Source organism: Excalfactoria chinensis, chromosome 6 (genome assembly GCF_039878825.1).
Source record: "Excalfactoria chinensis isolate bCotChi1 chromosome 6, bCotChi1.hap2, whole genome shotgun sequence".
Classification (NCBI taxonomy): Eukaryota; Metazoa; Chordata; class Aves; order Galliformes; family Phasianidae; genus Excalfactoria; species Excalfactoria chinensis.
The window spans coordinates 9,431,601-9,689,440 of record NC_092830.1 but is presented as its reverse complement, the minus strand read 5'-3'; the positions used below and the strand labels follow the sequence as shown (position 1 = coordinate 9,689,440).

General features: G+C 38.5%; 2 protein-coding genes across 21 annotated transcripts; one reads left to right on the top strand and one right to left on the bottom strand.

The window, feature by feature from the left end:
* Positions 1–33,745: 33,745 nt before the first annotated feature.
* Positions 33,746–246,098, bottom strand: LOC140253758 (protein FAM13A-like). 20 transcript variants are annotated; one of them, XM_072339561.1, is made up of 18 exons: positions 245,431–246,095; positions 244,236–244,505; positions 242,810–242,947; positions 215,035–215,095; positions 198,032–198,228; positions 172,190–172,368; positions 168,402–168,447; positions 166,221–166,363; positions 112,273–112,338; positions 92,781–92,905; positions 91,871–92,008; positions 64,921–65,107; positions 62,685–62,773; positions 61,207–61,305; positions 59,591–59,713; positions 57,655–57,748; positions 57,399–57,486; positions 51,720–51,856 (listed from the first exon to the last, which is right to left on the bottom strand). In XM_072339561.1, exons 6-10 carry the CDS (start codon positions 172,314–172,316, stop codon positions 92,838–92,840), a joined length of 450 nt encoding a protein of 149 aa, XP_072195662.1. In that variant the 5' UTR covers positions 172,317–172,368; positions 198,032–198,228; positions 215,035–215,095; positions 242,810–242,947; positions 244,236–244,505; positions 245,431–246,095; the 3' UTR covers positions 51,720–51,856; positions 57,399–57,486; positions 57,655–57,748; positions 59,591–59,713; positions 61,207–61,305; positions 62,685–62,773; positions 64,921–65,107; positions 91,871–92,008; positions 92,781–92,837. The 20 variants fall into 20 exon arrangements, with proteins under 20 accessions (XP_072195670.1, XP_072195671.1, XP_072195672.1 ...); XM_072339560.1 differs by lacking the exon at positions 198,032–198,228 and adding an exon at positions 63,785–63,956; XM_072339555.1 differs by lacking the exon at positions 198,032–198,228.
* LOC140253757 (catenin alpha-3-like) lies at positions 51,675–68,375 on the top strand. Its single transcript, XM_072339554.1, has 3 exons — positions 51,675–51,775; positions 57,616–57,750; positions 67,940–68,375. The coding sequence occupies exons 1-3, from the start codon at positions 51,719–51,721 to the stop codon at positions 68,225–68,227; spliced, it is 480 nt and encodes a 159-aa protein (XP_072195655.1). The 5' UTR covers positions 51,675–51,718; the 3' UTR covers positions 68,228–68,375.
* Positions 246,099–257,840: the final 11,742 nt, after the last annotated feature.

The following is a 257,840-nucleotide window of genomic DNA, read 5'->3' as shown; positions in this document are numbered from 1 at the left end:
TTAGCAGTCTTGGTCTTAATTGGAAATCTGGATGTTTTGGGGACAGCGGGAGGAAACCTTTGCCTGCTGGTTTTCTGGCAAAGCCATCCAGTTAATGTAGTTGTGAACTACAGCGATCGGGTACTGGCACATACAACTCCTTGGCTTGTAAATGTATGAATACATCTCTCGCTTTCCGGACCGACTGCCTGCAAATGGGTGCGTGTGCTCAAAGCGAATGTGTCCTGGGGGAGGCCCAAAGCGGACTTCCCTCCAGATGTTCCATCACTGTTTCTGGCTGCCATTTAGCATTTTCTGTACAGCCTGATAGTGACAGGACAAAGCAGAATAGTTTTAAATTACAAGGGGAGAGATTTAGGTCGGTTATTAAGAGGCAGGGATTTTTTACTCAGGTTGGTGAGGCACTGGCACGGGATGCCCGGAGAAGTCGTGATGGCCCCATCTCCGGAGGCATTCGAGCCTGGGTTGGATGGGGGGTGACTGAGGGGGTGGCAGCCCTGCCCGTGACAGAGATCGCTCCTGCTGCTCCCCTCCCTCTCAAAATCTTGTCACAGAAACCCAATACAGATACCAATGTCTGTTACTAAAGGAGGGGGAAAAAAACCCACACCTATTCTTGTCTGGATTTCCTTCAAAAAATAACAAAATAGTGCGACTTTGATGTGATACTAGAAAGAAAGAGTGCAGTTTAATACGGGTTGAGAACATGAATAACAAGGTAGATGGGAGGTTTAGATCTCAGAAGCCTCGAGAAGTGATCGCTAGCTGTGAGAATACTTTCCCTGGGTCACAGACTGTAAATCTGTGCTATTCCTAATTCATGAATGATGAAATGGTTTTTTTTTTTTTTGCTCAGAATCAACGCACAACGTTCAGACTCTGATTGCAGTTGGAGTCTGCAGGTCACCGGAGGGAATCCTGATACTAAGATACACTTGGGAAGGTAGAAGAAAAGAAGCAAAACCAACAACACCTCCCACATATAGAAACAAACAAACAAACTAAAAAACAAAGAACAAGGAAGAGAGAAAAGGAAAAAAAAAACTCTTGCTGTGAAGCTGTCATGTATTGCAGTGAGAAAGTGTACGAGCAAATTAGTTCCCTCAGCTTCTTCCAGTCACGAGATTAGAACCTCATTTCTCGTAACTGAGATCTTGTGAATAGAAATGAATTCCAGCCTCTGCCCTTTATCCTCTACAAAGAAGGCTGTGAAACTGTTTTATCCTGTTCAACTCATCAAAGGTTCGGTGAGAATATTTGACTAAATCTGCCAACAAACCCAGTTCTGTAATAAAATATCAATCTGGATACATTGCAACAAGGGATCGGCAGCCTTCAAAGGAAAATCATTAGGCTGCCTGATGAAAAGTCAAACGCTTCTGGTGAGAGAAACCAAAACTCTGACTGTAACTGAGAACAAACCAGGTTTTCTCATCACCGTAATTGTTCATGTTAACCAGCAGACAAATTTGGGTAAGACAAAGTATTGCTGCCAGCTTTACTGCAAGGAAAATAGATATTTTTCCTAACAGATGGATAATACAAAGTTCATCTCCATCTGAATATTTTAATGTGTGGGAAATTGGTAATCACAGCCTGAAGCTCTGATTGATCAGCTGAGGCAAGTGTCGGGTTTGTTGTGGGAGCATAGATGAGAGTAATTTAGCTGTGCTCCTGGAAGGAGTGGAGCTTGACTCCACCTCCTCTAGACCTCATTTAAGGGCTGACCATAACTAAGGCAGCTTTCCTTGGTGAGTGCTTCCTGGTGGAGATTGCCTCAGCATTTCCCAACATAGGCATCCATATTGGTGAGTTTTTCCCTTATAAATTATCTTTTGAATATCTGTTACCATCTTTGTGTCATTCTTCCTTACAATTCACGTGTGACAAAGCACGTGAAATCACTGTGTTTTAGAAGCTCATCCGAGTGCTGATTGTCTTTCCATAGATTTCAAAAGCAACAGACTTCACAAAAATAACTCAGGGATTTTTCATCTGCTCACTGTTACTGAGCGCAGAGCCCTCTGTCCCCCTAAGCTTTATCAGCTTTGTCAGCTCCATGTGAGTATTACTTAATGGTAACCTCTGTTATTTTAATGCTGACTGAGGTACAAATGTCCATTCGGGTAACCGAGTGATGAAGGGGAGTCTTTGTTTTGTCAGTTCGCCATGCTTTGCTTTTGTTATGCACCGTGATTTAAATGTAAGGTGGACAAAAGTGAATCAGATTCCCTTAAAAACAGGAAAGCGTTTATGTCACATACGAACATCTTGGAAAATATCTCAAAGTTAACAGAAAAAAAAAAATGCACTGGTACCCTAACCCTAATTTGGAGATGTCAGGATCTGTTGCTTTTCATTCTGAGCGATATTAAACACAAGTTTCCTGCACTCTCACCCATAGCAGAATGCATTTTAATCAAGGTAAAACATGTTTATGTTTAATGACATAATTCATTATCTCCTCAAGATTCTTTGCTAGAATTCAGAATCCAAATGAAGCTTTGGGTCCCTCATATTGCTCTGTCATAGGCCACAATGTCATCTCTCACCATCACAGTTTTCAGTTACATCAGAACTTCTAATACGATGAGTTGGAAATTCATATTGCCCTGGAATAACTATTAAAAGATAGTTCCCGGGAAAAGGGGAAGCTTTCCAAACTCTCCAATGTTGTGGGATATACATCCCCGTGTGACTCTCCATTCCCAGCTTCCAGGCTCGTGTGGCAATAAAGTACATAAGTGGCCGCTTAACAGGCAGAAGCCTAATACTAAAATAAGGGAATGGGCAGCAGCTGACCGGCATGGAAGAGTGCGAGATGAATATCTTCATTACTTTCTAGGTCTGCGCTGGGCGGTTGTTGTCTGATACACTTTTCAAATTGAGGCTGGCAGTATGTTAAGATATTATCCCTAAGGAAATGAGAAGGAATAGGATACCTTTATTTCAAAAAATGAAAATTAAGCGAAGAATCAGAAGCCCAATTTTAAGATGTCCTTACACCACAACGTATGGTCATTTTGTAATGTATGTATACACACAGGAAGAAACAAGAAATCAAACATTCACTGTATTAATTATCTGGTGTGTGAATGAATGCCAGCAATTCATCTTACAATTTTGCTTAAAGCCACATAAAAGGGACCACTGAGAATTATCAGCAAGATTGCATTTCTGGCTGACATGCTGACATCACAGTCACAAAATAAGTTCACATGCTGCGCACGAAACATCTGATTTCCAGTTACTAAAGCCCTCCTGTTGTGCTGTGAGGATATTTAGCTTATTATCTGTAGCGCACACAGGAACGCCGGGACAGTTCAGCCCTTATTACTTTTATTAACATTCCTTTAATTCTATACGTAGCAAAAATGCCAGTCATCATTTGCAACCATCTGATAGAGGAAATTAACTTTGTAATATAATGAAAACAATCTATATAATGCATAATATAATTGCATTTTCAATGTGAAAATATGCTTCCAAGCATATTGAAGCCATTATTAGAGATGAGCAGGCATTTCTGAGCATGCCTAACATCTCTTTCCATTATATTAGTTTTATGGTTCACAGTAGAATGCAAACAGAAATCCTCACTGTGGAGCATCCATCGTAACATTTTGAAAGGGCTCTGATGCCTTTTTAGACCACGGCTTTTGCCAACCAAACAAATTCAGAGCCCACTTCTCAGTTACGGATTGCGCTTCCAGCGTGATGAAAATGACAAGTGTGGAGTCACTTGAAATGACAGAAAGGAATATCACAGCAAAAAGTGGAAAGAAATGCTTAGAGATCTTATACTGCTTAAAAAATAAAATCTTAATTCATATAAGAAAGCAGAATGTTCTGTCATAGCACCTTTAAACAGCTTAGTATTGATTACTGGATGGTGAGACAGGAGAAAAATCATTCAAAGAAAGCATACAAGACAGAGGATCCAGAAGAAAAGAATAAGGGATGTTTCATATTACAGAGAATCATTTAGAAGTTGGTGTGATTCTGCAAAGATTCCCGTATGCTATTCAGCTGCTTGCAGTCAGGTTATTCCGTCAAATCCCACAGATGAACACAAGTAAATAACTGGATTCAAAGTCATGCATGCACATCGGCACTCCAGAGCAAACTATGATCTTCTACGCAGAGCACCGCGTCCAGCAGAGATGCACTGAGACAGGGAACAACTGAAAGAATTAATCTTCAGTTTTAATCAAAAATTATCTTTCACTTTAACAATGTACAAATTAAGTTGTTTATCCATAAACTTAACATGCAAAACAATAGAAGCCCAATCAGAATACATGACACTAGGAAATTATTAATTTATACTATACTGTGGTCTGTTCAGAAATTCACTCAGATTAAAAGCAGAGGGAAACAAGCTCAGTCTCAAGGAAAAAAAGACATCAGCACGCAGACTTTCTGATTTACATGCATAACAGTAAAATTAAAAATTAAAAATCTTGTTGAGCGTGGAGTGGATGGAAAGACTTCAACCAGTCTTCCTAATGAAAGATCATTTTATAAGCAGAAAAAAAAATGCATTTAGAAGTGAATTAGCAGTTCTACTTGTGTATTAAACTGTCCTTTTCTGATCCCCTTCTTTTCAGCATCTCTTTAAAAGAGTATTAAATGGTTTCATCGCTGCTTGGGAGGTGTTGAGATTAACCAAGCGTTTCCACTTGTGCAAAACTCAGGATCCCACAAAAATGTCACCAGCGTGTTGCTGTAGGTCAGCCGTGCCGACCAGTGCTGAGTTTTCTTATCCGGAATCCAAGTGAAACAGGCTCAAATACCTGTCTGAAGTAGGCTGATTTTGGGTGGCACTTTTTCTTCATTTAGATGAGAATTTATGTATTGGATGAAGGAAAGGTTACCAGAGAAAGTCATTTGAAAACATCCATTTTTACAAGTTGAAAACAAAGAAGAGAAAGGAAGGAAATGTTTTTAGTGGAACATTCTTCAGCAATGGTGCTTTGTGGAAACATTTCCAACAATCTGCAGTCTAAAGTTCGCTGTCTAAACCTCACGTTACAAGACCAAGATTCTGCTGGCTTTGGGTGCATCTCTGAAGCCACGTAAAGCCTACAGACACAGCGTCACGGTGAGAGGGACAACTGCTGAACTTCATTTCCCTCTTACTTACACCGGTAAAATTCAGGAACTACTTTTTGGAAGAAAATGTTACCACATCTTTAATTACATTTGCACAATTCATACAGTAATCACATTTCCCACATATATACATTATAAAAAATAATGTGAACTTCTTTCCCCTCTTCCCCCCCCCCCCAAAAAAAAAAAAAAAGGATAATTAGACCCTGGAAGCAGATGGTCAGCCAAATATCTTTCAACTGACTGGAAAGTTTATTACTGCCTTCAAGAATCTGGAGTTAAGTTCAGAAACAGCAGGAGCTGTGGGACAGAGTACGTAGGATTTCAAGGATTAAAGGTTATTGTGAAGCACATGAGGGACACAAATATTATTCCTCTGAGCTGTGGATAGACAACCTCTATTAACTGGTACAAAAATGATTGTGAAATTTGTGCATCCCTTCCAAAACACCTTCTTCAAAATGCTGGAACAATCAAAACCTAAGAGCAATAATGCTGACAAATGCACACCTTTGTCTCATCCACCTGGCAGCATATCTAAAACGCACACTGATTCTCATTCGTACAGCCTATTCTCTTCAGCATCTTAAAACATCATTCTTCTGTTTATCATGTTTTCCCTTTTCAGCAAAGTTCAGAGTCCTTAGAAGGACTGTGAAGATCAGTTGCCTTGATTTTATTCCTGGTGACAGTCATCTATTTTACTGCTTCTTTAATACTATGCAATTTAAAAGAACTGTGGAATGAACGCTCTCTCTCAGAACAGGATACATTTTGCTATTTTTACTCTTCTGAAAACACGGGTATGGGATATTTCTGAAAAACAACTTACTTAGCCCCTACAAAAAAAATACTGAACAAACACATTTTACAAAAGCCAGTCCACTGTGAACTTTGTTCTCAGTTTCTAACCATACAAGTAATATATATATATATATATACACATACATATGTGATATATATATATATGTGATATCTACTTATGTGTGTTTATGTGTAACAATGCATAAAATATGACATTAATGGAAAGGCCCCTAAGCTACCAGAAAGAAAATGTGTCCCATGATGTTGGAAATCACTGGAGGCTTCCCCAGTTCTGCATAGATATGTTAGAGTGCTTCACTTGAGACATTTTAATTCTGTCATCTTTATTCTTATAGGCAAATTGAGATGTACTGTGTACATGCATATCACTCTAAGGCCAAGTGGAAGACAGGTGAACTGGACTACATATCACGTTTCACAATGAAGTTTTGTATTTTATGAAATAGGCTGAATATTGTTCTACCATTTTCTCAGCCTCCAGCAGGAAGTTACTTCTTCAGTGAAAACACTACTTTCAGGATTTTACTCCAACAACAGCATCAAAAAAAGAAAGAAGGAATACAACATTATTGTGGGTCATCAAATATATGGACTTAATTTGCTAAATCTTTCCTTTGATTATCCCCATTCTCACTCAGTTTCACATTAAACTTCCCTTGTGACAATTAACTTCGCATTTGTTTCACTAAAAGAAAAAAGTTAGGGACCTAAAGTTGAAGCAGCATCACCTGTTAGTCTACCAAGGCTGAAATTCCCTTACACATCAGCTGACCTCCAGTAAAGTCTCATCGCTTAATCAAGAAACAGACAGAATAGATTCCTGTGCTTCCCCACTGCATTTTAAAATACAAGACACCTATGAACAACTCCAGCTACATAACAAGCGATATCTGGACGGTTCTGCATTTTGGCCTCAAACCACAGCTTTGCAGGAACCCCTTCTGCTTCTGTGAACATTTCACCAGAATACACTCTGTCAATGTGCCTTTTTACATCATCCTCACCACAGAGCTGTTTGAAGAACTTTAAAAGAATACCTCCAACTTCAATACACCAGAGAAATACATACATACATTACATTGCATGCTAACACCCTTTCATTACCACTGACCTCACAGCCACTTCAGCATCAAAAATATGCTTCATGAAATACTCAGGTAAAAATAATATCAGTACAGCCTCCTTAAAAATACAGGCGAGTCCTCCTAACTTTAGCCTCATCCATTTAACAGAAAGCAGAGTTAAACACTTCAGCCGGGACAAGCAAAGGGAAGCTTGTCAATTCTCCGCTCCAGCAATTATGTCACAGCAAACTGTGGACAGCAGTATAGGCTGCTTAGCAGTCCTTTGGTAGAAAGAACACCTAAACGTATCGGTTTCCTTGGAGATGTCCTGGTGGCTCAGTTGTGAGAAATCCTACAAGTAGACAAAGTACCAGCTTGGTTCTCAAAAACTGTCCTCTCCATATTTTATTCTTATCCTCTCAAAAGCTCGGATGACCTTGCTAAAACTACACAACAATACAAAAGCTGTGAATTAAATGGGTGGAATGAAGCTACCGCCTGTACATCTTACAGCGTCAAGAGTCCTGACCTGATCTTTCATCTTTTACACACAGTTTGCTGCCATCAGCAATTCACACGTTCTCCAACTCTTTGCATGGAAAGATGGCTCTCTTTTAAGAGATCATTCCAGCGTGTAAAAATGGGCAAATTCTAGTACACAGTAATGGGATCCCCTCAAAGCTTCCTGAAAAACTTTCTTCAACCACTGCATTGGGTCAAGCTTCCCATGGTAGAGCTGCATCAGTCAAAGTTCTCATCTTGGTACACTTCTGACTTACCTTCTATTTTATTTTAAAAGTTCAGATCACTCGACCACAGCTGTGACAACAACATTAACCGCCTCCTGATATAATAGTGGTAGTATTTACGTACCTACAGCTGGAGACACACTGAAGATTTCACGGTGGATTTGAGATCAGCAAAACATTCAAGTCCCTTTCTTGTTTTAAAGCTAAGAAGATACATCCATGGGATTCATTTCTTCCACTGAACTCAGTGACGCTGAATGACCTAAAGCTTTAAAAAGGAAAATGGTGTAAAAATCAAATACTGGATGATAATAAATAATACACATAAAAGCATAAAACAACATCATATCTTCTCTTGGCCAGCCAAAACATTAATTTTCTGCCTTGATACTCACTGCAGAGGGTAGCTCAGGCTCACCCACTTCTTCTCTTTCTTCTCAGGACTACTGCCGTATCCTCAGAGATTTACATAAACTCTTCTCAGTTCTCTGTTTCCGATTTTAAATCATCAGAGAAGGTGGTTGGTGCTGAGAGGACGCCTAAAGGAGAAACTAAACAGAAACCCAACTTTCCACACATTTGAGTACCTCATCTCTATTTAAAGAGTACAAGCAATTGTTAAGGGATAAAACACATCTCATTCTTTTGCCCAAATGTCCTTTCAGATAACTAATACCGGAAATATTTTCTATAGTTTTAAAAAGCCTCCAAAAATAGTGAAGCATTTTTTCCCTCTCAAAAAACAAGGTTTCTAGTGAGCACTTTGTGCTGTGAATTCCCCTTCTGCATCAACCAAACACAAGAATGAAAGAATCTACTGGAGGGAAAGAATACACGGAGACTACTCTCCCACCACCTGCCCTGCCATAGAGACAGCTGTCAAAACACCTTCACTGAAGTATTCCATTGCACAGACAAAACATTTTTTAATGTTCGTTTGAGAACAGAATGGGAGAGATCAGAGAGGTTCTGCTGCTGCTCCAGCCCATGCAACACATCCTGCAGCTACTCCAATCCCTGCAACAGGCCCTGCAATTGCTTCAGTGCTTGTGATGAACCTGTGGGTACTGTAACCCTTCTAAAGGCTCCTGCAGCTGCCATGAGCCTCACAACTAGCCCTGTGGTCACTCCAATTCCTATAATAAGTCCAGCAATTCAACCAAAGAACTAATCAGTGCCCTTAACTGTTGACCCCTATAAGCAAGATGAAAAAGATATCTATAAAAGCCAAAACATTTAACAAGGAGAGAAGCCCCTTAGTCAAGATTAAGGTTGAGCAAAGCCATTACTAAAATGGGAGGGGAAGAAAGACAAAGAAGCTCTCTGACTCCTAACATTAAGTAAACTTTGAGATGTGCAAAAGGATTACAGCTGCTGGCCAACCAAGCACCATGTGCTTCCAGTGGTGGAAGCAACCACCAGGTGGCTGGAAACAGACCCCATGCTCATTTGCAACTGCCCAAATTACTGTCCAGGGCCCTGAAAATCAAGCCTTCTGGTGACATGGCAACCCAGAAAGAACTGAGTCAGACTACAGGACTCAGTCCTGAAACAATCTTAGTATCACCTGGGCAAAAGAACACAGCACTGAGTTCCTATATCACATCCCCTACAATACACTGCATCTGGAAAAATCAGATTATACATTGGAATCATGGAATCACCACAGCTGGATCACCCAGTCCAGCCATCCACACATCACCAATAGCTCTCAATAAACAGTCTACCTCAACACAACGTCAAATCATTCATTGAACACCTCCAGGGTCTGTGACTCCAGCACCTCCCTGGGCAGCCCATACCACTGCCTGACCGCTCCTTCAGAGAAATAATATTTCCTAACGTCCAGCCTGAACGCTACCGATGCTTGGGGACTGGCTGAGCATCGGTCAGTGGTGGCTGGGCAATTGTGTGGTTAACAGTTGCTACTCATAAATAAATGAGTGTACGTACCATAGCCATTATCGAGTTTTCCCTTTCTTTTTTGTACATTAGTAAATTCTTTTTATCTTTAATTCAATATTTCTACCTGTTCCCCCTCTCATCCCAGTCTCAACTGTTACCCCGTGGGAAGCAGGGGAGGAAGCCAAAAACTGCATAGGACTAAACCACCTGCAAAATTAAACCACAGCACTTCAGAAAAACAAAATCACCAGCCATGTTGATTAGGGCCATGTAAGTGCAGAATGTGCAGTAAGACTGCACTGAAAGAAAGAGAAGGGATAAAGCATCAGCAGAAAGAGCAGCATTAACCGCTGAAAAACTGCAAAGGAAGAAGTCAGAAAAGTGTTCCTAAAAGAAAGGCAACTTAATTGGCTGAAAAACTAAACCACAGCCTGCTTGACAAAGGACATGGGCAGAATAAGGGAAGAGCTGTGCCATATCAGTCACCACTACAACCCAAAGAAAGGACACTAAAATCAGCAGCTCAGATAAAAGGATCTTCCATATAGGTGAAGGAAAGAAACAAATGGCATGAAAGTAAACCACCCAGTAAGTAAAAGCTTCGTGCTAACAGAGGTGTAATTCAAAAGAAAAATTCTAAGGAGGACAGAGATAAAAGCCAGATATCATTGTAAAAAAAAAAAAAAAAACAACAAAAAACAAACAAAAAAACCAACATAAACATTTATTCTCAGAGCAGAAAGATAACAATAAGGAGCAAGCAAGAGTAATTCATACATTTCAACAGAGGTACTAAAAGGGAAAAGCAAACTGAATGAGAATGAGAGTTAACAGAATCAATTTCTTCCCAGTTCCTGCCTGGCAGGTCCTCCACACCGCTTCTTCTTTCTTCTGCAGCAGCTCCTGAAACATCAGCGGGGACACCATTAGACCTGCAGAGCGGCAAGCCCCCCTCCCGGAGGAAAAGGGAATCTTGACATCGCAAAGGAACTCGGCACGCAGCCACCCAGCCAAGGAAGGCCTTGCACACCCCCCCTCCCGATTCACCCTGGCAAAAGCTGCTTTGAGCAGCTTTTCTCACCTCACAGACTCAGGATGGACTTCAAGCCGGCTCTGCAGAGGATTACAGACTTGGCAAGTATCATTTTTATCTGGAAATTGAAAAAACAGCAGCCAAGTGTCAGCTTCCCTGATTACAGGAGACCCCCTTGCACTGTTTTTATTAGAAAGACAACAACTGGCGTTTTCCCAGACAAAGAGCCACCGTACCACATTGGCTCATTTGAACTGTGACTGTGTCTTATTTGACAAGGAGAGGCCTCACGTTCCTCTCCTTATCTGTTTGATTTGAGATTAAGATTTCCATCAATCTTCTTCAATCTTCTCATTGCAATATGCTGGCATGAAATTACAAGGGAGATTTCTCACTTGTAACACTTATTACCATGGCTTGTCCTGAAGTGGAATACAAAATTTGACATTCAATTTTATTTTTTTCTCTGAGCATCCACTGTTTCTCTCCTAAAGTGCTTTAAAAAATAATAATAAAATAAAATATGTTCTTAAACAGGGATCTCTATTTTTGTGCTTCTCCCTTTTTAATCATCTGTGCACCACTCGTCTCTTCCGCCATTCCCACCACTTTATTAATGAGAAGAAAAAAAAAAAAAAAACCCACAAAGCTGTATGGCTCGACACCGTGATTGCACTTGCTATTGTTTTATTATTGCTTATTTCCTTTCATTCTGTCCTTTGCTACTTTCTTCCTCGTTGTAGCAATGGTACAAAATACGGCTATGGGAGGAGACACAGTGATGATTACAGAGTATATGCTGCTCCCACCAATGGGCTATGCCCGTTGCACGCCCCTTCTATGCATCAGAAGCACAAATAATTGAGCTGTGAGGAGAAGGTTCCTTTTAGGCAATTATCTTTCACCTGGGATGTAACCCAGACAGATGGATTGCCCTGGAGAAAGGAACCCAGGACCTGAGGGAACAGGCTGTGGTACAAACGGTGTATCGCACCAGCGTCCAACCTATCTTGGCTGAATTGAATGAAGACAAATTCTCGTGGGCCACCGTTTTACCCCAGGTTAGCCAGAGCATTTGTCAGGAACTGAGTAGTAAGATGAGCAATGCAGTAGAATCATCATCTCAGAAACCCAAGTGGCAGCAGAATATCCAGTTTGTATTCACTCAAGAATCATCAGGCTCAGTCATCATTAGGAGGGTTAAAGTTTTACTGACCCTTCTAATAGTTCCAGTCTAGACTGTATTTGGTAACAAACTGACTGGTATCTTTGATATACGATAGATGTTATTATCTGCTATCAAAATATATTTTTTCTGTCGATTGTTACTGTAAAATCTTTCAAAACATCTGTAGGTCAAGATTTTCAGAAGTACCTCAGCATCTTAATAGCCTGAGTTCTTCTTAGGCACTTAGAAATAATCTTAGCTTTTATACAAAGAAAGAAAACACATTATCACCCCCAGAAAATGGACACAATGAAAAGCAGCTCCCATTTTAGAGCACATATCAACCCTCCTTGATTTCAGTTATCAGCTTAGCAGAGGATGACTCAAAATTTTGGATGCGTTTCTAAGTGATTCAAAGACTTATAGTAAGGCTGGGAAGATATTTGAAGAATCATAAGGAACTGGTACATACTCTGGATCCAGTATCAGATGATACCCAGTACAGTCACTTTCATCCTTCATTTCTGCAGATATTATCTGACATCATCATCTACTAGAGAAGTTATGTCTTGTCTGAAGGATGTTGTGAACTGAGGTGTAATGTGTCAGAAAGCTGTGCTCTTTTAGTAGGGCCTCCACCAACAAGTGGATGGGCAACTCTGTTTTCACTGGTAGCTCACTCATTTCTGAAAGGAAACAAGGAACAATATTTTCCAGTAATTTTTAACATCCTCAAGGAATCACTAAGTGGATGCAATCAAAAATATAGTGAATCTCTACACCAAATGCAGGACATTGTCTCTAGCACATACAACTAAAACTAAACAGCTGTGCAATCAAAACAACTAAATCCTGCTTGCTGGAGCACTCGTCCCTTGGGAAGAAAGAAAAGAAACAGCAGATGACCATATCAAGTGTTGCACAACTAAGAGATGCTCTGGTACTGGAAGGACAAGTAAGATTTGAAAAGTTCACGTTCTTACTGTTTTATTCGTTTTTCAGAACTATCAATTACATTAATGGGTAAACACTGAGTCTTCTACAGCGCGGGTGTAAAAACATGATATGGGCACTGCCCCTAGAGCTTCCCACAGTTACACTGCATTCTGCACATTTGAATACTCTAATACAAAAAATGAATACTTAAATATTTTTAATATTAATTAAATCCTTAATATTAAGGAATAAAACATGTAATCCACTAAACATCAAGAAGTCAGCCAAGTGAACCCTTGCCTTGACATCAGGAGTCAAGATAAATTCCTGATCAAAGGCAACAAGAAAGGGATAGAGTATGCAAACACCTCCACCCCGAATGGAAAGGCTGGCAAATACAGATGTGTTCTAAGGCTGATAGGAATTTACCTGCTAAATATCCCACTCTGTGTACCAGCCTTTTCAGTAAGCTTACAAACAGGCAAAATAACAGCTATTCATATTGTGCTCATGTCTCAATTAACAGAAATAAAAAAAGAAAAAAGTAACCCAAAAAGCAACATAGGTGTTGCTAATAAATAATTAGTATGACAATTCAAAGAAGAGAGGCTAGGACTGGTGCAATCAGGCCTACTCATCTAGACTGTGCTCTGCCTGCCAAGATAATTCAGTTAGTAGGAGATGGGGAACATGGCCCTTCTGAAAATAAAACAAAACACAGTAATAAATACAAATACAGATTCAGACAGAAAAGAAGGGTTGTATGTATGACTGAAATCAGTTGGTCTTATCACTATGGAGGAGCTAAATCTGTTTATATGCCAGACTGCTCTGTATGCAGAGAAGGCACAAACTTCCTTGCTATCAGCCTAACACTTCTCAAGATTAAAGAATCTTATGAAGGGGTAGAACTCTTGCAGCACTGACAACTTCAAATGAAGACATAGAAATATAAAACAAATTTTTGATCTGGTGCTCTTTACCTTGCTCTATAGGACATTTACCTCAGCTTCTACTATAAAGTCACAGTAATCATGGAGCAGGTTAGTAAAAAATAAACGTTTCCTTAACTCTCTGGCAGCCAATACCCAATGCATCTGCTTGAAGTTTCTCACATTTCTCTAGTTCACAAAGCACGTAATTGAAAATTCAACAGGTAAATCAAGTATTTAGTCAACAAACTGTTGGACACTCACTTTTCAAGCTGCTCCTCTTCCCTACAGCTCAGAACATCAAGGCTATGATTCATTTATTTCCACTGAAAAACACTGAATATTCCTTTTGTAGACTCGTCCTCGTACTTGTGCATAATCAGCAGGTATTTTTGTAAGCTGAATCACAACAGGCAAGGCAATATTTTGAGAGACTGGAATCCTCATTAAACTAGGATGAGGTAATATGCAACTAGAAATAATATTAACCCAAACTTCAACCGAGTTAATTTTTTATTAGCAGCAGATGGAAGAAATAAAGATAACCAGAAATTACCTAGAGCCATTCTCCCACTCTGATGACAAATTAAAATATTCAAGTTGTGTTTTTGGAGTTCAGAATACTTCAGCATTGTCACAGCTTCTCAATTTTCAAAATCCTATGCTCCTTGCATTCAACCAGTTATCTTTTATAGCACACAGTATTAATCTGAAGAAGTACAGAGTCAACTAAAAACAAAAAGCCAATGAACCACAATGAGAATTAATGCTATCAAAAGTCATTGAAATTTGAATCAACACTTTGAGCACACAGTACTCAAACTCTATTAGATATCTGTGTATTAAATAGGGTTTGTCATCAACTATGCTTGCCCTATGAACTAGTTTTGAGGTTGCAAAGCTCCAATGAATTCCTTTCTCTACGTTCTTCACAATAGCCACTCAAATGACTTGGTATGTTTTTCCTCATCTACTTAAAGCCTTGATGACTGAAGATTGCATAGAAAGTTATCCAACTGAAAACATTCACAGCTTGAGGCAAGAATGCATATACATAACAGCTAAATGCCATTTTGTGTTTGTGGCATAAATTCTAAAGGATGCTTGCAACAGACAGCATTTTACTAGAACAAGATCACTGTGCATAAAGAAATAAGGAACCAGAGCTCACTTTTTCTCTTCCCTGTTTACTGCTGTTGAAAAGCTGAGTAGAAAAAGGATTCAGTACCTCAGCCTTTCCTCTGTTCTGTGTCACAAGGTCCCCACCTTAATTAGTAACAGACCCACATGTCATCTGGTCTTCCTTTTGGGTCCCTGCTTCTTCCCTGACAGGGACACCCACTCCTGCCAAACAACTAGCGTGAGCTGTGACACAAAGTGCTGCATGTGTCTGGGAGCTGCACTGCACGCTGTGTTTAAGTACAGGTCTTTCTCACACACTGCAAACTGGTAGAAACTCCTACAGATTCCTTTGGCCCAAACACTTTTGGTTCCCCCTTACCTTGATCTCATCTAGCATTAAGATAAAAAAAATTATACAAACTTCCCTGATAATTTATGCAAAGCTTACCTGTTTACAGAAGAAAATACATGTTCTGTATGCACCATTTAAAATTATAAGCTGTATATAAGTCTCCTTGCCCTATGCAAACTGTTTGTCTCCCTTTAAGCAGAGTGCGCCTCCATAGCACTGAGCATGATTTCAAAAGTGATAATTATTACAAAAACCAAATCCATGGGAATCTGTGGTACCAAAGCCACATACAGATCTGTATAAACAACCCGAGGCTGGAAAGTACTGGTAGGTGTTTCCTAAATGGTAGCATGTAATCCTATCCCCTAAGAGACAGAAAATCATGCAGAAATACCTCCAGATTTGACGCTTACTAAAGCGTGAACTAATCAAGGTGAATGATGTTATCCAACTTAAAATGAAGGACGCTGTGCATTTCTAAAGCAAAACATATGGCTGCTCTTATATTGTTCTAAAGACAATATCATGTGAATATATCAGCATCTTTAATGCTCATTTAGCACCACCCTCCTTTCATATTATCTCCAAACAGCAGAACTGAACAGTTTTTCCATTAACACCAATTCCCAAAACACAATATATAAAAATATATATATATATATCACAGAACCACCAACTGTTAATGCCTTCACTGCTAAGGGGCATTACAAACCAAAGTAAAACACAGGGCTGGCAAAATCACGGTACTCCACAGACAGTGGAGCAGAATCCACTTGTGCAGCATGAAATTCAAAAGCCTTTTGTCAGGCTGGAACATTGTGCACTGGCTGGCACCTGTTTGGAAAGATACTAAAATGAAACTCTTTGGTAAACACTGTCAGGATACAAAGTGACAGTCAGTTGGATGAACAGGAGAATATAGGAAAACACCCAGAAGTAACAGACTCAGGCCGGCACAGCTGGGTTTGGATTAGGCACAGAAAGAAAGTGCAGATAATATTTATACCTACATTTAATATTCAAATTAATTTGCATGGGAACACTTCGTTAAGGTGAGCTGTACATAAGTGATTTCATTTCCATTTATATTCCATCCTGTATTTGAAGTATGTTTCAAGAGGTACTGCACTATGTTTCAATACTTTAATCACTGTCCTGTCCAATTCAACAATATACACAATTTCACTACTCTTGTTAGAGGCATGGTCCAGAGAAAACAGCAGAGGAGAGGAACAGCATTTCTATTTCAGCTGCTGAAGTACCCAAAAACTTTGGGTGTCACCTAAATCTTCAAACAGAATCAATCCAGGCATACTTACAAGGATCAGTAAGTAGTCCTATTGCTAATATAGGGCAAGCACTCCAGAGATTATATACAGAGGAATGTATTCTAATACAGCATGCATGAAAAGTTGATTTTGATACTCTTCCAGTACAGTTCTTTACATTTAGAAGAAATACATATAACTGTCCTTAAAGCAGTCCTTGTTGGTACCAGCAGGTTATCCAACAAGTTCTGTTTTCACTCTGCATAAATACACAATATTCAGGGGTGTTCTTGTCTTTAAATTCCACATAGATTAGCTTAACTTCAGCCCACAGAAATTTTAAAACATGTTACTACCTTAACCTGTAACCTAGTTCTTAAAGGTTTGTTTGGCCATATTCTAGTAGTATTCATTGCCTACTTACCACAGAGATACTCTCTGTGAAGGGCATGCCCCAGCTTTATTTCCTCTTCAAAACAGAGAAACCAGTCTTGGAGCTGTGTTACCAATACTTTGTTCCAATGACTCTTACCTGAGCTTAGATAAAGGAGCTTCATGGAAAAAAAAATAAATAAATAACAGGAAAAGATGGTACTATACTAACCCCTTTTCACCTACAGTTTTATACTCGAGAACAGAGCTGATTTCTCCTTCTCGTGTCTCTCTAACACTTTTCCTGTTTGTTTCTTGCTCTCCTCTAGATATCTGAACTCCGGAAAAAGTAGAAAAATAGAACCAACAGAACATGGCTGTTACTCTGGAGAATGATTATCTATGCTGATTACACCATAAGAAATAACGTAGGGAAGACAAATGTTCCAGTGCCTCCACCACCCTTATTTTAAAAAAAACACCTTTCTCCTATAGCCAATCTATATCTCCCTTCTGAACTATTTCCCCTTCTCCTATCACAGAAGACACTGCTAAAGAGTCCATATCCCTTATTTGTCATCACCCCACTTTAGATACTGAAAGGCTGCTATCAGATCACCTTGGAGCTTTCTCTTCCCCAGGCTTAACAGCCCCAACTCTGTCAGCCTGTCCTTGTTGTAGAAATGTTCCATTCCTTGGATTGTTTCTGTGGCCCTTCTCTGGATGTGCTTCAACAGGTTCGTACCTCTCCTGTACAGAGGATTCCACATCTGGATGCAGAACTCCAAGTCAGATCTCACAAGTGAAGAGCAGAGGGGCAGGACCACCTCCCTCACCCTGCTGGTTGTGCTTCTTTTGATGCAATCCTGGATGCAGTTGGCTTTCTGGGCTGTAAGAGCACATCGCTGGCTCACATTCAACTTGCTGTGCAGCAGAACTCCAAATAATTTTCCATAGGGCTGTGCACAATTTTTTTTTTTTTTTTGCTCCCCAGGCATGTAATGATAGCAAAAAGTAGGCATCACCATAGTGCAAAACTGCACTTGACTTGTTTGAACCTCAAGAAGTTCACCCAGTCCCACTGCTCAAGCCAATATATGACCTGAAATAGAGTTGTTGGGTTACTCTCCTTTTAAGAGGTTTTCAGTAAAAACAAAATATCTCAGCTTGTGCTCCTCCTAAGGCCTCTTAAATCACTGGCAAGAAGAACAGGCATTTCAAAAATCACTATTATCTGCTGTGCAACACAAGTATATCTTCAGGTGAATCTTCAGGGAATTATTAAGTCTGCAGCTAGAGATAGTATATATACTCATAAGCATATCAAAGATCAACTTAGAAAAATGATATAATTCTTTTCTATCTCTTCCTTGTCCCTTTTCTGTAAACTATCTGGCTTGCAAGACTCAACAAGTAATGAAGGTAACGTAATCAGGCTTCTCATATTCTGCAGTGAGCTTTCACATTGGAATCAATGCAGAATAAAGAGTCGGTCTAGAGACAGTTCATAGCTTCTAGCAGTGAAGATTCCACATACCTGGTGGGAAAAACTTGCTGATGTTTTCCTAACACTTGGAGTATAAAGTCACATAAGAGTTGCATTTCCTTCGTTCTTACAACTAAATGAACAACAGAAAATAGATGACAAACTGAATTGCATAGCTATCACACCTGATAGGATGATCACAGGTCGAGACAGAAGGTCAGTTTTACCCAATTGTTCCCAAGACCTTGCATCCAGTTCAATCTTTGATATTTTAAAGAAACAACAACATTCTAATGATTATTGAACTAATGATTAGTTTCAGAGCTCCAGCAATGTCTTTTGGTCAATATCTATTCTCAACTGTACAAGTGTCTTTTTGTTGTAGCTGTTTAGTTTTTGTTTTTCAGTTCTGCTAAGCATTACTGTTAAAATCTCAAAATGCAACATCTATTATTATTATTTTTATTCCAACGTTAACTGATTCACCCCAAGAGGTGCTCTTCTAGTTTAATTTCTTCCTAAAGGAATCCAATTCCGGTCATACTAACCAAAGCACAATATCTAGCATAAATTAAGTAATATGCCTGTTATTTTCTATCCATCAAGAAATGTATTTAAGGTTTACCCATACAAGGAAGCTTCACACAATTTCTACAGATGTTAATTCTGTCACATAACTCTTAGCATTCATGCAACTTAAAAAATAGTTTACAGCAGCTACAAACAATACAATAAGAAATGTCACTGATTTCTATTATTTATCAGATAAGTCTAAAGGACTTTATGAAATAATCACAGTGATTGAATAAAGTATCTATATGCATCAGCATGACAGTGACTCATCTGCTGCATTTCAAGAGCATTGCGGGGCACCGAGCTGCATTTCAAGAAGTAATACTGCCCAGGAATTCTTTGGCAGGCCACTAAGTTTAAACAACCTGTACCAAACCAATATTCTCTCTTAACACCACTGCTTTAAGGGCATTCCTCTCTGAGAAGATCTGAATGATTCTTAGGATGAAAGGTGCTGTAAGGATATATTCAGCACACTATGTGGACTCAAAATACAGATACTGTGTCTTTAAAGTCATTTGTATGCTGACCTCAGGGCATATTGAGATAAATTACTTCTACTTCAAGACTAATTTGCAAAGAAAAAAGCTGCACAATACACAGAATGAGCAAATTATCTATAATGAATATCAGCTCCAAGTCTCCAAGTAAAAATCCCCCTTGTTTAACAATCGTGTAGGTCCATAACTACCACAGCACATGTGAAGGCAACATAGAGGAAATGCCAAAATTCCATCATGTCCCAAACAGCATACAGTCCTATCAAAACACAGAAAGACAAAACCTTCATTGTATAGAGATCATTTGTACTACTACGTGGTCCTCTGCTTAGCATTCAAAGTCACATTTGTCAAGACAAACGCTACATGGTCCAGCACATCTCAGTCTTATGCATTTGAATAGTGGCAGTTTCAGCACAGCTTCAGCAAGCAGTGGTGTCAGTCACTGACAGGCATCCACTACGAACCAGTTCTCAACCAGTATAATAATTCATAATGACATGAACTGGTTGGTAAGGACTGCAGTGCAGAAAAGTCTTCTAAGCTTCAGCACTAGTACTTCAACAGGAAGCAGATATTGTTAAGCAGCCCTATGTCAGGCTTAGTATAGGCAGATTTACTTCAAGCTGATAATAATTGATTACAAGTATAGGAGTCTGCTTAAGATTATTCAAGTGCATGAAGACTTTATTAACAGAGGCATGTGGAAACGTGATGTAAATTATTGGATACACAGGATACTTCTATTGCAAAAACCAAAATGATCTCAATTTGGTCTCAGAAACTTTAAACATACCCAGGGAGAAAGCCTTACACCTTCACACATGTCACTGTCTTACCTGATGCCTGCAGTCACAGAATCATAGGCATTGGAAGGGACCTCTTAGAGTTCATAGAGTCCAAACCCCTTGCCAAAGCAGGCTTCCTACAGCAGGCCGCACAGGCACACCTCCAGAGGAGACACCACAATCTCTCTGGTTAGCCCGTTCCAGTGCTCCATCACCCTCCATCTTTCACTTACTGGCACAGAACTTCCTGTGCTCCAGTTAACAGCCATTTCCCCATCTCCTGTTCCCACAGACCACTAAAAAGAGACTGGCCACGTCCCTTTGTCTCCTACAATTAAGATATTTATAAACATTAATCAGATGCCCTCTCAGTCATCTTTTGTCAAGGCTGAACAGACACACTCACAAGGGAGGTGAACTTCTACCTTCACTTCTACCTTCAGCCAGACTCTTTCCAGGAGACCCCTGTCTGTTTTGTACTGGGAAACCCAGATCTGGATGCAGTACTCCAGGTGAGGCCCCCAGGGCAGAGTAGAGGGGAAGGATCACCTCTCAACTGGCTGGCTGTGCTCCTTTTAATGTACCGCAGGATTCCATTGGCACTCTTGGCCACAAGGGCATACTGCTGGCTCATGGCCAGCCTTTCATCCACCAGGACCCCTAGGTCCTTCTGCACACAGCTCCTCTCCAGCAGGTCATGCAGCAACCTGTACCAATACTTGAAACTGTTTCTTCCCAGGTGAAGACTCCACGCTTGCTTCTGTTAAACCTCATCTGGTTTCTCGCTGCCCAGCCCTCCAGCCTGTCCAGGTCTTCCTGAACAGCATCACAGCCATCAGGTGTGTCAGCCACTCCTCCCAGCTTTGTATCATTGGTATTCTTGTGAGAGCAGACACTAACTCCTCATCAAGGTCATCAATGAAGATATTGAACAAGAACAGATCCATCTCTGACCCCCGGGGGAACACTGCTAGTTACAGGCCTCCAACTGGACTCCGCGCCACTGATCACAGAATGGCCCAGGTTGGGAGGGACCTCAGGGGTCATGAAGCCCCAACCCTCCTGCCTTGCAGGGACACCAAACTTCCACATATACTAGATCAGGTTGCCCAGGGCCCCATCCAACCTGGCCTTCAACTCCTCCAGGGACAGGACACCCACAAACTCCCTGGGGAGCCTGTTCCAGTACCTCACCACTCTCCTAGTAAATAACTTCACCCAAACACCCAACCTAAATCTTCCCTCTTTCAACTTAAAACCATTTTCCCTTGTCCTAATATTATCTGCCCTTTCAAAGATCTTACTCCCCTTCTGATTATTGGTACCCTTCAGGTACTGAAAGGCTGCAATGAGGTCACCCCACAGCCTTCTTTTCTTCAAGCTGAACAAGCCCAGCTCCCTCAGCCTGTTTTCATAGGGGAGGTGCTCCAGCCCCCTGATCATCTTCATTGCCCATCTTCGATCACCACCCTCTGAGCTCAGCCAGTTATCAGCCCACCTCACTGTCCACTCATCTATCCCACACTTTCACAGCTTCATTATCAAGATGACACGGGAGACTGTACCAAAAGCCTTGCTGTGTTCAACATAGACAATACCCACTGCTCTCCCCCATCTACCAAGCCAGAGAAACCATCATAGAAGTCTATGAGGTCAGTTGAGCTTGACTTCCCCGTGGTGAATCCATGCTGACTATTCCTGATAACCTTCTCTTCCAATCACTTGGAGACGCATCCTGAACAAGCTGTTCTGTCACATTCCCAGGAACAGAGGTACAACTGATTGGCCTCTGGTTCCCCAGATCCTCCTTATTGCCCTTCCTGTAGTGACACTGGCCATTCTTCAGTCTTCAGACTTTTCTTCTGTTCTCCAAGACCTGTCAAAGATGACAGAGAGCACCTTCAGCAAACATCTGTCAGCTCCCTCAGCACACATGGACATACCTGCACCCATGACAGCCCTCTCCTCCCTCAGCACCCAAGGGGAACTCCAGATATCAGAGCTCCCCAAAGTCAACATTACGGACTGCATCTTCCACTCCCCCCCCTCCTCTAGGATGTCCACCCAGGTGCCCACATGAGCCCAGAGAGCCTGCATCTCCTTGGTCTGGTTTGCTGCCTCAGATTAGCTGCTGTGACTGATGCTCACCATGGTAATTATAAGAGGCAGCAGCACCCCAGAGTTCTCAGAGGAGAGGACCCTCCCTGCTCCCTGACAAGTGCCAGGGCATCCATCTAACAAGCATTCCCTGTTCGTAAGTTCTGCTCACAGTGCTCCTGTGTTGCCACACTCCCAAAGGGGAGCTGCTTTTATACAGAAAGGAGGTTGGCTGCCATCACTCCCAGCTCCACTCACACCACAGCAGCACAAGCACAGCTCCTGCCTGATCAGAGGGGGAAAGACAGGCAGGGCGGGGGGGAAAATGTGTCTTGGGGCTGCCACACTGACCAAATGCCACAGTTCTGGGGGTAGGTTCTGTTTACCTCTCTGCCATGATCCCTTGTTGCAGTCTATCCATGTGGGTATGTAAGGTCCTCACTAATACAGCCATTACCTCTCTGTTACTTTTGGGGCTACCCTCAAAGTTTCACAGTTCATGTGTAGATTGTCAGGAATATAATTGTAGCACTGAGAAAAAAACTCAGAGGCATCTTCAATTTGCAGATTTAAGTAGCCATGATTAAGAACATTATCATTCATTTACTGTATTTCCATTAACATCATAGGACCTGAAATTCTGAATATCTCCTATCTGATCCTTTTACAGATATTTCATCTCACGTACTGTAAAGGAGGCATCAGTTTTATTGTGGCTTTATAAAAGAAAAAACTTAACTGGGAAAAAATAATTAAATCTGACCATACACAATAGCCACTCATTTTCCATACAGTGTCTTTGTGTGTATACAACAAATGAATATTAGGACATTTATATTCTATACACAGAGCTATGCAGAAATTCACATAACAGGGTCCATACAGCAGCAGCTTGATACTTACAGCAGCGTAACTTTTTTAGCACTGCGGATAAACTGAGCACCTCTCAGCAGAGACCTTCTCAGTTTTAAAATGTTACAGAGAACTAAAAACACCTCCCAAAAGCAGGACCAGGTACCAGATACCCATATCTCCTATATCACTTTCCTGTCCAGTAAGCAAGCAACACTCAATGAGCAAGTTTCATTTTATTTTGACTATCCTACCTTGAAGATGACTAATTCTGGTTGTTATATAAATTAATCACTGGTTTATATATATATTTTTTTAATGAAAGAACAAATGTATGTCACAAAGATATTGGATAGAAAATTAAAAATGAACTAAAAAACACAGCCTCGTATCTTCAAACAACTTGCAATTCATTTGCCATAGGATTTCATGCTCAGTATAATTTACAGAAGTTGAAAAAGACTTAGGACATATGCAAAGGCTGATAAACACAGGGAACTATTTACGGTTGAGCCAGGCACTGAACTGCAGCTTTCTGAAGGGTGGAAGGATACCTCGTGAAATATACACTGCAAGTCTGTCTTGTTTGATGTTTCCTAAGCATTTGCTACAGGCAGCTGTTAGACATAGGATAGTGGACTAGCTGAACTTTGGAACTTCATACAAACTCATACTTTTACATATTAACCTTACATACCTCTAGTACTTGATTTCAGCATTTCAGGTGTTCCACAGAGGAGAAAAGATATCCACACCTGCAAGACAGGAGAAGTTCAAACATAATCCATACAGACAGGTAACACTGTTAATTTTAATTAAAATTAGGAGTTCAGATTCATCGGCACTCAGTCTGTCTCCAGTGCGCTAAGCTGAGGTAATAACACTGATATTAATTATAACCACAGCTGAAAGGATGACAAGACAGAGTTTGGAGGTAAAAAGCCATTACCTTCAGTCTGTACTCTAAGGAATAAGGACTTCCCCTCACATTCTAATAATATTTTGACCAATTTATATCATCTTCATGTAGCAGTTTACTAGAATAACAATTTCTTCTCAGAATTCTGATTGCAACATAAACATGAGGCAAAACAGATACGTACTCATTTAGGAAACATTTGTAGCCAAGCAGCTCCCACAGTCACAGTCACTAATCACCTTACAACACAGAGAGGGACCACCCTAACCTATTCATGTCATCGAAGCACAAGAGCAGGGCCAGACAGAAGCAACACATCTTAAAAAAAAAAGCTATGAAAAAGAAAGGCACAAGGAGATGGAAACACTTACATAAACAATAGCTGCTGTTCATCTCCTTCCAGTATTTACATACTGCAATAAACTCCAAACAATCACTATTTGCTTTTTTAATTATTATTATTATTTTGGAGCCTTTTGTGTTGTTTTTGTTCCAGACACATGGTCAGTTGCTTTGTTTCCCCCCATTAAACCACAACCTACAGACTCCAGAAACACTGTATTCTAACAGTCACAGGACTTCAGCTTGGGCCCTTAAACCAGACTAAAAAAAAACAAGTTCGTATATGTTGTCCTGCAAATTATAGGTGGGTAGATGTCCAGGAGAAAGTTACCAGGGTTACAGGGATAAGGAGGAGAAATAAGTCAAGAAGTACTTGTAGACTGAGAATGGGAGTTCTATAATACAGAACACTGCACTGTTTTAAAAATCAATAAATTCAAAGATTTGTTACTTTCTACAGTGCAATTGCATTAAGGATTACTCCTTTTTAACCAGATTTTATTATATGGAGTAAAGAAGCATTTGCTGCTCTATACAAACAAGTAGTTCAAAATAGCTATACTCATATCCAAACCACAACACCACACACCAACTCAAACATACACCCACACAATATACACCTTCTATCGCCCCCTCAAACAAAACCACACTAACACCAGCACAACAAAACACCACATGAAACAAACCTACCTGGAGACTCTGCAGCTCCTGACCCAGGGAGGGGACTTCACTCCACAGTGCCGCACCACACCAGATGAAACATGCTCCACTCCTGCAGGCATCACCTCTCCCAACTCCATTCCTTGTGCACACCCTCAGCCTGAAAAAGAAAACCCACATACCATCACTCTCAAACAAAATGAATGGGCCTCTGACGCCAAGGGACAGCATGCACCAGCCAAGAACACAACAACACAACTCACCTCCCTCCACAGAGGCTCTGCAGTCACACCAGATGCCTGCTCTGTCCTTGAAACTGCTGGAAGAGCTCCTCAAATCGCTTCTGAAGGGCCACCAGGGTGCACAGGCTGACCTTCTCACCCTTTCTGAACACTGCAGGGACTCGGGCTGTCCTTTGGTCCTCAGACACCCTTCCTGTAGAAAAGAACAGAAAGAACAGGATAGGGAGCTCTTCAGTACTCACTTCTGCCAGTTCCTTCAGCACACACAGGCATGTCCAATTAGGGTCTGGGAATATGCAGGCCTCCTTTTTGCCTAAATCACCTTTGACCAGCTCCACCACGCTTGAGACAAACTCCTCCTTCCTCAAAGCCTCTCTCGTCTCACGCCCCCAAGGAGCAGTCACAGCAGCCACCGGAGGGCGTTGGGCACCTCCGCCTGCTTACATCCCGTTTCACCAGCTGGTCCCCATCGCAGCAGGCCCACGCATTCCCTCATCTCTACTTTGCCTTTGGCAAACTTGACAACTTCTGTTAAGTTTCCATTAACTTCTGTAACCAAAACCCCCGGTGATGTTACCCACCTTTACTGCCTCTTGAGCCTCACCCGCCGGCTCTCCTAGGTCTTCCTTCATCCGGAGGCACGGCACGGGGAGTTCTGGTTCTCTCCACGGTCCCTTACCCTGAAAACAACACAGCCACCCCAAACGCGTTCCGTTCGGGCAAGCTGTCCCGCCGCGTCTCCGGGATGGGAACGACATCGCGCTCCTGAACTTACAAATAAGGGGCGGCGAGTGGAATAGGTGGTCCCACCCTGCTCGCTCCCACCGCTGGAAGCGGAAGGGGCCGAAGAACCCGAAAAACCCTTCTCCGGTGGTTCGGCCGCGGCCCCCAGCTTATCTAGCTGCTCTCAGATGCTCACCGCTCCCACCGTCTCGCCGGTTCGGGCTTACGACGGGCTCCGCTGCAGCCTTCACTCAGCCTGAAACAGAACAAAACTTGCTGCAGCAGCCCTTTGCTTTGCTTCCTATTCCCAGCAGCACCGAGAACGGAGGAATATGGCCCCACTCCGTTCGCTTCTACCGGAGAGATCGGGAGGACCTGACGGCGCCGCTAAAAAGCCCTGAGGGGCTGAGAGCGCCCCGGGGCTGCGCTGGGACTCGGGGAACAGAGCGGCAGCACCCTCCGAAAACGCGACGGCAGCGGGACGGCGATGTTACCCCGCCTCCGAGAAGCCGGAGGAGCCCGGCGAGAGCCCCGCGTCGGCCCCGAACGGAGCGCGGCGGGAGCCCGGCGTCCTCCCGCTGCGGGCGGACGGCACCGAACGGCTCCCGGGAGCTCGCCGCCTCCACGGTCCCGGCACTACCTGATCGGCTCACCGGTCCGGGCTGATCTGCATCGGGAGACGTCTCACTGCAACCTGAAACAAAACAGCACAACACGCAGAGAACGTGACATAGAATCCCAAGGTCCCGTATTAAAAGCAGCCCCCCGCGGTACTTACCAGCCCCAGCTGCACTACGACCGGACACAGCAGCAGAACCCGCTCCGGCTCCCTCGACTGATGAATCCCAGAAGCTCCTCTCGTGGCTCCCGACGGCTTCTGGAGGAGCTCAAGAGGCGTAGGGGGCGGAACATCCCCGGGCTGCCGACGAGCAGCAGCTGCGCCCGGGTGGCCGCGGCCCCGCGGCACCTGACAGTCGTGGACTCGTTAGCGCCGGCCGGGGGCCCTGACAGCTGAATCATCCTTCCAAAGAGCGACCCCAGCCTTAACGGTTTCCAGCGGCCCCTGCTGTGTGCTGTTTCTGCTTCCACTTCCCTCTCCCTTTGTTCAAAAACAAAACAAAACAAAACAAAAAACAAACAAACCAAAAACAAACAAACAACAACAACAATAACAAAAGTTTGTTACACATGTACAATAATTGTGCCTGATGGAGAAAACATGACTGAAGGCAGCAGTGAAAACATGGGAGCAATGATGTGACTGATTCCCCAGTGGGTTAATGATGCACTCGAGAAAATTGCTGACGTGAAATCTGAAGCATAGCTATACAAATGGTTCTGTATGGTGTTGCTTGGGATTGTGCTCACATGTCACTTAAGGTAGAAATGCTTTTGGTGAGATTTCAGTTATCTCCAGATATGGACACGGGTACTCTGTAAAGACTTCAGTGATGAAAATTCCCTTTACATAGCAGTTTTGTTCTTAATTTTAAATCCTGACAGTTGTACTACACTCATTTACATTTCTTATGATGGTAGAACTGTGAATGTTTGTATCGCATGCTGTTATGGATATATCGGTCACAGCCATCAGTGGCATCAGACAGGAAAAGAAGAGAGATCTGAAAATGCAGAGTGAGGTGAGAGGTCCTTCTGAGGGTGTGCAATAAGTTGCAGCGTTCTCCGGGAGAAGAAGCGGTTTGGTGATGGCTCCTCTCACAGCCAAGCAAAATTCTTACATTTACTTAAATGCTGTAAGGGAAGTGTTCTGGGAGACAAGGAGAGTCATAGCGCACAGCTTATAACTATTAGTGTGAGCTGTTGCTACTTTCTGTTTCTTTGAGTGAGCACTTTGCCGGACTCTCTGAAAATGCCTGACGTCTCTTATCTGATCACCTGATGAGTTCAAGATAGGAGGAACTGAGCTTTGAGTTACTATCAGCTTTATGCAAAGGATGAGCTGAAGAATCTCTCTGACTCTGCAGGTGGAATGAGAATGCCTTGCAGGATATGTGGCTGTTAAATACTCTTAAGAGCTATAGCCCAAAACCTCCTTTAAACTTGGCCCAGGTGGCCAAGAAGGCCAATGGAATCCTGGCTTGGATCAGGAACGGTGTGGTGAGCAGGACTAGGAAAGTAATCCCACCCTTGTACTCAGAATTGGTGAGACCTCACCTAGACTAATGTGTTCGGTTTTGACACCTCAAAGGACGGGCATTTTAAACCTAAATTTGATCGTGCTAGCGGTCATTCTGTGTTTCATTCATTTGAAGAGGTAATATTTCTACAGTACAGAACTGCTTTAAGTGAGCTCTGTGGACTGGATCCCTGGTTGTCGCATGTCACTGACATTTTGCAGGTTGAAATGTTCCAACCTAAGCGTGGTATTTGGTGAAAAAATGAGTTACATCTCAAGTGATCAGCCCCACAGTTAGGTTGGATGGGAATGTGAAGAGTTTAAATCTGCTTTGAAGAGCAGTTCATTGGGCTGTGTAAATATTTGGTCTTTTCAAAGGCTGGAGACTAAGTCACAGGGGACTCAAATTTCTTGTTTCTGTGCATTAAGCCAGTAGTTGACCTGCTTCAAAATTCAAACCTCTTCATCCCAAATGTATATACTGCTGACTATTCTGCTCTTTCATAATGCAATGCAAGGCAGAAGAGTCGTATTGTAGATTTCTGTCTGGAACATAAGTTGCCTAAAATAGCAATCATAAATTTTAAAAAAACCTTGTCCTTCAATTCTCTCAGAACTTGACTAGTGGGATCATTGCAAAACAGTGATAGAGAGGCAATAAATATCGATACCTATTTGGCTTCTCATACTTGAGACATTCAGATGCATCTTAGCAAGGCAGATGCTGGAAGCCCATTTGAAATTAATATTTCTCTAAACAAAAGACTTCAAATGTGTTGTTTATTCCTCACCAGTTTTGTGCATGGTCCCAAAGAGGGTGTACTTTAATGAGTGTCTGTCAATTTTTTGCTTTTACAAACAAAGTAATACTGATGGACTGCATCTGCTCTGTTACTTTCATTCTACCCGACCGACTGAATATTTGGCATTGCTTTCATGCCTCGCAGCTGTTTGCTCAGGATAGAGAAGTCTTTTGGCATTTGGCAGAGTGGCATTTGAGAGTAAGGAACTAGGCCTTTTGAGAAAGATCCAGTTTTGTCTTTACCAGGGACACATCAGTTTCTGTTGTCACTGTGAGGCACTAATATTTCAGGTTCTGGGGGGCTGTGGGTTTGTTTGCATGCAGCTTAATGTTGGTATTTACTCCAGAGTTCATGAAAGCATTTATTGTACCCACTGTAGATGGTTTATGGGCTCCTCTGGCTCAGTTCCGTGAGTAATGAGGCAGGGGTCCCACGGATCCACACCCCGGGAGAAGGGAAAAAAGAGAAAGGGTAGGGAGATGGGTCTAAAAACAAAACAGCAGCAACAGCCTGAGGAGCATAACTTATTTAGTAAATACAAAATATCACAATGCAAGATAACACAATACAGAGTCACAATGCAGAGAATTGTAGAGGCCAGAAGGGACCACTAGAGATCATCAAGTTCAGCCCCCCTGCAGAGCAGATCTGATACAGAAGGCGATACAATACAACATAATTGGAATTGAAGCTAATAAATCAAATAAAATGAGAGTGTCCAAAACCAAAGGCCTTACATGGCTAGGAAGCACGCTCAGCAGAGATGAGTGGAAGGGGAAAAGGGGATGTCTGTGCACAGTTTTATCTTTAACCTCTCGATGGAAAACAGAAACAGAACAGTGAACAGTCCTCTGGGATGTGTAGTCCTTCTCTTCTAAGACAGGTGTGCCAGGAAGTATTGATGATCCACGGATCTGGAGCATTTAACGCCTTAACTCCCAGAATGTTGTCCATCACATTTAAATTCACACGTGTTAGACATGCTATCACAACGAGTTTAGAAATGCACATAACATAAAATTACTGAAACAAGCTGAAGTTCACTTAACTGGTATATTTTTTATTCATCAAGCTCAGGACTTATGTTTGCCAGGTTGTTGTGCCTGATCAGTTCCCAGATAAGATGTTTTAACTGTTCAACTCTGCACTGGACTCACTTGCTCAAGTATTTACTAAGATGTAGGGAAAAAAAATGAGAAGCTTTGCAGCGAGACAGCTTAGCATTTCATTAAGATCTGCAGATCTAATACCACAGATAGTATAAACCATATAAAATAGCTTATTTCTACTGCCCCATAGACAACAGCAGCGTTAGAGCAAAATATAAGAGCTAATTAAAAGTTTTTGCTGAATTATCTTACTGTAGCAGGTAGGAAAAAAGAAAGAAAGAAAAAGTAAAGAACAAACCAAGCCTATTAGCTTTGAACACTGTATCTGCAACAGAAATATATCCACTATCTCAACCTTAACTTTAAATTACAGTACTTTCAAGCTCATAATCTGCTTTAGGATCAGCATTGTCACAACAGAACACATTGAATTAGATAACAGAGTAAATCAGAAGCACAGCGTCAGAAACAATGATTGACCTGCGTCTCTGGGGTTTGGGTTCATTAAACCTGGGCAAACTCAATCTGCTATCCCACGTGCAAGAGTTCCTGTGCAGAAGATCAGGAGCAGGGAAATTATTTCCTCAGGTTTTGAGAACATGAACCTGTGAAAACATGCCTTGAAGTTCCTTTTAACTGTATCTGCTAGTAAAGTTTAATAGGTTATCAAAACCAAACTAATTGAAGGTGTAATACAAAACTACTATGCGTGTAAGTAGCAAAGCAATTGTTTTCTCTGCTGTGATTATGAAAAGTGGAAAAGCATCCAGCCTGATCCTGCTCAGCAGGATGCAGACATTATTTGCTGTCTCAAAATTCCTATACTTCTGCTACCTTTATGCTGTGCTTAGATTACCACAGCCATCAGCATTCTTGCCAATATTTAAGTAACTGAGTTATTGTCACAGATCAGTGCTGCATGCTAGTATGCCGCAAGCAGCAATCCTACCTTCAGCTCCTCAGTATTCCTAGGGGCAGTTTCCTTCCCTATCATTACAAAATGCTCTCCTTGGACTCTTTTAACTCCATCACATGTATTATATAGCCCATTTCTTAGACATTAGCAGCTGCCAGCAGTTTTCCCCACATGGTTTTCCAATAGGTCTCCCATGACAATGACTTTCAGAAGCTGGCCTACTCATTCAGAACCTTCAGACTGCTTAACATGTCCCAATAGTTCTGAACTATGTGATTTCACTGGCCTTAGGGGAACTATACTGTAAAAGAAATAGCATAATTAGCATATAATGAAATCATAGTATACATTGTGTATAACAACAGCATTATAGCATGTAGCATTTCCATTGGTGCTTTGTTCTCCAGAACTATTCAAGTAATAGCATTCTCAAGCAATACGTTATTAATACAAACATAAAACACAAACCTTCTATGCTACCAAGGGAATTAAAACAGAATGAAACTAAACACAGCACTTACAGCTTCTAAGAACAAACAAAAAAACCTCAATGCAAATAGTTTGGCAATTCCCAGAAATATAATCCACCAAAAACTAGAAACCAGGAAACAGATTTGCGGTTTTGTGATTTCAAAGAAACAGAAATGTTACAGTACAAGAGGCTTTGAAAAGATTCTAGGGAGCATCACTTATGTCCAGCTCCTTTTCAAGCTTGCAGTCGGTACTCGATGTTTTCAGAACTGAAGCAGGATAGGCCTGTAGTAAAGAAGGAGCTTAAGTATTAGTGTTTTTCAGTAACAGCATTTCTGAAGACCAAGCAGTGGATGTGAGCACAGAGAGGCTGTGGGTGCTGCATTTCAGCAGTGATGACAGCAGATCACATCTACTGGTGCAGATTCGTAGGCGTATGGCATGCAGGCTCTTGTTCGTAGCTGGTGAAAATTCATAGCTTCTGGTGGTGATTGCGCTGAAGAGTGCTTTGCAGCTGACAATTTTCTGTCTCAAACAGTGTTATTGTGTTCTTTGTATCTGTTGTAATTTCCACTGAGATAAATAGGAGTGACCTGTGTATATATAAGGATCATGTAGCAGTGTCTAGAACTATTATTTTGCTATGAATGGAAAAGCTGCAGAAGGGTGAGCTGAGGACACAACTCCCAACTTCAATTAAATTATTAATGAGTTGATACCAAAGAAGGAAGTAATTCTTCTCTTTTCCACTACAGTTCTTTTTTCTTCCTCTCAGTTAATATGAGAACCATACTGAGGAGCACACAGGGACAGCAGCAGCCCTTCAACTGCAAATTACCATATCCTATTTTGAAGAGTTTCTTTCCTTTTCCAGAGTGCCTGCAGAAATGCCAAGCTTCCCAAAAGAGACAGCTTTGTAACAATACCAAAAAAAAACCTGCTGTGCTCTTCTGCACGTAAAGATTTGATATTTTTTCTTTTATCTTAACTTCATAAAGAGGGACAATTTCATAGGCCTGGTTTTGCTACATATATTAGAAGCAAATTTTTACAAGGACTGACACTGACATGGATCTAGACTTAGATTTCATCTGCCTGTGCTCTCTCTGGTTAGAAGCCACAGCAACATTGCTACCAAATCCGTATAAGGAATAAGCAACAAGGGAAAAAAGAAGTCAACATTGCTGCTGCCTGTTAATCACTGCACACATATCCAGACAGAAATTTTCTTTTAGCCTACAAACCCACCTGCAACTGCAAATTTGCTAGAGGTATTTTTATTCTACAGCTTACAAGAATAGAAGAATGTTTTCTCTATAACACACAAATGACTCAGGGCAGCCAAAAAGAAAGGAACACAGAGCTCACTGATTATCTAGAACATACCAGCTTGCTGTTCCATCAGCAGCAGCTTTCATGAGTTGCTCAACTTCTTACACGGTCTGTGCCTATTGATTGCAAAAGATAATGATGCACATAAAGCTTGTGTGCATTGTTCTATAGTCCATTTAATATTAATCTCAAACACAGTTTTATCTTTCTCTTCCCCCTACAACCCAGCCACCATTCTGTTTAAGCATAGAAAGAGTTGTGGAATATGGTTAGCAAAATAGCTAAGAATTTGCTTAGATGAAACTTCAAAGACATGAAAGGAAGAGCTGAAAGAAAAGTAAAGCAGCCAAGGAAATACTTTGTTCATCCATCCATAATTCCTTGCAATTAAGTGGCAGTTTGCTTGCTATACTTTCCTCGTGAAAATATGCAAAACATTTTCAGAAGCATTCTATAGCTTTGAGTTACAGTGTGCTGCATATAACCAAACTCAGCTGACTGTTTAGTATTGCGGCATAGCCCTCTTGTATAGAATGGTCAAAAAGATCAGGTAGCTCCAAGCATCACGAGTTGGATTTGATCCCCTTCCAACTTAGGATATTCTGCGACTCTGTGAAAGCCATCCGCATAATCCTGTTATTTGAAAAAATAAACATAAAAAAGCATTTAAAAGCTAACAACTTAAATCATATAAAAGAAAGTTCTAAAATCATAGTTTCTTCCCTTGTTCCTCTGATCTTTGGCACAACTTTTTGAAGATCCTAAAACTATCACTGCGGGTTCCTTTTTCTTTTATTCCCCATTTTTATTTTAGTTATCTGTTTATTTTCGTAATAGTACTAGATCTCTTAATTCCAGCACATAATGATGGGAAAAAAATAATACACAAAAATCCTAAAGAATCTAGGATATCATTCGTTCTCCTCTACTTGTACCCCCAATACTTAACTTCCGTAGCTCAGCTCTGTCACAGTTCATCCTGGCTTGGCCTGGTTCCATGACGAAGAGGCAAATACATGAGCTCCCAAAACAAGGATGCTGGCAGAGGGCTCTCCAAAAGCAATTGAAACCTGAGCTAACTCTGCCTTTGTGTGCAGCCAGCCACACCAGCAACTCCCAGGCGAAGCTCCAGTCACGTACTGGAAGCAATGCTGCCTCGTGCTGCAGCAGCCTCTCATCAAGTATTTCCCTGGTCTCCTACAGTTTACAAAAAACATGCATTACTGAGCAGCACCCTTTAACACAGTCATCCCACAGCACAGTCTTGCCACTTGTGAGAACAGTGTAAGGCATACAGTATTAAGGACTCTGTCCAGTAAGGAAAGGTATGCTCATCTGAGGCCCCATGGGAACAGAGCTACACCAAATTTAAGGGGCTGGAAGGTGAAAATTCAAAGGTCGGAAAAAAGGTTGTTGACAGAACCTTGGCTTCAAGTGTCTAAATTTCCATATCTGTGCAAGTCAACTCACACGGGCAAAGCCAAACTGCAGTAATGTTTGTTTAAATTAAAAGAAGGCCTCAGAAATGACTAGAAATGCATCTAGCAAAAAAGCACATAAGGAGATGATGTGTTTGTTCTTACCATAACTTTCTGAAACGTCCATTTTTCTCTACAGCTAGTCACTACTTTTTTCCTTTTTCTCTCACCTTTTTCCATACATCTTTTCCATTTTTTTCTCCAAGAAAATGAAGATCTATCAGTGAATCCGGTCAACTCAAACTGAATTTTTCTAGCCTCGACCCCTGGGAAACGGGAGCAGCACGTGTCTGAGCCAAACATTTCATCTGTTTTTTTGTTTTATTTTTTTATATTTTAAGCTCAGCTGCATTTGTGTCTGTCATGGTTTTGTGATCATCAGTATTCCACATCATCACATCCTTGTAAGCACATTTCACCCCTTTTCTTTTTCATAGCAAAATAAAAAGGTCCCCAGTATTTAGTTTGATAGCTCTGGAAACTATTTAACAGCAATGCTGACTCATGAATACACATTCCTATTTTCACTTGATGCAAAGAAATTAAATACCACAGAGACTGCTCTACAGCAAAAATCCAAATAAGCTGGGAGAGAGTGAAACTGCACTAGGCCATAACACACTGATACACTTACAAGATTCAGCCAAGCTTTTCTTCTTTCAACCGTGATAAGTGCTGGCATATTCTTCTGGCAAACTGATGTTAAGTACTTCAGCATGTCTGCATACTTGCTAGGGTAGACGAAAAACTCATTACAGAAGAAAACAGAGGTCTAAGAATTCAGGGCGGATGGGAGGGAGCCACTGCAATCAGAAAACAGTTATTAAATTGAATGCTGCATAGCAGAAAGCCCAACTTCCCTATGAAAACTACAGAAAAATGAGAAACAGGACCTTTTTTCTTCTTTCCTAACAGCAGATATTTTAATGTTTTTATTTTACATTTCTTGCCTGCTTCTCTGAAAACATCTCCCTTTCCCAACCCTAACATAATATAAACTGAAAAGCCACAAAGAGTTTTAAAGAAATGTCAGTGGCTATAATAATAGCATATAATAATAACAAGACAAGTAAAAGAGCGAAATGTTTTGATGCTTGCATATCACAAGTCTTTCAATAGGAATACTTCTAATGTCCCAAGGCAGGAGTTTCCTATCAAAGACTTCACTCCGGATGTTTTCTCAGAGCATCCCGATCATCAGCCTATATGGAACAAATCAAGTTGCTCATGTTCACCAAAGAAAATGATCACAAAAGCAATAACAGACTTTATCAATGGTCTTGCTGAGTTTAAGAAGGCTTCGTGAACATAAAATCAAAAAGGGTTGCGTTTCACAGCGGTTTGGAGGTGAGTTCGTACCCTTCCTTCATGCTTCTCTGACATTGGTAATTATCTGAGGAAGGAACAGGATGGTCTGCTGATATGTTATAAAAATAGAAATTTAATACTTACTTTTAAGATAGATGCTCAGGACATGTTAGAGGGTCATGTTCAAATCAAATACAGCTCAGGAGCCAAGGGAGAACAATGCTGACACCAAGTGGAAGAGAACGTTGCTGCAAACTTGGGATGGATCTCAGAGCCACAAGTCTTCCACTGAGGTGTAAAAAACGTCAGATGAAGGCCACATAGATCCTCTGAAGGTAGAACTTAGTGTTATCCTAACATGTACACTAGATTAATTATGACTCTCTCCCCTCTGTTGTAGCTGGCCTTAATAAGAAACACAACCACCTGCCACTCTAAACACATCAGACACTTCTCCCCTTTGTGAACTGCAAATAACACTCCTCAATCTGTAATCAACATACGACCTGCGAGTCTGGCTGTGGTAGGAGCTTTCAAGCTGCTCTGCTCACAGCAAAACTGAAAACAGGCATTCACAGACTGAGAAGTAACAAAAGTGAGTCTCCACTACTGCTTAGTTTGTTTCTGTACAGCGTATCGCCTCACAGTGTTTTTCCAATCTGGTAAAGGCATCTGTCATCAATCAATTTTAGAAAGATCTTTCCCACTCACATTTTTTATGCCATCACTGAATGGCTGATGGTGATCAGCGTCATCAGCTTGTGCAATCACTTGAGCACTATTTCTGAATTACTCATTTCATTAAAGAATCGTAGGACATCAATTTAACCAGGTTCCCTCTTCATGTTCAAGTCACTTCGTGAAGTAAAACACAGCTGAGAGTGTGCTTCAAAGCTTACAGAGCACGCCTCCTGCCTCCCCTATTCTTTCCAAGCACAACTTTCATCAGCCAAAGGAAAATACAAGTAACATTGTCTAGATGTCACAGGGAGCAGGGAGGTAGTGGCAAAATCCACAGATTCATAGGAAGGATTTAAGTGTGACAGCATTCATACAGTAAGGCAGGAGAAAGTCCCAACAATGCTGGAGCAAACATTAAATGTGTCACATTGACTGGATCAGTGGATCTCATCATTTGCTAAAAACAGATCAGGCATATTTGTCATTTCAGAGTTACAGACCTCCAGCATAAAGGCAGGCCTGCTGAAGACCTCAGACACAGCTCAGAAATAACATCACACATCACCAGACCACATCCCTTGTGCTCTTCACCCATCAATGGAAAGGCTTTGCTGTTGAAAACCTAGAATGAGTAATGAATATTCCAGCCACCTCCAGTTTGTTAGGCTTTTAAAGTCACAACTGCCTAATACGGTGCTCTTTATCAAATCCTTATGTCTGCAGTCAGTAAATTATTCTTCTCTGTTTATCCAGAAGAAGAAGAAAAAAAATACATTTTCACAATATATTACCCATAATCTTTGTGGAGATCCAAGTCCAGCTCTGATTCTCAATGTGCGGCATTTTTAATCCAGTCTTCTGGTTTGGACGGCTCCCAAACACAAACTTAAAACTTAATGTTTAACGAGCCCATGCATTTAAAGAATTTACAAAGGTCAGGAAAAATACTTTTTTGTGTGTGTGTGGAATGAGAAGTAATACAAAGAAACCTTTCCATAACATAACAGCAAAGCCTACAGAAGCACTGACAAATCTCTTGGCAGTTCAAGTGCTACACGCAGGACTCATTATGCTCACGTCTAAACTCAACTAAAAGTTATCTTTGCAAAGCAAAGATATGTGAAAGAAAACAATCCGGATCTGTACCAGTTTAAAGTTAGGAAATAATGCTAAACCCACAAATATGAATCAGGACTATGAGAGTCTACCCATGAAAAATTACACTGACTGGACCCTTTAGTCTAACCTGGAAGCCTGAGTTTCATATATCATAAGATCACATTTGCTTCATTTTTGAAAGGTTTCAACTAATTTCAAAAGCATTATCATGAGATTAGCAAAGGAAAACATCATTTAAATTGCTGCTTAAATTGAGGACAGTCCATTCATCAGACTGCAAATCCTTTTTCACGGCAACTTCAAATGAAAGTGAAGCACCAATTTTTTCTTTCTTTTTTAAACAAATCGGTTGATGTGGAAACACTCCCCTCTTTGAAGAATGCTGCAAACCTGACACTAACAAAACTCCCTAAGCCACAAAGAGCCATCTCAATAAAACCATAATTCAAATAGATGAAGTCTCCATAAAATATTTAGGTGCAGTAGGCCGACCAACTCAAACCACACTGTACAGTTTCAGAAATCCATTCTGAGGTGTCTGCGGTCTTTCTGAAGGGATGCAATAGTGTTTAGCTCCCCTCTCCCAGCCACTGGCTCTGCAATCCCTTTTCAGTAGGGCTCCACTATTGCAGAGAATAACTACAGAGTCTCTGCAGCCTTGCTGATAAAAAGAGAAGCATACATAAAGGACATGGGAAGAAGAGAAAACAAGAAATGAGAGTTATTTCCTCAGGGCGTTAGCTTTTCTTCTGACTGAAGGACGGGATGCAGTGGTGTGCACACACCCCAAAAGTTGTGCTTCTGTTTGCTTAATTCAGGAAGGATTTATCTATCGTGCTTCAGTACAGAGATAGGAAAAAGCACTCTAGAACTTGATAAAAAATAAAATAAAAGTCCAGTCATTTCTTAATCCGGAACATAAGATTTGAAAACGATGATGACAAAGAGCATGACAAATCACCACCGGAAACGTTTGATTTATAATTCAATTAGCTTCTATGGTGTAATCTTCTACAAAAAGCACATCCCAACAACAATAAAAAGATCCCTCATATTAAATAGCTGAAAATGCAAACACCAGTGTAATTGCTTCAAGTTGCTTCAAGAGAAACAGCCAATAAAAGCAAGTTTCATTTCCAGGAAGCAACAAGGGATCTGAGCCACATTTGCCATTTCACTTTTTGCTTGCTTTGCTGGAACTGGTTCATGCACATTGAATATGTTTACTTTGTAAACCTAACTTTGATGTTTCTCGTTTAGTGGACTTTCAGCAATTGTTATATTATGAAAGATGGAGGGTACCTATCCAATATGCTGGATTTCCTGCCAGAAATTACAAAAAGAAGATCAACCACAGAATTCTGAATTCCCTCCTCACCACAGATGGGATTTCTTTCATAAGCTTACCTCAGAGCAGGAGTGTGCCTCACGGCTATGCTTTGTCTGGGCTTTTATTAAGGAACTTGAAAGGATTTTTCCAGAAAAATTCTTTCCCACATCACCACAAGCCCAGACAGACTGTGACATTTTGCAGAAATACAGGGAGTGAAGCTCCTTCTAAAACAAAGTCATTGAAAAAGAATGCCAAGTCTCTTGGCTTTTCCAATGCCTTTCCAATTTCCTCTTGCTACTGTAAGAACACATAGTTACTGTGAGCAGAAGCAGATACAGTTGGATGGTCTTGCACACTCATTTGAGTACGTGTTTCAGGGATTCTCAAAGGAGAGTTGACATACGAGAGTATAGTGGAAGGTAGAAGTGTGTGCTTCGATGCTGTCTGCATGAATTGACTAGGGTTTTAGATCTGGAATCATTTCATAAACATCCTTGCACTTGTGTCTTCTGTTCTCTGTACTTATGATTATACAGATTTTTTCAGGATATTTTTGTTTTTAAATATGGAGAGGTTTTCCAAGAACGACAGTCTTAGTATTCTCCTTGCAGAACATGCTCTGCATATGAATCATGACTTAGCATTATAGAAGTCTGCCGATTTTTCCTTAGCACAGACAATTAAGAAAGAAGCCAAAAAGAAAGGAGTCAAAAACATGAGAGTCACGAGCTTCAATTACATACAATTTAAATCTATTCAATAATACTCTACATGATCTGTTACCCTTCCAATCATCTAGGAGTGACCTGCAAGGATGCGTGGTAACTTCATGATGTAGTCTGAAACCACGGGCCTTACTACTACATGCCCCTCAAGTCATTTCCTAATAAAAACCAATTTCTAATTAAGCAGTAATGATACATAACATCACAAACTGAAAACAAAACTTATATTGACCCTCTCCCTAAAGCAACATTAGTCTATCAAGGTTCTTCCACCAGGAGATTTTTGATCAATGAGGCTAACAAGAAATCCAAGCGCTAGCATTCTTTTAAAGAAGAACATGTCACCCAAAGAGAATCTGAGACGAATTCAGCAACATATGGAAAGATGAAATGGCTTTCACCCTTCCGTATTTGCTCCCCTGAATCACCAACATACAGCAACACAATATAAAGAGTTTCAGTAGAGAAAAAAGTCAGTGGCTTTAATCTAATGAAGTTCTGCATTGAGATATTTAACATGGAAGAAGTTGGAACTCTATTCTTGTCTCTGTTCTTATACAATTACATCAGCATTTTTTTTTCAAAAATCAGAATTTTAACTTCTGGTTCCCCTCCAGCTTATGCTTATGCTGAATACTTATAGTACCGGCAAGTAGCTGTGGTCAGTACTTAAACTACATATAAAGTAATTTATTTCCACTTGTAGCTTACAACTCAGTGAAGCACTTCTGATTCCTTGCTGAATCAGTTTATGTAACTTTCTTACCTGGAGGCCGTCTGCTTGTCTTGCTGAGAAACAAGGGTTCACATCGACAAAAAGCATCTCATAATGCTGAAGCAAATACAGCAGGAGGCCATTGTAAAGTCTTTGTTCTTCACAAGCCAATGGACTGACAGGAATCCTAAGGGCAGAACAGATAGATAAAGTTTCAGAGCTCTGAGATCAGGGTCTAATGATAAGTCATGCAGGGAGCACCCCTAATGCCCTGAACAATTCAGAGTGCAGCCTGTTAGACAGTTGGATAAAACAAGTGTTCCAGCCCCCTTCCTAATACATGATTGCTGGGACAGGAGTCATCTTCATCTGGTGGGGGTCACGATACCGCAAAGCTCACAGTGATGGAGTCTCAGTGTGCTACAGCTACTCACATCACATCAAATCTTTGACGCAGCAGAACAAGATAGCTAGAGCCTGACAGTTTCTCAGCTGTGAAGTTCATAATATCAAGGATGAAGAGGACAAAAAAAGAAGCCACAAAAATCTGCCACTACTCAAAGGTACAAGGGCTGAAAGAGCTGTTTTGCTGTTTCAGCTTCTGAAGGTGAATTTTGATGACATAAATATTAAAAGAACAGTCTGTGTGTGTGGGGGGGGGGAATAATAAAAATTCTAAGATAGTGTTTCAATAGAATAATTTGTGATTTCATAGACTTTGGTCACATGAAGCAGAATTTCCAGGTGCTCCCAACAACAGATTGTCCATAATGGGATTTTTTGTTATTATTAAATAAGCAGTAGTTAAACTTGTTCTATCCATGCAAGTAAACTAAATTGGAATCATTTAATTTAAATCTGGGGATTCATTATGTGACATTGTAATCTCATTCCCTTAAGGGACTGCGTATTCCCATAGTGAGCTATCTGGAGGCTTGGGGAACATTACATATAAATTTGTTGCCCGATCCAGCTTCCCTGTTTATGCTGCAACAACTCAATTCTACACAGCATGATATTAATATTTAAACAAGAAATTCATAAACTAAGGAGACAAAGGAAGAGAAATACACACACCAGTCTTCCGCTTGCCAAATTAGTACCTTTGCTATTCATTTGCAATTTTGAAGTACAAATATATGCACAGGGTCCAGTTCAAGCGGTTTCATTCACATGTAATTTTTGTAAATCTACAGTTGTTTCTGTAAGAGTTTGGGCTCCTTTTAAAGGAGAATGTATTAAGCAGAGTTATAGGCAGATATAACTTAGATGTACTGGACAAACCACCTCGATCATCACTTCTTCCTTCAGGGCTGGCTAACAATTCTCCCTCTTGGATTCCTCTTTTTCTCAAAACTTGTCCATTTCTCACATGACAAAGCAAACCAAAAAGAAAAATCTTTTTAAGGCTGGTTAGCAGAGCACACAGGAACCCCAACCAAACTCTTTTCTCCATTAGCATGGAATACTCCACAAGCCGTCCAAAGGCAAACAGCTCTCTCCATATTTAGTGGGGCTCACGTTCACATAGTACTTCTGAGTGCTCCATTCTCAAGTCAGCATCAGACAAACCAAAGCTATACTCAGAATGTGATGCTACAGCTGATTCCAAATATCAGACATCTGCAGATATTCACAGGTGGCAACACATGAGGATTCCAAATATAGTAAGAACATTTTTAGCTTTCTCTGCAGCCACATTCCACATTCAGTTTCAATTAGTTCTGCAAAACAAGCACTTCCTGCCACTTCAGACACTTCTGCTTCTAGCAGAAACCAATCATCAGGCTGACAATAGAGAAGCTGCGTTCACACCACACTGGCCAGGAATACGTTCTTAGGAAGGGCATAGCTACTGAAGTACATTCTGCACTTCACCTCAAAAACTCTTTTGTAGTACAAATCCAACAACAAAAAAACCCAAAACACTAAAAATAAGAAATAGAACTTGATCATCAGGAATCAACTAGTGTTTTCCTTGAGAAAACCTAAGCCTTTTAAAGTTGCTTTGCCACAAAGCACAAGCTAGAAAATTCATACACGCTTTGCCTTGGTTTTGTTCAGGAGACCTGCCAAGGTTCCTTGCTGGCAGAAGCTTATTTGTAAGACTTGCTGTAAATTTACAGAAAGAATGAGTCAAAGTGAGTAGATGCAAACAGATAGTTGGCTAGCACCCTTATGCACGCATCCAAGAACTGCTAACTGCAGTTAGCAGAAATCTCTTTACCAAGACAAGGCATAGCAAAGTGCACACAAAAAATCTAAGTAACATAGGTCAAATCTCTGATAAAAGAAAAGGAGTGTTCTCTCGGCACTTGTGCAGGCAAATAGGGCGTGAAGCAGCTCACAAGAAGCATGAATAGCAATAGAAGTGAATAGTTCAGAGGATGAGCAATAAGAATTCTCCAGTGGGTCCCAGCAAAGAAAATCTAGGGAGTAACCAGCATAACTCTTGACCTATGAGCTATGTTTTTGGCTCTCTCACCTACAAGGAGGTGAGGACATGACAGCAGCATCATGCAGATGTTAACACTGAAATTTCAAAAAGCAAGAAACACGTGCCAGGGTAAAAATCTAAGAGAACAGTGCCACAGGAAAAGGAGATCAAAGCTGGTTTATGAAGACTAAAGTAAAATTAGAGCATTTTACTCAGTTATAGTTTTTTTTCTGATATATACCTACTTTTTTATTGACACTTTTGGTCCTATCACACAGAACAGGCACAAGAATTGTATGTGCCACTAATATAGTAGCAGAACAATTCCAGTATGAAGATATTTTCAGTCAAATATTCAAAATATGCAGGGTTAAGGTAAAGGGTTGCAACAGATTAAAAACAGAGAAGTGACATTTAATACCCAGTTTTCATATGGTGACTTTTTTTAGCCTTTAAAATTAAAGGTAATAAGTTCTCTGTGATCCTGTAACTAGACTTCCAATGTAACACCTGTGCTAAAGCATATAATTTCTATGTCGAGATTAACGTACTTAATAACTGTTCAGTATACACAGTTTAGTTTAGTAAGGAATAATTAGCAACAAGTTTTATGTTCCAATTTTGTGTCCCAATGTCCACAGCTACTCCACAGTCCAACTGCGGAAATACCAAACACTGACACCTTAGCAAAGCATATGGGATCTGCTGAGTCCTGACCTGAAACACTGATTGAGTACTTGGGCAAAGGACTCAGGCCACCCTGAGAGCACAGGTGAAAATAATTCAGCTGTATGGCTGGAATGGGTGGATCCTGACTGCGCCTCTCTTAGACGTCATATAAGGTCTGACTGCCAGTGGGGAAGGGTTTGTTCCTGAAGATTCCTTGTTGGTGGAGCTTTCCCCCTGCAGATCTGGAATCTTCTGATATGGGTAAGCAATTGTTTTCCCCTCCCTTATAGCACTTTTCTATCTTACCCGTCCCCCCATCATACCGATCTGCCCAATTGCTACAGTAATCTATGAATGTGAGAGGTCTCAACAATAAAATTGTCAATATATTGAGACAGATAATAATCATAGGTTGAACTTATGCTTGAACATCAACAGAATAAAAATCAAAGCAGAATGGTTTAATAAACAACCCAAAGTAAAAGCAGGAAGACATAACTGTACCAGAAATGCAGAGTACCAGTATGCGTGAAGAACAGTGAACACATGAAACGAATTAATGTTACAAATGTAGTTAGCGTTACATGCAGAAGGTTATTTCCAACAATAGCATGGGGTATACGTTTCTGTAGATTAGATTTAAGATCGTATTTTCTACAACTACCTGAAGCAGAACTCTACTCAAACTATGGCAAGGAGTACTCAATGTGTCTTACTTTCCTGTTAATCCTGGGTGCCAAATGTTTAACGATGTTGCAGCTAATTGTGTAAAGTCTTGCTCTGAGAGACATAATGGAAATGCATGGCTTTATTCCCCGTACCATGCTTGACTACCTAGAAATTCATCTTGTACAGGGAAACGCAGCAGTTTATTCTGAATCTTGGAGGCCTCGGGCCACTCAGTGGGAAGCAGTCCAGCAATCTTACTGAAAGAAAACTCCAGCTGCAAGGCTCTACTCCCCACCCAATTACCAGAAAGGTGATTTCTTTCATAATTCTAGAAGGCAGCTCTCAAGGACAGCAGCAGTTACACACTTCACAAAAAAGAAAATGACCTACTGGTTTCCCTCTCCCAGAGCTGGTGAGATCAGAATGACTATAAAAAGCATTCACATTCACATTCATTGGGCAGATATACTTCTATTTACGGTAGCTGTGCTGTCTTGACAAATCACTCTGGCAGGGAAGCTCGAAGCTGATCATTTCTAAGGCTTCTCACACAGATCACTGCCACAAACATTTAGTTTAGCACTAAGTGAACTCTAAAAAAAAACAAAACACAAAAACCCAAACAAATGGGCATGCTTGGAACTGGCTCGAGAAACTCCCAGAATAGACTAGGATGCTTAAAAACTGGAGGGGCTCATCACTTAAAAAGGGAACCTGCTTAGTTCTTCTGCAGAGATACAGAAAACAGTGGGCATACATTCAAAGAATTTGGGAAGAGAGTAATAAGGCATTATTACGTGTACGTGCACATAAGCTCAATGGGATGGTAAAGGTGCCTTAAGACACAAGTGTGACAGTCAGTGCAGTCCTTGTTGAGTTAGTGTGGGTGTGAGGTCTGGATTTTTGATGAAGGTTTTTTAGCATCAACCTTTTTTTACCTACTGTAAGTATCGTGCAACTAACCCAGACACTGGGAGCAAAACTCATTTGCCTACACTTATTAACTACTTTCAGTACACAGGTCTTAAGGGGTTTTGCTGTAAAACTGCTTTGTTCCACAGTTGAATATCCTCCATGGTGAAGCCTGCTTTCATAAGAGTGAATGCTATAAGCCTTGTCACAGTACACTCTGCTAGATAAGTCTCTCCAGCTGTTTTTTTAAAGTTCCTTTTATTAACATCACCTGCAAGGGCTATAAACTTTTACACAGTTTATAAGCTCACAGAGCAGAGAAACAGACATTGACCCACTGAAACAAAGGTGTACAAACTTTGAGACAAGTATAAACACTTCATCACTTTCCTGCATCAATGTGAAGGATAGGATGATGTGCTGATATTTCTGTTTCTCTGGAAAACCCAGCACTGTCAGACCATTCCAGGCCGCTGCTTCTCACCATCTTGACTGGCCTGACATATGCTCTCCTACCTTTCTTTTTTAGCATCCTTTTAAGTGTCTGGCCTCTACTATTCCAAATGCAGCTTCAGCACCTACTGCTTGCATTTTAGTGGCACCAATATATCCAAAACTCTCTCTGCAAAGGATACAATGAATTACTTTTGCATCTTGGAGAGGCTCCCTTTGCTGATGTTACACTAGTCCATAATATTCTGTGTAGACATTTAACTTTCAAAATGCTGCACTTCCTATTGGAGATACTGTTACTACAAAAAGCTTCATTTTCTAGTGTGATCACGTAGCACTGTTTAAAATGGGTGAATAGACACGGAGTACTTACTTGAAAAGAGCAGGTCCAAACACAATGGCCAAATTTTCCAGAGTCATGCAATTCACTACACTGTATGTTGCTACCTTTAACAGGAAGGCAGACAGGAACTGGAGAAGGTTTTGATGTGCTTTGGGAAGGCAGCTAATTAACTGTCTCAGATTCTTTATGCATTCTGTTGTGTCAATTCTGTGCTCTGTATTTAAAAATAAAGAGGTTATTACACAGATATTCCTGGTAACAACAATCTCACCAGAGACACTGAAATATATTCTTTACTCTTAGTATGTATTCCAAATGACACATTTCTACACTAAGTTTTGATAACTATTTTCATAGATTTTCCAGATTACAAGTTTTATAAGCGCTCTTCATGCTATTTTTCCTGCTAGGGCAGAAGAAGCCAGTACTTGCTGCTTTTTTTTTGGTAGAGCTGGTAACAGGCAGTAATAATGTATATGAACACTTAAGGCTACCTTTAAGGACATTATAAGATTATTGGCCTTGATTTTCCCCAGAGATCTTATACATTTGCCTCTCATTAAGAGGTGTAAGAAACTGTACCCCTTCAGCCCCAAATCATCTCAGTTTCCTGACTAATTCATAGCTCTCCATCTCAAAACATTTTTGCTCTATAAAAACACAACTGCAGTTACACAAGAGATGCTCAGAAAAACTAAGTTGTGGATGCTTAGCGTTTCCTTGATTCTCATTCTTCAAAGGAGTGTTACAAGGCAAAAATCATCTCTGTTTGATCAGCAATTCAGAATTAGTGTGATAAAGTCTCCTGGTATTAGAACGGAAATGGCGATGCTGCTCAGTAACTGGCAGCTGATGCTCAAATTTGCCACAGATCTCCAGGATGCATCTGTGTAGCTTCAATATTGTGAACAGCAAATCACATCCTTTAGGGCAATTCTAACCCTAGAAAATACATTCCATAAAGATTAAGACCAATGTTGCCCAACACATTAATGAAAAGGGGTTGGAATGGAGGAGGAGAAAAGAACGAACAGCAAGATTATTCAGGCTAGCCAAAGCAAGGTGACTGCAAGAATCTGTAGAAACCAAAAGGTCTTTCAGCACAGTCTTTTGGAGTTGATGAAAGTGATTTTGTGTACTTCTTTTTGTCATCATTTTTAGTTGGATTCTTGTTTGTTTTCTTTTTTATAAGCATTTACATAACTTGGAATTCAGCAGATGAAGTTTGAACAAGAGCAACGTGCAGTAAAACACACTTATTTGTACAGAAATGCTTGAATTAGTTATCACTGGGAAGCACTTGTTGTAATTGCCTGAAAGCATTAGCTACCATCCATGGTAGAGTTGTATTTGATTGTACACTATTAAGAACTATCAACGTGAAAAGGGAACTAGACAGCACTGCTGTAAGCAACTCCTTCTGGCTTTGCAATTGAAATACTTCACACCATTCCGTGCCACTTGCTGCTGCTAGACAGTAAGAAAACTGGTAAAAAGTACTAAATCAGAACGTGGAATAAAAAGGCTGCTGCGCAAGGAAACGTGAAATAAAGAAGATTTAGCTTTGGAAAGAGAGATGTGAGGCAGTAGAAATATAAATGTAATACTATGGTGATTAGATTCAAAAATGGCATCTCAGCAAGTAGTAATGCACTGAGCATTTCAGAGAAGGAAGTTTAGAAGTGACCACTCTGTACCTTGGAAAGTTTTTAGCATGCCAGTACAGATGTTGTCTGGAAGAACAGCCACTGGCAGCTCATTTAGAAACAGTTTCAGAAGGCTGGCCACAGAATCAACGTCTCCATGATTAATGAGGTCTACATTTTCTCCCTGATTGTACTTCTGCTTCAGCTCCTTGATTTTATTCACTGAGCCACTGATTCAAAATATACCAACACGCTGCAGACCTGCTCAAGAAGAAATATGAAGCAGTATACAATAGTTGTATATCATTATATTTTTGAACATATACAATTACACGCACACACACACACACACGTATATATATAGGATGGCTGCATGGTATAGCTCCTCTGAACAAACGTGAAGGTATCAATAAAATACCCCCTCTATATTTTAATATTACCAGACCTTTGTCAAAACTGTAACACAAGTGCATGTTTTTTTGTTATGCAGTGACACAGTATTTCCCAGGGTCAGAACTGGCATGCTTCATGAAGAGGTGAGGTACAGACACTTTCTGGGGTGTGACTACTGACTCTTCCAGGTACTAGCCAGGCATGATACCACTTGAAAGCAGCCAAAGAGAAGGGAGAGGCAGGGTGATGGTGGTTACCATCATAGAGCCTCAGTGTCTCTGGTGGCCCACATGCCAGAATTTTTGTTGCATAGCCATGGCACCCAAGGACTAGAATACACCAGAGAGTTTTCATGATATTCCATGAAATTATCACAAGACTCAGGTGTTCTTTCAGACCAAAATAAGTGACCATTGTATTAGTGAAATAAAATGAATTTTAGACATTGCTCTCATCACTGAATTTGTCAAAATTCTCTTCCTGTGTTGTCTACTAACTAGATACTGTACAATTCAGTGAATACTGTACAGTTCTGTGATTGGTCTCAAATGGCAAAACAAAGAAAGAGCAACAAAAAGAAAGAAATGAATGGATGCTTCTCAGAGTGAAGCATGCTAAATAATAGTTTTATTTATTTTGTAATGTTGCTGAAAGCAGAAGGGGCTTGGACTGAAAAAGATGATCTAGATAGGGAAATCACAACAGGAGATCAAGAGGTTCTTGGTAGAAGCATAGACTGGAGTGTAGTGCAGGCAGAAGAATGTGCCTTTCCCAGTGCAGAGCAAAGAAAGAAATCGCAGGACTGACATAAAGGTACACTGATTGGTAAGTTGCTGCAAATAACAGTACTTTTCAATTCCCATTTTACTACCATGCTGACATGAAAGATTTAATTACTGTGTCTTCTTATGCTGGCATTTATTTTCAGTGTTATTTTAGCCACAGTTGCATTATTGTTCTGCATAAGTCTGGGAAAGCAGAGAAGTAACAGTTGGCCTGCCCATTTAACTTGAAGGAAACGAATGGTTGGACTGGATGATCTTTTAGGTCTTTTCGAACCTTGGTGTTTCTGTGATTCTATGAAATGTCTGGATTCTTGAACTGTTATGTGTTCAAGGTCTTCTACTTCATTGGTCATATATATTTCTTAAACAGTAGTGGTGTTGAATCCAAAGGGCTCATCTACCTCAGGCTCATCTGCCTCAGGGTCATCCAGAAAATGTAAGTTGTTAGTTGTACTCCCTGGAACAGGAGGTTGTTGCTTTGCTGGAACATATGTCATTAACAGATGTGCATGTTTCATTCAACGTCATTGTTTACTGATGGACCATGTAACCATATGAGTGCAAGTACCATATAATGCTGTTGTGCCATATAATCCATTGACTGCAATTGAAGGCTTTTCAAGGTTTTTCACAGAGCCTTACTTCACTGTAAAATTACATGTTAGGAAGGAAACCCAACACTAATCTATTAGTTTGGTCTTTTCTAAATTAAGTCATTCCCAGAATGTTGTGTTCTTTGTCAGACTTAGCTACAGATAACTCATTACTGTACAAAGAAAAGCGTTGGCTTTCTTCTGTACATACCATTTTGCCATTGCTTTTTCTTCTGCAGCATTCTAGTGCCACTTGATGCTTCTGCGATCAGCTGGAACTAGAAATTGTTTCTTATTGTAACACTGCATAGGGACTGACACCTCACTTTTGTATCTGTTCATTTAATTATCTTATGTGAATGGACAGGCTCTCCTTTTTGGTAATTATAGCTATATTTTCTTCCATACTTCTTGAGATAATTGCAAGTCTGGCCTCCCAGATATTTATATCCCCTTCCACATTACTGTCAAGTGCATTTACTGAGGGGAGTACAGTGAGCAGTAAGCCATTCAGCTTTGCTGGGAGGCAGAAGATTGTGATGGTGGAGCCTTTGAATATGAAGTTAGAGTGCAAGTTAAAGCTAAGGATTAAGGGAATATTTCTTATAATTGCTTTCCAGAGTGAAATTGCAGTGTAAAAGAAAAAAGAAAATAATGCCTCATAGTGATGCCTGTTAGTCCTTGGAGTTAGTTTAGACAGTGCACCGGCATAGATGAAGGGACTGCGGACATACCGTTCATCGTGGCTCAGGGCAAGAAAGATTAGACTGTGTGACTTAGGTCTTTCTGTCACTGTTTTCCTTGGTGTTACAGCAGTTAACAGATTCTAAGCTTGTTCTTTTGTTTATATTTTTCAAGAGACCTTTCTGTGAAGCTTTTTCTCTTCCATGACTTTGTTGAGATGCTCTCAACTGATTTCATTTATACTAACACCAATTAAACTCCTAGTTAGACACAGCTAGACTTCACACTCTAATTATTTATGGGCTACTCCCAGTCTCCTCAATGGATAGAACAATTGATTTAAGTGATCCAATAACAATCCATCACTACCTTGGGGGCATATAATTGCTCATAAATACAGTAATTTGTGTCTCATCTTTGTTTTCATAGTCCTAAATGTCTTATAAACTTAGCTAATACAGCTTTAGTGCTTGTAAATAGTAACATGTGAGGAAATAAATAGATCTTCCACACAATAAATCAAATAATGGCATTCATAGTCCAGTATAAGTTCTGAATCCATTAAAAAAAAGGGGGGGAAAGACAGGCCAATTTAGAAATAAAAAATAATGAGCACCACAACCAAGAAATCAGAATTTCTCTCATAGAAGAGAGAAAAAAGATGGAAAACTTTGTAAAGGACAAAATTTATACTGCCACTGACCTGCAGATGGTTTATGGTGTTGTCTTACTGCAACTCCCTCAGGAGGTATATTTTTTCATTTTCTCATTGCAATGCTTGGAACAGCCACAGGATCCATAGCAGAACAACCACAGGGCTCATCATGAGGGCTAGAGAGCCATCAGGGTGCTGGAGCAGCTGCAGAGCCTTTTGCGGGAACTGGAGCTGCTACGGGACCTACTGATGAAGGGTCCTACTGATGTCTTTTGCATTGCCACCAGATCCAGAGGTACTTTTCTTCTCCTTGACGGTGCTTATTAGTGTTAAACAATACTTGGTAGGCACATGTCAAGCCCCAGCATGCTGCAGTGATTTGTGTTGCCATCATTGTCTTTTTTACTGAATATGTAACCATATACAATAATGTTTTAGAGTAAATGAGTTGTTTTTTTTACTACAAATCTTTCACAAAAGCTGAAATGCAGAGGTGAATTTAGCATGGGTTCGTACTTGATAAGTGCAAGGTAAAATAAATGTTGCTTCGTTAGCTTAAGTACTTCAAAGTTGAAGAAGGCTGAAAGTGGTTTCTAGACAAACTGTTCAGAGGAACTTGATGTTGAATTGTCCTGAATACTATGTAGCATCTTCAGATAGTGTATCCAAGTTTTGAGTGGTGTTTGTTAGTTTTCATAGCATTCCTGTTCATGAATCATTTGTGCTTACATACACCGATTTCATAAAACAACCTGAGTTTCCTGACCAAACATCCACAGAGTCTCTGAATTCATCAGTCTGATAAACTTTCTTATTTGTATCTACTAGAGAATACTTCACTAGATAATACCTAATAGGAAACTGCTGGAAGGGAAAGGAACACAAACATTGTATAACTGTAGGGTAATTACAGCAAGCAGCAGAAGCGGTCTCTGTACTAAAACCTTCACTATTCCCTCAGAATTATCTATTTGTGACATATTGGAACTGGGCTTAAAAATCCATGTTCTTAGGATTTAGCATGGATTGCACTTGCAGGATGAAAATAATGTGTGGCATTTTTCTGGTACTTCTGTATCCAGCTGATGCCAAGCAGTGCAAATCTGTGGAACATGAAAACAAAACACTTGGAAGTGGGGATTTAATTAATGTTGCTTCTGTATAGACCAATGTTTAGTTGTTTTTTCCTAATTCAGTTGAGTTCTTCTGTGCCTAATCTGCATGGCTATGATTTATTCTCAGTTTTGAATAATGTAATAAAGTCTGTGTTTCATTTGAAGGGGTAGAGGACCATTGAAGAACACATCTGATGTAATTAATGCAGCAAAAATGATTTCAGAGTCAGGATCAAGGATGGACGTCCTAGCACGGCTGATTGCCAATCAGGTAGGTTATTTATGTAGCAATGCATTAACCTTTGTCACAACTTAACCTGTGCACAGAAGTTCCAACACCTGTGAAGATCACCTACAGAAATACAGAAATAATAGTTAGGACATTTTTAGACCTGATTTTCCTTTTTTTTTCCCCTCCCAATTTCTGGAAATGATGGATATATCGATCATGTCTTGTGTAGGTGGATTCTCTTCCTCATACTATTTAAATACCTGTCTATATATATTTAGGTACATATGCAAATGTATATGCACATATACCTATTTATTATATACCTGTATATTTAAGAGTCTGTTAAAATTCTGCTTTACAATGTGAGTTCAACATTGTAATTCCTCCTTTGCTTTCTCGGTTAAATCACTCAGAAAAACAATGAAGCAAATCACCTTAGATGTGGAAACTCACCAGCACCATAGTTTTTCCAAGCAGTGTTACCAGTTGCAAGGTCTCAGCTCAGTGCTTAGGTTACTTTTCTTCTTTGTCTTCAAATTACTTGTTTTACAGCACATTATATGTATTTTCTAGAATGTTTGCTTTCAGCTGTATCTAAGTTCTCTTTCAGACATCTTTTCCCTCCTAGTATAGGCCTCTTCTTTGGTATTTTTATGTCTAATTGCTTTCAATTTAAATACTCTTCTTGACAGATAGAAAACTGCCATCTGCATACCTTATGTCTGGAGGTAATTTCTTACCATTGAAAAAAAAAAAAATTATCATCATAAAATGCTTTACAGCTATGGGTTTCTTTATTTCCAAAAGCTTCTCCTGGCTAAATAAGCTAAATAACAGAAAACTAAAATAAATGAATAAATAAATCAAACCCAAACCCACTCCTCCAGCCAAAAATCAAAGCAGGATCCATGTAAATGTGCAGGTATGGTTAGCACAACAGCATTGTAGCTTAGTACATTCATTCAAGAAACTCATGTAGGTAAGGTCAACAGGGCCTTACAAAACCAGGCCAGAGAAGAACAATCCAGTGAAATTTTAGTCGGCAAGTATTAAAGCCATTTACTTTCCTAGCCTTTTTGGTCCAGAGTAGCAGGGTATATTTGCTGTTTTCCACATCCTCATGTACTTTCTCTCTACCCCTCGCTTTTGATTTTCACCTGCTTAATATTTATGAAGCAGCAACAGTCTGTGTGGGGTTTTTTCTTTCATGCCTCTCTCAGATGGTGATGCCATAGAATTTTGGTAACTGGTCTATACAGTTGTGATTTGTGGAGAAAGAAGCGAGGTAGAACACCCCTGTTTCTGATCTTGATAAGTGTTCTTCCAGCACGTCTCTTTTCAAATGAACTGGATCCTTCATCATTTTCTTTCATCAATTAAAAATTAAAATTGAAAACTGTAATCATTACTGATATAGTGCAGAGAAAAGTGTCATAACCTTTTACTCCATTTTGAATAAAAATTGAGTCTTTCTTAGAGAACTGTTCATTCCCTTATGTTTTCTTTCTGTATTTTTACAGTAACTCCAGACTAGAAATGTGAACAAATCGGTGAGGGCAAATTGGACATAAATTGTTAGTGCTGATAACCAGTGTGCTGATAATGCAGATAAGCATTAGTGCTGATAACCAGTGTGTTTCCTAAGTTGCTGGGAAATGTGACTCCATTTTAGTTAACTCTTTTACTAAATTCACTCAGGTAGTTTCTATTTGTCCTAAGAGCCTGCACAAAGTTGATAAGCCTTGATTCACCTTTCTCATCTGACATGTACCTAAAACACACTAGTCAGTTTATATGTAATTTCTTGTCATAAGCATTTGAAGCAAATAAGCTTCTAATAAGTATAACAGATAGTGTATGTGCATATATATATATATAACAGATTAGTGGAAAACATGCTTCAAAGACATAGGACTGAGTCAGATGTCTTCATCAGTAAGTTCAATAACACTGCAGTGAATATAACTACAATCACAGCTAGATAGGCATCTGACTTAGTAAAAAGGGGAATCTTGCTCTTACTCCTACCCTCAGATGAATAATATGATCCTATCATTCCTCTGGTGACTAGAAATCTTTTAATCTTTATTCCCAAGCAAAACCACCCTTTGCCGTACAAAGTATTTTTCTCAGTGTGTTTTTCTTTAGTCTGCATGGTATTTGTAAAGACTAATAGTTGTTATTTTAACATGTTTCTTCTGCTTTGCTCTCTTGAAGAATTTTTTCATTCTGTTAACCACCTAATTGCTGTTCAATGAATTTGGTTCAAACTGAAGGAACCTTCAAGAATTTGGTGTCCAGTCTGGAACATGAATTTTGATAAGGTTTTGTGAACGCTCTTCTCAGTGGCATAAACCAGTTATTTCAGTAAATATTTCACACGTTCTCTTTCAGTAAAAAGTAAATTATATGTGTAACTTAGAATTGCATGTAAAAATGGATTTCTATTATTTACTTCAAAAGAGAAAACCGATGGCTGTACATCATACCGTCAGGTATGTGTTTTAAGGTAAAAGTCCATGCATTCTTTATGTATGTGATTTTCTTCACCACTTCTTCTGCTATTGAGCTTACCCTGCATCACTTCAATTATTCATTATCATTTCTAATATTGTCATTTAGTTGGGCCACATGAGTTTCATCTTCACAGTCAACTCAGGACTCAGATATTACTCTCGACTATGTCTTTGCTGTTATCAGGACCACAGTAACATATGATGAGCATTTTCAGTATTTGAAGAGACGTGTGAGGGGAAAAAAGCAAAAATTCCTCTTTTTCCTCTATCTAGATGGAAACCTGAGAAAAAACCTGAAAAAGCCATCACTGTGTAATGAGGAATCGTTGTATCTTCGATATGACATGACATAAAACATTTCCAAATGAATGACTTTTGTTCATTCTCCTTGTAATTTCAGAGAATCAAAATTGAGAACTGTGGAATTACATATCGTGTAAAGCTTTTGTGTGAGAAAAAGCACACAACACCAAAGAACTGAAACTCTATTTGCAGTATTCTATGATCACTCACAACAGCATCTCTGTTATGTTGTGCTTCTATTCTAATTTTTGTAACATTTCCATGTACTGGAAAGAAAGGGTTTCTATGTGCTAGAATCAGCAGGATTCAGTCCATATTCACAGCACTTAAAGATGACTTGGAGTTAACAACTGCAAACATAGCCACATTGCATCAACTTAGGCAATCACAAGTGTATTGCTGATAAATTTAAGTAAGATTATTTCAAATTCATTGTCAAATTTGTACCTGAAATCCCAAAGAACATTAAGGTAGTGCGTCCTGTTTTTAGTGACATGTGGTGTAGATTAAGGTCTTTACTACAAAATTCTTCAATAAGTGTTTCAGCAGATGCTGGTCAGGAGATGCTGGTCCATTATGATCCATTATGATCCTGGTAAAATAGGCACTTGGACTGTGAGGTAAAAATGCTGTTCATCAGAGTAAGGAAGTAATAGTGAAAGCAACTGTATGTCCCCTTCATCTCGTAGGAACCCAATGTGGTGCAGCATCAAATGGGCCTTCTACCTAAGCACAGCATTCTGGAGAGACCCTGTCCATTCAGTAGATATTCTCATAGATATATAGATATAATAACGATATCTATAGATATAGTGTGTGTATATATATACACATACATACATACACACACACACACACACATATAATATGAATACTTATATATATGTTATATAAATATAATATATATAATATATATATTATATATAATATAAATATAGAAATATTTATAAATTATATATATGTGTGTGTATATATATATATATATAGTTTATTATATATATGTTATGTGGGCCAACATAAGATGAAGGCATTTCCTTTGGAGCAGCACTTGTATATCAAAAAGAAGCCCTCAGAATTTGCCAGGAATTCTACCTAAGAACTTGTTTCTCTGTGCTAGGCTTTGAAAAGGTAACCCTTTGAAAAGGTAACCATCGATGGGCTGTGGAATGATTAATCTCAGTATTTTTAAATTATTTTCAGTTGCAGCTGAAAGTTTTCTCACTAGTAAGCACATGTTGCTTGTACCAGATGTTTATGAGGATTCCTTATGGAATATCCTATTCACAGAGTACAATTCTTTCTAACATATTTTTCTGGTTGATTGGGATACGCTGTAAGGTATGAGACTTTAATGTTCTTCATTGTACTTTTATCTTACCTAAGCTAACATAAAATGTTACCTTTATTCCTAGAAATGCCTTATATCTCATAAAGTTTTGTGGGTAAAGTACATAAAAATGGGAACAGTGTGTCAGACCAAAGGTTTCTTTAGGTCAATAGTGAACATACACAGGACTCAGTAAGATGACAGCATGTATTTCATGATACTTCCTTACCTTCGCCAGGTTAAGTAAAGCTTTGCTTTAATAAAGCTGCATTTCAGTAAAGCTGTGTTTATCCTGCAGGTTTATGAAATTTATTTATGCCTTTTTCCAGCAGTGCCTTACACTTGCTTTTCTAAATGCTGCTGAGCCCTAGACCAGTGTTTTGATAGAACTGGTTTAACCTCAAGGTCTCAGGGGAGGTTATGTTTTCCCTATCTTTGGAGCATACCATCTTCAGCATTTCTTAAGTGTTATGCATTTCTTCCTTAAGTGTTTGCAAGGAAGATAGTAAATGTGATGAACTTGCAAATGTTATATAATAGTATTATGTAAGAAATTAAAATAGCGTTGTCTCTGAGTTTCTATAATTGATGCTGTCACAACTTGAAGTTGATGAGATGCTGTATTAGCAGCCTGTCTGTCTATCTGCTGAGGTTTTCCAGTGGGGAAAAGTAAATCACAGAGAAATGGAAAAGCAAGCACCTTATTCTAGGAAATAGACTTCTAGTGTAGTTGTGATGCTCAAGGAGTTAATGCTGCACTTGGACAGAAGGGCAGATATTTTTTTTAAGCATTAGTTTAACAAGTAAGCAAGTGTTCAAGTTTTCTCAGCAGTCATTGAGATCTGAATACTGGTAACACTTCAAAAATGGTGCATGTTGAGAGGATGTTGAGAAACGCCGTTCTGTTTTTCTTTTAAACTACGCTGAAATACAGAGAGCACTTTAGTAATGGATCTACCTGAACACAAGGGGAGGACTAATGTTTCATTCATATTAACAATTTTTCAGATTCATTTGCTACATTCTTTGCTGCCTCTTCTGAAAGTCCAAAACATAAACCTTTTAGTTTACTACTGCAGAGCCATGAAGAATACAGAATCATCACACTTGAAATAAACACATCCCATTTTAAACAACTATTAGGTTTCTTCAGTAAAGCCAGTTGTTTACATGTAAAGTATTTCTTAAATTAAGTACAATTATCGCTTTTTCAGGCTTTTAACCCATTATAGATTTATTTAAATCAGTACTTCCCCTCTAAGTATTGTGGGAGCTCACAGAAGTGAAGGTGGAAAGATGTTATTTTTTAAGTATTGAAATAAGTGAATTAGCCACAAGCTGTTCTTATTTTCCTGTTCCCACTGAAACAGCACATCTGACAGAAAATGGATAAAACCTTGTTTTTTTTTTTTAAAAAGCAGATCGATATTAGGAGATAAAGCGTAACTTTTATAAATGTTAACATTCTTCTTGCATTTGTGCTTACATTTGCCATTTAACTATTACTTCTAGATACCTTAGAAAGAAAGCCTCTTAGGAATTGAATGAAGAGCAGTCATTCCGTACATTAAATAACTTGGTTAGCAGTGTTGCTGAAGCAGGCCCTGCAGTGTAGAAGAAAAACTAAGTACAAGGACGTTGGTCTGAGTGATTTGAATGCTCCTCAGTTAAGTACTTAATATGATGTCTGAGATGAAATGTATGTGCTTTACTATTCTTTTCTTAATTCTCAGTGTCCAGACCAGTCATGTAAACAGGATTTGTTGGCTTACCTAGAACAGATCAAGCTGTACTCCCATCAGCTCAAAATCTGCAGTCAAGTTAGAGCAGAAATCCAGAACCTAGGTGGAGAGCTCATCATGTCTGCTGTAAGTAGAAAAATGTAATGAATTACAGTCAATACACAATAAAATATCTTCAGTTTAAATTGTCCTTTCCTGTGCTTGTGATGTGTTCTAGTACAGGCCTGAATTTCTTTTATTCTCTTTTTTTTCCCCTTCTTTTTTTTTGTCACTTACTTTAGGAAGAGACTAAGAAAGTGAAGCATGAATTGCAATCACTTGTGAATCTGTTTTTCTTTATAGAGTCTTAAAAAGGTATTAATTTATTGCTGTTATTCTGGATTAATTAGTTTTTAAGAAACAATAGTCTTTTAATGTATATAAAGTATGCACAACTGTAAGGATGTATGCACAACAACTGGCACTCATAGTTGTACTTCCAGTTGAGAACAAAGCACTGAAGGCCAATCTTTAAAGTCCATACGAGGGCTTGCTTCGTAGTTTGATCATGAATTAGCTGCTTGCATTGGAAAAAATAGATTAAAAAGTCATTTGTGTATGGAAGTACAGAAGCTGTCCGTGTGTGTCTGTCCATCTCTCTCATGCAGAAAAAGATCTGGGAGCCTATACGTAAGTACGATGCTGTAGAAAATCTGCAGACGGAACATCTGTGCTCTATCTACAGATCATCTGTTGGACAGCTGCATTTCAGCTTTCTGTCTAGTTTTTTATTGGCATATGCAACACTGCAGAATCTTGAGATTCTCTTCACATAAAAACAGTAGCATAGATTTTATTATTTTTTTTAATGGAGTCTGAAATGTAGCTGAGTAGAACTGTATTCTTCCCAGTATTGATCTTCTCTCATCTGGTTATGTTATTAAAAAGCAACAACCAGAAAGGGAGATGTCAGGCATGATTAAGCAAAAAGAGGACATGCTCTTGCAGATTAAAAAGAAAACAACAAAACATATCATTGTCTATCAAGTACTGAAACGATGGCTCTTGAAATATATGTATATGAAACTATATCCTTCTGCATGATGAAGATCTGGCACAGGAAAACTGCTAACATAGTAATGTTCAGAACTCAACTTCTGTGACAAAAACCAGGATGATATGCAAATGAAGAAGTATACTGTAATCCACAAACACAGCTCTCAGTTGTTCATTCTCTACTGAGAATGAAAACTTCTTTTACCTGTTTTTTATCAGTGCCCTATCACCTTGTTCTTGTCTGTAACTCCTGTGATAATGTCCTTTGGAGTGTGTCTCATCAGAGATTAATACCCTCCCCTTGCTGTGGGCTGAAGGGGCTGACTGTCCTGGGGCAGTTAGAACGCTTGGGGCTGTCCTGCTGATAGTCCTCCTAACTGCCCTCCTCGTTCAGGCCATAAAAACTTACTGTACCTTACTGCTTTCAGTTCTGTGGACAGCAGCCTCTCCAGTACATTCACACCTGACAGCGGCTCAGTAGATGGTCAAAGTCCTGCTTGCAAGGAGTATGTACAGAGAAACTGAAGAGCTGTTCATTCAGTTCTGCTTTTTTATCCATTAAACATTCCTGGGTTGTGTTTAGTCTTTCATACTCACATAAAATACTGAGTTTTTTTAATGAATCAATCGGTGCCAGTTTGTATACTCCACAAGTGAAGATGGTAAGGATTCTCTTAAGTTTTCACAAGGTGTGATTAAGCAGGAAATAAATATACTTTCTGTTAATTAAATTCAAATTTATGTCTCTTCAGGCACAAAATAATGGGGTAACATTTGTGGTACACAGATGGACAGTAATTGCATTTGTATAAATAATCTGATACTTTTTTTAACAAGCACTGCACATCGACAGGCCCAGCATGCTGAGAGTAAGCTTGTTTCAACAGTGAGTTAAAAAAAAAAAAAGAATTGTATCACACCATTAACTTACGTGAGCATCTCCCTCTGTGACTCCTGACAAGCACATAAGTGTTTTTTGTGTTACTTACAGTCAGTATCTTCTTGTGTTTCATCTTCAAATGTTGTGTTTGGCAAGAGGAAGTCTCTTTTGACCCTAAAATTAAAAAAAACAACAAATCTCAGAGGTGCATTATCACACAATTTGCTAAGTAGCAAAGAAAGAATTTCTCGTGTTAGCCAGCCATACCTGTACATTGAAGGCTGCTTCGCTGATTTTTCTGCAAATGCCTCCTTTATCTTTGAATTTTATTCTTGTCCTCTCAAAAACCAGACTTAAACACTTACATTAGTCTATTTCTGTGTCAAATGCAGATGCTTTAATGTTTCTGACTTCTTGCTTAAAAGTTCAATTTAATTTAAATGTGTCTCCCTCACTGAGTTACCATGCTAGTTACATCAGAAATTACATGCAAGATATTTCTATGAACATTTCAGATTTGATGGTAATAATGCAACGAGTTAGAAGCATATGCTAGCATGTTGCAAAGTGGAAGGTATCCTTGGACAACTATGCGCCAGGAAAGTCACATCCATTAAGGCTCCAGGTCTGTGGGAGATGGCAGGTTGCTCAATGCCTTTGTTACAGTTGGAGGTTTTCCGTTGCTGCAAGAGAGAAGCTATACAGCAAGAGCTGCTTCTTTGGCAGAGGAAGAGATGAGTAGCAATGCATTGCAGTTGCTCTTAGGTCTTTTGTGTGGTTTGTTTCTTTCTCCTAAAAATAAAGAAGTGAAGATGGGCAGAATGCCTCCCTGCGAGAGTTAAGAATGGGCACAGAGGGCTCAGCAGCAAGTTGGCAGTCTCCTGAGATACTGGCTAGTGAAATAGCGCACTTCATTTATTGTGGGTGGGCAGTTTGCTCCACTGACTATGGTAGTGCTGTCCTGCGTGTACTGCTGAGTGACCTTTGCTAAGTCCAAGGCTGTGTTCTGACAAAGCAGCTCCTTGGTGAGCCAGTTTGTTTCTCTTTGCTATTACTTTTTTCCACATCATGGGGAACTGATACTTGTTTGTTTGACAAACTCATGGTGGAGAGCTACTTGCAGTACCTTAGCCCACGCATAATATCATCACAGCATTTGGAATCTAACAATAATAAACCACTGCTTTACTAAATCTCTACTTTAAACACGAGGAGATGGAACATTGTTTAAAATTTTACTTCACTGAGGGCTGCCCAAAAAGTCTAATTTTTTTTTTTTTTTTTTTTTAAATGACACTACATCCTCCACTGCGTGTGCTTTATATATACTTGTAACTAAGTGTGTACATGGCCTTTGGAGGAATGGAAGGGGATACGGTTTTCAATTATCTAGGGACAGCTCTGTTACTGTTGCTATCTAAAAATGCACCCAACTAACTAGAAGCGTGTTTTGTTTTTTTTTTTTTTGTTGGTTTTTTTGTTTTTTTTTACAAAGTAAGGATGTAGCAGTACTTTACATATTGCTAATGTATGCCACAGAACAGGTAGCTTTTTTAAATATCACAACTGGCAAAATCAAGGGATTCAGCTGACTGCCCCCAAGCATATGTTCTGTTACAGCCTTTCAGTCTTCCACTACTTACGTAAGTAAGTTGTTTATCATGTACCTTGTACACAGGATCTGGTCTAATTATGGGACTTGAGTCCAGCTTGAAGCAAATTCAAGTAATAACAGTGGTTTTCTTGATTGGAGTCAATTTCCCTGCCTGAAAAATGGGTAAAAAGCAGAACAAACTCCAGATATACTTGAGGGAATGTTAATGATAGACAGATAGACACAGATAACCAATGGAATAACCACATTTTTTTAAAGAAATTTCAGCTCACAGATAAATATACAGCCCTGGTTTAGCCACCCACCCACACCATGAAGCAGATTTCCTCAACCGAGTTGCACAAATCTGGATGAAATCTTTGCTGTTCCAAGGGGACAGCACAGTAAAGGAAAGGTGACCAGAAAAGAGGCTTATTAAGGCAGAGAAAACCATTCTCAGTAAAGGGAAAGAAAATTCACAATGGAAAGTCTTTGGATTATTTTATATTAATATATCATGTATGAGGTCTTGAGTCCACGATAGGTTTGTATGTCATCTAGCAGCTACATGAAGAAAAATGGTAATTAATCAAGTACGTCCAACCTTTAACTTTTACCTGTGCTTTCTCAAATACCCATCTTATTTCTGTGCAACTGTTACACCAAGATCTTATTGTTTCTAGTAAGAAAAATGAAATTATTACTATTTCGTGTGTAGAAAAGCCAAGAATGTAAATATCCTCAGTTCAGAAAACAAGGTAACTGCTGTTAAACCCGGAACCTGACAAAGGGAAATTCCAGTCTTCAGTGGTCGGGGTTTAATTCTTAACAGAGTACTTATTCTGATTGAGGTATTTACATTTAGACTGATTATCCTGCTGCTTTTAAGAGATGGTATCCTGCAATTCAATCACATTAACAGTGATTAAATCACTTGATTTTATTTTTTTTAACAGCAGCATTACTGAAAACCTTAAAAAATACGCAGAAAAGCCTCATAAATAAAAAGGATGAAAAATTAAAAGCACAGCATAAGCATTCTTACCTTACATGCTTAGCAAGTCATCTTTCTGCAATAAAATGCAGACTTTGTGCTCTTAGAAGAAGTCAAATCAAGTCTGTTATTCTTTGATTAGTATTACTGTAACAAAAACTTTGCTTCTCAGTGTGTATTCATACATTTAAACCCAGCAGTTTTAATGCAGATACATTTTTAATAGCTGACCTTGTTTCCAAGATATTTTTATATTCAGAAATCCAACACTGAGTAAGTTGTATGTTTGATACTCAATTCTAAGTTATCATTTTCAACTGTGTTAAAAATGGAAGTCTAGATGAACTGTAAACGGGACTTGGGAGATTGCGAGCAGCCTTTTGTAAATCTGTGCTCAAAATCTAAAACTTAAATTCAAAAATATATATATATTTATATACCTATATCTATCTATTTATTTATATGTATTTGTATATATTTATATATATATATATATCTGTATATATATGTATTTGTATATGCATAGTTTAGAGGAGATCAATAAGTTGTATCCCTACCTGACATACGCGCATGTTATGAAGAAATGTTTTGTATTGTTTTCCCCTGGCTGCCACTTCCTTATGTCAGTGAGACAGGATCTGCAAATCTACACAGGGAATACGAGAAGAGTGACTTATTTAGATGCTTTAAGAAGAAAGAAATTCTGTATTTATGTAATTAACTGCAACAACACATGACAAGGCAAGCATCACTTTCTTAGTAAACAGAAGATACATACAAGAAAAATTTTGTATAAATTCTCAGTCATCAGTCTCTTTTGCACTATCAAACAATGAAAATAATTAAGTGTATTTGTTATTACAATACACTTCTTAATGATGGATTACTACTACTCCCAAGACATTATTATAGAAAACGCGTGTAAACATTTTTTAAAGAGAAGCTTCAAAATTAAGTTTTTTTTTCCTCAACTCCACTATTTCTGGCTTTGTTACTTAATGGAGAGTTTGCCTAGATGAATTCTGGCTATTGGGTGTGCTTGTATGCCATGCCACTATTGTGGGAAAAGGGGGCAAAACTTGGGAACAGTTGGGCAAGGACTTCCGTATATTTATATATGAGTTACTAGTTGAAGAATCATTCCATATTTTCATTGTCACTGGACAGTGTTCATAGGAGAGATGGCATATTTGGATGAGAGAGGGTATGATAGAGGGTATCGTTTCAGAAACTCCTGTTATGACTGACACAGTCTAATCTCCAAAATACAGGAAGTACAGAAAAAGAGAAAGTGGGAGTCAGGCAAAAGAGCCTTTGTTTTTGCAATGAATTCTTATATACCACTTCCTATGGACTGAAGAATTTACAGCGACAAGTCCCTAAATAAAATGAACTTAACTTAAATGCTCAATGAGTTTTGTTTTTTTTTTAATCAGTCTTTCATTTATGCCAAGTTTCATTTCATCCATCTTCTTAGATAGGCGACCTTGAAGAACCTACTGAATATTTATTTGAGATAAAAGTATCCAAGTGAAGATAATCCTCAACTACATCAGGTTTATAAAAGAACAATGGATTTACACCGAACTCTATTATATTAATGTCACTCAGCTATGAAAACAGCTGCTCTCTAAAGAGGAAAAAAAAAAGATACCACCTGATTGTTATCATCTGTAGCTCCAGGAACGGCTCCTATAAAAGCTTCTCTGAAATTCTTAGTATGGTTAAGAAATAACTGTATGTTTTTGCTTCACAGTGTCAGCATAAGACCAGCATAAGATTCATCCAGAAAACTTATGGGGAACAGGTAGATGGATCTAAGATGGATTCTAAGACAATGCAAATAAATAAATAAATAACATGGATACTGATGGCATTAAGTGAGCAGTTTTTTCCTGTATTTCACTGCCTATCCAGAGACACCAAGAGCATCATAAATGGAGATTTGTGCCCATGCTGATGTACCACAAACTCCATCCCAGCCACACATGCTACAGGAAGTGCAGCAAAAAACCAAATGCAAACATCCTTATTGGTATTCAATTTATTATTATTATTTTTTTAACCATGTTGCTGCATCAGACCTGATTTTCCTAGTTTTATTTTGCGTATCTGCTTCTACAAGCCTACATGCATCCCAGGATAGGCAGCCTGGTTCCTTAAAATCTACAAATGATGGTCCCCAAATACACGTCTTATTGGTTTAAACTGCTGTCATGCAAAGATTACACAACCATTATAAACTGGGAATTCTTTCTAAAAAACACATTTGCTGTAGCAAGGAATGAACTTTCAAGGCCATGCCAAATTTTACATGTTTTCATGGATTATATACATTTGGTCCTCCAAATTTTAACCACCCATGAAACATCAAACAGGGCATTGGCTTTTTTCCTAGCACTTCTGGAGGAATGTTCAGTATTAACTGAAGATCTTTCAGTTCATATTTAATTCCAAAAATGCAAATCCCATCATTTCCTATCTATCTATTACTGTTTTTTGCCTTACATACATTCCTGTGTTTAAAGTGTTACAAAAGCAACAAGTATACAGACAGTAATGCATTCTCCTCACCTCATCAATTCATTCACAAATTCATTTGACCTGGCTTATGGGAGGCCACCATTGCTAACACATCAGCGTTATATACACAAGTGCAAATTTTGCTAAACATGCTGTGTGCATTGTACATGAAGTATTTCTGTCTATACCTTTACACATACAAATGCATGTTCAAGAAATAGAAAGCACAACATCTCTCCTTTGAGAGGTGCAAATTGATACAAATTTTACCTGATTTTTTTAATTGGTGCTCTTCCTTGCTTTGACAAGAACATCAGAGGTGGATATTGGTGGTATGGAAGTACAAAGTTGAACCTTCTCAGCAGTATTCCCTTGCATTTTGTTGCCAAGTGGCATATGGCAGCAGAGGGGCAGCCTGACACAATGGCATCTGCAGTGAAGGAGCATCATTAAATTCCTGCATGGGGAAGAAATAGTGCCCATTAATATTCGTTCACACTGAAAGCTTATAGAGACCAACCAGGGGATGCAAGCACAGTGTGGCAGTGGGTCCTGTCTTCCAGCAGTGGTGATGACAGCAGTGTGAAAGACAAGCTGCATTCTAAACAGCCACATACAGCTGTCAGACATCACAAAATGCAGAGTGACTTGATCAGCTCATCTGCTCCAATCAGCTACTGGTGGTGACTATGTTGAGAAGCAGCGTTTTGTACCTGAGAATCTGCTCTATCAAATAGCTTTATTGTGCTATTTGCATTTGTTGTAGTTTCCCTGGAAATTACTAAGAGGCATTACCTTTGGACCAACCTCTATATTTACAACACATATAAGCAATAAATGTTAATAACTGAGATTTAAATAAATAATTACTAGCTATTTCTAAAGGACTTTCTTCAAGCTATTCAGAATGGAGATGCCTTCACAACTGACATTGTCAGCCTTATAATAAAATACAGCACGGTGTCTTTGAATAAAAAACTACTAGCCAAGATGTTTTTTTATACCATATATATGTTCCTCTAGCATTTCCTGGGAACACTATCAAAACACAAACAGTACTGTAAAGCAAAGGGGGAACACAGCATTCATTACAAACAAATTGTGAACAAATGTGAGCCCTGTGCTTAATGTGAACTATGGCATCATTTAGCCATGATCCACACATGTCAAAAAACAAACAAAAAACCCCAACACCTTCCCAAAGAAAAGAATCAAAACATAGCCTACTTTCTTCCTGTTTGAGTACAACAGATGTGTGTATACCTTCTCAGTGCTCAAGGGTGGCATGCAGTGGCCTAACATCAGACAATGCTGTAAGAAAAAAGACCAAACAATCCTCTGCAGCTGGATTTTGAGACCAGGAGACATAGTCCGACACCCTGCACACATCAGTTCCTCTCCCTCTGTGATATTAGCCCTATTCTGGAAGGATGTCCCTGAGCCTTATCAGTCTGTATTCAAGAAACTTGCAAAATGAGAAGGCGACCTCATTTTCAAATGTTTTAAGTAACAATGATGGCCAATTATACAATCAATTTTTTTTGCCAGTGTTGGCCTATATAAAATCCTTGCTCTTACTTTTAGCTTTTATCAAGACACAGCCTGCAACTTAAGCTCTTCCCAGTATAGCAGTAATTCTTCTGCATACAGCCTGCTAGATATCACCATCTAAAGTGTGTCAGACCAGAACTGTGCCTCTGACTGTTGTGGTTTAACCCAGCAGGGGGCTGAGCACCGCACAGTCATTTGCTCATTTCCCCCTATTCCCAGTGGGATAGGGGAAAGAATAAAAAAAAACCAAAGTAGAAATCACAGGTTGAGATATTTACCAAGATAGAGAAAAAGAAAATAATTATGACTAGAGATATATAAACATATATAGCAAATGATGCACAAGTAATTGTTTACCAGCCCTGACTGATGCTTAACTACTACCCCAAGCACTGAGAGAGATGAACTCCCACCTCCTTCCAAACCTCTTCTGCTTGATGTTCTATGGTACAGAATATCCCTTTGGCCGGTTTAAGTCAGCTGTCCACATTCTGTTCCCTCCTAGCTCCTTCTGCCCATCACTGAGAATGACCTTGGCTCTGTACAGCACTGCTTAGCAGCAGCTATAAACATCAGTGTGTTATCAGCATTGTTTTTCCCCTAGAACCAAAACACAGCATCTTACCAGACGCTCTGAAGAAAACAATTCCATCCATCTCAAATTAAAACATGAGAGTTTGAGAATCACTGTGTCAGAATAAAATGCCTTTACTCAGCACATGCCACAGGTCTGTGTTGGCCTTTCACACAACTGTACTGTGCAACACAGACAAATCTGTCTCTGTCCAAGCTGCCAAAGCCACTGGGTGTAAGGAGAGAACTAAGAAAGTAAAGTGGCCCCAGCACTGTCTGCTTTCAGTCCCTACACACCATGCAAGCCTTAGGTGAGAAGGGAACAGTATACTCAGGTTTTGTATTCCACTACAGAGCAGCACAGCAAAGATAACAGTAGTTAAAACTGCATTTTTTTTTCTCCCCACTCAAGTCAGCCAATTTTCAGTTGGAATCAATATATACTACTTTCTATTTCCAGAAATATCTATAGAAAATACCTTTACTTTAACACTTGCTTGGCTGCGTAGCATGCTGTTAAATACAGTACCATGTGACACAGAGGTTTGTTTTGCATTCTGCCTCTCAAGGTTCTCATTCCTGAAGGGGGAAAAAAAAAAAAAAAAAAAGAAAGAAAGAAAGAAAAAAACCCAAGGCCACACAGTCACTGCAGTTTGTGTACAACAGCACACACTTATTAGCTTTAAAAATTCTAGCCATTGAGACTATATTCAGCAGCTACTAATTCAGCCACTTCACAGTATCCCTGCAATGCTCAGAAGCACGTGAGAAAGCCTGGAATGTGAAGGGAGCAGCTGGAGAATTTGCCTATTGCTGATGCTAAGAAAATAATGGGTAACATTTTTATAGCTCTTCTTTGAGGTGGTTTTATTACCAGTCAGTAGTAATCGCAGTGATGCCCTGCAGACAAGAATCATGAGTTCACACTTAAAGGCAAGCAACATACATCTCAATAAGCCATTATACTTCACCAGCACAGATTCCTGTGTGTCACTTTAATACTGACCAGTGGAACATGAATATAACCATCAAGCACACCAAGAGAAAGCAAACAAATTACGCTTTCCTATTTTAGTCTTAGGTTTTAATCATTGTTTAATCCTGAGCATATCATGATTAAAAGCGGACTGCTTGCCAAGACTAATGTTTCTGTTTCTTATTACAGTTGGATAGTGTCACCTCACTAATTCAGGCTGCCAAAAATTTAATGAACGCTGTGGTACAGACAGTGAAGATGTCCTACATTGCATCCACAAAGATTATCAAGATTCAGAGTCCTACTGGCCCACGACATCCTGTTGTGATGTGGAGGATGAAAGCTCCAGAGAAGAAGCCTCTAATTAAAAGAGAGAAGCCAGAAGAAATCTATGCTGCTGTCAGAAAAGGTTCCGCAAAGAAGAGAATCCATCCTGTCCAAGTCATGAGTGAATTCAAAGGCAGGGAAATAGTCTAATATTCTGTCTGTCACTTTTTATGTTCCTTTCTTCAAATTCTGATGATTTTTCACTTTTCCCCCTACTTACTCAATAACTGTACATTAGCGTTTTGCTTTTCTACAAATCTGTAAGTTCACATTTGCTTAAATCACTTGAAAATGATGTTGGATTATTTAACTGCACGCAGATGAAAAGTACTCATTTTGCAGTGTCAAACCATCGTGCCTTCTTACTGGCAGGTTTCAACAGGGCATTTCTGAGCGATACGCCATGGCACTGTGTCACAGCTGGTGAAAAGCAGAACGCAGGGTGCCAAACTGTGCCCCAAGTCCTTCTGCATTTATTAGTCAGGTATTGCTTCACCACTAATACTCAACTGCATGTAGTTTAGGACATAGAGAATTTTTAAGTGCTGTGTTTGTTGGGATACTTAATCAGGATCATTACACTATGACTGAAACAGCCAGACTGATGCTAGTTGAGGGTCTGGGCCTTTAGCTTTAATCTAGATTGAAAGATCTGAAGATCAACCCCCTCCAAGGCCTATCAAAATAGGGGTGGATACGAAAGCTTGAAAAATTTTGATGAAACAGTGTTATAGCAACAGGGATTTAAGAATGTAATAAAAAAGCAATGATTGCAACACAGCAATAATAGCTCTTTAAAAGGATTTAATTAATTAATTAATGTCTCCTAGTGAATTCACAAGCCCTTTCTAGTCATTCACAAGCCCTACTGCATCACACTGATAACCTATTCTAATAACAATAGAAGCTTTTCTAATCACAGCACAAAAGAACAAGTATGGATTATATGATTATACTGATATTAGTGTGTAAAAAAAGTACACATACATCTCGAATCTGAACAATGTAATGACTGCTTATGACAGTTTAGTCTCAAATGCAGGACTGTTCTGTCTAGCAGCTTGTTAAATCACTACATTATGTTTCAACATATGTAACAAAGTGCTATTAGTCAGTGATTACCACCAGGCCTTAGTACAGTACCTCTGGAAAGAACGTTTTTACTAGATCTGTTTCAATCCTGAATCCACTTGGATTGATTTTTTAAAAGAAGCAAGCTTGTCTTACCTGCCCTGTTTGTTTTCCCAGACTTCACTCCTTACTTGTCTTTGCTTTGCAAGTAGATCCTTTTTTGCTACGACTTCTATATTAGCTCAGGTGAAAGGGCTCCCTCAAATGCCAGAGCATTCAGGTTGACAAATGTCAACCATTCAGGACAGTACAGCAGTATAATTTTTAGATTGTTGATAAATAAATCCCAACAAAACCTGCACTGATCATTCATTAGAGATTTTACACATCAGGATTCCACTTTCACCAAAATGACATTTTGTCAAATGGAACAAAATTAAGGAAGGATTTGGAAAAAATATACTTATTTTCCAACACAGATCACCTCCAGTACAGTTGCATTAAGATCTTAGTCACATATATAGGTTTTTGTTAGTCCCCTAAGAACATGGAGTGGGAAGCAGCTAACAGTTAAGCACAGCAGGTAGAGGCAATATATAGCCAGTTGTTCCATCTACTTTCAGTAGGTCTGCTAGCAGACTAGTAAGACCTGAGATAAAGATTCTGTGTGGTATATTGTACAGAAGAGTATACATTTCTTAAAGCCAGTATCTCCAAGTATTATCTCAGGTTCTTGCCAACCCCCTAAGTCTACGTGATCCTCCAGCAATGCTGAGGTTCAAAAGGCAACAAGTGAGGTAACAAGTTCTGTTCCGTTAGGAGTGTTACTCTTAAAGAATCCTCATGTCTGTGGAATTCCTTCGGTATCAGTCACACATCTGATGTTTGCAACAAATGTCTTGTTTTCACATTATTAATAAAAAGCATGCACACCACTGAGGAGGCTTGTCTTTCAGTACTGTGGGTTTCATTTGGATATGTGTCTCCTTACTAGTCTGGCTGTAACAAATACCCTGGTAAAAAGCCTGTCAAGGCTTTCTCATTCCAATAAGCAGGGAGTACCTGCTTGTCCAGCACACTGTGTGTGCTCTTATTAGCCTGCTTTAGATTAGAACTTTTCTTAGCATTCTTATCACTAAAGCACAGTTTATTGCTTAATGCAGTGTACTTTACTGCAATAGCGGTCACTGTTCTCATAGCCTGGCCATTCTCAATAAGCAATTAAATCTCAGCTTCTGATACCATTCCTATTACATGGAACTTCATTAACAGAGGAAAAAAAAGAAAACAAAACAAAAAACAGCCCACCTCTCAGAAAGAACAAAGAAATCAAAAGCCCCAGCTGCCTTCCAAGAAGAGTCATAAGAATGATGGGTTAGTTATATCAGGACTTCAACTTCTTGGTTTAAGTTCAAACACAATAGAAAAGTAACAAGGTAAAGTTTATTCCTAGCTAAGGTGGTAGAGGGAGAAGAAACAAGTCCTGGAGTTGTACAATGTTCATTGTATTAGCTCACTACCTCCCTCAGCAGACCTGCAAAGCAAGGAACCACCACTGCTCTGCCACTGTTGATAATGCTGATGGGTGATGAGCTGCTGAAAACATTTTACTCAGTTTGTCCCAATTGCTCTGTTTTCACCTGGAGTTGGCAGCCATTCCTGCTAAGTAACACAAGCCTCTAGTTCCTCAGCTCCTCAGAAAAATGGAAGAACTTGCATCTCTGTCCACCCCTACAGCCTTGTCCTTCCGTAGAAAAAACAAACACTAAACTCTTCTGAAGCTACTAATTGACTTTGGTTTTGGAAGGGAAAAATGGGGGGGAAGTGGGAGACGTGATAACCCGCTTCCATGGTTTGCTGCACTTAGGCCATTAACCTGGAATAACAAGGGAAGATCTATGGCTGCATCTTCAGCAAAGATGACAAAGCATGGTGACATCACACAGGTCTAGTGTTCCAGATGGTTTCAAAAGGTTTTGGATCTTTTGAAGGCAGATTGAGTTACTGTGAAGGACAGATCTGGTTTTCTTTTGTTGTCTCAAAGCTTGCTTCGTGAGGTTTTTCTGATGATAAGACTCTGACTGGCGACTGCTAGCTATCTAGGAGGGTGAATGGTGGTTACTATTGTGCCATCTCTGCTTATGATTGCAAAGATAAGCAGAGACAGGACAAGCAGTCTTTTTCAGGGGTGCTGCTTGAAGGAGCTGACCACTGCAGAAGGCGATAATGCTTGTGTCTGGTAAACAGAGGCACCACCAACCCCTGCTGGCTTATCTGTGGGCCAGGAATGTCACAAAAGCTGGTTTAAAACCATTTTACAAAGAGTGTTTGCCTTCAGAAGATGCTTGTTTAGACATTCAGTGTTTGTTCGAGATATCCTCAAACTTCAAAGAAGAAGAAAAACAACCCCACCGAAATGGGGGATAAAAGGCCCTCGCTAAACTGGGGATTTTTGGAGACGATCTTGGAGACGATCTCTGGAGATGAACTTCGGAGACATCTCCCAAAGACACCTTTGACGGAGAATTCCCTGAGGGAAAAACCTCTTCGGAAGGCCGGCTTGCTGCAGTGCTTCCTGACTTTCTCCCATCCCCCGCGGTGATCAGACGAGTTCCTGAAATCTACGGACTTACGGTGTACCTCGCTGGACCCACGGTGGTGACTATCTCTCTTGCTCTCTACAGACTCCTTGCTTATTTTTCCTACTTTTCCTATCGCCCACCTTCCCTTCCCCATTTCCCTAAAACGTCTAGGACTTTAATAAACTGATTGGACCAACATTTGAACCGTTGCTTCTTAATCTCACGCCGGGTATACACATATCAAAGAACCTTGCCTCCCTCCTACAAATTGGAGCGAGACAGTTACTTTCTGTAAATCTGCATTTAAGCATTCATGAAAAACAGCTTTGTACAGCAGGTTTAAATGGACTCTTATTAGCTTCAGTTTTGAAGAAAACATTTCCAAGTTTTCACCAGTAACAGACAGTAAAATTCTATGTGGCCGTACCTGTTATTTGTGCCTCCAACTAATTCTTATCCCTTATGTACCATTCTTGGTTACACTTGGGGGATGTTTAGCCTGTATATTTTTCTCACTAAGTACATAAATAAAAGCCCACTCCCTTCGGTTAGAAAGCATTAGCTGCATACAGATTGTTTGCTGTGCACTGAAAGTGCCACTGCTGTAATGACAAATAACCACCTTTCAATTAATAAACCTTAGTTTATAAGAAAAATTCCTAAAATAAAAAAGAAACAAAATGTATCCAAAGCAGAAATGGCTTAACAGTGATGGCAAACTAAACAGAAATAATGCTTCTAAACCCATCGACCATCAGCAAAAGGAAAAAAAAGCAGAAGGGCTTACTTTTGACTCCAGCATACAAGACTTGTTTAAGATATAAGTCAGCACTGCAAGATATGGATCTAGCAATTTTAAGTAGCTCTTTACAGGTAGGCAGCGTACTTTCTACTTCCTGATGTTTAAAATAGCTGCTTTTTAGCAGGCTGGAGACTAGAGATGTCTGGTCATGCAGGATCATGTTTCCTCTGGACTATCCATCTTCTATGAGTCGGGCTATTTTAGAGCTATTGGCTTTGTATTGGACTTCTCAATTATTTTTATACAAGACAGAAAATGATTTAAAAGCAGCTGAAAATAGTCATGCAGCTCATTAGCTAGCTATGGGGCAGATTGTGCCTTCTGGCACTTAGCACTTCCACAGAAGCAGGGGGACAGGACATTAAGGGAGCTGGTGTGAACCACTCCAGCCAGCCTGCTGGTAGGCATTTTGTCTGCTTAGTTACTGAGTTCCATACTGGGTAGAAACATGACAGGAAATAATTGCTCCCACAGTCTGAAAACATGAACAGAGCACCAAGGCCTGTTTGCCCAACTATACAGCATGGCTGATGTTAAAGGAGACAGAGAGAAAACTAATTTTTATTTTTAAAGCTTCTTTGGTCAAGAAAACCATCTTTCAAAGAAAGGACTTCTCCAAGAAAGCAGAATATTCCTGGAGTTAAGGCCTTACAAAGATCAAGGAGATAACAGCAAAAAACTACGGAGCTGTAACTACATCATCATAAAACAAGAAGGGGAAAGGTGTATCCACAGCTTACTGCATTTCGTTCTTTACAGGAATGGACTTGCTTGGACTACCACCTTGTAGTACTATCTGATACATCATCATCACAACCAGTGGCCTCTGTGTGCTGCAGAGGATCCACAATTCATCTGAAGTTCAAGAATTTGATTAGGATTGGGTCCTCTATGGCTCCCCAGGGAGACTTAGCATGTTTATTTCTAAGGCTGGCCAGAGCAAGGTAAGGAATCACTGAATCCCCCTTTCACAGCTTCCTCGCATTATCTGCAGGCAGCAACCAAGTAACCCACCTGCCTTTTCTGATCCACCCTTTGATTTCCATATATCATACTTTCTACAATCTTTATATTTGTGTTCTCCCTTCAGCATTAGCTTCCTGTCTTATGTCCTACACTTTCCGCCTTCAAGCAAAAAGACAGTATAAAAGTTTTCAACACCCTCACCCCACTTCCCAAGGTCTTGTTTCACCTTATCTTGTTCTCAAAACATTACCACAAGTACAACAAAATGAACAAATTAACCTGGGTATGTGACGAGCTCAGCAGCCAGGATAGATCAGCACAGCTACTCTGAATCCAGTGGTAAAATATCCCCTCGACAGCAGTTACTGCCATCCTTCCTCTATAGCAGCTCTCTAAAAATGTTATCCCCCACCATGGCTGGCTAAGCCTGATAAGTCACCTTCAGGTTTGCTTTTGTGTAGGTAGAAAGCATGCCACCAGTAAAGAGATATGCTCCCCAAAAGAAAATACGTCTTCCTTGCCCTTTCCTCCTGGTGCATTTCAAATAACTTGTCTTTATTTAGGTGTGTTGAAGCCAACAGTAAAATACCACAATACAAAATATTAAGGTTATTAATTCAGCAATCCAAAGGGTGAAGAGCTTATTGGTAGTATGAGCTATTGAGTCTCGTGGGTGGTGATGGCACATCCTTGAGCACTCTATTATCACAACGCCTGAGCTGAAGACTCCATTAATTTTCTGCATTATCAAAAGCTAAGGACCAAAGCTGACAGCCAATAACACATAAGTCCAGTGTAAGCAAAATGCATGTACAAATAAGCCTTCTCAACACTTAAAATATAAAAGCAGAATAGGACAGTTCAGAAAATACGTGGTAAAAGAAAGAATACAAAGAAAACTGTTCCCAAGTAAAAGAGCCCTTACAGTACTGCTTTTCAGAAACACATTCAGCTCCCAAGCATCCCCGTACTTATCTTTTCTCAAAGTGAATTCGGATGTCTCAAGCGTGCTAAAATTACATTTTGATTTTTCAAGGTATGAAAGGAGAGAAGAGCCACTCTTCCTATATTTTTGCCCAAGGTATCCATTGGACAGAATGCCTCCCCCACCAGTAACTTATGCAGTAAGAAATAGGTGTCACTCCAGGAAGAGACTTCAGTGAATTAATTTTGTTTGTTCTACTTCTCAGATAGAACACTATCCTTTCTTTCTTAACAAAAGCATGTTCAGCCTCATCTCACATGAACTAATGAGTTATTTTTTTATCTTGTTTTTAAACAAGCCCTTTTTTCTGGGCCAATCCTACTTCCTTTTCCAGAAACTTGGTGCATTACTATTGCATTCTCTTTTTCCTTAACTGAGGTATCATCTCAGAATCATACTCTGGCACAGAAACAGCAGTGAAGTGCTTACATCTTGTTACTATGTGTATCAGACTTAACCAAAACTTGAGCATACAATATGCTACTTAAACAATGGGCACAGACTTACTCGAACCAGGCATAATGCCAAGCTATTTGATAACATATGCAAGACTTCTCACTTGTTTTCTGGTTTGTTATTTTCGACAGATTTATGTACTTAGTTCATATAGTAATGAAAAATAGAACTACTCACTTCAGATGTTGTATACCATATACTATGCAAATGTGGACAAAACACTGAGTGTGTGTAAGGGGAAACATTGGCTGAAATACTTTTGGTTTAAACACAGTAATGTAAACTTTAGTACAGCCACTGAATTAACACCGGCTGTTATTTGGTCAGACTACAGTAATGCTTTACCTTCTGACCCTTACTGCTAGAACAACCTCAATACATTCCAGCATGGTGGGTGTAAACAGTGACTTATACTATAAAGAATTCTCATGGAACTGCCAACATTGCAACCAGTATAGCTAAAAACATGCTTAAATGATCTCTTCAGTGGATCTGGTACTCAGACTGTAGGTATGTGCTTTGCAAAAGCAACGCCATACTGCTGGCGTGTTTAGGTAACAACTCCATTATCACCAAAATACAAACACTTAAAGAAACATTTCTTACCCAAAATCTACATAGATTGTTACAGAAGGTATAAATGTGAAAACACAGTAGCTTCTGCCTGACATTTTATTCCTTGCAAACTCTCACCATATTTTACCCTTCAGGAAAGCTCCACTCCTTCCCATATGGAGCGCATGCATGCCACAAATGCCATGAAGAAATACAGCAAAAACAAATGCAACAAAGCTACACACATCCTCCACAAACTATCTGCCCCTAATCTGACTGTCCTAACACTTAGCTGATTTGTGCCATAGCCTGACATGAAAGTAACTCCGCCTGCTTTCATCAAACTAGAACTGTTAGCATTTACAGCCAGTGTGATTAGAAGCACAGGAAGGTACAGCATTAGTGAGGTACATCCTTTCCATATTCAGCTTCGTCCTTCCTTTTGAAGAAATCACACTGACAAAATCTATCAGCTGTAGCTCATGGTCAAAGTACAGCAATTGCATCAAGCCAGTTGGAAAGTAAACTGGAGCCTAAAATCTTGATTAAAAATTGAGCACTGAATACATCTGCCCATAGACCTTCGGAAAACTGACCAGGGTATTTGTGTTTGATAAAGTAAAACAAATAAACAGTAAAAAAGCACTTCAGCTTTTGGAGTAACAATGATCTCTATTTTCACCAAACTCTTCGTCTAGTTGCAAGAAGAAGCCAAAATTATTTCAAGTGAGTGAGATCACTTTGCCCTGCCTCCTAATCCCACATGTCTTTCCTCACAAAATAACACGTTCTCAAGGCTGGTTAAAGGAATGTAGCACGTACAAATACACCAGCATTTCTAACATTTCAGCAAGTGTATCCACCTGAGAAATCTCACCTGAAACAGTTACTGTAAATTAAACCCATCTTCTCGGCTAAAAATAGTACTCACTGCGTAGGCAACCCTATAATTCAAATGAAATTCAGGACTCAGAACTATTGTGTACTCATCCCTCTTGACCTAGCCTCTACTGTATTCTATTTTGCTGAAGCTATTTTTTAGCTAGTATGTAAGACACTGCCTGCTACTGGGTACTACTAGATAGAGGTTGCATAAGGTAATGCTTTCAACTGTGACCTAAACTAAGGTTTCATTTTTTGTAAATGTAGTAAAAAAACAGACTATGTTACAGTATCCTGGAGATGGGGATCTAACAAACTCAAGCTTTAAGTGACCAGCCTCATCTTCCCCTCAAGTACTTCCAATAATGCCAATAATTCCTCAGCCAGGCCCACTGTCACAGTCACTGCTTTGTTCACAACAGTCTCTGAAGTTCCAGTGCTGGTCACACACTGCCTCCTCTCAGGTTCTTCCTTGTCCCTGGAGATAGGTCTTTTTCCCTCTTGATGTCCACACAATCCTACCCTACTCACATCTTCCTGCTCCTCTAACCTAGCAGATGGTAATGGATATAAAACCACGATGCTCTTCACAGCCACCATGCTACCTCCTCCCACCCCAAATTATTATTTTTCTCTTATTGACTGTAATTACCTACTGTAATGTGCAAAGATTCTGATGTCTGAAAGGAAATAAAGGAGGAACTAATAGTAAAATACTAAACAATTAACATAGCACGTACAGAAAAGGCTTCAAAAAACACAAAACTGCACACAGCACAGCTTACACTTGTGAAATCAACAAACTTACTGCACTGCCTAGAGGCTTTTCCCCTTCATTTCACCAAAACTAGTGCAATTTCTCAACAGCAATACTATTTCCCGCTTTAGAAAAAGGTTACTTTCCTTTCTTAAAACTCCCATCTTTAAGCTTGTTTGATCTATAAACAGATGGAAAACCATATGTCATAGAACAAAATTAGAATTTCAGGGGGAAAAAAAAGAAGAGAGGGAGCAGGGGCGTGTTTCTCCTTTACATTTTACATTAGACTCCTGAAGTCACTGCACTGCAATTCCTTGTTGCATAAGCTTGTTATTGCGCACCCCAAAGTAACTTCGTCACACAGGAACAGAATAATTGAATGGGAATTGGACAGCTGCAAACACTTCATTGCAGGAAACTAACATACAGACTACAACAAGGACTCATACTAAAGGCACGGCAACAAAACAAAGTTGGATTTTCTGTACTCTGTTTTATAGCTGAAACAATTTTGTTTCATAATTTCCGGGGCCATCCAAGCAGCATATCATGTCCTGCTTCCTGAGCAGTATGGTAGGACTGCATCAGTCAAACAGAGAAACTGATGAGGAACAGCCAGATTGAAAGTATATGACATCAGTAAAAGCTCCTGCAAACATTCAATTATTGTGTTCTGGTAGCAATTACATTAGTTCAGCATGAATTTCTACTACATCCTAAAAACTACTTCTTGTCTGTAGAAGTCTTTAGCATGTAAGAATTTATGTGCACTGACTATATGATCTTCCATAATTTGGTTATATTTTATTGAAGAAAACTGAAACATGTGAAGACTCAAATAAATTAATTATTAAACCCACGTGAGCATTCTTCTTCCAATTATTGGCCATACTGAGAGTGTATTTTGTAATAGAATTGGATATAATGAAATTTGCAAAATGAGGAACTGAAATGAACTTAAAGAATTGATTTTGCTTCCAACAATGCATTTTCTCTTGACATTGTTCATATTTTCCTCACTGTCTCTAGCGGATCGCTAAGTGCCAAATCAAACGGCACCAGGCATGAGCAAAGAGATTGATTTTTATGCTAGTGAGGCAGTGGTAGCAAAACTGCCATTTTTATTCACCCTGTTCTATATAATACAGTTAGAAGAAGATTATACTTGAATGAGTGGTGCTGACTGGCCAGAAGCGGTGTTCTCAGGGGTCAGTACTATGGTCCATCCTGTTTAATATCTTTATGGATCTAGATGATGGCACTGAGTACACCCTCAGCAGATGACTCCAAACAGGAAGTGTCCATCTGCCTGGAGCGTAGAAAGGCTCTATAGAGGGATCTGGACAGGCTGGAACACTGGGCTGAGGACAACAGGTTGAAGTTCAACAAGACCGAGTGTTGGGCCCTGAACTTTGACTAAAACATCATGCATTGCTACAAGCTTGGGGCAGAATGGCTGAAAGACTGTGGAAGTAAAGGACCTGGGTATGTTGGTCGCTGCTTGTGCCCAGCAATGTGCCCAGGCAGTCAAGGTGGCCAATGGCATCCTGGCTTTTAGCACAAACAGTGCAGCCAGCAGGAGCAGAAGGTGATCATCTCCCTGTTCTCAGCTCTGATGAGGCCAGATCTAGAGGACTGCATTCAGTTTTGGGCTCCTCACTACAAGAAAGACATTGAGTGTGTCCAGAGAAAGGCAACTAAGCTGGTGAGGGGTGTGGAGCACAAGTCTTAGGAGGAGTAGTTTAATATGGAGAAGAGAAAGCTCAGGGGAGACTTTGTAGCTTTCTACTACTACCTGAAAGGAGGCTGTAGCAAGGTGGGCATCGGTCTCTTCTGCATAACTAGCAATAGGATGAGAAGGTACGGCCTCAAGCTGTACTAGGGAGGATCAGATTGGATATTGGAAAAAATCTCCAAAAGAGTGGTCAGGTGCTGAAATGGGCTGCCCAGGGAGGTGGATGGTGAAGTCACTATCCCTGATGCGTTGAAGAAAAGTTTAGAAGTTCTAGTAAGGACACTAATTGAACTAGATAATCTTGGAGATCATTTCCAACCTTGGTGAGCATATCTGTGTTCTGTCCACATGCATATCTTTTCATGTTAATACAGATAGATGAAGAATAAATATGTCTATGGCAGATTTTATGCATAATTTTTACTGTACGCTCATTTCAGACATTTCACTCTGTAGTACGGCTTTGCACTGTAGCCCTTTATTTTATGTCCAGAATAGAGTAGGTAACTTGAGAATCTTTTCTCAGTATGACTGAAGGAAAGTCACTTGGCCTGAGTAGCATTATAAAGTAACACTAATGATATAGTTATAAAATGAATGTAATTAACTTCTGTAAAAGCAATTCAAATCAAATGTCTTCCATAAACATTGAAACTATAGTAGTGAAGGCATGCACATTCTTCTGCAGTATGAAGTGCAGAAATAAGTACATGATTTATCTAATTTAATCTACAAATACCCACAGCTATGTGTCACTAGGCAATGGCTGTGAGTGTAACAGACTGCTCTGTCATCATAAACATAAGCACGTTAGGCCAGACAACACCTTAAAGAATCACGCAGACACCAGGACTATGCCTGCACACAGAGGACACACAGCAACACCAAAGGCATTCATGCTGTTCCAATTCTAGGCATTTAAATTAGCAGACCATGCAAAATAACCAGGTCTACACTTGAAATTTAAACTCCTCCTGTATGAACAATTAAGAACACACTTCAAATTGTATTGGGGCATTGCTCCCACATCTTTCTACTGATTTCTAGCTAGCAGAGATACCAAATTGGAAAGGTCTTCACTCCTTGTATTCAGCACACATGATGCTGAGAATTGCTGCTGACTGACAGGCTTGGCCTCTATCTTGCCCTACCATTGTCCTTGTCTGCATCTGGTGCCCTGCCTGCAACAGGGTACAGCTGGACAAATGGTGCAGAAGACTGTGCTATGCTTGATCTGAATGCAAGCTGGTCCAAATCCACTTAATGCCGAGCGTGAAGCAAAAACTGATCATAGCAAACTGAAAATCTGTTACTAGAACTAGCACACCTTAGGTAATTGAAAGAATGCTCCTGACACTTTGAACCTATTAATTTACTCAAACTCTAAGGAGAAAGAAGTCGCTACAGAAAATAATTACAAGATTACTGTCACAGACAAATTATTTTTTGAAAGCTGAGGGGAAAAAAAGTCCCTTGTTTTTCATTAGCATTTATGTTCCAAAAAAGATGCTTGCACTGTAAACAACAAAAAGTTAGCTGAAAGTTCTCGTGAGGGTGCTCTGCTATTCAGTTAGACACAGAAATCTAAGTACTGAAACAGAAATCCCAGAGGTCAGAACAGCAGTTAGACCTACATTTATCTAAGAAGAAAGGAAAGGGAGAAAGGAATGGTTCAACTTCTGTGTTTTCCTCTCTTTGACTGACCTTGAGGTGATTAAGGAGCTGTTTTTCCTTTATGAGTGAAAGGAAAATTAAAAAACTGCATCACCTATAGAGTCAGTAAGCAGAGGAGCTGAATGGCACTGTATGGACTGTACAAAGTAGATAATGCTTCATCTGCAGGGACAATACTTGTCACTGGCCTTTGTCTGTATTGTGCTGCTGCTTTTTTTAATTAAGTGTGACAGAGCCATTTTCTTCTCCCAGTCACTCCCCAAACTGCAATGAGCTTCTGCCTGGGCTGTCTCCATTTGTACAGCTATGATGCCACACTGTCTGTACTGCTCTCTCGTCCATTTTAATGTATTAAGCCATCTGCCAAAAACAGAACACGAATAATAATCCATCTCTAATATGAGTGTAGCGTTCTCCCATGCCATTTCCACTCACTTGATTAGCTTTCCTTCAATTACAGTTCAGGATAGTAAAAAAGGCTGTTTTTCCTTTCCTACTTTCTGCCAATACAAACACATTACAAAATTCTGTCTAATCTAGGTGTAGCCTGTTTTATTTACTTCAGCCAGTAAGACACATGAAAGGCTGTGTCACCTACAGAAAAGCAAAGTGGGACATATTTTTCTTAACTGGAAGTTACAAGTAGCTGTATAACCTTCACTGGAGGTACAGGGCTCCTGTACTAAGTGCACCTTGCAAGTTCATATTCCAGGGCCTGACTATTGCCTGTTATTCCCACCTAAACTACAGGAAGAGCTGAACAATGCTCACCAGGAGAAATACATTGAATGACTGAGTCGGTTTACAGTACAGTTACAGAAAGGAACCCAGGAAAGACAATTCCATGCAAACATCACCAGCCATCTGGTATTTCACCGTGTTTTAATAATAAACAATCCCTAATCTGCCTATACAGGTTTAGGACCTACAGGTGCTACTAATAGCACCTATAAGGAAATGCCAGAGGTGACACTTTCAGGCACTGAGCAGAAATTCCAGCCCAAGGGACTGGGTACTTCTGGCAAGAAGATTTTGCAAGCCGCTGTCCTGGAATTTCCTTGCAAGTGAAGACATCTGTTCAGAAACCACAGTAATTATACACTTTTGGCCATTTTCTCCATTTTCAGCTTTTCCTAAACCATCTGGCATACAATATCCAGGACCAGTATCTGACGTGATTTTATTTTACTATCTCAAGTATCTCAAACATTTCTCTGATCTTCCTTGAAGATTCATAAGCCTTGCTGAAAAATCTGATTCCTCTTCACTCTATTGTCCTCTTGACAGTGGAAAGAGAATGAATTACACCTTAATTCACGGAATAGCTCTTTGGACTCTCAGAGCACCTTACAGGTATCTTAGTATGAGCAAGAACCTCTGAAGACATTTCTGTTATAAATTCTACTGAAAATCTGTTTTCTGCTGTCCTAACTCCTTCTACACATTTTCACATACTCTGCTCCTTGTATGTCAGGACTGTCTAGAGTGAATATGAGACATACATAGGCTTCTTCACAGTAAAGAAAACTTAATTTTCTGCTTCAGAAAACAGAACTATTGGTTCAAAAGGTCATCAAACGCTAATCTCCTCTATAGGGAGAAAATACTGGAAGATAGTCTTGTAAAGGAAAAGTCTCATATAGATCTGAATTTTTGGTGACATGTATGAGAAGATGGAGAAAATACAGAAGACAGATATGTAACTCTGTAGAAGGACTAGTGCTGTTGGGTGTTTTTTGTTGTTGTTGTTTTTTGTAAATACTTATGTATTTACTCTGTCCTGCCTTGATGCAGTAGTTGCAGCTGAGAATCCTTCCCTGACACTGCAAGACTGACTGTGAGAAATATTTAATATGGCTACTTATATATGTTGAAGTGAAAGTGAAAGACATTGTATTCCATTATCAACAGTCGAAGCTATTTAGCATCCAGACTAACAACATAATAAAACCACAGTATTTCATCAGAATTGTACACACACAGTATTGGCCATTATTCTGGCTTCCTGATAAAAGATCCCAATTAAATATTTTGCTCGTACTAAAACTGTTGCTTAATTGCTCAGAAATCAAGTTACATTAACACTACCATTAGCTTCTGTAAATTGGCACAAACACCATCAACAGATGAAGCATCCTTTAAATTAAATGCTTGTTTTTGTTTCCCCTACCAGTGCACAGGAAATGGGTACATCCATTTTAAAAGACAGTAAATATTTTTTTTACCACCACAGGAGGGATTCATTGTAATGCAGGGTATGCACTGTAGTTATTTTTAGGCAAATGCATGTGAAAGAAATTAGACGGAACATGTAAATGTTAATTATACTGAGGGTTGTTCTTCTGCTTTTTGTTGTTGTTTCTTTCTTATTCTATTCTTTTAATTATTATTTTTAAATCTTAAATAACCTCTTCAGAGGGAAAACTAAAATTTATTCTCAAAACTGGTTGCTTGAGACTTTTTCCTGCAGGGATACCATAACACTTCAATGTTCTCTTCCATGTTTATAGAACATCAAGACACTGTGAAAGAGCTAAAGGTGAACTTGCAAGGAGACAGGTATGATTACAATCTGCCTCCTGCTGTTCTATCAAAGACACATAATGTGTTTATAAAATAGGAAATTATTTGTTTTTATCAGTCTGACAATGTGATCTAGATTGAACTTTCAACAAAATAATGACAAAAGACATTCAGACCATATGGGAGCCTTCCAACAAACTGGTTTTGTATAATATAGTTACAGTAATGCCTCCTATTTTATTTTACTGGCCTGGAACATCAGAGGGGGATGTTGGAGGTATGACAGTGGAGATGCCAGTATTTAGCTACATTTTTTTATGTGACAGATGGCAGTAGAGAAGCTTTCGAACAAAATGTCAGACATAGAAGTGTGTATGAAAGGTATGGAAATGAATTCCTCCACATGAAAAAACGGCACCCATTGACAATGCTTGCTAAATATCTATGGAGACCAAACAGCGGATGTAAGCACAGGGTGGGACAGGTGGTGCATTTCAGCAATGGCAATATGAAAGAGAAGCCATGTACTGGAAAGCTATGCACAACTGTCATGCTGCAAAATGAAGAGCATCTCAACCAGCTCACCTGCACAAATCAGCAAACAGTGGTGACTATGTTGAGAAGTTGTATTTTGGAGCTGAGAATTTGCTCTATCAAACATTGGAATTGTGCTCACTGGACTCAATGTCATATTGATGAAAATAAATAGGAGGCATTACTTTTAGAGGAAGCTACATACATCTGCTGGATTCCACATGTTAATTGTTCTAAGTAATTTAACTTTGGTCTCCTCGTCACACAAAATTAGTGTAAGCAAACAGTACAATGAGTATATGTAATATCACCTGACACACTTCGAAACATGAAAAAAAAAAAAAAAAAAAAACAGAAAGCCAGAACATTGTTTTTCTTCTTCACTAAGTATGCCCTCACTGCAAGAACTGGCTTCCTTATTTTCTACATAAGTATGTAGCATCTAATTCCATACAATTCTTTTACAACCAATTTAAAATTTTCTAGGTATTTTACTGCTGAAGGATAAGGCCAAAAATGTATTTTGTAAGTTAACACAGATTTCAGAACAGCTCCTAGTAACGTGCTAATATTCCTAATTAATGTACTGTAATGCCCAAGTCCCTAGTGAACCAATAATGCAAGATACAATCAAAGTGCGATTAAAACAGGGAAGAGAAACCACATTAGAAATGTTCTTGTCTGGAATTCAGCGGAAAAGGAGCGGATTAGATCTCTACTGAGGCAGGGATTCAACATGTTAGCTTGCACAAGTCAAGACATGAGAGAACATAACTGCTTCAAAGATCAGGACTTAGGCAACAAGACACTCGACATGCACAGGCTGAAGCTCTGCTTCAGTGAAGGATTAATCTTAGCTTCTCAGTTTCTGCACCAAACCTCTTTCCTATCCACCCTGAAAACTACCCGGGGATCAGGCCAGAGCTCGGGATGGGGTTATACCACTTATTTCATAACTTCAGGCATCAGTATTAACTGTGAATAGTTATATTTATGCCATCATTGCTGATTCTGACTAGTTTTTGTATTCCTTCTGATGTCTTAGTTTGAGATATTACTATATAACTGAGTCTTAAGCTCAAGCTTTGCAGGAGGCTGACATTAAATGGTTTAAGCTATGCTGGTCAGCAGAAAGCACTGAAATCAGGGCTCTGGGATTCATATGTAGCCATATTTACTGGGATAGTAGTTTTGCAAGACATAAAGCAAACCGAATAGATTTTCCAAAACCACAACAAAAATAACCAATAAGCACTGATTACTTTTTAAAATCACTTCTTATAAATGTGTTTCAGCACCCAAAACTGAACAGAACAATATACCTCATAAGATGCTTCGCCCTCTTCAATAAGCAAACCACCAGTTCCCAGCTGTAATTCATTCACATAGCTTACTCTATAAACAACTCTATTTTCATCAGTTTTACCAGACAATATGACAGGCTATGCAAAAACCTGAGAGCAGTCTTGGAAATAAAGAGTTGAAAGTTATCCTACGAGTTCTTATAGGAGCTGGTCACATATGTAAGGAAATACAGACATTTTGGAAGTGGATTAAGTTCACGTCACGTACAATGGAAAAGACAGTACTCAGAATCAGAAATGAAACTGGATTATCCAGAAATACTTGTGGGTTGTTTTTTTTTTTTCCTATGAAGAGGATGATCAAGCTGCAGTTGTAAGCATCCTACAAATTGAGACAAACTGATCTCTTCTTTTGAAAGAAGTGATCACAGACAAAAGCTGCTACTCCAAACATCAGTTTTCACATAAAAACGTTCTTCACATAAAAACGTGCTTTGTGAAATATGTCATTTTCACGCTTAATTTATTTCTGGTTTGGACAGTTTCTGAGAATACTTTCTTATAAACATGGCTACTGGTTCATCAATAGTCTGCTCTGGTGAAACATTTTCTACTTCAGCATTGCTTTATTATTTGAAACAAAACCCACTTAAGCAGATATACTGGTCTGTGGAGTCAATATTTTCAACAAGAATAGGCTAAAAAGGATTTCACTTCACCACCACCCATTTCTATTGCAATGCCATTTTCTAATAAGTACAAGTAGTTTATAGCTAAAACCAAAATCATTTGAGAGAATCAGTCACAAGAGATAGCAGCAAGAACACAGAAGCATACGTTGGCAAAAAGCTAACTAGTTCATTAAAATCCAAAACGCGTTCAGAAACCTTTGAAATATTTCATGCATTGCTGAATGCACCTAATACATCGTGACATTAAAGCTAAAAAAAAAAGGTCATTCAAAAGGGAAAGAGCAGAAATACCCAGAATGGTAAAACAAAAAGAGGTACGTGCCGGTCTTAAAATCAGTGCATTTCAAGCTGCATTTCTTTGGTTTTTCATGGTTTGTTTGTAATCATAAAATACTCTTGAAGCAGAAATCAGTGAACGCTCTTCACTACAAACTGATCTAACTTTAGCCAGTTAGGTAAGTCTCTGTTTATAAACATTTTTTCTGTGAATCTTGACGAAAGGACTAGTGCCTGCATCAGAAAACTGAGCTTAACAGACTAACAATTTGCGTTATGTTATGTGCTTATCATCTTCAGACCACCCCTACCAATTTATTTATGTCTTCAGAAGTCTTTCAAAAGTGTCTTTTTTCCTTCTACTACGTTTACTTGATCATGCTAAGCTGGTTTAACATGCATGGTTAAATTCATTTTCATGCAGAAATTAATCTTAGAACATTTAATCTGGTACAGGCAACAGGGTGGTCTTGCTACATCACCTGCACAACCTTTGGGAGCTTTGCTGTATATAAACACTGCAAAACTTTGTTGGTGAGATTTGTACCATTGTCCATGATACACAGGAAAACTCACTAAAAAATATAAGGTGTCATTTAGATTTCTCCTATGCAATACAGGGGAACTAAGATGAGATTAGATGAACGATCACTGGGACGACATGAAAAACTGAGAGCCTGCCTTATAAGACATACAGAAGGATAATAAACTATAATATAAATAATCATGATGGGGCTTAGCCCCGAGGAGATGGAACAGCCATTTACATTGATGGACCACCCATTTCTTATAGGGAACATTTTGTTCATTCATCCTATGAGCACATGAAAGGCTGAATCAATCAAGCCTAAGCAGAGCTGTATTATTGATCAAACCTTGCTTATGTGCAGAACTCAGCCTGAAGAAATCTGCATGCTTAATGAAGTCTTGCCATAATCCTCCCTAAACAATATTAAAGCCTTATTCTCCTTATTTTTTTAATTGAGTTGTACATGTGAAATAATCACAAATGCAGCCTGATGCTCCCCTTGTAACAAATTGTACAACTCTAGGCATCTACTTGAGCTGGAATTCTACTACTTCAAATCCAAACAGGGAAGCGTCCTGCAAGATTCATTAACAGCTATGTGATCACTGAATTATTGCTGGAGGGAAAAAAATGTGACTAATTGTTCTGCAAGACTTCAGATGACTTCCTCTCTCCAAGCTACCTCAGTCCGAAATTAAGTGAGCAGCTATTCTACCATTACACCCTATTTCCCATAATGCTATAACATTTCTGCAAATTATTAGGTGAGCAGATACCTAAAATACAGTAATGGATTTGTTTTCTCTGTGACAGCAAAGCCGTGTAATCTAAGGACACTTACTATGTCCTGACTCAGCAAAGCTTGTCTTCAAAGTAGCATTAATTTTAGTAGCATTGCAAGTGTGAAACATTTTATAAATGAATTAAAAAAGACTCATTTCTCAACTAGTTTGTGGAAGGTATCTAAATTGCCTGTCTCTGACCAAAAGGAACCGAGCTTGGTATTTCTTTCAGTTTGGTATTTCTGTGAGTTATGCATTTCAGCAGCAGTACATACACAGTCATTTCCTATAATTACTTCATCTGAAACTGATACTAATCCAATTGAAGTCAATGGAATTATTTCCATTGACTCCTGCTGACATTCATCTTTAAAAACCAGAGATGGACTTTTTCTGTAGCACTGCATGAACAGATTCAAAGAGTAAAATAATCTGCTTTCAGTATGCATTATATTAACAATTTGGCTATGGCTTTGCTCAATGGATTAAAAGCAAATCACTAAACTGCCATAAGACCTAAGAGTACTATGTCATGAAGAACCCAAAACAGGATGCAATTTAAGAGACTTCTTCCCCCATAACATTTAGCAAGACTTTTTCTAAGCTCAGGCATTCACATACAACCAGCGTGGCTCCTACAGATAACTGGCGGGGGTGGGGAGGAGGTCATCCTGAGAGGGTAACAAAGAAAGGGCAAGAATTACTGGTAGGACAGTGTGTTAAAAGTTAACAGAATTAGTGGGTGTCAATCAAGTGTTCATTTTGGAAGAAAACATTACAGTCTTGCAACAAAACACAGAAAACAAATGAGCGTATGGGGAATTAAGATCAGAGCTGTGGATATTGGGAACAGCCCTAGTGTCTGATAGCAGATGAGAAAGCCTGGCTTCTCACATCCCAGGAACTTGTTCCCAAAAGGGCTGTTAAGTACAGAGAAAGAGGAACGATGGGTAATAACACATCTGATGGAGAAGACATAAGACAAAATGAAGATCATCTCCTTCCTACACTTACAGAACTCACTGCTCTATCAACCTTACTGGCGAAAGTTACTTAAAATGCAAATGCCTTCCTCCCAACTTTCCCAGCTCAGAAGATTCAAATAAAGATTCATCCAGTCCCAGAGCTGAAAAATGAGCCCATCAGATAAAAGAGCTGCATGTGCACAGTCATGAACAATCACTGTGAAAGAAAACATCACTGTACAGAATAATTTTTCACAGAAGGTTTTGTTGCTTTGTATAAAAGAGTAATATGTTAGTAATGTGGGGCAAGAAAAGGTTATCCTAAAGAAAGCATTATTTTCTTAGTTACTCAGATTCTGCAAGGAAAAGATGTAAGAGATGGAAAACAAAAGAAAATCCATATCATCAGAAGAACAGAGATGTCCCTGGACTTCTAAAGCACTCTGCTAGAATCCAGAGAGACAGAGGCAAGGAGGAGGCAGATAAAGTCATATCCACAGTCCTGAAGTGAGAGGCCTTTTATCACCACTTTCTGCATAAAACAACGATGAGAGAAAGCTGAAATGCTCCTACACCCAGGATAAAAATGTACACTGTCTGGATTTTTCACATAATCTGACTTGCAAATTGCCCAGAAAAAAATACAAGCTGGATATTCAATTCCTAAGTTAAATCCAACAAAATGGGTATCTGGGATTGGTTCGTTTTTCTCATTTGCATTCAGTTCTACTGCCATAATGAAGTGGAAGAGATAAAGCAATAATGCAAGGAACAAAAATTGTTTTCTGCAGCAATTCTGCAGAGTATTTTCTTTTCTATTCCCTCCTGAAATAACATAACGCGTGTGACATACGTAGAATCCTTGTAGGAGCACTTTGGTCTGAATAAATTTGGCTTTTGTAAGAAGGGTAACATCAACACCAATGAAAAGTAGCAGGACCTACTAAAACATCTCCACGGACAAAGACTGTACCCCAAAAAAACAAATGTTCACAACTACAAAGTAAAAATTTTGTCTTTTAGAAAATTACACACTATTTTCTGATTGTTGTGAAGGACAGGATGGTACAAATAAGCAAACAGTCTGACTGAATTCTTTATACCCCTACCTACATTGGCAAATAATTCCTGGTTTGTGGACTGCATGTCAGCCATTCATTATTCAGAAGCATCTGGGGTTCAAATATCAGCCTTTTCTAAACATTTCCAAGCTCAAGAATCACACAATCTGTTTCTGGACTTTCATTTGCAGGGTAACATCTCTGCATCAGATTCCTTGTATGAATAATTGTGCTTATTAATTAAAATTCTTTGATAATAATTTTGTTTGAATGTTTGCTAAACTTATGCTTCCACAGACATCCATTGGTACTGACCAAACACTGATCCAAAACATTTAAGAAGAGCTATTGCAGAAACAAGTCAGTGAAGTGAAAAGCAATACCATAGTGCAGTTCAAGTGAATATTCATGGGAAAATCTTAGCAGGATTGGCTATTTCATTTAAAGCCTCGATCCTGCAAGATTAAAGGTAATGGGATCTTTGTCATTGACTTTCAATGAACAATGGAATGAGCCCCAAGGTAGCACCTATCAGAAAGGGCAGCTGCTTAAAAATTTTATAGCACTTCTACTTGAGAGCAATAAGAACAAAGCACAAGTTACATACATAGACATACAGAGATGCAGATGTACGTGTATGCACTCATAGCTTTAATTTTCTCAGACTTCTGTAGTTTCTGCTATCTATAAATTCAACCATTTGTTTAGGAAGCACACCTAGAATTCTGAACTAGTAAACTGTCAACATCAAGAAGTGCTGTTTTGGTGCTAGTGATGCCCAAGACACAAAGAGCACAATAACACTATTTGATAGAGCAAATTCTCAGCCATAAAACTCTGTTTATCAACACAGTCACCATCATTAGCTATATATTTTCCCCGTCCATTAAAAGAGCATACATGCCATGCTCACATGGAGGTGACCCAATGCTGACACATACAACCCATTGCTTCACCATGCTCACATCCGTTGGTTGGTCACCCTCAGTGTTCAATAGGAATCAGTTAATGTCAATAGGTGTCATTTTTTATTTTTTACACAGAAGAACTCAGTTCCACATCTTTGCTTCATACACACCTCCATGTCAGACACCATCTGTCAGACTGCCCCTTTTCTGCCATCTGTCACATGGCAACCAAACATAATGGAATACTGGCAGGAAGATTCAACCCCTACTGCCATACCACCAACATCTACCTGTGATGCCACAGGCCAACATAATAAAATCAGAGGTCATACTTTTGGAGCAGTCCTCATACATTCCTACTTCGTCAGTGTCATCAGGAAGGCAACTCACTTTGCGCTTGTGCAAGAGAGCAGCATGTGGTATTAAGATTTATGCAGTGAAACTTGTAACAGCCTAATTCAAGCAGTATTTGTGTAAGTAGGTAGATGAGGAAAGAATGCAGAAAAGTAAGTCACTGTAAAACCTCCAGCCCCTCTACAAAACTGATTTTTCTGAGATTGGTTTTACTGTGACAGAACATGAATTAAGTGCAAGGTGCCTCATAGCAAAGAGGCTACTTAGTTCTGGGAGGGCTACAGAGTTAAACTGAGCTGAAATGCACAGAATGAGGCATTTCAGACACCATTCTCAGCACGTGTGACCATCAGTTCACCTAACACAGTGCTAAAAATATATCAGTGTACAACTGTGACACATCAAGAGTGGAAAAATATTGGCTGTAGTTTATTTGGATACTATTCAGTATAATTTAGGTTTTGTAACAGCACAAGTCAATTTAACAAGGTCAGCAGATTTGGAAAATGACCTTGAAGATGACATAAACCAGTCCTTCAACTTTCAGGACTGTGTTAGTCTCATTCTTCCTCAGATTTAACTGATAAACGTACCCTTACATTTAGTGCTTTCCTAAGAAGGTACAGAAAAAAACGTATTAACCTTTGAACACTGGTGGTTTCTTAACAGAGTATAATATCTCCTCTAAAAAGTTACGTCCACTGTTTTATAAAAAGGATCTTGAAATATTAAGACATTTGTCATCATCCACTACTGTATTGACAAGGTAAGTCTGGAACAGAGGAAGATGTCGCCCAATAAATCCTGATGAAGTTTGTAATTCTTGAATAACTGCTACTGCCTATGCACCAAATCATATTAAAACTGCTAGAATTATTTCAGAGACTAATCTGTAATGTCTAAACTAATTGTTATACTTTCATTGATACTTTAAGGCTTTAGTTACTGTAAAGTAGAATGGCAGCAGTAAATACTCAGTGAGTTAACTCATCACTCCCACTGGACTGACTCATCCTAAAAAGTAACCAGGTAAGATTTTATGTTTTCTGCTTTATAATTGAAAAAAAGTAATCAAGGATGGTCTTTGTCAGCAGTAAGAACATTTTAAGCATTGTCCTCTAAAGTTATTAACCTCTATTTCTATCCTTTTCCAGCTTCCTAGCTAACATTTCCACATGATGGGTCAACCAGTCTTCCACATTCTGTTTTAAAGGCGTCAACGTGTATGTCACACAGTTTTTCTTAAGTTTCAGGTTTATAGTGCTTAACCTTATCTCAGTGTCTTCTCCAATTCTAATCAGGGACCTCCCTCCCTCATGCAGTCTTTGCCCCAAAAAGCATATGGTTTCATGATGCTACCACAGATAAAGTCTTAAAGAGAACAGTGAAAGATATACCTGCATTTTGCAAAATATCTGCTGATCACATCTCAGCTGGGAGTTCCTCAGTACCAGGGAGTCTTCTGACACGCACGGAGGAAAAAAGCTCTACAGTTATTCTACAGATACAACTTCAGGCAAAGCTGGGAAGCAGATCTGAGAAAAATAAGAACAAAATGGTGAAGAATTCACTAAGGCAGGTAAAAGTACAAATACGTATGTATGCGTACATACCAAATAAGATACAGATTCCCATTTCTAGAAAATGACAAGGCTTCTGAGCAGGGTGACATGGTCTGCTCAGAACAAGAACTAATCTGACAGCGACATATTCTGTATAAGAACATAATTTGTACATTCCATGCCTGCACAACAATAATTTACAGTAAGAGTTATATATCGAGATTTTGTGATCATGATCAAGATAGGGAATTGCAACAGCAACCTCTGCTAGGACAGTCCAAACACAGCATCCATTATCAAACCAGTAGGAACTCATTATAAATAAAATTGGAAATACCTTCTGAGTTTTAACATTAAAAAAACAACAACAAAAACAACAACAACAAAAACACCACCATTAAAAGTGGTGGTGCAAAAGCTAAAGTTACTAAAAGCAACTGATCCAAAGATGGAAAAAATAATTCATTACATACATCAATAGATAATTAAAATCAGAAATTATAACAGAAAGAAAAAATATACTGTGTCATACTTCAGACTGCTTTACAGTGGTTGGGGATTTCACCAGTTCTTATTTCATAACATATTTTGAAATTCATTTTATGTTCTTTATAATGAATTTTTAAATGAGCAATACTTTTTCCATAATTTAGCCCACAGACATCTGAATCACAGACTTCCACTAATATATTTGCATATAAACAGTTCTCTTAAAATTCATCTGCTTTAATTACTTCTTTCTTACCTGAAGTCACAAAGTTCCATATGGGATCTATAAATTTTTCTACTGCCCGAGGCCATGTTAAGGGGCACAGGTACATGTTCTTGCTCTGCCCAAGAGATTCAGCTGTGGAATGGGTATGGAAAAAGCTGCAAGAGAAAAACAGGAGTTAGCATTAGTATCTGCAGAAAATGAAGAAAAAAATGGACGTAAAAAATAGCACATATGTGTTGTCAGGAAAGGACAGAAATAGGTAAGAAAAAGGAGAAACCAGAGTTTTGGAATAATTAAGTTTCAAGTAAAGGCTGTTTTCTCCAAAGTCACGGGACGATAACATCTAATAGCATTTGCAATTGCAGACAAAGCCACTGGGGTACAAAGAAACATGGACCCCAGAGCTGAGTGGGCATTCAGCAAAACAGTTCGGCACCTTAATCTGTTATCCCACCAGAGTGATCCTGGTGTTCATGCTGAAAGCATCTCACTTCCCAGTGCCGGTGTAGCTGCCATGAATACTATGAAAGGAGGCTGAAAATTTGCAGCAGTGTTTAGCTGCAGAAACACAAACACACACAGTGTTGCAGTTTGAGCTGTGACACAGAAGCTTCACAGATGATTGGAAAGATGATTCCACAGACTGAAAAAGCATCATTTGGGGATTACAAGCAACAATCTGAAATATCTTACCGAATATCAGGCAACAAGTCAAAATTGCAATGAGTTTCTCTCTTAGCCATCAAGCAAAAATTACACCAGAATTATATCACCTTGATGTATGGGGCACAAGCTCGTTTGTGCTCCGCCACATTACTTGCTCTTTAAGTGAAGAAAACTGATTATAAATATCAATACATTGACTTATTAAAAAAAGTTTTTAATTTAGCCAGTAATCAAAAAAGAAGTATCCAACAGTACAGTAATTTTATTTACACATTTAACACATAATGTATTTACATGTTGTAACAACATTCTGCCTTCTGCAACTTTGTCCAGTACAGGGGAAGAGCTTTTTATGCTTTTTTTCATTAACCTTTTTCTACACGATTGTTTCATTCCTTTTACTAGAGTGGCACTAGACTGTCATAATTCTAATATATTCATAGTTTAGATCATTTAAGCTGAATTTATCATATAATGTGAACTTAAAAAAAGTCATGGACCGTATGACAAATCTTCAAATAATAATAGTATTCTGGCCTAAACCACACACTCCTACAGACTGAAAAAGCATATTACTGTAAGCTCTACTCATCCTCACACACATTATTTACTCTCTGATCGGTAAACAAAGATATCTTTTGAATCAATGATTGTCTCATTATTTTCAGAGGTTTATATCAGCATAAACAACTTTTTCAGAACATTGCCAATACTTCAGAATATTTTAAAGTATCCATCTATATGACTGGAGCTATGTGCTGTAAATCAAGACAATGTGAATTCAACAAGGCAGCTTGTATGAACCTCATTTTCCTTATTAATAATTCCATTAAAAAGCTTGGTTCAGCTTCCATTACTGTCAGTGAAATAACATATGAAATGTCTGTGACTTCTATATTTAGTCTCTTTGATTTAGTCTCAAGTTTCCAATCACCGATGTTATGACAGCATTCTGATCTATACCCACTGCCATGCAAAACCGAAGAAAAATTGTTTTCTCGCAGCACTGTATGTATACAACAGAATCTTACAAAACCAGTGATGATTGGACAAAGCTACTCAGAACACAGACCAATGCTGGAGCACAGAACAAAAAATAGAGAGCTAATTATAATGACCTCATACAAATCAAAAGCTTTCTTTCAAGAACACTAAAGCTGAAGCATCAGAGGTCCAAGAGGAAGACAATGAGCATTGCTTGGGAATTGGAGATTTTCATAAGAACAAAAATTAAGTAGACTGAAGTTCACATTGATGATTAACTAATTTAGGATATGCCAGGAGAACCCAAGACAATAAAGTATATAGGGAGGGTAGATCAAGTGTGCTCTCATGATATAAAGAAGAACATGCTGTTAATGAAATCACAAATGCTACATTTAAGTACATTAAAAATTAATTTACAGGGTATTTTAATACAACATAAAATTATCCAGAACAATTCATCACCGGAGAAGAGTTAAGAAATTAATTTGACTAAGACTGGATTATACATTCCAGTGATTGCACTCACATTCATAAAACTTGTGTGATTTTAAGATTGAAGCAGAAGTCAGACGCTGCTTAACACAAATGGGGATTTTTTTGCCTTCCAAACTATTCACTGCTCAGAGAGAACTAAGACCTAGAACAGTCCCTTTGACAGGGAAATCTCCGGAAAACTGGCCAGCTTACTGTGCTGCAAACATTACTCTGTGGCAAGAGTGTTGTAGTAATTGTCCATGTCTGCTTGGAGTCCACATCAAATCCCAAGCAGTTAGAGTTGGCTTAGCTGCTATTTCATGAAGAACAGTGAAAACAACAATTAAGTACCAACTAAACACAACAGTTAAAACTAACTTTGGTGAAGTCAGAAGTCAGCTCTGCTTGGCTGATGCATGGTAACTTAGTAACGGAGTGTTCAGAGACAAATTCAGGAAGTATTTATGTCACCGGAATGGCTCTATAAAATTGCAAGAGCTGTGAAGGGAAAATTACCTGATTGAGGTCTAAGTAAAGTCTGAGACATATGTTGTGGGCAATGGATTTGCCTGCTCCATGCAGTCTGAGAAGGATTAACTCTTATCCACTGCAAATAAGAGCATAAATACTGACAAAAACATGACCCTGAAATTTCTAGGTTCCATTTGTAGGTGACTGGTCACAGCTCAAAGGCCTTTTCCTTTGCTTTTTCAAGCTCTTCAGTAGCTCTAGCAGGCTTTAAGAGGGACCTTCCTAGAATCAGTGAAGAGTCAGTTTGCAGTGTTAATCAAGCCTTTATGAGTAGTTGCTTGTTACAGCAAGAAAATTCCAATATGCTGTCTTGACCCTGGTTTTTGCCCTCCTGATAGAAGTAAAAGACAGAATGTTTACTACTGCTATTGCTCCAGGATCAGATCCTTCCTGTTTTTTTAAGGTAAAGCTAACATGACAGAAGCAGCAGCTAATACCAGCTGGTAAATCCACGTTCAGACTTTAAGTCAAGAAACTCCAGAGAACAGTCCTACAAGCCCTGGTATGTAGGCCTCTACAGAAGAATAACGTAATATCAGCCCTAGGCAGATAACACATGAGGAAACTTTGATATCAATCATGAAATAAATATATTTCCCTTGGCAAAACTGGGAGATACCTATGTCAGAACAGATATAATATCAAAATGATAGCATTCCCAATGGATTTTTGAAGGTAAAAAATGTACAGTGCTACTGCTCAACAGATGGAGACGACGTACACAAAGGTTAGAAGCAGCTTCTTCAGACTGAACCTCGATTTTCTCAAATGCCTCTCAAAGTTCAGCTGAAAGGCATCCAAGTCAAGTGGAAATGCCTGGCTTTAGCAAGGCGAAGTTTTGATCCTTCTAATCTTACAGATTTTATAAAACCAGTATCAGGACAAAGGCACCTTATTCCAGCCACTCCGGCTCACAGCTGTAATCTGGCCAAGAGTAGAACACAGTCCGGATTATTGAATTCTGTGACTCCAGTGACTCTCACAAAGTCTTAGCCTACTAATATTGGCTACAGTATTCAAGGAATGAAAAGTAAAACTAACTGTAAGGACTTTTGAAATAAAAGTTGTACTCATGTATTTCTTTTCCTCACTCAATATTGTGAATAGAAATGTTAAATAGGAATGTGAAGACCTTTTTCTTCAAATCGTGATTGCCATAAGCAATGGAAACCATCTTCAGCCTACACTGATTTCTTCTATCTCACAGGAAACAGAACAAAGTCAAGATCACTGGGGCATAGCACAAAATATTTATGTCTTACAACCTAGACAATCTAGAAATGCAGAAAACAAAATGGCTGTCATCTCACAGGAATCTGAAAACATGAAAGATGCCCTTTCCAGAACAATCAGTCAGAAGAATCATGTTTCATCTTTATCTGTTCCACAACAAACCTGAGTACTTTTTGTTTCAAAAAGTATTTATTTAAACTAAATGACTTTCTCTGTAATCTTCTGCATTTTGCTAACCCTGAGTAACCCACAAACTTCCTCGTTTGATTTTACTTTTCCCAGACCAGACAACAATGTCACTGACGGCACTGTTTATGACACGGAATGTCAACTTTATGGATACCTGTTTTTATCTTTCTCCAGCAGAATGCACCCTTTTGGAAACAGGTCTGTCTTCTTTCTCTCTCTGCATGAAACTAGTCACTGTCACAGTTTTTCTACAGGCACTTCTGAGTCAGCATTCCTAAATCTTTACTAGTTCACTTTGAGGCACTTGATTTCACCTGACCTTTTCCCCAGGATCCCATCACAGTACGGAATTATTGCGGCCCCAAATCAGCAAACAGCAAAGCATTATTTATCCCTCAGAAAGATATAGATCAAATGAAATTAAAACAAAAAATATTGTAGAGGAAGACGGGGGCATGGAAATACCACTCAATCTTTCCCTGGTGGTTTCAGCCCATTCAACATACAAGCCTATTAGTCTGATCTCAAAGGTCTGCAGAGCTTTTACACAAGTTGTGATGGAAACTTGATTGAAGGATTTTAGGGAAAAAAAATAAATTTTCACATGAAATACACAGCTAAATAGTGCAATGTTAACCTTGTATTTTGCTTTGGCATCAAAATAGCAATAGGGCTGCAATAGATACAAGTTACTCTGGTAGGCTCCAGGGAGACCTCAGAGTGGCCTTTCAGTTTCTAAAGGGAGACTGTAAGAAAGAAAGGGACAGACTGTCCCCTTACTGTCAGCAAGTGCTTCCATGGCTTTTTTGAACTTGGACTTAGTTATTACCAGTAAATGTGTGTATCTCACCTGGGAGTATTAGTCTTGCCATAAGAAAAGACAGTGCCATCTAACAGCCTCCTCACTGCTTTTGCTAAATAGGGAATTTTGTGTCCTGTGCCCATTGCTCTCCAGCCACTGCTTGCTCTTGCCGTGCACTTCCAGTATGCAGCCTTTTCTGAGGTAATGCTTTCCAGGCAGGTCATACAAACATACTGAATTCAATACTAACAAAAGTAAAACACCTACTCTTCTCTCCACAATACAGATTCTACTTTATTTTGGAAGTTTGTGTTGTTTCAAAGTAGTTCTATTCTGTCTGTGTTAATTTTAAATTTGAAAAAGCATCTCATGCTCAAGGACCTTGAAGCACTGAACTTCTGCCAGAACAATGACAAACTTCTCACTTGTGGTGTTGCCCAAAAAGTATTATTTTTCTGCCCAGTCAAGTATGCTCTTAGGGCAAACATCTGAATATCTTAAGTAAATCTAAAACTCTAATGCAAAACATGCAACGTACCAAAGAAAGACTGGCTTCTTCTCCATTTTAATTAAAGCATTTATTTACTGTGCTCAGAGGTTGAGACTTTGCCTTATTACACTGGCGAGAATAAATCCTCCTTGTTCTGTAATTTGTAATGGAATGCATTCAGTAATCAATAGGGGCCAATATTTAGTTTTCTGAATTAACTCTAATAATGCAGCTGGTTTAAGCAATATATCTATAATTTCATTTAATGTTCATATAAATTTCCTCTATTTTATTGATGGATTTGAACTTCAATTCTACATTTTATAACAGTCATATCAGCACATACACTTTTTCCTTGTTCTATTTGCTGTTCTTGTTAAATATGGAGCTTTATGAATCTGAGATCAAAAGACTTAGTCCTCTTGCCTATTGAAATATTTCTGAGAGTTAATGTTAATAATAGAAAAGAGACCAAAGAGTTTGAAATTAGGCCAACACTCTCATATTTCTGAACTGACTTTATCTGTAGTTGTTACTCAATTTAGCATGTTTCCTTCTGTTTCAAACTACTGTGCGATATAAATCTGGGAGTTTTTAGAATGTTATAAAGCAAAACTCAGCAATAAGTTGTGAGTTAACAGCAAAGGGTGAAAGTGGTGGGAGTCCTCAAAAGAAGCTACGGTAAACAAACTCTTCAGGACCTCAGATTCTATTTCAATATCCATCCTTTCCATCTACACAAGTGAACCAAAGCTTTCTTTTGTCCTAAATTAGACACAAGATATACTGCTTTTTAAATGGTTGCTAGAGAATGCAAATTATGTTTACACAGAAGTGAAAAAAGAGGTTACTTTGCATCTCTCTGCTGCTCTCCGCTTTTCTGTTTGGGGAATGAAAAATCATAAACAGTTTGATTCACTTCAGAAATTCAACAGCTATAGGTAATTTTAACCTTGTTATGAGAAGAGGAAAGCAACATCTGCTTCATGCTTCACCTGTGCAAGCATTATACTACAAGTAGTAAAAGTTGCCTAAGTTTCATTAGCTACTCTATCTCATGTACACACTCATTTCAAACAGACCCTAGTGAGCCAAAAATAGGAACACATAATGGAAATTGTTGCAAAATAATTTCAGAAAATCAAACCAGCAGAACTTCTTAAAGAAGCTCTCAATCATATCAAATAATTGCCACACAGAGAAAATAAGCAACTTTTTGTATCGAGTTTTCCTCAGGACATAAGTAAAAGATGCCTGTCAACTGTATCACAAATAATTAAAAAATATCTTGTCCACTTCACTGGACAGGACAAAGAACAGAAATATCCCAGCCTTACAGGAAAAGTGGGACTGAAGTATGCTAACCAGAACAGTACAGTCTGTAAGCAAAACAAATATTTTCCAATTAATTGCTCTGTGAGCTTTGCCCAAGATAAAGAACTTGAGAGCTACTGAAATAGTTGGAAACTGCCACAGATCCTTTCTGTACTACCCTACTTGTTCTATGACCTCTTCACTAGTCATGAAGACCTTTGGAACTGTTCGAAAGATCATTCTCAAATAGATGATAAAGTCTAAATCCCACATTACAACCTTTAATTTGATGAAAAAAAAGAGACCATCCCAACCCAGTGAAATTTTATGTCAGGCAAAAATTCTCTATATACTCAAAATTAGGGTGTATGTCTTCCCTCTGCTTATTCTGTAGTAGAATATTTCCATTTATATGTTGCATTCTGCTTAATAAATCAGGGCAATTTAAATCTACAGTACAATATAATCTCCCTGTATCAATGTGCATACCAAAAAATAGGATTTTAGTTATGGGTTGTACATATAGTTTTAGGGGTCTAAGCTATTGTTACATTTATTAGCAGCTTTAACTTCAAGATAAAGAGGTGTAAGCAATTGCAAGGCCCTGTGTAAGCATGAGGAAATTCTTAGCAGGCAGATGAGATCAGCATTCAGATTTTACATTAAATCTTTCAAAACATTTTTCTGCAGCTTGTGTAGATCTCGTCTTATATCTTTCACTAACACAGTCATTTGATGGTTGAGATTGCACGTGTATTGTTCATTACTGCTGTTGATAACTGTAAATGAAGACAATAAGAGCAGGCCCTGGGTTCACAGTCTTCCTTATCTGCATGAAAAAGCATCATTTGATAACCCTACCGTTAGAAGTTCCTCCCTTGCAGTTTAATCCCATATAAGTACTGAAAAGCAAAAATCTCATAAACCTGTCAGTTCATTATCAAAGCACTGATGAAATACAGTAAATGTAGAAAAAAGTACATCTGAGCTGAAATATTTGGCTTATATACATATACGTTTACATCCTACCACTTTTAACATTTCCAGGTGTTCTTTATCCTGCCAAGACACATTATAAGACTTCAAACCAGGATAACAGTAATCTGAAAAGGATTCAGATCCTGAATAATAATTCTTTCAAATGTATTCAGCTGAGTTCCTTCACCAGATATCTAGTCAACAAACAGAATGTTTAAGACATTCTTGTCTGGAAAGCTGTCTTTCATTCCAAAGGGCTCATGCCCTCTCAGAAACAATTTCTTGAAAAATAATTCTCAATATGTGGGATTAATCATAGCCCAAAGTTTGCTTCTGACATATGATTAGCTATTTCTACCTGACTTAAAGGACACAGGGAAAAGCATTTCAGTATTTCTGCTCTTAACTTGAGCATTGTGCCTAAAGATCTTCAGTGCGGAGAAAGAAGTAAATCATTTATAACACATTAAAAAAAAAAAAGGAAGAAAAAAAAAAAAGTAAAAGTGAGGATTTGTATGCAATGCTTTGATTTGTTTCACTTAAGAGTCAAGAATCAAATTTCCCTGCATTTTCCATCTCTGAAGAATGTACTAATTTATACAACGTACCAGTTGCTATGACAAGGTTTCTCAAATCATAAACACAAATTACAATGCACGTCATGCGTGATATGCATCTCTAACAATTTTACTTGATGAAAACTATCTTCATGCCTTTTAGCAATGAAGCATGTTAATGAGTTCCCCCAAAAGATTAGTGAGAAGCCTAATAGACCAAAAAACTATTTAAACAATCATTTTACACTATTTCAGCGAAGAACTGCATCTATGTGATCCTTCCCTTAATAACCCAGGAACAAACACATCCTCAAATACAACTAGGGAATTTTAACAAATGTATCAATTTATATTTCTACAAAGAATTTTAATAGGAGGGGAATTTTCCTTAAAAAATATGTATATTTAAAAAATATGTATATGTATATTTCACTTGGTTCTACATAACAGTAAATGCTCCTAGCCCTGCTTTGCCAGAAGTCCTTTCATCAGCCATTAAAATGTACAGACAGAAAAGATATCATTACCCTACAAAAAATCATTCACCTGCTCCATGTGAGAAAGGAAGCTGGTTGCAAGGACACTGTTCTGTCTGCCCAGACTCCTGACCTGCAGAACTGCATGAAGCCACTCACACTCCTTTGCTTCTGTTTTTAGCCTAGGGAACTCCTTAATAATGAGCTGTGCTTTCTAAGGTCAGTTTCTGTGTTCAGTAACTTTTCTTCTCATGCCCGGACAAACAAAGAAAAAACACAACCACAAAAAAACATTAAGTTAAATGAGATTTCTAAACCCGAACTTAGTGCATAAACTATTTCTGTTCTCCCTCCCAGGAACTTCATCTGCTTTTTCTAATAACCGAATTGCTTTCTTATGAATACGCTATTCACCATAAGAGTTCTTCTGCCCTTGTCCTTACTGCTGTCAAACTATTTCAGTCTTCACACTTCCTTTCCTCTGTAATAATCTTTCAAGTGCTTCGGTATGCTTGTGTTCTGCTTTAGAGATCAAATTACAAATTAGTTTTATCATACAAAATGAGCTACTGCCGCAAACCCAACATTATGTTTCCTTCCCCAGTTAATTTCTAATTCTTTAGTCCTGTAACTTCCCTAAACTATTATCTTGAATTGGCATAGTTGGCGAAAAAAAAAACAACAACAACAAAAAACCAAACAAACAACAACAACAACAAAAAAAAAAAACAACTAAAAAACCACAGATTTTGTTACTGCACGATTTCCAATATACAAGCTTTGCTACATTCAATTTAACACAGTTTGCTTGAGCAAAGTCACACCAGCACTTTCATATGTTTCTTACATCAGTGGGTGTGATTAAATAGAAAATACAAATCACTGCATTGTTGAGTCTTAACTATAAAGAGACTAATAGGCCATTTTCTATTAAGTTTCCCCATGTGCAGTAGGGCTATTTGCCCACAATCAGATCTGAAAGATATTGCAGAGTTTAGATTACGCTGAAGGATTTTTCTTGCTGACTCACTTGTATTTTGCTCCTAGATGAAAATAATCTAGAAGGAGCTCGTATCCAAGGAGTACTTTATGATCAGCCTTAAAACTATTCAGTGAAGAAGCCCTTGCAACCCTCCTGCTGTGTGCTGCTTCTGGAGGTTACTACAGAGTTTAAGAGCCTTACCACCGAGGGGAATTGCAGTGGTGTTTTGTCATCACTGCAACCCATTCATGCAATTTTGGATGTGATTACTGTCACAGAAATATGAAAGGGAAGATTTCCAGTCTATCCTGACAAAATAATAACTAACAAAGAGGTAAAAAAAATCAAAGAGAAACCACTATTTCTACAAGTAGCAGAGGAGATAAGAAAAAAAGTGTCTATAGATATTATGCTAAAGTGTCATCTAAAACCTGGGAAAATTTAAGGACATGGGCTACAGTGCAACTTTCAGACAGGTCTCAAGGCACGGCGTTGCAGTAAATCTCCCTTTCAAAGGCAATGATGGCAGCTTGCCCACTACTGGCAGTTTTTTTCACACTGTTGTTTAAGGATTTATTTCCTCTGTTTTGCAAGACTTCATGTATTTGTACAAATACTTCCTTTGTTGAACTTTACGGCAGTCCTGTTAACCCATTTCTCCCCCAGAATGATGGCACATCCACTCCTCCCAGTGTTTCACTATCTGCAAGCTTGTCAATGGGTCACTGTCTTACCACCGGTGTCATTTATGAAGATATATTATAGTATTGATCCCAGTATCTGGAGTCATACAAAACTATTGTGACGCACTATATGAAGTCACAAAATTAAAAAGAACGCTACCTTCAGGACAGCATTTCAGAGAGGCACTTATAACTCATTAAACAGTAAATGACTAAGGAAAAAAGTTACTTCCAGATCTAGGCTCTGGGCAACTTGATTTGGTGCCTCATTTAGTGGCTAGCAAACCTGCCCAAGGCAGGTGTTGGAAAGAGATGATTTTTAAGATCCCTTCCAACCCAAGACATTCCATGAGTCATACTGAAAAGTGACCATTCAGCTAACAATCTATTACTAAAAAAGGGAATGTGAACCAGTCTTCTTCACTGTCTTCTTAACTGGAACACTGGTTCATTCTGGAACGTTTACACCAGACACAAATTAGTTGTACATTCTTTCCTCAACACCACTTGACAGATTTTCTCAAGGTATGTACTAAGACTTAGGGTCTAAAGGTAACTGATATCCCACAGTAGTTTAAAAGGTAAAATAGTCCTTCATATAAGATCAATTCCTTTCCAGCTATGTAGCCCTGCCTGCAAAATATCACAAAGTCACTCAGACAGCAGCCGTATGAAAACAATGTTTTGTTATTTAGATTGTTGCATGAGGAAAGGCTGAGAGGATGATGCCAATGAAGAAAATGGTGCTGCTCTTAAAATCGAGTCCAGAAAAGTGAGTTAAATTGACACTGATTTTTCTTACATTTCCCTTGCTCCCTTCAATCAAATTATGGCAGAAACATCTGTCAGATTAAAGGATGAAAAGAGAATCTGATATTATTCAACTATTAGTAAAAACTGACCTCTGCTATAACGGACATGCATACATGAATAATGTCACAGAAACATAAGCAGAGACCACAGAAATACTCTGAGCATTACTATAATCTAAATATGAAGAGGAATTAATAATATGAGCAAATTCTTCTGAGTTTTTTTTCAGATTTTATGCCTCTGGAAACATGGTCTGCAAAGAACCAATAAAGGCAGCCTTTTCAAGCAAAGATGTGAGCAGAGATCATGTTTATGTCACAGAGTGATGTAAATAATTATGTTTGGCAGTTAAAATTGTGCTGAACGTGCCCAAACTAAATTGATTCTTGTATGATCTGACATTTCCTGCCTTTTGTGAGACCAAATAAAATATATTTATGAATCAGACAGATGTATTCAATGTTTCAGTCCTGTCTCTCTGTAACTAGATATTTCATATTATAATACATATTTTGTTCAGGGGGTTACCATTCATGTTACACTCCAAAGGAGCAGAAGAATGGCCATTTAAAGTGTACTGGTGGCAACAGAATAGTCATCTTATTAAGCACAATTTGAACAGTACTGACTTTTGATAAAACTGGATCAAAATTGGTAGTAAAAACACTGCATCTTGTTTCTGTTCCTTATGGAAAAGTCTTGACCAAAGAGATTCCACGTATTGTTTCAATGAGACCAAATCATCAACATTAATAGCTGCCAGGTTAATCAAGTTATTTTGTCATGCAATATCATTTTACCATTTACCACTCATTAATTAGAAGTTTGAATGGCTCTGTTTAATTTTAAGCTCTCTGTAGGCTGTTAGAACACTAAAAGGATTAGGTTCTGAAGCAACAATTAGATCTTGATTTCACCAATGCTATTCTCTCTAAAAGAAAAATAAAAAAAACAATGCCTCTGTTCACTTGCAGAGATCTCCAATGAGATCTAACGTGGATTCTTTATCTAATAGATGAGAAACTTACATATAGAATGCAACATAGAATGGAAATTATCCTCTAGCTTTCCTGGTACTATCAGATTTGATTACAGAAACAGTAACTATTTCTCTTTTTTCCCCTCATGCAACTTGTACCAGTAAAATAATACAGTAAAATAATGAAAATGAAGAAACCTGTTGAACTATAGGTTTATCTGATATGAACTGATGTTGATTCAATTACCAAAGTTCATAGGAAATATTTTTGCATATTGCCTAGCAATTACTGAAGTTCATGGAAAAGAAATAAAAAAAAAAAGACTGAATGCAGGCTAAACTAATGATACTGTGTAACATGATTGTGACAACAAGCAGCAGTTGTCCTGTTACACAAACAAATATTGACTCAGGCTACTGATGCAGCTGTGACTCTGGCTGATATACCCAGCAAACAGGAGCTTTGCACAAAGGGTTAGCAGATGAAGTTCAAAGATGTCTTATGGGTATATGTCAGCTTGGGAAACAGGAAGGACCTAAAATGATGTTGACTCCTTTATATTCTAGAGGAACTGATGAGTATTCTTGCAGCCTTCCAATACAGAGGAAATACTTGCAAGCATTAGTTCATTCATCAGATCTGGATTGAAAGTCAGATGGTCTTAGAAAGCTTCAATCAACTTTCTGGCAACATGTGAACTGCTTTGGTACAGTTCACTTGAGTACACAGCATTAGTTATGCATTTGTCTTGGTCGTCAAGTTGTTGTTCATTTTATTTCTATGGCCACACTGTATAACTTTTAGAAACTTCTGAATATCTCAGACAAATACTAATTTAGAAGAATTATAATACACAAAGATTTCAAAAGAAATTAAACTTTTCATAGGTCATGTTTATTTTCTATTTACAGGAGAATATTCATTAAATGCTTGTGTTCATTAATCCTCTCTTTAATACTGGACCAGCTTTAATTTAGTTTCCTTTTGTTTTTCTCCCTTTAAAGATTGTTGTTTACGGGTTTGTTTAATGTAGCTTTCTTTACTATTCCACTAAATCCCTGAAAGCTGCAGTCTTGATAATGAGTACTATGTGGATATTAATAGCAACTGATATCAAAGCCAGTAGGTCAAATGAATGCTTACTTAAGATAGCACTGTTTGTCACCAAGACAAAATGCCTTGTTAATATTATGCATAAAAATCAATTGATTTTAATTTTCTGGCATCTGTTTCAGTTCTCATCACTTATTAGTGACTCACATTCATGGCTCTAAGGGAAAGTTGCTGAGAAAAAGATTTGCTTCATCTCCAGCTAAAGGTGGGCAGCTGGTGAAATTTTCTGAAGGGCAGTGGTTGTTAAAAAAAAAAACAACAAACTGATAAGACAAATCTAGGAAAGGCTCTGGAAACCTATATGACATGGGAATCATACAGTTTAAAGAATCTCATATTCTAAAACATACATTATAAAGAACCAGTGCTATTCAAAATGCCTAGAAATACTCACTAATTTTCCCTCGAATCCACAAAACTGCAGTAGATGGTGTCCTGGTGAACTTGCTGCAATGGCAGCATTTCAGTGACAGATTTGGCACCAAGCAAAGAAACCATTCCACACAGACCTGCAACATCCAAGCTTCATTTGAGCAACTGTGCTCTGCCAGAACCATCCTGAATGAGCTGATGCTGAGATGAAATATTCTGAGACACAAAATGATCAGGCTGTATTTTCAAGTAATGTAAAAACTGACAACTGTATGAGACGGATGATGGAGAGAATATCACATAAGGTAAAACAGATGACGTACAAAGTACAAATGCCAGCTATGCTGATAGTTGAAACAAAATCTACAGTCATAGCCCAACCGGATTCTTTCTAGAGGTTTTTTATGTGTTATTAGCAGTACTCTTAAATAAATATCTTTCCATCTAATACTAAATAATGAAAACACACAGCTAAATCTACACAAGCAGGATATGTGGAAGACAAATCACACTAGAACAACATTGACAAAATAATTGTTAGTTTCAGGCTAAAAGGCAGACACAGTCGATCAGCAAGTACTCATTCTGCCATGGAAGTCAGATGCCAGAAGTACAGAAAGAAAAAACATGAAAAAAAATCACCTAGATGATAACCTGATAAAGCATTATTTACAACAGACAAACAGTACAGAAATAAATGGCAAAGTTCAGAGGCAATACATAGAATCATAAAACAGCCTGGGTTGAAAGGGACCACAATGATCATCTTGTTTCATCCCCCCTGCGATGTGCAGGGTCACCAACCACCAGACCAGGCTGCCCAGAGCCACATCCACAGCCTGGCCTTGAATGCCTCCAGGAATGGGGCATCCACAACTTCTCCAGGCAACCTGTTTCAGCACGTCACCACCCTCTGACTGAAGTTACAGATAAAGTAACTATGGTGACCCCAACTACACATGAAAAGAATCTGAATAAATTATTAATGTTTGGACCTTTGTACACTGTGAGTAGGCAATATGTATGTTGCCTCCAATATACCTTTAAGTTTTCCCCTGGACTTGGAAACAGATTGCTCTCTTTAATAACACCACACACAAATCTGAAGTTAGAAGAATAAACCAAAGAGAATGGCAAAGTCTACAACAAATGATGGAAAGAAAGGGGTAGTTCTAAGTGAGTAAAGTAATAAATAGTAAATGGATTTTTTTTTCCAGAAGCAAATTACTTTTGTATTTTCAGGTTTCAACTGATGTTAAGATGTACAGAGACTGTAAAAGTTAAAATGATTTAGAGAATAAATACATACAGAATGTACAGAAATGAGAACACAATTGGTTATTGAGGTATGCTTTATAAAGACTGCTGTGAAGTCATCGCTTTCCCATTAAGAGAGTACTGTGAAATTCAAAGCGAGACTTGCACTTAACACTGTATTAAACTACTTGTTCCAAAGGCACACATAGAGCAGCCAGGTATGGTTTGCTCAGGGGAGTTACTAGCTGTGCTTTCCATGCAGTGAGCCAGAAATAACAGACCTAAGGGATAAGAATAGGAGAGGACTTAAAAACATCCTTCCTGTAAAAGGATGAATAGGATCACCGGCAGCTGAAAAGACACCTGATGGTTCCAGCAGTGTCCTGGGTAAATTGTGTAGTTAGAAATCAAACAAAACTCAGTTAACCAGTGCTTGGTAAGAAGAACCCTAATGTTTGATGTGTTCCAGAACAGAAAGCACTACTGAGAGAAGGAGTAAATGTTCTTATTTACGTACAACTCATCCTTTTTTTAAAGTATTCCTGTACCTCTTACACTCTTACTTTGTAGTAAAACCACTGCTTTTATTGTCTACTGCTTCTTCAGAAATTTTACGCAAGACAAAATTGCATCAATAGATCTAATACATTTTAGAGCCAGAAATTATGTTTTTCCAGATGCAACTGAAATCTGTATCTCTGATGATTTAATTATTGATATATCAGTGATAAATGAATACGACCATTTTTTTAAATTGTCATTTAAAATAAAAACAGATACCCAGGCAGGGGCAAAGTTGATCCATTCCATCAGTCATTATCCACACAAATGTAAGAAAAAAGAATTACAGGAACAGACCTGAGATTAGACCAGATCACACCATTCCAATACATTTCTTTTACAGTTTCATCAGCAGTTTACACAATTCAGTATCTTATTAAAGTCAGCTATTTGAAAGCTGTTGATTCCCTGGTTCAGCAATTCAGAGAATCCTGAGAGTACAGTTTTGTAACAGTGTCTGCTGTGTGAAGGGTACACAGTTGTTTACCAAACCAAACCTCAAGTAATGGAAAAGCTTTTTATTTTTCAAAACCTGATTTTGTCTCTTAAATTATTGCTTTTTCAAGCAGAAATATCACTGTAAATTTCTTTTTTTTCTTTTTAGTCTGACACCTCCTTCTATATACAAAAGTTTATGACTTCTTTCTCTGCTATGCTGTTTCCCATGGTGTAAAACACCTAGGAAGAGGGAAGAGCTACACAGTATTTTTCTCCTATTGTATCCAAAGTTTTGAACATAATCATTGGTTCAATAAATAATTGGGAATTACTGTCATAATTCCTATGAAAGAAATCACTGAAGAGATTTCTCTCTGAAGACTGCTGAATTTCTACACAAAATGCCAGACTTGCCAAGAGCTCGTGAAAGCAGGGGAGATGCAGGTATGCATGTTGCACAAATGAAGCAGATACTCTCTAGAAACAATAATTCCCAGGACTGATACCAGGGAGCATGGAAGAACGTATGAAGCAAAGGAGTGGAACTGAATTCTTTCAGTGCAGAAAAAAATGGCACCTATTTGCATTAAATGATGCTTGCTGAATGTTTATGGTGACTAAACAGTGGATATGAGCACAGAGAGGCAGTGGGTGGTGTGCCTCAGCAGTGATGACAGCAACAGTGGTTTGCCTCCTTCGGTGCAGATTTTGATGAGTGTGGTATGCAGTTCTTGTTCATGGCTGGTGAAAATGCATCGCTAATGGTGATTACTATGTTGAAAAATAGTGTTCTGTATGTGAAAATTTACTCTATCAAATAGTGTTATTGTGCTATTTGTATCTGTTGCAATTTCCATGGAAATAACGAGGAGGTATTATTTTCAGAGCGACCTGCATAATACCTATGTGTATTAACATCCGTGTCAGACCTGAAATCCTCCCCATCCTATTAAAAACAGATCTTAGCAAGCCTTCAAACCTTAACTCTAAAGCTAGTCTGTAATAAACACAACAGAATTTAACATGGATCTATGAAGGAAAAACCTCACCCAGACTCTTCAGTTTTGCAAATTTTTATCCTCAAAATCATACTGATTGAATCAAACTAACATTCTAGGTTAAAAGCACTGTCTTTGTGTGCATTTTCCTGCAAAAATGTCTCTCTTGAAAAGAGAACAAGAAAAGCTACTTCAAAAACAGCATCAAGAAAAAAAAAAAAAGCAGTAGATGGTCTGGAGTCAACGTACCCATCCGTATGTAATTTGAATGATTTTATTGACAGAACTCTCTGCATCCCTCTCACTAAACTATCAACTTAATTATCTTATGTTCTTCCCAGGTTTCTTATTTCTCAGATTAAGTGAACCTTAGACACCCTGTATCTGTAAGCAACTTCAAGGAATGCAGAAGAAAGAAAACACTTGTGACATTGAATATACTCGTAATTCACAAAAACAGTTGTCTAGACAATAATTAAAAGTTAAAGCAGTGATTTGCAATGACTATCAGAGGAGATTTGTTTAAAATAAATCTTTGCAATCAATGCGCAAAAGAGTCCCTTAGAAGCAATAGCTTAGGTTGGTAATACAAACAAATGCTCTAGGCTGCAACAGGCATTAATTTAGGACCAAACTCCACCATGCTTATTCATACCAGTTATTGCACTTTCTGGTAGGTCCCACTGAAACACCTGAGTCTCTGCAACATAAAGTGTCTGCACCTCCCTGGAAATCAGGCTGATGATGCTACAATTAAAACTCGCCTCCTTTGCAGCAATTTAATTGCAACTAAGCAACTGTAACTGATAAGATGTAACTAAGAATTTGGAGCCTTAACAAAAGCAAGAAAAACTGCCTCTAAAGCTCTAAGAAATATTTGTGAAAAGCCGACAAATATTTGTTTCTGATAAATGATCCGTTCCATGATGCCATCTCTCTTCTAAGCTCTTGTCATTTCCTGCTCTTCTGCACTGTATTTGATAACTTCACAGTTTCCTCCATACTCGACATTCTATGTTCAATGAGCCTTTAGTTCACAGTTCTTACATTTACGTAGAAAAAAAAAAACAAAAATACACAACTGCAGTTGGTAATGGCTCACCCTCTGAATAAATAACTGCTTCTTCTACTAAGAATAGACTTTTTAATTCAGGAGCCAGTGGGTGTCACTTTGCTAATAGTCACACCGATGCCGATCACATTCAAAGAGCGTAAAGAAGAAAATTTGTCTCAATACTTATATAATTGTGACTAGTCTGAGAAAAGTATAATCCCTAAAAATAAAACTTTCCATTTGGTTATTCTATTGTGAACGAAGCCAAAAGCAACAGAAAAAAAGTATCAGTATGAAGATTTCCCTTTAGCATCCTGAGTATTTGTTAAACACCAGCATACTAATTATCTGCATGGTTAAGACTTCTTACATTCTGGGTGTCCCTGCGTCAAATTAGAACTGGAAAGGAGGTAGTGAGATCTGGAACATATTTTTTTGCTAATACACAGCATTTGAGTTTCACTTGGTGTTACATCCTGCATTATTTGTTTTGTTTAAGCTAAAGCATGATTTTCCTGATGAAATTACTATAGCTTCCAATAAATGAGATTTTAGAATGTTTATATATATATATATATATATATATATAAAGTAAAAACATATTTTTATACTGAAAATTTTTTGTGCAAGGGCATACTTTGATATGTAATCCTAAAAAGCAGCTTATTTAGAACCACTTGCCTTATACTTCCATTCATCTAGCTAACAAGTGATAAATTGAATATTTCTATTTTCAGGATGTTTGGCAGACAGAGGGTTAGTTAAAACAATATTCAAAAAGTAAAATCCTGAATAAAGATAATATCTAAAAATCAGGCAGCACAACAAATATTCACAGACTTGAGAGCATTTCCTGGGACAGCTTTTAGTCCCTGAACAGTGGCATATTTTTCACATTTTTATGACTGCAAACATTTTGCCATTGAAATTTTATTGCTTCACTTCTGAGCGGTAAAGATTTATAGTTGGTCCCAGAAGTATGACTAACACGAGGGTATTTTTCTCAAAGTCACTGAGAAGTCAAAGATTAGAAAAACATTTGCAGTGACCATTTTTGTGATTTTAGCCTTTGCTAAGATGTTGAATAGAATTTGTCTTCATAATTAGCCCTTTAGTTGCAATAAATTAGAATCTTTTGTGTTGAATGATAAACTCCATCCAGCTGAGAAACAGTAAAAGAGATGTATAATAATTAAACATAACACTCTATTTCTTCAAAGAAATTAGTCTTTTACTTTGTACCTGTCATTTATTTAAGAGGCCTCACCTTCAGTACCAATACTATGATTTCCATGGAGAACATTAGTAACACTACACACTTCAAAATACCAGCCACTCCCTCGCACTCTGGCATTCCAAAAAATGTCCCTTAATCCAGAATGACCGAAACCCTGGTGCAGCTGCTTTTCAACCCCAGAGAAGCTTTAATTCACAATAGGATTTCTAACTGGAGTGCTGTGGGGACTTCTTCAGCTCTGGCTCATGACAGTGCATGGGAGCTGGGTTTACCACATGCCTCACCATCCCATGAAGTTTAAAAATCCTATCTGCCATCCCTAAGGGAAGCTTCTTACCTGGCAAGTGATATTCTGGAGATGACCATGGGACAGCCATACCAACTTCTCTTGGAGCGCTGTGATCTAAAGATAAGAGACAAGGGTCATAAATACATCATTTAATAAGGAGACAAGCTCTGCAGCCTTTGCCTTATTAGCCACCTGGAGCTGTCAAGCTGCTGCAAGGCAAAATTTTGAATATAAATGAATGCTGCATGTGATTGTCCCAGATTCATCATCGTTTCTCTTCAACTTCCATTTACCTCCTCTCCAACTTGACAAGAACAAAAGACAAAACCTAAATATGGGGGAAAATGAAAAGATTTCGGCTGCTCATAGTTTCCACAACACCAGAGCTCTAATGCTACCAACACCTGAGATAACAACACCTCAGGGAAATCCCCCTTGGTAATGCAGCCACTGTTATTTCAGGTAATACAGATAATATTTAGGTATTAAAAAACTGCTAGGTGCTCTGAGCAACTGGTGGTGAAAGAATAACTTCTTTTCTCTCAATTTGATGTGATTCTTACAGAAGAGTGATATTTTATACTGTCATTATTTTTACTGCTGATTCTTTCCAATAAATGTCCAAGATTAGGAACAAGGCCAAGAGCCAAATTTCACATGCTAAGGGTTAGGAAAAACTCAGTAACATTTGATTTTCCTCATCACTGCTTCTTTTGTATCCCAATAATCCATTTTTGGGACAGATTCTAATTTCAGGCGCAGTGTGGGCATCCCATGGTACTTAAGTAAAATCTGTTACTGTGCAACATGCATGACAGTCAAGTCTGGCCCTTCTATTGTACATGGAACATTTGCATCAAGTTATTTCCATGGCTTTTGATAATGACTACACTTTCTTTTATATATATATATATATATATATATATATATATATATATATATACATATATATATATATAATTTATTTCTTTATTTTTGCCTAAATTGCTTTTCATTCCACAGATGGCAATTACAAAAAGCCCTACCATATTGAACTTCCAAAAATAAACTTGTCTAAGGTTACATACAAATGCACCACAAAACAGAGCACTATCACAGTCCCTATTCTGAAGACTTGGGCCCTGCCTTCCTTGCTGTCCCAGCAATGAAGGGAACTAGTGATGTCAGAATCTAGGTCAGACCCAAGAGCAGAGGACCTGTGACACTTTTCCTTAACTCCACAAAGCCTGCTGTCATGCCAGCTCTTGGCTTGCACAGAGCAGAGCCACCGGGATGAGGCCAGTTAGTAAAAACAACCTGGGTTTGCTCTTGACCAGTGCTGTTTCTTTAAATATCTTCAAAGCAACTTTTAGCATCTTCACAAAGACAAAATCAATTGTTTGCCAAAGTCTTCTCTTAAAGAAATTGATTATCTCAATTTGTCCCAAACTCCAATTGCTTTGTTTTCAAAGGGCCAATCTAACCTCTGTATGGTATGTACATGGTTTTTTATTAAATCCAGAGGCAAAGCACCATGTCCTCTTATTTTATATCACCAGCACTTCCCTTAGTCACAGTTTTACTTTAATGTAGTCCCCCAGTCAAAACAATATTTTGCTCATAGCTAAGGAATCCCTAGAAATACACCATTTCCTTTTTTTCTTTCCATGCACCTAAGATAAATGTAACTTCCTGTTTTATTTAATGGCATTCAGTTTCAAAATGTTAAGTGCTGGATAAATGTAGGTTGTTTTGTCTCACTTGGATGTTCACAGCACTTTCATTTTGACTTTTCTCCTACTACTAACTAGAATGTCATCCTACACTGCCTTTAAGATCTACACCTATATTTATGTAATGGTTTCTAGTGTTTCAGATCCAGCTCCAAGATCTATTTATTTCATCTTTTATTTTAAATTCTTCTTTTGGTTGTTTCTCTGAGGAGTCAGTTTTGGCTTCTTGGTTTACTTATGAGTGGTCATTATATTCTTTTGTTTATTTGTTGCATTTTTTCCAAAATTTCTCTGAAAGCTAAAATACATATTATTATTATTATTACAAGGGTATTAGTAACCTGGTGCTTGTATTCTTGCTTTTCAATTCAGTTGTCTGACTCACGTAATACTTATCTGAGAAAAATATATATTTTAAAAGCTGACTTCGAAAGCTGCACTGGTATAAATCTGCAGAACTTCCTTGCAAGCAGCAGCACTCTGCCAGTCTCTTAAATCTACAGCAGGTCACGATTTGGCCTAAAGGTATTAACCCTTCTACTTGCCTTTAGCACACAGCTCATTAAAAAGAAAAAAAAAAAAGATGAAGTCTTTCCTAGACACTTTATTCTCCCAAATAACCACCAGAAAATTAAAATTTCCTTCTTTGTTTCTGGCTGCTGCTATAATGATTCTTTTCTTTCCTAGCAGCACTAAGAATGCCTCATTTACCCTTATCTGGCCACAGGTAAAGACACTCACCACAAGCTTGTTGTCCTGCAGCATTTCTGTTCTACTTACTCAACATCCCTTTGCACCTTTAAACCATCTCCACCCCCACTGGAGGCTACCAGCTTCTGATATTCTACTGCTGTTCTCATCAAGTGCAACAAGAGTCTTCAAATCTCTAAGCCAACTACGTTTGTTTCAATAAATCAGGAGATAATAACACTTGGTCTAATTTACATCAATGAAATCCTACATTTTAAGTGCACAGTACACAAAACAGCAAACAGCAATTCACTATTTGTTTGCCATTACCCCTTCAACTTCTTTCCACACATCACAATAGCTTTAATGCTGCTGGAACACTAACAGCTTTGTTTGCCATCCTGTCCTCTCAAACTGTTCAACATGAAAGCTATCTCAACAGCTGCTTTGATTCCTGTACACCTAAGCCACTTTGCTCTCAGCACTTTATTAAGCTAACAATAATTAAGAGTAGTTTGATTTTCAAGTAAACATAAAATTCAACACAACAAACTTGAACTGAAAGAGCCATCAAACTATATCAACCCATCTCAAAGAAAACCATCAATATATGAAAGAAGTTCCAGTAAGGCAGGCAGTCCTATTTTGCAAATGAGTACCAAAATATTTCTTCCAATGGCTGTGTTATGTATCAGCATGAGTTAACCATAAGATAGTGCTCGTAGTTTGAATGGCATCTATTCTACTAGCTAGGTTTTCCATGCATCCAGGTGGCAGTTCTCAGTTCGCATAACCTGGGGAGAATTTAAATTGGAGGCCTCTGAAGACATACCTACGCATGGTAGCAGTAGCCCAAGGCTGTACAGAGAAAGGTGCACATCATAACATTATCATGAAGAACATTTTAAAAGAGACTGTAAACACTCATGAGTAGGGGCCATGTTTTACTTTGCTCCTACATGAACAGTGAGGAACAACAGAATTTTGGTAGTGCCTTGACTCTCCAGGTGCGCATCATTAGATGCTGTCACAACACTGTTTTAAACAAATGTCTTCAGGAAGTGTGAAGACCTCCCGTCTAGATGAAAATTTAGTGGTATTTTTTTTTTTTTGTTTGTTTTTATTTCTATCTGGATAGAAAAACAATTCAAATGGTAATAAAGATTACAGAAAGGAGGAGAAGTGAAAAAAGCAAAAAGGCAAAGGGGTAGCAGATGTAACTCTCTGTTGAATCTGAAATAAAAAAATAAATGCTTGCTAGACATATTGGTAGTATCAGAAGCACAGGAAGATCAGATGCTGACACTCATATTTGAGCTGATAACTACCTGCATATTTAAGCCAAAATCACACTGTCCTCTGGAACATCCAGCCTTCCTGTAACCACTGAAAAGATGTTTCTGTACAAATTACTGCAAGTTAAAAGGCCATCAACCCATTTCTTCAATAGTTCCTATTTCAATCAGCTATTATAAGTGAGATTACATTAATATTAATTTTCTCAATGACTGATAAATTAAATGAATTTCTTGTTAAATGACGTGCTATTGTTTCAGCAATATTGTTAGTGATTACACCTCCACAACTTCCTTTATCAATGCAACAGCAAGGGTCTGACTGGTAGGATGCTTCTGAAGTTATTCATATCATGGGCAGTTCTAGTAAGATTCCTCACTAGGTTTTTACAACTGCAGTAGTTCCTAGTATGATTCTGTCATCACACATTTATGAGTTCAGTTTCACAGTACAGGCACTATCCTAATTCTTCCATAAGAATGTGGGCTGCGCATGCAGCTTGCTGTTTATCTGAAAGCGAAGTGCACAGTTTTACTGCACAACATAGTTTAAACAAGGTCAGGGTGTCAGCTTTCTACAGGATGCTGTGGTGAAATGGACTGTAAAATGCTCCTGCTATGTCAGAGAGGGAAGAAAAGAATATTCTAATAACCACACTCAACAGAAGGTAGAACCAGAATTTTAAACACATGATGAGGATTGCATTTCTCCCTTGGAATTCAGCATAACTGTTACTTAATACATGAGGAAGATCAATTACTAAAGCTTTATTTTCCTGTACAGAGTAAATAGTTTCAGGGTTTCTTCCTTAAGTCTCAAGATTATTTCTAGCTACTCAATGTCCAAATGGGAAGATACGTACCGAAAAAACCCACTCATCATCTCAATAGCTGCACTATGAACCACCTGTCCATACTAAGCCATCTATTTACAAGTTCTAGCCTCAATGGCAATGGATTGATACCAAGGAACTGAAGCTACAGTTGACTGAAGTAGTTAAAATATATTATAATTATATATGCTCATATTAAAATAAGCATATGACAATAAAAGAGTCAGAACAAATTAGAGAAGCTCCGCTTTCTCTTGCCATCTACACCACCAACTATTCCAGCTACATTCGAGGCTGCACATACACCATTCATATTTCATGCTACACGCACTGGTAGAGTTTGTTTTTTTTTCCAGTTATTGCTGTAACACATTAATGTTTTTTACTAATGTCGTGATACTACTGGTCTTCATCAAAGCAAAGGACTATTCAAAACAGCACAGTATCTCTGACAATCATTAGCTTAATATAAAAACATAGCAAGCCTTCACTGTGAGTTCCCTAGCAAATCTTCAAACTACCAGAACCAGATACTCAATATTTAAATTTTACAGCCTCTTCTAAAACTTACACCAATGGACCCACCTTTATAATACTGTGTTGAAACCAGTCGATTTTATTTATTTATTTTTTAACTGATAATCTTCTGCAGCAGCATTCCACAACTTATGAAAGTTGGGAAAAAAGACTGCTTCTTTCTAGCTTTTAGTCTATTTCCAAATACTCTCCCCTTATGGAAGAAACATTTAATATCCCCTTCCTACTTCACTGCATGTTTCCGACTCATTATTTTACAGATTCCCTTCTTTGCATCCTTTCAGTTATCTTTTCTCCAGCACAAAGACTTCTTGTCTCCTTTATCACTCATGGTCCAAACAGTTTGAAAAATGTGGTAAGCCTTGTTCATCTCCTTGTGTAGTTTTTCAACGTTCTGCTTTAACTTTTCTGCATGGTTTGCAACGGCAGCAGAATTCCATCTAACAATTAAGATGTGGACACCAAGCAAACTGACCCATTATCAGAATTGCCTAAAATAGCTTAGAAGTGATAACAACCTGTTCTGCACCCTACATGTTACATGTACATCAACACTGGGTTACATATACACAAGGTAGATAGAAAAAAAGAACCCTACTTCATTAGTCACCTTACAGAAAACACAACTGTAACGTTAAAAATAATCTGCAGTTCACCTCAGAAACATTACAGGTTGCAAACATTTTTCCATAGAGTGCGATTAAGTTTAGTGCAATGAATATTTACCTATATTGTCAACTGAGAACTGGTGGGATGCTTGTATAGGGAATAATTTATTTCCTTGAAAGCCTGTAAATAAATCCTCCCTCAGAATCAGCTTTCCTTTATTATTTCCCCTCAGTCCCAATAAATACCCTTTAAAACCTCTCACAACAGGAGAGGCCACAATGCAGAATTTAAATGGTAGTCACAGCTTCTAGGAACTCTCCAAGCAATAACTTTTTTTTTTTTTTTTTGCAAGGAATGAACACTATACAAAAGTACTGAAAAACGTGAGAAAAATATCCTCGAGCTCTCTTGAAAAACAAAGTGTTTTCTACTTAAAAAAAGCAAACAAACTACATGCAGCCTTATAAGAAAGGAAAGGAGAAAAAAAAATAGCAACCTGAAGGGGTAAAACACAGAAGGCACAACAATGCTCCAATTAATCAGGTATAGGCAACAATAAAAGATGGAAATGCTATCTAAAATGCCCCTGTGGTCAATAAGAACCGGTTTCCAGACACAGATAAGAGAGCTGGGGTATTAACTGTGCCAACAGTGCCCTGCTTGCTATGCCAACAGAATAACAAAAATGGAAATAATGTCTGATTGAACTGCTCATGACTTTCCATGAGATATCAACTGTACTAACTGCAAAATTTCCAATGGATTCTCTGAAACTTTGCTTTGTAACTAGCTGGTGTTTTATTTTTTCATCATTTTAGAGCTGCAATGTGGGGATGGAAGTAGAATTTACAGCCTTGCTTTATTCTAGTTTGTGTTTCAGAGACTGTGGTACTGTGGTACAATGCAGGGTATTGAAATCAAATCAATGAAAGCCTCATGAAATAATTGACAATGTTTGACTTTAAATTACGTAAATGCTGAAAAAAAAATATCTGAATTTGGACTTTTTAGCTTCAGAATACATTTTGAATATAATATTTCAGAATGTTGCTCCAAAAGTAACGTTTCCTGTTTTATTTTGTCACACCACTATGTTAGAGTTGCCTGTTGAAGGTATGGCAGTAGAGGATGAACCTTGCCACCAGTATCTCACTAAATACAGTTGCCATGTGACAGATGGTAGCAGAAGGGCAGTCTAACAAATGGTGTCTGACAAAAAAGTGTGTAGCAAGAGCGTGTTATTGAATTCCTCCATCCAGAAAAATTTGCACCCACCCACATTCATTGATTCACTGCTGAACTGTTTGGCTGGAATTAGCTGGATGGTCACACTCAGATCTGTGGTTAGCATCTCAGTATCCAAAAGGTGACCAGAAACAAGCGGCATTTCTCAAGGACTGCTGAAGGGACTGGTGCTATTTAACATCTTTGTGGGCAATCTGGATAGTGGGATTGAGTGCACCCTCAGCAAGCTTGCAGACAACACCAGGCTGAGCAGTGCAGTTGACACACTAGAGAAAGTGGATGGCATTCAGAGGGACCTAAACAGTCTTGAGGGGTGGGCCCATACCAACCTCACTAAGCTCAATAAGGCCAAGTGCAAGGTCCTGCAACTGGGTTGGGCAATCCCAAGCACAAATAGAGGCTGGGTAGAGAACTGCTTAAAAGGAGCCCAGAGAAGATTATTTGGGGATGTCAGCTGATGAAAGATTCACCAAGAGATGGCAATGTACACTTGCAGCCCAGAAAGCCAACTGTATCCTGGGCTGCATCAAGAGAAACATGACCAGCAGGTCAAGGGAGGCAATTCTGCCCCTGTACTCTGCTCTTGTGAAACCCCACCTGGAGTACTGCGTCCAGTTCTGGGGCCCCCAACACAAGTAGGACATGGAGCTGTGGGCCTAAAGAGCAGCCCCGAAGATGACCAGAGGGGTGCTGAACTAGATCTTAAAGGTTGCTTCCAACCCAAACCATTCTATAATTCTATGACTGTACTCATGGAGACCAAACCAGTAGACGTGAGCACAGAAAGGTCGGACGTAGTGTGTTTTAAGCAATGGCAACAGAACTGTGAATGAGAAGTCATGTTCTGGACAGCCACATGTGACTGTCACATCACAAAATGAAGACTACCTTAATCAGCTGGAACACTTGAATCAGCAGATTACAAACAGCAAACTGTATAAAGAGCTGAATGTTGGCTTAAATGCACTGGAAATGATGATGGCAATACTGGTGTATCATGGAGTTTGTACCAGGAAGGCACCTATGAATGCTGAAATGGCAACAGAAAGAGCCCTGCATGCAAGTTAGTCTGGACCTACTGAACAAGCTTGAGGCTGAAGATGACAGTTTCTCGGATCCCATAATTACTGGTGATGAGACTTGGTGCAACCACTGCAAGCCAGATTTAAATCAGTATGTCCATGGAGGGGCAATGTGTGAATTCCTGATCAAAGAAGAAGCTCAAGACACAGCCCTAGGTAGGCAAAGTGACGTGCACTGTCTTCTAGACAGGACAGGGGGTGATCCTACTGGATTTCCTGTAACTTGGACAAGCTACCAACTCTGATCATTGCACTGCAGCACTAAGCTGAAGGCTCAAACTTCCAGAATCAGGTCAGAGAAGACAATCTTTCTCTTGCAACATGATAAGGCCAGGCCCCATCCCTATTTGAAGATCATACTAATCTTGACTGGGCTATCCCACTACACTCACCATACAGTCTGGATTTGGTGCCTTTTGACTTCCATCTGATCAGGCTGATGAAAGATGAACTGCATAGGCAACATTTTCCCAAAAACAACTCTGTCATAGCGGCTGTGAAACAGTGGGTCACCTGTGCTGGTAAACATTGGATAAGCATGGCATGCAGACTCTTGCTTATCACTGGCAAAAACGCATAGCTAATGGTGATGACTACAATGAAAAGTATTATTTTTTAGCTGAGATTTTCCTCTGTCAAATAGTGTTACTGTGCTCTTTTTATCTGTTGTGGTTTCCATGTAAATAAACAGGAGGCATTACTTTTGGAGTGACCTGCATATTAGTCTATAGAGTAATCCAACACGGAAGGTAGACTTTATTGAGCTGGGCTGTAGATGGGTCAACAGCCAGAGCTCTATAACACGCTGAAGGTCCACATTCCTGTATCATAAGTGGTGCTCCCAGGTGTTCTTTGGAATTACAGGACAACAGTCCTAAAACAACAAAGCAGCAGTTGCTCTGATACTAGTTGCCAGGGCTATGAAAGCCAATAAGTAATTTCTTCTAAAATATACAGAATCCCAGGCAGCATGCCGTTGCCAGTGCTACTATAAAGCAATACAATATATGCATTTATCCAGCTATCAGCCAAGTGAGATGGCAGATCATGACACATTTTTTACCATTAAAATGCTGGGAAGCTACTTAAATATCAATGCACTCATTATGAAAACATCTTTTTGGCATTTGCTTCCAATTATGGCTTCTGCTTTAGCATGACCAGTTTTCTTCGCTGTATTCAAACGTGATGGCTATCTGAATGACTGAACACGATTATGGAAATGCTGGCTCACATCTCCCAAAATGGGTATTTGTGGAGAGGCTGTCAATTGGAAATATTTATAAATCTATCAGGAGATAAAGCACATTTTAAAAGGACATCTGTGTACAAGATGCAGTCAAAATAAACAGTACTATCATGCAGGCTCATTGGATGATGCAGAAGAGGTGCAGTTGGCAAGCGTTATGTTGCTTTAACAGTATATGGTTCAGTTGTATAATGCCACTGCCAGTCCAAACTGTATCATTATATGATTCTATGAAATATGAACTTATTAAAATAGACATTAATTTCTTTTCAGAAACCAAAAAGCTAAACCCAAGACCTATTATCAAAGAATTTTTGCAGTATGAAAACAAAAGCTTTCTTTGCACAGACACAATAGAAATCATAATCACGTCTATCATCCAAATGGTTTCTTTTAGAAATGAATTTCATAAATTTTGAAACAGTTGTGCAGAATTTAACTTCACAGAACTATTAACACAAAATAAAGCATTAACACCTACTACTCTGGCTTTTTTTTAAGCTATTTGCTGGTTTTATTCTAATTGCTGCACTTTAATTTTTTTTGAGGGAATCATCCTCATTAAACAGGTGTATTACAAATATTTCATTGCAAAAGGACAGAAGGCTTCCTAATATATTTTAGGCAGCACTCACCGCTGATAATCACTGGAATCATTTAAATTGCAATGCCAGCTAATTTACACATGCTAAATCAAACACTGTAACTAGAGGTTCTGTAGCAGTGAAAGTTTATTTGCCTGGAGTTATCTCTCTGATGCACTCCAGTACATGGGGTAGAGATATCCTATCTGATTCTCAGCAGCACAAAGAATATCTCCTCTTCTTCTATTGTAAAACTGTAAGACAACACCAAATTCCCTCCCAAATCTATCTGTCTATATACAATATTAGACATTGTTACCTGGCAAAAATACTTGAAATCTGAATCTAAAGCTTTCAAGATTTGTGACTATCAGGAAAGAGAGACAACGAAATCAAATAACCAAAATTCTAAACCCATTTCTGCAATACTGAAAAAATGCAACTGTTTTTTTTATCAGTTTAAACAAAGAATCTTGGAATTTACAACTGCGTAGTTCATGCAGTCAAAAGCACAGCTAAAAGCTAGGTCTATTAGACCATGTTTGAGAGTTATGCTAATTTTGTACACAAAAGGTTAATACTTTTCATTATTTCTCCTAAGACAAGAATTCTACATTCACCATTTGGTTGGTAAATGATAAAGTCTGTGAGATTACATTTTTCTCATAAAGCCTAAATAATTCAAGAGAATTAGAAAACCAAACTGATTTGTATAGACAGCCAAAGAATGAGACTTGGAGTATTTGAGGCCAACAAAAGTATTACTTCCAGATGCTCAACTATCATATACTATTTTAGAAATGCACATAAAACTGAATGTGCATTAATGGCTCAGTGTTTGAAAGAGTAAAAATTAAAATCGTTGGCTTTTTCATAGAAAAAGTCCTTCCTAGTCCTTGGCAGATCAGTAGAAATTAGAAAGGACAATGGTAAAAAACACAGACCATGTTCGCAATAACTAACTAGTAGCAAATTAAAATGTGAAACCTGTCTGCACTTGTTTCAGCTACCAACAAAAGAGAGGCACTAGCGCTGAATTACATTTTGTGCAAATCATGCAGTTTTCTTTTTAAACACAAGATGATTCTGAATTAACCACACTAGATGTTTTTGGCTGACTGGGGATCAAGTTGCCCTCTTTTTAATGACAGTGTGACAGAGTAAGAGAGGTAGGTGTTCAAGCTACAACACTGAAACAGGTGTGCCCACAAGATGCGCTCCCCTACATGTTTCTATGAACAATCCACTTAGGCAAACAAGAGGGCACTGAGGTGGTAATCACAGTGATCCCAAGCTGAAGTTTATGCTAATAAACTAAACAAGCTATGTTATACTGGATTTCCTTACTTCTCATCAGGACCAATGTAGAGAAGTGACTTCTTCCATCTGATTGCTGCACAATTCTTATGGACAATGCCTTTGGCACTCTATGGAATGAATTCCTCTTCCATAATATTTTTCCTTCAAGTAGAGCAACCCCTAATGTACTGAATCGCGACTAACAACAACTGTTCAGTACATCTAACCCCTGTTCCCTCACCTCACATGGTTTTATCCAGAACCACACAGGTTCTGCCACCAAGAGAGTTTCAGAATTAAATTATTCAGCCCCACAGCATGGGGAAAGGCACTGGAGCGTCTTACTCCAGGTGTCTTTTTAGCTAAGAGTGACACTACCCAGAATGACTATCGAAGGCAAGACTTCACCAAACTTCACCATGTTTTCAGGGAGTTTTGCCTGGGATTCTTTCACCCAGGATCTGCAATGAGAATTAGCGATATTTTGTGGAAACTCAGTCTACAGGATTCATGGTTTTAGGCTGCAAATCAGCTGACTGAGGTACTCTGCTACCATGGTCAACCTGAGTTACAATAAGGAAACAATGGGCAGCTAATTAACTATCACGAACGGGATGCATTGAGAAAGGCAGCCCACCTAACTGGGAAACTGAAAAATCAGAAGGTGCACGGAATAGATTGTGCTGAATAACACATACAACCATTAGCAGCTCCCTGGGGTGGATGTGTCACGGCACTGTGACATGAAGCATGATGTAGTGACACGTCAACACAATGAAAAACCTTCCTTGAATTAAACACAAGCTTAGAAGCCCCTGTCTCATAGAAAGAGAGTCATGAACCCAAGCTAGAAATGATCACCAAGAGAAATCTTACTCCCAGGAGGTAAATATACCATTAGGGTCATGAACCTTAGCTGCAAGTTTCTGGCTATGGTGTTTGGTAATTTACCTCCCAGGAACACAGCCAGGTTTCTGACTCAGGGCAAGAGCACGCAAATGTATTTCATAATGGTACACTCAAAACTGCACACAGAACAAGGCAGAAAGACAAGTCTTGATGTGCAGCTGAGTAAGTGATTTAAAGAAAAGAGGATACAAGATTTATCAGAAAAGGTGGCAATTGTAAATACAGAGCTACCCCCCTGGGACCAACAGGTATCATCTGGACATAAAAGGAACGAGTCTGCTAACATTCAACACGTGACCAGAAAAAAAAACCAAAAATGGAAAGTAAAACGACACTGATGGATGAAGAAAAGCTCTTCTCTGAGGGAAGAGAACTAAGAAATAAAGTGTATAGTGGAAGTTAGAAATAATGAAAAAGTAAATGGTTATGAACAGCAACTTCTACATTAAGAGTACAGAGTAGTGAAAACAAAGTTTATGTGGGTTTTTTACACTTTTGGTGGGAAACTGACTCTGAATGTGACAAGACCAGCTACACATTTAACTGGTAATATCAAATATGGACACAGTAATCATGGAGGAAGTCTAGTGGAAAGAAAGCACTCAGAAAAGGACAGTATAATAACAAAGGTCAAGGCATATGTGAAAAATGGATTAAAGTTCAAAGGAGTATCATGTGTTAAAGAGCAGTTTGAAACTAATTAGCAGAGCACTCTAGACAGGTCAGTAAGGTGTGGTCCTAGGGAAGCGACATTCTGGGCAAAAAAAGAAAAAGAAGAAATACATTACTAGCACTATATTACCAACTAGGCAACAACAGTGGTGACAGTAACTGCAACACAAGAAGGGAGAAAGGAGATAAGTCACAGAAAGAATAGAAAACTTTCACATCCAGATGAAGGATCCAGAGAAGACAGTGAACGCTATTAAGTAATAATATATGTGTAGCAAACTAAAACAATAGCATATGAAGAGCAATTTTTAAAAGGGATTAATAAAACGAGAGAAAGAATTTAGGGTCAATAAATGATGAAGCTATTAAGGAAGTGCCTAGAGAAGATAAAGACAGAGCAAACAAACAAACAAAAAAAAGCAATTTCTTGCATGCGTTTTTGGTAGAGAAGACTAGAAAGATTCCAATGCTGGAATCCAGCTCTATGCTGGTGAATGAGAGACCCTATCTCAAATCAAAATTCATTATAGAAGATACTGGAAAAGGCTTTCCAGGAGCAAATAAGCGTTAACAATTACAGGTCAGTGAGATAGGCATATTGGTGGAAACCATTTTTCAGAACAGAATGAGTAGACAAAAAGAAAAATGGATTTATTGGCAAAGAGAGAAACAAATTTTATCAAGGCAGTTGTATCTAATTACCTAGCAAAATATTTTCCAAAGACACCATCATTGTGTCTAGCGACAACAGAAATCCAGATAATACTTATAAATACAAAGGCATTCAACAGATCCTTAGCCAAAACATCTGAAAGAAAGAGGTGACAGAACACAAATAGAGAAAGAACTGCTGGAAACTAGTGAAGAGAAATATGTTTTCCTAGCAGAAGTAGGTGAACAAGGTGACAGGTAAGATTTAATAGGCAAAACAGATCAGCAGGGGAAAAGAGAGAGAGAGAGGTGACACAGTTTGCTTTAATCATCTTCAGGGTCACAGACAGACTGACCTCTGTACTGAGCCATCCAATGCCCAGTTTAGTAGGGCACATTGTCAAGAGTAAAGAAATATATCCATACAGACAGCATCCCCCTTTCATCTCCAAAGGCAACCTATGTACATATGCTTGAATTTATGTTTCATTAAAAAAATAATATAATAAAATAATGATAATAAAAGATTTAAATAATCAATGACCAATGATTAAATATATATATATATATATATATATATATATATATATATATATATATATATATACACAGTCACAGGGAAATATATTTTTAAGCCACAAAGATTGGTTTAGTACCTTCTGTTCAAAAGATCTGGTTTGATGAAACTGAAATATTAAAGGAATTGATTTCATGTTTTAGTTCAACTAATATCTTAATTTTATCATGTGCATTTTAATTAAAATGACAAAGGTCACCTCTCCAACCACAAGAAGATGCTCGGTATTTAAGCCTTAGTGACCTTTCAGATCATCCACAGCTAATATTTACACAAGACTTCGAAAAATCTAGCCTAGGAGGAGAAATCCAAACCTTTTTGATTTTTCTTACTCTGCTTACCTATCCCTTCTCCATTCTAATTAGCATTTCCTTCATTATCAAACCTGTTCTTCATTTATCCCCAGATCTCAGATACCCTCACAGCTGCTGTGTTGAGACTTATCTATCTTCAGTCCTCTGACAGTGCTCAGAACAAAAGTTGAGTAGGTGCAGGAGAAGGTTGAGGACATAGATGCTGCCAAATTTGATAGCCTTTTCTGCCCACACGTTGCAGTCAGGCTGAGCCAAATAGCAGAGGATTGGCTGGTGTCAGTCCACAGGTTATCCTCTGCCATAAAACTAACATTTAGAACTGGCAGCACTGAAACAAATGAGGTTTTATTTCCTTCTATCCTTGAAATGGCAAAATTCAATTAAAACTCTATTGCTGAAAAGTCTCAAGATTTCACTTCTGAAGAAAACAGAAAAAAAAATAAAAAATGATTGATATCAGGTCAAATGTAGTGCACCCTAAAAGGAGAGCGGTGCATCCTAGTTATATCTCCATAAAACCAGTAACTGCTCCTTTGTTCTCCTGCAGACCAGTAGTACACTAGCTCAAGAAGGCATCCCACTGAGCAGCAAAATACCAAACAGAATATTTGCCTGTCTCCCCTGACTTCCTCCCTCAACTCCCTTCTTCAGCCTGACTCTCCTCACAAAGCCCTGCACAGGAAGACAATGAACAACAGTACTGATCACACTCTGGCTAAAATAGGTTTACAGACACAAATCTGCCTCCAACTAGAGACTGAAAGAACTAGTAGCAGACCTCCAGTTCAACAGCTGAGGACTAATTGAGCATATGCCTAAAAGAAGACCTATGACTATGAGACAAGGGGGCCCAAGAGCCTCCTTTGATCCCTCCTGCACAGCAGTGGGCTGCTCGATGTTATCCCCCCTTGAGCAGTGATGCCTGCACAGGCATCCTTACACCTTGATATCTTGATGCTTTGCTGATATAGATACTCGATAAGCAACTAGTGGTTTGGTTCATATTTTGTTAGCCTCACTAAGATCACACCTTTGATTATAAGCTTCATTAACCTCACTAAGGTTATATCTTAGATCTACTGTGTACACACAATCCCTTAGACACTAAACCACTGACCAAGACTGGGACAAAGAGGATTCAGCTGCACCTAGGCTCCTTATCGCCACAGTTAAAGGAGTTTAGAAAGCAAGAGAATCCACTCTGAACCTCATGACTCAATGGGAGGACCCCCTGTATGTGCATGTTTAACCCAGTCCTCTATGCAGTAAATAATCGAGTGTATCCAGCTACCTCAAACCTTGCTAAACGTCTGCCTTAGTTACAATTTAAGCTTTGTTAAACCACTATACTGTATCCACATTATGTCAGCAAATATATTCTGGCTTCTCTCCCACCAGTTCAACAGAGTGCAGTTCTTTTCCACCCATGACACTAAGCCCAGAAAATATTGAGGAACAATAAATTTATCCACTCTGTCCATAACAAGGGTGCTGGAAGTAGATGACCTTTAAGGTACCTTCCAACCCAAGCTATTCCATAGCTCTAAAACAAATCGCATTATATATATTACATACACTAATTTCAGAGAGGTTTTCCTTCAGTTCTGTCAGCGCAAATCAACTCTATATCCAACAGAAACTACTACGAAGTTAAAAGAAAAAACAAAGATCAACAAGAAATTTTATAGTAATATAAAGGAAATCTCTAGTACACAAAACTAAAAGAAATCAATTTGAAGTACACATTTTTTCCAGTGAAAACTTAAAGGCTATAAATACTTTGCATTAGCAAAACAGATGCAGCACTTACATTTTTAAAATAGCATAAAGTCATGCATTTGTTCCTTCTTCCTATTCATCTGACACTTGTCTTTACTGTGCATTAAACATGTGATAAATATTATTTTAATGTGACAGTGGCTGAAAAGATGCCTAGGGATCCTATATCAATGTGCTTCATAAAATAAAAAATAAGAAGCACTGTTAGAAAAGATACACAGATTAACACAGTAGTCCAAGCTACACCATTTCTTTCAGATGTTAACACAGCAAACTTCATGATGAAAATCACTACAACAAAGTAATTAATTAATCCTAGATGCTATAGAAAGATTCTAACTAATTTCAGTGGCGCTGTTAGTAGGCGTTAACTATAATGTCAATTTGTGTCCAGTTGTATTATTTGAGTAACAAATAAAGTCAGAAAAATGCCTACAAGATATTTACTGGGTATGTAAATCAATACTTCTCACTGCTAGAAAGCTAGCAGTACATTGGCAGTAAACCAGCAAATTCAAGGCATCCCAAATACAATGGTATGGGGGAAGTTGCTTTGTTTTCACATGCTATTCTAACAACTAAGTTATATATTTACAACTTTCATGGGAATTATTGATGGGCACAGGGAAGATAACACATGCCTGTATGTATCTACCAGGAAGAAATAAAGAATTCTCCAGTTTTGGTAGATGGCAATGAGGAAGTGCAGAGGCAGTAGATGTAGCCATGGAAAGAGAGGAACCAGGCCTTTACTCACTTAATGGACTGCAACAACTGGCTATCTGAAACTGAGGGTGATTAGTGAGAATCATGGTTCAGCTCTAAGGACATTTGGTACATGTGATATGAAGAAGCCATACTCATGTCATCAACTTTTTAGAAGCTCAAACTCAGCATCACTTTTTTGTCAATGCTGATTTTACAACTGTTTCAGTTTTCAAATTAGGAAATATGAAGTATTTCTGTGACATCCCCTTTAAATACTGAAGAGTTTTGAATCAAGTTTGTCTTCCTGTGAGACCTCATCAGACTTCTAAAAGCCTGCATAATTCACAGCTTGCCGCAGCTTTAATTCAAATGCAACTTTTACATAGAGAAAACTCTCCAATCAGACAAAACCATTCAAAACATTCTCATAGTTATATCAGCACAAGATGACAGCACTACCATTCAACTAATTCCCACACCCTTGGAGACTGCTCCTTCTGCTCTATTAGTTTACACAGCCACACAATATACCTTCTTCAATAGATTCTTTTAATAGGTACCTGAAATATCACTTCTCTAGCTACCCATCAATTCTTGAGAAGCCTGACTGCTATAATCCCTTGAACTATGTTTTATCATGGGGAAACAAGCCTTTTCATGCAATATAACATCTGCAGCATTAAGCTTAACATTAAGCTTGTCTTAAGCTGACAGCAATAGACTTGTGAGGACAAACACTTCTCACTACCATATTGTACCTCATTTCATCAAAAGCTTTTAAGATGACTGGAGAGCACAAATGCAATTAAACTATTTACATAAACTTTTAATCTGAGCCCCAATTGTGGGACATTAAGTTCATCTCTTAAGCTGAATCTAGAGCATCTGTACAAGGCATGTGTGCTTTCAAAGAGTTCAGAGAACAAACTGCCACCTTGTTTTGCAACTATTATATACATGTGATACATGTTATCTCACTGAAAACATCAAAGATACCTATGTTAACTGTTAAGGTTGAGGCTTCTATTTCCCCTTTTCTTTTTTCCTCTATTTTTTTCCTTTTCTTTTCCTATTTTTTTTTTTTTCCTAATAAAGAGGAGGCAGTACTTTGTACTTTGGAGAAAGCAATTTCAAGATACTTCCTAGTCCCTGCAGTCTGAGTGAGCTTAATTCACACAACTATCCAATGTGTTCACCACTACTGGCGTTAACAAAGAAAAATGTATCACTGAAGCTAGAAATGTCACTTGGGAGCTCTCTGCTGTGAAAGTTTCAGTCTAGTAAAACTGAAATGCTGATCTCAGAGGCCCTAAAAGAAATATAGATACACTCCAGAGAATGTTGTGACTTAATAACGTTTCTGACAGGTTTGATGAGATTATCTGAAATACCAGAATTTTCATCAAATATTTCTCTGTTGCTAATCATACCTTATTGGATGAATATTACTAAAGATTAGGAATTTCTCTAAAGCATTAGCAAGACATAACAATAACTGAGACAGCAATGCAGAGTTTATCTAAGATGAAAATATTAAGTGCGAGGAAATACACTGTCACATTATGCTATAAAAGAAGTGGAAAAGCACAATCAATCCATAGATATTTAAAAACCAGTAAGTACCAGAAGTAATCACTAACACATATATGAAGAACAAGGAACAAGAATGATTTCTTCCCATGCTTACTTGCTACTTGCCCCCCCTAATTATTCAGCATACATGGAGGTTTGCCAATCTGCACATACAGTGTAAATCTCATTCTTTTAGCTGAAATAAAAGCAGCAACAAGCACAGCAGTAGTACATACAGCTTTTCTTACAGTTCAAAGAAGTACAGAAGGTATGATAACTGATATCCTTCCTATAAATCTGAATTGCATTTAAGGAAGAGATAGGTTAGAACTCTATCATAGATTACTGAAGATAAACAGAAAATAGGGAGGTAGTTAGATTCTAAAATACAAACATGTTAGTGTTCTGAAAGGTTGCAAAAAACATATACACCTAAGTAGAAAACAGGTCAATACATTAATAAATCAATTCTTACAGCATCATAAATAAGAAGAGGCATATGGGCAAAGTAGGTGTGCTTTTATTTAAGCAATAAGAGAAGGAATTTATAGCTACGCAAATCAAAGCACAGCACAACTGTATTACAGCATCACAGATAACACCACAAGCAGTTCCCACGCAGAAATAATTTCATTACCCAGAATTCTTAGCATCCATAATTTCCACTTTGCAGGCAGAAAGAACAGAGAAATGATTTATCTGTTATGTTATGAGCCAGGAACCGATTACACTGAACTCACTTTCCTAACACCATTTAATATACATCCACCTGAGCTAACAGCCTTGCAGGGTCAGGATGCAGCAGAGCTGAACTTGAAAGGACTGCACTATTTCTTGATAGAAAGTAAATGATGTATTCTCCTCTATTGCCTTTGCAGGTCATGTCTGGAAAATGAGCGTGTGTTCACAAGCAGAGGATCAGGCACACAGATACCACCATACTGTTGCAGAGCAATTTCAACCACCTTTTCAGTTTTCAGCTTTTTCCAGAATTATTTAGTCCACTTCAACACAGGCCTTGTACTGTGTGTAACAAAGTATTACAAGGGATTACAAAGGCAGTACATGGTGGAACCTTAGATTCTCTGAGAGAAGAAGCAATGCTACAGCTATCTGGATAGTTTTCACTTTGCTAACCTTGTGAATGTTTGATAGGACAGCTTATGGATTTACTATGTTACCCTTCTCTGCTGTTTCTAATACTTACAGTTACATGACTATGCCCATATAGTCTGCACAATCTTTAAAACCTATTTAAAGCAGACACAATTCATCATTAAGTGCTTCACACTTTGAGCCTAGTATTTAGACAACATTCAACACTTTTTCTTTGCTTTAATTAATTTCCCTTGCTCTCACTTACCAGCGCTGTGTTTCACCACATAAGTGAAAGATGAAGTTCTAGAATAGAACAGTTCAGTCTGAAGGAACCTTGCGAAGCCATCCAGTCCAACTGCCTGAGCACTTCAGAGCTAACTGAAAGTTAAAGTGTGTTACCAAGGGCAGTAGCTAAATCCCTTCTCAGCACAGACAAGTTTGGCGCAGCAACCACCCTTGTAGGAAGCCTCTTCCAGTGTTTGACCACCCTCACAGCAAAATGAGTTTGCTTAAAGCCCAGTCTGACCCTACCCCGACACAGCTGAGATAAGGAATACAAAAGTCTTGATCATGCTAGAGAAACATGCTTGATCAAGTTGGGCACAAATAGTTGCTACTGTTTTAAAAGGTATTGTCATTCACATGCAGTGAATTAGGTTTAGAATATGTGTCTAAGTGCTGCAGAAAGCAGTTTCAGCAAAGCTCCTTACAAATTAATTTGGAGCCTAAAATAGGTGGCTGTATGCTAAGTGGTAGATGTGGCAGCTGGTACATCTTAAGGTTCACTGTAGGATCTCTCGGGGTAAATAGTTTATTTGTCTCACAAAACTTCACTAAGACATTTTATTTTTTTTTAATTCATAATTCATCATCCTGTCACCCAGGAAAATATGCTGACATTAAGTGGTGTTTAGATAACATTCAACAATTTAGTGCAAACTCGTCCTTTTACATGCATGAAAAACAGAAAAAAACAACCATCTTGCTTAATCTCCGACTTTCCAGCACAAAATGTTGGATGAATACTCTAAGTATAGGGAAGGCAAACTGAAAAGGACCAAACAACTACTAGACAAACTCTAATCATATAAATAAGACTAATTATACAGAAGGAAAATCTTTTCAATTGAGTAAAATTACTGAGATGTTAAAACATTCCTCCTATTCAATGAAGAAAAACCTTCATACCATGCAAATAAACAACTGCATGGATACCAATGATCTAATCAAGCTGATTTTTCTATAAATAACTCCCTTTCCCTGTCAAAGAAGAGAAAATGTTAATTCCGTTTCTGTATATTCGAGACCCACACAGATGCTGTTACAGCTTGGGCCTATGCCTTGTAATGAAGTACACAGGAGAAGAATAAGAGAGAAATTGCAAACTGAAACTGTACTCCAGGTGTAGTTTGTTAAGCAGCAAGAAGAGGCAGCAAATAAGATTGGTAGGCTACATTTAAAGCCATAGTTGCTGCACAGAACTAAGTATATCAGCAAGGCTGGGAGTAAATGTGTACTCCAAATTACTTCTAGCAAAGGTCCCAAAACAAGAGTTTATGTTCCTTTATATGGAGGATGTGTCACAGACATGATTCAGGTCCTCCACACTCCAACAGCTGACCATCCTCCATAAATAATTCCCCACAGCACATCATCACCAAGCAGCAGGCTTCTTACACTGTCAGATTTTTCTGTTCACCTACTCACAGTGTACATAAAAAAAGACTGTTCCTTGTGATAATTTGTTTGGCTGTGGGACCCTACCTGCATTAGTTCAAAATAGCTACTGGGTAATCAGGGTGAAATTTGACTGGTAAGAATATTATTCCAATGGTACATTTAGATATTACAAATTCCATAAGGAAATGCCTGCTAATATTATTTGAAATCTCATTCTCATAATATTTGCACTGTAAGTGAAAAACCTCTCCTGCATTCCTATCTGTTATGTAGCTTCCATTATAATAAGCTAGAAATGCTGATCAGTAAGGCAGTCGGGTGTAATTTATGAGATCTGAATGCTTATTAAATTCTAGCATTTGTATTTAAGAAGAAGAGAGAAGTCCACACCCACAAAAGAAAATCTTAACACTGGGAACATAGTAGCCTTGAGAATCCCAACTCCTATCTACACATTTTAAGGCTTATCTTTTTTTCCCCAAAAAACTGGCAGCTACCAAAGTGCTATAAAACAGTGTAAACCACACTAGATTTCTAGAGAGCCATTTCTGTCAGCCACTGGAGTTACTGAGAGCTGTCACTGACTTGCGACACAGTTGCTGCCACAGCTGGAGGGTAGGCAGAGGTGCACTGGAAGTCAGTCTGCACAGCATGGAAAACAGAATGAGGTTTCACAAAGTAAGATACATGCATAACATAATCACTGGTAACAGAAAAAGTTGTTTTCACCAGGTTGTCAAATGAGTAGAGCATACAATACATTCACCTCCCAAACTTCCTAAATTTTGGCAGCCTACCACCCCAACCACTCATACCAAATGCTCCTATGGACTCAATACTTCATAAGAAAGAATGAAATAGGCAACAACTGAAACACGTGCTGTCAGTAATGCTACATCCTTGCTTACAGTTTAAGTAAAACACCAGATAGATACCATAGGATGTGGCAAACCTTGAAAATTGCCCTGAAAATGGACAGCTATTCCTAGACAGCTAATAAGATGAATGCACGCATAAAGCAACATTACTGGCAGCACAAGAGTCTCTTGAGAGCAAGAATCACTGTGGAAGTACACATTTTTTTGGTGACCACTGTGGAGAGCTCCTGCTCTCTGTGTTACCTTCTGACCACAACTGGTGCAACAGGAGGGAAAGCAGAAGTAAATTTATCTGCTCTGGTTCCTCCTGTTATATTTTTCCTTCCTCAAACAAGCACAGGACAAAAATTAGAACCCTCATATCAGGCTTCACTGAAATCTTGGAAACTAACAACAGAAAAAAAGGAATTGCTTGTAGACATACAATATTTTTGGATATGAGGAAAACTTCTTTACAGAAAGGGCTGTTAAAGCACTGGAATAAGCTCCCCAGGGAGGCGGTTGAGTCACCATCCCTAGATGTGTTTAAAAACTGTTTGGATGTGGTGCTCAGGGACCCTCAGAATGAGAGTAGTATGGTTACGTTGTGGTTGAACTGGTTGATCTTTAACGTCTTTTCCAACCTCAGCAATTCTATGATTCTAGATTAAGAACAAAAAAGCAGTGTTTCATTTTTCTTGAGCATGAAACATGTCAATGAGATGCACTGAGGCAGCCCTTCACTGACACAGCATGAACAGCAATATTAGAACAGTGTAGATATCCCTCTACTGCCTGCACATGGTTAATCACCACAGACTCCTTCACTCTGTACTGAGTCTGACAGAAATCACTGCCTTAGACAGATCCAGATTCCCGGGGAAAGCCATGTGGAATCAGTGTGAGCAAATGTGACCAAAGAGTTATTTCTGTCTCAGCAGGAACTCATCTGATTGCTTATGGGGCTGAAAAGATTAATGATATGGGGTTATCCAGCACCGAAGAGTCAAGGCTAATTCAAAAGATTTTCCACTTGACATAGCAGTGCTTTTTCAATCTACTTTCTCCAAGCAATAATTCTAAACTATAAAATGAACCACTTTAGAGCTCCTAACAGGTGAAAAACATGCAATATATTGCAGAAGTCAAAATACTTATCCAGTATAAACTTATGTTGAGATTGTGCGTGAATTTTGTTGGCTTTTTTTTTTTTTGTTTGTTTGAAGACTTTGCTTCAAACCATGGAATTTCTCTTAGCAAATCAGTGCCTCATTTAACCTTCCCGCTGCATCATCATGCTTGACTTGGTGACATTGTTCTACAGTTCCCAAATGAATTTAAAACCGCTTCAGACATTGGTTAGAGCACTGTGGGTGACACCAAACATTTTTACCACTGTACTGCATGTCAGACCAGACTGTAGCGTTATGTTGTAGGTACACTGATACAGCATGGTAATATTGGAAGCACAGGGTGCTTTCAGCACCTCTTGCAGCGTTGTCTTGACACATGGAAGAGATGGTTGCTTTCAAATTACAGACACGTCTACTTATTATGTACAAAGCCTTGAACCTGGCTGTACGCTAGATCACAGAGCGGACAGAAACAGCTTTGCTAAAGCATGCTGACAATTTACCAGGGATATTGCAGAGATGACTAATGATTACCTCCAACTTGTTGATGCTTCCTTAGCCACACAATTAGCTCACCCAGCTGCTTCTATAGAAAACGACAGGATTTTGCTGGGCACTAGCAAGTAGCTGGCAGAACGTCTGGTCTATTATGTACTGTTCTTGAGTAGTTTAATTTATGGGGCTATTTTAGGTCAGTGCCACTTAGAGACACAAAGGAAACTGTCAGCAGCTTTTACCTGTGCTTTTGTAAAAATCGGTTTTCACTTATGAGATTTGTCTTGTATTGGTTATAATGATATTCCCTCCCACCCTCTCATCCCAGCATCCATCTACTACTTTTTTATTATGATAAATATCACATATTCCTAGGTTTGAGGTGACTGATTTTTTAACTAGATTGCAACCAGCATAAAGTACGTTCCTACATGCAAGTTTCTGCTGGCACATCTGAAGGCCCATATTTTAACTGAAATTTAAATTCCACTTTGATGACTAGGAAATGTAAAGACCACAGAGAAGCATACAATACATCATGTCCAAAAAGAAAAAAAGAAACCTGAAAATACTGGCACAATCATAAGCTTCCACAGATGGAGTTTAATGGAAACTTCTTAAAAGGTTAACTGTCACCCCAGACCATATATAACATAAATGAAAAAAGATGTTCATGTAGCCAACACCTGATACGTTTACAACAAGTAAACGGCTACACCCCTAACTCAGTAAAACACCATTTCAAGGGTTTTATTTTTTTCTTGAAATGGAAATCTGAAAAAAAAATTTTAAAAAGCCATAGTCCACAGAACCAGCTGGTCTAATAGCTAATAGGACACCAGTGCTGAACATGAGAGGATGGCACAGTAGAAATTCCTCTCCTTTCCACAAGAGAATTCTGTAGCCCCAAGGGTGAGCCAGCAGATACATGCTTTAAACTGCACATATGAAAACCTATAATCGTAGAATCACTGAAGTTGGAAAAGACCCTTAAGGGTCATCCAGTCCAACTCCCCACTGTTAACAGGGGCACCTACAGCTATAGATCAGGTTGCTTGTAGCCCAATCCAGCCTGACCTTGAATGTGTTCAGTGAAGGGGCATCCACCACATCTCTGGGCAAGCTGTGCCAGCACCTAACCACTCCTACTGAGAAACTTCCTTCCTTATAAACAATTTTTAGCTCCCCTCTTTCAGTTTAAAACCATTTTCCCTTGTCCTGTCAGAACAGAACCCACTAAAAAAGACTGTCCCCTTCCTTTTTACAGCCTCCACTGAAGACACTGTAAGGCCACTCCTCATTCTCCCCAGAGACTTCTCTTCTCCAGGATGAACATCCCCAGCTCTCAGCCTGTCCTCCTAGGGGAAATGTTCCATCCCTTGGGTGATTTTTCTGGTCCTCTTCTGGATGTGCTCCAACAGGTTCACATCTCTCCTGTACTGAGGACTCCACACCTGGACTCAGTATTCCAGGCAAGGTCTTACAGCACAGAGCAAAAGGGCAGAATCATATCCCTTACCCTGCTGACCATGCTGTTTTTGATGTAGCCCAGGATACAGTTGGTTTTCTGATCTATATATGGCTGGGTTTCTTGGCTCACATCCATTTGTACCCCCAAGTCCCTTTGATAGGGCTGCACTCTATCCCAACATTACCTCAGCTTTTACCAATAGTGGGGGCTGCCATGACCCAGGTACAAGACCTTGCACTTAAGATTTGTTCAACATCATGAATTTTTCCTCGTTCCACTTCTCAAGCCTCTCTAGGTTACTGAATGGCATCCAACCCTTCAGGCACACAGACCACACCGCACAGTTTGGTGTCATCCACAAACATGCTGAGGATGCACTTGATCCTACCATTAATGTCACTAATGAAGATGTTAAAGAGCTCTGGTCCCAGTACCCCAATATGAGGGACACCACTTGTCACTGATCTCCATCCAGACACTGAGCCATTACATGACTTTTTGTTTAGCAGCATAGATGAATACTGTACAATACTGTAGAACAAGCTTCTAAAACCCGAATCTAGTTATGTCACACTGCTGATATCAAAAAGAGAATGCCACTCAGAAGACAGAACACCATGCTAATAAGCTTCACGCAAAGAAGGGAAAAAAAAATAAAAAGGTTCTAGGCAATTTTTGCAAGAGGTATTTAGAGAATAATTCTGAGCAGCGGCGATGATCAGAGACAGTTACATTCCATCTCTGATTAGTATCAATGTAGAAAAGAAATACTAATCCAGTAAGCAATTTTATACAAATACTTATTTACTTATTTGTACCTGTTGCTTTTAGTTCCAGTTATCTGAAGATGGAGCATAAACAGGTTCCTTCCTAACACTGCCTGCAAACAATGTTGTGCCCCAAAGAAGAGATGAATGCATGAATGCATTAAATGAAATTGGTTTCCTTTCGTTTCTACAGTCATTATGTCCTTGTGTTCCCTTCATAACATTGCAGACACACAGACTTTTTTTTTAATCTCGAAAAACTTGCTAACACACTGATAATGAAGCACACCATCAACCTGGTATTCCTACATAAAATGAAGATTCGGGGCTCTTTTGCAATGAAAGAAAGAAAAATGTTAGCAGTATGCTAGGACTGCATTCCCAAACTGTCACTTTTAACACTTTCTTGTCAATGTTTACCAGCTACATCAGTACCAAGCATTTCATTGCACATGTATATATTCTTGCAAGGTAACCAAGAAGGCAAATCACCACAGAATTTATCCTGGCTACAGTCCTCAGGAATAAAGATGACAAAAGTGATGTGCTAATAGTCCTTTCGGCATTCTTCATTCCTCAGAAGTGAATTCCTCACAAGCTGAATCCCACCACATAAAGCATCTTATGCTAATGTTAGTCTGTCTTGTGCAGTCCAGCAAAGAGGGAGAGGAATTAATCTCTGTATCCAAATTACTGGGTCAGGTACTTCAGGCAGAAAATGGCCACTCAGTGCCCAGACTGCTATGAATATCCCCAGCACTAATATGATTGAAATGAGAATGGTGTAAAAAAGAAAACTGTTCTATGCTATACAGCATAGAACTGAATAAATACCAGCCATCTGTTTGTACTGAAGATTTCCTACCAGTTTAGAGACAGCTACTCGCTGGCAATATGTTCAACAATTTGGGATGCTCCATAAGTGTTCTGTCTTTTATTCTTTATGATTTCACTGAAAAGAGCCAAGTAGTGCCATTTCTACTTTTGGAAGAAGCAAAGGGTGCTGGGATGCTTATGCCAACAATGAAACTTTTTAGGATGCTGTAAAAGCTTTGTTTTTTTTTCCAATGTGAGCAACAGGTAAGGTTCACTGGGGGGTTTACGTATGGTCCCTATGAGCTCTAACTCAACTCTTTTGTCACAGAACAACAGCATTTCATCTAGCACAGCATTTGTGAATCTTTTTTAGTTGATCTAAAATTGTTTTAATTTTCTCAGAGTCTTCCAAGTCTTGTGGTTCTTGATCTTTTGCTAAGGAACAATGTTGAAATGAGAAGAGAAAGAAACTCTGTGCATTCTCTAGTCAACACAGTATAGCACCAATGCCTTGTGAGAATGCATATTTGTAAATTATACTAATAACTTGCTGAAGTTTGGCTTGAGTTCTATTTAGACTACAAGAAACGCTGTACTTCTGTTTCAAAATATTGTTACGTATTTTGCATGGAACTCCTACAGTCACCGGGTCTAAAACCTCACTGCTCCAGATCTGTACAGCACTTAGAAGAGCAATTTCCTCAGTCATCTAAACAGTAATAAAAACATAATCATCCCTGTTCTAATACTGGATATGCTAGTGCTACTCACAAGATGAACTTCCATACTGACTTGGTCGATTGCTTTCCCCCACCCTCCTCCCCTTTTCCCCATTTAATCCAAGAGAGAATAAAACCACCCGGATTTCAGGCCAACCTGAATACTGTGATCAAAGATGGTGGAGGAGAGAGTAAAGTTACAGTTTTCATCCTTCACTGAAGGTGAAGAGAAAATGCTGACTTCAACTTAACAGCTGCAATTCATCCAACTGCTACAATTTCTTCTTGTGTATCTATTTCTGAGGTGGAAATGAGTTGTTAAAAAGGTCAGTGAAAGCATCAGTTTATCACTAGGGGAAAAAAAAAAAAAATAGAGTAAGAATTCATAGTGAAGACTACCAGTTTTCATCTCTGATGTTGCTTTAAAGAGATTCTTTTCTTTGCCCTATAGACAAGCAGTAACAAATTTTCCAGAATATCCAAGATCCCGCTCTTTCATGCAGCTTGTGAAACCATACTTGACTGGATTGGTATTGTAAATGTTGCTGTCACATTATTTGGTCAGAGGTTCTTTGGGGAGTTATACTTCCTGTTGTCCCTACTGCAAGCTCCAGTAGAGATGCCTGCTGCAATGGCTCAGGGAACAGAAAACTCTCATTTCAGTCACTGTTTTCTGACATTTCCCCTTAGCTCAGATCTTCCTCATTTTGTACTTATACCCTTTCAGCATTCCTCTCAACTTTACTTCCAGAAGTCACAATCTCTGAACCTTCTATCTTATTTGCAAAATAAACTTTTACATCATTAAAAGGTAAGTGCTATCCTGAAAGAAACTTCTATTTAATTACATTGGTCCACAACAACAGAAGCAGATGTTGGTGATCTGGCAGTAGGGGTTGAGCCTTCTCACCAATATGCCATTATATTTTGTTGCTACATGACAGATGGAGCAGAGGGGCAGTCTGACACAGTGGCATTTAATGTAGAAATATATATGAAGCAAAGGAGTAGAACTGAACTCCTCCACAAAGAAAAAGACACTGACATTCAGTGATGCTTACTGAATATTTGTGGAAACCAAACAATGAACACAAATAGAGTGAAAGTTGGACTGCAAGGGCAACATTTTCATAGTACCAACATTATCATAGCAGCTGTGAAGCCATGGCTCACCTCCACTGGTGCACATTTTTAGGAGCACAGCACACAGGCCTCTTGTTCATTGCTGTTGAAAACACACTACTAATGACAGTGAATACTTCAAAAAATTTGTTTTGTAGCTTATACCTTGCACTATCAAATAGTGTTGCTGTAACCTTTGATGCAGTTTCCATGGAAATAAGTAGGAAGAATTACATTCAGAGTAACCTACATCTTGCAATAAAATGGTAAATATTAAAATAACTGTGCCTTTTACTAATGTTGAGATGCAGCACGTGCTAACAAACACACACAAGCAGTACCAAAAAGCCTTGTGGCTGAATTTACTTCAATAACCACAGTGAAGAGATTTGACTCTTCTAAAAACAAAAACAAAACAAAAGAACACGAAAAATGTGTGGAAATGAGAACACCTTCAAATTTCTTTTAAGAGAAAGGTGTTATTAATGTTACACTAACACCTCGATTAGTTGTCCTTATTCAAAACAAAAAAAAAAAGTTTTATGGATGATTACTACTAAACACAAGCCAATATCAAATAGGAATAAAGATCTTAATGTACTCAGAAGGTATATATGGCAGTGGATGTGTACTCAATGTTTTATGATTTCTAAGTCTTAAATCTGTTAAATTATAGAATTTGGTATTGCACTTCTCCAATTAACTGGAACACTGCTGTGACTTCACTGAATTAAGGCTTCAGGAAGAAAAGTTCCTGTTTGGGAGCATTAAACCATAGGCGGCACTGGAATATTCTCATTTTTAACAAACTATAAAAAGCTGATCACAGCCCATGTCCACAGTAACAGCTCTTGTGGCTGGTTTGTTTTTAAATAGGTGCAGAAGTTTCCTTATCATCCATTTTCAATTACATCTACAGGTTTCTGATTTAACCTTTGTATTATCACTTGAGCATACAAAACCCAGAAAACGTTGGCTACTTAAGTTGCTCAACCAACCAGAAATATTATTTTTGTTGGTTTTATTTTGGTTTATAGTGAGCTGTTTTTGTGGGGAGTTTTTTTGGTTGCCTTTTTTGGTGGTTTTTTATTTTGCCAATGTTTACTAACCCCCAGAATAAATAAATAAGGACCACAGAGAGAGTATGCTAAAATGTTAAACATACAGTAAAATATAAATTCTGCACAATATTTTCCTATACTTCCATTTTGTACCTGGCATACCTAGCAGACTAGACTATTTACTGCTCATTTCACTGTCTGTATCATGCCAAACCACTACATCTAATGTATACTACCCTTTGAATTAACTATGACAAGTGAACTAAGTTCCATTCTCTGTTCCTATCCCAGATTCCACCACATTCCAATTCTCAGTTGCATGCTCAAGTTTCTCTATGTTTTTCCTGAGTCTTTTCCATAGATTATATGTTGGTGCCAAGTTTCCATAGAGATTAGAAATAAAATCTATACTGATATGGAGGGAACTGCTGCACAAGGATTCCCTGAAAATAAGCTTTGTGGACCAAGAGAGTCCAGAATCATCTCACTGTGCAGGCAAACACCGGCCAACAAAGTCTTTCAGACTCCATCCCATGCCTCACTTCTAGTCCTCAGCTGCTCTGGAGAGCTGTCTGTTCATATACATGGGATAGTGATGCTACCACCTTCCATAAATGAAGGAAAAATAGAAACATGAATGCATTAAAGCATAGAAGTAGTATTCAGTGGTTCAATGTCCAGGTGGTAACCAGTGACAAGCAGTGTTCCTTGGGGGGGCTGTACCACGACCAGCACTAATTGATGTTGACATAGACAGTGGAATTCAGGGCACTTTCAGCAAGCTTACTGATGACATCTGAGTGGTGCAGGCAACACACTGGAGGAAAGGAACATTATCCAGAGAGATCCTGACAGGATTCAGAGCCACCTCTGAATACAGCTCTTTGAGTGTAATGTATTTCCAGTGTTATTTTTTTAAATCTGAAAATGTAAAATGCCCAGCATAAAGACATGGACCTCCTGGTGCACGTTCACAGGAGTCCATGATGATGACTAGAGGGTAGCAGCACCTCTCCTGACAGGCTGAGAGAACCAGACTTGTTAAGACTGGAGAAGATAGTGGTAATAGGACAACAGGTAATGACTATAAAATGAGAGCTATCATAGATATTAGAAGTAAATTCTTTACTCAGAACGTGATGAGGCTGCCCAGAGAAGCTGTAGGTGCCTTGTCTCTAGATGTATTCAAGACAAGGTTGGATGGGGCTCTGTGCAAACTGATCTAGAATGGAAGGTGACCTTATCCATGTCAGGGAGGCTGGAACTGGATGGTCTTCCAACCCAAACTATCTGATGATTCTGGGATTCTACAAAAAAAAAAAAAACAAAAAAAAAACACAACATGCAGAGGCTTAAGCATTTCACTATTTCACTTCACGGAATATTTTCAAGTTCCAGGCTGACACAGGGAGATGCAGTGTTAAATAATGGCATGAAAAAGCCCTTGGACAAGAGTGCATTGTCCTCACAACAAATCAAATATCCATGTAGACAGATGCTGAAGAGAAGGTGAAGTGTAAGAGTCCTAGTCATCATATGGGTCATTTTCCCTGTCAAATCAAGTACACTTCCAGATTCTCAATCCAAGAGTACTCACTAGAAAGCATAGAAGCTTGTTTGTTTATAAAGCATAACTTTCTACTGCAAACAACCCTACTTCTTACAGAAAGCTCAGATTCATCCCTGCATTAAGACTTACAAAGGAAAACATTGCCTCCATTAAGCTTTTGGGTAGTTCCCTTTTCAGACAATTTGCCTGTTAATTAAACTGCCAGGCTATGTTTCTCTGTGTAGCACAAAGGCCCTTCAAAAACTGACTTCACTCCTTCTTGTAATCATCAGAAATATACACAAAGAGGCTGCAAATCAAATCACAGTCTGAACATCTAAAGAGCGGTATGTCTACAAGGAGGCAGAAATGCTACAATTCCTAATGACACTGGAATGAAATGGATCAAAAGGAAGCCATTTAAACTTAATTTACATAAAAGGTGGAACTGAACAGAGGGGAAATACTACAAAGGAGCACGTGGGAAAGCAAATGGACAACCTCAGCACTGCAAGCTTTGCATAACATTATAATAACAGAAAATTAGGAAAGCAATTGTTTTTTTCACACTCATGCATGGAACATGAGTAAACCTTGTGTATATATACACACATTTATGAGTACACAGGCTCCAAGAGAAAAAAGAGCACGTTAGACACAAGTGAGCAAAGAAGCTATCATTTCTGTAAGATGATTAAATGAAAAACAATGTGGGGGAAAAAAAACAACACTAGAGACTCTCTTTGAGACACTCTGCTTTCTCTAATCTCAAAGCTGAGTTATAAAAATACACAACTAGCTGTGGCAGCACTGATGTTTTAGCAGTCCATCTCAACACCAAGATTATCATTAAAAAAAAAAAAAAAATTTAGAGTAAAAATACCTCAAGGTCCAACCTTTATTGTTCAATGTCTTCCTAACAAAACAGTGAGCACTGTACAGAATTATGAAGTGAAGAAATGTACTTTGGTCTCAGCAGGGGGAAAGATTTATAGGAACTTAAGGTCAGATTCTTACCTCAAGTCAAATAAATTTACAGTATCTCAAAGATGTTCAGGTGTAACCAGAAGAGCATATAGTACAGATACACAATACACAATACTCCTGCAGCCTTGCTGAGTGATGTTATCAGTCATGAACTTAAGCCTGATAATCAAGTGAAAATCTCCTTTGCTTCAGTGACAGTTATGCACAGTGAGGCTAAAGAATGACTGCTAGTTTTGGAACAGATCTTTACACTTACTAAATATTCTAAATAGCCTGGATAGTAGACATGGAAGCAAGATGAGTTATATATATATATATATATATAAAGATATATATGATATATATAATCTTCTGCCAATCCAGCTACCAAATCTTTATCTTTGCTCCCACAACCATAGAAGATCATTAAGATCATCTAGTTCCAACCCCCTTCTGCAGGGCAGGGCCACCTCCCTCTAGACCAGCTTGCACATACAAAGACCTGTTCCACCACAGAAGCTAGAAGTGTGGGAGCAACCATAAATATACTGAATGCAGTAAAGAAAAACCCAGACCTGAAGTAATACACTGAAGTGTATTACTAGTTATTTATTAACACCTGTGTTAATAACACATTAGAGACAGACATCTTCACTTAAACTGTACAGCTGCATGCTATCTGTTCTGTTGTGGATTTCAGTAATTGTGATCAATCTTATTACAAATTAGCTATGGTACTATTCCCATTAACAACTGGCTACATTTAGGAGAGGGCTGCAGAGCTCAAACCTTCTTCCTTGGCAAGGAAATATCAAAAATAGTACTTCCAGCTCCAAAATATCCCAAGCACTAAGAAGCATAAAAAAAGCTTCTATCACTTAAAGATGAAATAAGCAGAACAAAGCATAATAACCAAAAACAATCAGAAATAAAGATCACTAATGTCAACTGCAACAATGGCTGTCAGTAGATCTGTGCTTCCAGAAAGCAGCAGGATGGCACATCTCTCCTCCCTGCAGCTATACAGCCTCTTCTGTACTCAGAATTTAAAACATGCTTCTGACCATGGGGTACCATAGCATGCACAATTTAAACCTATATGTAATAATGTAAAAACACAACAACAGCCTATTGACCAATGGCTGTTGGAAAATTACAGCCTAACGAGTACTATAAGCCCAGGAACATAGCAAATCTTTCACAAGTACATGCAGTTTCCCCCCTCTCCAGGAGACGTGCTTAAAAAACTACAGGCAAAATGTAGTCTTACTGTTCCTATTGCTCCTCAAACACAGAAGTCTGCATATATAGGAAGTTTGAATAGATTATTACAGTACTTCACCTCAAAAATAAATTAACTGCTCTGCACCCTTGGTTTTCTGTCTCCAAGGTTACCAGTTGTGTTTTTTATGAATGCTCGTGTTTACTTCTTGCATTTCATTCTTGTTTTCTTGTTTTGCATATATAAAAAGAGAGAAACTGAAAAAATATGCATTACAGATAGTTGCCATTTATAAATGGGGACAGAAGGTTATGTGCTAGAGACAAATTTGCCAAGTACTTTCCTTCTCAGCACAATCTGTGACAAAAGCTCAGAAATCTACATGGCACGTAACAGCTGATGCTCATGACTAATTAAAGCCCTGGATCACAAAGCCCTGCCAATGCCAGCTTTTCCATACAGAACCTGGAGGAACAAAAGGTTGCAAGAAATACTTGGGGAAAGCAAAAAGGTGGGAAGATTCTTTCAAATAGAAAAATATTAAATGCACAAATAAAGCAGTGCCACAAGGTTTGGCATGAAGTGAGAGGCAGGGTAGCCTAATCATTTTTCTAGGTCCTTGGGGCTCTGTCCATCTTTGTGAGAAATGAACTTGCAAGAAAGACTTCAGTCTCATAACTGAAACTACTTGGGGCCATCACACAGCTGTTTCTCTATGAATTCATAGCATGAGGAAAAAGTTAGAATCTGCACTGATAGTACCTTAAGCTTTTCAAACTGTGTTATCATCCCTCTGGCTTGGAGAAAAAAAAAAACACAATATACATTTAAAAAGCATTAAGAGCCACAGAAATCTTTTGCAGTAATAGCTTCTGTGTCTCTGGACTAGACAGACAACCAAGCATGCACTCTGCCCATGTTTAGGGTCAGTGATACAACTAAAGAGGTTTGCAATTCCATGGATTTCAACTGCAAGGTTTTAGGGTTGTTTTTCTTTTTTTCTTCATTTGCTGCTTTGAAATAGCTCCTGAAGGTCTAGCCACTTGGCACAACAAATAATGACAGGTTTATAAACTTCAAGATACACCCAGCCACTTAAGACAGCATCCTATAGGACAACATGAGCTTTTGAAACAGTAAATGCTGGGTTCAAAGGTGGTTTAAAAAAAAAAAGAAAAAAAAAAGCAAAAACAAACAAAAAATAATTCTTCTGTCCACATTAATAATTTGTCAGTCAAATTTATCTAGCAGAGCAACTGAATGAACATAAGGCTATGATTGTTCTCCACATTTCCTGAAAAACAGAAGAAGTAACTAAAGAGTAATTTCTCATTAAACACAACTTGATTTACCCTTCTATCTCCTCAAGTATTTTCAACTTGTGACTTAAAATCTCCAAGGAGCCATAAAGTCAACATTTAAATAACCCAACAAAAAACAGTGCACACACACTACTCAGCTACGTGCCACCACAGGCAGGGTCCCCCAATTCTTGGGAGCCTGGATGTGTTTCCTACTGAACTGAATCCATAGGAGAGCTGGTGCTGGCACACGCCAGGACTCCAGATGAATTGTGTCCTAGGGATAAGGCAGAGTCCTAAGGAGGAGGGAAAGCCAGCCAAGGAACAGCTTGACCCTATTCATGACTAAGCTGTTATACCCTATAGTGGCAGTGTCTCAGCTCCTTAACTGATCTTGTGAAAGAAAGAGGGTGTAACCAAGCTGAACATTCATATTGATTACAATCCTCACTCTGACGCTTACCACACAGATGTTGCAGAATTTTTCCTTTCCCTACTGCAGAATAATTTTCAGTATCCAATACCATAAATAACAAACTTTGTAATTTATCTATTATACCAAGCACCAGAAAAAAGCTTTGCAGAAAGGAAAGCAGAAATCTGGTATAGCTATTCAGAAAGAAGAATGACAAAGATGGATAATTTAGGGAAAAAGATGAATAAGGAATTCCATTTCTCTGCAAGTACATAGAAGTCTCTGGATATAGTACCTTTCTTACTCCACGCAAACATTAATCCTTCAGGAATATGCAGAAAACATTATAATCACTATATACAGAAAACAGATATACAACAATAGCACTAAGGTTTCATCTTCATCTAGTCCATTCAAGTTGATCCAATATATATAAGCTAAGTGGTTTATTTTTTTCCCCCCTCAAAGTCTTTTTTTTTTTTTATTCCTGTCATGTACAGTAGCTATTGCAGATACTTGTTACCATACTAATAAACCAGGCTGTGGAAATATAAGCAAGAAGCTGTAAAACATTCCTGTAACTAAAAAAGAAAACTCAGTTAGCTATTTTTTGCTGAATATTTATCAAGTTTTATGTTTTCTTTTTCTGTGTGTGTGATTTAAGTTACGTTATTCACAAGAATATCTGTAAAACAAAAGACTTTCCAAATCAACATATATCTAACCAAATGTAATTGCATGATCATTTTTGGAATAGTTGAGGCTGTCTCAGAAATTCAACAGAGCATGTACGTAACTCAAAGCATGTCCAACTGGCTTCCATTAATTTAAGTATGCTGGAGAAACACACATACTCATGCACTTCACTGACTAGAAATGAGGAGTAACTTTGATATCAAAGAAAGGCATGAACATGTTTTCTTTTCAGTATGGTGAAAAAAGATCTAACATTTTAAGTTTACTGTACAAAGCTTTTTGCTTCTTTTTTTTTTTTTTAAATTACTTTGTGCTTCTATGTTGAATATCAAAAGTTACCTGTTTATCCTGGAATGCATCTTAATTTCTCTTGAAATTGTGTCCACAGTAACTGTGTTTTGTGCTAAGCTTCACAGTTTTTTTTCTGCTATTTGTGGTCTTAGATGCTATAGTATAGTTACCTAGGGCTAGTAAATTACTCAGCAATACCTAAAGGGAACATGACTGCAACCAAGCATAACAGACACCCTGTAAAATAACTTCACTTGATATGGATCTGGCATGACAAAAATTTCAATTAATGAAATTTCAATGAAGAACAGAAAAAGATCAAATATCCAACTGTAATCCCCGAAAGCTATCTAATGTCTTACACATTGATTTTATCACAGCTTGGCAACCATGCATGCTTTGTGATTCTAAGATATTCACAAAATATTTGTCACTGAGAGATCATAAAACAGGACTAGGATGGTCTACATCATTCTAGAGAGCAGAGTTATCACAAACCTTTGATAAAACTCTTTATCATGGAAATATATATAAGATGTTCAAACATCTTAAAAAATAAGTAACTACAGTTTTGTCTGACTGATCCCCAAGGTTCAAAAAAAGCTATCCACTAAGCTGGTTCGGATTCAGAATTTCTTCTCACCCACACTATGGGTTTCAGCTTTAACCATAACTGTCCCCTCACAGATTTCTCCTCCAAGAGAGAACTCAATAACCCATGGCTGATTTTCAAGAATCCACAATTTCACTGCAATTGTGTATTTCTATGCTAGACTTTACCAAAAGCTGACAAAGAAAAGCCCTAATATACCATACAGCATAGTAGAATCTGTATTTTATGCTGTTGGCATGTTTAGACCTCAGCAAGACTCATCCCTTTTCTTACATTTACACACATCCTGAATAAATGTCACGTAGAATGCAGTTTCTATTTCTCATCAATTGGATTCACTTAACACTTCTCTATTTGAACTACATATGGTTAAGAAAAATGAAACGAACAGGATAGGTTACTTGTCTATTTTTTTTCCAGTACCCATGACCTTCTTCCAATATTATACACACACTTACGTCTCCAAATAACCTTTGCTCAACTATACATGGAAGTATACTCTGAAAAAACAGTATAGACACAGCTGTTCATTCACTTGTTGAAAACCTATTTCTGATGCAAAAAACAGATCCAAGAGAACAAAGAATCCCAAAAAGTAAAATCCCTCCCTACATAAAGTAATGTTACTTCATCACAAGGTTCTTCTTACATAACCAGACACACTCATTGTGCTTTGTGATGATTCTCTCAGAAATGTGACTTTAGCAAAGCAGGTTCACACATGAGTTGACTACTTCTGTAACTGGCTGATCTTTGAATAACTTTAATACCTTATGTGGTGGAAGGAAAAGCCTTTAAATGGGGATTATTGGGGGTGCTGGAAATAACAGAATCTTGCCTTTTTATCTGACAGGAGCACTACTAACATCTCTTTGCTACTGCCCACGTGAAAGGGGACAGTAAATAGACAGACACATCTAACAGGTGTCCTTGCAAAGTATTGCATATGGCAATCAACAGGATTTTAAAATAACTTGAGAGCGATCTGAAGTCCTTCAATATTTCCCACATTTTCAGTTACAAAAATGTGATATAAGCTTAATTTTCTTTAAATTTAAATCTACTTTTCCTAACATTTATGACTGAGTGAAAAATGTTACAAAATGGAAAACACGCTATTTTTGTTAAAAATTCAGCATTGGTTTGTATAAATTTATAGTTTAAATAAAAATCAGGAAATTGTTGGAAGCAACCACAGACTTCTGGGCCACAATAACTATGCATAATAAATAATAATAATAAATTTATTTTTATTTATATAAATTTATTTATGCATAATAAATTTATGGAATCAAGTTACATTGTTTCTAAAAAATCATGTTCATTTATGTTCAAAAGGAGTGTGAGAACTAAAAAAAAAAAAAATCAAGCAATTTTAAAAGTGAGGAATTGAAGGCAACACAGACACTTTATGATAGCTACAGACAAACTATAACAAAAGATTTCTGTTCCATTTCAAACAGCCAGCCAAGAATAAAACCAGTGGTCTGAAACATCTTTAGAGGCAAAGCATTTAACATATTTGACCACAATTTGAGTCTTCTGATTCCATTACCACCATTTACAGTTTTATCATTATCTGAAGGGCCGCCTACAGGGTTAGGACAGCATTTTTATGCTGAAGGCTGACTAAGACTTCAGGGATTCTGGCTCTCAGTAGCAATGGAGTCTCCTGCTGTGTTAGCTTTGTGCTCACATAGACAACCAGTGGTCCTTATTTCAGTTTTCTTCTGCCTTCACAAAGATCACGTAAAAACTTGTGATTACTAGGTCACGTTTGGGGTTTGTGCATTGTTTTTATTTTTTAATTTATTACATAGACTTAACAGAAGGACATAATTATTTTGTCTAATGTTTCAGATTTTTTAATTCAAATTCTGGAGCTATTTTACTTATATGAAGTGTACTTTCTTCTGACTTGAAATATTTCTTGAATCAGTTACAAGAAAAACAGCAACAAAGCATCATGGATCAATTTGCCTTATAGGTCATCAATCAGCAAAAAGTTTAAGAAAATACTTAAGAACTTTTAAGAATGCACTTAACCTTTACTTAAAGGCAACAACAAAAACCTATTTATTACTGCATCAAGATTTGTGAATTTAAACCAGTCCTTTAAAGTCTGATCCAAAGAATTTGATGCCAACTTTTCACTAATATCTTTTCAGCAGATTTCCCAGATATTGAGCCTAATTGTTGAAGATGTGCAAAGTCAGCATCTCTGATCTTATTTTTTCCTGATTAATTTTGTATTTGCTACAAAGAAAACTAACAATACAAATTAGTTTCACGTGTGATCAAACAGCATAAGAAGTTAATGATAAACATAGACATACTTATTTCAAAAAGTAAAGCTAGCCTAGATAGTACTGAGAGTGGGGTCAGTCTATAATGTAATCTTCTTTCACTTGAAATTGCCTTGTTGGAATACTGCATCAAGAAACTACAAACGAGATAAAAAGACAAAGGGGTAGATAGCTACAGGGTTTCTAGAAAACCACAGAACAGAGAAAGGAGGAACTGTATTGGAACTGTTTTGATCCAAGAAAGACATGAAATGCAGCAAGATCTGCTGAGAAACAGGATGTCATGAAAGGTTCGCTACTGTGCCTCACTTCTGCATATTATCGTATTATATTTTAGAAAAAAAAAAAAAAAAAAAAAAAGGATGTGAATATTTGAATACTGTACAGAAAATAACCATTAACCGAGTTATATGAACTTTTATAATTTAAACACAATCTCAAATTAGTAAAATTTTTCCTGCACCCTGACTGACAGATTTTTATCAAGTATATGAATCATTTTTTATTACTTTCAAAAAAACCCCTATGAGCTATTTGGGAAAAGACCAAGGAAATGATCTTGCTGCAATACAAAATTCCAACTATCTTATCATTAGATTAAATCAGTCTCTTCCTCTCCCTTTTTGCTACTTGAAGTTCCTATTTTGACACGTTATATATCTGTGTTATTGAACCAGTTGCAATAACGAATGAGAATTACATAAGGGAAAACCAAAGCTTCTCCAAGGTTGAATGTAACTTACCTGATGGGCAGAAAACAGGCAGACACAAGCTAATCATGCAATTATTAAAGCCATCACCAACAGTCACAGACTGCACTGTCCAATAAAAAAAAAAGTCTGTAAAGCTATTGATTACTTCTGGGACTGAAGACTCTCATTGGTGCTGTTCACTGTAAAAATATTTTGCCTAGGGCTAAATATCCACTGAACTGTTTAAGATGGTAAGAAATTCCCTACTTGCTCAGATCCGTGGTACATTTAGATTTCAGATTTCATCAAAATATTAGCAGCTAATGAACACATTTGTCTTTCTACATTGATTCAGATATGCCTACTTACTTCTTACAAGTGAGTTATTTCATCAGTCATCTTCTAAAAGAATTATTCCCATTTGGAGTCTCTTATAGGAAAAAAAAAAAAAAAGAAAAAAAAAAGAAAAGAAAAACATGAAACCCTTCAGGAAAGAGTTCAAACTCTAAGATAATTCAGGAAAGCTAATGCAGAACTTGTACTTTCAAGGGAGCAAGATGTTATCATCAAAAGCAATGAAGAACTGCTCTAACCATCAGCTACAGAGGAAGACGACTATTCAAAATCCACACGAACACCTAATGAAATAATAATTTCCTACTGACAACGATTCTGAATCTGGTCTTTAACATACAAGTTTGCTGAAGTAGTGAGAAAACTGAGATCTTGCCACATAAATTCAGGCTTCGGAGCCAACAGCATTTAATACTGGGAACAGACAAACAGGTCAACTTAGCATAACGTAAATACCAACAAGATGTCAATTCCTAATAATATTAGGGTTCATCAATTTTGGAGTTGCCAATACAGAGTAGCCTTAATATTTTTAGAACATGTGCAGAATTGCAGAACTCAGGCAGATAAACAGATGATTTTGGGCCCTCTGTGGCAGTGAAAGCCTGGCTGTCATCCATCAGTAACAGTGCAGCAATTTATTTCTATCTATGGTACCTAAGCAACTACCCATGCTTTTCTCAATTGCCATTTAGTGGGATCACGTCCTCCTCTCGAGAAACCAACACTCCCAGGTGGCAGTGAGGGCTGCCTTCCTGACTCACTACCTTAGGCTCAGGTTAGCTCTGTAGATACCAGCTGGTTTTGGCATCCACCGTGGAATCTTTCAATTTACATTTAGTCCACACAAAAATTAACACTGAGATCATGACTTGCTAAGCATGGTGCAGCAATGCTACAGAATATACTGTTAAATATTCGTGTACACCTCAGGGCGAAAGACACTTTTAATGACTCCTGTAAACACATTCCCTACTCACAGATGTGTGCTAAAATGCATCATAATTCCTTGCATTAATTTGCTCTTCCCTACTAAAGCTACATTTCCAATAACCTTTGTAACACTTCACCTCACACACTTGAATGAGCTCTGTATTTTTACTCACAGAAATACAACTATGAGAAAACATCACACCTTTAAATACTATGCTGTTTTGTTGTTGCTTTTTGTAACTTTAGAATGATAACTTAGTAAAGATCTAAATAAACTAGTGAAAGTGATAATTAGTCTTAACTGCTCTGAAAATATTTTTACTTTCTTGCATGTTCTCTTTGTTCAGGCTTAAGTTACACTGTCACATGTGATTTACCACTGACAACCTTCTCTACACCTAGAGTGATAGAAGAGTCATCTCTGAAGTAATCTTCAAGCCCTCAAAATGGCCAACCAACTCCATTTACATCCTTCCAGAGAGGATTCAAAGCAAAATCTAAGCCTAGAAACTTGTTGGGCTTATTGATAGAAAACCAAATCCCCTCTTCATCTTCTCTCTTCTCACTCCACAACCTCAGATTTTCTTTGCAATGTTTATTTTTCAACCTTCAATCAAGGACATATAATGCTACTGCCATTTTCCAAACTCTTGACAGAAGTTTAACAAGGTTTATCGGGGTAATAAGGCCAGTTCAATGTAAACACCACCAAAAGGCAAGAAATAATGCTTGGCTTTGATATAGTTACTCTAATAATAACTTGGCAAAGAACTCCATTTCATGCCTTCCAGATGGCATTTTCATGGTCAGAAAAACAGCTACAGTCTGTCCAGTGGCAGATGCCTTTCTTATACAAAGACATACATGGCAAGAAACAAACACTCCTGATCCAGAAAACTTCCCAGTGTAAGTACATTTCAGTTCCATTGCTGCCAGTATCTGCTATTAGAACTTCTGAGCTCACAGACTGTTCTGAGGTCTGTACTTACTGTAAATCACACTGTCTGATACAGTCTTTCATACTGCCTGGAGGGCCACTTTTCCTTTCCTAAAGTCTTTTCAAATTTAGTCTTTAGGTCAACCTAGTACTCATTTAAGCATTTACCTTGTTACTCAATTACCTAATTACCCCTTTAACAAGTCATATTTAACTAAACATGCTAAAAAAAAAAAAAAAAAAACCTAGGAAAACACCTAGAAAAGCACTATCAGTTATCAGGTACAATTCCAGGCAATTGGAAGTTGCTGAACTTACACCATACTAATACCATTATAACAGCATTCTCATTAGCATGTTTCACTGTAGCAGTGGATGCTATGCAAGCAGACTGATGCATCCTTTAAACCCAGTTCTAGCTCAAGGAAGCTGAGAAGGCACAAGACAGCAAAGAGAAATACAGAGCTAGAAGTTCAACAGTGCCCCCAGAGCTTTAGTAACCTCATGGTGGTCACAATTTTACAGTGATGGCTGTCACCACAGAGGAAAGCAGCAGAAACTCCTCATGATACTGAGGACCAGCAGGGTCACAGGGACAGAGGTACAGCTCTCAAACAGAACAGAGAGACAGGGGCTGGCATGAGGTTTACTTCCTTTTGGAATCAATATTTTGCATCTGAGAGATCAGTCTCATCAAAATGATACCAGAAGTGTAACTCTAACAACACCAACATTGAGGGAACCAATACATTCACTGTGACAGAAAACTGAGCTAAGCAGCAGCATCCTACCTGGGAACTGGATATTCCCAAACTTATTACAGACTTAAAGACAGCCTAAGAAGCCTTACACGATAGGGGGAACTCAGTTGTAACAACTTTGCATCTGTGTACACAGCTACCCCTCCTATGTCCTGAAACCATGCTTTGGTTCAAAAACAAAGCATGACTAACAGGTGATACTCCTGCTCCCTCTCCACAAAGGAATTCCAAGCTGCCAGGTTCCACACACCCCAGCAGCAGCCATGTTATGCACTCAAACACCACAAAAATTACTTAATGCACCCCAAAGTACAGAAAGGTCATTGCTGGTTTTAAATGAGAGGGGAAGGAAGGCTTGTAAGATTATTATGCAAGAAAAATAAGCTTCATGTCAAGACAGAGGAATTAAAAAACACTAGTTTCCAAACTCCACTGCAGCTTTAGTAGGCACAGGAAACTACAGCTCAAGACTTTATTTAGCCCTACTGGTACTGTATCAAATCTTTCTTTCCACTAAGGTGTCAAGTAGCAGAATAAGGCACACTGATGCTCACGCTCCAGGAAGAAAACCTGCCTCTCTCCCCTACATGGATTTCAAAACAAGATCAATTTTGCAAGAATATCATGGAATGTAATCAGAGATACTCCTGGGAAAACAGATGAGCCTCTGCTTGTGGAAATCAAATTTAACATATCTTCAGAATCCTCTAACTAATTATAATTCCTAAAACTGTTTATTTTGAAAAGAACATGCACAGCTGCCTCAGGCTGCCACTCCCCTAACCCCATAGTGCCATCCGGCACCCTGCTGCACTCACCTGCAGTGGAATAAGGAAACAGAGGACCAGCTCTGAGAATCCAAGGCAAATTGACTTCATCTTTCATTCTTTTCTAAAGATGAGCAGATTTTGCAAATGCTCCAAGCATACAGATGCGGTATGCCTTCTGCTGATCATTTCCAACGAGGTAAAAAACATGCTGTGGATATCTAGAGACATTTTTCATTCACCCAATCACTCTTATCACTGTTACTCTGCCACTTCCCCACTTCTTGTATTTCTCAGCCTCCCCTCTGCCTATAACTCTGCCAAACGCTGCCCCAGACCAGATACTGAGCAGGGTATTACTCCTTTTCAATCCCTCCGGCACTGTGCATACATACACCGTCTGAATAGGTTCAGATTTGTGGACTACCAGCTGACACGATCTCATTAAAAAAAAACAAAAAACTTTCAGAACAAATATTGCTCTGATCTACTCTGGAGACAAAAGAGAAACCAAAAAATTAAAAATACCTTCTCTGCCTTAGGCAGTAAAAATCCATACACCTTAATTATTTTCTTCTACTTTCAACTTATCTCTTTTTCTCTTGTCTGCTATGCTATACCTGTATTTTTAATAACTGGGAAAAATATAAAGCTTCACATTGGAAGGGATGACTGTAGGCCATAGGATGTCTTTGGTTGGAAGGGACCTCAAAGCCCATTTAGATCCAACCTTCTGCCATGAGCAGGGTTGCTGCCCACAGCTCCGTCCAGCCTGGCCTTGAGTGCCTCCAGGTATGGGGCATCCACAGCTTCTCTAAGCAACCTGTGCCTCACCGACCTCTGAGTAAATAATTTCCTCCTAGCATTTCTTCTAAATCTCCCTTCTTTTAGTCCAAAACTACTCCTCCTTGTCCTGTCACTAACAGATCATGTACGAAGTCACTTTCCTTTCTGTTTATAAGTACAGAGAGGCTGCAAGGAGCTTTCCCAAGAGCCTTCTCTTCCCCACACTAAACAAGCTTAGCTCCCTCTGCTTCTCTCCTCATAGGAAAGCACACACCTTTTGAGGCAATGCCTGTGTTAGGTTGGTGTATCATCTATTGTTTTTTTCCTTTCCCAGTACTATGATACTTTGGAAGAACACTGCCTTTTGACACCCTCCCTTATCTTGACACTTGTCTATGTTGAACTTTACCTTTTCCCCAGCTCTTTGCTGATGGATGTCTTTTCTGAGTCACCCGCTCAGTGACTACACAAGTCAACATACGCAGGTGCACTCACTCTGACTGCATTGCATTAAGGAGGTTTACCAGCCTCAATCCACTGCAGTCCTTCCTGTGATATTCCAGGCAAAACATCACACACTACACATCTGATCTTTTTGAAAAAATGGTGGCATCATTACTTTTCATTACTACACGTTCATCTGGTAAAACAACCTTGTAGAACTGCAGGGCGCTCTGCAGGAACTGCATTGCCCTTTGCAGCAAGGCACTACCATCACAGGTGGACAATACCACCCGTTTGACCTAAGCCTCATATGCAATTTTTGATTTTTATACAAACTTCTGCAGAACTGTGGCATAAATTTCTAACACTACAGGTGTTCTGGTTCTCAATTTCCAAGTTATTTGGTGACAGCCTGTGTTTCACTGCTGCTATACCTTAAGAAAGCTAAATGTAGATAATATTCTCTTGAATTTCAGGGGTTTATTTTATTTGCTGCTTTATAATTCTGATCTTGTTTTCAATTAGTGTATTGAACAGAGTAATAGGTTAATACTGCCACATATTTAAAGCTGAACTATACTGCAATCTGCTTTAACTCCTGTTCATAACTTCGTAACTTCTGAACTTGCTGTCAATTTTTTTAGTCAATATATTACTGAAAAAAGCTCTCTGTAGGGTGGTCAGCTTAATAGTTGTCTTCTCTCAAGCAACAATGTTCTCAGTAAAGAAATGGAATAAATCTTTGAAACGAGTACAAGAGAAACTTTTAGTACTTTGGGATACTGATTCTTAGCTTTTATAAGAAGCTGTAACATTTAAAGTCAATTTATATTATACTTGTGAAGGGGTTGTAGCAATGTCCCTATTAATGCCCACATAAAAATCTCAGTTTCATGGCATCTGCTTTGGTGCACAAGAACTCGGGCATGCATCATCCACACCATATCTGCAGTCTTTTTTTCTTTAAGAAAAAAAAAAAAAGCATAAGATCCAACACTCATTGCACAATTTCCACCACTAATGGGTTTTCATACACATTTCCTACTGTAGTATTAAGAAGAATTTATGCTCATTTCCTCATACATAGACTCTGCATTATGTTAGGTTTTAAAACTGCTTCCAGCTGAGTAAATAGAAAAAGCCTTCAAAACACCACAAGCAGATAATAAATAGAATTGTTTCTGGTGCCAAGCAGTGATGATCATCTTTAATGATTTGAGCTGGAGATTAAATAATGGCTGCAGACTGAACTTTTCATTTCATTTCACTGCTATGATCAACTTTTATGCAAAAGTCTCACAATATTATACAATTTCCCTTCTCTCTCATCTCTTTTATGTATTTCAATATGTTCCACACCATCAGGGAAGCCTTTCAACGTGACTATGATTACAGCTGCTGAATGGTTTGCAGCTAACACCATGGATGATTTTCTGTGTTGCACTTCGAGAAAGCACAGTGTAAAACTTCACAGCCCCAGTGAGAAGCAATGCAAATAATGGCAGCCCTGTTACAAACCACTACTGCAAGCTACGAAAACTGCAGAAAACCAGGTGCAGATGTCAAGCATGTAGCAACTCCCTGTTATTCCCCACTCTGTCATTTTGTGCTAAAGCCCTTGGCCTGGAGTAGGCACAAAGCTCCCTAGGGAACAGTCTGATCATCTGCATTATCCACAATTATCCAATATTCTCATAAACTGGGGGGAAAAAAAAGAAAAAAAGAAAAAAAAGAAAAAAAAAAAGTGTCTCTGATCCCCGTACTTACAGATTAATGGCATGAAAAAGCTTTTGGCGTGCCCACACTGCCACCCTGCAGGGGCTTTCAAAGTACAGAATGTGCTTTCCTCTGCTGCAAACTGATGGACACAGCAGCCACTGCAAGCATGAGAAGGCACCAGCACTGAGATGACATGCATCCAAGTTCTCACTAAGTGAGAACTCCAGAAAAGGCACTTGCAAAGTGATTCACTTTCCTTACCTAGTTACTAAAATACTCCTTTTTTTTTTTTTTTTTTTTTTTTTTTTTTTTTTTTTTTTTTTAATCAAATGTATATTAAGGATTTGGGGGGCTAGAGAAGGTGAAGGAGGAATGGGATCAGATCCTTTCCTTTATTCAGTTAACAATTGTATGTCATACCATAAATCTAGTTTCAGATACTGTGAAATATCAATTAATTTCAGATATCCTGCTGGGAAAATAATTAACTCCAATATTCAGTTTCTAACTATCTTATTTTCTATGGGAATAATTCAGTGTGCCTATAATGGTTCACTCAGAATTACCTGAGCAAAGTACCCACCTCATAACTTGCAAGCAGCTTGCTGTATGGCAACTGCAATGAAATCTTATACCATCTCCTGCACCACACTCCCTGCAGGAAGGCAGCTCCCAGTGGAGCAGGCAGCTCTTTCCTCAAGCAATCCCATTGGCTGGGTGCAGGGAGCTACACTATGGTGCGATTCCTTGGCACAGAGCACGTATACACAAGGAGAGCTCAGACATCAGCACATTTGGGTAGAATATGCTTCGCTCTGTATTTTGCACAGTGCTTAGCACCAAAGGGAAGCAATCTCAGCTGGGGATTCTAGATGTTACTGTAACATCGATAAAGAATAATAATGATGTTTATAAAAGCAATGAGGCTTTTAAATGAAATGCACCACATCAATGCAATCTATTATGAGAAATTAGGTCTTTTCTATGGGAAAATTTCTAAGCTTTCGCTTTGAAAGTCTGAAAAATGATGCAGCTACTGCAGTTGGAATGTGACTTCCTTATCACACAAGCATCCCATTATTTACAAATGTTGATAACCAAATGACAATTGGAAAATCATTTCTCATAACTAAGATCTTTAATCCATTTGTCATTTGAATAGAAAACAGAATTAATTTTGGAATACTGATGATAATCCCTGAAGCGGGCATAAAGAGCAAAGAAATAATTCTTAAGAAAACAGAATTAAGAGAAGGCAGAAAAATGCTTACTAAAATATGCAGTTAAATATTTTATGCAGCATCATCACAGCTGTACATGGCATACAACTCCAAAACAATTGAATCTAAGTAACAAAAGAGGTTGTAACATCACACAGCTGTGAATTTTTGTAATGCAGGTCTTTTTTTTTTCCCAAACATCCCGCGGCTGATTAGATAAACAAACTAATATTTATTTAGTCCTCTTTGAAGTTCAGTGAAAGCACCATGTGCAGAAATTTAACCCGCCTTTCATCCCTGTTTCCTGCAGAACACCAATACCCACCAAGAGCTGACCTAGATGAGAATCACTGCGCACAGCTCTAACCAAGGGTTTTGTAATCTCAGCCTCCTGTGACATTTTCATGAGAAACAACACCCAGGGAAAGGGACTGGTGTACAGAAGTGACCACTAAAACACTGACCCATGAGTGATTTCCTATACTGACTAGGAAGCAGTATGACTGGACATTTATGACTCTTTTTAAAAGTACGCTAGGACTACTGAAACAGCTGTACTTAAGGATTTATTTTTTTTCCCCTATATACTCATAATTGACATTTAAATACTCTACCTTTTATTCTATTTGAGTTTGATTATCCACACTATAATTTGAGCTATATAGAATGTAATGGACAAAAGCTCTTCGTTTTCTGAATTGTAAGCTAGTAAATAAAACATGCCGCAGGAAAATGTGAAATATTATCTTCTAATTTCAATTAAAAATACAGTAATAATCAGAAATTTTATTGGGAATAAACTCTATTTCCTGTTATATTCCTATCACACAAAATGTTCATTACAAGCTGCAGTTAAGGATATTTGTCTTGGTATCAGACATGATGACAATCTAGTCAGGAGTCTTACAGAGACCTAAGAAGGCTATCTTTTAAGTACTACGTTGAAGTAACCAAAATATTTATATTCTTAGAGAGGAAATTACCATTTGTTGTAAAATTGAGCAGAGTTCTCCCAGCTGTCTTTCTTATTAGAAGTTTCTCCACCATAAAACAAGTCTACAGCTGTTTCTCTACTCACCAAGTAGCAGATATTTCGTGCTGAGAGACTGTTAACTGCTAAGCACAAATATTGTTATTATGCACTCTGAAGTACACAGCAGTCTCACATTTTAGTTCCTACCAAGTTAGCAGCAGAAAGAAAGAGTACATCTGGGAGATCATCTGTGGGACTGGTGCTGACACCAGACTGCCAGACACCCAGCACCACCCTGTAGTGGGATTGCATGCTTATAAATTCACTGACGTTGTCACTTATTATATCACCTATACAGTCCCTTAGTGAAATTCCTGTATAACACACTTGAACAGCATCAGGCACAGTATATTAATAGCATTACTTTTACCTATTTCCTGCTTGTTATGACTGATTTTGACAAGGAAAAGCTCTGAATTCCATCCACTCACTGGCAGCAGAATTCAGCAGAACCACATTAATTATAATGCATTTCACCTTTTGCAGATAGAAGTGAGATCTTTGTGCAACAGCTGGAAATGAGGCAAGATTCTGCTGCAGGGCTCAGACCACGCTACTATTCCCTGCTTCTTGGCAGCTTTTAGGAACTACAGCACAAAACATGATCCTGGATGATGACTGCTCACAACCATCTGCTCGTAACTAACTTCTTCAGTAACAGGGGTGGAAGTGGCAGAGTTGAAAAGTAAGCTGAGGTGCCTTTCTTGCCAGCTCTTCACCTTTCATACACCCTGACTTGGCTTTGCTGTCCCTATTTCCTACGCCCTTGTCAGTCAAGGCACTTTTTTCCTTAGTTCCTCTTTGCTGCTGCTAGAAAGCAACCCCGTTAGAGATGTAGAGAACATCCTGTGCTGTGACCCAAGGGCAGCTGGCAGAACCACCTCAGGCAACTTCCAAATAACTGATTTTTCCCTCCCAGAGCTGTTCTCCTGTACCTCAGGTAGTTTAAGCACAGACATTTCCTTCCGGCCCTTAACAGAGACCTGCAGCTGATCTTACTTTTTACATTTTGTTTCATTCACATCTGCTCGGTTGCAATAAGTCCCAAACCCTCCCCTCAGGTCATCTACAGTTTTTCACTTCTGAATTTTTCACAGGAAGACTCAGAAACTGTAACTGCATAACAAAAAGTATGATGGGAATCTTTGTAAGGACCTGTGCTGGTTACATTAGGATTTGAGCTATTTCTCATGAACACAAAAGTGAAAAGATGTATATCAATCTGCTCTGGTGTGGGAACAAGAGCAGAAATACATTAAATCTAGAGCCAATGCAACCTTATTTCAACTACGTAATTCTAACATGCTTCTACATGGGTACTGTACATTTGTGCACAGGTCTCTCTGAAAGTAATGCCCCCTATTTAACTCTATGGAACCTACAACAGATACAAAAAGCACAATAACACTATTTGACTGAGGAAATTCTCAGCTACAAAACACTGTCTTTCAACATAATCACCACCATCAGCTATGCATTTTTGCCAGCAATGAAGAAAAGCCTGCATGCCACACTCTTAAGAAACTGCATGGCCACTCAGAACATAGCTTATCTTTTATGCTGCTGTTGCTGCTGCTGAAATGCACCACCCACCACCTGCTCAAATCCACTCTTCAGTCTCCATAAACATTCAACAAGTGTTGATGAATGCCAGCATTGTTTCTGCAAAGATAAATTCAATGACGAACCTTTGCTTCATCTGCACTTCCATGTCAGATGCCATTGTGTCAGACTTGCCGCTCTGCTGCCATCTGTCACAAAGCAAGAAAATGCAAGGGAATATTGGTGGGAAAGTTCAACCCCTACTGCTGTACCACCAACATTTGCCTCTGATGTCAGTTGACAAAAAGAAAACCAAATAGGAGGCACTGCATTTGGAGAAGCCTTCCTATGTAGTTATATATAATACGGAGCCTTGCTTTATTTCTGTTTTTTTCTTGCTTAATACTTTTCTATGGCAAAACAAAACAAACAAACGAAACAAACAAACAAAAAACCCAATCACTCACAGTTCATAAAAATGTCCCTAAGATAAAAGTTACTTTTTCAACAGTTTGTCCACTGTGATTTACAGCTGCTTTATGACCTGCTCTTCTAGAATCCTTCCTGCCTTCATGAAAATGAAGCCATGTGATTCAGCCCCATTACACTTCTCTTTGACCTTCAATTTACCTGCTATGTTGGGACACAATTTGCAGTTCTGATAGATATAAATGGAGTTCAGAAAGAAAAAGATGGAGTTTTTAACAAAAACTGCTAAGCTAATTTTTGCCTGCAGCGACTGTCATAAATCTACTGTAGGCAAGGCTTAACTCCTTCACCTGCAAAACTAAGCAAGAAAAGAATTGTTTTGCAAAGCTGCATTCAATAAAAATGAATTGTGGTTTTCAGTTTCTCAGAAACTGAATCTATGAAAATTAATCCCTGCAATTGCAAACAAAATATGCATGACTTTTAATATAGATATGCCCAATGTAACATGCTTATGCCCAACTTCTTTTTAACATTTATATCCAACAAAGAGTAATCTAAAATGGAAAGTAACCACCAAATTAATCATTTATTCACTATAATGAAAATGATATTTTTAGTAATAAGCAAAAATAATTAGAAATTTTCGTTTTCATCCCACATCTAATCATACAAAGACATAGCCTTTTTTCTAAACCTCACTGACCCCTAAAATCTGTTGTTCTGTTCTTCTTTCAGCTAATATGGAATAGGACAAAATTATCACCCATACTAAAAATCATATCAGCAGGTCCTTTTATCACATTATTGATCATCTTGCTTTTAGAGAGAAGCCCAGTTTCCATTCTTAGCTCAAACAGTAAGCGGGGAATTATACACAAGTTATCTATTTAGAGGTACTGTCAGGCTTTACCCTTAGAGAAGACTGAGAACTGACTTGCACAGGCTTGACTGTGGCCATAAACAGCACAATGGACTCTGTGGCTTTGATAAGCAGCTGATATTTCAGTGATGTTCCAGTTTAGTAAGGTAACACTTCTAAAGCACATTTTCTTCAAATCTGAAATTCTGAGAAAGCAACCAGGCTGTTAGATGAGGTGTGGCTGATGGAACTTCAGGCACCCTGAAAGGAAGTCACTGCATCCTTATTAAGTCTTCGTCATGGTACACAAAACAGACAGGATTTTACAAAGTTTCTCCTCACATCTTGGAGAAGTGAAGTAGTTTCAGAAGAATAAGAATCTGACTGCAGATTTTCAACCCTGGACCCACTTAATTGCCTCCATCATCCAAAGGAGAAAAAAAATGACAGCAACAACGATTTGATCTGAACTAACAGCTTCGCAGCTGATCTTGTACATATATAATACTTTTGTTAATACAACAAAAACGGGTATTTACTCTTAGCAAGTTTGCAGATGACACGAAGCTGAGTAGTGCAGTTGATACAGTAGAAGCAATGGATGTTATCCAAAAGGACATGTAATTTTGGCCCATGAGAATCAAATGACGTTCAGGAAAACCAAATGCATAGAGTTGCACTGGGGTCAGGGCAGTCCCAGACTGGGCCAGAGAACAATTTCTTGAAAGTAGCCTTGCAGAAAAAGACTTAGGGGTCCTGATAGATGACAAACTTAACATGAGTCAGTAGTGTGTGACTACAGCCCAGAAGGCCAAAAGTAGCCGTCTAGGCTCCATTAGCAGTGGGGTGGCCAACAGAGTGAGGGAGGGGATTGTCTCCTGCGTCCTTGTGAGGACATCTGGAGTACTGTATCCACAGATCTGGGGTTCCCAGTAGAGGAGGGATGTGGATCTGTTGGAGTGGGTCCAGAGGAGAGCCATGAAGATGATCATAGGTCTGGAACACCTCTCCTACGAGGACAGCATGAAGGAGCTTAGCTTGTCTGAGAAGAGAAGGCTCTTGAGAAAACCTCATTATGGCCTTCCAGTATTTAAAGGGAGACCATAAAATTCTTGATTTCCATCCCGTTTATGTGATTAGATAGTTATAGAAAAGGAACAAGAGAGAATGGTTTTAAAGTAACAGAGAGGAAACTTAGTTCAGATTTCAGAGAAAGTTTTTCATGGAGAATGTGGCAAGGTGCAGAAACAGGCTGCCCAGAGGTTGTGGATGACACATTCCTGGTGCTCAAGACATAGAAAAAGCCTCATGGCTTTTCCGTTTGTTTGTTTTTTGTAAGTCTTAGACAATTTCAAGTTAAAGCTTTGTATTTGTTTTTATCTTCTGGGAGGATGGAATGATTCTATTAGCACATTTTAAACCAAAAGACAAACTCTTCTTCTTGAGACCCCAAGGCAACCTGGGATGAGGATACCAGCCTTTATTCCCCTCCTACATTATTCTTTCCAAGTGGGAAGCAATTTTAAAAACTCGAGCAGTGTGGTTTTCCTCAAGGAGAAGTACATTGTGTAATCAATGATAAATCAGATGCTGATGCAGCTTCTTTGATCTTAAGGATCAAGCAGACAAAAAACACGCTTGCCTGAAGCATCGCTGCACTGGAAAGACAGCACAGTACTACTTTGCGTAACACTTACTGTGTGATGACATACACACCAAGATAGGCAGATTCTGTTAGACATTACCCACGCATCAGTGGTCTACCTTTGATTTGCCTAGCCTCTGAAAGCAAATAAACTCAGCTTCATTAGTTTTCTTGGCATTGAGATGCTTTGTCAGGGAAGGAAACTTCTGGTACGCAAACACAAAATCCCAGAAAAACATAAACCCACTGTCTGAAGAACGGGAACAAAATACATCTTATCAGGGTTTGCAGATTGAGTGGATTGTAAGATATTGATCTCTAGCTTTATTTTATTTAATTTCTTTGTCTACTTCCAAGCCACGCAGTTAGTATGATTTTCAGTTTGGCTGGTTAACATGAACTGCAAATAGTGAATGCAGAAATATTTTGATCTATTCTACTTCCAATCAAATTTTCATAATATAAATGAAGTCTGTACAAACAATTTGCATCTACAGCTAGCTTTGGTGCCCAAAGGCCAGATGTACTGAAATAAGAAACTTACTGAATTCTATTAATATCAAATGAAAGATACTTGTTAACCTTCATGTGGTTTCACCAGCACCCGAAACAAGTGTTTTTACATGAACTGGGCAATGGTTCCCTTTTTCATCTAATCCGTATCAAGCTTCTCATAAACTGCATCTTTTTTAAAAAAATAAGACAAGGCTGAAGGATCTAACCATTTATCTGGAACATTTAAACCTCACTTAGCCATCTATACCTTCAAAATCACCCTATTCAGTGATTGGAGGTAACGTCAAATATTAGCCACTGAAGAGATGTCACTGAAGTCAATTTCTATCTAGCTACCAAATTCAGGATTCTGCACAAATAGCTTGTAGGCATTTCTCTTCTTTTATTGAAACAAATCTGTACTGACATCTAAGGAAAGCCTACCATCTGCTGGGAGCCAGTGAATCCTTATTATTCCTTACCTGAGATGAACGGGTATTTAAAGGTCATTTTTTCCTGAATGTTCTTCAGGTTCTTTTCATTAGATCGCAAAGCAAAGCCCATGTCAGCAAGAAGGTTAAGAACAGTGAAGTGAATATTCTTAATATAAGCAGAATAATTTAACCTAGAATATGATAAAAGAGACTGTCACCATAAAAAAAAAAAAAAAAAAAAAAAAAAAAAATCTGTAAAACGAGTCTCAAAAGTGTGAAAAAAATGAAGAATGAAGTAACTAAGTTCAACTGTCACATTTTTATCCACTGTGGAGAAACAAATCATTTAGCTTAGGCTTCAATCCTCCGAATGAACCACAAAACACCCACACCCAAGAGAACAATGTAAATGATTATTCTCACAGATATTCTTGAGTTGGGTTGGTTTTTTTGTTATTGAACAATCTCTCCCTTTAACTAAGTTTTGACTGCTCTGGTTTAGGCTGTGCCAGTTAAGAAAGCTTCCATAGCACCAGCTTTAGCATACGATCAAGCTGTTATAATATTTATTATTCCAGTCTTTGTTTCTTTGTTCTGAATATCCTGTTTCCCTCAGTAATGAAGTTTCATCTGTTTTCAGCTGCTCTTAAGAGGGTGTCATTATTACTGTCTAATATAAACTGTAATCTAGTCTGTCATCAACAAGAAATATTTAAATATTATTTAAAATGCTAATCATACACCATGAACATCTTCCAGATTACACCAAGGTACACAGCACATGTGTATGTGTCGGTGACACAGACTATCATATAAGCTTTATTTTCTTGCAATAGCAGGGACAAAGAAGTACATTTTTCTTAGTAGTAAGCAATAAATCCTCAGGGAGGTGGGAGGACTGTAAGAGCTGTCTTACATTTGGGAAGCAACAAGACAGAGAACCTTCCCTATAGGTTGCATTAACTAACTGTATCGGTGTGTTTTTGTAAAGGGTTTGTTCCCTTCCAAGGTCACTATTGAAAGCTAAAATGTAAAGTACATTTTTAGGGATTTAAGGGATTTTGGGCTGCTGAGAACTTCCTTTAGAAATTACGCACTCTGGCCAATGTGAAAAAAATGCATAGAAAATTCTTCCTACACCTGCAAAGTACTTAACCTATTTCTCATGTTCTGCAAATGGAGGCAATGTTTCTTAAATATTCCCTCAATCTGAAAAAATCAAACTTCATTCTTTGTATGAAAATTTCACTAATACGCATGAGCAAAGAAAGTTAATGCTAATTAATCTACACTTGAAGTACTCTGTTATCAAAACACACTTTTAATTCATTTTGAGATGCAGTTTCTGCCTTAATACATTTATTGACATATGTTCTGTGAAGAGACAAATTCAACAACAGGGATGCTCAGATAGTTTTAGCTGGGAGTAATCACTGAATTATGATGTTCAGAACTGTATTTGTTTTGTCTTATCTGTTAGTCTCAGTGGTTTGTAATTCTCTCTAGCACTTTGTTTAACATGTAGGTTGAAAAAAATAAATAAATAAAAATCAATCTTTCTTCTGCACATAAATGCTTGCAGAGATGTACATCTCCACCATATTCCGGTGACACAATAAGTAGTGTTTCCTATTGCAGCTGAACTACACCAGAACAGCTATTAGGCATATCAGCCAGCACAGCTGAGCTTTATTATCAAGTGAGAATCTGACCTACCCTGACACACTTCAGCATTCTATATTCAGACAGCGTTGTAGTGCGATGTAAATCACTGCCAGCTTATTTTCATAAAAATACTTCTTAATTTTCATTGTGATTATGCAAGCTACACCACAAACATAAGTGAGAGAACACTCCATTCTCATGACCCGTTGTGAACACACTACAGTTGATTTTCACAAGGCTCTGATGAAGTTCTACTGAAGGGAAGGAGTTTGCTTTTTCCAGCAATGACATACCAGAAATAAGTGAAATCAGATTATACGAAAGGATAAAGGAACCCTATGGATTTTTACAAGTTTCCTTTTTCTGCAAAACTGATGATGTTATACAAGTTAAACTTCTCAGTAAAACAAGAGCTTTTAACACCCTCTCTTCAAGACATGCATATCATATCACACAATAACTGAGACTGCTCTAAGGCATAAAGCATGCCGTGCCATACTCATCCACCTCTGAGTAGTTTCCTAGGAACTGTCTGAAGAAGAACCGCAACAAGAGCGAACTTACAGCAGAGCAAACTTGTGCTTCACCAGGGACAGGCATTCAGGTCTTACTGGAAAACAGATCAGTATAGTTTCACATATTAGTTTTATTTCCCTGACCTACAACTTATTACAGGTACTTTAAATCAAAAGTATTTAATTTTCAGATATTTTGTTTACTATACAGCAATTATTTCTGATAATGCAGACTTACTGAAACAAAAGGGAACACATTTTCATAGACTGAACTCTAAATAATGAAACCTCTCCCCCTTCCTTCTGCTAAGCAGGGATCTATTTCATTTTCTAAGCAGACTGCTGCACTCAAAACATTTCAAATGAGGCAAGAAAAATGTTTGTGCCATCCTAAAGTCCTCCAAACCCTGCTGGGCAGCCGGCTGTACTGGCCATAGATCACACTACCAGGTGCTGACCATGCTCTGCCAGCTTCTACAGTTGTCTCTAGTCCTGCCATGTGTTGCCTTAGAGTGAATCCTCATTCGATTTCCTGCCTAATTGCTCAATTCAGCATTCATTTGCTAATGGTGCCTCTTTTGCCAGTCTACCATGTGTTTTTTCATCATTTTGCTTCACTGCTAGAACCAGTTGAATAAACAACAATCCATAATTCGGTCACATTCCCTCATCAAAAACACCAAGTTTGGTCCTCCGTCATACATAAAAATCCTAATTGTTTGCAAATATTTCTGTTACAAATTGGTAGAAATACACTGACTCTGAATTTTCTGCAAGTTCAAAGAAATTGAAAATCACTATTAAAAATATACTGGTCATTATCTGCTACTCATTTGAAATATTCCATTCTGTTTAACCCAGAAGAGTGCAGATAGGTACAAAAAAAAAACATTAGGGCAAGGGTACAAATGCAAACAGTGCCATTTGAAATCGCTTTTCAAATGACTGCTAAATACAGATAAGTATCCAATCTTCTCCCACATATTCTTTAAGAATGTCTTTAATTATCACTGTTAAATGCTCTCCAGGGTTTCTGTCCACACTAAATATGCAACAGTGGGCACTGAAAGTTGAATTTGAAGCTTCTTTGATTTCAAATGTAAATGCACACTTTTATTGAGAAAGAGATGCTCAATTCAACAGGTTTGAGCCTTTAAACTTGAAATTATATAATTCACAAAAGGAATCTAGTAAATACTGAAAAGCAGCGTCCTTTGCAGAGTAATGTTCTCCAGCTAATATGCTGAGATCTAGCAGCTCCAGGATGAATCAGAAGAATAAAATAATCACTATTTTCTAGAAACCAAAACTTGATGCCACAGATGGAAGCAATCTACAACTGAGACTGCAAACCTAACCTTCCTGCATTCCACATCCTGAAAACTGGCTGAAGAGCCACACCCTAATGGCTGTGCACAGGAAAGTCACTAGAGGAGTATGGCAGCGTGTGGTATTGGGACCAATACAGTTCAATATCTTCACTAATGCCCTGGATGATGGATCAAAATACTAAGTCAGCAAGCCTGCAGATGCTAAAGAACTGCACGGAAATGCTGATGTACCAGTTGGTTGTGCTGCCATGCAGACACCTGAGCAAAAATAGAAAAACAGGGCAACAAACATCATGAAGTTAAAACTGAAAGACCAAGCCCTGCACTTGGGGAGCAGTAACCCCAAACACTGGAACATGTGGGAGTTTGAAATGCCAGAAAGCAATTTCATAGAAACATGGGCATACTGGAAATAGTCCAAGAAAGGGCCATGTGGGTGATTAAGGATTTGAAACACTGATAGTATGTAAGCAGGAAGTAAGAGATGGTATTTTCCAGTCTTGAGAAGAGGCTCCACAGGGATGCTATACATGTATATAAATAAATACCTGATGGGGAGAGAAAGAAGATGGATTCACTTCAGAGGCACGTAACAAAAGATCAAGAAGGACTTTCCATTTAGATTTTCATCTAAACATAGGAAAAAGCTGTTTAATTACAAGGTTGATTGAACACGAGAACAGGTTGCCCAGAGAGAGCTGTAGAGTCTCTAAGACATATACAAAACAAAAACAGCCCTGTGTACAGCTGACACTGATTTGAGCAGAGCGGATGGACCGGATCTCCAGAAGTCATTTTCCAACCTCAATGATTCTGTGAAAAACAGCACAGCCAGGTGGTCTGTTCAGCTTTGTCCACTCAGAGAATGACTGGAAAAAGACAGACCTGAATACACCAAAAGCAAAGTGATGTACAAAACAACATTTGTTCTGGCTGACGTAGCATGTCTGGCATAGCTACATCACTGTCTGACAGTACAAATACCAGACAAACCTTCCTCTGCTTCTGGCTGTTCTGACAAAAGCAGAAAAGTTTCCATCTCGCTTAAAACACAACAACGAACTGAAAATCCTCACTTCTGAATAAGGAAGGCAGTAAAACTAGGAGATGCCAATTCAGTATTTTATCTTTATCAAAATTTTCCATTACATTTGAGTGAAATCCCCAAACAGGAAATTTCAAAACAATTGCATTTTTTGTTGCCAGTACTTCAGGCATCTTAAACTGTAGAAATTTAGCCTCTGGCACAAAATGTTCCAGTGTGCCTTCATATTTATTTCACAAGTATTTGAAGTCTGATACCACATTTCAACTTTTACAGCTAGAAAAAGTGTAAAATCTGTTTTTTGCGAATCATACCAAGTCTTTGGCTTCTCCTTAATTCTTTGAACACCTGCTTATTTAAAATTAATACACCCACCTCCCTACAGTACTGCTACAAGTTAGCTCCAGAGAAGCAGGTGGATTGGTACCTCATAATGCTAATGCACTAACAAAACGGTAACTTGCAGCCCTAACAGGGGTGCTGCAGGAGGGAAGTGATTTAAACACGGTTTGGAAATCTATCAAATATTAAAACTTTTTAAAATTAGAAGTACAATCACAGTAAATTACATCAAACGTTCAAACGGTCTCACAGAGACAAGTGGTTAAAATTATTTTGTCAACTTAGATGAAAATTCCAAATGTCTTCAGATTCAGATTATCCAGTAGATCAGCTAGAAGCTTGCCAGAAGAGTTAGGAGACAGAAAGAGTAAACCAAGGAGCATAGAAAGAAATCACTAAAATGTCTGAAGATTTTTTCCTTAAAACTTGTATGAAATTTACAATTTAAAATGCATGTTAGATTGTTTTTTGGTTTGGGGTGTTTGTTTGTTTTAATACAGAGGTTTTCAAGTACCAGCATGCTCTTCCATGTGATATTAAAATAGCAAAATCTCAAGGTTCTTACTCGTATTTACACATTTCACCAAAAAACATACTGAGAGCAGCAGATGTTCCTAAGTACAGTGAATTTTCCAAAAGGAAAAGTCTGCTTGATGGCAGTGGTAGGGTTAAAATGAGAAAGCAATTACCACTTTTTGGAGAAATCAGTACACATGTGGCATGTCATTATATGACTATTCTGGGAGATTTCTCTAAAACATCAATCACATAAATTGGGACCATTCCACAACCATCGTTATTGTCCTAAATCCCACTGGTAGTTTTCAAAATTATTTTGTCATCTTGCTTATTTTGCTCGCATGTACAGAACTACAGAAATACATAAAACTAATTATATACAAAAATATTCTTAAATATTACACCACCTGAAAGCAACTTAAAACAGCCAAACTAGATGTAAGCATGGTATAAAATTCTTACTCAGAACTATGGAAAAGACTGAATTTCAGCTAATACAGTTGGACTGAATCTCAAATAAAAAATTAAAAAAAAAAAAAAAAAAAGTAAAATATTCGACTAAGGGTCAGAAAATCACACAGAGCAGAAAATACTTCTTACCTACAACAGTTAATTCTGGAACACTGGGAGCAGGTAGCAGCAATGGCAGGTGCAAGGCAGGGACCATCTCATGCTGAAGCTCACTCTCTGCCCAATGCTTCATTTCTCTACATCTTTCTAGACACATCTCTCATCCTAGGCATTAATTCTTCTACTTCAACACAACAGTTTTCTATTCCCTGGAAAAGGAAAAATGAAACAAAATGTTTAGAAACAGACCTCAGTGTAATGAACCTATAAACACGCGCTCATCCTGTTAAGGACTTGTATGTTCTCCTTTTAATTACAAAATTGCAAAATCATGACAATCCATAAGGACCCCCAAGTTCTTCTCTTCAGGGTTGCTCCCAATGAGTTCTTTTCGTATCTGGGATTGTCCAGACTCAAGTGCAACACCTTGCACTTGGCCTTGTTAAACCTCATTAGATTTTCACACGCCCACTTTTTGAGTTTGTCCAGGTCCCTCTGGATGGTGTGCTTCCCTTCTGTTGTGTCAACTGCACCACTCAGCTTGGTCTCATCAGCAAACTTGCTGAGGGTACCACTCGATCCCAATGTCTTTGTCATTAATAAAGACACTGAAGAGCACTGGTCCCAAGACAGACCCCTGGGGGAAACCACTGATGACTACCTTATATCTGGAAATAGAGCCATTGAAAATAACCCACTGGTTATGACCATTCCACTAACTCTTTATCCACCAGACAGTCCAGGCTTCAAATCTGTATCTCTCCAATTTAGAGATAAGGATGTAGTGCAGGACAATGTCAAATGACCTTGCACAAATCCAGGTAGATGACATCAGTTTCCCTTCCTTCGTTAATCGGTGCTCCATCATAGAAAGTCATCAGATGGGCCAGGCACAATCTGCCTTTGGCAACGCCACTCTGGCTGTCTCAGATAACCTCCTCATCTTGCACATGCCCTAACATCTCTTCCAGAAGGATCTGCTCCATGATCTTTCCAGCCAAAGAACTGAAGCTGTCCAGCCTGTAATTCCCCGGGTCTTCCTTCCTCCCTTTCTTGAATACAAGAGCTATGTTTCTGTTTTCCCAGTCCCCAGGGCTTTGCCTGATGGTCACAATTTTTCAAATATGATGGAGGGCAGCTTGGCAACCACGTCAGCTACTTCCTTCAGAACCCTGGTATGCAAGTTTACCAGCCCCACAGACTTGTAACCATTCAGTTTCATAAAGTGGTCTTGGACTGTGAGGGATTCTGCCAACCTGAACCCTGCTTAGAAGTTCAGAGGCACAAGAAGCCTGGCTAGCCCTGAAAATTGAGGCAAACGATTGGTTTGGGTGAAGCAGGCAATATTTAACAAAACAGACATCTTTACAGAAACTCATAGGAATCAGTTAAATTAACATCTATCTTTAAATTAACACTGGCCAGCATTTGAATGAATTACTAGCTTATCACTAAAATAGGTAGGCCTACCTGCATGTGGAGATTTACTCCAACAGGTAAATGTAAATTACAGAACTGTTTAAGTATCTGACAATTGGTGGAATCTTGGGGTGTATGTAATGATATATTTGGAGGAAACAAGTAGTCATAACCATATGTGATGACTGACTACAGCGTGGGAAAGCATTCAACACAAATTTAGATAGGTTTTCAGAGATCAATGGGGTTATGCAGCATCACAAACTGGAGGCTTGCTGGATGAAAACAGCATGTTCTAAGATCATATGTTTGATCCAGAGAGGACTCTGAAGTAGCGTTTCAGTGACTGTTTTATACCCTACTCATTTCTAGCTATTTTTGTGAAAAGAGGCACTGCTCATCCACAGATGGTTGATTTCCACATATTGTCAGTGCTCCATTAATTGGTGGTATGGCCAAACTGAGCTTAAACAGCATAGCCCAGAATGACATAGCACTGCCAAAGTACAGAGCACTAACAAGACTGGGTAGAGAGTGCCCTTGGTAAAGAGCAAATATGATTTATCCAAAAATGTTTGGAAACTATGTACTATTTCTGTATGTTTACATCAGATTTTCCATCAGCATCAGTGTGTCCTCACCCATGCATGCAACATCTCTATAAACTCAGAGGACAATCTGACACAGCACCAGTGCACATGTAGCTCCTAAAATTCTCATGGAATCAGTGCTAAGCTATACCTAAAAAGCAACCGTGGACTCCATTTAATATAGCATGCATGTTAAACTAATCAGGTATAGTTTTTTCATGCTTCCAGTACCTGGAATGAGACACTGGCTAGCTCTGCAAATATTTACTTAATCCTAACAGGCTTATAATATAAGCACAGGCTGCAATACATGCAAAGTCAATCACTTTTATATGCTAGACAGGCAGAGTACAAGGTAGCAGTTTCTCTATGGCAGTGCATCTGACCTGCCACATACCACTTGCCTAGTCCAGTTATGTGACTTCTGCACCTGTATCATGGAAAGTTCAAAGCCCAGGTGTCTGCTCATGGATAACTCAATGCTTATTACTCTGTAAGAACACAGCAGATTACCTTGATGAATATATGGAGAATTCTATGTCAACCCACATAAAACACCATATGGCAATTTCCTGTAACATCAGTTCTACTCAGAACATAATTTTACTGTCACTCCTGCACACAGTAAAGCAGTGTCAAGTTCTAGCAAAGAAATATTATCTCTCCAAGGGCTGTTGTCTTCCTTCCATTAACAGTGATTTTAGCAAGGAAAAATTAGAAATACTTCTGTAAATTACGTTGAGGAGTTAATTTCTTAAGTGCAAACAGGCATGTACTACAAGCCAACAATGACACAAACATAAGAAATGTTAAAATAAATAAATAAATAAATCAGAACACTCCCTCCATCCAGCCTTTGAAAAATTAGATTTTAGTAATTTACAAGTCCTGCTTAATTTTCAGAAACTGTCCCAGCACAAAATTATAGCAAGGACTCTGCCTACCCAGTGAAGCATAGATGAATCAGGACATGGAGCTGTTAGAACAGGTCCAGAGGAGAATCATGAAGATTATCAGAGGGCTAGAGCACCTCTCCTATGAAGATGGACTTAGAGAGCTGGGGCTCATCAGCCTAGAAAAGAGAAGGCTCTGGGGAGACTTGATAGTGACTGAAGGGGGCCTAGAGGAAAGCTGGGGACGGACATTTGAGAAGAGCATGTGGCGACAGGATGAGGGCAAATGGTTTTAAACTGGAAGAGGGCAGATTTAGACTAGAAATTAGGGAAGAAATTCTTTCCTGTGAGGGTGGTGAGACATTGGAACAGGTTGCCCGGAATGGCTGTGGATGCCTCCTCCCTGGAAGCATTCAAGGTCTGCATGGGGCTTTGAACAACTTGGTCTAGAGTAGAGTGTCCCTGCCTATAGCAGGGCAGTTGGAACTAGGTGATCTTAAAAGGTCCCTTCCCACCTAAGCCATTCTATGATTCTATAATAAACAGAAAATAAATTGGATGTCCCGAATAAGAGAATTGAGATAACTGAGGCTAATTCAATCAGAGCACTGGTTTGATACACTCAGAGAGCACTAGAATTGATCCTAGAATGCAACAACCTGCATAAATACCATTTCATTGCTTTGGTTCGTTTCCAGATGGCTAGTATTGGTTCTATGCTAGAAATCCATTTGCAATGAAGTAGGCAAGTCAGCAAGAACAGCCTAACTGGCCTGGAAAACACTGACATCTATTTTCTCTCCCCAGATGACATCAGCTTGTAAAATACACCCTGCTGAATGTTCATAAACCCACGTTTTTAGCCAGCTTTCATGAGCCCTGAAAGACACACTTTAAGCAAGAAAATTTTAGTAGGACTTTTACTGTCTACATACCCATTATCATCACCTTTATTAGTTTTTTTCTAGATAACAGCTTATTGCCACTGGCAAGAAGGCAACCCAGTTCACATTGCTATGCTACTTTATAGCTACCTGTTGGAGGAACACAAAGTTTACTCTGAAACTGCACTATAACTCTTTCAGCAGAAAATTGATACTGTGGGTGGGGGACCTTTTTCATGACAATTTATTAAGTTATCTATATAAAGTTTATTTTAGACTAAAAGCTTGTCTTTTTTTGCTATTGTAATTGTACATCAATGTTCATCACAAACACAAAAATCAATAAGTGCTCTGATTAGAGTATTATTTCTGTAAATCACAGTACATCACAGAAATAGGGGCTATTAATCTTTAAAGTCATTTCAATGTCAGTATTATGTTTAAAAACTGATCTAACAAAAGTTACAGTAAAAGTTATGGTAATAGTATCAATCAGCTAGGGAAAATAAGTAATGGAAACCAACATCTGGAATATCTTGAAAGTCATAATTATTATACAATCTTATTTGCCATAGGAGATTTAAAATGAACTGTTTCTATAAAAGCTTTATTAAAAATTAAGAAAACAGCGGCAAGCTTTCATTGCTGCAGTATTCTCTAAAAATGAAAATAAGTCAACGATAACAGTGATATTTGGTACCTTCATTTTCTGAAAGTACTATAATTAAGGACTACACTTCATTGTAGAATTAATGCTAAAATATTTGTGAGCTTTTTATTCAAATATTCTGTGACACTCCTGTAAAATCACACAGCCAACCACTGCTATAATATTTTGGTACCCAGTCTCCTTTTTTCTCTCCATCCTACATCCATTCCCCTTACCCAGTTCAAAGACAAGGCAAGCTGTGTGGTTAGGATTCATGCAAACAACACCCCTGCAGGATTTTTACTTCTGATTCCCTAACTGAGTTCCTCTAGCTTGCATGGTCCCTTCCCTGACTGCTCATGTTTGGTTACACCATTCTGAACCCAATGTAAATAAAATAATTCCTGCCCTACTGGTCACCCCTTTCAAGTACAAGCATTTAACAAACTTCCAATGTACAGAGAGTAATTCCAATGCAATACTGTAATCTTTGCAGAGAATCTTCAGTGCTAAGTACTGTTACGTTAGAGGCACTGAACTGAACACTGAAAACAGCAACAGATGTGATTAAGCAACCTTTAGGCCTGCCTTTATTTCCCTTTATGGCAGCCTGGTCATGTATTGAATGCGGAAGTTGGCAGCCCTGCCTGCAGTGGGGGCACTGGAGCTTGATGATCCTCAAGGTCCCTTCCAATCCAAGCCATTCTATGATATAAGTATCTCAAGATTATAAAATGGCCTCATTGTAGCCCTCTCGTCAAACTGTCTTAACTCCAACCACTTCAATTAACTGTAAAACTGAAGGAAGAGTAATGTTATATTCGGGGAAGACACTGAAAAAAAATGGAGCCAAGGAGTTGTCATTTTGTTCAGAAACCCCAAAGAACAGCAAAAGGCACAATATTGTTTTCAGCAGTCAAAAGCCAATGTTGATTTTTCAAAATTTGTTCATTAGATACCCTCTGTAGCACTAAAATCTTTTTTCAAATGTTTTTACACTACACTAACCAGCAACTCAAAGATAACTCAGATACAGTAACTTATTTACCAACCTTCTCGAAGTGCAAACACTTAAAAAGTCTGTAGATGGCTAGAAAGAACTCCAGCCTTTCTCATGGGGGATACATGATACATAAGTATCTTTAGCAGCAGACTGTGTCAGTTACTATGAAAATATGCTTACATTTCCCATGTAAATCATTATCAGAGAGGTTCTATTCTTCCATATCACAAGTGGCAATCTCAAAACTTATGTACTCCTGAATTGGACTCTCTTTGGGATTTAAAATACACTACAGTTCTATAAATGAAATGCAAACTTTGAAGACGCTAAAACAGATAATATACTAAGGGAAGACAGTCAACAGAAAGATTTTCAAGAGTCAGATTGTGAGTCACGAAGAAACATTTACAAGTTGAGTTCTCTTTCCAACCCCTTGCCCAAAAGAATTCTTTCAAGTGCTGGGAAATCGTACTACCATAACCATGAGTTTATGCCAACTACAGCATTTGTAATGACCACCCAGGAGAACACTTTCAAATGCATGATGTGTAAAATAGCATGTTGAGTGAAACATCAAAATATTTAGTGGAATAAATTCAAGTCTTCTACAAAGTTGTAGGGTACCCTCAATCACAGCATATATAATAACATGCCAAGCAAAGGTAGTCTTTTGCATCATGGTGTGAACCATGCACTCATTCACATCATGCATAACTAATGGTAGTTTTACTTAAATGAAAACATAAAGCTTTAGGAAAAAATAAAAATAAAAAAATAATAAAAAATTACCAACTAAATTTTGTTGCTTTGCAAGTACACAGAGGCAGAAGTATGGCTTTGATTTCCCTACAGTCACCATTCAAGCATTTGGTCAAAAAGGTACCACCACGTTGTTATGAAAACCCTTTACTACTGACAACACAGTGTGCCTTTCAGAAACAAAGTCCCAATCCACTCTGTCACTTAAGCTTGTTCTGAAGAACTCCAGTGAATTAAGTATATTGTTTTTTTATTTACATAATTAAGTTAATTACTGATTTTTCTCAAAGAAGTGTACTGGGCTAAGTCTGGATGTGGCAGTCCCCACAGACTCAACATTTTTAGCACACCAGCTGATCCATTCTAAAGAACAATCCACTGCCTATAAAGTAAGTTTCTAAATATGGTAAATTACTGTGTGGCCCAACAAAATGAATTTTTGTTTTCTTTACAGCTGGCCTGAGTCAAGCAGTATTCTGAAAAGAAAATAAAGCAGCGGCACAGTGCCTGTTGCAAGGGACCAGGGAAAGTGCATTCACCACACAGATATGTCTCATATACAACCATTTTAATCTTGCCTAGTGAACCAGCTTTGTACCAGAAAAGCCTTCAAATTTTGATTTGCTAGCATGTATTGATTTTCACTATCAAGATTGCTCTTAGTCAACAGAGAAGTAATTACTTTAAAGATTGTTCCAGTAATTGCTCAAGTAGCCAACCAAGAGGGAAGTAATTACTAAATTAATTCTACCATCACCAAAGAAATGAAGAACATACACAGGTTGGAACAAAGAACACAAAACATTTCTATAAGTCATATGCTTAAATTTCAAATATTTAAAAGTGCTTTAAGTTCAGTCAATTCTATCTAGAAAAAAAGAGTCTAGACAAAGTAATACTAACTTCAGAAAAATTTACACACAGCTTTCAGTGTGCCCAGATTATTTGCATTGCCAATGTGTTAAAAATATCCTTTCCTTCCATATTTCCTTTTTGGGTGTGATCACTTTGATCTCTTAACTTTATTGAATACAAGTTGGCCTGAAAGAAAGAATCAAAACCAAAATCAATTCACAGTGGTGTTCCACATGAAACTAATGTAACAACTCACAATACTTTAAAGTTTGGGTGTTTTCAATACTTTAAGGTTTGAGTGTTTTACTGCCCAAGTAACATTAGTAGTCTTTAAACAAGAAGTGTAGCTATTTTAGGTGAAGCTGATACATTTCAAGACACTCAGTAACTGAATGTCACCACACTGAGTTTCTGAAAGACTGTATTAGTGAAACAAACATAAGGCTGATCTATCTATCAGCATACCGTTTTCTTCACCTCATGAAGAAGGCCACAAAGCTCTGTGGAGCTGTCTGGGGACCAGCCACTGCTCAGGGATTGCTGGGCATCAGTAGGCAGCTGGTGAGACATTGTACTGCATGAGTTGTTGGATATATAGAGATATACCTATATATACACATATCATATTATGCATTTTCATTTCCATTTCATTTTCTGTCTTAGTCAACACTTTTTATCTCAACGTACAAGTTCTACTTCATTTCCAGTTCTCTCCCTCATCCCACTTCGGGGGATGAGTGAACGTCTGTGTGGTGCTGTGCTACTTGCCATGCTAAACCACAACCTTGTTCGAAGATTTATTTTTTCAAATTAAAAAAAAATAAAATAAAAAAATCCTTAAGGAGCCTATGTTGATTTAAAACATAGCTTCACCATCTGCAGAGTCTTAAATCCTTTCTTCATTATAACATACCTGTAGATAAAATACTTCAAAACCAAACATCTGCTTTCTTCCAAGCACATCTATCAAGAAAACCAGAGTTGTATTTTTAGGGATTATATCTTTATATCTAATTGCCTAGTTCGTGCACCCACGACATTTGCTTTTGACTGGGCTTTCATAGAGCAATCTAACACCAGAAATGTTAGCCTCTGCAAAATGTAAATCAGTCCTTGAGCATGTCAGAAAATCTTGTAGATATAATGGTGTATGATTAACAGCAAAGAACTTCATCCGCTTCTAAGGAATACATGATGAGGGGGAAAGAAGGGGAATATTGGTAAAAACTTGGTAGAGGACTCTTGCAGATCATTTCTGTGTCCTCTTTGAATTCATTTCATTGACCACTAAAATTCTAAAGCCCAGGATTATTATAGCCTGGAAGTTTCAAAAAGCTCCAACCAGACTGGAGCTCTACTAAAAGGCAGCATGGGCTCTCTAACAAGATATGATGAGAAATCACATGCTAGGACAGGGAAATCTGATACTGGCTCTTGTCCATACAAAGGAAAACTAAGAAAGAACAAATAGTAATTGCAGTTTGGGTAACCTGTGAAAATCAACCAACAAAGCCTTTCTGCCTTCATCGATTCAAGGTCACAGCAGACATAAAGTAATGAGGTCTCTTCCTCTTTAGAGCATTCCATAATTTCTTTGTGAACACAAGACAATCCTCTTCACCTCTCTTCCCTTGCATCTACCATTTAATATAATTAAAACAAGGAACACCGACTTTTCATTTTTCATCTTATTTGCTCCTTTTTGTAACTTGCTATGCACTGTTTCTATTTGTTTGGGTGAAATTATTTTCCTTCGATGCTTGCTTTTAAGGGGACTGATTACTAACCATAGCCCTTTAGGAATCACTTCAGGATTTCTCCACACCTACTTGGAAAGGGAAAAGGGATAAGTAAATTTACCCAAGGGTACCTCTATTAATGTCTAGCACAAAGCTGACAGAATGACAGAAAAAAAAAATAAATAAAAAAAAAATCATCAGGAATACAGAGAAATACTATTCAGAGCACTGCTCTGAATGACAGAAGTCTTTTTAAAGATCTCCCTTTCCTCCTCTTGACTTTCCTCTTTATTTTTAAAATATTAAATTAAACATAGCAACCTCATCAGAGCAACCTGTAGTGATCAGCTGCCCTTCTTACTGTCAGGTCTTTGACAAATTTCTCTGCTGCTGAGAAATGTTTTTCAAGCAGCAACCTGGTCACCTGGCTAAGATTTTCACCTGCACCAAAAATCACTGCCTGATTGATCTCCTTTGTGATGTACTCAAGGGCATTGGCATGCAAGTCTGAAAAGCTTTGAAGGCATTAGGGTCTGTGAAGAGAGAATGCTGACTAAAGGCATAGTTCTACTTTGCAACTAGCTGCAAATTGTTGTCTTCTCCCTAGCAATATCTTGAAAAGAAAGAAAAGCCACTAAAGGTAGTGTTCCATCTAACCTTTAGGTGGTGATTTCAATCTCTGGTTATATATCCAAATCAATCAATCAACAGAGATTACAGAAATGATAAGCAACTATAAACAGGCTCCTTATCATTGTTAGCCTCTGTCACATAGTAACAGTACAAAAGAAATAACACATCTTCTTGAGAGGCTGTACAACTACAATGCAAATTATGACTTTCTATGCAGGAAGGTCCGTCAGAGGAATCTGGACAGGCTAGATCAGTGGTCTGAAGCTAATGGGATGAAGTTCAACAAGATCAAATGCTGGGTCCTGAACTTTGGTCACAGCAACCCCAGGCAATGCTACAGACTTGGGACAGAGTGTCTAGAAGACTGTGTAGAAGAAATGAACCTGGTATACTGGTCAATGCTCAGCTAAACATGAGCCAGCAGTGTGCCCACGTAGCCAACAGTGCTAATGGCACCAAGGCTCATATCAGATATAGTTGCCAGAAGAAGAAGGAAGGTGATCGTCCCTGTGTACTCAGCTCTGGTGAGGCTGCACCTCAAGTACTGCACTGTGTTTTGGGCTCCTCACTACCAGAAAGACATTAAGAACCCAGAAACTGTCCAGACAAGGGCAACAAACCTGGTGAGGGATCTGGAGCACACGTCTTAAGAGGAACAGCTGAGGGAACACAAACTGTTCAGTCTTGAGAAGAGGAGGCTCAGGGAGACCTTACTGCCTTCTACAAGTACCTGAAAGGATGTTGTGGTGAGGTGGCAGCTGGTCTCTTCTCTCAGGTAGCAGTGACAGAGCAAGTATGTATTGGCATGTATTTGAGATCTGCTTGAGAACATTTGGATGGCCAGATTTTGTCCAAAGTGAGTAAAACACAGCTCTGTCTCTCCCTGAACAAGGCTGTTCTACTAGTACTTTAACATGTCTGAAATCATGATCTGCTTTCCTGTCATTCCACTGGCAAAAGCTCTATTAGGTTATGTAACAACAAATACAAACACTATTGCACAAGTGTCACTGTTATTCCCCAACAAATAAAGCTTTTCAACATTAACAAGGAGATTTCTATGTTACATGTAGATATAACCATTATTCTTGAAGGCAGTCATCTATTTTTATCTTTTGTTTTCTACTATAGCAATTTTAGACTATCTGGCATTTCAGCAACCCTATCAGTTCACAGAAGTGCCTGATTCATTAATGTGTTCATCTCAATCTTAAAATTCTAGGGCAATTAAATAGGAATCGGTGTTTCTCCAGAGAGGCTTCTCCATCTAAAAATAAAATAGAAGTTAGACAGTGACTGGCATTATTTATTACAACAGTTCTACTGGAATGATAATACAGCAGCTTTCACATGCAAATATACATACATTTAAATGATTTAGTAAGGATTAAAGTAAGGCGCTTAATACATTTCTTTGCTTGTGCTCAATCTTTTCATTCACTTAAGAATCTTATTAAAAATGCCTCTCAAAGTAATTCTTCTGGACTGTGAAAAAATGTCAGTAAACCACAAGGAGAATATTTTTGTCTGAAAGAAGAGATGCTACATAGGAAAAAAAAAAATAGCAAGCCAAAAATATTTCAGTAGCTCCTTACAAGTCAGGATTCAACAATACACTTACACCATCTAAAGAGGTAACAAATAGGTATGTTTAAAAATATACGTGTCACTGAAATACTAAAACATTCAACAGGAAATAGGATCATAGCTGTAAGATTTATCATGTTAAGGTTCACCTCAGATTTTAATAACTACACCTTTCAGCACCCTTAAAACAAAGATCCAGTAAAACAGGCAAGATCCAACTCCGGCTTGTCTTTGCAAATGCAATAATAATTGTTCCTTTCCAGGATCAAACAAAAATAAGATCATGTACAAAAACTTACATTTCTGTTTTCAATGCAGTATTTTCTCACAGTCACAAGTTTATGCTGTTTAGTAACAGCAGCACAAAGCTGCACAGTAAATCTGAATTGCAGATGTTTCACTCTGTTGCAATGTGGAAAAGAAAAAAACATTCCAATGAAGACCAACCAGCTCTGCATGAAACTGTTAACTGAGGAGTGGTTCCTCAAAATCCCACTGTGCTGTTTAATAGTCAGGGCTGCTTATCTGCTGCATTAGCACATTTACTTCAGAAACATGAAGCTGATATGATCCACTATAACAAACAGAGAATATGCAAAGTAGTAGAAAAAAGGTTCTCCTTATCCCTAAAAATGTTATAAAGAACAATAGATGGAGCAGCTACATAATTAACAAATATATCATACTTTAACTCTTAAGTACCAGGACACAACAACCAACAAATATTACTAAACTAAACACTCCATCTCTTTGGCCTCTTTGGAACAATAAGTATCATCTCTTGACCCTCAAATGTGATTGATTTGAAAATGTGGAGGCAAGAGTCAGAATCCACATCTATTCCCTGAAAAGGCAACATCAGTAGGAGAGAATTCAATGTGAGTCATCTTTGCATGAAAAATATTAGTGCTATACAATAGATATATTAGCCTCACCCCTTCACTATTTCTCTCTGTTCACTTTTACAAAAAAAAATTTATAGGTTAGAATTCCCTCTTCTTGCTGTGAGTATCTTCTGCAGATCTTGAAACCTGTTACAATTAAACATTAGGTTCTTGAAGGCACAATAGTCAGTATCCTAACTACATAGATTACTTCCAAAGTAATGTCTCCTATTTACTTCCATGAAAACAGATACAAAAAGCATAACAGCACTATTTGACATAGGAAGTTCACTACAAAACACTATTTCTCACCAAAGTCATCACTATACATTTTCACCTGTGATCAACAAGAGCCTACATGCTGCAACCATAAACATCTGCAAAACAGCAGCAGTGACTACACATTTCACAGCTGCTGCGATGGCAATGTTGCTGAAGCACACCAGCCACTACCTCACTGTGCCAATATCCACGGTTTGGTCTCCATAAGTATTCACCAAGTGTCTATTCATGTCAATGGGCGCCATTTTTTCTACACGGAGTAGTTCAATTTTACAATTTTGCTTCATACACACATGTATGTCAGACACCATTTTGTCAGAGTGCCCCTTTGCTGCCACCTGTTGCATTGCAAAAAAAAAAAAAAAAAAAAAAAAAAAAAAAAAAAAAAAAAGTAATTGAACATCAGTGGGAAAGTTCAACCTCTACCACAACCTTCACTAGTATGCATGATCAATTATAGTTTCCATGGAAATAAATAGGAGCCATTACTTTTGGAGTGGCCTCTGTGTACATGGCCCAAGACATACCTGTTCACTCAGTGCAACTCAGGTGAACCAAAAGGTCAGAAGCCTGTGGGCTAGGTGATCCAAATGCAATGTATGTTTGAAACCCCAGAACAAAGAGTTGAAACACACTTCACAAAGGTCTGAACTGCAAGAAAATTTTCTTTCAGAAATCTCTCTAACTATACTATTACCAGCAGATTACAGAGATTTTATTTATGGTTTGCATTAAAACAGAGCATCACGATTTTGCTGCTCTGCTGACAATCAAGAGACACGCTCTAAATTGATTCCAAGTGTTTATCAATACCAAGTCATGTAGAACAGCATGTTCGCATGCCTCTATAGTCATAAGCTATTGTTCTTTCTGATTATTCAGAGTATATCATTTCACATCCATCCGTCCATCAAAATTAACAACCTCATGCAGAGATGTGGGCAAGTGAAAGCATGGCTGGAAGGCTGCTCAGAAACAAAAGATCTGGGGAAGCAATTGTCCCCCTGTACTCTGCACTGATGAGTCTGCACTCAAACACTGTGTTCAGTTCAAGCCCCTCAAAACAAGAATGGTTGCTAGAATGCAGTCAAAGAAAAGTAATGAAACAGAGTGAAGGGACAAGACCTGTGAGAAACAGCCGAGGAAACTGAGGTTGTTTAGTCTAGAGAAAAAGCTGAATGAAGACCTCATCAGTCCCTACAGCTACCTGTAATAAGGTTGCAGCAAGGAGATGTTGGTCTCTTTTCTCAGGTGACGATTGATAAGATAGAAGTAATTGGTCTCAAGATGTGCCGGGGGGCTTAGATTATCAGGAAGAATCTCTTCATGGAGAGGGCAGTTTAGGCATTAGCATACATTTCCCAGGGAAGTTATGGAGTCACTATCCCAGGAGCTATTTATGGATGGATGTGGCATTAAGGGACACAGTTTTGTAATGGGACTGGCAAATCAGATGGGCAGTTGGACATGGTGACGTCAGAGCTCTTCCCCAGTCTAGATAATTCTATGATTCTACTATTTGTCCAAAAATGAAAACATAGTGTAGCAGAAGTAAGAAAAAAAAAGTCAGGATTTTGGACGTCAGTATTTAAATAAGAGCCAATTTCATTTATTTTAAGAGTGCCTTATTTGGGTGCTATGAAATTTAAATAAGCTCAACAGGTTTTTAAGAGCACAGGTGAAGACTTTATGCACCTTAAATAATAATTTTCAGTGGGTGTAACTGATTTGTATCAGTTATAGTCATAGACACCATCGTCTATACCTACAAAGACTCTACTTTTACAGCCATGTTCAGTATTATTTTCCCCTTCTTTCAGAGAAACTTCCTAGTATGAAAAGCTGATGATATCCAATTAATTTTGAAAAATAAATGCAGCCTATTAGAATCATACATGACGACAGCCTGTCAGAAAATAAAGACACCAAGGTATTGCGTGATGATGCAATGACTTGACAGAAAAACAAATGTTTTCATGCATCTCAATTTATCTGCTTTAGCCTGAAGGACAAAAAGAGGATTTGGGGATCCCCTGTTACCCTTTTCTGGAGGCACAGATTTTGCAAAAGCCCTTCGCCCCACTAGTCATGGAACTGGGCTGAACCAGCCTGTAAACCATTGACAGTCCTGATACAAATAGTTGATATAACTTACAGGATCCTTATGTCATGTTGCTGGGGGGAGGAAGTCAACCATTTCTGTAACAGTCCACTTAAAAGAGGAGCTTCACTTCCCCCACACATAATAGAAAGCTGCCTGACCAAGGTATGCAGAAGAGCTGAGATTGAAGGCTGAGTGTTGCATTGCCTGCATGTAAGGGATGTCGTCAAATGCATGGAATTGGAAAAATAGGTAAGTAACAAAATCCAGTTCATAATGATGTGCATTAAATTCAAAACCTGTTTTCACCTTTTCTCAAAGGAGGACAGTAGTTGCTTAGTACTCATGTACCACACAAGCAATATTAAAGTAAGTAATAAGTGTGTTCGCTGTTTTGGTTTTTTTTGTTGTTGTTGTTGCTTTTTTCTTCCAAATAATCTGTTTTAAATATGAAAAACTATTAAATATGAAGCGTTTCTAATCTGGAATATAGTGCAGTCAATATTCACTCTGAGTTGTTAGGATTTCTTATTCTTTTTACTGTAGCTTGATCATAAAACCTAAAAAACAATTATTTAGACAAGATGTCAGTTCTGACATGACAGAGAAAGTTATTCTATATGCCAAGTGCTAACATACCCACGGAGCTAAGGAGTAAGCAACAGCAGAGCTTGAGGCAGCACAGTTAGGCTGGCACCTTGGTGTGCAAATACAGACAATCTTCACACTACATCTCAATGGTCTTAGCAACTAGTGTCAGCACAGCGCTAGCCAGAGAAATCCTGCATGCCAGCTCTCTGCTCAGCCTAGATTCAGCCAGTTCATCACCTCATGTTCACATTTAATTATGTTTACCCAGACCAACTCTTCAAATAAATGCCTCTCCCAAATACAAAACCTATACCTCTACCAGCAGTGTCCTCAGCATGGGATTTGTGTACATTCACTCTTTTCCTGCAGAATTTCCTGAATTATTCTTCAAGTACAACTACTTGTAGAATGCATCTGAAATGTGCTCACAGTGAATCTCCTAATCTTCCCCTAACAAAACTGAGCTTTGAAGAGGATTCCCTTTCCCTACTGAGGTAATGATACAACATTCCCACTCTATTTACATAGAACAGACTTCCTGAGCTGTCTTTAACTTTATTTTCCAGAATGGCAATTAAAAAGGCGAGAAATTATAATACAAAGTTTTGAATCCCTATACTATTACATGTTTGCATTTTAAAGAAAAAATAATCAGTAACCAAGAATAAAAAAAAAACCAAAAGCATATTCCAGCTTGAGGGACACCATGTTTTTATACCATATGAACCTTGAGAAGGCAAAGTTAACACTTAAGTGGAAAGCTGAAGAGCATGCCAGAATTTCTCTCTTTCTAGCTACAGTCCATCCTCAACCTAATCAACTTTTTTTATTAGTTTATCAAAAATAGCTAATCCTTGACAAAATGCATCTTTTCCAAGACTAATTTTAAAACAAAAATTGCCAGAAAATAGGCCACCAACTCTACATAATTAAATAGACCTTTCCACTAGAAAAGATGAAAGTGTTGCAAGTTCTTAAATATTTCACATTTTGTACTTGAATTAACTTAGAAATTTAATTTCCTTTTTCCTATTTCCTTTTGGCTACAAACATGAATATATAAGTAATCAAATACTTTATTGCATAAGTTCTGCCTGTTTTCTTTTCCAGAAAAGGAAAAAAAAAACATTATTTTGAACAACTGTTTATGTTAGAAAAACAGGTAAAATTCATAGGTCTTTTTCAGACCAAATCATTTCTTTCAACATGAAAACTCTTCTGAACTACCTATTCCACAAGCAATCTTGTCCATACTTTCTACCATTTAGTCCAAATCCAAGTATTGACTTATAAACTGAAATCCATTCTGGTTTTTAATTCTAGTAAATAAACACAGAAGTCACAGAACTGTTTGAGTTGGAAGAGACCTCTAGAGATTACCTTGTCCAATCCTCCTGCAAAAACAGGATCCCTACAGCAGGTAGCACAAGTAGGTGTGCAGGCAGGTCTTGAATACCTGCACAGTAGCCCCAAAAGCCTCCTCAGGCAGCCTGTTCCAGTGCTCTGCCATCTGATAGTGAAGAAGCTATTCCTTGTATGAAACCTTCTGTGTTCTAGTTTCTACCTGTTGTCCCTTGTTCTATTGTTGCTTGCTACCAACAATAGTCCACTCTCACCAATTTGACTCCTGCACTTTAAATGTTTAAAAACAGTTACAAAATCCCCTCTCAGCCTTCTCCAGGCTGAACAGTCCCATGTCTCTCAGCCTTTCCTCATACAGCAGATACTCTACATAAAGCAAGTAAATAAGCACTTCCAAATACACTTGGGGAGTATTTCAGAGGAAGTTCAGAATGTCTAAAGATCTTTTCTGCTATTCAAAACAACAGTAACAGGAGGAACCCCCCCCCCCCACACACACACCCCCAAGGCTGTGATTCATCTCATTTTGGTCAAATACACAGCCCTCAGAAAATGCCTTCATTGATGAGGATTAGTTCAAAACTGATAATTAGCTCACACCTGAAGATAGATCTGAGACTACTAGAAAGCTCAAGAAATTCATGTAGGCACTCTGAAAATTTGTAAAGAAGTCTCAGCAACACAAAAATCATTGAGTTAGTCTTGAATATTCTATTGTACTGCAAAAGCATTTATAGGGAATTGATTATATTAGCTTTGTAACGCTTCCTGAAGTGAGGTTATAAATACAATATTGTTAAAAGTACTAATAAACCTAGCACAGCACTAGCTCTGAAATTTATTACTGGTAAATTTTTTATAGCTTGTGTAAATTACTTTACTTTCAGTATATACAACATTCCCTGCAAGAGGAAGCTGATTCATTAAGACAAGATTCAATACCGATGTGTAAGCAGTTAGGAACTTTTCCAACCAAAGAACTGAGTTAACCATATGGGATTTTCTAATTGGAAACAGACAGCAATATCTTTTCTGTTGGGTTAGGGGTTCTTTCTTTTGCGTATTTGATCAATAAAGTTTCTCCTTAAAGCAAAAAGCTATTTCAAAGCTAAATTCCACTTCAATACTTGAAATATGAAAGAAGGCTTGGCAGGAACTTCAGCAAAGTAGAAAAAAATATCTTCAAAATAAGATTTTTAAAACATTTATGGACTAGAATATATGCAATTTCTATCACAAATGCCCAATATTAACATTCTGGGGCAGCTAACTGGCTGAGTAACTGAACTGCTTCTACAATAAACCAGAAGTGTCACCTCAACCCTAAGAAATAATGAGGGACTCATCTGCCTATAGGTAGACTGCATCTACCTATACCATAAGCAACCACCACCCAAGCAACTTCCTACATCTGTTAACAGCCAGAAGCTTCTAGTACTGCCAGCTGAAACTTGATGATCAGTACTACATAGCAAAGTTTGAGAACTTATGCTTCAGAACTATAATTTAGCTATGTTAAGCAACTCTGCCTGTTTCCATATAAAAATATACTCTAGAAAATACCATGTTAAACATCAGTTGAAAGATAGAAAGGTAGTATATAATTAAAGCTTAACAGACACTGAAATGTTTCTTTGCAAGAGTCTGAATAATCTGCATCATATGTGACAACAAGTTTTATTTCTGAACTTGAAAATTACATGGGTTTCATCTGAGGGAAGTGGGACCAGTTACTTTCTCTGCTCAATAACAGTGAACTGTTATGTCTTGGATATGAAAAGCATTAATAAGCAGTGAGTTACATGGCTATGTCTTCACCAGCCCAGCACAGTTTACAGAAGCTTTTTGACAGAACTAAAACATGGATGCCACACCACAGGGCTACACATATAACTATGCACTTTTCTCTCTCCACTAGCATTAGGGTTCAGCTGACAAATGGTGTTCTGGAAAGGCCAGAGGTTTCAACCAGTCACCATAATTTACTGCTTTGGAAGTAGATTATTTTTCAGCTACACAAATTTGTTCTGAAGTCAAGGACTGTTCACAGAAAGATAAAATCTAACAGAGCAAGGAATGAACAGAGAGAACAGAGATCACCACATTAAAAAACTTAGTGTAGAAGTTGTACTGAAGAAGATCAAGTCAAAATTTTGACATTCCTGACTGTAGCATGAGATGGTATGTGATCTTGCTCAATACACTGGGTCTATATCGAAGACAACAGTCTCCCTTTCCCATGCTTGAACTTTAAATACATCTGATTTGCAAGTCCTGTGTGTCAAACTAGGAATGAAACATCCTGATCAGAATACCACAGATAAGAAAGTCACAGAATAAGCAACAGCACAATCTGGCAGTGTTTTTTCATATATGTACACCAAAAGAGTTGGACAAATGTTTACATACATTATAGTGAAGCAGCACACTTCAGAAATGAATTTTACAGATCCAATTCTAAATAAAGATTTCTTTTTTGGGGAATTGGTAGCACTTACAACTTACCTGCCCTCAAGAACAAAGGGAATACATTAGAACAAACTGAAGCTTGCAACATTCAAATATTTTTCTTAGTATTTGTAAACAGTAGAAAGAGAACCACAATTTCCCTTCCTAGATACTCATCTGGTTACCTGGTAATCCTTCTCTTTTTTATTTTTAATTGTGCGCACCAAAATCTTTTATCTTAGCTTCTAATAATGTAGTAGAGTCACAATTCTATATTGCCACACAACAAGCACCATCAAAAAAATCAAGCTGTTTATACAAAGTCATTCATTTTTATCCCTAAAATCATATTTTGCTGTCATCTGAAAAAATTTCTGTGTGACATTAAAGATAACGCAATATCACAGTAATAAGGAAATTACTTTTCTTCTTAATGCCTCATTACTGACATTGCTAGTATTGTATTTGTGCATCTGATACAAGAGGTATCTCAAGGGTAGTTTTAGGAATGTAAATGATAAAGACTTCTGCCCTCATTCACATAAACAGAAGCACACACATTTTAGTATTTATAAGCCACTGAAAGTATTCCCACATGCTATCATATTTGATTGCCTTGTGATAAATGCTAATTTTACAAACGTCCAGATCATTTCACTGATTTTACAAATATCCAGATCATTTCATTATCAACACCAGGTCAAGGTCAATGAAAGGTGGATGATGTAACTCATATTTCATTAAATGCATTAAATGCTTCCTCTATTTAATACTTCCTAAAATAATAAGGGAAATACATACTTGGAAGCTACACTGTAGTAGAAGCACTGCAATAATAGGAAGATTGATATTTAATCTTTATTTTCATACCACACTTTCCTGGTTTAAGAATAAGATCTGATTTTCCTACTCTGTATGCTACATATCATCTTATCACAAAAATTTAAGGAATGGAAAGAATTAGATACTCTCATTTTGTCCTGCTCATTTCATGTCCGCCACTGAATGTTCAAAGACAACAGACACTTCACTGTAACAGCACAGCTGTGTCTGCATGGTAACACTGCACAGACACTGTGCTGTGCAATGCTCTGGCAATGTAAAGATGACAACACTTATCCATCCCCTATACACCACCTTATGGCTCCTAGCTGATCTCTCACAAAGCAGCCTGATTTGGAACTCCATGAACAACAATAAAAATACTTCCTGATTAACAAAAAAAAAAAAAAACACCGAATAAAGATTAAAAAGATAAAAGATCTGTGTATGTGTAGCATTTGGACAGATCAGTATAGTAGGAAATGTGTTACAGCAATGTTACAACAGAGGCATGATGACAGAAGACCAGCACAATAGAAAGGTACTATAAAGGAAGGGAAGATTGCTCACCCATATCAGAAGATTCCAGATTCACAGCTTCTCTTCAAGAGTTTTGGGGTTTGTTATGCTTTGTTTTGGGGCTAGAATGGGGCCAATTAAGCCCTAAACCAAGTTCAAGTCACAACGGCCTGAATTCTTTGAAATAGTGAATTCACAAGTTTGAGTTTTTAACTGTAGCATAGAATCTGGACAGTTCTTAAACCTGTCTTTGCATTACTTTTTCTGCTCCTGTATCATTAAGTGACAAACATCTAAGAAGGCACAATCCTTCCACATCCAAAAAGGCACACGAGACCAGAGCAGAAGAACTATGATCAGTATTTCTTTTTATAACATACAAAGTATTTTATTATTTAGAGCCTTTAGTCTGTATAGCTAAAGTAAAAAAAAAAAAAAAAAAAAAAACAAAAAAAAAACCAAAAAACAAAAAAAATACGTGGGGCTGCCTAAGAATTAGTACTGCAGTTTAAAGAGGTGTTTTATTATTATTGTTTTGTCAAGTGTTCAGAAGCACAGTATTATTATAGTGCTGGTGTTTTTCATTCAGTCTGTAAGGCAGACATTCACAGAAATATTGTCATATTTCCTTTATTCTGAAAAAGGTAGGAAAGTAATATTAGGTAGCTACAGTGAGGACATGAGAAATATCTTCAAAAATAGGCATGCCAAAAATACTTGTTCCACTTTAATGTGTTTGCTTGCCTTTTTTACCCGACCAGCAAGACCCTGTCATGAGTTACAGGGGCATTTTTAGATCCTTTGAACCTTAAACACCACACAATAACAACAAACATTTCCATACACTTTAAACAAATTGCTTAATTTTGTCCTTTTTTTGATATACATTACTATTGTCTTCCTCCCCATCCCTTAGATGAACATACAGGAACTCAGAGAAGTCAAGCTCCTAACATATTCCATACTTCAAAAGCTGTTCTTCAACACATTTAAGTCGTATGCATTTTACTTCTAGAAAATCTATTTATAATTGCCTCCAAATGTTGTTTGATGCACTTGAAATATAAACCTTGTAAAGGCAGGAGAAAAGTCTTTCATATAAAAGGAGGGAAAAGGACTATTTTCATGATTCTATGACTGGGAAAACACACTAATGCTGTATGGTGCATGAACTGTGTTCTCACTATGCTTCTGAAGATCTATTCCTTGAAAAAACCACAATACAAGACATCGTGCATGCTGGATACATAACACTCTAACCAGACATCAACTTCAATACTTGTTATAACCATCCTTTTCACATCTTCCTTGCACTAAGTACTTATGACTGCATACAAAGACTATGCAGTAGGACCACCTATTATAAACCTTTATCCTGAGGTCAAGCTACCATCCCTCAGAAGGTGCAGAGCAACACATGGTTACACAGTGAGCTACAGCTAAAGCCCAGGGAAACTGGGAATTTTTAGAATGAGACTTGTGTTAGAAGATAACTGATCTGCTTCCTTGTACAAAAAGAGGCAGCATCAGCTTTACAATGTTATGGATTTCCATCAACAAAGCTATAAACACCTCCATGAAACACATTCTGTCAAACCGGCTTCCTCTGAAGTAATCACTATTCTGAAAACACTGCATTGGGATCCACCAGTGTGGAACCGCAGAGTGGTACTGAAGTGCATTTTATGCCTGAGTGTTGATGTACATTATGGAACCATCTGGCTGTCTTTGGAGAGCATGAAAAGAAATAGGTTAAGTGATTGGACAGAAGCATCAATGCAATATGCTGGAATGTTTTGCAGCTAGAAGCATTTGGTAACGTAACTATTTGATATTCAAGAGATGGAGCTTGCATACAGAAGGAATGCAGATGAACAAATGAATCAAGCTGTTAGCTTTGAATTTGTTTCCCTTTAAGGTAGAACAGCACCAAATCTCTCCAACAGCAAATACAAATGTTTATCCTAAGCTATGATATTTTATATTGAAATTCCTTATATTTACAAGCATTTTAACAATTATATTCTATTGAAGCCATGCAACTCCAGTTCATTTCTAGCAATAATTAAATCATATGGCCATGTGCCACCACAGGTCTGCACTCAGAAATAGATGTCTAAGAATCTAGAATGCTCAATTCTCTCGACTGTTTGCAACTTAAAACAATTTTTTAAATTAGTTTAACTTGATGACTTTGCATTTAATTTTTGTTGTTGTTCACATGCAACTCCATTGCAGCTACAATATTGGCTCTTACTGCAAACTGTAAATTTTGGTCACCCAAAACACCACAGAAAGCTGGTTCACAAAATCATGCATAAGGGAGAAGATGGAAGCCTTATCAGAACAGCTTGAAAACCCTTTTCTCTATGCACCAATGATACTAAAATGACTTCTAATATACTTGCAGTACATTTTCATTGGACTATTCAAAGCATTTTAAAATCCTGAATAAAAACGAATTTCTATCTTCCAATCCTCTATAAACCATCATTTTCATCAGTTGAGAATTACTCACTGCGATTGTTGGCTAATTATTTGAGTATTGATCAACTTAGACGGTTACCAGAAGCAAAACGATTTTCTCAGAAATACTAATGTTGAAGTCTTTGTTGAAGGTAGTAAACTCAAAGGTTTATAATGTAACAAACACAGGGGACGCACTCACTTTTTAATCTTGAAGCTCCCTCCCTACCTCTTACCCAGGACTTTTCAAAACAAAACGAGCAAACAAAAAACCCCATGAAGATGAGAACACATCAACAACAAAACCAGCTGTGATATGAAACAACATGAAGAGCTATGTCCTGATGTTTTTTACTGTTTATAAAACCTTCCTGCAATTTTTCTATTGAAAACCTTTGCAAACATTTAAGATAGAGTACTCTGCAAGACATAATACATTGTTAGGATGTGAAAAGGAAATAATGTTTTTGAAGGATTATAACACACTACCACTACATTTTAATTTCTCATCATCGTGTTTGTAATTTTCCACACATGGCTTCTTTAACATTAAACATTGCTATGACAGTTTATCTCAATTGAATGAATAAGTTTGTCTGTTGAGATATCTAGTAAACTCCTCTTTTTTTTGAGCAAAAGTATTATTATAATTCTTCTAAAGCCATCCTCAATGATGAACATTCGGCTCAGGCTCAAGTTAACCCCAGAGTCTTTCTTGAAGCATTACAGCAGATAGAATTAGCGACTGCAGTTATCCTTCCTCTTAAACATGCCTGAAGATGAGCAGATACAAAACTTTTACCCATGCTTTCTGTGTTCACGTGCACAGTTTCCACAGCAACAATTCCCTTACCCATCAGAGAAAATTGGGTAGGAAGAAATATTACATGTGTGGGTGGAGTAATAGATTTAAACTAGATTATTTTCTGACCTCCAAGTAACTACCTTAGGACTAGGCTCATCTTTGCTGCCACAAAGGTATAATTTTCCAAAACTCTGGACTACCAGACTCCATGTGCTTTTACTCAGTAGATTCAGCTAAATCTTCTCCCTCCTTTCATATAACATCCTGCAATCAGGCAACTTTGTCAAAAACCTACATAACATTTTTTGTAGCATGAGCAAAGCATTCTCACCTACACATAGATTGATTTATTTTTTTTTCTTTTTCCTCCCCAAGGTAAAGTATTGACTGCAGTTGTCTCTTTTCCTCAGGATGCCACAGAAATGTCAGAAGACCACAGAGACTGTCACAAGCCTGTCAAGTTGCTGTGTGGCCTTTTCTCACACTGGCATTACCAACATTGCTCAAATATTTCCTCGACAGCAGCTCACACTGAACTACACAATTTCCTCTATCCTATATTGCACCTCACTGCCAAATAATAAAACAAATATTCATGCTGTAAACTACGTGAGTGCCAAAATTTCTTGATCATGAAAATAGCTCCATGTGTATTTTGAGATCTTCTACTGAGCAGGGCATACAATAAAAGCATGTGCTTGCAGGGAGTAAGTTGCAAAAAGGATGGTGTGTTGTAAACAACACGGTAACTGAAACATAAATGTGTGTTTATTTTGAGCTTGAAGAGGGTAGATTTAGTTTGGATAAAAGGAAAAAGTCTTATACAGTGAGAGTGGTGAAGCACTGTAACAGGATTTCCAAAGACGTGGTTGATGCCCCGTCCTTGGAAACTTTCAAGGTGAGGCTGGATCAGGCCCTGGGCAACCTGATCTAGCTGTGGTGTGCCCGTTCATTGCAGGGGAGTTGGACCAGATGACCTTTGAAGGTCCCTTCTGACTCTAAGGATTATATGATTCTATGATTTATTGACAGGAGTATAAGTGCTCAATGCTATAGTATTACCCAAAGGTAACCGTACTGTGTGAGAGAAATAAGCCTCAAACATTCACATGACAAATACACTAAGACATCTCCAATAACCTGTGTCCTGGTCGATTTTAATATTGAACATGTCAAGGACCACTACCACTACCAAATTAATTCTCTATAGAAACTGGAATCTTAGAGGAAAAAGAGACGTTCAGCTAATAAAAATTCTACAAACAAGCAACAGAAGTATCACAGTCACAATTCTTTTTCAACTTGGACCAAGCAGAGGATGAGCTTTTATTTCTCCTGTATGAATCATCTATATATGTACATCACAAAGGTAGCAGGTAATAGCTGGCATGTGCTTCCTGACTCAATGGTCATTTTACCACATTGCTCATTGTCCTAAACAAGTATTACACACTGTGAGAGGTGGCTGGTAAACCATTATTTTACCCATATAATATCAGACCTGTAGATACTGGAGAAAAATAAAATCATTCCTGCCAATACTATTAATGATCAATGGAAAGGGGCATCAGAGGACAGTTGTGAGAAAGCAAAATGTAGGCTACTGTTCCAGAAGAAGGAAATCCCCAAAACATCCAAGCCAGTTCCTAACTACACTGTCCTTGCAGTGTTGTTCACAATAAAGCAAACTATTCAGGTGTGGATTTCTGTGTATCTCCACTGATCAATTTAAACACTGTTGACAGTTGAAAAGTAGTGCTTTGCTTGCAGCAAGACCACTTGTCCTTAACCACTCAGGGCTTAACGCAAGCATTCTGAACTGGTTGTTTTCCCACTTCAGTGACCAAGAATCCTTTTTATTTGTTTCCCTAAACATTTGCAGTATGTTCCTGTAATCAGAAAGTAAGGGATATCACAAAAGAGGAGGAAAATGATACCAACTACTAATCAAAAGGTAAAGCTGGAGCTGTGGGTAAAAATAAAGCTTCCTGTTTCATTTTTAAACTTTTTGATATAATTGAAAAAAATCCTTTTTCAGATGAGAAATATTCAATTTATATTGTTGATTCTTAAAACAACCGCACTCGAATTGGCATTTACACTCAAGTGACTCATTGATACTTAGCTACACAATGACATTATCATTTCCAGTGCTGTTTTCAAATACCCACAAAAAGGTTCTGTTTGCTTAGATATGAATAGGACGGCAAATATATGAAGACACATCCAAATCGTAACAAGGATAATTTAATCCTGGGGAGCTCTGAAGAGAACAAGCCTGGAGGCTGCAAATCCTGGTTTAAGGCTGCAGAATGTATTTTCCCTGTGTGCTAGTAGCTTCCTTCTGCTGGAAGAAACACTATGAACTGCTAAAACAATATCTGAATCCAGTTTTTAGATCTGATTCCACAAACCATCAAGAGTCCTGATCACAGCCTGCACTGACTGAAGCCTGCAAGTTACCCCAATGCAAAGCAATGATCTGCCCCTTCCAACTGTGACCGATGGACATCCTTGCTACATGCAGTCAGAAAAGAGAAAGGAGTCAGGAGACTCCCAAAAGATAAACAGGGGCACCCACTGAGTGTGCATTTTCAGAGGTATGCAACTGTCTCTTCAGGAAATTTTTCTTCTTTCTATGATGACTAGTAAGAGCATGCCAAACCCTCTTCATTTCAATTGATGTGGTGGTTCTCAACTAAAATATTTTAAGATGGTACAGGTGTGTTTGCTGAGCTTCATTTGCTAGCAGGAGAGCTGCCACAACAAGCCTGAGGACTGCAAAGACAGGAAACAAACACACCATGACATGGAGGTGAACTACTCACTGTTTTAGTGTCAGTTATATCAGCCATATGTAAATAAATCCAAAGGTCACATCACTAAGCTGTACAAGAGAATATATTTAATAAGCTGTACTAGAGATTATGTTGTGTGTATTAAGGGAGTGTTCTATTAATCCAAAGCAGTAACAGCATTAATTTGGAAAGTCTCTGTGCTTCCAAACGATAATGGTCATTATGTTTCCAATTCAGTCTGCCCCATTTTAATTAAATTATCTCTTGGTAAATATCCTAAAACCTCCATTATTTGATGGTGTTTCGTTTTTAGCTTTCAGCTTCTCAGACTCACTCATGAAAGATTGAAAGGTAAGCTTGGAAAACAGTGCCATCTAATGCTAAAGAGATGAAAAATTGGAGGTTGAAACATTACAAGTTACTACAGTAAAGTCTACACCATTTTTCCACAAAATACCACAATATAAGGAAACAGCTTAAATAAAGTTTAAAATACATCTGTCAAATGACACAGACTTGGAAAATCACATTACTAGTTCAAAAACATTTTATAGAGGTAAAAGCATCTAGTTTCCATGACCAAGAAATGCTTGTACTTGAACAGAAAATTCCCATGCTACTAGAATACCTTCCTGTTGTTAGAGAGCACTAAGGAAGAACATCAAGATCTTTTCCCAATTAGATGTATTCCAAACCAGTAAATAAAAGATGACAATTAAGATAACTTGCAAATCATCACACTGAATGGTTCTAAAGAAGATATAAAATAATGTTCCCATATACCACTATTTACAAAGAAGACAATCTACAATAAAAGCATGAAGATAATTTCATAGTTATTCTCTGTCAGGTTTTCAGAGTATGTGCTTCAAGTATTCTTTTGCCAAGCAATGAGTAGAATGAGCAAGATCCTAGCCAATATGGAAAGAAAGAGAAGAAACATGTATTTACTAGGAGAACTCTGAACATCAATCAGCCTCACACTGTCTGAAGTGCTTTTTTAATAGCCTCTTGAAATTTCTTCTTACAAAGCAATGATGTATGGACAGTTTGTTTTCCACCATCTATAGAATGATTTATGTATTATGAAATCATACTGAATGAAGGTATATATGGATCTACAGCAAGTGATGCCCTTCCCTCACTGCCAACCCGTCAATGAAGGGTTGATTCTGGGTCAACCCCTTCTGGTCACTCACGTTCACTACATGCACCTCTGATCTTCCCTTGGTTGGCTCTGCCTTCCCCCCCAGGTGCTCAATCACTGGTTCAGGCTGTGACTTAGCATTTCTGCTACAAGAGGAAGAGCTTTCCTCCAAGTATTTCACATACCAAAATCCAGATGAAAGTATTACAGAAATTCAGTGAATTGGATTAATGTAATTAAATTAACTTGGTAAAGTATTAATTCAAATTACACGGACAATGAAACACTTGTATGAAATTTCAGCAATTGAACTTTTATCTCATTCCATTTCAGACAGTGAGTAATAGCTAGCAAAAAAACAAGCACTTCATAAATATGATTTGCCATCGAAACAAAACAAGTGTGAGAAAGAAACAAACAGCAGACATGGTTAAATAGTGGCAAAAAAACTGCAAAGATGTTCTTCAGAAAGCAAGCGTTTCACCACAGAAAATAGGAAGGACTGTTAAGTTCTGGAAGGCTACATAAAGGAGCACAAGCCAAATACAAAGGACACAAAAACTTCTAGGAACAACTTGCAAGACTCATAAAAACTAATAATATATGTAGAAGTCATTACTCTTCAATTTATAAAGGGAATGCTCAGAGAATATTATTGCACAAAAAAACTACTTTTTTTTTTTTCTTTTTTAAAACAATAGAGCAACTTCTGGTAAGACTCCCTGACTGAATCTTCTAAAAATAAGTTGTGTATCAGGAGATTTTTCACTAGTGTAGCTGGATGACACTATAAGTAAAAAAAAGCAACAAAAAACTACATACACTAAAGAAGTCAACACACTTAGGTGATACATTCATCCGTCAGCTCCAGAAGAAATCAACAGTGAAAGTGCTGTGCAGCTACCTGTGTTATGTAACCTCTTGCTTAGAAGTGCCTGACCACAAGGAGTCTAAAAAAGGTCACACAGCTGATACCATTTTTGAAGAACAAGTTCCAGGAAAGGGAAGAATAGAATATCTGCTATCAGTAATCAAGTGATAGAAAGTGATACGATCTGTAAGTAGTTGAAAATATCATCAAGGTAATTTGTGAATAAATATGCATATGATATACAGGGAAAGGGTCAGCATGGCTATTGTAAAGGGAAGTCACTCCTACAGAATTTCTCTGTCTTCTTCACATGATGTTACAAGAAAATAAGAAGCCACAAGAGAAAGGAAAAATAGAAGTATTTACACAGCTAAATAATGCCTGTTTGCCTTGATGGATAAAAAAAAAATGTCTACCTTTGACTTGGCAGAACTCACCCAGTTTTTACCTTGCAAGATAATGAAATGATCACAGGACAGGGAACTTCAGCAAATAATGTCACCGTAGATAAATTCTCCACAGAAGAGAGGGAAGAGGGAAACCTTTCGTTTCTCTTAAGTATTGTGTTGGAATGACTTGACAAATTAATAACGGTGTTAATCAAAGTCTGTTTATTATCCAAACAGCAAATAACACTAGACATAATGTCTGGTTTAGTTCACGTGCAATATTACCTGAGATGAAATGGTTTTAATAGGTCTGCAGCAAAGGCAGTTTTATACTGCTCACTGCCTGCACAACATGGTCTTAACTATACATACTCCACAATGTAAAATATACATAAAGTTCTCTTTAGCAGAAAATGTACACATATCTGCCCTTCTCTATATAAAACAAAGACGAGCATATCATATTCTAGGAGCACATGAAAGTTCAAAATGGATTACCTGATGCATCATGTTCCATTTATGAATCACTCAAGTAAGACTGTTTTGATAACATACATCAGAATTGATAGGCTCCCAGATGAGGCAGATAATAGGCTGATATAATGTATTCCATGGATTTAGTAGAAAAAGCACTTTGTTCTTTTAAAATGAATATACCTGGCCATATTCTATGGTCAACTCATCCATGCTGACATCAGAATTTATAAAACCACATACCCCACATCACCACAGTGACAGGAAGAGATAAGGAACAAATTCAGCACATACATAACTAGATTGCTTACTTTCCTTGTACCTTTCCATGACTTGGTCTAGCCCTTATGAATAGCATCAATCCTCATTGTTCAGTAATGGTATGATTGTTCTATCTCAATGTGCATACAATAACACACACACAGTGCTTTCCCAAACTTATCAAACCACTTGAAAAAAGTACCAAGAAATGAAAATATTATACTGGAAAATGAACCAAAATACATCATAAGGTCTGTTAACAATTTGCCTCTCTAACTGTTCCTCTGTAGTTTATTCTGAAAATTTAAACTCCAGAAATTAGGAAGAAGGGGCAAGGTGGAAGAGAATGGAATTTCAGCCTCTGCTCTGTTGTTTTCCCACTTAAAGGGAATCAAACCCTTGAATTTTACTGCAGTGTAATTTTATTTCAAGAGAATTTCTCACTCTGGTAAATATTCAAATAAAAAGTGCTTTGCCTAAGTGTAATTCATATCACTCTCTACAGTCAAAAGCAAGACTGCTCATCAGAACACACAGCTCTGTAAATTACTTGAGCACCACAATTCAGCTCTAACAACGTCATGTGATGTGGTCACTTCAGGATATTCATTCACTTGTATTGAATGAGGCCTTTGCTGAGCCATTTGAGAGTCTCCTCTGAGAGATCACAATGCTTGTTTCGGCCAGAGATGACTGTCCCACACCAGCTCCAGATTCAGAGTAAATTTTTGTTTTTATGTGCATCACATTATCATCCCCGATGGCTTTTAAGCATCAAAAAGATGCTTCACATTTTTATAAGAGAAACCCCCAACTACACTGCTAATACCATTAGCATGACAAAGTAAGATCAAATGCAGAATAAAAGTGAGAGGCAGAAGAGATTAGGATCATTACCCCAATCTCCCACTGCCCCTCAGCAGTAACTCATGTAGTCCCAAAGACAGCTCTCCTCCAGTTTCAATGGATAGGATGCAGATGTTTGACTTGTACATCTGGTCTCAGAGCAGAGAAGCTGAAGCAGTATCTGCAGCTGAGAAATGTGCACCTTTCCTCAATACCACAGAGCTACAGATCTGCCATTATCACATCAGCCTCCATGAGTGCAGATGAAGGGATTTGGCTAGGCAGCCTCCACCCCTTTATGTCACAGTAGTCCCTATCTCTGACTATTTCTCAAAGCCATCATGTTCATTTTGACAATTACACGAACAAAAGCAGCACTAAAATCCTTTAGGAATCACATTTTACTTCACAGTGAATTTGCTCATCCTGCTTGCAAGCAGGTAGCTCTGAGCAGCCAGTTGAGGCACAAATACTGACACACCCCAAACCAGGGAGCATTAAAGAGATTCTTCTCTTTTATTTAACGTGTCAAAATTATGTTAAACAAGGTTAACACATGACTGACTTCCAAATGCAGAAGTACATTGTTCATCACTATCTGGTGCAATTATTAGCGAAAGCTTAAAAATAGTCATTGTCAGCTAGTCATGGAGAAGCTAACCACACAGAAATTGATGCCTTACTGATTTCATGCCCACAGTACGCTGCTTTCTCAGAGGCTAGCTCTATCTTCAGTCTTGACAAGATTACTTTGTCCTAAAGAACTGTAATGAAAAGTAGTTCTTATACTGTTTCTTTGTGATCAGAAGCAGTGAGAGAGCAGTGCAGTTGAAACAGAAAACCACACCTTTTACTTTCAGTCTACACAGAAAAGTACTTACGACTATGTAGTACACCAGACATCTAAGGAGGAGGAACAAAAAAGCAGTAAGAATAGGCAGATGACAGTATACAACCCTGGGATTACAGTGCCTGCTCTTTTACTGCAGTAAAACCAGCTCCATATCATCTTTTTCTCTTTCATTTCAAGTGAACTGAACAGAGAATAATACACTGCAGAAATGCACAGGGAGTCGCAGAAAGCCCCATAATAGCAGACACTAATACTAAACTAACACCGAACTGCTTTACTTTTTCATATTAATTACAACCACTAATCCAGAATCCTGTTATCCAGGCTGTACTCTGAGTGTTTACCATCTCTCCTGTTCTAAGCTCACCACTTTCTTGTGGTCTTTTTGCCCTTCTCTGTAAAGAAATTTCTACTGCATTTAATAAGCCTCGTATCCTCAACCAAGGCAGTCATCACTTTATGCAAATTTTCACAGCAAATGATTTCTAGGATCAACATGCGATCTTAATATAACTACGGAGCAGAAAACAAAATGTAAGAAAATAAAATGTATTCTTGGTAGTTTTACAGACTGCAGAAGCAATCAGGTTACAGCAGTGATGATTCAGTTCCAGTCAAAAGCAGTAAATTCAGCTTAGTGGTAAAAGTTTAAATCTGGTCTCAAACTTTTCATGCTTTCAGTCTCACATTTGTGTCTCAGAATTTAAGGCTTGATAGGTGTCATACAGAAATACAGTCCGCCTTACGTGATCGTCTTTCTCATTAAAAGATTAGTTAGAATCCATATATGGGAGTTGAACTGTGAATTATATTTGTTTCATGACAGCAGATCAATAAATAACTTTAAATAAAACTTTGGATTTTATGTTAATGCTCTTTCCACCACAATCCCAAGAGAATGTACCACTCATTTTGGGCATGACAACTACCAGCATCAGTTCCTTTTTCAAAAGAAGCACTTATTTCTCCAATGCATTGCAATCAAAATTCATCAGACAGACTGTTAGCTATTTTAAGATAAGAACTGCACTCAGCCACAGTTTTATCTTGTCAACCTTCTTTCAGAGTTTTTCTCTTTTTTTAGATTCCTTATAGATCTCCATGCTCTAGCAGAGCTCCTTACATCTCTTTACTGAAAGACCATTCACAGTTACTGTTCTCCACCACTGTCATCAACAGAATAAACTCACCACATTGCAATTCTTTCCTACTTTTGAAATGACACAGGGTAACACAGAATCATAGAATGCCCTGGGTTGGAAGGGATCTCAAGGACCACCAAGCTCCAACCCCCCTGCCACATGCAGGGCTGCCAGCCTCCACATTTAACAGTAGACCAGGCTGTCCACAGCCCCATCCAGTCTGACCTTGAACACCTCCAGAAATGGGGCATTCACAACCTCTTTGGGTGACACAGGGTACTGCTATCATTCACCTGGCACATACACAAGTTTATGTGAACTTTCACAAGCAATGGAAGATAACTAACAAGCTAACAGTAGGAACATTTCACCAGCCTTCTATTTCATCACAGTAAGAACAAACTTCTACTCAGTTTAATTGTCTAGTTACGCGGACTGGGATGCCATCCTTGCCATTTTCAGGGCATGTTCTACAAGAAACCATTATTTACTCAATAGAACCCCACATCCAGGTACTCTCAGAAGCAATGGGTTAAGCTATCCCGAAGAAGCACAGGCAGGAGACAGGGGGTGCCAAGCAGCAGGTAACAACACTGAAACATTCTTTCAGTAAGAACAGCTGGCAATAAGACATACCTTAGATATATCCTTCTGCTATCAGTTGTTCCATAAGTGCAGCTGGTTCCACTGCTTCAGGAACTCCAGTGAGAAGAGGCAAAAATGAATCTACATTTCTGGCAAATGCAGATAGCACATTCTTGGCATCTGAAGTCCTCTTAAACAATGAGCTTGCATAGCTGCTTTTGGGAATTAGGAATGTGGGGGAGTGTAGCTTATGGTGGCCAATCTAGAGTTAAATGCAGACTGGAAATATTGCCTCATTCCGTATTAATTTTCCCCTCAATTCCCCTTATTTAGATCTCTGAATTTGAAATGAAAAAATAGCAGACACTTTTTGGAATTTGAGAAGTCAAGCCCAATTTTACAGCCAACTCATGGATACTGTATGGGACTGTGACAACTCAGAAAGAAAGACCCTGATATAATACTAGCTTGAGACACACTATCCTCTTCATTGCAATACTGTCACCACCTAGAGTGATTTACTGCACCTCAAGATCTTCTTCCAAAACACTGTTAGCCTTAGGCTAAAATCACATTTGTTGTCTCTTCTGCTTTTGCTACATACAACCCCACACAGCTAAGCTAGCTAATTAAGGTTAAGGAAACGTAACAAAGTCAAACCCTGCTGTTATTCTGGAAATACCCACTACAGAAGTCATTCCCTACATTTCTTTAAAAGATACAGCCTGCTTCACTTCAGGGACATAAAGAGCCCCCGTGTCAGACAGATACGAAGAAATAGACCTGAAAGATGATGTCAGGAAATTTTCTCTGGGTCAAGGTGGTGCTCAATAGATGAGCATGGCTCAAAAAATGTATCATCAATGGAACAACTTAAAATAACAGAGATTCGTTCAGCATCCTTGAATGGGATTCAAGCAATCCCGTTGCAGATTTTCAGTTTTACTGAAGGATTGCTAACCAATTGCATGGCTGGTTTGTACAGTGATTCTAACAGCAACAGCACCAAAAATGTTACCATTTGTGCAGTATGTCTTACAAAGGATGTGTAAGAGGAAAGGCAGGCAAAGTCTTCTGTAGAATTTCTTTCACTTGACCAACTGCTATGCCTGCAAAAGACAGACATACGTCTCGAGTAGACCATCTCCTAAAGAAAGGAAGATTTTTTTAAAAAACCTAGCAGGAATATTAGTTAGAAACATTGAAAATTTAAGTCTGATAACATAGAATATTTCTTTAAAAAAAAAAATAAAACCAAAACCTGAGCCAATTCAGATATAGCAAACAACCAGCTTACCTTGGTCAATGCAAAACGTAAGAAGAAAAACTTGTTCTCAATACTGAACACGTTACTTTCCTTTTCACCCGGGAAATTCAGTATAAGCAAAACGCTTTCAAAATTCTGCATAAAAAATTGTCCCTGCAAATCATCGTGGCTACAGCTAACAGGCACCCAATTCTAATTTGGCAAAAACAGAATTTACATTTTCTTCACAAAGAGAAATGTACCCATATCTTATTTTACCACTACAACATTAATGGTTGGTGAGTTGTACCTCCAGTTCTTTCTTTTTCTTCTCATCTACGTAAACTATAAGCAACCTATGGCACTTTGAAACAAATTAATGTCATTTTACAAAGGAATCAGTGAGTTTTATACACTGAGAAATCCACACACCGAACGTTAGTATCCACTACTTTATGTGAGGATACCTTAACAAAGCAAATTAAGGTATACTTGGATTTTCATTCCATTCTGTAATGATGAGGAAGACTCCTCTTAAAACAGTTTGGATGCAATAGATATCTATCAATATCTTTCTATTCAATCTTCTATCACTTTAATGATATTGCAGAGTCAGATGAAGTTAACGGCATTAACCAATTCAGGCAGCAAATTTATTAAGACTTCTCAGACTTGCAAACCAAAGAAAACCTTTGTGGAAGTCGAACTGCTGCATCTCTCTGCCAAGGTGCACTGATCTCCAGCGTGTGCTTCTCCTTGCATGCCATGGTATAGAGAGACATGCAACATGGAAGCCACAGTTCTGCAGAGACTTCTCTGGCTACACACCACAATATGACGCAAAGCATCACTGCCTCTGTGTCATGGGTATAACCACAAATCCACCAATCTGGACACCATGACACACAGAACAAATGCTGTAAGCATACTGCTTTTGGCTGATTTATATTTTTGTATATTTTAGCAAGAGAGAGTTGAGCTGCTCAGAGAGACAACAGAACAGAAGAGTGAATTCAGAAGGTCAAAACGAGCAGAAATCTTACAAGACTAACTGAGAAGTTGCACCATCTGATCAGTCTCCATAATGACAGCTTTTAACAGAGACATTTCCAATGAATTTTCAAGTCTAACTTTCATTACCAAATCTTTACAATCCAGAATGATCTGCAATAAGGTGAGTTCTCACTTCAACCTCCACTTTTTTTCCCTGGTGGGCACTGCAATGAAATGCATTCTGATTGCCCTAGTAATAAGGTACATATTTGACTTCAAACTATAACAGGCAATAATTTTTTTTGCTGTTGTTACTTTTAGTAACACAAATCAGGCCAGCTGGAAATGTTATTTCTACCCTGGAGTGTCTTGCGCTACATTTTAAATTGTAAAAGGAAATAAGTAATTCTAGCCTTTATGATAACACAATTCATAGTGACTTCTGGTATTATTTATCTGGGAATTGCTGAACATTGCAGACTAACGTAAACTTCTATGAGCATCTTGAGGAAAACATGCATTTAAAAGTTTATTTAGGCAAGGTAGAAGATTACATCGAGAAAAAGATATTAGCATATGCTAAGGAGAATAGAGCCAGATCTCCACCATGGCTTTGTTTTCTCAGGTTTACATGAAAGGCTAACTGTAAAATGCCAAATTGCAAATGAATGCAGTTTTAATCTTTGTATTCCTATCAGGTCCAATACACTGGAATATGTGCCACATCAAAGTGAATGCAGACATTCCTTCATCACCATGGGTTCCATTTGGTAGGTCCTTAGCAACACACCTCTTACTGCTGTTTGAAAATATTTATCAGAAAATTCTTACGAGTATTCAACCTTATTGATCCATTCTCAGAAATTTCTTAACCTGAGCTTCCTGAACTAGTTACATGATCAAGCTGGAAATAAATGAGTTAGAGAAAACATCTTGGTCACAGTGCTTAAATGTAAGTGTGCAGTGACCAATTTTCCAGCACTGAACATGAAAAAGTGTACCACCACAGTGCTCAAAAGTAATGGAAACACCACCGCAGCATGATACAGCACTTCCACAGGAGCATTTTCAGTTGGGTCTGTTACACCACACCATCTACAAACATACTGGAGATTTCACTGTCATTACAAAACCATGAGAACACTCCAACAAAATGCTTACGAATACAAAACCTCAAGTTTCCATACACCAGAAGCAAAAGTAATCTCCCACCCTGAACATTCTCCATTCCAAAATCCCACTTCTTCCTGTGTGAAAACTGCATTTAACTTAGCCCAGAGCAGAGCTTACATGCTGATGCCCCAGGATTTGAGCACAAAGACAGAGAAATTTGCCAGAATTTTTCCAGAACTTTCAGGAATTTATCAGTGAAAGTGACGAATGGGAATTTACAACTAAAGTGTGTTGTGGGTATCTAACTCTTATAACAGTATCAAATTTGTTGGTAAGAGTTTCTGTATGTTATACACAAACTTAGCCTGAATCTGAACTTGTATCACAAAGTTGCAATTTGGCAAACATATATTTCAGAATACCTAACTGCTCAATATGTAAAGACAGTTCTTCCTGAGCAACAAGACTGACAGCTTGAATGACAACTTCAACTACTATTTATTAAAAAATTATAAATAAAGTTCAACAATATTCAGCCTGAGGGGAAAAAAAAACAACTTCAAGTGAAAAGGAATATGCGTTACGAGGACTTAGGACTTTTACGTCTTCATTCAGTATTAGTTCATTTTAGTTACTGTAATAGATGCTATAAATATAGGATAAGCAACTACAGGGAAATCTGGCAAGCCTGAAGGAATAATGCATTATTCCTGTATTTTACACAATGTTTTTTCATTCTAAATAGTCTCTGTAACGCCAGCAGTCTCATTCCAATTTAAGTGAGAAGTCTTCTCTCACCTCCACACTTTCTGTTTGCAGGAGTTACCAAACATAGTTCACTTCCACACAGATTTGGAAATAACCACCCCCACCACTCTAATCTAGTGAACAGTTTCTAAAGGAGACAAATTCCCTTCCTGTCATTACAGTTCAAAAACATTCTGTAAATGGTATCAGAGAAGGGAATATTTCACAGGTAGAAAGAGTTCAGTTCAAATGTTTTTTTGATAATACATTAGATTTCTAACAGGTTCTAATACTCTTTTAATCCCACCATAAAGACAGATAAGTTAAAAAGCATAATTTGAATAAATATCCTTAAAGAAATGAAATATATCTTTAGTTGCATCTCATAATAGAAGTTACACAAATTGCCCTTTCTCCATTAACTCTTCTATTCCTCACTTATATTTTCCAAAGAGTGCAAATAATGTGACGGCAGCACAGACAGACTGTTAGAAGTCTCTCTTCCAACTCAGTTTGCAGGAAGCAACTGAGTAAGAGTTCATCTTGTAGGAACTGGTATCCAGGGCATATGAAGGAATTGCATCAATAAACCTTCTTCACACAAAAAGCACTGTCCTAGTAGTTCTGCAGAAATGGTAGGGAACTGGTGTGTAATAAACTATGTCCTCCAATGGATATGTAAGAGCAGTGGAACACTGCACTGTAGAATCTTAAATGTATCCTTGTATTCAGTTTGAACATTATAACTTCAAACATTAAATACTTAAAAGTTAGACTTCCAACTTTGTATGATCCTATCTCCACAGAAATATGAATCACTGCCATCTTACAAGAGTTAAGCTGACTGCTTGACTGAAAATGACATTATTTTTCATAAAACCTCCCTCCTCATCCAAACATACTATTCCAGTTTGCTACTACTAAGTCCACTTCTAAGAAAACCATGTCTTCATCCACAGAATAAATCATTAATTCAAGATAGATGCACTATCTTTTACCTCACACAAAGTTTGGAATAAGCAATTCTCACGTTTTGTATACAAACACTTTTGCAAGATTTTAAGCATCAATGGAAACATCTGAGTAAAGAACAAATGCGCTAGGTGTGCTTTGTCACTATTCAAAGAGAAGTGGAAAAACAGCCTGAACCCTAAGGTGCTTGTAGTTTATACACAAAGAGTACAGGTTAAAATACCACACAGCAGGCAGATAAGGTGGGAGATCTATATCTGTGTTATTAAAAAAAAAAAAAAAAAAAAAAAGAAAAAAAAAAAAAGAATATCATACAGATTGTAATAATTAATTGCTTCTTAACAATTCTCACCAGAAGACTAAAAAAGCCCCTATTTTGAAAGAGCATCACAAATTTTAATAGCTCTCGCTGAGCAGAAGACTAAACATGTAAATTCCAAAAATTTTACTCCCATGTGTTTAACAGCCACATTCCTGTCAGACATTGGATAATGAACAAGCTGACAGATTAGTTGGGGAGAATAATTCTATGCAGTGCATTAAGTGGGGAAGAAGCAAACATCTCTGTGTGGGAGGTGGACAAGCTCAAATTATTACTGTGACAAATATAATATGCAAGACTAAGATTTAAAGAAAAGGAGATGGCAGAAAGGATGGTGCAAGCCCGGTCAGCAAGAAGCGTGGAAACAGTAACCTCTCATCACTTCGTTCTGTCTCTCTGTAGTTGAATTTCTTAATTTATTCTAACCCGACACTTTCTCAACTTCAGTCTTCGAGAAGCAATCAAGTCTATGGCTCAGGATGGGGATCAAACTGATTGTTAGAGCTAAATGGTGGTTTGTCAGACTGCCAGAATGACTCCTTAAAAGACATATATTATTACAATTTTAGCAAGTCCATTAATGTCACAGTCTAAAGCAAGTACAACGGGCATTAATTTTCCTGTGTCATTCTAGCTATATGCACTCCCAGGATAAGCGATAAGCTACCACTGCAACTGTTCTATTTTACTTTTTTTCATCTTACAAATCTTCCTCCCACACATACACACAAATTGTGCTGGTTCTCCATGTTTTGCAGTAATACACAGAAGCCTCAACTGAGATTAGGGCCCCAGCACACTGCGTGTAAACAGCATGATACAATCCTTGCTTCAAGCAGCTCAGAGGTTAAAGAGCCAAGAGAAGCATCTGATAGGAGGAATAATGGAGAAAGCTGGTGATTAAGTTACTTGCCCAAGGTCACAGAGCAGACTAGGAACAGAGGCTCCTCTCTTCTTCCCTTCCTGATCGGCCACATGTCCTCTCACCTTTGGCTGAACTTTTATCTCTATCTCTTCTCAGTCAGTTATGAATAATTCATGGTAATGAATTATTAGCTCTAAGGTGAAAATTGCTGTTCACATGTAATAGCATTAAGCAGATAAGAAAACTTATGGTATCATATTAAAAATACTAAAAAGCATGCAAGATGAAAAACGAAATGGATACTACTAGGATTTCTTTCTCCAAATACATCTGGAATATTCTTAAGTTTTAATGACAACGGTGTAATTTATTTTGTCTCTCTTGCCCACTTCATGCTCTATGGATTTTTGTAATTCATAACACAAGACGAGAATAAACTCTGTTTTCAGATTAGCTGTAACATCTCCTTTGTCCCAAAGCTATTTTGAATCTGTAGATTTTACTGCAAACAAATAGAAGATGTATTGGCATAGCAGAGAATTGTGAAGTCACACTGCTAACCGATGAATTTAGCATTTCTTCAGCACTTTCACATACAAGACTGAATTACTCACTCATCAAAAATTTTTGAAGACTGAAAGATTCTAAATGAATAAGTGATAAGAAAGAAAGAAAGAAAGAAAGAAAGAAAGAAAGAAAGAAAGAAAGAAAGAAAGAAAGAAAGAAAGAAAGAAAGAAAGAAAGAAAGAAAGAAAGAAAGAAAGAAAGAAAGAAAGAAAGAAAGAAAGAAAGAAAGAAAGAAAGAAAGAAAGAAAGAAAGAAAGAAAGAAAGAAAGAAAGAAAGAACCTGTTGTCTTGACATAAACTAGCCTAAATTACCACACTGAATGAAGTCCAGTGACCTGATTTCTGGAAGCAATTGATACTGCTGCTATTGACCCAAACCACATTTGTAAATTGACATTTTTAGCTAAGGTTGTCTGCCGCTCAATTGCCTTAAATCAGTTCGTCAAAGAGTGCTCTCTGGCTACCTCCTATTAATTACATTATAACATCCAGCTGTAAATAACATACTTTAAGCCCTTAATAGGAACAACAAACACTCTTTCAACTCCCAGTGTGAAATCTGTGCTTTTCTTAGTTAAAGGAATACAGCACATACACTGCATAGGACACTGCTATAAGCTTTTAAACCCACCCATTAAAAAAGGAGAATGTGTAATAATTACTACAGAAATTAGAAAGGTACATAAAGTAGGGCAAACAAATCAGTATCAATAGGAGATTTCTTTCAGTAGTTCAAATTGCTGGTGCACATCTCTCCAGCAGAACTGTACTCTTTGAACTAAAGAGAAAAGGGGCCTGTTCAACCTAGTCACCAGTGGCCAGCTTTCAGCTCCCCTCAAAGGCAGTACATATGGTCTGAATAAAGCAGGTAATATACAACTAACCTTTGTCAATCCCTTTGCACATGAATTACATGACCTAAGTACTCTTTGGTACATCTTAGAATATTCCATTTCAAGTATTTTCCAGTAGCGTACTATACATCATAACATTTGGATGCAGCATAAAATTACTGACTAGTAAAGAACAAACAGATAAATGGCTACAGAAAGTGCATAAAAGAGCTCCAACAGAACCTAAAATGCAGGGAGCATACTGTACATCAGGGACACCTCTCAGTGACAATTTTGAATGTGGAGGGCTCTTTGCAATTCCCTAACCTAGCCAAGACTCATCCATCAACTTTAGGACTCCAGAAGTGATGAAAGAACAGATGAACAGAAAATATAGCACAAGGTTACCCTGTTTAGCATAGCAGATGAGACAGCACAACTCAATCAGGCTCTTATTAAGTATTGTGAGCTGGACATTAAATTCATTACTTCCCATGTCTAAATTCTAATTACTCTTCCCAAGTGATCTTACTTGCAACAAAGTCACTGTCTAAAAGCAAAAATAAACACAAAACCAAACAGGGCCACTAAATCACAGTCTTTAAAGGTGAATGGTGACTTCACTGGGCAACATGTTCTAAGCTTGCTTCCATCTGCATGCAGAGAGAAACACAAGGGCTTCTAGAGATCCCTTACATCTTTCCATTGTTCTACCTAGGCTCTGAGAAGCTTACCCTGCCCTCATGAAGGATCACTTAAATCTTCTCTTGAACAGAAAAGAAATGGGAAAGGATTTTAAAGGCAGAAAGATTGTACTGCTTAATCAGGCTTAAATAGAATGAATTTTAGAGTAAGAAATAGAAATAGCTTTTTTTAACTTAAAAAAAAAAAAAAATTATATCAGTAGGAAAAATCCTGCTATCTCTTCAGAAAATGGTAGAAACTGTCCCCATTGCAAGCAAACACATCTGACCAAGATGTTAGTATTAACAGCACTGAAGAGAAGGCAATCTTACACTGGAGGGAGCAGAGAAATATGAGGTTAATTAATGCTAATACATACTGCAGTTTTGCAGTTTAAAAAAGTCCATGAAGAGTTAATTACTGAATCTTACTTTAAAAGCCCCTCACATACTACAGTTTTCACCTAATTCAAAACATTTTTATTTTTGCAATAGTTTTCCTTGCTTCCTTGTCTCACTGTCTCCTGAAATCCAATCACAGAGCAGTAAATAAGTCCACAGTCATTACAAAGACAGGATGAAACATGGTCTAGCAATAAAATCAAAATGTAGAATCATTAAAATAATACAATTATTTCAGCTGTACAAAACTATATACAACTGAACAGCTACAACACATGCCTCATGTTAACACATCAGAAATTAGACAACAAAGAACAGGTGCTACATGCGGCTTTTAATCTCTAGGCAAACAAAGTAGGGTAAAAACCTCCCCTTAAGATGCAATTCAGTGTTATGTGCTATACTGCAGCTTCTCCCTCAGCATTTTTAGCACAGTGCTACAACAGGATGTGTGGCATGATGAACAGGAGCCCTTTGCTGCCAGCTATTTTTCAGTCTTCAGCGATGTTTAACAGAAATATCCTAAGTGAAACAGATCCTCTCCAGCCAGAGGGAGAGATTTCAAAATAGAGGCATTAGCATGAGTAGTCGAATGTTTCAGAAAAATTCAGAAAATAAATGTCTTCCATGTGTTGCAAAGGGAAAGGGGGGGGGGGGGGGGGGGGGGAACACTGAAAGGGGGAAAAAAAGCATCCACAAGAAGCACTGTGGAAATATGACCAAAGTCTACAGCTCCTACTGAAAGCAGGATGTCCACAATACTTTTCTGCAAAGTGATATTCATGCAACAACAATGAACATGATTCACTTCCTATTTTAGTTAATGTGAATGCCCAGTAATATGATACCTAACTTACCTTTTAGGAGTATACTAATGTTTGACTTAGGAGCCTTCAAAACAAAACATTTCCTGAAAGCATGTTAAAAAAGCATCCAGATTCTTTCCATTAATTTCATATATAAGAGCCAAGAGAACACAACTTTAGTTGCCTAAATATCTTCAAAATCTGCACACTGCTTTAAGTATTCAATTACTTCCTTTCCACTGGCTTTCAATTTAGTTTTTCGTCCAAGCTGTGCTTATAATAAAAAAAGTCACCATACTTTTAACATATGCTTCATGTGAAAAGTTATGTTCTGATACTATAGATACACGTAAAATAATTTACTTGTTTCATGGCACATAGGTCTCAAACAGACTTTTCTCTGCGGAAAAAAAAAAAAACAAAAAAAAAAACAAAAAACCTACCCAGATATCAGGTAACCTACGTTTTGATTTGAATTCATTCAATGCTACAAATAAGGATAAATTCCAAGGAATGAAGTTTATCCAGTTCAAAGTTCCTGTCAAAGAACTCCATAAAACAGATAAAGACTCTTGAGTTAACATTACCATCATTAAACCATGCATCTATTGTTGTCATAACAAACATTTTGTGTCTAGAGTAACAAAACAGAAAAGATATGCCTCTCACCCTCAGAGCTTGTGCCACTTCTGGTCATAGCCTCAAACTTCTGTGAACATCTTTCTACAACCTGTAAGAAATGCAAAGAACTCAGCTGAGCCAGGAAGAGACATTTTCCACTGATTAGTAAGCACATGCTTATTGCCAATCCTACTCAAAACTAAGTACTCCATTCAAAGCAAAGGAGCACTAGTAACGTTTAAAAACATTATAGCATCTTCTGACATGAATCAGATGTCCAAAAGAAACAAACAAAAATGATATGAATCATTCTGAAACCAGACTGAAAAAACATCACCAGAGAGGAATTTTTTTAATTTTTTTTTTTAATGTTTCTCCAGTCTGTGTAGTAATTTAAACAAATTATAATCCAGTTATATTTTCATAAACAAAGAATTAAAGGATGGTAATGTAATTAATGCCAGCCTGGGTATGTTTATAGAAAATGCATCTTGACTAACTTGATGAGATTAAAAGTTTGTCTCAGAAAGATAACAGCTTGATGAATTTAGAATTTTAAGTGGGTAAATTAAACTTGGTACTTCCTGATATGTTGACTGAGAACCTGGAACAAAACAAAGTCAATATGTCATGTATTAATGAAATTAAAAGCTGATTAACTGACAAATCCCAGCTGAAAGCCTAAACAAAAATTTCTCATCAGGAGAGCAGTTTTTAATAGGCTCCCACAGGCTCTACAGGTTTTAACATGTTTATTTTTTAACAATTAGCCACCTGAAGGGAGAAAATAACTTGTGAAATCTGAAGATGAGGAGACTCATGTTATGTAGGAAGCAAGATGCAAAATGTCAAATACCACCAGTGGAACCCAATGCAAGGTCTACTTTACCAGCACTATATGTAAACAAACACTTTGGCACACTGAATGCAGGATATGAAATTCACGATGCTTCCTGAATTCTGCATCATTGGGGGAGAGCAGGAAACCTGAGGTTTGTCACTTGTTTGCTGTATTGCGCTCCTAGAAAATCAGCCTCAACTCTTTAGTGCACTTTATTTGAAATGCTTCCCATACAGGTGGGTGCCAATACATACATATAAATAAAAACAGAAAAGGATGTTCTTTCTGTGGATCAGTGACATCCCACAATCCCCCCATTTCATCAACTACATTCCTATATGTATCAACTGCATGGGAGCTAGAAAATTGCATTTGTGAAAAGACACAACAGACTGTTGAAGTAAAAATCATACACTACAATTGGTTGCTTTAATTCTCAAGACAGCACTGTAATTCTAGCATTACTATTCTGACTTTTTACTCCACTTGCCTATAAAGTATCTAGTCCGAAGGAGGCCACAGTCAACATTCTGGACCCCTCCAAAACAAAGTTAGTAGTTACAAAGTAAACATAACAGCTCACAAAACTGTCTAACAAGCAAAAACATCTCGCATGTGCTACACAGTCTAACTTCCAATGTAATGGTGAGAATGAATAAGAAACTATGAATTGAACATACACTGCTTTGCCTCATCAGGCTCAGAAATAACTAAGACATTTTTCATACTCTTTTTTGAATTTAAATTCATATCATTGTAGGTTAGAAAATGTTTGCTACTAGAGAATGCACTGTATTTGTAGAACTAGAAATGTTTGCTTACGACAGCCAATAGTCCTGAAATACAGAGTTTTCTGAAAGACAATGATCATTCTTCATTGCACCAGGACAATTTCACAACTAACAAACCGCATTAACACAACAATCTTAAAACACAACCCTTACTTGCTTTTACAAGCACAGTTCCCAGAAATTAGTTTCATCCAACTCACAGCAGGAAAAAATATATATATTAAAATAAAATAGAATTAAATTAATCTTTATCTTCATGTAAGAAAGCATGGTATTTTTGAGACATGTTTTCAAAAATACCTTTTGATATATCACCATGCCTTACATCAGAAGCTTTAATAACCCCGACTCACTACTACTTTACTTTAGAAGTATCAGGTGGTGCTTCTGAAAGCTGTATTCTTGACAGGAATTGCAAGCTTGCTTAAATCATGTATCAAAAGCCAACAGATTACATATTTTTTTATTCTAGACATCACAAAATTAAGATAACCATGACAGATTTCAATAATTTCAAATAATCCTCCTTCTATCTGGTGATGAGGTTTCGTTTCCATAATTGTTAGGTATTTTTAAAACAACTTGTTTTCTAGCTGCCAAGAAACATCCATAAGAGTAAGAACAGGCAACACCAACACTCTTCAGTTAACAAAAAGGGGAAAAGGTGAAGGTGGAGAAGTCCATCCAGCTCTTATCACGTATTGCAAGATACTCAGAAAATTTGTCCTGTCTCATTTGCCAGTCACATTTAAACCATATTTCAACAAAAGCCAAGTCTGATTTGCAGTGGAAAAAAAGACCTGGAACTCAGAGCAGTTAGATAAACATTTTCATGAGCTCACACTAAGTTTGTAGGCAAAGATCACCCAACGGTAAAAGCTTTCACCTTGTTCACAGTTTGTTTCTATCATGTGTACCATGCTGAAGGGAAGTGGTGGATCTCAGATATGATCTGGTAATGCAGTTAATTTTAAGGAATGAAATTATTTATAGTTCTGTGTTGGATATAACCTTTGTCAAGTGCTGTCAAATGCAGCCTCCTATTCTTACGTTCCCCTGTCTTACACAGCCCTCCCCTTGCCTTGGATCAAATGAGCACTGATCCAACACACAGGCAAAACCACATATCAGAAACACCTCCTTATTATCCTTCTGTTTTAAGGGCACGTTATGGTTGTATTTCTAAACCCACGGACCCAGAAATACCCAGTTAGAGAAATGGAATATTTCTCTAACTACTCTTCCAAATCCAATCGCAGAATCGTGCAGAATCACAAGGTTGGAAAGGACATACAAGATCATCTAGTCCAACTATTCTCCTATCGCCATTACTACCCACTAAGCTACTAACCACGTCTTGTAGCACCTCACCCAGATGACTCTTGAACACTGCCAGGGACAGCAACTCCATCACCTCCCCGGACAGGACAGGACATTCCAGTGCCTGACCACTCTTTGAATCATAAGGGTTGGAAGTGACCTCTGGAGATAATTCATCCAATCCCCTGCTAAAAGCAGGTGCCCAAGGGTAGGGAACACAGGAAAGTGGCCAGGCAGGTTCCCTCATAAGTGCCCCTACCTGTGGTCCTCCATTGGACTTCCTCCAGCAGCTCTCTGTTCTTGTGAACTGAGAAGACCAGAACTGGACACAGTATTTTAAAATGTGGCATGACCAGGGCAGAGCAGAGGGGAAGGATCACATCCATGCTGGCCACAGGTCAATGGATTCTTAACGCTTCCTAGGATACCACTGGCCTTATGGGCCACTAGGGCACACTGCTAGCTCATGGCCAACCTGTTGTCCACCAGCACACCCCAGGCTACCTCTGCAGAGGGCCTCTCCAGAAGGTCAGCCCCTAATCTGTGCTGATGCCAACAGTTATTTCTCCCTAGAGAAATAGGTGCCTTTGCCCTTGCTGAATCTCATTAGGTTCCTCTCTGCCCAACTATCCAGCTAAGGTTCAAACAAACGATGATTCAAATATGCCTTTAATATGAATACAGCTGTAGTACAGCGGCTCCTGTGGTAAATTATTCCCTCAGAGTAACTGAGAAGTAATTATTACAAAGTTATTGGGTTATCAAACTTCTAATGATGTTATAATTGCTTTCGTTATATAATTGATTTGTCACAAATGCTCTTATTGCAATTATTATTGACCTCCTGACACTGCTAAAATGTAATTAAAGGTTCAGTTCTGTTTAACACACTGCCCTTACGGACTGTTGAAGAATCAGAGAAGCTACAAAAACATACAGTCTCACTTTTTGGTTTCACAATAGGAGACCTAGGGCAGTTATTTTGCCACCTCTTCTCTGAAATCTTACTTTCTTTATATTTTGTTTTGGTGTTTTAATGCCCCACTCCGTGTATTTGGCAAAGCCTTGTTTACCCAACAACATCATGTTTCTATCCAAGTACAAAACATTTTGTTGTCACTCCGCAGTTTTGTCTTGTATGCTCTCTACATTTGTGCCAAACCAAAATCAGTTTCTCCTCTTATTTGCCCGGCATTTTTCTTCCTGATGTAATAACAGTGCAATCACTTCCAATTTTATTTATTTATTTATTTTTTTAACAGCTTGTGCTTAACTATTTTTCCTATTTGTTTCTCTGGAGACTTTGACAAATCCAGTAATTCAGAATAAAAGAATAACAGGAAGAGCAAGTGGTAACTGGTCCTAACGCAGCAGCCCATCAAACCAAGCTTAAGCTAGGTAGACTTAGTACAGGGTTATACTCAACCTGTCACTTTCAAATGACATTAGAGATTTACAAGAAAATTTCTGAAAACCTAAAATCTTGCATTTTTGATATGTTTATTCATCAACATTGGTACTTCCACATAAATCTACTTAAGACCCATATTCTACTCTCCCCTCATCTCAGATTGCTCTGGAACTTAACTGATGGAAGTTGAAGTGCTTGCTAGCAACAGGAGGCTAATGCAGTTTAAAAGCTTCAGAGAATTCCAGAAGTCAAAGATGTAAACTATTCCTCTGCCTACATTCATGCTGTGTGTACAGAAAGGACCACAGCTTTAGACACTTAAAAACATGGAATGGGGGATTTTTTGTTGTTTAATATTGTTCTGTCCTTTATGATTAACCTAACATGATTAAGCACTAGGGAACAGGAAAGGATGATAAGGATGTAAAAATATTTTAAAAAAAGAATTATTTCTGCAGTGCAATAGTTCATGCATACATTTACCTTAATAAAAAATGAATACAGTAACAGTAAGAAATAATGCTGAAAAAATAGAAAATAAAAACTTTTTTCATCAAAAAGTAACAGTAATTATTTCTGAGTTTGAGACATTCAAATTAGTGCATTAATAAACAAGGAGGGAGGAAAAAAATTATATAAAATAAGTATATACCGAAGAAAGGATAAAGGAATCATGTGATCTAAGAAACAAAAACCCAAGGAGTCTTCTAAGTTGCCTTTATACTTATAAACATAACTCTTACCTGTGAAGGCATCTGGCATACCATGTCACAAGCAGAATATATGTGATATTGAGAAAAGATTCCAAGAAAAGCGTAACAGGACCTGACTTGTATTGCTGTTACACTGATGGAGATCAGCAGTGGCTTGAGTGAAGCTGAGGGAAGGAGGAATCAAGCCCACCACCCAGCAGCCATATTCATACATAGTCCATTAGCTGACAGACAACAAGACGACAAAGTTGTAATATGCAGATGAACTTCAAAAGGCAGATTTCAGAATTCACACTGACCTCTAATACCTTGCACCTTATCTCACCATTTAAATTCTTTCAAGGAGCTCCATTAAATAATATTACATTCAGAACAAACCACTAGCTATTTGGCAGTTTAAATCATTAGAGGAGATTTGAAAACAGGTGAATCAGCTTTCTCATTTATCCTGCAGACTGCTGTCACTTAGGTGACAAAAACGAGAGACAAACAGAAGGAGCACTCTCCTGTGAAGCAGGAATTACAATTTTAACTGGAGAAGTCAATGAGTTAAGATAACTGCATCACCCAAAGTAGTGTCAATTGGCTTAGGAGAATGCAGACCAGAAGACAGATAGCCTCTTCAAGTTCTACCAACTTGGAGAGAACAGAGAGCACTTTATAAAGCACAAGGCTTTTGTTTAATACTTTTAAAATAGGGCTATGTATATAGACAAAATTCGGAACAAAGTCACAGAACTACAGAAAGGCTTGGGTTGGAACGGACCACCCACATTCACATATCAACTTACCATACACAATAGTTGTTCAACTCAGTAAGACACAAGTAAACTATTCACACCTCCTCTTGTATTAATTCTTTACAAGCTTAGTGAGCTGAATCAATTCCTTACAGGATCAGATGAACAGAACTGAAGCCACACAGGCAGAAGCATGGAAGGACGCTGCATCTTTTTGGTGCCAAAAGCTCTTAGGTCATTTTAGTGTATCTAACTTCAATCACAAGTAAGAGTGTCTGGAAATTCAATTTCATTTTTCGTTCTTAGAAAAACCTGTTTTTGTTACAATAATGTAGCAGAAAAATAATAGGACTAGGCTCCCAATGTTTAAGAGCTCTTCAATGGAAATTCACTACACAGGAGAATGTTCACACTCTTCAGAAGAAGTGATCTCCAGCAGGCCAGCGTTGCTGGCAGAGAGGTGGAAGAGTTCACTTAGAGCTGAAGAAACCCAGCAAGGATTTTTTTCTTCCCAATTCGGAAGCAGAATTTTAACAAAAGAACCTTCTTCTTTCCGTATGCTCCCTGGTATATGAGTGCTCTGCTCAGGACTGTACAAATAAATTTAAGTACCATTTCTGAAATATTAAATCTCTCTCCAGTGCACTCTGTTTGAAAGCACTTTAGGAACACTAGGCTGAAATAAGATGCCAAAAGGAAATTCAAACAGCAGGGCTGAAAATAATCAGAACTAATGTAAAAATATCCAGGGAAAGCTTCTCTCAAGGGCTTTATCTTACAATGAGGCACAGTCTTACAATGCAAACAATCCATTGCTATTACACTGGTAAAACACAAAGCACAATACTTATTAAAATTATGTTATTATCGTTCTTAGAATCCTGAAATAATTTTTTTAGCTGTAGAAAGACAGATGAAATTTGATTAGTTTCCTCCTCCGCCTCCCAAAGAAGACTGAAGCTAAGTGTCATTAAAATATATCTTCCTCTATGAATTATTAGTCAAAAATCTGCTGGATCTCTGATGATCCATTCTATTTCAAGAAAGAACAAAAATACAGATCATTACAGTACTGATGTTATTTTCTTGCTGTTCTCAGTTTAAATTTACCTAATTTCTTCCAGGAATATGGCTCTTTCTTGGAGAATGACACAGTTAACTGTTTTCAACAGCATGCTTAAGTAGTTGTTAGTTACAAGATCCTATCACGCACCTACATTTTTAAACCACATTCACGCATCCTTTCCTATTCCCACATATAATACTATAAAATATTGTGGGCTATGTAGATTAATAACTCCAATAAGAATGTATACAGAAACTGGCAGAGGATTATTGATTCCTTTCAGTTGTAATTAATCATGCTGCCAAGTACCTTTCCTTACTCCTGTGCTAAATTCAAATTCAATTGGCAATCATCAGTCTTGACAAGACTGACATCGAAGTCTTTGCATGTGCCAATGGGTCATCTATCACGAGAGGTACCACCAGATGTATTACAGATTTTGTGTTTAAATTTGTCTCTTACAAAAACCTCTCCTAATATATGTAAAAAGCAATGAAGTTAACTGCAATAACGACAGCAGAAATTGCCACCTACTGAGTGTGCAGATGACTTCCCGTGACACCTTACAACACATTCCATGAAGTAAAAAGGCTCACAATCACTTTTAGCTGTCTAATGAGACTGTGTTTGGAGATACTATCAACAAAGTCCAAGATCCAAAGACGGCCTTAAACCTCAGCAAAGCCCATAGTCACACCTATTACATTGCTTTCTCCCCATCAAGAAGAGCAACAAAGTTCCTGTATGCAACAGTGGCAAACACAAGGCACTTGTGGGAAGAAGCTTGCTACTGGTTAGTATCAAGAATACAGACTTGATAGGAACTGAGCAGACAGCAGACATCTTAAGGCACGTAACAGAGAGGTTGACATGTTTCAGCAAGAAAATTGTTAGTGGCCATTTAGGAAAACATTTTACATTCCATTTTCCCCTCTTTCATGTGAATGAATTACATTAAGGCAGACCAAAGCTCCAGTCCACCAATGGAAAATAAATAAAAAATAAATTCCATGAAATCAGTCAGCTGCAGCTCTTGACAGAGTAGCAACACGCTGGCAGAGAAGGCACAGCCTCTGAGGCTTGCAATACTAAATACTTTTTTATCTAGATGCAAGCTCTATTTCTTAAGTCCCAATATTTGACAGCATGACTTTAAAATATAAATATATATATATAAAGAAATTTAAAAAGCATGATATATTAGCAGCATTGTAATATACAACAAAAAGGCACAGCAGGAATTCAAGACCCAGAAGGCAACCAAGCTTGAACATTCTAAAGGTGAAATATGGAAGCAGGAAAATACTACCACTGGCTCAGTTAAACAGCTCTTATCCAGCCCTCGTACCTGAGAAAGTTCCTATTGAAACTGCATCAGTCAAGGTGACCCCAAAGCAGTTTCCCTGGGCACTCATACTGCAGAACCCATCCTAATTATACTGCACAGAAGTATAATTAGCTCCAGGTAGAGAAACACTTCAAGGCCCACACAGGGCTTCACAGCCTTTAAAAATGTGCAGAAATTTGCTAAAGATAATTGAGTTTTGTTGTCAAAGATTCTTGCATATTGGTTTGTTTCTGTATACAACAATGAAAGCATTCACCAAAACAGACAGCTTTTAACACACTGTTTTCAAATTCATAGTTTAAAAGCACAGAAGTGCTGGCAACAGAGAAACAAGTTCACAGACCTGGGTTTTACATGCTACATTTCAAGTGGACCTGAAAATAATTTTAAGAACAATGTAGTGCATAAAACAGGGGAGAAAAATGTTTTTTGAAAGACTGCTGACCTGTAAAATGTGCACTTCACATTCCTCCCATCCCCAAAGCACTCATATCTGAGCAAATTCTGTTCCATGTCTCCCCTTTCCCCCATGTAACATTCAGGAAAAAAGCTCTTACTCCAGCACACTGCAAGCATCAGGGAAGCTCTGCCCACCTAGTTAAAGGATAGGAAGGAACAGGAAATATAGTTTCAATGAAACCATGCACTGGGCTGCTATCTTGAAATATTTTGTTTGATCTCAAATATAGAAAAATTAGAGTTTTCTGTACATGGTTTTATTTTATAATATCTTCTGTCTTCAAAAGAGTGTTTCATTGTAAGGCGGTCTGAGATAAAATGGTATCTAATTTGTTCACCACAGACAAAGACATTTATGGGGGTGTACCACGCCAAAAACATGTTCCTCATATAAGATTTCCACTTGGAATTCCAAATGCTTCCAGAGGTAAAAGCATGAGGAAATCTACCAATGCACTTCAGAAAACTTGAGATTCTCACTCCGTTTTCATGTTTTATAGGTGCGTTTCTCTTTGTAAGCCCTGGGAAAGGACCCCACAACTCATTACATGGAGCCCTCCTGCAACCTGAAAGGACTTTCTCACACCAGCCAGGATTAAGCCTCCCCAAACACACCGAAGAAACACATGATGCCACCTTTCTACTTCATAACACTGGCTTTGCCCAGATTTCTGCATCAGCTTAAGATAATCTTAAAGGATAATTTAAGTGCTTTCTACTACTCCGTGTACATTACCAAAAAAACAAACAAACCAACAAACAAGCCCCATAATTTCCTGATGACGTAATTCATTCTTGGCAACATTCCTCCCAAAAAATCCAAACTGTCAAAAAAGATGAAACCCACATTAGCCCCAGTGCAGAATATTGCTGGCAAGCCACCTGTACCCTGCGGAACTCAGCTGGCAATGGAGATTGACAAGGACCACCAATCTCACCCCACTCAATGTGCAACGTTTGTTACTATGGTCAGACTTTCAAAACTGCAGTACCATAAGGCAGCAGGAAACTGGAAGAAAAAAAGTAAATCCTAAAACCATTCTGGAAAAAAAATAAAGCAAGCCAGAATAAATATGTATACATTTTGATGCATTTACTGTCAATGCAACTAATTTTACTCTATTTAGACATAGAATATAGCTTAAGAGAAACAGCTTTAGAGGGGGATTTCCACTACTAGTCATAGAATTACACCAACTCCAGCTCTTCAAAATACATATTCTAACTGTCCAGATTTCATGTTTTTAATATATATTTTTTATTACATGTAAATACATGTGGCATATCACATTCTACCTGGAAAGGGATGATTGACTACATCTGCCCCTGAAAAAGACTGCTTTTTGTCTTAGTTCCTGACAACTACTGCATTTGTAGAACTCCTTTTGCTGCTTTGTGACTAACACTGCTGCAATAAGAGACTGCCATTTTACTTCCTTTATATTTCACAGTTAAATTCTGGTATTTTAATACCATCCTTTAACTCCTTCTTTCTTAGTAATTAGTTGCCTAAAATAATGCCAACAGCAAAACATAGACAACGGATCTGGGCTTTGCATTTTACCAAAGCCGGTCCACTACAAAGAACATCACCTCACATCTCTTTGATTTTATGGCTTGCTAATAAAGTTGTAAATTTGGATGTTATAACACCATATAAACACACAATGAATAAACTTTTGCTGGACTGATCACACCAACTGATTAATGTATGCATGGTAGTTGTGTTTAATAGTACACATACAAGAGTTTCTGTGAAGTTTTATAATTGAATAGGTAAAGCATATACAGATATGATGGATATGCTGTGTACCTTTAAAGCAGCAAGTGTGAATGATGGACAGCAGTACATAATTCCTTCATGTGAGTAATGCATCTTGTAATTAACAGACTGCAAATGCATCACAGTCTTAAAAGAGTTTCCACCCCCACATCCTGCATAGTGCTTTTCAGATTAGTAATAACTTGGAGCTATTACTTCAATATACAAATAATCTCTGATTATTGTACTTGGTCAGGATTCATTCCTACAAAAATCTCTTCAGCAAACTGTATTTTGAAATGTATTTTTTAAAAATTCTGCTGTGAGAATCAGTGCATGATCTAAAATATGATTTTAAATTTAGAAAGTTTACAACCATTAGAAATTACTCTGACATTGATATGAGGGTCAGTAGAAGCTACTGGCACCTGTTTTAGATGCAGCATATCTCACCTGAGAGCTTCAGATACTTCAAAGTGAATGGTAATTTAATTATTAAAGATAGCAGTTCAATAAATACTTCATGCTTAATAATATTACTCAATAAAACAATAAACAAGAAACTAATCGAGAGGTAACATGGTAGAAAGCAGACAAATACATTCTAAAATAAGGATTAGTCGCTAGGGTCCACAACTTCTATGTATGATGTATCTCTCAACAAAGCTGACATGGTGCTAAAGCTACTGAGTTTCTTCAGCTCTATAAAGAAAAAAAGAAAAAAACAAACAACTGTAAGCCCAAGAAACACGTAACTCCCCAGTTTGTTGAAATACTGAACCTAATGCCCAATGATAGTACTGTATTCATTTCTGGTTATGCTGAAAGTCAGCATGTCTTCCTTTCGTGAGGACGACCATTTGGTTTATCAGTGTGCGTTTGTTTATGTTGAGTTAAACAATGAAAAATTGAGTAAAATATATTTAAAGCTAACATCCAGGGAGAAATGAATCCTACCAAGAAGGCTTTCCTATTGCTAAATGAATCTTTGAGGTATTTAAATATTTATGACATCATGAGCATATAAGAAAAGTGTCTGAAGAATGCTTACAAGAATGAGACTCATTCTGGTTTCTCCCGGCGCTTGAAACATCCTGTCCCTCGCACTGACTTTGAGGAAAGCTTCTTTTAGGAAGCAATCAGTTTCACCCTGACAACCTCATGGTGACGTTTCAGAAATAAACTCAGCAAAAGACAATTATGCTCTCTGGTCTTCATCTAATCTCACCAGTATTCAGGAATTATCCATTTTTCATAGTGCAGATTTTAGATTTTAAAAAAAAATCAGTGTCTGGCTGACTGCCTCCTTTGATGCTTGAATCGCGCACTGTCTGTACAGACTGATTGTTACAACCTATCACAGGATTCAAGTGGAAAAAACTAAATTCATTTCATTTCCAAATGACATCTCTGGGCTGAAGGCAATGTGGAGGGACAGAAGTAAAATATTTGTGACAGAAAAACATTTTAAGAGGAAGACAAAATATAAAACTAACACTTCCAAACATTTCAAACTGAAGTTTGAGCTATAAACTCATGGCAGTATGAAACTTAAATTGCTAGACTGAAGGAGAATGAAGTGCTGTGCTGTTCAGTATGTAATTCAATGTGATGCAATGCGGTTCTCAAAACACTTAGTAAAGAAGACAGGCTGTTTAGTCCCATAAAAGAGTTCTGTAAGAAGTACTGCTGGCCTGAATGCCTGGTTAGAACCCTGTGCAACACTGCAACCTCCCAAGTCCATACACAAGAACTTACACTAAACAGTTATATTTAGTGAGTTAAAAACAGCTAAAATATTGCTGGCACAGAAGACAGCCCCCTATATTCACAAGTGTTGTTTAGTAAGAAGTGCTTTGATGAAGAAAGAAATAGGTTAATGAGATCATTAATGAGAAACGAACACTACAACGATTCACACTTTGCTTTTGCAAAAAGTTCTATCAGCACCATAAGCAAACATGAATATTTCACTAGTCACCATTTATATGAAACCTGTTTGATGCAGTGCTATTGCTTCTAAGCACCCACCAAACTGCTGAGAGATGTCTGGTGGCAACTGGTAGTTTCCTGAGTTTTAATAAGTGCACTCATTTTGTTTCTTTCTGCTTTCTTTCCCTATTGAGCTTTTTTTGTTTTTATTTATTTAAAGGAATTCCATCAATTACTGCTTCCAGGACTATATCTATTAGGTCGCAAAATAAAGCACAAAAGCATTACTTGTCATTGTAAGATAGCTTGTTTCATATATACATTTTTTGCGTGCCAACCTGTAAGATCAACTACTACTTAATGAAATTCATTGATGTGTAGCTACATTAAAAGAATAATACACTTCTAAAATCAATATTCAAAGCTGATTGTCATGCTAATCTTGCAATAATCAAAGCTCTTAATTCATCTATTAAAACATTAAAGAGGAAATACTTGCTTTGCTTGATCAATTGATCAAAAGAAAGCTGTATGCTTATGACCTAAAGCCAACTGAAGGGAAATGGGAACCTTTCTACTCAAATATTCTCAAATTAATCACATCATTTTCTGCATAGATCACTGAATTACATATACAGGAAACTCAATGAAGAAGGCAACAATAAATGGACTATTGGAATGGCTTCAAAAGCCCCTGGAGAAGCTCCTTCAAAAGACAAGATGGCTCCTCCCTCTACATAGAAGCAGAATATCTTGGTAGTAAATGCTGGAAGATGGGAGCTATTCTATTTCAAGCCCAGGTCACAAGGAGGAGCAGCAGCTATAAAACAGGAACTCCAAGGCCTCTACCTTACCTTACACCAGTTTTTCCATTGAAACACAATTGAGCTACACACATCATGACAGTTAGCATTCTTTGCTCGGTTGAATTTCATGCCAACAAAGACACACTATTCATATGATATGCAAACACATTCTGCCTGTGACCTGCAACGGGTGGAAGGCAAGAGAGAGGTGTTCTGAGTACTTCATGTTGCAGTCCCAATGTACAAGATAGTTAAACTGTACCAGAATGCACAAAGTACACTCTCTCACTAATGGAACCATTAAAGTACATGTAATTACAATGCTAAGTTTTGTGTAGGAAAGGAGAGCACTACAAAAGCTGAATGATTTTACTGACATGCTGTTATAGGCATGAAGTTCAATACACAGAAGAAAAAAAAAAAAAAAAAAAAAAGTCTTCTAAAAGAAATGTACCCATTGCATAATTATTTGAAAACAAACAAAATCCCTGTAATTATTGTTTGCCACAGTAGCTCTCTAAAACCAATGCTGTTGGCCTCAAATTATTATAGTTTCACAAAGCACTACCACAATCCTGCTAACAGTGAATGGCTTTTCTCTGACCAGGGCAAAAAGTGAAAGGGCAAAGGGTTCCAGAGACTCTGACTTAACAGAAGTTTGATGAGTAATCACAGAAGAGTTGCTTGCACACACAGATTTTGTGCCTACTTCTCAATTCTTTCCTTTGAAGTGGTGGCAGAATGCTGAGATTCTGCAGATTTGTGACTAGTGAGGTAGGTTGGATTTAACATCCCTTAATAGCTTACCATCACTCACTGCTGGGAAAACAAAACAAACAAAAAAGGCTTTTGCACTGACCATTCAAAAGTCATCATCTAAGGCATAATAAACTGATATTCAAACATGCCCCCTTTGAAACCAGGTTTATTGATGGTGGCTGCAAAATTGTAATGCTAAAATAGATTACATCTAAGACTACACCCTGTCAACAATAAAACAGAGTAAGGAAATCAAAATATTTATCAATTAGAATGATTTTCTCTGACAATTAAAGAAATTTAATCTCTTATGTAAGACTTATTAAATTGTTAGAGAACACTATTTGTAGCAACACTGAGTCAATAGCATGCACTCCAACTCAAAGTAAGCTGGAAAAGCAATGCAGGAAGTCTTTTCTATATCTGTCATAAACATTTTCTGTGATGACAGATGGAAGAAAAAACACAAAAGAAGTCAGTTTGTCCATTTACTTTAAGCTTCATCAGATAAACAAGTCTCAACAGTCCACCATGCAAAAGCTAAGCTGAATGGAAAGGCAATTTCACCAGACCACCTATTCTCTTAACAGTCCCAACACCTCTAAGACTCAGTCTTTCCTAATGCATCAGCCGTAATCAGTGAGAGGAATGCTGCACAGATGTGAGCACTCCATCTCCATTATGAAAATTGGAATCATATCTATCTGATATTAGCACAAAACCAAATGTCTCTCTACAACCCAAAACGCCTCCAGAACATAAAGGAGCAAAATCTAGGTGAGGGAAAAAGATGGGATGGAATCTCAGCTTCTTCACAGGGAAATGCATGGGCAATCTATCCACCACAGAAGCCCCTGATTTTTCTAGTGAATCAGTTGCTTTTTCTCCTAGTTGAAAAGTGTTAAGAACACTGCTAACAGTGTGGAAGACTGTCACTACCAGAGGCTGACAACAGACAAGGATGGCATATCCTACACAATTCTGCAAGTGATGAGAAACAAGCAGGAACTGCTCTCAAAACTGTTGCACAAGAGACTGCAGTGTCAGTAGGGAATGGTGCTTTGCATTGCTGCTGTTTCAATATGCATGGTGGAGAAACATTTGTGAGGATGAATGACTGAAGAATTGCAATAGCAGGAAACAGTTCCAATGCCAGCAATGGAACGCAGCCAGTGCTATCCTTGATGCCTGTAAATGGTTCCGGCAATAATGACAAAAGCCAGCTGATGCTGCTCAGCCACACGGAAAATCAAATTTGCAGTGTTTGCTGACAGCGATCCACAGCCAGAGATGACTGCTTTGGCAATGTCACCTGACAATACCCCTTGGTGACCCCAGATACAATGAGAACTTGATAACAAGATACAGCGTAGTTTGGAGAAAACTAAAGGGACACTGCTTTTATCATTTGATACCAAAATACTTGCACTACAAGTTTCTAGGGCTGCTGAAAATAATAAGATCAATCAGTTTAAAGTGGGCACATGTAACAACCTTGAAGGAACAGTTTTCTTTTCTCATGGCCAGGACATTACAAAACTGATGACAGTACAACCACCCCAAGCACACAATCAGAAGGAAGACTTGGGCCAAGATAGCGAACAAGCACAAAGCAATTTGGTTACTGCTGGAGAAGAGCACATGAAGCCAAATGCTGTTTCAGATGATAAAAGGAATTGAAATGGCACCATCTAAATGTACTTTCACTAGGGAGAAAGAAGGAACACACCACACAAGGGAAAAACAGAAAAAAGACTTCACAGTCTCAAGTAATTGGCACAAATAGACTCATCATTAGAATGAGCACGTGACACAAAGAAAAATCCCGTTCTTTAGAACAGCACACAGGCAACATAAAATGGATTTGCCTCTCCAAAGGAACAATGCTACAGCCCCCTGGTTAACGGATGTGGACTGCTGCTGAGACGTATCATTTCAATATACTTGGGAGCTGTGCTACCTTGGGTGGTTAATTGGGTAGTGCTATGGCATAATTGCACACAACTGTTCAGTTTAAGTCCCCAGTTACCGGAATTGAAAAGTGTAGAAAAATTAAGAAAAACTCCAATAATTGCTTTGAAATATATCAAGAAGGTACTTCTACATCCACTTCACTAAGCAGACTCCTGCCTTCTATAAACTTGGGCTATTCAGCACATCAGCTTTATGTACGTGACAGCCAGTCTTCACTGGAAAAAAAATAAATAAAAAATATTACAATCTTCACATTGTTCTACACAAGATCAGATTCTGGCTGCTTAAGTCTCAAAGAATTTTAGCTGTTTGAAGTCAGTAACTGTTTCACACATTTATTTTTAATGGCTTACAACTACCTACGCAGTTTCAACTTGTGAACTATTTCTGAACTTTAAATGAGTCTAGCAGCCGGTTCCATTCTTGGGAGGGATGGTTCCACAGCACAGACACCTTACAAGAACAACGTGTTCTAAACACACATGCAGTGGTACTCAATTGCTGAAGCAGAACTAACACTACAGGAAGCCTGTACGTGTTGTTAAGATTGTAAAGAAGAAAGAGCAGACAATTATTTGCCATAGGACCATATTTAACCAGTTGTTCTTAGCTAGCCAACCACATGGGTATCATAACCAGGCAGCAGCACTGCAGTTCCACCACCCCACTGCCTGGTTCTGTGCTCTCCCCTGCTCTCAACTGTTTCAGAAAGTCAAATACTCAGAGAGCTATGGAAGCTGAAAAAACTGGAGAACCTGTTCACTGTGGTAACTATGTGACAAATAATCTCTTCGTTACTCTAGCACAGCACCTCCAACTATTAAGTGTCTTGCTACTGATATTTCCTTTGTGGACAATCATACCACATCTGTTAGCCGGAGTCAACCCTGCCCCACTTACCTGTCTTAGGGTTTTCAGGTCACAGCTGAACTACATGTAACAGTACCGAGAAAGCAATTTCTGATGTGCATGCAATTATTCAGCATGAACAGTAAACAAAATGGCGCTTGCTGTGACGATACATTCACTCTTTTGTGCCTGTTCAGTAGGAACAAACTTCTCACCCCCAGAACCTCCTCGCTGCACGGAACCTCAATGGGCACGTTTGTGCATTTTTTATAATAATAATGCATTACACAACCACTTTATCCCCTTCTATCAACTGGAAATAACACCAGATCACCACCTGATACTGCAACAGACATCAAAACACGATGCATCCGGAAAGGCAAGAGATGAGCATTCTTACAGGCAAAAGAACACGTAACAAGAAAAAAAGGCTGATTAATTTTTACAGATGACGGGGTAATTTCAAAAATGACTGCTTTCAGAACTGTGTTCTCACTAATTCTAGTCTGCATTTTGCTTTTTTCTTATTTTCTGGGAATTTAATTCCTGCTGAGGTAACATATGCACTACAAATAAGATGACACCATGAGACTGTCCCATGTGATGCTGTTACCCAAACAGAAAGCACTGCAGCATACATAGCCCTGTATTTGTACCACAGTCCTTGCTGTTTCCTAGTAGCTGGAATTAAATGCAAAGAAACACTCATGATTTTTGGTCCAAAAATCACACTGCATCATCTAAGTTTACACTGCAATAGCAAGTGGCTACTTCTGTAATTAAAGCAGGTTAAGATACAGGTGCTGCTACATCTAATGCAGAAATTCTGCACAGAGTTCCCACAGCACAGGTGTAACTAAATTATACCCAGATCAGAGCTAGTTTATTATGCAATTAATTCTTCACATTCGTTCAGAGATGATCCATCACAAACGAGATAACCGGCACATAAAAACAAGAAAGTAAACCCGATTACCTCAGAGTTAATTGAGTGGCAATAAAAACACGGCTAGGAGTGACGCCGAGCCTACTGGCCAGCTGCAGCACGGCGCCAACACTGAAAACAGGCTTAGGATAGTAATTCAAGAGAAATCCTTCTCACCTGCGATGCACGGCCACGTGCATTACTCAGACTTATACATTCTCCATCAGACATCCGTTTTGCTTGAGGAAAAAGGGAAGAATTTAACCGAGCACGCTTTGCTACAGCAAGCAGCGCTTCACCTCCCTTCAGCCCGGCTGTGAGGGCAGAGCTAAGGCAGCAGCAAGCCAACGCTCTCACGCGCAGCACGAGCGCGCCCGTGGCGCCCCCTGGCGGCCGCCCCAGCGCTCTGGAACCTTCCAGCACTTTGTAGGCTTCCCGCATGCCTGCAGCGCGTGCCCTGCCGCCCTCCCGGAACCAATCTGACCATTGGCTTTCTAAAGCACAAAGTAAAATAAATTAAAAAACGCTGGGGAAGAAGCAGGAGGAAAAAAAAAAACAACAATGAAAACAAACAAACAAACAAGGCCGGGAGTTTGTAAGCAATACATCCTCCAGGCTAACTTTTCCTACAAGTTCAGGATCGCTCGCGCTGCAGCCACGTGGGCTCGCTGCACGTGGCAGTGCCAGCAGGTGCTCTGTGTCCCACCACTGGGTGCCGCTCCACCCGCACAGCAGGGAAGCACTGAGCTGAACGAGCAGGGCAGCACTTGTGGTGCGAGCATGAACACAGGTGCACGAGGAGAGGAGCTATTCATAGCAACTGGACAACACAGCATAGTGGGCTTTTTCTTGCGACCTGTGCTCGTTTTCCACCTTTTCCCTGCTGGCTGCTTTTCTATTGAACAGGACCTCTCCTGCCTTCCTGCCAAGTCAGTTTCCCTCCCGCATGAAGATATTCTCCACTAAATTTCCTTTTTAACAGCAGAAACAGAAACCCAGACTGGGATCTCCCTGCAGGCACTCTGAGGAGATCACACGTCGCGCTCTTAAATCATGATACTCTTTCAAGCAACAGAAAGAGATTCTACAAAACTGACACTAGAAAAATTAAGTACAATCATCTTAAGCCTTGCACAGTCAAAATGCAGCATTCATCCCCTTCCAGGATCTCTCTCCCTCTCTCTCTACATATATATATATAATACAATTTACCTTTTGGCATAAATTTACATTACATTGGAGCTTCATTAAATTTACACACACAAAGTAAATGTATATGACCAATTTTAATGCATGAAGCAGGAATCTTTGAAAATGGATTTTTCGCCCTTAAGATTTTCCCTCTAAGATAAAGCATCAGTAATGTCAGCTGAAAAGTATGCAGGAGAATTTTTCAGTGGACTTTCTTGACCCAATTATTTGTAATGGTTAATCATCTGCCAGCATAATCAATAGATATGGCAGAACTTCTGGTATACTGCATCACTGGCAATTCAAAATAGCATGATGTGAATAAATTCCCATTCAATTTTCCTAAAAACTGAATATGCCATTTCTGTTTGTTGTGCTTGTTGTTTGTGCTGTTCCTATATACTGGAACAGGTTGCCCAAGGAGGTTGTGGATGCCCCATCCCTGGAGGCATTCAAGGCCAGGCTGGATGTGGCTCTGGGCAGCCTGGGCTGGTGGTTGGCAACCCTGCACATAGCAGGGGTTTGGAACTGGATGATCATTGTGTTCCTTTTCAACCCAGGCCATACTATAATTCTGTGTTTCTATTTTTCAGAAACTAAGCAAAAATATGTGTTTGATGTGTTAAGCAAAGCAATGCAAATCACTTCCATCCATCAAATGATATTTGAAACCCATGTTAAATCTCACTTTGTTATCCCATATCTTCAGAAACTCTTGGAAGCCAAACACTGAAGATTCAATAAAGAATAACAGTGAAAACAAGCAAGGTCATAAGTGGGAACAGAGCTCTTGTCTTTGCTAGCAATTAGATCTCCTGGATTCTTTTATGCTTTGCCTCAGTAAATTGCAGGTCATTTCCATCCCTTTCATTTGCTTTTTATTTCTCAGAGAAAACATTTCTTTCTGCCTATTTGCAAACAGTAATTCCCATAGTTACAGTTTTTTGTACACATAATAGGTAAAAATCAATACCCACTACAGTTCTTTTGAAGTGCATGATAAAGCTCAATGCAATGAAAACTAGTTAAGGTTCCCTAGTTCCAAAAGCTCAAACACAGGAATAAATCTACACAAATGAATAATAATTTGGGGGTCAAAGCAATTTGATTATGAATGAAACAAAGTTGTTTTTTGTTTTGGTTTGTTGTTTTTTTTTGTTTGTTTGTTTGTTTTTCCTGCAAGAATTAAGTTTCATGTATCTGTTACTTTTTTTTCCTATTTCAAGTTAAAATTGTTAACTTTTACACAGTTTACTAGGCTCATAATATCCACTACTCACACCCATCACCATCCTGAAGAATGCCTTATATAAAATATATAGTGCTATTCATTCGAAACCCATGCTAACACTGGTATGCAATCTCTCTAGAGTTACTAAGGAGCCTCCAGAGTCCCATTACATTGTAGGAGTGCAATATACATGTGTTACCTGAAAACAAAATATTAAGCTAAATAAAATCATGTTTACCCTGTATTTTCAAAAAAATTGCCTCGTTGCTGCTTACCACCAGCGAATGGGAAGTAGAAGACACTTATTTCTGCAGTGCAAATTCCAAAGGTTTTCTAAGCTGGTATTATTCTTTTTGGCTTCAAAGAAAATCTTCCTAAAATACTCTACAGAATCTCTGAGGAAAACAAACATCCAGCATATGCTAACAAATAGCTTGCATCTATTACACATATGCTGACCAGCTTCAGAATGGAATTGGCAGCTCTAATCAAGTGCTGCTCTGCAGCCCAGGAGGCCTCAGAGAAACTGGAGAATTGTGTCAGCCGTCTCTCCAGAAAACACCGAGCAGTTCTACTCAATGAGTCCGTGCATGCCACCCTTTTTTTCCTGATGATATTTTCTATTTGCATAACAGCCAATTAAATTATGGTTTTGTGGGAGATCTAAAATGACAGCACAGTTTTCCTAGCAGTGCTATAGACTTTCAAGATCAGTGGAAGCCCTACACTAAACTTTGTATATCCTACAGCTGGCTAAAAACTGACTTCCTTAAGAACCTCTTTAAAGCAGTGAACAGTGAAGTTGCTGTAACCAGTTTTGTACAACATCCTTTTTCATAGTTTTCATCTCACTGGCAGATGTCAAGGTGTACTTTTTATGCTCAATAAAATAAATTGATTTTAAACACCTTCTCATACCTTGAGTTTATAGCTACTGCATTTAATCTCATGCTTTACTCTCTATTCCTTTTCTTTTGTGATTCACTAGGACAAATGAAGTGGGAAACATTGCACATTACTCCTAGTAAGTATATGGCATATTTAAACATCCTCATTTCCCCTTGTTGTCCATTAAATTAAGACACAAAGTTATCACCTAAAGATGCTCATAGCTCTAGTTCAAAGTTCAGGTGGTTGCTTAAAACTATCAGACCTTTGTAAGATGCCAAAAAGAAGAGAGATTTCATCTGGAAGAGGAAAACATCCAAAGTTACAGGGTTTGTTTCTATTATCTATCTGTGGAAAAGATATAAACTCTCACATTCAAGGTTGTAAGGCAGCCTCAGTTCAACTGGAGTCAAGATGAAAGTTCTCCTCTGCAAAGGTTTTCCATCATTCTCCATTTCATGACTGTTCCTTTCCCTCTGAAGGTGAACTCTCCCCACAGAACAAATCAAACCTCCAGTCCACTGGTCCAAGTTCTGACAGCCACATAACATTCAACTTTTAGCGAACAAGAAAAGAATAAACAGACCAACTGCCAGGTGGGATTGTTTTTCTTCCCCCTCCAGCATGGCAGTGCTAATTAAGTTTTCCATAAGTAGAGTGGCTTGATGTGAAACCAGCTTACATAACCTCATGGAAATTATGTGAGGAAAAAAAAAAAAAAAAAGAAAAAGCCATTTAAATGACTGAATAGGGCTCTTGAGTAAAGGGAGTAAGTATTATATGAAGGCTGAGTAAATAAAGTACTTCACAAAATCTTGATCCTTTCTTACCGCTTTGTTGTTGTATATAATCAATATACCACTATCATAAGGATGAAAAATGTGACTGTAAATATTTTACTGCTGTCATATACCATCCTGAAAGTGCCATTACAGACCTCAGTTTTTACAGTGCCTTGCTATATTGTTAGAAAGTTATTCCTCATTAAGTGTATTGAAGAATATAATATACAAAGAGCTTTAAAATTAACGTTTCTCAACTAAGAATAAAAAAAAAATACAAAAAAGCAACGATAGGTCCAAAGTTTTTTCCAAAAAAAAATGCAACATATATTTAATAATCATGACCCTATTTCTTTTAATTAGACTTGTACTCTAAATAATTTGCCATTTCTGAAAAGAGAGCTCAGGATAGTAATTGTCATAATGAGAACTCAACCAACTGACAAACCAACTTATTTTTACTGCCAGGAGCAACTTTATACTGCCCCACTCAGCACTGTGTGAAGGATGCTCTAAATTTCACCAAAACACAGATATTTCTTCTTTGCCATGGTAAAGAGCAGGCCAAAATATCTTTCCCCCTCCTCTCTTCCCCCTCTCTTAGTATTTTATGAAGTCTACTTATATAAGAGCAACTATTACGGAAACATCAATAAAGAAACTGCATAAGTTACCAAGAAAGCACATAGACAGTGCCTAATGCTCAGTTTTACATTGATTGCTGCTGTAATATCTCAGAAGCCATTACAAATACCAAAAGGCTCACTCTTACTATCATGACAGTAAAAAAACATCTCTTCTTACAGGTGATTGAAAGGAGTAACAGTGAGAAAGAATGAACTTAAGACAAAACTGAAGATAAGCTTACAGTATGATATATAGGGATTGTCACTGGCTATAACTCATCCCTTGCTTTATGCTGTGGCATTTTACCTTATATGCATTTGAAAGTACTCAAAGTCAGCCTTTGACTGGTTTTTCTCTGCAAACTATTTCTTATAATAATCTAGTTTACTTTCCATTTTCCTAGATGCAATCCAAGGTGATTTAGAAATTCAACAGAAGCTATCACTTGTAATTAAGTAATTTCCTTATATTTAACTTTGCTATACATTCTGACATCTGGTCTGAAAGAGCAAACTATGAAATTTACAGTTTCTAAATTATGCATTCTCTTATGGAAACCAGCTCCCCAACATACATGTCAGTTTTTACTGTCAAAAAATACAGTTCTTGCTTTGTCTTCTATCAGATGCCTATTCTACAGTCCAACAGAATGCTTGAGTGTTCTGTTGGACTGTGCAGAAGCCTGAAGGTTACAGATTAACAGGTCCCCATCAGAACTCTTGCACAGGAACAGCCATGGCTCTCCTGTAAAGTGCACCTGGACTTCCACCCCACCTCCTCAGTCGCTTTGCTCTGTGTGCTGGGTGAGATTACAGGAGAAGCAAAAGGCCATCAGCTCCCCATTGTATGACACAAGGCTAATGAAAGCAGAGTGTTTAAGCAACTTGCCTGAGTTTGAATGTGCAGTCAGCTTCAGAAAGATGAAGTGATTTTGGCTGTAGAGTTGTAACCATATGACAACATATCCTTAATTTCTTACATCTCTACCTGGAAGTGAAGTAAATTATGTCTAACAAATTTCAGTTTTCTAGTCCATCAATGCTGCCATGCCAGAGACACTAAAAATAAGACAGTGAAATGTTCAAGAGATATACTTACCAGTATTATAGTCCAATGACTTAAATAGTGCCATTAGAAGAGACATAAAACAATCTTACTTTTTGATACCATGTTTGTGAGGGAGTTTAGGATATAACCTTTAAGTTCTGCATACACACCTGTAAGCACAATGCATTAGGTGACAGTGCAAGCCATTTCACACGTAGATAGGATGACTATATGACATTATGCAAAAGCGAGACGTAAACATCCTTAATGATACTGAATGTGTTCAAAGCAACCCTGTTAATACAATGATGTCAGTTTCAAATACATCAGAGATGTCAGACTGACTCAAGCTGCTACAATCCAGAAAAGCAGAGATTTATATATATATATATATATATATATATATCTGCAATGACACTTATTTAGAATGTCCAGAGCAATGTTCACGGAGTTTGGAAGAGGTTTCTCTTCCTCTTTGCCCCCCAGTATTTCCTGGTTGGTTGGTTTTTCAAAACAAGAAGAAAGTTCAGGCAACAGCCATACTCTGCCTCTACTGAATCAGTTCTTCCCTCACAAAAGTTGTAGAACAAGCACTTAATTTTCTGTTGTGTGGCCTTTTAACATGCAAGCTCGGTGTCCCGCATAAATAAGTAACCAGCATGGGACTTGGCTCACAAAAAACAAATTCTCTTCTGAAACCCCCCCAGTTCCAAACATTCATAGACATATCTCAGACCCACAATGCTAAATCTGTCAGCCACAACATTAGAAGTGTGATACACACTCGAATGACACTATTCAAAGAACAAAACAAAACAACCCCCCTCGCCATCTTTGCATCATGTTCACATTGATACAAAAGCTCTCCACAGTCGATAGAATCTGCGAAAGCAGTAATTTCAGAGTCTGCTGTTTTTCAGGGTGGTTCTCTGACTCACACAGAACTACTATTCCCAGCAGATGGCAGCTCAGCCAAGACATGATATAAGGTGAACAACAACACTTGGAGCTGATGACGGTGCTTGCCTAGGTTTACAGACAGGAGCTAGCAGCTGGGAATGCAGACAAGGTGTTTGCGTGGTTACCAGCCATGGGACAAGGAGTTCTGGCAGGCAGGAGCACAGATTCATTAGCAGGTGAAATGGCCCTCAGATGGAAAAGCTAGTCAGAACTTCTGCCCTGTGTGAGAGCTGTTTGTTTAGGGAACTTAAAGAGAACACAGTTTGAACTGAGGCTGAACTAGGCAAAGAATCAGAGTTAAAGAAGAAAGGAGAAAAACTTCTTGGGAAGCTGAGTTTATGTGCATTCTGAAAACAATGAAAAATGAAGATATAAGCACTTGCTGCTTCTCAAGAACCAGCACGCTGTGGGAATGAAAGTCAGCCAGAATAACTCAGGCAGAGCAACTTGCCAAGAAGAAAAGCTCAGTGTTAGATCGATGCTGATTCCTAGAATTACTTACGAGAAGTGGCAAATTAAGACTGGCATGTTTCTTAAAACTGCAAGGGTTATAATAAATAAAGGATTGAACCTGCACTGCATGAAAAAAGACAGAAAATTTCCTCACTGAAAAAAGGTTAGGCAGTGATAACATCATTCAATTAAGCAGAAGATTTTGCACACTTTCTATTCTTTATTTCTTACCCACTGCCCTGCTGAAACAATCTTTCCCTTACGCATCCTTTCTATATTGTGACATGTTCTTCTTTCAGCACTCCGCCCAGCCTGCAGCTCTGATAGATTGCACTCGTTGCTAGCAAGGGATTCAAAGTAAAATGCGACCTTCTGGAACCCAGCCAGAGGAAAAAGAGGGGTGGGGGGCAGAGACAGAACTGAGGAATACATCTGCATACTTCTCTGGGCACTCTTCTCTGGGTCATCACCAGAAGCAGCTCTGACAGGGTCCAAGGAGATGTTCTTCCATCTTCTCCCCATTACAAAAAATAATCCCGAAGGAGAATAGAATGTACAAAGAGATCTTTTTGCACTGACATGGAAAACAACCTGCACAAAGCTAAATAACCCGTTCCAGTAAGTTCAGAATTAATATGTCGTCTCACACAGCAAGAGATCTGGCATCTCGGCAATGGCTCTGTTTATAAGAAGGAGCAGCAGAATAACTATTAAAACAGTTATAGATCTCCAGGACAAGAAGAAAAACAGATCCATCTTCCCCTCCAAAACAGGCCTTACTTTCTCACTCCCATTATTATACTGCTAGAAAATAAGTCACAAAAGAAAACACCCCCGAGAGCAAGATCTTTGTTTCATTTTCCTGCCTCTCCACAGTTCTTACCTCTGTTTCCCAGAGAGCTTGCACTTTTTTCAATAGGCAAAGTACGTTTGGTTATTACCATGGTATTTGCACAGGAGTTTACTGTACACAAACATGTCATTCTCTACAAGTAATTCAAGCACAAAAGGTTCAAAGCAGTTAAATCTGGTCAAGCATCCAACTTTCTCAGAGTGGGACTGAGATTTGCTCTGTGAACTCCTGCCCTGTGGATTTCGTTCAAAGTGGATGCTTGTATTCTCAAGAATGCAAGAGTCAATGTACAATCACACAGCAAACAGCTCTACAAGCAGCATAAATGCGGTTGGACTTGATGATCTTCGAGGTCTTTTCCAACCTGAGTAATTCTATGATTCTAAAGGTTTTTATTTAGTCAAATGTTTTAGAAAGATCCTTATACTGCTAATACATTTCCCACCATGAAGTGAGCAACAGAAAACAGTCCCAGTGGCAATCCTCAGTAGGAAGCACAGACAGTGTTTTGTAGGCCAGGATTTTCTTCAGTTTGCTAAGCAGCTCCAGGGGTTAGAACCAGTATTGGAATAATATTTGAAGACATGGCTCACAATATACCTCTTTTACAAATAAAACCTCAGAGCTTTCTTTACTTCCAAGTAAAGTCTATCACAAAGAAACCAGCCCACTTCACCAGAATGGCAGCTAAATTTAGGAAGAAAACTTTAGTTGCTCTGAAAGACTACAAAGGCAGCACTGGGACAGCCACTGCTGTTTTGCACACAGCCTATCAATGACTGGCTGCCTGGTAATTGTTCTATATGCAGCAGAGTGGTCCAGATGCTCCCTAGTAAAAACTGGAAGAAGTAGCAGAAAAGACAGGTGCTCTCCTGATGGAAAATGATCAAAGGGACAGAACTCCTGAGAAGAATCAAGCATATGTTGATATTTTCATTAGAATTTTCTAAATAAATAAAAGATTTACCCTCAGTGAAACCTGGATATGACAGTGATTCCTTCATGAGATGTGAAAATAAGCCATCTGCTGCTAGCAAGATCTTCACAACTGCTGTGATCTTCCGACCTCTGTAGACACACTCCTTCCAAACAGATGCTTCCGTCTGCAGTTTCACTACAGAGCTGTTTTCTTTTATGGCATCAAGAGCTAACACTCTCTTCCTCAGTATTCTCACACAGAGATAAAAAATATTGCAAACAAACATGTTCTTCCTCCACCCTCTCATATCTATGGACCTCCCTCCCTCACATCACAGCTACTAAACAAACAATACCGGACAACAGTTCTTTTTCTTATCGCCTGCATTAATCTGACCCACCCTCCCTGCTGGTATCTGCACTAGATCAGTTGAAAAAAGAAGTAGAAGCAATGCTCATAGGCTGTAACTAAAATCCACTGGATGTAACACATTATAAAACGCTAGTTAGCAATGCTGAAAAAACAGATTATTCTGAAACAAGCTGAATTCACAACCCTCGCTTCCCAGTATGTGCTTTTTCCTTGGAAGAGATGGCAAATCAGGCTGCAAAATCGTCTGCTGTATTACGTTCAAATATAATTATCTGACTACTAAATTCAAGACTTTAGTACTTCATAAGGTAAACAAATCTATTTCCTTAAAATATAGCTGTACCACACAGTCATCACTGAGTCATTTCACTGTTACTGTCTGTATTGGAGACATAATTTGACATGTAAATAAATAACTCCAAAAGCCAGTAAGGAAATGTATGATCTGATAATAAGATAATAACACTGAATCGTAGGATAGTTTGGGTTGGATGGGACCTTGAGGACCGTCAAGCTCCAACCCCCCTGCTAAAGCCTGTTAACTGAAGGCTCTCCATGAGCGCTGAATAACGCCCGCTGTCAATGTCTCCAGAAAAATAGTACCCTGCTTATAAAAGCAGAAAAAGCACAAGAGGAAAGAAAATTGCTAAGGAAAGAAAAACGGTGGACTTCACATACTAGAATATAATGCTTTACAGACTATGCATGCATACATAGAATATAATGGCAGTTCCTTAGCAGACTAATACTCTGTTTTAGATCCCGTGTTAATAAAAATTAACTTATGTGCTGAAATAGACATACCTCAGGACTGAGATGGATTCATTGCTATGGAGGAATGAACGGTGACTTTTACTACTCAGAAAACTGTGTTTCGGAACACTGGGTGGAGCAGGCAAAACCTTTCAAAAGGTGCTGTTTCAAGAACTACCGCGGACTTTCCTGTGTGAAAACACATGGGATGGATAAGATAAGCGGACTTGGTCATAGCAAAAGTAGAAATAGACTCCTAAATGATAAGAAACAGTAAGAATAACCAGGCAGAATAACTGCCCTTTAACAGATGGGATCGAAGAGGTCTTAGAGAAGTTCACAGCTTTTCAAACTGATCTACACTTCTTGCTTAGTTTTAGCATTTCAGTTCAAAAGTTCAGAACTGCAGAAGAGTACATCTGATGGAACTAACTGAGAACAACAGTAAAACAAAGTGGTTATCAGCATAAACCTGTCAGGTTTTTGGAATATACATATATATTTTTTTGCATGGAATAACCTAGGCCAGGAGCTTAAAAGGATTAAAAATAATAAAGCAGATGGAGATAGATGATGACTGAATCCAATCACAACACCAAATCAATTTGTGTGGTTACTTTATAACTGCAGGGAATTTGTCATCAGCGTGAGGTTTTAGTCACTTCCAGGTCATAATTTCCACATGAACGGAAAAATGACAACAGTAAGCTTATGTATGTGCTGAACAAATAAAAAACCCAATGCTTTAAAATTAAGAACAAACAAACAAACAAAAAAACCAACCAACCAAACAAACAAAACCATACTGCTATGTGCTGAAGAGAAGCCTCAGTACTGAGGCAATTAGTAAGATTCCCCCAAAAATACCAGAGATCCCTGATCTCTGATATGCATAACATCCCATTAAATGAACAAAACCATTCCCACCTGGAATTAAAAGCCTATCACTAGCTCTAATTTAATGATCCATTATAGCTTTGTAAACATATACAGGAGGACATCAGCAAGGACTTTGCCTTCCCAGCTCCCAGTGCAACATACCTCAGACACACAAGGAACTGCACATTTTTTTCTCCCTTCCCTCATCTTTTATCAGAGGGACAGGAGGATGTAAGAGAAAGTTCTTTCTGACTTTTGACAAGCACTGTCTATAAACCGTTTGAGAGGATACATGTCAAGTACAACAACATTGAAAGACTGCTTAATAAGCTTCATTTAGAAGATGTATCTGTTCCATAAATACATGAGATAAATGGAAACTAACTAGGGCCCATCTGACGTCCCTAGTTTGGAACTTGATTTCTTTTTTTATGTATTTGGCAACCTTTTTTTTTTTTTTTTTTTTTTTTTTTTCTCCTTCTTTCTAAAAATATTGAGTACATTAGGCAACAGACACAAGCACTGAGTACTGCTATCTAGATTTCTGCAGCTGTGAATTTAATCGCAGTTCCAAAAACTGAAAACAAAGCAGGATTACCCAATGTTGAAGAACAGCCAGGTTGCAGCATTTACAGCCCTGTGGTTGCTCCAGCTCCTGTGACGAGCCCTGTTGCTGCTCCAAGCCTTGCGACAAGTCCTGCAGCTGCTCTGCTCCCTATGACAGGCCTCGCAGTTGCTTCAAGCCATGTGATGGACCTTCTAAAGGGCGCAGATGTTGCCACGAAGCTCACAACTAGCCTTGCAGTCACTCCAGTCACTGTAAGTCTCACAATTCAACCAAACAACCAGTACCTGTAACTGTTGTCACCTATAAGCCAAAAGAAAAAACGCCTTAAAAAGCCAGAACATTTAACAAGGAGAGCTTGTAAGATAAGACAAAGGAGGTACAATGTCACACAAAATTGGGTGAAGAAAGAAATAGTCCAACTCCTAGCATTAAATAAGCTATGAGATGTGTGAAAAGTTTATAGCCGTTGGCCACCTAAACACCACATGCTTACAACCACTGGATCGCTGGAAAAAGACCCCGTGCACGTGGCTACTGCCCAAAATACTGTCCCGGGCCCTACAAAGCAAGCCTTCCGGTGACTCGACACCCCAGGAAGAACTGAATCAGACAACGGGACTCATTTCTGAAACAGTCACGCAACCACACAGGCCACGTTAATGCATAAAGTCCAATAAAATCACATTCAAAGAAAGGAAGGATAAAGCACCAGAAGAGAAAACGACACAAACAGTAGATGGGGAACCAGGCAAATATAATTACCCCCGAGTACCCAATTCATCCCATAAATCCAAATAAATATCTAACTTTGGCAGACAGTGCTGACAAACTGCAACGGAAGAAAAGATCAGCAAAAGGGTAGCTGGAAGTGAGCAACGTACTTCACTGAAAATCTAATGCAGACCCCGCCTGACAGAGGACGTGGGCGAGATTAAGGGAAGATCTGTGCCATATCAGTCAGGACTACGAACCGAAAAACAGGCCAGTATAATCCACAGCTCCAATAAAAGGATTTTCCAGACAGGTGCAGAAAGGAAACTAATGGATAGCTGACAATTCAGACAGTACGAAAGATGTTTCAAAGAACCAGAATCATCATTTAAAACTAAAACTCAGTGCACGCCAGAGATTAAAAGCAAATATCGCTGCAAGAAAACATGAAAATAAATTCTATTCTCAAAGGTAACTGGTGGCAATAAGGAGCTAAAAAGAGCAGAACACTTACTTGAACCGAGGCTTCCAAGAACAAAAGGAAAGTCAAGGAGATCGATAATCGACAGCAACCACTTCGTGCTCGCTCCTGCCGGCCAGGTCCTCCGCGCCGCTTCTTCTTTCTTCCGCAGCAGCTCCCGAACCATCAGCGGCGACACCGTCAGACCCGCGGAGCGGCAAGCCCCAACAACAGAAAAAAAAGGGAAACCCGACGTCAAAAAACGAACGGGTCACGCAACCACCCAGCCAAGGAAGGCCTTGCATTCCCCCCTCATTGCGTCCCCCAACCCAATTCACCCCGGCAAAACCCGCTTTGAGCGGCTTTTCTCACCTCACTGACTCCCTGCGGACTTCCAGCCGGTGCTGCGGGGGATCGCAGAGGCGGGCAGACCGGGCAAATGGTGCCGGGCACACAAAAAGCAGCGGCCAAAAGACAGCTTCCCTGCTTACAGGGGACCCCCAGCCACCGCCTCCGTTGCAAAGGGCCTGGGACCCCGGGGCAGCTTCTCCCTGGCTTACAGAGCAGCCCCCGTCCCTACGGCCGAGGGAGGCTCCTTCTCCCTCCAGTCCGGGGCACCCAGAAACGCAGCCCGCTAACGGGGCGGTCACCCCACGCAGGCTGCCAGCAGAGCACAAACGCACACGCACCCACGACCTGATTACAGGCGGGTGGACGACACCCCTGGAGCCACAGAGCTCGGCTTCACCCCCGCCCCCCAGTGGCAGGAACGACTCTCAGCAGCCAGGTAACGGAAAGCCGAACGCCTTTCATTCTGCTTTTAGCTACATTCGCTTTAATTGTAGCAACGAGATAAACTCTATTGATGGTTACAGTAAAAAGCTTTGGAAACAATCTTGTGTTGATACATCAGTATCCTTTATGCCCAGTTACCGTCACCATCCTGACTTCTTGTCTGCAAACTGCAAAATGTGAGTTTTTCAATCAACCTATGTAAGTTCTCCCAAGAGGATATAAAAACCAACTAGCAATATGTGAAACCCACATACAATGAACATATAAAGAGATGTTTTTTATTAAAACACATAGCAAAATTCAGGGACTGTGCCAACTGGACTGTGCCAACTGGACTGTGCCAACTGGACTGTGCCAACTGGACTGTGCCAACTGGACTGTGCCAACTGGACTGTGCCAACTGGACTGTGCAAACTGGACTGTGCAAACTGGACTGTGCAAACTGGACTGTGCAAACTGGACTGTGCAAACTGGACTGTGCAAACTGGACTGTGCAAACTGGACTGTGCAAACTGGACTGTGCAAACTGGACTGTGCAAACTGGACTGTGCAAACTGGACTGTGCAAACTGGACTGTGCAAACTGGACTGTGCAAACTGGACTGTGCAAACTGGACTGTGCAAACTGGACTGTGCAAACTGGACTGTGCAAACTGGACTGTGCAAACTGGACTGTGCAAACTGGACTGTGCAAACTGGACTGTGCAAACTGGACTGTGCAAACTGGACTGTGCAAACTGGACTGTGCAAACTGGACTGTGCAAACTGGACTGTGCAAACTGGACTGTGCAAACTGGACTGTGCAAACTGGACTGTGCAAACTGGACTGTGCAAACTGGACTGTGCAAACTGGACTGTGCAAACTGGACTGTGCAAACTGGACTGTGCAAACTGGACTGTGCAAACTGGACTGTGCAAACTGGACTGTGCAAACTGGACTGTGCAAACTGGACTGTGCAAACTGGACTGTGCAAACTGGACTGTGCAAACTGGACTGTGCAAACTGGACTGTGCAAACTGGACTGTGCAAACTGGACTGTGCAAACTGGACTGTGCAAACTGGACTGTGCAAACTGGACTGTGCAAACTGGACTGTGCAAACTGGACTGTGCAAACTGGACTGTGCAAACTGGACTGTGCAAACTGACACTATGATTGTCCATAGAACTTGTTGCTAAACACATGCTGTTGATTAAATACATGCAGGTGCACTATTCTTGTTCAAAGCATGGTACAGAAAATCTGCAAGGGAAAAGAAAAACATGTCTAATTAAGCAACAGCAGCGCACAGTAAATTTAGGCATTACCTAGATCTGCAGACAGAATACTTCCAGGCATACTTACAGGGACCGGTGAATTCATATACAGAGAAATGTGTTCAAAAACAGCATGAATTAAAAGTTTATTTTATTATCTAAGTACTCTTAATTTAGTTAGAAGACATTCAGATTATTCTGTTCTCAAAATGCATCTTGTTGGTAGTAACGGGTTATGCAACAACATCTATTTCCTGTCTTTATGAATATACAGTATTCAAGACTGATTAGATCTTAGTCTATCACATTGATTAGCCTAACTCCTGCCCATGAAACTGTTAAAATATGTTGCTTTCTTAAGCTGTATCCTTTCTCAAAGATCTGTATGGACATATTCTAGCAGGATTCATTGCCTACTTACCACAGAGATGCTCTCTGCAAAGGGCATGCCACGATTTTCATTGGGCATCCAGATGTTGCACATCACTGTCATCAAGTATTCTGTAGATACCAGATCCCAGTTCACATTCCCATGAAACAGGTGTAGATCCATCTTATCAGTGTCAGTATACCTGCCCAGTACCACAGACCACAAGCTTTTGAACACTGCTATACATGTCCTTGATTTTTGTAAAGCCTTTTGGTATTGCATTACACTGCACTGATTCTGCAGTGAAATACTAACACGGGTGCAGTCACATCATCAAGCCAATTCTCACTTTGATAATAAACTGTTCTACAAGCACCTTTCTCTTAAAAAGTAACTGAACAGATCTTACCTCTCACTCCAGCAACATCTGAGATGCCACTTCTTGCAGGAGCTGCAATCACGGTAGGCTCTAATTCAGCCAGTCCTACTGGCTTGTGGAAGTAGCTCTGTTGCACTAAACTATGTCATTTGCAACTTTCTGCAGCTTTTATTGTGTAGATGTTTGACTGGAAGCTGATGAATGAAAACTAATTCTCTACAGCTAAATCCGCTACCTCAAATGGGAAAAACTTTCAAGCATGGTTCAAGCAACTTCTGTGGCTTCAAATAAATGGTAAACTAAGTATGGTATGAAACAACATAACCATTTTGTACATAGAACACTTACTCAGTATCTATTTTCTTGGGTGACGCTGTTGTGTAAATGCAGAATTGTGGAATTAAATGACAGCTTATTTCTCCTAATAAGTACTATAAATATCACTTCAACCTTCTTGTATTCTACCTGCTCTTTCCTCTCCAGCAAGAAAACTACTTCAGGATTTCACTATGCAAGGGAACTTCAAGCAGCTCCTAAGGATGTTCATTGTGCCACATGTAACCGTCAGCGATCACGTAACTTGTAATACAGTTACCAGCATCTGCAAACACAACATTAAAAAAGGTCACATTGATTTTTTAAGTGTAAAAGTGATTCTTTAAGTGTAAAGAAACTTAATAAAGTGATCTATCTTTGGCATTTAATCTTTGCAATTGAATGAAATATTACTGCACCTCCATGCATCACCACAGCCATAAATCATCAGTTGCATTTCAAGAGCAAAGCAGGGCAGAGCTATAAATCCCTACATCACAAAATAACAACACAAACTTACTGAGAATTCTTAGGCAGACTACCCAATTGTAAACCAGCTGTACAAAACAAATAGTCCCTTAACATTACTGCTTTGAGGACATTCCTCTCTAGGAAGATAGGAATGATTCTTAAGATAAAAGCTGCTGTGAAGATATATTCAGCATACTGAATATACTCAAAATACAGAAGGTATGCATTGAACATCACATGCGCATTGACCTGAGAGCATACAGAGATAAAGTACTTGTAATCCAAGATGAATTTCAAAAACAATGAGCAGCACAATACATACAATGAGCAAATTATCTATAATGAAAATAAACTCCACCAAGTTTTCAAACTAAAACCCTGCTCATATCCTAGTCCAGTAGGCCCATAGCTATCACTGCTGCATCCAAAATTACTTTGGTAAAGGCAAGTGCTACAGGGCCCAGCATGTCTCAGTCTTACACATTTGACTAGCGGGGATGTCTGCTCTACCTGGGCAAGTGGTGGTGCGTGCTGCTGATGGGTCCCCACAACATAACAGTTCCCAACCAGTTTACTAATATGTAATGACACAAATTGGTTGATAAGGACGACAATGCAGAGAAACCTTCTAAGCTTTAGCAGTAATACCTGAACAGTAAGATTCATAGCATTATTCAGGTTGTTAAAAGCAGACTGTTGTGAATCAGCCCCATATTGGAGTTTGCATAGACAGATTTTCTTCAAGCTGAAATTGACTGAATATGAGCATAGAGTATTCCACCTCATGAAGGCTTTATTACAAGAGACATACAGAAATACAGTGCAAAATACTGGATACATAGCTGCTACTGCAAAATCAAAAAGGATCTGTTTGTCCTCAGAAACATGAAATGCAACCTGGGAGGAAGCCATTACTTTCAGGGCAGTCCTGTTTTCACAGTTCACATATAGAGTAGTGTGAATGTAGATTTTGCAACAGAAAATACTTGAAAAAGATACCTTCAATTTGCAGATTTAAGTAGCTATGAACAAGAACAATTTTATTTTTTAAGAACAAGCCATCAATTCACTTAACGTACTTCCAATGTCATAGAAGGTATCTGGAATTTCAAGTCCTGTCCTCTTCTTTTACAGTTATTTCATCACTGTAATCTACCTTCAAGAAAGCTTAAATTTTACAGCTATTTGCAAGCAGACAAAGTTTAAAAAAAAAAATTCTGAGCACACAAGACAGCCATTCACTTTCTATACGGTGTCTTCTCATGCATACAACAAATGAATGACTGGGGAATTAACATTCCATACACAGGCCCATGCTGACATCCTCATAACACTGACTGTACATTAGTAGCTTGATGCAGTACCTACTTAGCACTGCGCTGCTATTAAACTGAGAGCCTCTTGGTAGACGTTTTGCCTTTGGTTCCAGAGCAGACAAATCTTAACAACACAGAGCTCTCAATACTTCTTAACGTCAAATGAAGTATGGACATTGTTCTTAATAAAGTTTTAATTTCCACCAGTGAGCTATGCAGGAAGTATCAGAAAACCGACTGACAACTACATAAATGTAACAGTGGAGATTCCAAGGACTGGAGCGTAAAGCAAAACAATTATAAACCACACAGTAAAAATCTAATAAATTCAGATTTAAGGTAGGTTTTACATGCTGATACTAGCTTCAATATATAAAAATCATATTCTATTGCTTAATCTGAATTTTATTATTTTGCTCTGGAAGAGGAAGGTGATCAGAATACTAATTTAGGTCTCCCAAATAAAGCTCAATTTTAATTTTTTGAAGTATTTTTTTTATTGAATTTCTCCCCCTGAAATAGACCACCACAGTAAAAACATCTGTTCCATTTGTAAACATTACCTAGAAACAGAAATGCCTCTCATAGGCAGGACTAAGTCCCAGATATGTGTAATCACACTGTTATCCAACACACCAGCAACACTCAGTGAGCAAGCTTTATTTTCTCTTGGCTCTTCTACCATGAGAACGACTAATTCTGGTTGCTATACAGACAAGGGAATAATTCATAGCTTTTTTTCCTATTAAAGAACTAAGCGATGTTCTCCACAGAGACATTAGATAGAAAACACAAAGTGAACTTAAGAAACGCATCTTCATATCTTCAAACACTTAGTGAATACTTTGCCACAGGATTTTGCGTCCAGTTTGTCTTACAGATGTTGAAAAAAACTATCAGCTATACACAAAGGCTGCTAAACACAGAGCTACCTGTGGTTGAGGCAGGCACTCAGCTGCAGCTTTCTGAAGGACAGAAGGATACCCAGTGAAATGTACACCGTAAGTGCATCTTGTTCAATGCTTCCTAAGCATTTTCTGCAGGCTGCTATTACACACTGGATACTGGGTTGGCTAAACTTTGGGAATTCATATAGACAGCCTTGTACTCTGATGTATTAACCTTACATACTTGTAGTTCTTGATTTCAGTATTTTGAGTATTCCAGAGAGGCTAAAAGACATCCACACCTACAAGAAATGACAAGTTAAAACTTATGCCAAATACATAGCAAACATCGCTGTAATGCTCAATTCAAGTTACAAGCTCACTGTACATCAGCACTCAAATCCATCTCCAGTCAATATTGCACAGTGTGTGATAAGTCAAGGCAATAACACTAAAAGTAATTTTAACCATGGCTAAAAAGATAAGAGAAACACAACGGAGGTAAAAAACACATCATCTACAGACCCTAACATAAAAAAAAGAAAGCCCCATCACCTTCTAATAGCATTTGGACCAATCTTTTTCATCCTCTCCTAACTGTTTTCTAAGATAACATGTAAGCATCGGGGCATTCTCATTGCAGCATAAGCATCAGGGAAACAGCAATTCATGCTCATTTAGGAAAACTCTATATTGATGCAGCTAGATAGCAGTTCAACACTACTAATAACAAACTAAAATTAAAGCAGCAGACAGAAAATTAAAGGTGTGGGAAGATGGAGCTGCAACAATGTAACATAAGCAGAGGAAAGTTAGCAGAGAAAGTTTCTGATTTCTCTCACATTGCACACCAGGCAACTAAGAGCTCATCAGGCTCCAGTTTACAGCTGGGGACAGCTGGAAGTGTGAGACTGCAGGAAGAATAAAGCATATTCTGGTGTATTTTTTCTTTAATAAATGGTGAAAATTACTGGACTCAGGGTTCACATTACAAAGTACAAAGAAAACAATGAACAATTCTTTGAGAAGAGGTTATTTGTAGATTACAGCTCCTTTGAAGTACAATTCTCTACAACAATATGGCAACACATTAAGAAATCGCCACCAAACCAGCATCATATATCTACCAGGAAATATCAGTGAAGAACCAGAAAACGCACCATTAATTCCATGATGGGCATGTACAGAGACCTACAGTCCTATCAGGAGTTGTGTTTTTATTTTTTTTTTATATATATTTATTATATATAAACTATTTTATTATAATTACGCATTAGACAGAACCTGGTTGCCCCCTGTTAGTTTCAGTTAGTACAAAAAGCACGCACCAACCGCTTAGTGCTCAAGAATTAACAGAATGAGCATTCAACAGAGGAACACTCCTAATTGGCCTTTTCTGCCCTCAAGATCCACTGAACGAGGGGACCACAGCTCGGCTCCTCACCCTCTTCCCTGTAACATTCTTTCCTTTGAAGACAAATGAAAGTCCTGTAATTTGAACGGCGTAGACGGTAGATCTATCTGATGGTAGATGCCTACAGAAGAGCAGGCATTTATCAGGCAAATAATGGCACTCCCCAGAGGGCTCCTACATCTTCAGCTATTTCTGATTCCAGTTCTGGTAAAGGTGGTTTCTCTATAGTTAACGGTCTTCAATAGGTTTATCTTCCATGAATTTGTCACTCTTTCCAGCAGTGAATGCAATACCTAAAAAGCTGTATCATCCTGGTTCAGTACATTTCATAGAACAAGAGGTTAAGCAAGATTTACTTCTGATCTGACCCAGTCACAGCTTGCAAACACTCAGAAACAGAACAGGAGCTGCCATAGCGTGGGAATCAAATGTTGTTTCTGCATTTAGAACAAAGTAAGAACACGTAAGTAAAGAAATTTGTAGTTATAGGGTAGATGTCATAGGTACAAAGGCTGCAGCTCCTGTCTGTCCAGCTGTCTGAAATCAAACTACCGATTTTTGGAGCTGGACAAATAAGACCTGAGTAATAAAGGATCTAAAGAAGCGAAGTTAATTATTTTAACAGTATATAGATATAAACTAGAAACAACATGTGCTTTAATGTTTTCTAGTACACACTGTAAAAAATATACAAGTAGTGACATATCTAAGGATGTGCCTGAAGAGATATCAGTAAGGACTGGAATCACCCCCCAGGCTCTTTGTTCAACAAAGGTCTCCGGGACAGAATGGAAGAAGATTTGAAGGGAATCAACATATCAATACCATAAGAGTACCTAGACATCTTGGAAACAGAAGCAGTAGGATGGTGACTGACTGGCACAAGATAGCACGTGAATTAACAACTTTCAGGATGAAATTAACAAATGCAAACCTCGGGTAAAATTGTAAAATTATTCAACCAGCAGCATTTTAAAAACAGCAAGTGAAATAGCTCAGATCTGGTTTCAGGTGCCAAGTTGGTATTCATTTATGCTGACCTCACTTCACATGTATTTAATATCAACATACTCACTTGTGACCCATAGACCTGACCTCGGCAAGACCAATCAATTCTAGAAAGGCATCTAGTAGCCTGCTGATAATCTGTGGAGAATGCACTACAGTAGTCCTTCACTGCCTGCTCCTGTTCTTCAATGGGGAAAACTGTTTCAGTGCTGTCGGTATTCTCTTGGTAATGCGCTATCACTTCTCCTTCCACGCAGAGCAAATAAACAGTTCATCCAAAATTAATTCATTGCAAGCTCCATGTCTTAGAGAAAGCCCAAGGCTGGTGATGTTTTCACTTCAGGTTGCAGTATCTCCAGGCTGTCCCAGGGAAAAAGAGAGAAGCAGCACAACTCTACAGTGGTGGTGCAGGCAACTATACACTGGTGTAATAATACTTGCTCAATAAGATTGCACTCATCGAAAGTGCCGAACCAGAAATAACCCATCCAAATCCCTTTGGTTTGAAAGCACTTTTCATCTAACAGACAGGTGTTAACATGTGACCGTAAATAACACGTACAAATAAACACATGGATAAACACCTAACAGTTCTAAAGCTCTCATAGGGCTGCACTTGCTTCATAAGGTGAGGAATCCTGTACACCTTACTTGGCAAGAGAAATAAGAGTAGCAACAATGTATTTAAAAAGTACCACACTGAAGTATTGCTAGCCTTAGTGTTCTTCCAGACCTTGCCTGGAGCAATCCGTTCTCACAGCGCACAAAGGGCTAGTATACGCCTAGCCTGACTTAACCTGCTTTGCTGCCTTGAAGCACAAGGAGAAGGAGAAAAGGGACATACGTTGAGATTCCTGCACTGAGAAATTTGAAATTCTGTGGGGGAAAGGCCTCCTGTTTGTCCAGCTGCATATACTAGAATGTAGTGGAAAAGATTGAATGCAGGAGTGGAGTACATTAGGGAGCAGAAGGGTTTGGGGGGAGTTTTTAAAGGGCAAGGAGGCAAGCACAAGAAGCATTTTACCTGTCATGGAGTGAAGAGGTGCAGGAGGAGAGGTTCTGGGAGTTACTCACCAGGAAAGGAGGAGCTGTAGCACAAAGTTGGATAGGTTGTCAACTATGTTGCTGAGGCAGAAGGGGGATGGACAGTAGAAAGTGAGGAGCTAGATGCTCTGTACTGGAATGAGCTGCAAATTGGGACATACACTGAGGGGCATTCAGCTAAGAGACAATGAAAAGTAGAGTGAAAACCCTGCAGGGTGTGCAGGACTTTGAAGGAGGTTTAAATTCAAAAAAATTCTAGCCAAGGATACCCTGATTAAGGATTTAGGTACTTAAGCACATATTCGAGAATTTTCCCCTGATCATCCTACCCACACATCAAGTCTTCCTACTCCTATTGCCAGAGATGCACTAATTATGGCTCACGTAATCCAGTCCATCAATTGGAGCATAAAAGACATTACATTCTCTATAGCTATTGGGAACCAAGGAAATACCCTGGTGTATTCCTGGATCCCAAAAATCCATGTGAGAGTTGAGCCTCAATCACAGAAAAACTAAGAGGGTACCAGGAAAACAGAGTAAATGAATAAAATTCCTTAAGACAGTGAAACTCAAAAACACTGTCCCAAAACCATTGTGATCTGAGAAGTCTGATGCTGCAGTGTTCGAGTTAACACTAATCACAACAGTTTGCCGTCTACTTGCTTTTACATGTTCACAACCTAATTGTAAAGGAGGCCAAAGGCCCTGCTTGGCTATGGAGCATACCAACTAAGCAGAAATCTAGTGACACACACAAAAAACATAACAAATCTCACAGTTCATTTCCAGCCCTTAAGTAACCAGCTCTGCTGCTTTCATTAGGGAAATACAGAATTAAGTAGGAGTTATATCTGCAGGCACACATGCCACAGTAAGGCTATAACAAACAGCACCTGAATTCGAGTGGACTTGGACTATGATAGGTAAGGGTTCAGTTTGTTAGTCAAATCGAAATTCAATGGTGCTTTCTCAGGTGTCCTGGAATGTAAACAGTGTTGTAAACTATAAATTGTGTTGTAAACGCGGGAAACTAAGAAGCTGCATGCACTGCAAAATACACATTGCCAGGGCACATAAGCTGCTAGAAAATAGCCAGAGAATAACAGAAAAGATTGCTGAATTACACCCCCACGATCATCAGGAGACAAGAAAGTGCACCCACCACACACAACAACATAGGACCCCAGCAATAACCTGTGCAGCCACAAGAAGGACTGGAACGTATGCAAGAGATAAGAACTGTGTAACTGCAGAACTGATCCTTTGTTCAAGTTGCGACCTTGGCACCTTGGTGGAGTGTAGGCTGCCCTCAGCACCCAGCACTGTTTTGCTCATTGCACCACCTTGCTTAATTGAATCAATCTATCCCTTTATGTATCACACTAGACTTTGTCTGGCTTTGTCATGGGAATCTGTAACAGGGACATTATACTAGACCTTAAGGAGCAGTAGGTAAAGCATCTACTGAAGACACTGGGCAAAGAAGAGGAGGCCAGGTAGAAAACTAGCCGCAAGAGCAGCCTATGAGGGAAATTGCAGTGCCAGCCTTGAAACTTAACAGGTTCTGTGCTACTCAGTTACGTGCACTGGGAGCCATCAGAGGTAAGCAAAAAGAACTGACAGCCACCACAATACTCTTCCTACACTATCAAAACAGCACAGCAACATTGACAGCTAAATCCCATAAACAAGCAATTGCAATTAGAAGAAAGCATAGGGCTTGCCTGTGGAAGTCAAGAGATCATCTTGCCAGCATGGGAAAACAGAGCCAATACAACTGTGTATATTGCTGATGCCCGTTCCGTTCAAAATTTCCAGCAAGCTGAAAGGCAAGGTATCTAAAACAGGAGAGAGAAATATAAAGCCACAGTGGATCCTATTAAACACATTTAAATCAACACAGGCCCATAGACTGCTCAGCCATCGTAAATCCCTCTGCCACAGGTAAGGAAGGAAGGCAGCAGTCTCTTGGCTTTCTGCCTTCACCTGTGTTGCCACTACACTGTAGGCTGCCCACCCTACACGACTGACCTCTTAACCGCCTGGTTGAAGAACACCCACTCTTCCTTAGGGGCGAATTTTGAACCTACAGCGTGCCCCACAGTTGCTTTCCCAAATGCAATACGGTGAGTAAGGCTAACAGCAACGCATTTACAACAGGAGACTTTCTGCTTCTGGTGTTCAAGGGAGATTTGACTACAGTAATTGTTCTGTTTCCTGTATTTAAAGAGGCTGCATTGCATACCATGGTTTTCATTTTATTTAACCAAGTGGAGAACAACAACATGACTAACCTAGAGATGGATTTAATAACTAACAAATTAGACTTGAAAAAGGGCAATTAAAGGTCTTAAAAGTTCCCACAGGTTTGGATGAACATTAAGAATACTCGTGGAATCACTAAATCATTTGGGTTGAAAGGAACATTTAGAAGATCACCTAGTTGCAATTGCCCTGCTGTCAGCAGGGACACCTCCCTCTAGACAAAGTTGCTTCATGCCTCATCCAGCCTGGCTTTGAATGCTTGGGAAGGGGGGGAGGGATTCATAACCTCAATGAGCAACACGTTCCAGCATCTCACCGCCCTCACAGTAAAACATTTCATTATGATTTCTAGTTCAAATCTACCCTTTTCCAGTTTAAAGCTATTTTCTTCCATCCTGCTACTGCACACCCTTAAAGAAGTCCCTCCCCCACAGCCTTCAGCACATCAGCAAGCACAGGTAAGTCCTAATCAAAAACAGTTAACGCTGCAGGTGAGATGAGGGAAAAAAAGCAGTATGTGATGCAAAGTGGAAAAGTAGAAGACCTAATGATGCTTGCCTGGTTGTTCCAGAACAAACCTTCAACAATACAGCTCTGACAGTGATCATCCATACCTCAGCACCTCTGGAATTAACTGAGGACATACATGCATTCCTTGTTTTTATTTTATATACACAGGCAGCAGCTTCCCAAGTTTAATCGAGACAACAAGTTGATTAACTGCCTTCAGCCGTAGCCTGCCAGCAAACAGCCCTTTACCTATGCACTGAGCATTTGCTGTGTGTTGTTTTAGACTTTGAACATTTCTGTGGCATGCCATCAGGAAAGCTCACCACTCACCTCAGCAGCTGGCTGGAAGATTAGCTCTACAGCTCACATCACAGAATGACCATTTTTACAGATAAATTTGAAGGAAACTGAGGAATACTGACTGTGCATGAG

Excerpts from the sequence above, each read along its gene's own strand:
- LOC140253758 (XM_072339569.1), bottom strand. The coding sequence starts at position 172,316 with ATGTGTCTAGAAAGATGTAGAGAAATGAAGCATTGGGCAGAGAGTGAG. Across the intron at positions 166,364-168,401 it reads AAGCACAAGTTTGCTCTGCT|GTTAAATTATTCTGCTTATA; the intron begins GTAAGTTCGCTC and ends ATCATATTCTAG. Across the intron at positions 92,906-112,272 it reads TCCAGAATATCACTTGCCAG|CTTTTTCCATACCCATTCCA; the intron begins GTAAGAAGCTTC and ends TTTCTCTTGCAG.
- LOC140253757 (XM_072339554.1), top strand. The coding sequence starts at position 51,719 with ATGATTTCAGAGTCAGGATCAAGGATGGACGTCCTAGCACGGCTGATT. Across the intron at positions 51,776-57,615 it reads CACGGCTGATTGCCAATCAG|TGTCCAGACCAGTCATGTAA; the intron begins GTAGGTTATTTA and ends CTTAATTCTCAG. Across the intron at positions 57,751-67,939 it reads GAGAGCTCATCATGTCTGCT|TTGGATAGTGTCACCTCACT; the intron begins GTAAGTAGAAAA and ends TTCTTATTACAG.